At 36.4% G+C, this 288,358-nt stretch overlaps 1 protein-coding gene, 1 long non-coding RNA gene and 1 other non-coding gene across 11 annotated transcripts; 2 read left to right on the forward strand and 1 right to left on the reverse strand.

Moving 5' to 3' along the window:
- Positions 1-15,536: 15,536 nt before the first annotated feature.
- Positions 15,537-200,912, forward strand: Klhl13 (kelch like family member 13). Of its 9 annotated transcripts, none has more exons than XM_074063873.1 (8): positions 15,578-15,715; positions 98,494-98,567; positions 158,333-158,474; positions 180,030-180,162; positions 180,688-180,884; positions 189,446-190,241; positions 197,829-197,942; positions 200,041-200,912. In XM_074063873.1, the coding sequence occupies exons 2-8, from the start codon at positions 98,518-98,520 to the stop codon at positions 200,526-200,528; spliced, it is 1,920 nt and encodes a 639-aa protein (XP_073919974.1). In that variant the 5' UTR covers positions 15,578-15,715; positions 98,494-98,517; the 3' UTR covers positions 200,529-200,912. The 9 variants fall into 9 exon arrangements, with proteins under 9 accessions (XP_073919977.1, XP_073919974.1, XP_073919975.1 ...); XM_074063874.1 differs by lacking the exon at positions 15,578-15,715 and adding an exon at positions 18,082-18,847; XM_074063868.1 differs by lacking the exons at positions 15,578-15,715; positions 98,494-98,567 and adding exons at positions 121,590-121,713; positions 123,342-123,407.
- On the reverse strand, positions 24,413-27,170 carry LOC141419866 (uncharacterized). The gene is made up of 2 exons (XR_012444576.1): positions 26,672-27,170; positions 24,413-24,582 (listed from the first exon to the last, which is right to left on the reverse strand). It is a non-coding gene; the product is annotated as an uncharacterized lncRNA (long non-coding RNA).
- LOC141420033 (U6 spliceosomal RNA) lies at positions 73,634-73,744 on the forward strand. The gene has a single exon (XR_012444740.1). It is a non-coding gene; the product is annotated as a U6 spliceosomal RNA (small nuclear RNA).
- Positions 200,913-288,358: the final 87,446 nt, after the last annotated feature.

Here is a 288,358-nt window from a genome sequence, read left to right on the forward strand (position 1 = left end):
GGTGGTTCATGCCTGTAATTCAAGCTACTCAGAAGGTGGACATTGGGACTATTTAGGTCTGAGGCTAGCACAGGCAAAAACTTTGCAAGAGCCCAGTTCAACAACAACAACAAAAAGCTGAGTATGTTGGTGCATATCTGTAATCCCAGCTGAGCAGGAAACATAATTAGGAGTATCTCAGTCCAGGCGGGCCTAGCAAAAATATGAGACCCTGTCAAAAAAATAACTAAAACATAAAAAGGACTGGTGGCATGACTCAAGTGGTGGAAGACCCACTTAGCAAGAGGGAGGCCCCTGTAGCACAAAAACAAAACAAAATAAAATATAAATATTTGATTTTAAAAAGGTGTGAGTGAAGTGATGGAGTGGTAGAATGCCTGCTCTGTAGTCTCAAGACCCTGAGGTTAAAACTCCAGTACTGCCCCACCAAATGAACAGCCTTTCCTTTGCATCCCTTCAGAAGTAGCTCCTCCCATCTCAAATCACTCACTCACAATATTTATACGTTCATTATAAACCATTTCTCTCATTCATAACACTTTTCATTTCCTGAAATTATAATATTTTATTAATGTTTGATTATCTTACTCCCTTGCTAGAATAAGAATATAAGCTCCTCGAAAGCATAACTTTGCCTCTCTGCACCATTGAGAACACAAAGTAGGTAATCAGTAAACATTTGCAGAATTGACTAACTGAAAGCCTGGCCTACTCCAGGGACCTTTGCCTGTAAAATGGTGATGTTGGATCATCTCCCAGGTCTTTTATACTAAAAAATTATACTCTATTCATATAACTTGTTTTTTTCCATGATGTTTAAAGCAAGGGGAAAGAAAAGCTGTCAATAATAAGGAATGTGGGAATAGATATTCTATATATAACTATTTCATGTTTGAAATAGAATCTGCCACAGGTATTTCCAAACACATCAAATGTAGATAGTTTAAGAGAAGGAATGATAGTGCAACTCAAATTGAAAAAAAATAAGTTTTCCTTCTGGTGCATACATATATTCATTGAGAAGGCTAGAGACTCCCTTGAGTGACACCTATCTATGGAAAAAGAAATGCATTGCCCAGAACATCAGTATAATCAACAAGATTTCATCTGGAGACTATAAAGTGTTTAAAAGAACAAATATTGTTGATACTCTCTTTTGCGTACAATTGGTAGCTGATGTAATTGGTGCATTACACAACATAATTACTTAGTGACGTCAGTTAACAAATTAAACCAACTATATTTATTTGTTTACTATCAGTGAGCCAGGCTTTATTTGAGACATTGCGATTCAATCTCAGATAAGACAGACTAGGTCATCACTTCATGGTACTTAAATTCTAGCAAGAAGACCACGAGTGGTTTACACTAACAAGATGGTGTAATTGTCTAAGGAGTACAAGGTGTTTTGAGAATATTACAGAAACACCCATTATAGTCCAGGGTATCAGAGAAAGTCTTTCAGAGAAAATCACTAAGCTGAGACTTCAAAGGTAGTAGAAGTTGTCTGGGAGAAGATGGCTGGGAACAGTGTCTTTTAACAGAGGAAACAACATGTGAGAAGGCTTGGATACCGTACTTCGCTGGTTGTCTTCCTGATTAATATAGCAGGTCTATTAAAAGTTTCTATCAACTCTTTGCCAATCTAATTTGCATTTCTTTCTATACTTGAAGGTAATGTAATTGTTTTTCCTTAAAAACATTTGATGGTTCCAAATTGTCACAAACTTAGGCAAATGAACATTATTTTTATTCTTAAAATATCTTCTGTTCTAAAGTTGATATAGTTCTTATGATTGCTAAGAAATGTAATGACTGGCCTTTCATGTACATCCTAAACCCTTTGCAACTTCCATATTTTTTTACGGAACATTTGGTATAATATGATCCCATTTTAATTTATTAGTAGGGCTCATCAAAACCTCCAATTATGGACAATAAAACCACATTTTCCATGTCATTTCTTGCACTCACCAATGTTTGCGTGACAGGAGAAGTGCTGGAGAGAATTATCTGGTATATATATTTCAGCTTATTGCAAATCAATAAACCAGAACTCTATGCTTGTGGAATCTAATATGATAGCTACTAGCCACATGTCATTATCTAGCACTTGAAATGTAGCTAGGGTCTGAATTGAGATATGATGTACGTGTAAAATATTCTCACTAGATTTCAAAGGCTTAGTACAAAAAAGACATAAAGTATCTCACTAATTTTTCTGTAATAATTGCATGTTGAAACATTTTTGGATTTATTGAGTTAAAATTCATTATTAAATTAATAACGTGTTTCTTTTCTCTTTTTTTGTGATATTGAAGCTTGAACTCAGGGCTTCATGCTTCTAGGCAAGTGATCTACCAACTGAGCCACATCCCCAGTTCACCTGTTTCTTCTTGCTGTTAGAAATGTGGCTACTAGCCAGGCACTGGTGGCTCACGCTTGTAATCCTAGCTACTCAGGAGGCAGAGATCAGGAGGATCCCAGTTCAAAGCCAGCCTGGGCAAATAGTTCCATAAGACCCTTTACAAAAATAGGGCTGGTGGAGTGGCTCAAGGTGAAGGCCCTGAGTTCAAGCCCCAGTACCGCAAAAAAAAAAAAAATGTGGCTACTACAAAGTTACATGTGGCTAATGTTTGTGGCTCACATTATGTTTTTTTTTTTGGTTACTGCTACCCTCATCTTCATTTTGTAAATGTAAGCAAAGGTCAAGGCTTTTATTAAGACAAAGCTAACAAGTGCTATGGCTCTTAGTTAGCAACAGGAGTCATCAGCACTAGTTGGAGAACGTGTGACTTTTGATAGAACCCGTCAAGTACTCAAAAAGATGAACATCTGCAGATGCTGTGGAGACTTTATTGGGCATGGGAGATCGGAAAAAGAAACTAGGTCTGTTCAGTTCCCTAATGATAAGCGGCAAATCCCTAACAATGCCCTGTTCATAAAACTGGGACTATTGTTCTCAAGAAGTCCTTGCTGCTTATCTTCCCCCTGAAATCTCTAGGTGAGCTGATAAGAATGAAATGGAGTATTTTAGCAGAAGAAAGTTTGCATGAAGAAATAATAGCTGAGATCTTTATAGACAACGTTCCTATATTCACATTTAGTGATCCCAAGAATATGGAAGTCAAACCCTTGCAATTCTGTAGTACTTTTAATCTGTTATTATTTTTGGCAGTGCTGAGGTTTGAACTCAGGGCTTTGTGCTTATTAGGCAGGTGCTCTACCACTTCAGCCACTACACCAGCTCTTTTTTGCTCTAGGTATTTTTTAGGAAGGGTATCATGTTTTTACCTGGGGCCAGCCTCAGTTTCTCACCCTCCTCCCTAAGGCCTCCTGTGTACCTGGGATAACAGGTGTACAGCATCATGCCCAGCTTTTTTGTTGAGATTGTGGTTCACTAGCTTTTTCTAGCCTTGGACTGCAATCCTCCTGATCTCTATTTCCAGAGTAGCTGGGATTACAGATGTGAGCCACCATGCTTGGCAGTACTTTTCATCTTGAATACCTTACATTAATTCATTAGTCATCACAATTTCACTGTTATTATTACACTGAATAGTGTTATTATTCAATTTTATGGATTAGGCAAGAGTCAATGAAGGTAAAATACTTGCCCAAATTAGATAGTGGTTAGCAGAACTCACCTGTCAGGATGGAAGAGATTGAATGGAGAGATTTTCAAAAATAGTTTAAATGAGTTTAGGGCTAAGGGTGTATGCAGTGGTAAAGTGCTTGCCTAGCAAGCACAAATCCATGGGTTCCATCACAAGCACTGCAAAAAAATTAGAGATGATAACAAAAGAGATATGGTAAAATGGCACATTCCCACTTTACTTAAACATTTTCTTGACTAATAGAATTAAACAGTTGTTTGATAGTTTTGTAAAGTTACATTGATTTGATTTAAATGTATGTGAAGAGCTTAATATTTAAAGCAAGTGCAAATAGACTAATTTATTTGTTTTTGTAATAGTCTTTTTGGAGGACTTAGTTTGTTTAGACTTTAGACTCGGGTTTACTTGTCCCTTTAGACACAGTTTATTCAGGTCATGTACATCTACTGAGCACTCATTTTTGCCAGACAGTGAATCAGCCATCATCCCTGACTTCAGTAAGACAGTCCAATAAGAAGAGGCAGACACATTAAAAAAATGCCTGCAAGTGTTTCAGGTACTTACATAAGAGGACTAGGTCTAAGACTTATATAGCTCTTCCTGTATACCAGGCACAATTTTATGTGCTTTTAAGTATAATAAATTATTAACATGATGTTTTTGGCCTCGCTATGTTGCCCAGGCTAGTCTGAATGGCTTAAGCCATCCTTTCACCTGTCTTCTGAGCTGTTGGGGCTACAGGTGCGTGCCACCATGCCTAGCTAATTATAATAAATTATTTAAACTTTAGGAAAATCTTGTTAAGTAAGAAATTATTAGCATCTCTCTTCTACAAACACTGCAAGTATGCAGAAAGAGACTCAAGGTCACACAGCTAGTGAGTGAGAGATTTACTCTTCATCAATGCCCAAAGGTGTGTGCATTGCCACCAGGGTGGACAGAAAATGCTTCTTAGGGAAATGACACCAGGTCAATTTGGTAAAAGGAGAAGTTGTTTGCCAGAATGGTCAAATGAGCAAAGACCTAGCCAAATGAAGCAGTTATCTAGAAAGAAATAGGTTCAGGAGAAAGGAGAGGGGAGTTGGAAAGGGGGACACAGTGTAAGCTAACCAGAGCTAAAGAAGGAAAAGGTTGGTAGTGGAGAAAACTTGAACTTGCTGACAGAGTGAGCTTGCTGAATATATAAAGATTCATTTATGAAACCTCCCACATTCTCCTTTAGCACAGACAGCTGAAAAATTTAAACTATATTTAATTCACTGATTGCGTGACCTTGGGCAAATCATTTTAATTCTTTTGGCGTCAGTTTTATTATCAGAGAGACCAAGGGCAAAGACAAAATGGGCTTTGTGTTCCTTTCCAGGACTAGCTTCATGACTTCAATGAACTCTAATGTGAAAAAGGGAAAAGAATTTTGAATTGATGAGTGAAATATTTACATTTGCATTTCAGAAAAATGACACTTTTTTAGGGAAAATCATGATAAACTTTTCAAAGGCAGCTTAAACTATAAAATCCAATACTTGCTCTGGACATGTCCACATGGAAAATGTTACACCTTGTTCACCTTGGGAGTAGGTGCCTCGAACTCTCCTTTAGTAGCATAAATTAATTGTACAAAAGGGTTTCATTGTGATATTTACATACATGCATATAGTGTACTTTGATCAAATCCACTCTGTATCACTGTTTCTTAACCCACCTCCCAACACCCCCTCCTTTTAAACAGCTTTAGTGGATTTTGTTATGCTGTTTTTTTATGTACTTCTATCATATTCACTTCCTGTCACCCTCTTCTTTCCCATTGCCCCTCCTGCTGATTCCCACCTCAAACAGTCTCCCTTTTACAATCATGTTATATTATTTTTAGGTTTATATTCCACATGTGAGCAAAAAAACATGCAATATTTGTCTTCCTGAGCTTGGCTTATCTTGCTTAACTTGATATCTCCAGTTTCATTCCTTTTCCTGAAATGACATAATTTCATTTTTCTTTATTGCTGAATAACACGACATTGTATATATGCACCACATTTTCTTTATCTAATCATCATTTGTTGGGCACTTAGGCTGATTCCATAGCTTGGCTATGTAAATAGTGGTGCTATAAACATGGGTGCCTGCACTCTCCTTTCCATATAAAACACGTCTGCCTATGCATTACTTCTTTATTCTTATTTGGAGGTGACCTCTTTTCTTTCCCATTGTTCCTTTGGTGTCTTCTCTGGCAATTAAGTCTTCTGTGAGTCTAAGTTCCCCTGAGTTTTCTTCTTAATGGTCCCATCGTTTTAAGTGCCATCTGTATTGTATATAAATACCTTCTAATTAACTGATTTAGTACCGTATCTCTAGTGCATATGGTCTCATCTAAAAATGACATGGCTAAAACCTAACTGCACCAAAATTTCTCTAATGACTTTCTTTTTTTATCATAAAACCACATCATTAGCTGGACACTGGTGACTCTCTCCTGTAATCCTAGGTACGTGGGAGGCAGAGATCAGGAGGATCAAGGTTTGAGGCCAGCCTGGGCAGGGAGTTTGTGAGACCCCTCCCATCTCAACCAATAGTTGGGTGTGGTGGCACGCACCTGACCTCCCAAACAATTTGGGACACTGAGATGAGGAGGATCATGGATCCAGGCTGGCCTGGGCAAAAAATGAGACCCTATATTCAAATAACCAGAGCAAAAAGGGCTGGAGGTGTGGCTCAAGTGGCTCAAGTGGTAGAGCACTTGCCTAGCAAGCACCAAGACCTGAGTCCCCTAGTATCACAAAAAAACCCAACATTTTTTCTCAGTATTGAAAAATAGGGAAGTAATCCAACATATGAAGATCTAATGTCTATTACTACATTGTTACATACTTTTCTAAATTGTTTTCTCTGTTGTATACACATGCATGTACAATAAGTACCGTTTTGTAGCTCCACATGGACATCTTTCATGGTCATTCTCTTGTATCATTGGGAATTTATTTCCAACTTAATTATGATGAACTGTGCTTATTTGAATTCCCATTGCTTGTGCCACACACATCGTACTTTCTGGTGTGGTAGTTATTTGCACTTTGAGATAACTTTTAACTTTTGAGACCAGATCTTATATTTCTTTGTGCTGTTCATACAGTTTAGTCTTGTCCTCTCATAAAGGAAACATTCAATATATATTTGTTAAATGAGCTGGGTGCTGGTGGCTCACACCTATAATCCTAGTTACTTAGAAGGCAGAGATCAGGATTGTGGTTCAAAGCCAGCCTGGCCAAATAGTTCTTGAGACCCTATCTGGGTACCCAACACACACAAAAAAGGACTGGTGGAGTGGCTCAAGTAGTACAGTACCTGCCTAGCAAGTGTGAGACCCTGAGTTCGAACCACAGTACTGCCAAAAAAAAGTTGTTGAATGAATGGAAAGATGACATTCCAATCTTGGATGACAGGAAGGATGATAATACCATTTATAAACAAAAAGAAGAGCTTTGGAGAAAAAGGAAAAATGATAAATCTGACTTCTGACATGTTAGTATGAGGGGATAGATATTCTCACTTTTAACATTTTTTTAACAAATCCTGGAAAACTTTAGTTAGTTGTCTGTCAATTTGAGTTTAGTATACTCATTTAGTAGACTGTTCATGTTAACTGAAGCTCCAATAATGACTTAAAGTCATAACTACTGTTTTACCCAAGTTATTTTTGTTTTATTTTGCAGTGCTGTTGGTGGAACCCAAACTTGTGTATGCTAGGCATACTGAACTACAACAAATATTTTCTGAAATTCTTAATGGCCAGACTGAAACTTTCCACATGTAGCCTAGATTTAATCCAGCACAGAGCAGGTGCCTGACACCAAAAGAGCCAACCAGAGGGCCTTCACTAAAATGTGGAACTGAGTTTTATATATTTCAGCCTCAGTATGGCTGGTCTCTTGCATAAAGGAGCTATGAAACAAGGGATTTGTGACTAATTCCTACCATGTATCACACAAAACATAAAATGCCCATCTGTAACAGAGTAGTGAATGATTCCCTAAAAATATGCAGAAACAAGGTGGAGATAGTCCTTTCAGAATCTGGTCCCTGATTCTAAACCATTCCTGAGCCTTGAATGTGTATCCCTGTCTTTGTAGCTTATCCATAAAAGGAAGTAGAGAGAATACAGTATGTCAAGGAACATGACTGATTGTTTAATAGCTTACTTGAGGTATAACTGATATACAATAAACTATACATACTTAAAAGTGTACAATTTGATAAGCATTCACATATGTATACATTTGTGAAAATATTACCATAAAACAATAAGGAACATACCTGTAACTTGTAAGTTTCCTTGTATCCCTTTGTCCTTTCTGCCTCCTTCCAGTCTACCCCAAGGCAACAACTAATCTGATATCACTGTAGATTTATTTTTAGAATTTTATATAAATGGAATAATACAGTATGTAGTCTTCTCCATGGCATCTTTTACCCAGAATAATAATTTTTTGAGATTTATCCAGATTGTCATGTGTATCATGCTGTAGTATCATTCCTTTTTATTGCTGAATACTATTCCATTGTATGGATATATCAAGTTATCAATTCATCTGTTGAAGGACATTTGGGGGTTGTTTTCATTTTTAGCTAATAACAAATATATCTGCTAAGATATTCATGCACAAGTGTTTGTGTACACATATGACTTCCTTTCTTTTGGGTGGATATCTAAGAGTGAAATGGCTGGGTCATGTGGTAGGTTTATGTTTAACTATTTTTTCATGAGTACATAATATTTTCACCATATTCACCCTCCTACACCCTTTGCTTATATCCTCCCCTCTCCCACTGGTATCAACTCCAGACAGAACCTGTTTTACCTTCCTGTCCTCCGTTTTTGAAAAATGATATTTTTGCTGTTTAAGATAGCTGTACAGGGAGTTTCCTTGCGACATTTCCATGTATATCTGTATTATAGCCCAAGTTGGTTCATCCCCTCTATTTTTCTCCTTTCTACCTTAGTTCCCTTCTTATGATGATTTCAACAGGCTTAAAAATTCTATATGCTTAACTTTTTAAAGAACTACCAAATTGTTTTCCAAAGTTATTGTACTATTTTTTACTTGCAATAGTAGTATATGAGAGTTCCTTGCCAAAACTTGGTATGGTTATTCTTTTTAATGTTACTTATTCTAACATGTAGTGTTACCTCATGGCAGTTTTGACTTGCATTTCTCTAAAGACTAACAAGGTTGAGCATCTTTCATGTGTTTATTTAGTATGCTTCTTTGGTATATCATTTTTTGGTAGTATCTGTTCAAATTGTTTGCCTATTGTGTTTAGTTGGGTTGTTTTTATGTTATTGAGACTTGAAAGTTCTTCATACTGCATACAAGCCTTTTATTATTAGATATATGATTTTCTATATTTTTATCACATGTAGTTTTTTTCATTCTTTCAATAGGGTCTTTTGTGGGGCAGTTTTTAAAAAAATTTTGATTAAGTCCAACCTATTAATTTGTCATTTTATGGATAATGCTTTTATAAATATTTAACCCAAAGTCACAAAGATTTCTGCCTAGATTGTTTTCTGGTGATTTTATAGTCTTATATTTTAAATTTATGTCCATGATGCATTCTTAATTAATCTTTTATAAGTCATATGACGAATGGATCTTAGTTCACATGGACATATTGTTGTTCCAGCACCATTTCTTGAAGTTGTTGGAAAAAACTATTTCTCTATTGAAATAGAGATTACATGTCTCAAAATAATTATTCTGAGTGAAAGATGCCATGGAGAAGAGTACACACTGTATTATTCCATTTATATAAAATTCTAAAAATGAATCTATAGTGATAGTAGATTACTTTTTTCAATTTTAATTGACAAATAATAATTGCTTGTAATTATGGAGTACAATATGATGTTTTGGTCTGTAGAGAAATACAATCAAGCTAATTAAATATCTATCACCTCAACATCATTTTTGTGTTGACCAATGTTAAAAATCTCTTCTTTTACTAAATCTCAAGTACATAGTGCATTAATTGTGCTCACAATGCACAATCTGACTGAAATTTTGTGCCTTTTGATCAATAACTTTCCTTTCCTCATCCCTTCCTCTCCCTCTCAGCCTCTTGTAAACACCTTTTTAAAATTGGTGGTTCTGGGGTTTGAACCCAGGGCTTTGTGCTTGCTAGGCAAACACTGTACCACTTGAACCACTTTCAAGTCCTTTTTGCTTTAGTTATTTTTTGAATTAGGTCTTGCATTTTTGCCTGGACAGGCCTGGATTACATGATCCTCCTATGTATGCCTCCTGCATAGCTGGGTGGACAGGACCACACCATCACAACCAGCTTATTGGTTGAGATGGGGGTCTCGCTAACTTTTGCCTGGGCTGGCCGTAAGGGTGATCCTCTTGATCTCTGCCTTCAGAGTAACTGGGATTATGGAAATGATCCGCCACACCCAGCCTAATAAACACCTTTTTATTTTTTGTTTCTATGAGATTGATTCCACATATGTGAGATCATACAATATTTATCTTTTGGTACCTGGATTATTTCATTTAGCATAATGTCCTCTAGTTCCATCCGTGTTGTGAAGACTGCCAGAATTTCCTTCTTTTTAAAGGCTGGGTAGTATTCTGTTGTGTGTATGGTACCACATTTTCTTTATACTCATATGCTGGTGGACATTTAAGTTGTTTCCACTCTTGGTAATTGTGAATGTGCTGCAATGAACATGGGAGTACAGATGTCTCTTCAGTTACTGATTTCATTTCCTTTGGAATTCCCAGAATTGCTAGAAATGCCATATTGTATGGGCATATGATCTGAACAGACATTTCTCAAAAGAAGAGATACAAATGACCAATAGAGGCGGGCATGGAGGCATATATCTGTAGTCCCAGCCACTCAAGAGGCAGAGACAGGAGGATCACAAGTTCGAGGCTAGCCCCGACAAAGTTGAGACCTATCTCAAAAAGAAAATAAAACAAAAACACTGGAGGCATGGCTCAAGTGCAAGAGCATTTGCCTAGTATGCATGAGGCCCTGGGTTCAATCCCCAGTACCGCAAATGGACAATAGATACACTAAAATGCTCAATACCTTTAATCATCAAAAAAGTACAAATTAAAACCGCAATGACTATCTCCTTACAAATGTTTGAATAGCTATTATAAAAAAGTAAATGATAACACGTGTTGGTGAGGATGAAGAGAAATCAGAACTCTTTATACACTGTTCATGGGAATGTAAATTAGTATGGTCATTATGGAAAACAGTATACATGTTGCTCCAAAACTGAATTGGCTCTGAACCTTTGTTGAACATCCCTTGTCAATACGTGTTGTTGGACTATTTATAGACTGTATTCCCTTTCATTGCTCCATCCTCCACTGTCTTGATTATTGTAGCTTTACATTAAAATTGAAATCAGTGTCATCCCTCCAGCTTTTTTTCACGTTGTTTTGTGTATTTTAGATTGTTTGCATTTCCACATGAATTTTAGAATAAGTTTATTAATTTCTATAAAATAAGTCAGCTGGGATTTTGACGAGGGTTGCATTGTAACAATTGACCATTTGGGGGAGAATTGATATCTTAGTGGTATTGAAGTTTCTGCCCTGGTAATATATCTCTCCATTCATTTAGATCTTTTTATTTGTCTCAGTAATGTTTTGTAACTTTCAGGGTATAGGTCTTGTACAGATTTAGTCAGAATTATCCTTAAGTCCTAAAGCAAGACCCTCCAGTGCCTTGTGAATCTTGAGATTTTCCTGTAGTGGTTCTGTCCAGTAATGGACCAGATGTTTTGAAGAGATGTAAAGAGACAAAAAAAAAAGGTTTCCTAATACCTTTAAATTTATGCTTTAATCAGAGTTAGCAATCAAAATATTTTTATTTTTACATTAGATGCACAGCAGACTCAGAAATGCGTTTGCACTGGCTAGACATCAGGTACTTGCTCTTTGCTTTGTTATGAGTGTGTGTGTGTGTGTGTGTGTGTGTGTGTGTGCCAGTATGATCTCTTAGTGAAATTTTATACTTTTTAGATTAAACTGATAGCATTTAGGGTTGTGGGTAGGCAGAATTCTAAGACAGGTCCTAAGATTTTTGCCTTCTGGTGCACATTTTCTATGTACTTCCTCAGGGCTGAGGGTTTAGCTCAGTGGCAGAGCCCTTGCCTGTATGTGTGAAGCTCTGGGTTCAATTCCTAATGCTTCAGAAACAAACCAAAACAAAGCAAAAATTTCACCTCAACATAAACAAAGATACCTGTATATTCCATGTCCTCTTAAGCATGGGTGGTGGGGAGTTGTGAATCTTCTGGTATATCATTCTTATGGTTAGGTTGCATTACATGATAAAGGTGAAGAGAGTTTTGCAAAGGTAATTAAGATACCAAGAGAGTTGAATTTTGAGTTATTCAAAAAAGGAGTTTATACTGGCTGATCCTTTCCTAATTTGGTGGGAAAAGACCTTAAAAGAGGGATTCAGCCACTACCAAGGAGAAAGAAGTTTTCATGCTGGCCTTGAATAAAAAAACAAGTATGTTAACTGCCTGTGCAGAGAGGAAGTCTCTAGGGCCCATAGATGCGAAGGATCTCAATCCTATAACTGCAAGGAAGGAAATTTGGCTAACAACCTGAATAAGTTTGGAAAACGCTTCTGAGCTTCACCTGAGAATCAAGCCCAGCTGACACCTTGATTTCAGCCTTGGGAACCCTGAGCTGTACACTCAGGTAGGTAATGCCTGGATTCCTGGCCCATGGCAACAGGTAAAATATGTGTGTGGTTTTTAGTGGCAGTTAGTTACACAGCAATCAACACTATCTAATAAAGTGGATGCTGATTGTCATTGTATCAGTTTGTATAGTAGCCATAACAAAGTAGCAGACAATGGATGACATAAACAACAGAAATTTATTTTCTCACACTTCTAGAGTAGGTGTCCAAGATTAAGGTGTCAGCAGGTTTGGTTAGCAGGCCTTTCTTGGCTTATAGGTGACTACCTTCTCATTGTGTCCTCTCATGGTCTTTCTTTTATGTATACACATGTCTGTATCTCCCACCCCCTCCAGTACTTGAACCCAGGGCCTCAAGTCTGTGAGGCAAGTACTCTATCACTTGAACTATGCCCCCATCTTTTTTCTCATTTTTGCTTTTGAAATAGGGTCTTGATACCTTTGTGTGGGCTGGCCTTGAATTTGGGGTCCTCCTTCCTCCACTTCTAGAATAGCTGAGATTATGGGCATAAGCCACCACTCATGAACCTAATATCTTCTTATAAGGACACTAATCATATGAGATTAGGGCCTAACCTAAATAATGCATTTTAATTTAACTATCTCTTTAAAGACTTTATCTCCAAATACAATTACATGCTAAGGTACTAGGGATTAAAACCTAAACGTGAATTTGGGGAGGGGGTCCAATCCAGTCCTTAATGGCCTTCAACCTTTTTTGTTTTCCTTTCACCAGTAATGTTTTGCTTTGAGTATCCTTTGTCTTAGTTCCTGAACCTCTGTTAAACTCACCCATTGTCCATATTTTAACTATTATATTCCAAATGCTTATTTATTTGTTTATTTATTTATGGTACTGGCAATTAAACTCAGGACCATTATTATTATTTGTTACTAGGGTTTTGAATTCAGTGTCTTGTGCTTGCTAGGCAGGTGCTCTATCACTTAAGCCACACCGCCATCCCTTTTTCTTTTAGTTTTTTTTTTTTTAGGTAGGGTCTAGTAGTTTTTGCCTGGGGCTAGCCTCAGGCCATGATCCTTCTATCTATGGCCTCCTGTGTAGCCAGGACCATAGGTGTGACCACTACCCCTGGCTATGATTAAGATGAGGCCTTGCTAATTTTTTGCCCTGGTTGACTTCAAACCTCCTGATCTCTGCCTCTCAAGTGTCTGAGACTACAGGTATAAGCCACCGTGTCAGCTCCTGGCCAGTGTTATTATCCCCACACAAAATTTAGGAACACAGTGTGAGAGGAGAAAGAGCTAACTTTATATCACACAGTACACTAAATATCTGGTTAAAGTCTAGTGCTCTATCCACTGGATTATTCAGGCAGTGTCCCAGTTCAAATGTAGATTGTGTAATTGTCCAGATTCCAACACCCCTGCTATGAATTTTACAGGGTTTTCTCCTGGTGTGGGAAAAGGCTGCTTTGACCATACTCAGTTATCCCATCTTCCTGTCATTTCTGTTAGAGAAACTTATTGTAAAGTAACTCCACTTGAATCTTTTTATGGCAGGAATGAAGCAGTGACTTGGATGTACATCAACTCAATTTGTGTTTATTTTAACCTGTGTGCCAGGTTTTTAATGCATGTTGAAATTGCTTGCTTTAAATAGATTTCAATGAGATTGTAAACGTCTGTAATTGTTGCTTTCCTTCTAATAGGCATTGAGTGTGTATGTGGAATTATTGTCTTTTTTGCTGGTTTGATGAAGCCTAACAATGAGGTGTTATCTTTAGTTCTAGCAAGTTTTTGAGTAACTGGTTATTTCCAAATTTGCCTAAACCCAATTACAGTACTAGAATTTCAGTGTAGGAAGTTGAAATACCAGATCCCAGATCAGTTACAGGTAGGCCAAAGAAGGGCTAGGAAACACATAGAACTATAGTTTCCACACTCATCCCATCCTCCTTTAAAAAACAGAGACGCCTTCCCACCGATCAGTGATTTAATTGGTTGCTCAAAGCAAACTCCTGGTTTACTCCTAGGAGGAGTCTGGAGTTGTAAGTAGAAGTGATAGAGGAGGTGTAAGAGGGGGCCCCAGGCTATAACCTTGAAGAAGGAAAAGGATAACTGGAAGACTGGCAAGGGGAAAAGCTGGCGTGACTGGGGTTTTTGTTAGGGCCTAGACTGACATAACTGGGGAGAATGAAGATTCAGACTTAGAAGAGCTGTGTCACCAGAGTTTGGAAGCAGTATAACATAAAGGTAAAGGGCCTGGCGGCAAGAATGACACCACTTGGGATCCTGAATCCTGCTGTGCCACTTACTAATTTCCTAACCTTGGGCAACTTGCATAAGGTTTACACCTTAGTTTTGTCACTTGTAAAATGGCGATGATAATAATGTGTACCTCATGGAAAAGGTATGAGAGTTAAGTGAGTTGATAGCTCAGTGCTCTGCTGATAGTAGACGCTCAGTAAATGTTAAACTGCTGTATTTGTAGTTCTTCTTTCTTTTTCTTATTACTCTGTACTCCTCTGGTAGGGAGGGCAGATTGAAGCACTTAGTGCACTAGAAGAGTGATGAACAGTTAATATGGTGAGTCTGGGTCAGGCTTATTTTGACATGCAGGCCCCACTGAGGCGAAGCTACACTACTTCCAGAGTGCCCCCTGGGCGTGGGCCCCGCTGTAACTATGAGGAGAAATAAGTCATGGCCGGCAGGATGCATGGGTGACCTGCTTGGAGTGGCTAACAGGGGGTGGCTGCACTGTTGTCCCTGGATACGCGACAGTTTTCACTTCTGCCTTCTGGGCACCAGAAGCCACGTGGGCTCACACCCAAGTGTCCCGGTTTCAGAGGCATGAGGGCCACTTGGCGGTCATCCTGCTTCCGGACCCAGCCTTGCCACGCATTGCGGGGGTGTTCAGCTAGGACCCCCCCCACCTCCCAGTCCTAGCTCGACCTTCCCTTGGCCTCCCGCGCAGGCGCCGCCAGGGCCACCCCCGCCGCCATGTTTCCCCCGCCCGCCCGCGCGCTCCCTCCCACCACTCCCCCATCCTCCCCTCCCCTCCCCTCCCCAGCTGGGCTCCCGTTCCCCTCCCTCATCCCCCACCCCCTGCTGAGGTCAGGCGGACGCTCTGCTGCTGCGGCCGCAGCAGCTCCGCTCCCATTCCCGGGAAGCCTGGAACGGGGACTTTTGAAAATAACTGGGACGGCATTCGGGTTAGGGTCAGTGCTCTCTGCCCGCGCTAGGACAGGGAGAAGCGGCCGGGGTGAGCAGGGGGTGTAGAGGTGCGGGTGCTGGCGCCTCGCAGCAGGAGGGAGCCCCGGCTGTGCCGCGCGACTCCCTCTTCGGCCCTCTGAGGGCAGCAGCTGGCGGAAGAGCGGCGCGGGGCGCTGGGACGCGGCAAACAAGGTGAGGCAGGATCCTGAAGTCACAGGGGCTGCATCAGCCGCTTCCCCGCCTCCGGGACCGGCGATGCGCGGCGGTGCGCGGCTAGGAGTTGCGATCTGCACCAGGGACAGTGAGGCAGGGGACCAGCTTCGCTCATTGCCCGCTCCCCCTTTCTTCCGCGTGCTGGCGCGCACCCTTAGCCCTACACCTTTGCATCTCCAGGTCCCTCTGGTTCCGCCAGCTGCTTGAGCTCCTGTAGGACCCCAGCCAGGACCCAGTTTTCCCTGTGCTTCTTTGTCATCCCTCCAAGATCTTCTTCGGGCTTCACTGTTGCTGCCCGGATAGCCTGAGGTCCCTCTGTCCACCTCAGCCCCACTTGTCTCTTGGCTTCTAACAGTTTGTACTTTGTGCTTCCTAATCCCTCCCTCCCGCAGAATCTTCTAACTTGGAAGGCTCCGCTACTGGCTCCCCAGTCAGGAGCACACGCTCTCCTCCAAGCTTTTAACTTAGTTCAAAACGTCTTCAGCTCTGAATGTCTCGGCTCTTCTGATTTAGTCACAGTTGACTAATGATTTTCTTCCAGGCTTACCTTTTAGCCTACCATTTACTGAAAATGACAGCATCATTCCTTTATGAAATTATCTGCTAAGGAACTTTAAAGTTGCCTTCTGGCTTTTAATAACGTAGTCCAAGAACCGTAACTACCTAAAATGTGTGTATATGTGTGTTTGTATGTAATCCTGGTACCTGGCCCTGAACCTTCCTGGCTGCTGAGCAAGCCTGTCCGGAAGGACTGGTGGGTTTTGTGATGCCTGGCTCCATTTCTCCATCTGTAACTTCGGATATTCATTGTTTTAATACAGAACCTTAGTGGTTTGGGGTGAAAGCCAGTCACGTTAGCATAGACTGCTTATTAAGCGCATGGAATGGGAACTGAGAGACTCTGGGGTTTAAAACTACCTTATTGGAAGGGCACCTGTCTTTATTTTAAAAGAACCATCAGTTTCTTATAGTGGACCTTATATTTATATAAACCCTCCAGAAGCAGTATTTTAGAATCTCCTAGTTCTTAAAAAAATAAACTGTTTTTAGTGATATCACTTTCTTCCCATGTAGTTAGTTGCCAGGTTAGTTCCTGTACTGAGTTCATTTGCTTACTTCCATGCTGTAATTAGTGCGTGAAGGAAATTGAACGAAGGGGCTGACAGTGGAGCCAGATACCAGTGAACAAGCACTTGCGGACGGTATGCAGCTGTGCTTTTGGAAATAGTCTATATGTAGTGCTCAAACTTGAAAACTGAGAAAAAAATGAAGTAAGCGGTCGTGACATCATTTTATATCTAAAAATATTAGCTCCCTTAACTGCAAGTTTTTATTAATATCCTTGGGCTTAACAATGATAGATTTGTTTGCTTAATGTGTGATCAGGTGTTGTCATTGACACTGTGCATTAATTGGCAGCAGTCTCAGAAGAAACCAAGTTGTGAATGAAGATAGTGGCTAAATTTCACTATCCTGGTAGCACTTATTTTGGCAGTGAGATAATGAGAATAGTTTCTGCTGCAATATCAAATGATGTAATTTTGAAAATATAAAAATAAAGAGCCTCAAATGCCCAAGGTTTTTAACCTGCCATTTTTTGAAGCACACTTGAAACTGTGATGTGCTTCTGTAGGGTTTAGTTGATGTTCTGAAGAAAGTAATTTTCAGAAGAGCAGTGAAGGCTATTGATTGTCAACTTAGTTAAATAACTTGCCAGTGATAATTAGTTTCCCTGTTCATTTGGTAATTTTTGAGTTCACTTTAGTTCTATTTAAAAAACTGAACGTGGTAAGGAATGGGTACTTATCGTAATAGACCCACCATTCTAAGTCTTTTTTTTTTTTTTTTTTTTGGCTACTCATTTTCCAGAGACATACAAACTTGGAAGTATTTTAAGGATATAATTTTCTTACTTTTTTCCTTTTGTGATTATTATTGACTAAGATTGCCACTTCTGTGTATGGTAAAATTATTTATGTTTGCCTGGAAGACAAAAAAGGGAGTGCAAGTTAGCCTAGCATTTTGCTCTGAATCCTCAATATGTATTTGATAGCTATTCTGGTCTATCTAGAGGTTATCAGACTGGATGTTTCTGAGGTTATATTACTGAAGTTTCCTACTGGATTATAGTTCTCATTTTCTTTACATTTTAAATTGTTTGTTCGTATAATTGGACATACAGTAGTGAAATGAGATTAGCCAATTTTCAAATTATTTGATTTTTTGATGTTTAATGTATTATTAAAACTTTCTCAACATTTTTTTTTATACATTTGTTTTGTTGCATTTTTATATCTATGAAATAATACATTTTGGCAGAAATTGTCACATTTCAGAAAGCGAAGAAAGGTTATGAATAGATGAAGAGCTCTAGAGAAAACATCTTACAATTAGAAAAGGCTTTCTTAAGTTAGAGATATTCATAGCAAACAAGGTTTTAAGTATTATTCAATCAGTTAGTAGTTCATTTTATAAAATTTGTCGAATGCCTTCTGTGTGCCCTGTATTATGCACAAAGATAAAATTTATAAGCCATGATCCTCTGTCTTGTGGAGTATCACGTGCTTATATTCTACAAGATGATATAGACAATAAACAAGTAAACATTTGAAGAAGATACTTATAGATTGTAGTAAGAACCATGAAGAAAATTAGTAGGGGATGTGATAGAGCACTAGGAAGGGCCTACTTTAGCAAGGGTGATTAGGGAAGGCTTCTGTGGTGGTTAATTTTAGGTGTCAGCTTGTCTAGATTAAGAACTACCTAGAAAACTGGTAAAACATTATATTGGGTGGGTTTGTGAGGGTGTTTCCAGAGATTAGTGTGTGAATCTGAGTGAATTAGGTGGGGAAGATCCACCCTCAGTACTGGTAGGCACCATCTAATTGGCTGGAGAGAACAAATACCTAAGGCGTATTGGTTTCTCCCAGAACTGGGAGGGATTCTTTTTCTGGTGCCTTGAACATCAGAACTCCAGGCTGGCTGGCCTTTGGACTTGCGCTCCAGGTCTTTTACCAGTGGAACCTGAGTTTCTCAGATTTTTTGGCCTCCCTGGAACTGAGAATATAGCATCAACTTCCCTGGTTCTGAGGCCTTTGGACTTGGACTGAGGTACACTACCAGCATCCCAGAGTTGCCAGCCTGTTGTAGGACTCCTCTGCTACCATTGTTGTGTGAGCCAATTCTCCTAATAAATCCTCATATATTTATATGCATAGCCTATTGTTTCTCTGTCTCTGGAGAACCCTGATAAATACAGCTTCTCAGAGAGAAGGTCTCTGTTTGAGCAGAGACTTAAAAGAGAAGGGAGAATGGGCCTACCTTGTCAGGATCTGGGAGATTATACCCCAGAGAACATTCTTGCAGAGAGAATAGGAGCCAAAGTCTTGAGGCAAAAAAACAGACTTGATGTTCATGAGGAACAAAAAGAAAGTTAGTGTGGTGAGATCCTAGTGAGCTGAGTTGGGGTAAGGGCTAAAGAAGGTGTTAGAGAGTTTAGGAGTCAGGTAATAGATAAGTAGGAATTGGAGGTGCTAAGGAAGAATCTGATTTGATTCTCAGAACAATGGGAAGCCACTGAAGAGTCTTTTCTGTGAAAGTTATTGGTTGAAAAAAATTGCTCAATGGAACTTAAATGTTTTGCAGAGGTTAAATAGAATGTCTAGCTACTCAGTTGTTTCATTAATTCCTGGAAAAAAGAACTTCGATATTTTGCTAAATAAAAATGTGATTCAGTTCCTTTGTTCTGCTTAGGTAAGGGGATGGGGGAATGGGAACTCTGAGGTGATATGTTAAAAAGCAGTCCAACTTGCCACTGTTAACGTATGTTGTCACCAACTTTATTAAAAAATCAGATCATTGTTCAACTTAAGAATTTGTTTTTCAAAGAATGATATTTTATTTTCATAGAAATGTGTTTCCTTTAGAAGTTTGGATGTTTCACTTGTGTCTGAAGGAAAAACTTAGTTCTTAAAGTGACCTTTGGGATTTTAAGTAGTTTTTTAAAAGTATTTTCCTTTGGCTGTTGCCTGCCTAACATTTTCAAATCATCATACCTTTATTCCTTAGAGATTAGGATTATCCTTGAAACCTAAATTAATTTTATTGTCCTGAGGTTTTATTTGAAAGGAATCCAGGGCTGGCAGAGTGGCTCAGTGGTAGTAGAGCACCTGCCTAGCAAGTGTAAGGCCCTGAGCTCAAACCCCAATACCATCAAAGAAATTGGTCCTGTCTGTTCTGTCAGTTCAAATCTTGATGCTAGTCAAGGAACAGTTTGACTTATCAGGCCCTGTTACAACTTTTGCCTCTGAGTTTGTTCTCCTCTTCCTCTGAAGGTGAACAGCATAAACTTGCCTTGTTGCATTATAACTAGGCTTATTTGATGCTAAGTTACCACTCTACTGGCTTTTGGCTCCACAAAGGTGATCTGACTTTTATCTGGTTGCCCACTGTTGCATCCTAGGCACCTGGCACATGGTACGTACTCCATAGTTATTGAATAATCAGTAGATGTTGCCTTGAGACGTTTCTCCTATTATTTTTGTGATACCTTTATGATTTAATACCGCTTTTTCCTTTCACATGTCTGTCTGGTGTTCTGAAGCAGTTTCTTAGAGATAATATTTATAAAGCATAGTTGTTGAGAGCACAGGCTCTGGAGCTAGGCTGCCTGCGTTCCAATTCTGGTTAGGAGACTTAGTAGTTGGGGGACACAGGGTAAGTTATTTAACTTCTCTATACCTCAGTCACATCATCTGTAAAACTGGGATAATTAAACTTACCTCTTAGGGTACTTAAAGTTAGCTAGGCCCACAATTTATTTGCAATTTTCAAATTTCTTTTTTTCTAGTTTAATTTTTTTTTATATTACTGTTGTGCTGGGGGTACATTGTAACATTTACAAAAGTGCTTACAATCTATGTTAGTTAAATTCACCCCCTCCATCAATCTCTTTTATCACTCTCCCCCTTCTTAGAATAGTTTCAGCGGGTCTCACTGTTCAATTTTCATACATGAGTACATAACACTTCATACTTTCCTTATGTCCTCCCCCTCCCACTGGTACCATCCCCCTGACAGGACATGTTTTACCATCCTGTCCTCCACTTGTAAAAACACACAGTTTTGTCTGTTAAGGTAGCTATACTACAGGGAATTTCATTATGACAAAGCTCTGAAAACCAATAAAAGTCCAAACTCAAGGAGTGGCAAAACTTGAATTGACACGAGGAGATTTATAATCTTCATTCTACTTAATGTTAGTCTTCATTTGCATTTGCTATAGAATTAGTAATATGTTTATGGAATAGTGCCACGGATCCAAATGTAATTATTTCATAATATCTAGTATATGCAGGTTATTGCCTATTATATATGGGCATTTCTGAATTTGGATCACATCTGGCCCCACAGTTTTCAGATAAGCGGACTATATACCTCACAGTGAAGTGGTTAAATCAGGGCCTTGCTACATAGTAAACTTGCTGTGACTGGTAGAGAGAATAGGGAGGAAAGTACCTTTCCCAGTGCTGTGCTCACAATGGTTGCCATGTAAATTGTTACCATGTAAATATATGCTGATTTATTCACAAGACACCTCTGAATAGGGAGAGCTGGCTGTATGGTCCTCGTATCATAGGAAAATAGATATGACGAGGTTACATGAAGAAAAGCCATGACTCGGGTCTGTCAGTACTCTCTTATCTAGTACCATGTTAAGCACACTTTGTGTATGTGTGCGTGTCTTTCTTTGACTTATTTATTTTATTTTTTGTTAGGATATATTCACTGTACAGGGGGATTCATTGTGACAATTCCCAATAGGCTTATATTGTACATTGCTTACATCACCCCAGCTGTGTCCCCCCTCTATTCCCTCCATGCCCCACTTAAAGCAGTTACAAGAGGTTTCTTTTTCTATTTCATATAAGTATATGAAGTCCATCAACCACATACCATCACCTTAATCTTCTTCATTCACCCTCCCCCTCCCACAAGTACCCCCTTACACTGTACCTATTATACAGTCCTGTCTTTTGTTATTAATATTTAAGTTGATGTTCATAGGGGCTTCTCAGTGTGTCCCTGCTGTGGGCATACTTTACTTTGATCTGTTCAACCCCTTCCATTATTCTCCCTTACCCCTTTATCTCCCACCCCCATTTTTCAACAGCTTTCAATACATATCCTTACATCCTCTACCTACACAGATGTTATGTTTTACAATGGTTCTTTGGGATAAGAGAGTTTTGGGGGATGGAATTCAGTTAACTTATTTAATGTGATTAGACACTTATTCTCTGCAATTGCTAAACATTTATTGAACTTCTAATGTACATAAAAATCTGTGTTAAAAGAAGAAAGGCATAAAGCAAATGATACATGGTTCGTGGCCTTTAGTAACTCCAGCACCATCCATAGTTACATGTAGGATGTACATTAAAATTCTTTTTTTCCTCTGTAAGCTTGAAATAATTAATATTAAAAAACATATAAAGAAAGAGCCAAGAGTCAATTGAAAACTTTCCTTAATGTCCATCACATGAATTGTTTTTTTAATTATCCTAACCCCTCAGTATTATATAACATCTTGGCAGCTTTTTTCTTTCCAACAAAAGTAAAAAAAAAATGTTTAGTTTTTATTGATCTCCCTTATCAACATTTGTAAGTCACATTGAATTTTCTTTATCCTTTTACTTTTGTGGGATTGCCAGTCATTATACGTTTCAAAAGACCTTTTCTGGAATGTTTGTGCAGTTGCAAAATAGTCCTTGAAATCATTCTGTCAATCCATTCAACAAATGCATATTAAATGTGTATTATATTTGAGGCATTGTACTAATATAAACTAATATGCTTTCTACACAGTGTCTTTTCTGCTAGTTTGTGCTCCCTCAGACTAGCGTACTTGTACTGAGTGAGCAGGGTTGTGATGTGATAGTGTGCGTCAGAGACACAAAGTAAAGTATCTGTGGTTTCTTTCTTTTTTATTTAATGAAGAAGTTTTAATATAAAGACTCCCATCATGATGAATGATAAAGTTTATGAAATTTCCTTTATGTATTTACCCTTTGCATTTTAATTAATCAATTAGTTAATTTTGGAATACTGTATTGAACTTAGGGAGCTTGAGTCACATAAAGATTTAAAGCATTAACTGTTAGTTAATTTAAAATGTAAAAATTTAAATAAACTCAGATGTATTATACTTTAAAGTGCAATACAGTGTTCCTATGAAGATTTGAGGTAAAACCCCAAACTTCAGACAAAGTCTCTGCTTGCAAGGCTAGGTAACTGTAGGATGACTGCCTTTGAAAGGTATTGAGGCCATACTGTATTGCCAGAATCCGGTCTTTTAGTCAAATACTCATAACTTTTCATAACTTTAAATTTCTCTATGTTGCCCAATTTCTTTTAATTCTAGGGTACACACTGTTTGTTTGATAATGGTTTAAATCTTAAAATGTACTGAGATCCTAATGGTGGTGGGTAATAGCTAAGATTGAGAGTGAAGGACCTGTGAAGGAAGTGTATATTCAGAAGAGAGATTGTTAGAACACAGTGACCATGAACTTAAAGCAGCATAGTTGATGGGGGTCAAAGCTTTGCCCTATTCTATGCACACTTGCCTATCTAACTGATTTGAAGTTATCTTTGCTAACTTTAAAGCTGCTTTTATTTATAACATGCTCAGTACACAAAGTGTTTTGTTAATTGCTGGCCACTAGAGTGAGTATTCAGTTCTAGAAGAAAGTTGTCAAGGTTTGCTTTGAGTTTGATAAAAGGTCTCAGCAATTTGTGATGGCTTTGAAAATAGAACAGCTGTGCTTGTTACAAAGCAGTGGCTTAATCTGCTCCAAATGAGAAAGATAAAGGAGAAAGGCGGCAAGTGAAGAAAGGGGGTGAAAGTAAATGGGGTAAGTCAAACATTAAATCTTTCAACTGATTTTCATTATTGCTGTCCCACTTTCACTGTTGCCTCATGCCAGACACAGTTCACAGGGCCTGACATTGCTGTATTATTGTGTTATTGCTCAAAGATTGTAAGGACATGGATGGAGAGGGTGGAGATTAAGGGAAGGTCTTTATAATCTCTGGGGAAAGTGCTTTTATTTAATAAAATAAGAGCATTGTACACTTTTGCTTCTTGGTCGTACTTTTAAAAGATGGCCACACATGTCTTTTTCTCTTTTATTTTGGTGGTACTAGGGTCACTTATTTCTAATAATAGTTCATTTCAAGAGTTTACTGTTGTGCTCCTGAATATTTCTTAGTGGGAAGGCAGTAGAGTTTAATGGTTAAGATCTCAGACCCCCAAGTCACAGGTTTGGGTTCAAATCTTGACTCTCCCTCTTGGTTGCAGTGTGATATTAGGCAACTTGTTCCATTTTTGTGAGCTTTGATTTTTCTCTTGTAAAACATTTTATTTGTATTAGGGATTAAATGAAGTAGTGCATGCAAGACACTATGCATAGTCCACAACACATTCTAGATATAACTACTCTGTGTGTGTGTGTGTGTGTACTGGGAATTGAACCCAGGGCCTCATGCTTACTAGACTACTGCTCTACCACGTGATCTACTGTCCCGTCCTGCAGGACACATCAGCGTGGGTAGCGAACCTAGAAGGGGAAGAATGAAGGGACAAGAGACACGAAGGAGACAGCAAGACAGGAGTTCTGATCAAGCTGCAAAATTTTATTGTTCACACAGGGGTATTTATGTGCTGAGGGAGTGAGGGGTATGACGAGGTGCAGGCTGGTTGGCTGGTTCTGCTATAGGGTGCCCGTTCGCGCCGGCGGCAAGGTAAACTCCCGGAAGAGAAGCAGGGATGGCGCCATCTTGTGCTGGAGATGGAGAAGTTGGGACAAACAACCGCAAAATGTTCCAGGGCAAGGTCAAGACAGAATGGCTCACAAAGGGAGCCTTGTCTCCGACATTTCCCCCTTATTCTTATGCAAACATGACCAGAATATGTCAGCTTATTGAGAGGGGATGACAGAGGCCCAGTTCCTCAGGGTGGAGATCATTTTTGCTTTGTAAGCAAGCGTCCTTGCTAAGTTCTCAAGAGAATCTCCTCGGCATGTTTTTTGAGGAGGCGGATTTTTTAGGAGCATGCTGACCGCCATGCACCAGGGCATGTCATACAGAGGTCTTGGGTCTGGGGATCCTAGGATCCACCCTCCTGCAGTCTTACCTGCACCCTCGTTTAGAAAAGCCTTTATGATCACTCTCCCTGGGTGCTGCCTCCCCCAAGCAGAGGGGCCCAGTGGAGGAGGGCCCAATGGGCGATGAGTGGTCAAGAATGTTATATAAGAAGAGGGGGTGGCAGAGAGAAAATTTGGAAACCCAGATGGAGCATTTAGCGAGTTCTTATTGAAAGGAGGGTCTCAGGAGCACGGTCTTCCATATCCAGACGATGATAATGGACCTGTATAGGCTTAGAGGCTAAGGTGTTAATTTGTTCTTTAATGAATTGTATCAGCCTGTTTATAATGCAGGGCCCTATGATCACAATTAAAAGTAGACCTAGCAAGGGGCCTAATAGTGGAAGAAGGTAGGGTAGAATTCCATTAAGCCCAGTCCAGAGGGGGTTTTCAAATAGCTCCCTTCGTCTCTTTTCTAAATCTTCTTGAAGCTGTTTAATTTTGGTGCGTACTATGCCTGATTTATTGGCATAAAAGCAGCATCTTTCCCCTAAGGCCAAGCAGATACCTCCCTGGTTGGCTGTTAGCAGATCTAAGCCTCGCCTGTTCTGAAGGACCACTTCTGCCAGGGAGTCTATTTGGTCCTGTAAATCCTTAATGGTTCCAGATAGAGTTTGTACATCATCTATAAGTTGTTGAGATAGGCGACGGTAAGAGTGTATAGCCGTGCCTAAGCCAGCTGTACCTGTGCCTATAGCTGCTGTTATTCCAAGGCTGGCAAGGAGCGGTAAGGCTTGTATTGCCTGTTTATGTCTTTTAATTAAGGTGTCTAAGCTAGGAATGGGCAGAGGTTCATCTCCTGAGACAACAGTAATATCTGGGAGTAATAAGGCAACAACACAGCCACCAGTCCAATTTGCTGGAAGCCTGGGGAAGGCTGAGTTTCCTCCACACAAAAAAACTGTACCGTTGGGGGGACAAAGAGCTGGGGTGGGTGAGGAATAATTTAGAACTGATGAGCAATTTCCAAAAGAACTAACCCCAACGTCAATATCATAAGAATTATTTTGCATCCTGCCTTGAAGGCATACTGTAGGTGCATCCATAGGCTGTACTTTAAAGGGAAGTCCAGATTGGCAGGTATCCTGATTATTTACGGTGGAGTTAACAGGTATTGCCATGGGCATTATTGCTCCTGTGGTCATGCAAAGCCAGCAATCCTTAGCAAGGGTGGGGTTGGAAGTGTTAAGCAAGGAGAAGGTACTTCCCAAAATATCTAATGTATTGGGATCTAAATCTGGAATCTGAGATTTAGGCAACATTAAGGGGTGATATGTGAGTTCAGGGATTTGGGGTTTTAAAAGCTCGATTATTTGAAGATGTTTGACAGCATCCGTGGGTCCTCCACCGTCAGAGACCCCTGTAGGAGGGCGGGAAGCCGTCTGCATAGCATTTTGCCCAATTTTAACAAGTTTTAAAGTACCATTATCAAAGGGTGCACTTTTGAGAATGTCATTAATCAAGTTCCAATAAGAAAAGGCGGTCACAGGGACCTTTTCGGGGCCAAAAGATTCATAATAGTCTTTTAAACAGTCTCCGACCCGGAGCCATCTTTTACCATCAATGGTTCCTTCAAGAGGAAACCAAGGACATAAATCTCCTATGTAACAAAAGAATGACCTCAAATCTTTTTTCCTAACACGCGCCCCTCATGTCTTGAGGGCCTCCTTGAGGCCTGAAAGAAACAAATCATGTGACGACACTGCTTGTCCCAGGGTGGGTCACTCACCGTTCGCCGTCCTCACTCTCCTCCTGGATCTGTCTCTCGGTTGCGTTAGCCGAGGCGATCGCGAACTCTGCTTGGGCCCAAGCCTTCCCGGAGGACGGTGTTCTCCCCGCAATCAAAGGAATAGCTACAGCCACGTTGGGCGCCAGATGTCCCGTCCTGCAGGACACATCAGCGTGGGTAGCGAACCTAGAAGGGGAAGAATGAAGGGACGAGAGACACGAAGGAGACAGCAAGACAGGAGTTCTGATCAAGCTGCAAAATTTTATTGTTCACACAGGGGTATTTATGTGCTGAGGGAGTGAGGGGTATGACGAGGTGCAGGCTGGTTGGCTGGTTCTGCTATAGGGTGCCCGTTCGCGCCGGCGGCAAGGTAAACTCCCGGAAGAGAAGCAGGGATGGCGCCATCTTGTGCTGGAGATGGAGAAGTTGGGACAAACAACCGCAAAATGTTCCAGGGCAAGGTCAAGACAGAATGGCTCACAAAGGGAGCCTTGTCTCTGACAATCTACGTGCCTGGCCCTTTTGTTTTTTGTTTTTATTTTGTTTTTAAGACAGGGTCTTCTTCATTTTGCCTAGGTTAGCTTGTAACTCCAGATCCTTCTGCCTCTTACTTCTCGGGTAGCTAGAATTACATGCATGGTCCACCACATGTAGCTAGATGTAGCTGTTCTTATTATTAACTCATTTAATAGATTAGTGCCTGAAACAGTTGTAGGCTTCTAAAGTATGAAGCAGAAATGTGAGGGGAAATTGTCTTTTTAATTTATATTACCATAATATGTGGCATAATACTGTTTTTGAGTATGTATCTTTTAAATGGTAAGTAGACTATTTAGAATAGTATCTTTTTTTTTAACAGTACTGGGGTTTGAATTCAGGGCCTTGCACTTGTTAGGCAGGCACTCTACCATGTGACCCACCTCACAGCCAAAGAATAATACCAGTTTTCTAGCACAGAAGAATGTTTTTGGTAAATGCTTGGCTTATTATTTATTCAAATATCGTCTCACATTGAATGCAAGAAACATATCATTTTTAATAACCCAGTATGTATTTAAATATGATACTGTTTAATTTAATAGGACTTTAAGTTGTAGTATCTATTTTGAAGGCAAGGAAAACGGCATTTTGAAATAGGCCAGCAGTATAAGAACTACAGGAAAATGTATATTTGAATTTTTTTTCTTTTGAGACAGGGTCTTAATATGTAGCTCAGGCTTGCCTGGAACTTGCTCTGTAATTCAGGCTGGCTTCGAGCTCTCAATCCTCCTGTCTCAGCCTCCTAAATGCTGGGATTACAGGTGTGTATTACCATGCTTGACAGCGTTATCTTTTAAACATTGAAAACTTCTGGTCTTCTCATAATTGAAAAGGACACAAATTTTCCTGATTTATCTCTAGTTGTTACAGATTTTGAGTCTCCAAAGAAGAAAGTGTTGAAGTATTTGTCATAGTTAAGCCACTGGGAAAAGAGCTAGTTGTGCTGGAATGTCTTTCTATAGATTTTTGGTTGTTATGGTTAAGCTTTTTACTATAGTTATTCTTACAGCAAATCTAATAATACTTCAAGAGATGACAAAAGTCAATCGCAGTTTTGATAAATGAATGGATAAGTCTAAATTGGCTATTGAGAGCAGCTTCATGAGTTCAAACTTAAATACTGCTGAGAGAGAGAGAGAGAGAGAGAGAGAGAGAGAGAGAGAGAGAGAGAACTGTTGGAGGGATTATCCCCTTGAATTGCAAGTACACAAAGCTACCATTCCTACATAATGCCCTTTAGTTCTAACATTAGTTAAATGGCACAGAGATTATTCTTGGGGAGCCAAGTTGGCTATGGAATGCCGCAGGTACACAGAAGGGAAAATCAGGTAACCTGTTACTGATATGGTATATAGTCATAGGTCTTTGTCAGTTGTTAAAATAATGTATATCCAAGTGCTTGAGAAGCTTAGTTTACTATATGAATGAGATGTATTATTTATTAGCTGATTGCCTGCACTTGTAGATAGTGATCATTATCAGTAGCGTTTGGAGATGAAAAGACAATGTTCAAAAGTATTTTTAGGGTTGGGGATATAGCTCAGTGGTGGATGGCTTGCTTTGTATATGTGAGACCATGAGTTATTTTTGGAAAAGTTAGACTTATTCTATCTATGCTTAGAAATTTAGCTTAAATATTAAAATAAAGAGAGTGATCTTTATTTATAGAGAATCATTCTTTTGAAGCATGGTTAACTGTCTTTATTTTATTTATTCTTGTGGAACATGCACAGTGAGTTTAAGTAACTTGCTGTGAGATGGAGCTAAGAGTAGAATGCCCTTTGTTTCTAGCTCAGTGCTTTTGCAATAATGACATAAAAATCTCTTTATCCCAAAGGATCTTTTAATATCTCTAGTCTTTGAATTAATGGGGTGAAACCAAAATACCAGTAGTGGAGATACCAGCCATCATTCTACACCTGTATACTTTCTTGCACAATTTGGTATTTATTAAAATGAATTTTGGATTTATTAAGGAATTATCTAAGTGCTTTTGTCATAATGCAGGTGCAGTATCTGTTTAAAAATTCATTAACAGGCATTTGTTGAGCAATTATATGTAAAGCACTCTACTAGGACAGAGAAAGTGTATCTACTGTCCTGAAACAGCTTACAATTTAGATAGTGCAACATGTGGTAATTTTATCAACTGATACTAATGTCAGTACCAAATTATAACATTCACCATCAATCTGACACCACTCCAAATACTTTCTGTGCATTAACACATTGAAACCATAGTAGTACAATTAGGTAGGGACTATTATTATGCCTACTTAAAAATGAGGAAACTGAGGCACTGGGAAGTTTAGATAACTTGCCCAGAGTTACACATCTAATGAGTGGAAGAGCTAGGAATAAAATAAATGTAGCTTGAATTTTGACTCTGCTTTTAACCACAACACATCCTTTCATTCTTTCTCTGACAAAGATATTTTGAAGAAGGCACTTTTGAAGGGTGTGTTATTGAAAAGCAATGAAAGTATTTCTGAGTATTTTAATGCCCAAAGCTGTGTGTGTATGTGTATGTGTGTGCACAGATATGTCTATGTGTGTACGTGTGTGGGTTTTTTTGAATAAGAAAAACAGGGTAAATGAAATTGAGAATCCTTTATATTGACAGTTTTGGTGTGCAATATGGTGTGCAAAATGTTTTTTAAAAATATAATAATTGGCACACCATAATTCATTCATTTACAGTGTACATGGCAGTGGTTTTTATATATTCACTGAGTTTTGCAACTATCACCACAGTCAATTTTAGAACATTTTCATCACCCCCTAAAATGAGAAATATGTGTTTTGAAACAAATGTGGTCGTGAAGAGGATGGAACCACAGAGGATTGGTACTACTGCTTCTTTATCAAAATAGTTGTAGACGTCTTCTCAGTATAACTCAGATCTTAATGCTGTTTTTTTTCTAATCTAGCTCCATATTGCTGTAGAAGGCTTACCTTTTAATTTCATTTTGATCACTGAATAGTCTTTTCAAAGAATTCTCTCTGATTTTGAATTCTTAATCCAAATTGATTATATGAATTTTCTCATGTGTTTGTCATAAAATGTTGATATTAATATAAAACATAAGACAGACTTTTATTTAAAAACAAAACTGCTAATTCTAGTAGTGTGAGTGACTACCTCCTTGCAGCTATGCATTCTCTATAGTGGGACAGACCAGAAATACCTGAGCTGTTTCATGGCTATACAATGATAGTTTTTGTTTTTATTTTATTATTAGTTTTAGTATTAAACTCTTTTTTGCACACTGGTATTAATATTTCTAAAGGTTATGCTTGACTTACTAGTGGATAAATGGTTGAGATAAAAGCAACTCTGGTTTTTTTTTTTTTTAGGCTGAGGCACAGTATTAAGGTACTGTGTTATGGAAAATGTCTTAGAATTGTATACCATGATATTGAATACAGATACTATGAAATAATTGAAATTTTAAAATATTCCCAGCCATTTGTTTTCAGTCACTCATGCTTCACAAAAACATACAGTTAGGGTTATGGTTAAGGACTACATTCACTGTAGTTAGAGTTACCAAGCCAAACATCTGTGTGTGTGTTGAGGGCGGCAGGCTGTTTCAAGGTCTTCATTAAAGCAATTAGTTACAGTCAGTGCTACTTTTTTGGTTTAAAGAATTCCTATTTATTTTTTATTATGAAAAATCTGTAGATGTAAATAGATGTTTTAAACGTATCTTTTTAAATGAGTTAATGTTAGTTTGGTCTCTTTTGCTACATAGGACTTTACCTACTTTTACATTTGGAATGATTTTGAAATGTTACTGTGTTTCTCAGAATTCTTTTGTACTTGGGTTGAGTTTCTATTCCATGTCAACATTTCAGTTAAAGTGACTTGACTCACTCAGTGATTTGCTATAAATCTCAAGTAGAGTTTTTACTTGCTTAAGTGGATTCTCTGCTTTGCCATATGTGGCAGAGGTGTGGTGTGCTCACAACTGGTGGGTAGAATAGATTCAGATATTATGGCACTATTTTCACTGGAAGAAGTGAAAGTGTACCTTTATAGTACCTAGATGGGAACAGTTTTATCACCAAGTTAGTCTATGTCACCTGGAATCCAGTATTGGGACTTTTTTCTTAAATAAAGAAAATAGATTTAGAAAGTTGGTCTGTATACTATGATGCTTTCTTTTTCATGGGTAGATTTTGTTTATTAAGCCTTTGTGATACAGGGCAGGGTGGAAAGGGTTATAAATTTGTTAACTTTAGGAGAGCCAAATTAGTTTGGTTTAAGAGAGCCATTCTGAATAAGAAAGTATCTCATCATTTAGAAAAGAGGATTTAGAATAATGTGAATATTGTGTTTTCTATGGTTTGAAATATTTATTGATTTAAAAAATGAACCCATTGCAATATAGTCATAAACTTATTACTTCATAGTATTATTTTCTGTTTAAATTAGTGCCTAAAGTGGTTTAGAGTCTTACATGGTTTAGAATAACTCATGAATTAGATCCATCTACCTTTTTTATAGCTATATCTTACTGGCATTAAATGAAGTATTTTATATATATTAATTCAACAAAAAATAGTGAGGACTTCTGTGACTGAGGTGTTTGGGATGCAATGGTGAATGTGGCCAAGTTCTACCAAGTTCTCATTCATTCTATGAGGTTAGTTATAGTGTTCTCTTTACCCTTTGTTCTTCTAAGAACATTCCATCTGAAGGAATGGGGAAAAGGGCAGAAGAAAATACACTCTTTCCATTTAAGGATATAACTTAGTGTTTGCACACATCACTTTTGCACGTATCTTCACTGGCCAGAACTTAGTCCTATAGTGGTATCTAGTTACAAGGGGGATTGGAAATGCTGCTCTTTACTCATGGCCATGTGACCAGCAAAAAATTTATTGCTTTATAAGAAGAGAAGAACGTATGTTGGAGAATAATCAATAGCTTCTGTTCTACATTGGCTCTAATGTAAACCTTTAGTCTTTGGTCAATTTCAAAATTTATTTGGAGACAGTGTCTCCATAACATTGGCTACCCACTTGCTCCAGGAAAAAACCTCAAACTTGTCAGCAGGGTATATAAACTGTGTTAGTGAGCTTTCTGTAGCTGTGACAAAATACCTAAGAAAATCAACTTAAAAGAGGAATGACTGGTTTTGGCTTACAGTTTCAGAGGTTTTCAGTCTGTGATTGCCTGTCTCTATTGCTTTGGGCCTGAGGAAGGCCGAATATCATGGCAACTGCAGTGTGTGTTGGAAAAGGCTGCTTACTTACCTCATTGCAGTCTGGAAGCAGAGAGCTAGAGCGAGAGTGAGAGCGAGAGTGAGAGAGAAAAAGAGAGAGAGACACACACACACACACACACACACTGGGGACAAGACATAGCCCCCAAGAACCCACTCTCTTCAACTATGTCTCATCCCCAGTGTTTCTGTCACCTTGCAATAGCCCATCAAATTATGAACCTGCCAACATATTAATCCATTGTTGAGGTCAGAGCCTTCATGACCCAATTACTTTCTAAAAGCACCACCTCTGAACATTGCTGCATTGGGGACCTTTACCACATATGCCTTTGGGAGACACTTCATATGCAGACCATAGTACATGCTTATGATTTGACTCCTGTCTGTTCTTTAAGCTCCTCTCTCTCACCTCTCAATGTTGCATTCTAAGCTGCATCCTTACTGTGACTACTTGTACTTGCCCAAACTGGCCATGTTTTCTTATCCTCACACGTTTGCACTTGCTACACTTCCTGAAATAATGAGTACTTCCTGTAGTTCAGGGTTCAGTTTGGATGCCACCTCTTCTGGGAAGATTTCCTTGAGCCTCTTTTACTTCACAACTGCTGTCATTTGTTTCTTTTAGAGACCAGAGTGCTCACCATTACAAAATGGAGGTATTTCGTATAATTCTCTAGTATCATTTGTGTCTGTCTTTAGCAACCATTATTATTAGTATTTTTGTTCCCCTGTCCCCACCCCCCCACAGGACTGTGAGTTCCCTGAGGACAGGGATCAAGTCAGTTATCTCTGTTGTCTGGCATAATACCTGGCCTAGAGTTGAGCTTGCTGTTTGCTGAATGAGAAAGTGAATAAATGAATATTTTGCTTACTAATAATGGCTGCTTGATCAAGCTGGCAGGCCTTGTTATTTGCCATCTGGAAATTGCAATGCAATGGTTATTTTCCAAAAGCTGGACTGGCTAATTTTATGCTAGATACTAGTAAAGTTAGGTAGTTTCAACTATTAGATGATTATAATATACAAGTTATAGGAGGTACAATAATTAAATATATGCAATTTTAGAATTAGAAGGAGCCCCAGGGATCATTTAATTTAACTTTTGTAATTTAAAGAGATACATATGCTAATGGAGAGAGAAATTCAAACATTTGTTTAAGGGCTTCTGTCTTGAAGGAGCTTACAGTATCACAAACAGATGATATTTACAGACATGAAAAAGATGATTGGGGAAAATTGCCACAGGAGTAGAAAAGGTTGGGATAATCAAGGTAGATTTGTCTGAAGAATTAGACTTTGAAATGACTCTTGATGCCTGGGGAAGAGTTTGAAATGAGAGGACATGCAAAGTGTAGAGAATGTGTAAGTGTGCAAAGACAAAGATATACAGGAGAATTTGGGAACATGTTCCGTTGAGTGGTATTTAGTAGTAAGAGAGAAAACAGTGGAGGAACTTGGATAACAGTCTACCAAGCAAAACCATGAAGTAGTAACTGCTGTAATGAAAATAATTTTTATGTTTTATTTGACTGATAAATGGGCTGGGTCTAAGGCTGATTGGGTCAGGGAACTGGCACACTGTTTAATATGCTAACTTAAAATATGAGCTTAATTGGTTCTCATTTTTTGCTTAAAGGCAAAACGATTATATACTCCCATTCCCCATGATAATTACTATAACAATGTCAGTTTTTCTTAAAGGAAAAAGTAAGCCCAAGCAGCAAGCTTGTAATATTAGTAGTGTGCATGTATTAGTCATGACATACTGTAGGTAATTGAATAAACTCTCATGTTATGACAATAAAGTGTAAAAACTGAAGTAACTGAGAACATGGTAGCAACTACAGCATCAGTCTGTTATTTTGTCAGTCATTTGGAGACTAGAAAAATTAACATGAGGAAGCATGTACCCTCCTGATACATTTAGAAGCTATTTTCTTCAAGAATGATTTTTTGCAAGCTAATATGATATATTGTATTTTGATACAAAATACAAAGAGAGAAAATAAGCAGATCTCTACAGTACATTAAACTTCATTTAATGAAAAGCAGGAGAAGAGAACCTTCGATTTTGTCTTTATATAGACAAGAAAAGTAGGCACAAACATCAAGATTTGTTATATAGGTAGTATAGCTCATTTTCATAATCAGGAATGACTATTTTTCCTTAAACACAATAAATACATGGACCTGGAGGGAATTCATTAATGGCTTTAACTCAGGCATTTGAAAGTCTCTAAGTTTTGAGTTTCAGAAAAATATAATTTTCCATTTTTCCTTTTGTCCTGGACTGTAGAAACATGTTAATACTTATCTTTTTAAAGGACTTATATAGAACAGTTTGTTATATCATTTATTGTTCTTCTAAGAATTTCAAGGAAATACCAGTTAAGTAAATGTTCATTTAATTTGTGTTGATTCAAGTCTGGTATATTTGTTAAATCTTTTTTTTAAGGAAACCTACCCCCAAAGTATTTGTTTCAGATGGCATACAATTAATTGCATGCATACCTATTCTATACCATCTTTGTACTTCAACATAACTTAAAGTTAACTTTATGTAGGCTTTTGAAAATTAAGTGTCTTTTAACTAATAAAATTGTGATTATTATTTGAATTTCTTTTTCATACTCTTATAAAATCTGGTAAACTTTAGTTCATTATATACTTTTTTTGGTGTATTGGGATTTGAACTCAGGGCTTTGTGCTTGCAAAGCAGGTGCTCTACCTCTTGAGCCATGCCTCCAGTTCATTTTGCTCTGGTTATTTTGGAGATGGGGGTCTTGAGAACTATTTGCCCAAGCTGACCTCAAACCTTAATCCTTGCAATCTCAGACACCCTAGTAGCTAAGATTATGAGTGCCCTGGCCATCATATATTTCTGATGTCTGTATAACATGAAAATATGTAACAACCAGTTTTTGTATCATATACCACTGTAAGTCTTAACCATCATAATATTTCAGGAAACTCTGCTATTTAATATACAATTGAGACATGAAATTAGGGTCTTGCTATGCAGCCAGGCTGGCCTTGAACTTGCTGTCCTCCTGCCTCTGCCTCCCAAGTGCTGGGATTACATGCATGAATCATCTTGCCTGACCCCTCTGAGTCTTACTGATAGGATTTGTTTTAAAACTATCATATTATTCGGAAACAGCCTGGTTTGAATTAGACATTTCAAAAAGGGGTTTAAAATAATTACAGATTTCTAGGAACTTGTAAAAATAATACAGAGCGGTACTATTTTTAGTTCAGTGATTACATCATATGTAACTATACATAGTACATTATGAAAGCCCAGAAATTGACATTGGTGCAATGTGTCTGTATAATTTTTATGTCATTTTATCATATTATAGATTGGTGTAACCACTTTTACAATGGAATATGAAATTATTTCTTCACTGCGAACATAATTTCGAGAAATCAAAAGGAGAAGGAAGGAAAAAAGTCTGCTTTATTTATCTGTGTTTTTCTCATCATACTCTTTTCACTGATGTTTTAAGATTCTGTCTATTATCATTTTTTTTCAGATTAGAGAACTTCCTTCAGTTACTTTTCCAGGGTAGTTGTATTGGCAACAAATTCTTAGTTTTCCTTCATCTGAGAATGCCTTGATCTCCCTTCTTTATTTCTGAAGAATATTTTTCTTGGATACAGGATTCTTGGTTGACAGTTCTTTTCTTTCAGTACTTGAAAAATCTTGCGTGTTCCTTGCTTATCGCCTCCATGGTTTCTGATGTAAATAACACCTTAAGTAAGGTGTTATTTCTCTCTAAATGCTTTAAATTTTTGTTGGTCATTTTCAAAAGTTTGAATGTGATGTGTTTTAGAGTAGATTCCCTTGGGTTCATCCTGTTTGGAATTTGCAGAGCTTCTTGAATTTGTAGGTTTCTTCCTTCTTTTAAGCACAGTAGCCTCTCCTTATCTGCAGTTTTGCTTTCCATGCTTTCAGTTACTCATAGTCAACTGCAGTCCAAAAATATTGCATGGAAAATTCCAGAAATAAACAACTCATGTTTTAAATTGCACACCATTCTGGTTAATGTGTTGTTCTGCTCTGTCCTGCCTAAGATTTGAACCATCCCATTGTTCACCATATTCATTCCACATGTACTACCTTGGTAGCTATCTCAGTTATCAGATTGACTCTCAAGGTATTGCAGTACTATGTTCAAGTAAACTTTAGAAAGAAAAAAGAGAGATAGATAGACAGACAGACCACATAACTTTTATTGTGGTAGATTGTTATAATTGTGCAATTTTATTACCATTATTAATTTCTTTCCCTAGTTTATAAATTAAATTTCATTATAGGTATGTATGTGTAGGAAAAACATGGTGTACATATGGCTTGGTAGTAGCTGTTGCATCAGGCATCCACTGGGGGGGGTCTTGGAATGTATGCCCTGCTAATAAGGGGGAGTAGTAATGAGCCTACTCACTTTTTCTTCCAGGACTCTGATGACATGAATGTTTGTTCTTTTGCTGCAGTCCCTCGGAGGTCCCTCATGATTTGTTCATTTTTTTCAGTCTATATATTCTCTGTTGTTGAGGTTGTATAATGAGTATTGTTCTATCTTCCAGTTCACTCATTCCCCCCCCCCGTCCCTTCTGTTCTGCAGTTAAACTTATAACTCCAGTGAGAAATTTCTTTTTGTTATCAAATTCTTCAGTTTTGAAAGTTCTTTTTTGTTATTCTTTGTATCTTCTGTTTCTTTACTGGGATTCTTCTGGTTTTTTTTTTTTTTTTTTTGCTTTTCTTGAAGTATGTTCATAGTTGCTTGCTTGTTGAACCATATTTAGAATTGCGGTTTTACATCTTCATCAGATAATTCTAATATTTCTGTTATCTTGGTGTTCCCATCTATTAATTATTTTCTCACGCAGCTTCATCTGCTTGGTTCTTGGTATGGTAAATGATTTTTGTATGGCAACCTAGACATTTTTGGCAGTATGTCATGAGATTCTGGATCTTACTGAAAACAGTCTGTTTTAATCATCTTCCACTGACACCTCTTTGTTATGAGTATGCTGCCTCATTACTGTCATGTAGGTCTATACTCCCAGGTTTCCCGGTTGACCTCTGTTGACACCTAAAGGGGTGGATCCTCCTTACCAATGAGTGTGAGTGAGAGTCCTGGCTTCCTGTTAGGTCTGCAGTAGTACTATCCTGCCTGAGAGAAGTAGGAATACCTCCTTACTGCTCCACACATGTCTTTTAGTGACACTGTGAAGGATGACTGGGTAACCCACGGGGTAGTCAGGGTAGTCGTGAAAGTCCCAACTCTTCTTTGTCACCATCCCAATGGGGGATGTGTTCTTCATTATAGTCTTGTGAAGGTGAAAGTCTAGGCTCCCCACTAACCCTTTGATGACATACAAAAGGGTGTCACATTTTTTCTATTTAGCTGGAGGTAGTTATTGTCTAAATGTTTTCTGTCTTACTGTTCTTCCCATTTCCTGCTTCTTTGGCAAGAAAGAACAGGGTTTTCTTTTGTTGTTGTCACTTTTTGGTCTGTGTTCATTGTCATTTCTAGCTTGTCAACTTCTTCAGCTTCATGTTGAAATATATGAGGCAAAAAAATCCTGAGGGAACTCACCACTGTGTTGTTCTTTGGGTCCGGAGGTTCTTAGCCTACCTGCCTTTTTTTTTTTTTGCCAACTTTTTTTTTTTCATTTTTCTTTTATTATTCATATGTGCATACAAGGCTTGGTTCATTTCTCAACCCTGCCCCCACCCCTCCCTTACCACCCACTCCACCCCCTCCCACTCCCCCCCCTCAATACCCAGCAGAAACTATTTTGCCCTTATCTCTAATTTTGTTGTAAAGAGAGTATAAGCAATAATAGGAAGGAACAAGGGTTTTTGCTGGTTGAGATAAGGATAGCTATACAGGGCATTGACTCACATTGATTTCCTGTGCGTGGGTGTTACCTTCTAGGTTAATTCTTTTTGATCTAACCTTTTCTCTGGTACCTGTTCCCCTTTTCCTATTGGCCTCAGTTGCTTTAAGGTATCTGCTTTAGTTTCTCTGCGTTAAGGGCAACAAATGCTAGCTAGTTTTTTAGGTGTCTTACCTATCCTCACCCCTCCCTTGTGTGCTCTCACTTTTATCATGTGCTCATAGTCCAATCCCCTTGTTGTGTTTGCCCTTGATCTAATGTCCACATATGAGGGAGAACATATGATTTTTGGTTTTTTGAGCCAGGCTAACTTCACTCAGAATGATGTTCTCCAATTCCATCCATTTACCAGTGAATGATAACATTTCGTTCTTCTTCATGGCTGCATAAAATTCCATTGTGTATAGATACCACATTTTCTTAATCCATTCGTCAGTGCTGGGGCATCTTGGCTGTTTCCATAACTTGGCTATTGTGAATAGTGCCGCAATAAACATGGATGTGCAGGTGCCTCTGGAGTAACAGTCTTTTGGGTATATCCCCAAGAGTGGTATTGCTGGATCAAATGGTAGATCGATGTCCAGCTTTTTAAGTAGCCTCCAAATTTTTTTCCAGAGTGGTTGTACTAGTTTACATTCCCACCAACAGTGTAAGAGGGTTCCTTTTTCCCCGCATCCTCGCCAACACCTGTTGTTGGTGGTGTTGCTGATGATGGCTATTCTAACAGGGGTGAGGTGGAATCTTAGCGTGGTTTTAATTTGCATTTCCTTTATTGCTAGAGATGGTGAGCATTTTTTCATGTGTTTTCTGGCCATTTGAATTTCTTCTTTTGAGAAAGTTCTGTTTAGTTCACATGCCCATTTCTTTATTGGTTCATTAGTTTTGGGAGAATTTAGTTTTTTAAGTTCCCTGTATATTCTGGTTATCAGTTCTTTGTCTGATGTATAATTGGCAAATATTTTCTCCCAGTCTGTGGGTGTTCTCTTCAGTTTAGAGACCATTTCTTTTGATGAACAGAAGCTTTTTAGTTTTATGAGGTCCCATTTATCTATGCTATCTCTTAGTTGCTGTGCTGCTGGGGTTTCATTGAGAAAGTTCTTACCTATACCTACTAACTCCAGAGTATTTCCTACTCTTTCTTGTATCAACTTAAGAGTTTGGGGTCTGATATTAAGATCCTTGATCCATTTTGAGTTAATCTTGGTATAGGGTGATATACATGGATCTAGTTTCAGTTTTTTGCAGACTGCTAACCAGTTTTCCCAGCAGTTTTTGTTGAAGAGGCTGCTATTTCTCCATCGTATATTTTTAGCTCCTTTGTCAAAGATAAGTTGCTCATAGTTGTGTGGCTTCATATCTGGATCCTCTATTCTGTTCCACTGGTCTTCATGTCTGTTTTTGTGCCAGTACCATGCTGTTTTTATTGTTATTGCTTTGTAATATAGTTTGAAGTCAGGTATTGTGATACCTCCTGCATTGTTCTTTTGACTGAGTATTGCCTTGGCTATTCGTGGCCTCTTGTGTTTCCATATAAATTTCACAGTAGATTTTTCAATCTCTTTAATGAATGTCATTGGAATTTTGATGGGAATTGCATTAAACATGTAGATTACTTTGGGGAGTATCGACATTTTTACTATGTTGATTCTACCAATCCATGAGCATGGGAGATCTCTCCACTTTCTATAGTCTTCCTCAATCTCTTTCTTCAGAAGTGTATAGTTTTCCTTGTAGAGGTCTTTCACATCTTTTGTTAGGTTTACACCTAGGTATTTGATTTTGTTTGAGGCTATTGTAAATGGAATTGTTTTCATACATTCTTTTTCCATTTGCTCATTGTTAGTTATAGAAATGCTAATGATTTTCCTATGTTGATTTTATATCCTGCTACCTTGCTATAGCTATTGATGATGTCTAGAAGCTTCTGAGTAGAGTTTTTTGGGTCTTTAAGGTATAGGATCATGTCGTCTGCAAATAGGGATATTTTGACAGTTTCTTTACCTATTTGTATTCCTTTTATTCCTTCTTCTTGCCTAATTGCTCTGGCTAGGAATTCCAGTACTATGTTGAATAGGAGTGGAGATAGTGGGCATCCTTGTCTGGTTCCTGATTTTAGAGGGAATGGTTTTAATTTTTCTCCGTTAAGTATAATGCTGGCTGTAGGTTTGTCATATATAGCTTTTATAATGTTGAGGAACTTTCCTTCTATTCCTAGTTTTCTTAGAGCTTTTATCATGAAATGATGTTAGATCTTATCAAAGGCTTTTTCTGCATCTATTGAGATGATCAAGTGGTTTTTGTCTTTGCTTCTGTTAATGTGGTTTATTACATTTATTGATTTTCGTATGTTGAACCACCCCTGCATCCCTGGGATGAAGCCTACCTGGTCGTGGTGAATAATCTTTTTGATGTGTTGCTGAATTCGATTTGCCATTTTGTTGAGGATTTTTGCATCAATGTTCATTAATGAGATTGGCCTATAGTTCTCCTTTTTGGAGGTGTCTTTGCCTGGTTTTGGGATAAGTGTAATACTGGCTTCATAAAATGTGTTTGGCAGTTTTCCTTCCCTTTCTATTTCATGGAACAGTTTAAGGAGGGTTGGTATCAGTTCTTCTTTAAAGGTCTGATAGAATTCAGCAGAGAATCCATCAGGTCCTGGACTTTTCTTTTTGGGGAGACTCTTGATTGCTGCTTCAATTTCATTTTGTGTTATAGGTCTATTCAGGTGATTAATTTCCTCTTGGTTCAGTTTTGGATGATCATATGTATCTAGAAATCTGTCCATTTCTTTTAGATTTTCAAATTTATTTGAATATAGGTTCTCAAAGTAGTCTCTGATGATTTCCTGGACTTCCATGGTGTTTGTTGTTATCTCCCCTTTTGCATTCCTAATTCTACTAATTTGGGTTTTTTTCTCTCCTCATTTTAGTCAGGTTTGCCAGGGTCTATCGATCTTGTTTATTTTTTCAAAGAACCAACTTTTTGTTTCATTAATTCTTTGTATGGTTTTTTTGTTTTCTATTTCGTTGATTTCAGCTCTTATTTTTATTATTTCTCTCCTATTTGTTTTGGGATTTGCTTGTTCTTGTTTTTCTAGGAGTTTGAGATGTATCATTAGGTCATTGATTTGGGATCTTTCAATCTTTTTAATATATGCACTCATGGCTATAAACTTTCCTCTCAAGACTGCCTTAGCTGTGTCCCATAGGTTCCGGTAGGTTGTGTTTTCATTTTCATTGACTTCCAGGAACTTTTAAATTTCCTCTTTTATTGCATCGATGATCCACTCTTCATTAAGTAATGAGTTATTTAGTTTCCAGCTGTTTGCATGTTTTTTATAATGGTGATATGTTTGTTTTATATACAATGTCTATGGTTGTTTGCTGTACTTTGTAGGATGAATAGGGAAAAACTATACCTACTTCATCTTTTCAGAAGCAGAAGTTTGACTTACATTTGGTCTTGCTGAACTTTTCTTAAGTTTTTATGGTTTAATTACATCTCAACATGAAACTAGTGACTAATCCTTGTCCTAACTTAATAGATATTTTGGTTGCTTTTGTTGCTTTAGCAATAATATTATTTAAAGTTATCTTTATATGGGCAACATTTTCTTAGTTTGTAAAGCCAAGTGCTAAGCCAAAGAAACATGTACCACATAGAAAAGAATTTGTTATACCTTTAAGAATTTACTTATGGGGGGTGGGGGCAGGGGGGAGAAATAAACCAAGCCTTGTATGCACATATGAATAATAAAAGAAAAATGAAAAAAAAAAAAAGAATTTACTTATGTTCAAAAGAAACCTGTTTGAAGTAAGGGCAATAAAAATGGAAAGATGTATAGAGGGCATAGATTTCATGAAGTGGAAGGTTTGAAGTTAGAATGGGGGAACTAGTGTCATACTGAATTTACTAATTATATGTAATGCTTAAATAATGATTAAAGGTATGCATTACTACAGTTCCACTTAACAAACAAGCATATAACTCTCATTAAAATCCTTTAGAACTATATAATATTGGCACATTCTATTGTTTTACATGCCTTAAAACAGTAAATATAGATTGGAGTAATTGAAAGCCTATCTGTTTTAACAGTAAGTTTCCTAAGTATGTCAGTATCTTACTGTGAATTTACTTTGTCCTTCCTGTTGTATTACTGTTGAGGGATTTTGAAAGCATGGCTTCAAAATAAGAGCTTCCCTTTCTCTTACAGTTAAGATCCACTGATAAAAGGGGGAAAGATCCACTGATGGTCATATAGGTAAAATTTTACATAGACAAAATATTCAGAGATGAATGTATCCCTGTATATCAAGCTTTTCACTTTACACATGAGGAAACTGAAGCCCAAAGATATTAAGGTATCTGGAAAAGGTAAATTACTTGGAAACCTGGGACTCGGATTCTTTGATCCTGGGGCCATGGTGTTTTCCACTAGTTACTACAGTGAGGGGAGACTCAGATCTGGAGCCTGCTGCATCAAAGAGTGTAGTGGAGGAGATGGAAAGGACAAAAGTAATTATCATCCTTGACAGAAAGTGATCTTTCCTGTAAAAAGATCAGATAAAGTTGTGTTAAATTTAATTCCTCAGGCAGTTAGAAATGTACTTCAGTTTTATTCTATAAATAAGGAAAAGGAAAGAAGTCAATCTTGTTAATTCTATATGCTTTTAGAAAAAAGCATCCTCAAACTTATTAATATTTATTTTGAAAAATTACATTCCTAGTATAAAATGTGGATAATGCTTGGTGTAGAGTTTTTTAATAACTTACTTAGTCTAAGTTTTAATATAAATAGATGTAATGAATACATGTACACACAAGTTACATAGGTATAATTTTAAGATTAAATTAATGGATAGAAGCTTTATAGAACTCGATGTCGTTTCAGTATAAGGAGATTTTCTAATAAAGCTAATGAAATATTGGAATGAGTCATCTTAGAGAATAGCAAATTCCTATTACTACAGGTGATCAAGGGATAGTTTGTTGACCTTGTCAGAAATGATAATTTAGAGGGAAGTTGAGCATTGTGTAGGTGGTAGCACTCATATGATCTATAAAGTTGCCTTTGAAAGTCAAGATTCATTATTTAAGTTATTTATTTATTTATTTATTTTGTGGTAAAAGGGTTTGAACTCAATGCCTTGTGCTTGCCAGATGTTCTACCACTTGAACCACAGCCCCAGTTCTTTTTGCTGTAGATATATTATTCTGTTATTGTTGTACCGGGGATACATTGTTACATTTACGAAAGCCCTTACAGTATATCATAGTTGAATTCATTTGCTCCATCATTCTTCTTTATCCTCCCTTCCCTTATTCCTGGAACAGTTTCAACAGGTCTCATTTTTCCATTTTCATACATGAGTACATGACATTTCCACCATATTCCCCCTCCCACACCCTTTCAATATATCCTCCTCCCATTGGTACCAACCCCCAGACAGGACCTATTTTGCCTTCCTGTTCTCCATTTTTGCAAAAAAAAAAAAGAGACATTTTTATTTGTTTAAGATAGCTATGCAGGATGTTTCATTGTGACATTTCCATGTATATATGTGTTGTAGCCTGAAGTGGTTCATCCCTTTAATTTTTTCTCCTTTCTACCTTAGTCCCCTTCTTATGGTGATTTCAACAGGTTTAAAACTTCTGCATTTGTTCTTATATAGGAAGTTCACCAGCCATATTCACCTTCTTAACCTCAGTGTTTTATGCTCTGTCTCTCATATGTGACTTCCCCTTCCCTTTTTCATAATATTGCTTGTATTGGTATTGGGTCTATATTCCACATATGAGAGAAAACTTGTGGTCTTTGGCTTTCTGAACCTGGTTAACTTAAGATGACATTCTCCAGTTCCATCCATTTACCTGCAAATGACAAAATTTTATTTTTTATAAATGAATAAAATTCCATTGTATATACATACCACATTGTCTTAATCCGTTCATCAGTAGTGGAGCATCTTGGCTGTTTCCATAGCTTAGCTATTGTGAATAATGTTGCAATAAACATGGGTGTGCAGGTTTCTTTATTGTAACCTGATTTACATTTTTTGGGTATACCCCTAGGAGTGGTATTGTTGGATCATATGGCAGTTCTATTTTTAGTTTTGTGAGAAGCCTCCATACTGTTTTCCATAGTGGTTGTACTAGCTTACATTCCTGAAAGCAGTGTATGAGGGTTCCTTTTTCCCCCACATCCTCGCCAACATTTGTTGTTGTTTGTCTTCTTGATGGTAGCCATTCCAACAGGAGTGAGGTGGAATCTTAGTGTGGTTTGATTTTTAATTATAAATTTTTATTGGGATATATTCATTATACAGGGGGGATTCATAGTGGCAATTCTGATTAGACTTATATCATACATTATTTACATTACCACCTCATCTCTCCCCCTCAGCTCCCTGCCCCCCAATTAAAGCAATTTTAAGAGGTTTTTTAGTTCTGTTTCATATAGGTATATGAAGTCTATCAACCATATACCATCACCTTAATCTCCTTCCTGCTCCCTCTCCCCTCCCACAACTACCCCCCACCACATACACTGTGCCTATTTTACAGTCCTGGTTTTTGTTATTAATATTTAAGTTGACGTTCAAAGGGGTGTCTCAATGTATGCCCACTGTGGGTGTACTTTACTTTGGTCTGTTTAATCTGTTCGAATACTCTCCCTTACCACTTTACCTCCCACCCCCCATTTTTCAACAGCTTTCAACACATATCCTTATATCCTCTACCTTCATATCTAATGGTTTGCTATGTTACTGATGCTCTATCATTCTCTTTTCCTTTCCCTCTTTCCCCGAGTTCCATGAGTAGTTCCAATGTTAGAAACATGTTCTACATCTGAGTTTGTATATGGTCATGCTTGTTTTTGTGTATATATTTATCTTTGGATTTTTCTTCCATGTATGAGAGAAAACATGTGTCTTTTGTGTTTCTGATCCTGGCTAAGTTCACTCAAAATGATGTCCTCCAATTGCATCCATTTACCTTCAAACCACATGTCATTATTCCTTAAGGCTGAGTAATACTCCATTGTGTACATATACCACAATTTCATGATCCATTCATCAGTTGTAGGGCAACTGGGTTGTTTTCAGAGCTTGGCTATTGTGAATAGTGCTGCCATGTACATTGATTTACAGGTGTCTCTACTGTATCCTGTCTTAGGTTCATTTGGGTAGGTGTCCAGGAGCGGTATCACTGGATCATATGGCAGTTCTATCTCTGGTTTTCTTTTTTTTAAATTTTATTTTATCATTTTCTATCTCTAGTTTTTTGAGGAATCTCCATAGTGCTTTCCATAGTGGTTGTACTAATTTGCATTCCCACCAGCAGTGTATAAGGGTTCCTGTTTCCCTATATCCTCACCAGCATTTGTTGTTATTACCCTTGATTATGGCCATTCTAACTGGGGTAAAATGAAATCTAAGTGTTGTTTTGATTTGCATCTCTTTTATAACCAGGTCAGTTGAACCCTTATTCATGTGTTTACTGGCCATTTGTACCTCTTCCTTTGAGAATTCCCTGTTTAATTCATGTGCCCATTTCTTCACTGGGATGTTGATTCTTTGGGGCTTAAGTTTTTTGAATTCTCTGTAGATTCTGGATATTAGTCCCTTATCAGATGAATAGCTGGCAAAAATTTTCTCCCATTCTGAGGGAAGTCTCTTGATTCTAGTGACTGTTTTCCTTTTCTGTGTAGAAGCTCTTTAGTTTGATGCAGTCCCATTTGTTCATTGTTTCTCTTAGATGCTGAGCCTTTTGAGTTCTGCTTAGGATGTTGTTCCCTACACCTATCTGTTCCAGTGTATTTTCTACTGCTTCTTGGAGTTGTTTCAAAGTTTTAGGCCTTATATTAACATCTTTGATCCACTTTGTGTTGATTTTGGTATAAGGTGAAAGACAGGGATCTAGTTTCAGTCTTCTACATGTGGATATCCAGTTTTCCCAGCACTATTTGTTGAAGAGGCTGTATTTTCTCCATTGTGTGTTTTGGTCTCCAATGTTGAAGATCAGTTAGCTATAGATGCATGGGTTTATGTCTGGATCTTCTGTTCTGATCCATTGGTCTTCCTGTCTGTTTTTGTGCCAATACCATGCTGATTTTATTGCTATGACTTCGTAATATTGTTTGAAATTGGATATTGTGATGCCTCTAGCATTGAACTTTTTGCTCAGAAATGCTTTGGCTATTTGAGATCTTTTGTGTTTCCATATGTACTTCATGATTGCTTTTTCTATTTCTGTGTAGAATGTCATTGGAATTTTGATCAGGATTGCATTGAACATGTAGATTATTTTTGGTAGTATGGCAATTTTCACAGTGTTGATTCTACTGATCTACGAGTGTGGAAGGTCTTTCCATCTTTTGATGTGTTCTTTGATTTCTCTCTTCAGTGGTTTATAGTTTTAATTAAAAATGTCTTTGTTTTCTTTCATTAAATTTATTCCAAGGTACTTTATTGTTTTTGAGGCTATTGTAAATGGGATTGTATTTCTCATTTCTTTCTCAGTCTGCACATTGTTGGTATATAGAAAAGCTACTGATTTTGTATGTTAATTTTGTATCCCGCGACTTTGCCAAAAGAGTTTATGATTTCTAGTCAGTTTTTGGTAGAGTTTTTGGGGTCTCTTTGGTATAGGATCATGTCAGGTTTTGCATATCATTTATTGATTTCCTCTTTCATATCCTGGGTATTCTTCTTAATTTCATTCATCTGTTTGTATTCTCTTTCAGCTCATTTAATTGTTTATCCACATTCTCTTTGAGGCCAAATATTAACTTTTGTGTTTCTTCTTTGAGGTTGTTAATCATTTTTACTATTGTTTCTTGGAATTCATTATTTGATAGCTCTTCCCGTAAGCAGATGTTTTGATCCTTAGTGGTGGGATTGGCTTTTGATGGAGAGTGGCTATCTTGTTTCATTCTGCATTGAGATTTACACATCTGGAGTTGTTCTTGGTTAGGGCTTTAATCCCTTTTGCCCCTGTACTTGGGGTTTTGAGTTTTTTTCTCCTGGAGCTCCAGCAGTGTTCCTCAGAGAGGGGTATGTTGGATATGTTACACTTTGCAGAGTTCTTCTTGTGATGCAGATTACCTCTTTTCTCCCTGAAGTGAAGGGGCTGGAGTTCCTGCTCTTTGATGGTGGTGCAGGGGCTCTCCTGCAGTCACAGTGGGGAGCCCTGGGTCTCTGTACTCTGTGGACAGCAGGCCTCCTAGCATCAGAAGAGTAGAGGTTTGCCACTCAGTGGAGGAGCTGGGATTCCAGCTCTTGAACAGAAGAGAAGTGACTCTCCTGCAGGGAGGTGCAGTGTGAAGCACTGGGCTTCTGGTACCTTGGGAGAACAGGGATTCTGATGCCCTCTGCAAAGTAGCAGGCTATAGTTTTCCTCCCCTTAGTGGGAGAATCTGGCATTCTCACTCTTTGATGGCAGAGTGAGGGCTCTTTTGCTGTCTGGGACAGTGGGGAGTGGTGGGCCTCTGTGCTCTGTGGGGAAGGAAGCCTCCTGGTGCCAGCAGAATAACAAAGCCTGGAGCCTGGGGTTCACTTAGGTGTGTAGTGGCAGGGTCCTAGTCCTGAGTAGCAAGTAGAGGATACTGTGAGGCAGCAAAGCCAGTGGACTTGAATTGTCTGGTGCCCACAAGGCAGAGGAGGCCCTGGGGTCTACTTGCATTGGGACATGGGCTTCCAGGAGCTACAGCAGCTGCTGCAGACACAGGGGATCCAAGTCTGCAGGCAGTGAGTTCCCTGAGGCTTGCTTGCTGGCACTGGGCTACCCAGAGCCATAGTAAATGCTGTAGGCACAGGGGAACCAAGCTTTCCAGTTGCGGGAGCCCTGAGGCCTGATTTTCCACACAGGCTTCATGGAGCACATCTCAGTGGTTCTGCTGCTACCTTGGGAACCAAGCCTGTGGGCAGCAGGAGATCTGGGGCCTGAATTCCAACATAGGCTTCAGGGAGTGCAGTTTAGTGGTGCTGCTGCCAGGGGAACCTAGCCTGCTTGCTTGTGCCTTCTGTTACCCATGGAGCTGTGGGAACTGTGGGTCCCTGGCATTACAGGGTGAAGGTAGCAGGTTTTGTAGTAGGGGGGGAGTGTGGAGCTCCAATTTCCTGTGTGTGCTGGGAAGCAGGACTTACCAGTGAGTGCCTAGTAAATGGAGTCAAGCTGTGCAGCAACTTCAGGGGTGGGGGACTGGGAGTGTTGAGCTGTGAGTCTTTCTTCCTGTTCTTTCTGTGGTTAGTTGCTTCTCTATTTGCAGATTCAGAGAGGGCTTTGATTCTTGGTGGTTATGGGACCCCATGGGTGCCTTTTGGAGTCCTCTGATCTTTTTTCTGGGTAGTTAATCACCTCTGGGCTATAGGGATGTCAACTATCCACCATCTTCTCTATTTAGTCTCTTAGTGTGGTCTTGATTTGCATTTCCTTTATGGCCAGGGATGTTGAGCATTTCTTTTTGTGTTGTTTTGGCCATTTGGAATTCTTCCTTTGAAAAACCTCTGTTCACATCATTTACCCATTTCTTCATAGGGTCATTGATTTTTGGGGAGTTTAGTTTTTTGAGCTCCCTGCATATTCTTGTTATTAGTCCCTTGTCAGATGTATAGCTGGCAAAGATTTTCTCCCATTCTGTGGGCTGCCTCTCCAATCTGGTGACCATTTCTTTTCTTATGCAGAAGCTTTTTAATTTCATATAGTCTCATTTGTCAATTCTTTCTTTCAAATGAGCCATTTGTGTTTTATTTAGGAAACCATTGCCTGTGCCTATTAATTTCACTGTATTTCTTATTCTTTCCTATACTAGCGTCAAAATTTCAGGTCTTATATTAATGTCCTTAATCCGCTTTGAGTTGATACTTGTACAGGGTGACAAACATGGATCTAGTTTCAGTTTTGTGCATGCAGATATCCAGTTTTCCCAGCAACGTTTGTTGAAGAGGCTGTCTTTTTTCTCCATTGTATGTTTTGGGCACCTTTGTCAAAAATCAAGTGGGTATAACTGCATAGATTCATATCTGGATCTTCTGTTTTGTTCCACTGGTCTTCATGTCTATTTTTCTATCAGTACCATGCTGTTTTTTTATTACTGTGGCTCTGTAGTATAATTTGAAGTCAGGTATACTTCCAGCGTTGCTCTTTTTCTTCAGTATTGCCTTTGTTATTTGTGTTCTTTTATGTTTCCGAATGAACTTTCGGGTTTATTTTTCAATGTCTGTGATGAATATCATTGGAATTTTGATGGTAATTGCATTGAACATGTAGATTAGTGCTGCAATAAACATGGGTGTGCAGGTGCCTCTGGAGTAACCTGGGTCACATTTTTTTGGTATATCCCCAAGAGTGGTATTTACAATAGCCAAGTTATGGAAACAGCCAAGATGCCCCACCACTGACGAATGGATTAAGAAAATGTGGTATCTATACACAATGGAATTTTATGCAGCCATGAAGAAGAACGAAATGTTATCATTTGCTGGTAAATGGATGGAATTGGAGAACATCATTCTGAGTGAGGTTAGCCTGACACAAAACACCAAAAATGGTATGTTCTCCCTCATATGCGGATATTAGATCAAGGGCAAACATAACAAGAGGATTGGACTTTGATCACATGATAAAGTGAGAGCACACAGGGAGGTATGAGGATAGGTAAGACACCCAAAAAACTAGATAGCATTTGTTGCCCTCAACACAGAGAAACTAATGCAGATACTTTAAAGGAACAGAGGCCAATAGGAGAAGGGGACCAGGAACTAGAGAAAAGGTTAGTTTGAGAAGAATTAATTTAGAAGGTAACACATGTACAAGAAAGCAATGCGAGTCAACTCCCTGTATAGCTATCCTTATCTCAACGAGCAAAAACCCTTGATCCTTCCTATTATTGCTTATACTCTCTCTTCAACAAAATTAGAGATAAGGGCAAAATAGTTTCTGCCTGGAAGTGGGGGGGTGGGGGGGAGAAGGAGGGGGTGGGGTGGTTAAGGGAGGGGTGGGGAGAAGGGGGGAGAAATGACCCAAACATTGTATGTACATATGAATAAAATAAAAATTAAAAAAAAGAACATGTAGATTGCTTTTGGTAATATAGCCATTTTTACTATTTTGATTCTACCAATTATAGCCATTTTTACTATTTTGATTCTACCAATTCATGAGCATGGGAGAATTTTTCATATTCTGTAGTCTTCTTTAGTTTCTTTCTTTAGAAGTTTATGGTTTTTGTTGTAGGGGTATTTCACTTTATTTGTTAAGTTTATTCCAAGGTGTTTTATATTTTTTGAGGCTATTCTCAATTTAATTGTTTTCCTGTATTTCTCAGCCTGTTCATTATTGGTATATAGAAATGCTACTGATTTTTCTAAATTGAGTTTGTATCCTGCTGCTTTGATGAAGGTGTTTATGATGTCTAGGAGTTTTGGATGGAGTTTTTGAGTCTTTTAGATATAAGATCATGTTGTTTACAAATAGGAATAGTTTGACTTCTGCCTTTCCTATTTGTATTCCTTTTATTTCTTCTTTCTGTCTTTTGCTCTTCTTTCTGTTTTCTGTCTCTTGCTAGGCATTCCACAACTGTGTTGAATAAGAGTAGAGAGAGTGCCATTCCTAACTTTAAAGGAAATGGGTTCAGTTTTTTCCTCATTTAATGTGATGTTGATTATAGGGTTGCCATATATAGCCTTTATTATGCTGTAGATATTTTCCAGATAGGGTCTCACATTTATGCCTGGCATGAACTGAAGATTTTATGATTTTAATTACTTAAATTCCTGCTTAAAATTTGGAGATGCAGGTATAGTTTAAATATTTTATTTTCCTCGTTTCCTGACTTTTTTGAGGACTAATGTAAGTCTAATAGTGAAAAGTAGTCTATTTTTATAGACTAATGGACATATTATGTGAGGAGTATGTCTTATCATTTCACCAAATCTGTGTTCATCACAGGTGCATATAGGACTAATACACTTTAATACATAACTTATGGACTGGAAGAATTTAAGCAGAAGACCAGAATTTTCCTGTCTGCCAAAGATTTTCCACTGTAACAGGATATGAATGAGTTATCCCTCACTTTCTAATTGTGTTTAATATATAATGATAATAATTATTATTAATATAAATGTTTCTTTTCAGAATAGATATCTTGGGTGGTTTTTTTTAATTATAAGAGCACTGCATGGATATGGGAAAACATTCTAAAAAAACCAAAGAAACTTTGAAAGGCAAGTCTTCTCTCTGGACGTAGTCATTGGTATTTTTTGTTTGTTTGTTTATAAATATTTTCTATGGAAATACAATCATGTGTGCATATCCTGTTTTAAACACAGATAAAAGCACATGATACATACTAATCTATACCTGCTTTGACTTTCAGATTTTATTTTATATACTTTCTCATATCAGGACATAAATGCATACTTTATTCTTTTATTTCCAAGTTTCTTGAAATCATGATTCTGCTTTCTGTTTCTGGGTTTGCTTATTCTGGACATTTTATATAAATGTAATCACTATAATGGCCTATTGTGTCTGGCTTCTTTCACATACTCCAGTGTTTTCAAAGGTCATAAAGTTATAGTATGTTACTTTACTCCTTCTATGGCTAAATAATTTTACATTATATATATTACTTTTGTTTATTCATTCATTAGTTGATGGACATTGGGCTATTTCCACCTTTTGACCAATATGAATAAAACTGCTATGAACATTTGTATATCAGTTATATGGCATATTACCTTATTGTTTTTAATAACTCCAGAATATCTCTGTCATTGGAATTCTCTGTATATAAATAGTCTTTAACCTCGTTACACTTAAGTTCTAGACTTTTTAAAAAAAATTCCTTTATTCATATGTGCATACATTGTTTGGGCCATTTCTCTCCCCTACTCCCTACCCCTTCCCTTCTCCCCACCCCCCTCACTTCCAGGCAGAATCTGTTCTGCCCTTATCTCTAATTTTGTTGAGGAGAAAGTATAAACAATAAGAAGAAAGACAAAGCATTAAGGATACCTGTACAGAGAGATTCCTAGCATTGCTTCCATGTACATATGTGTTACATCCCAAGTTGATTCATCTCTAACTAACCTTTTCTGTAGTTCCTGATCCCCTTCTCATATTGACCTCTGTTGCTTTAAGGTTTCTGTATTAGTTCCTCTACAGTGGGGCGTCAAATACTTTCATGTTTTGGGTTTCCTACCTATCCCCATACCTCCCGTATGTGCTCTCCCCTTATCATGTGATCCAAGTCCAACCACATTGCTGCATTTGCCCTAGATCTAAAGTCCGCATATGAGGGAGAACATACAATTTTTGGTCTTCTGAGCCTGGCTAACCTCGCTCAGAATGATGTTCTCCAGTTCCATCCATTTACTTGTGAATGATAAGATTTCATTCTTCTTCATGGCTGAGTTCTAGACTTTGTAATTACTGTTTCAAACAACTTTGCACATACATTTCTGTGTATTATTGTGAGATAACCGTCTAGACAGATACACTGATGAAAAAGTACATACCTACTTATGTCCTCATTGGCCAGCCAAGGAAATTTCATCACTTTGTGCTTTCAAATACCTGTTTCCCTACGACCTTAAAAAAAGATTACTTTTTAATCTTGGCAGCATCTGTAATGTTTGTTTTTACTCCTAATATATGTTATCCATCTCTTTTTTACTATATTAGTTTTTCCAGAAATTTGTAACTAAGTTTTCAAAAATCCTCAACAAGCCAACTTTTGAGTTTTCTGGAGATTGTTATTTTTTTCTATATCATTTGTTTTTGCTGTTTATTACTTCTATATTTTTACTTTATTTTTCTTTTCCTTTTGGTATAGAGATTGAACCCAGAGCTTTTGCACATGTTAGGCAAACACTCTAACCACTGACTTATATCACTATTCCCTTTTTAAACTCTTAGCAATTTTACTTTATGAAAAGATCTCACTAAGTTGTCCAGATTGGCCTCAATTTGCAATCCTCCTGCCTCATCCTTCTGAGTAGCTGGGATTACAAGTGTGTGTGTACTACCACACCCAGCTAATATTTGTATTTTCTTTGATCTAACAATGTTATTTTTCTAGCTTATGAAACTAAATGCATAGTGCATCCATTTTTAGCTTTTTTTTTTAGTGCTACTGGGGTTTGAACTCAGGGCCTACACCTTGAGCCACTCTACCAGGCTTTTTTGGGGGATTTTTTTTTTTGAGATAGGGTCTCAAAAGCCTAGGTTGACTTCGAACCATGATCCTCCTGATTTCTGCCTCCTTAGCTAGGATTACAGATATGAGCCACTGGTACCTGGTTACTGTAAGCTTTTTAAAAATATAAATGTTTAAGGATATAAGTTTTTCTCTAAGATTTCTTTGTTTTAATTGTACCTCACAAGCTCTCACAAGCTTTGCTGTGTAGCTTTTGTCATTATTTAAACATCTTATAATTTCTACTGTGCTTTCTTTGGTTCAATGTCTTGTTTAAAAGTTTATTATGTTTAAGAATGTTTGATATCTAAACATAGGACTTTTACAAATCATTATTGATTTTCAGTATAATTGCACACACCACAAAATATACTCTAATTTTTAGGCCTTTTAATATTTGTTGAGACTTGCTTTATAGGCTAGTATGTGTTGTGTTATCACACATAACCTTGTGAAAAGTTTTTTTCTTCACAGCCAATATATTAGATTTGATATTTGCATTCAAATTATGTTTAACCCTGCCAAATTATTTTTTCCTGCTTCTCCTACCAGTACCTCAGAGAGTACATTCAAATTGGTGGATTTTCACTTTCTTATTGTTTAATCAGTTTGCTTTATACATGTTGAAGTTATATATTAGGTATGTAAAAGTTTAGAGTTGTTTTCCCTTGTCAGTGAATTGAAATTATTTTTGTGAAATGATCCCATGGAGAAAGAATCTTCTATCCCCTCTATTTCCCTTTCTCCCTAATAACTTGGCTATGGAAATGACAGAGGATTGTGGACTGACTGGAAGTTCAGCCCTATCTGTTGAGAGTCACAGCTCTTGCCACCCACAGGCGCTCTTGTCCTACTGATCTAACTGGAGGTGGCTGATGCAGAAAGAACAAAAGATAGAAGACAAACATGCAGGAACCTGGGGTCAAGTGTGCTGGGTGCTTGGATGGAGATATATAACAATCTCATTACTTCTTTTTTCTTTTCTCTTCTTTTACTTTGCTTCTTTTCTCTGTTCTTTAAAACCTTACTTCTTTTCTGTTCTTTAAAGCCTTGGTCCTTAGACTTGCACTGTCCCATGTTTCCTTTAATGTCTTGCATAACTCCTAAAGTCTCAGTCCTTAGACTCCCAGACACACAGCAGCGGCTGCCCATCTCACAAGCAGCCAGCCTCACAAGCAGCCCCAGTAGTAGCTTCTGACCCTTACAAGCAGCCAACCAACACCCATCTTCCTTCAGTGAGTCTTTTATATACAGTCGCAAACAAGGATGTGGAGCAACAGTTCTTGGAGAGGGGTGTGACATCATAACAGGAGAAACCTGCGATTGCTACTCTCTGAATGTAAACATCTTAGGAAAAGCAGCCATGCTGCATTTTTCCCTCGTCCCCTTCTGTGACTGAGGCTGTGCCAACTCAGCCTGCAGATTATTGAGTATAACCGTGCATGCCGAGTTCTCATAGGCTTCTCATAATCCATTCCCCACACACAGCCCTGTCTGTGATTCTATTTTGCCCAAATATGGCATATGACAAGAAAGTCAGAGAAGAATGAAGGAAATAATTCTGAAATTATTCTGAGAAGGTGTGTTTGGACAAGAATGGTTAATGCATTCTGATTAACAATATAAAATTGGTCCTTCAGACTGTATGTCCATCTTCTCTGTATAATTTTTACTCACTTCTAATTGTCATATGCACCCATTTCTTTTTTTTTTTTTTCATGTTTTCCTGTCTCTACTTTACCCTCATATATTGGTCAGGGAGATCATTGTGAGCCAAATTGTACTCTGTTAAGGATAGGAGGGACTTTAAGAAAATTTTACTTGTCCCTTCCCATCTCTAACATACTTTAGATGAAGAGACTGAACATCCTCATAGGTGAATTGAAATTTTCAGCTTATACCTTTCTGGCAGAGTGGAGATTAGTTACAAAGTTTCCCCTTTCTGACTCTCTCATTCTATTTTTATGCTTCCCCCCCCCCTCCACTTGATATTCTCATTATTGTTATATACTTTGTTATCTTCTGACTTACTATAATGTTCTACCTATATAAACTGGTACAGGACTGTTTCTTCTTAGGTATCTCTTTGCTGCAGGGGACAGAATGACCTCAGCTGAAATGTCAGTTCTACCAGAGTTTGTTTGTAATGTAAAAACCTGCACTATAAATCTGCCAGCCCTTATAGGTTGAGATAAAAACTGATTCTCAAAGGTTTTTAAATGCATATTTATGAGTCTGACTTGGCAGCAGACATTCATATGTATTTCAGTTGGCATAGTAATGGTGTTAGCCTTATCTGGCTGTAGGGGTTCCACCTGTGTTTTTCTAACTTTTTCATCACTTAGCATGCAAACAGCTGGGACATTTTTCATCAATGCTTCAACTCCTTTGGATTATGCCACTTCTTGGTATATGGACCAGCTAGGGGAAGATGGACTTGCCAATATGGAATGTACCACAGGTCTTTCAAGCAGGTCACTGAGTTTATGACATAACATACTTTTCCCACTGGTGACTTTCTAAGAGTTTGTTGTCAGATTTTAAACTCCATATAAAATCTCTGTGCCCACAATTATACATATGTTTAAAGACTGGATGCTAATAAAGTCATTTTAAAACTTGACCTTCATCCAAGAAATCCTTGGGTTTGTGAGGCTGGTTACTTTTCTTTCTTTTCTATTCCTTTACATTACCGTAGCATGTATACATTTAGTTATCCTTTGTTATGCTTCCTCATTCCTTTTAGAGAGTCACTGCATGTTTTGAGAGTTAATGATGGAATGCACTACCCATAAGAACAGCATGGGGGAAGTTAATACATTAAGAACTACTTGCATTGGGTGCTTTTGGCTCATGCCTGTAATCCTAGCTACTCAGGAGGCAGAAATCAGGATTGCAGTTCGAAGCCAGCCTGGGCAAATAGTTCGTGAGAGCCTATCTCAAAAAACCCTATCACAAAAAAATTGGGCTGGTGGAGTGACTCAAAGTGAAGGCCCTGAGTTCAAGCCCCAGTACTGCAAAAAACAAAAACAAAAACAAAACAAAACTAGTAGTTCAACCCTTTCTACCTGGAAAAATCTTTACATGTTCTATCAGTTTTTTTTTTTAATTTTGGTTCAGTATTAGATCCTTGCTCCTTTCCTAAGCTCAATACACTATGGTTAAAATTTTTTTATGTCCTTAAACTTCTGATAGGTGATGAAGTCTTTATTAGACAATGTGAGGGTGTTAATCTTCGTTAACTTCTCCCATCCAAGTACTAACCAGGCCCAACCCTGCTTAGCTTCCGAGATCAGAGGAGATCAGGCGTGTTCAGGGTGGTATGGCCATAGACAATCTTCATTAACTTCTAGGCAGGCACTCTACCACTTGAGCCACTCCACCTTCATTAACTTCTATATATAGGAGTTAACCAGGCAAAGTGGAGAAAGGGAGAAGGCATTATAGGCTGAGGGAGCCACATAAGGGAGGTAAAACCTAGACTAGAGCAGGGAACCCAGTTTGTGTGCTGTATGTAGAGGGTTAACAAGTGACTAGGTCCTCTGTGAAGGGTTTATGTACAACTCCAAAGTGTTTCAATTTTATTCTGAGGACACTGGGGAGCCACTGAAATGTTTTTAATCAGAGGAGTGACTTCAGAATAGCATAATAGCAACGTGAATGAAGTTTGCAGAGTGCAGACTGTAGAACAAATTGAAGTGGGGCAAGGTTTGAAGTTAAGAGATTGGTTAGAAGACTAATAAATTAAATCAAGGTCTAATAAACAAAATAAGGAGAAGGAAAGATGGATTTTAATGTCAAAGACCTCTTGACTTGAATGGATGGTGAAGTGAGAAAATAGGGAAGCATAAAGGAAGAAGTTGGCTTGTACTCCTTGCTCAATGAACCACCATTCCCAGTGCCAGACAACACAAGAGAGTGAGAGGAAAAATCAAATCATGTATTGAGATGAATTCTAGGCATGTTAAAATCAAGGCACTGGGCTAAGGGTGTAATTCTGGGAGCACATGTCTGCCATGTGGGAGTCCATGGGTTCAATTCCCTAGTAATGGCAAAAAAATCAAGTCACTTGTATGCTATCCAAGTTATCTAGTCGTTAGAAAGAGGCACAGAATGGATAGGTGGGGCAGTTTAAACACCAGCACAGGGTTTATTCAGGAAGAAGCCCTGCTGAGGGGAGTTTCTAGCCAACGCCAGATTTCCACCGCTGCTTACAGACTTGGAGTAGATATAGGAAATTTTTTTTCCAGGATTAAAAACTGCTCAGGGAAGCTAGAGGAGATGGATGCTCAGCCAGCTTCCCCCAACCCCCACAGGTCCCCAAGGTAAGAGTTTGTCATTCCTTTGAGGTTAGGTGTGGTCCTTCCAGTAAATGGTGGGATCTTTTCAGTTAGCTGCCTGCAAGGATGTGGAGGGTCTGATCCTAACATTCCTGTATATATATGGGGTGGGGGTATTGGCAGGGTCTTCTTGCTTTAGGTGACTGTAGTGGGCCTGTTGGAGGAACAGAACTGAGTTGATCTGCTTATGAGTATTGTCCTGGACAAAGGCCTGGAGCCTCTGGGAAACAAAGCAAGAAAGGGTTTGAAGGAGGCAAGGTTTGATAGTCATCAGAATGAGGAAAAAATAAGGGGTCCCTGCATAGTGGTTACCCATGGCATCCACTTACCCCAGGAAGGTCACTGTTCCCAGCTGTCCATGGTTTATTGTCAGAGATTGGCAGCACATTTGTAGTCTCTCAACAGCATCACAAATGATCCTGGACAAATTCTTTTGACAAGATTTTGAGTGGTGACCTGTGTAAAGGAATGTAGGCTTCGGGAGATAAAGTGGGACATACAGTTAAATACACATGGGCCAGTGGTTATCAGCGTGAGAAGGAAAACCAAGGGATGTTGGGATACAAACATGAGCTATAGGTTTAAGTAGACAAAAGAACTGGGAACGGGACAAAGGTATGTATAAATAGTCACAGCCACAGGTGTGGCCTGGTTGATCATTATCTCAGTTTTTGTTTTGTGAGAGGTTTTGAGGTTGTTATCTGGAGCGGGCTCCATCCTGAGCAAAGTCTATTGTTCGGGGTAGTTTTAGTCCCTTGTTATGAAGATGTTATCGATCATTTATGTCCTTCCTTGATTCCAAGGTGGTTGCAAGGTGACTGCAGGAGAATGGTTCAGAGCAAAGACAGATGTAAAATGGAGAGATGCCATGCTTTTGCCTGCTTTTAGTTAATTTGTGGGCCCGAAGAAGGAGTCAGTGCTTTTTAGCAAAAGCAGTTTAAGTACCTTTTATAATTTTTTGTATTTGAACATTTTTAATCTTGAGGTAATTAGGATTTCTTGGCCAGTGATAAGTTAGTACAGGAGAAGGGGACAGATAGCTGACAGCTAAGTCTAAAGTACTTATGTTATTTAAATCTATAACTAGAAACATCTTTATACTGAATAATACATAGTAAGTACAAGTCAGAAGACTTAGCGTTAAATAGACTGTGTAGGGGAACCCATTTAAAAATAACTAAATGAGCATAGACAAGATACATTTGGAGCCAGCAAGAATAGTCATTTTTGTTTTTACTTAAATAGCAGGCCTTGGCCAAAAATATGAGTTTGCCTTCTGTCAGAGGTGCCTGCAAGGGCTTGAATGTCTGGTCACCATGTATAAGATCACTTCTTTAAAACCTCTTGGCTTTAGTAACTTTAGTGAGGTTGGGCATAGGTGATTCCATCTGGATTGTGACAGGTTTTCCCTCTTGTCTCCAAACTGTCTTTGAATAGTCTCCTCTGAAGATTTTGCCAGCTAACCATTCTGGTTCATGAAAGTCCCTCAATGCCAGGAATAGCTTTTCCTGGATATTTTGATGAGGTTCCAAGTTGAGGGGGGCAGCATTGAGTGGGTTAGGTGGGAATCAGTGCCAATTAAGATAAACCCCATTTGGCCAAATCGTAAGGAACAAGAAGTTTAGAAAAAATGGGCTTACCTGGCATCTGTTTTTAGTTCTGGACTTTAGATGATATCCTGACAACTTAAAAGTGCTGCAGAATGTCAACAGACAACAGTTAAAAGTTTTCCGAGGAGAATACAAAAAGTTAACAAAAGCAAGTATCTAAAAGGCTGACTCAGTTGAAAAATAAGTAATTGTTAGAGTCATTTTGGGGGGTTGGGTTGTAAATGTTCCAGAGAAGGACCCAAACTGTGAATGAGAGACTTAGAATAGCCATGGTTAAAAATACTGAAAAGTAGTTTAGGAATTGTCAGAACATCTAGTTATTTCCATTGCAGACAGCATTTTAGGAAAGTAATTATGACTGACAGCATTAAAAAAGCAACAATAAGTGCTCCTTGTTACAATTAGGAAAACATGGACACAAGTCTACAAAAGACTAGCATCACTAACAATTTTAATTTGGAGAACAACTTCATGGTAAAGGTTTCTTCCTAAGTTTTGTATTTTAGAAGGCTTATATATTTGGGGAGCATAAGTAAATTTTAATATACAAGGGAGGAAGCAACAATTAGCATCACAGCTACACAGATGTCATATACATGTTAATTTTTTCTTGGAATAAAATTTAGAATTTTTGGCTAGGTAAGATAAATAGATGTACAGCACTGACAAAAGTCAAAACTTAGATCTCTTACGAGTTAGGGAGACTGTGCCTGTGATCCCAAATAATTTTATTTCCTAGGACACAAGTACATTTTATATATACAGTAACACTTATTTGGCTAAGACAAATATAGGTCAGGTTTTAAACAGCAGGATTGCCCAAATGGCAGGATTTTTCTGAATGTTACTGATTGCAAACAGCAAAACTGCCAAAAATTTTATTAACTATTTTGTATGCCAAAGGTTTAGATGTAATGGTCTTGGATAAAAGAGAGCTTTAGCTGATAATTTAACATATATTAAACTGACACACTTTTAACTCTGCAAATATTTGTATTTAGAGAAGTCTAGACACACAGCTCTACATAGTTTTAGTTACAAATCTATAGTATACTAATTGTGTTAGAATTACTTAAAGTAAAAGTTGTTTTATTACACAGTTATAAAGTGGTTATTTAAGAGACCTTTACATGAACAAATACTTAAATGAACTCTTATTTAGTTAAGGTTTAGTTTTTTTAAAAGTTTGACAAGATCAACAGAAAACATGAGTAATTATTTTGATAAACTCTTTCCTTTAGAGATTCTTACAGATGTTACTCATAGCAGAACAATATTAGGATAGCCTTATTTTATAGACATAGGGAATCAGGTTATCATTTAACATGATCCTAGAAAATCTTTCTGGGAACTCTTAGATTACAGTTGACTTAATTACACACCTAAATTTTTATAAGCTCCATCTATTATGTATACTTTTGAGATCTACTCAGGACCTTCATTCTCAACCTTCTGATGATTTGTCTTTATCCCTCTTTTACATTTTTGGAACAATCCCTTAGGACAAAGTTTGTTTTTTTTTTTTTTAGCAAAATCCTTTCTCATCCAAAAGCACTTTCTTTTTCCCTTCCCAAAAAACATACCCAATACCTTTCTACTTGTTGGTTTTTTTCTTTGCAACTTGTATTTTAGAATTACTTTTATAATAATTTTAAATACAAATAAATTTTTTTTACCAAAATTCTCTATTAGCCTTATATTTTTAATATATATGAAGATGCCCTTTATGAAGAAAGCATCTTAAACTGTTTGTCTATACAGTAAGCAATTTATAAAGATATCTTTGTTAATAGATCCAATCATAAAATAATTGAATGTAAATTACACTTATGACAAATGAAACACTTATTTACTGTCCATAAAATAATGCCTCTATTTTAGTTAGACCTGATTGAAATATAACTTTGAAAAACTAGTTTATCTTCAAAGTAGCAGAAGAGGTGGGGGAGAGTAGAGAACATCAACAGCAATTTCTTTCCATTAACTCTGTAATAAGAGTCATCATAAAGATGTTCAAACACACACATATGCAGAAAAGTTTTAAATTAGGCATGCCATAAATGTCAGTTTAAGCACACATTGGTTCAAGAGCTCAAGAGCATGCAAAAATTGAGTGGCCACAAGTACACTGGTTAGGTTTTTATTTTTTATGAGCAGATGGAGATATGTCCCATTCTGTTTTTTTAGGACTCATTTTGGGAGGCTTGATAGCTGAAGCAAGAATCAATTCTAGGAAAATGTTTTGAGTCAGTCTCAGTCTCCAATAAGATTGTTGCCATAGCAATCAGATGTTTGTCTCTAATAAATTAATCGCAAAATGGATATACACAAAATTCATGCAATGATGCACAAAACAATTACATTAATTCCGAGTGCACACTTAGATACTGACTTTAGATTTACCTCTAGGTGTTTTTTTTAAATTATCTCTAGATGATGACTTCAGATTTACCTCTAGAGATGTTTTTTAGAAAAATAATCTCTAATAATAGTTTACCTTGGGCTACAGTAACTGTATTAATAGCCAAACCTTTAAAGTAAATTTAGGGAGCCTAGTTTTGGGTGTAAGGTTAGTATCCCACATCCTCCTTTAGACAAAGGATATGGGATGCATGAGTCTACCCTCTTATTTTATACTAAAAATTTGTTTTTTAAATTAGAATTTGTATGTGGGTCAGGAAAGGGGCAGGCTGATGTGGTAAAAAAAGATTATATCTCCATTGAAGCTGTAATATCTGGCTATCTTAATTAGCATGGGAAAGGTAGGATGAATTAGCCCCTCAAGATTCAATATTAGGCAAGGGGGCTTTCATAATAAAGAATCCAAATACCTTTCTGAATCCACAGCAGAACTCAGGAAGGCTGCCCTTTTGCCTTTTAGCTAATGCCATAACCTGGAGAACTGAGATTTTAATTTTAAATACATGAGGCATTTGTAGGAAATAAAGAAAAACTTTGAGAATTGAAATTCTGTCTTTGGTCCTTCCAGCCTGTGCACACACGAGGCTGAGGGTGTGGGTCCATCTTTCCAGAGACCGCACGGTGCCTTGGCTAGAAGAGTGGATAGGCCAGCCCAGGGTTGCCACTTGTAGCAACCTGGATGTGACCTGTTCCTTCTGGTCTTGACATATATGCAATGAGAAAATGGCCCATTTCAAAAGCAAGACTTATAGGAGAAAACTGTTAGTACAGTGTTTAGACAGATTTAGAGGCTTAGCATCAGGTGGAAAAAAATCAGGAGGTTGTGACAGAAAGCAGCTCCAATCCTCAGCCACACACCATTTAGATTGCCAGTTGCTTTTATGTTTTTAGTTTGGGGACCCTGTGAGTCACTCAAGATGCTGAGAGAATTGACAATGTGACTTGAGCAGGACTTTTCTTTCCCTTTCTCCTCATCCATTTCTATCTCTGTTGACCTCACTCGGATGGCCAGTCCAGGAGAGGAGGCAGGAGCAGGTTATGTAGTAGGAGGGATGAAAGAAACCTCCATCATTGCTGAGATAGGTTTAGAAAGAAGAGTTTCAAAGTTAAACACTTTTCCTATGTTGTGAGATGGGGGAAGAGGAAAGGATGACACAGAGCTGGGTCCATGTCAGAGGAGGAGGGTTTTTTTTTTAAGGGATGACAGAGAAACCTGAGGGGAATTCTCCTTTAGGAAGAGAATTTGATAAGGCGAACAAGATTGACAGAGAGAGGGTCTAGAGTGGAGATAAACAAAGGCCTAGATATAGGGGGACCTCAGACCATGTCCCACAGCATTGGAGAAGTTTTTGAAATCGTGCTGAATTTGGAAATCGAAAGTGCCCTGTTTAGGTCAATCATTATTGGGACCAGACCATGTTATAGTCTTGCCTGACTTCTGTAAGACCCAGTGTCTGAAGGTTTTGGAGGAGACATCTCAGTGAGCAGTACATTGGGGGCGTAGATGATTTCTGGCCCAATTTTGTGGAAAATGTGGTGAGTAATCCCGATAGGGTCCTATGTAATAGGAACAGACAATCAGATAGCAGGAAATCTTCTCTACTGACAGATAGTCTATGAGATGCCTTTGAGGCAGTGCACCTGGATTTTTTCTAAGCATCCTTAGAAAATATCAGTGAGTCCACCCAGTTGGTAGACAAAGGGAGTCTCTTACCTGTTGGGACTTCACCATGGTCCATGATAGGATTTCCACAGTAGGACAAGAAGTGAGAGAAAAACCAAGAAGGAGGGGAAACTCACCAAAATTTGAAGGTCAGTGTGGTTCTCTGGTACAGCCTTCAAAGAAAGGAAAGGAAGAAAAGGGTAGGAGAAATCGAGCAGTGAAAAGAGGGGAAGAGCTAGGGATGAGGGAGGATGGAAAAGGGGATAGTAGGGAATGGGGTTGGGGGGAAGGCTCTAGTCTCTGCTCATGGTCTGAGAGTGAGCATAAGAAGAGCTACCACTTGTCCTTTGTTTCCCATGTTGCAAGAGTGGATAGCTGAGAGCCGAGCCTACAAGCCCCATCCAGGGTTTTGGCACCATCTGTTAGACTGAAAGAAGCACAGAATAGATAGGCTGGACATTTCAAATGCCAACACATGTTTTATTGGGGAGGAAGCCCTGCAGAGGGGAGTTTCCAGCCAAAGCCAGAATTCCACTGCCACTTACAGACTCGAAGTAGATATAAGGGAGTGGGCGGGGAGATTTTTTCCAGGGTCAACAATTGTGAGTGGAAGCTAGAGGAGCTGGATGCTCAGCATGCTTTTACCCCTGGGCAAGGTGAGAGTTTGTCATTCCCTTGAGGCTAGATGTGGGCTGCCTGCAAGGGTAGGGGAGTCCTGATGATTCTAACATGGCTTCCCTTTTGTTCACTCAAACACTAGTGAACAGTTGAATATGTTGCCCTGGATTATAGAAGAGGCTTAGAAATTAAATTTATATATTTGTTTCTTACCACAATAAAATAATTAAAAATAATGTTGTAATTTTAAAAATCATCAGCACAGAAGTGGTAGTTAAAGCCAAAAGGATGCATGAGATTGATTGCCCAAAGAGGGAAGATAAAGTGAAAAGGGAAGAAATATGACAGGGGGCTAAGAAAACCACTGACACTGCAGATGTGAATCTGCAGAAAAGGACAGAAGAGGAGATCTAAGCAAATAGTGTGAAGTTAACAGAAGAGATCTAAGTGAGTGGTGTGAGAAAACCAAGAGATCAGTAGTGAGTAGAGTTAGGGAGCTGAGGAAGAGATGCAAATGGTCATCAGTGTTATGCTTGAGCTGCCAGGTAAAAATGAACTGAACATGCTTATTGTCTTGGATTTGGCTGAGAGAGCATCTTGGTGATTGAAATTCCATGTAATAAATTGTTTTATACTTAGGCTTTTATCAGGAATCTTCACTGGAGATATGTTTGCATTGTGTACAGTACCTAATACTAATAGGCACTCAGTTCTTGTTGAATTAATTTATTTCAATGTGGTCCTCCTTATACCAGGAGATATTCTAACTGAAGGCTGGGTGTATTTTGGCAAAAGTTCATTTTTCGGTGGCAAGAGTAGTAGTCTGCTAGATTCTACTTCTGTGTCACAAGATATTTATGGAAAAAATGTTTCATTAAAATAATTGAGTTTGTAATTTTATGTTTATTTGATTTCAAGATTAGTGATTATGGTATTTAGACTTTTATTTTGCAACAGTTTTATTTTTCTCTTCTGTTCCTTCTTTTTCGATATGTTGAAATTTCAGTTTTAGCTGAGGTCATGTGTACCTTATTTAGAAGGAGTAACAAAGGAAGGGAATGTTGCATGTTTGAGGGTAAAGGATCGAAATTAGCCCTTCTAAAAGATTTTTTTAATGCAACTGGACTGTAACAAAATTAATGACTTGCAGTATAAATTATTTACACAGTTTGGATTTATCATTTACTGAGAATTTATCAGGAGTTTGTATAGTTTGCCTTAGGTAAAACTTCTTTTTGAAAGTTGTGGCTCCCATTTTAGTAGTTACAATGGGGAGAAGGACTGAGGGGAATAGATTTGTGGATAGAGTTTAGAGGAAGGAGGATGTAATGGTTAATTTTTTGCACTTCGCTGAAAGGTCTGAGACCTTACTGTGTATATAGCAAGGCATACCCCATCTGCTATGGTAGTTTCCAGATGAACAAGGCTAAGCACCTGGTCTTAAGGAGGTTACAGTGGGAAGTGATGAACTCTCTGTGAGATAAGGAGAATGTGACCAGTTCTCTAAGGGAAAGCTAAGCAGCATGCAGTAGAAATCCACTAAGAGTGATGACTTCTGCTTGGACATGTAGGGAAATTTTTCGCTGGCACTTAAGGATGCATAGAATTTAAATTGCTTCCTTGTCCTGGATGTAGTGGTGTAAAAGCATATTGGAGACAGAGGGAAGGAACATAGTGAGCAAAGGCTTTGGACTAGGGAAGTAAGATGTGCACTGAGAATAAGGAAAGATGTTGCATCTCTAGTAGTAGCACTAGTATTTTGTGGGGAACATTCACCAGTGAGATGAACTTGAAATAAATGGATCATAGAAAAGAGGCAGCCTGCTACTTATTCTCAGAAGTCATGAATATGAATGTATACAAAATGTGTGCAAATACATGTACATATTTTTTCTCCATTTTCTTCTACCCAAATTGCTTCAGTTGGGGATTCCACCACCTTACCATCTAACTTGGACTGTTCTAGTATCTGGGACTGACTTAATTTACCATAGTATTTATCACCTAAGGAGCAAATGAACATTGGAGTTTGACAATCCTAATTTGGGTTCAGAGTTTGTCTCACAGTAAGTATGGGGACATATAGCTTCATGGGAATATGGTGATAAAGTACTTATTCTGGTGATATGTTCCTCTGTACTAATTCAAAATGAGATGGCATATGTGAAAGTCCTTTACAAACTTTAATGTACTAAGATTCAGACATTGTTAGAATTTTTTTCTACAAAGAGTGAATATTAAGTGTGGCATAGTTAAGTTTTTGAACAAAAGCCTTACTCTAACTTTCTGCAATCAATATTAATCAATATTGGTGTAACAGCTTTTGTTTTTTAAACATGTTATTTTATTGTCCTAATTGGTCATTTCCAAACCTCATTCAAAGGATCTAATTAGTAGACGTGACAGAAGGGCTCTTTAGAGTTTGTGTATCACAGTTCTGTAGCATGTTTTTATTTCATAATCTATAAATAGCAGGCCAATTTATTAATCACATAGATTTAATTTTAGACTTTTTCAGTTAGGTTTATTGAAGTATAATTCAATAAACATAAAAAGTGTATACACACACACACACACACACACACAGCTCTGAGTTTTAACAAACATGTAGTAGTCATGTCATTACCACCAGACTCACCATATTAAACAGTTTCATCACTGTCCAAATCCCCTTGATGTGTAGTCGCCCACTTCTGGCAAACACTGATGAGTTTTCTGTCACTATAATTTCTCCTTTTCCAGAATGTCATCTAAATGCAATCATGTAGTATTTAACTTTGTGAGCTCAGCTCCTTTTATTTAGCATAATTCCTGTTTGAGTTACCCAAATTGTTGCATGTATCAGTAGTCTGTTCATTTTTATTGCCAAGCAGTGTTTTTGGTATGTATATACCCCTTTTTACTTATCCATTTGCTAAAGAGGGTTTTTTGGGCCACGTTGGGGGTGGAACCCAGGACCTTGTATATGGTAGGGAGCACTCTACCACTGAGCTATAATTCCAGCCCTGTTTATCCATGTACCATTTGCAGAACACTCGGACTGTTTTCAGCTTGGAGTGATTACCAACAGAGCTGCCATAAACATTTGTACATAGATGTGTGTGTGTGTGTATAAGCTTTCATTTGTCTAGGGAATTCCTTGGAGTGAGATTGCTGGATCATATGGTGAGTGTATGCTTAACTTTGTAAGAAACTGTCAAAATATTTTTCAGGACCCTGTACCATTTTGCACTTCCATCAGCAATCTATGAGAAAGGCAGTTGCTCAGCATCCTGGCTAGCACCTTCATATTTTTAGGTTTTAAAGGTTTTCAGAAAAAATTTTAGTCATTTTGGTAGACCCATAGTAGTGTCTTAAATTTTTAAAGAATGCATTTTATTGTAGGCAATTGTACCACAATAAATTTTACCATCTAAAATAAAACAAAGTTGAATAAAATAGTAATAACATATAAAAGTGACGAAGGATGAAAATTCAAAGGAGAAAGATAACTCATAAAATTAAAAAAGAAAAACATGAATAGGGAAAATAATTTGAAGTGATTCATTCACAGAAGAACAAATGTGCAATAAGCATGAGAAATGACAGCCTCTTAGATAAATATTAGGACATGCAATGAAGCTTTTCTTTTTTAAAAACAAAATATACATTAGATATACCCGGGGTATGTGGTCTATAAAAATAAACATAATAATACCCTTTGTTCCAGTGATTCTGTTTTGAAGACTAGATTCAACAGGAATTTGTTCCTATGTGTGCAAAATCTGTAAATAAGAATGCTATGTAATATTGCTTGTAATAAAGAGTTATTAGAAACTATATAGCAATGAGGAAAATGGATAAAGAATTATCTCATTGTATTAATTTACATGTGTCTGATGATTCATGATTTTGAGCATCTTTTCATACACTTGGTCATTACTATATCTTTGGGTAAGTATTCAGATTTTTGACTACTAAAAAATCAGACTTTCTTACAGGTGATTTGTAATTGGTCTTTAGATTCCAGATGCAAATCCTTTATCAGATTTGTGGTTTTCAAATGGTTTGTAATTTGTTTTTTCATTCTCCTAATGGTATCTTTCTTAGAACAGAAGATTTTAATTTTGATAAAGACAGATTTATCAAGTTTTTCATCTGTCATGCTTTTAATGGCAGAGCTACAAAATCTTTGCCTAACTTGTGGTTAGTCAGCTTGCTGTGACAAACACCTGACATAAACTAACCAATAAGGAGGAAAGGTTTATTTTGCTCATGGTTTCAAAAGTTTCAGTTCATGGTCACTTGGCCCATTGCTTTGGGTGTATGGTGGCACAGTACATCATGGCAGGAGTGTGTGAGTGGTTGAGGAGATCTGCTCATCTGATGATGGTTAGGAAGCAAAAAAGAAGTGATGGGAGTCCCACTATCCCCTTCAAGGGCACACCCTCAATGATGTAACTTTCTTTCATGAGGCCCCACCTCATAAAATATTCCACTACTTCCCTGTACTTGGTGACCAAGCCTTTACCATACAGGCCTTTGGAGGAAACTGAAGATCCAAACCATATTATAAGATTTTCTCCTATCCTTTCTTCCAAAAGTTTAATATTTTTGTTTTCTACATTTTAGGTTTGTGATCCATTTTGAGTTAACTTAGATATTTCCTAAAAATATGTGAATTTCTTTTAAGTTATGGAGTAAAAATGTTATGGAAATGTAACACCAGGAGCTACTGTCTCCTTTTGGTACTTTGGAGACATGACTTTGTCAGCAATATTTAACCTCTTTTGACTCTGACCAGCAGTGATACCTGGAGTGAAAAGTTTCATGAAAAACTACATATATTTAATACTAACTTTTCCCTTTTGTTCTCTTTCACTAAAAATAAATCTTTCTGCTAACTCACTAAACAGATTTCATGTCTAAATAATTGAAAAATATGCTAATTTAACTATCTTACTTAATTGGAACCTAACAATCACCATCATCTCTGCCTCTAAACATTACTCATCCTTACCCTTTTCTTTCTGCTGAGAATCTTACTCAGTTCTATAAACATAATTTAATTTTTGTTATAAGTTTAAAATCTCTTAGGTAATGTATTACCAGTTATATTGTTATCAATAACAGCCATGAGTAATAGAAAGAACTTCCTATTAAACTAGAGATTTTTCTTTTTTCTTTTTTTTTTCATTTTTCTTTTATTATTCATATGTGCATACAAGGCTTGGTTCATTTCTCCCCCCTGCCACCACCCCCTCCCTTACCACCCACCACGCCTCCTCCCGCTCCCCCCCCTCAATACCCAGCAGAAACTATTTTGCCCTTATCTCTAATTTTGTTGTAGAGAGAGTATAAGCAATAATAGGAAGGAACAAGGGTTTTTGCTGGTTGAGATAAGGATAGCTATACAGGGCATTGACTCACATTGATTTCCTGTGCGTGGGTGTTACCTTCTAGGTTAATTCTTTTTGATCTAACCTTTTCTCTAGTTCCTGGTCCCCTTTTCCTATTGGCCTCAGTTGCTTTAAGGTATCTGCTTTAGTTTCTCTGCATTAAGAGCAACAAATGCTAGCTAGTTTTTTAGGTGTCTTACCTATCCTCACCCCTCCCTTGTGTGCTCTCACTTTTATCATGTGCTCATAGTCCAATCCCCTTGTTGTGTTTGCCCTTGATCTAATGTCCACATATGAGGGAGAACATACGATTTTTGGTCTTTTGGGCCAGGCTAACCTCACTCAGAATGATGTTCTCCAATTCCATCCATTTACCAGTGAATGATAACATTTCGTTCTTCTTCATGGCTGCATAAAATTCCATTGTGTATAGATACCACATTTTCTTAATCCATTCGTCAGTGCTGGGGCATCTTGGCTGTTTCCATAACTTGGCTATTGTGAATAGTGCCGCAATAAACATGGATGTGCAGGTGCCTCTGGAGTAACAGTCTTTTGGGTATATCCCCAAGAGTGGTATTGCTGGATCAAATGGTAGATCGATGTCCAGCTTTTTAAGTAGCCTCCAAATTTTTTTCCAAAGTGGTTGTACTAGTTTACATTCCCACCAACAGTGTAAGAGGGTTCCTTTTTCCCCGCATCCTCGCCAACACCTGTTGTTGGTGGTGTTGCTGATGATGGCTATTCTAACAGGGGTGAGGTGGAATCTTAGTGTGGTTTTAATTTGCATTTCCTTTATTGCTAGAGATGGTGAGCATTTTTTCATGTGTTTTCTGGCCATTTGAATTTCTTCTTTTGAGAAAGTTCTGTTTAGTTCACATGCCCATTTCTTTATTGGTTCATTAGTTTTGGGAGAATTTAGTTTTTTAAGTTCCCTGTATATTCTGGTTATCAGTCCTTTGTCTGATGTATAATTGGCAAATATTTTCTCCCACTCTGTGGGTGTTCTCTTCAGTTTAGAGACCATTTCTTTTGATGAACAGAAGCTTTTTAGTTTTATGAGGTCCCATTTATCTATGCTATCTCTTAGTTGCTGTGCTGCTGGGGTTTCACTGAGAAAGTTCTTACCTATACCTACTAACTCCAGAGTATTTCCTACTCTTTCTTGTATCAACTTAAGAGTTTGGGGTCTGATATTAAGATCCTTGATCCATTTTGAGTTAATCTTGGTATAGGGTGATATACATGGATCTAGTTTCAGTTTTTTGCAGACTGCTAACCAGTTTTCCCAGCAGTTTTTGTTGAAGAGGCTGCTATTTCTCCATCGTATATTTTTAGCTCCTTTGTCAAAGATAAGTTGCTCATAGTTGTGTGGCTTCATATCTGGATCCTCTATTCTGTTCCACTGGTCTTCATGTCTGTTTTTGTGCCAGTACCATGCTGTTTTTATTGTTATTGCTTTGTAATATAGTTTGAAGTCAGGTATTGTGATACCTCCTGCATTGTTCTTTTGACTGAGTATTGCCTTGGCTATTCGTGGCCTCTTGTGTTTCCATATAAATTTCACAGTAGATTTTTCAATCTCTTTAATGAATGTCATTGGAATTTTGATGGGAATTGCATTAAACATGTAGATTACTTTGGGGAGTATCGACATTTTTACTATGTTGATTCTACCAATCCATGAGCATGGGAGATCTCTCCACTTTCTATAGTCTTCCTCAATCTCTTTCTTCAGAAGTGTATAGTTTTCCTTGTAGAGGTCTTTCACATCTTTTGTTAGGTTTACACCTAGGTATTTGATTTTGTTTGAGGCTATTGTAAATGGAATTGTTTTCATACATTCTTTTTCCATTTGCTCATTGTTAGTTATAGAAATGCTAATGATTTTCCTATGTTGATTTTATATCCTGCTACCTTGCTATAGCTATTGATGATGTCTAGAAGCTTCTGAGTAGAGTTTTTTGGGTCTTTAAGGTATAGGATCATGTCGTCTGCAAATAGGGATATTTTGACAGTTTCTTTACCTATTTGTATTCCTTTTATTCCTTCTTCTTGCCTAATTGCTCTGGCTAGGAATTCCAGTACTATGTTGAATAGGAGTGGAGATAGTGGGCATCCTTGTCTGGTTCCTGATTTTAGAGGGAATGGTTTTAATTTTTCTCCGTTAAGTATAATGCTGGCTGTAGGTTTGTCATATATAGCTTTTATAATGTTGAGGAACTTTCCTTCTATTCCTAGTTTTCTTAGAGCTTTTATCATGAAATGATGTTGGATCTTATCAAAGGCTTTTTCTGCATCTATTGAGATGATCAAGTGGTTTTTGTCTTTGCTTCTGTTAATGTGGTTTATTACGTTTATTGATTTTCATATGTTGAACCACCCCTGCATCCCTGGGATGAAGCCTACCTGGTCGTGGTGAATAATCTTTTTGATGTGTTGCTGAATTCGATTTGCCATTATTTTGTTGAGGATTTTTGCATCAATGTTCATTAATGAGATTGGCCTATAGTTCTCCTTTTTGGAGGTGTCTTTGCCTGGTTTTGGGATAAGTGTAATACTGGCTTCATAAAATGTGTTTGGCAGTTTTCCTTCCCTTTCTATTTCATGGAACAGTTTAAGGAGGGTTGGTATCAGTTCTTCTTTAAAGGTCTGATAGAATTCAGCAGAGAATCCATCAGGTCCTGGACTTTTCTTTTTGGGGAGACTCTTGATTGCTGCTTCAATTTCATTTTGTTTAATAGGTCTATTCAGGTGATTAATTTCCTCTTGGTTCAGTTTTGGATGATCATATGTATCTAGAAATCTGTCCATTTCTTTTAGATTTTCAAATTTATTTGAATATAGGTTCTCGGAGTAGTCTCTGATGATTTCCTGGACTTCCATGGTGTTTGTTGTTATCTCCCCTTTTGCATTCCTAATTCTACTAATTTGGGTTTTTTCTCTCCTCATTTTAGTCAGGTTTGCCAGGGTCTATCGATCTTGTTTATTTTTTCAAAGAACCAACTTTTTGTTTCATTAATTCTTTGTATGGTTTTTTTGGTTTCTATTTCGTTGATTTCAGCTCTTAGTTTTATTATTTCTCTCCTTCTATTTGTTTTGGGGAGATTTTTCTTTTTTCTTTAAGTTATTTTGGTATCTGTTAAAATGGTGATGTGTGCAGCCCTGGAGGAGCTATAACTCTTTGGTGTTTTTGTTCATTACCTACCCCTGTCTTGACTTTTACTAAGTAACAGAAATATACTGGTGCTTACACTCGCCTAATGGGGCCAGGAGAGGCCAAGGACAGGCAGCTGGAAAGGCTCAATAAACTTGTTAGCTATTCTCACTTCTAACATTTGTGTTCTGTGCTACAGATGTGCTTCTTTTTATGTGGCTCCTTTATCTCTCTCTCTCTGCAGACTGGCTTTCTCTGAACCTCTGTATATGTGGCTGTCCAAAGACTCTAAGTTTACTTCCTATTAGATTGGAACTGGTCTGCTCTATTTCTCAAGGGAAATAGCATAATTAGTTAAGCTTAGGGCAAGTTCTGTTCCTAGTCCAATCAGTTTTGCTCAAGGGTGGTGGAATCAGAAAGAACAGCCTATGCTTATCTTTGTGGGGAAAAGATAAAGAATTCTCAGAGATTGAGAAGGGTGTTGTGTTAACCAAAAGTTCTAAAAGTGCTGGTTTGTATACATTTACCTTTTAAAATGAATTTTAATTAATTTGTTCCTCAGAATGTGAAGTTCATATAGTTTGTTCAGTATCAATAAAGTTAAGAATTACAAAGCTAAAAAATTACAGCGTCACCATAGGATGATTTTTCCTTCATTTCTAAAATAATTAAACTAATATAACACATAGTAACTTAGTCAGGTATATTTACCACAGGTTACTCTTTGTTTTAAAAGATGGCAGTCAATTAATACATAGAATGTCCTGTGGATCCAACAATTGAAGGAGTTGGAGGTTAAAGAAAATTAATATTTAAAATATTAGACATGTATTACAAATTCACCTCCAAAGAGTTTTCATTTACATATATTAAAATTCAAAGTTGTGCTTGCTTCAGCAACACATATACACTAAAATTGGAATGATACAAAGAATATTAGCATGGCCCCTGCACAAGGATGACATGCAAATTTGTGAAGCGTTCCATATTTAAAAAAAATTCAAAGTTGACTTCAAATGGGGAGGGAAGATAGACTAATATTAGTTTCTGTTTAGTTACGTACTTAACATGTTATTCCATTCAGACCTCACAAGCACCCTTTAAGTAGTAATCATTATTATTCCAGAACCAAAGAAGAAATTAAAACCCAGGGAAAACATCCAGCAAATATGTGACAAGGGTGGAATTTAAGCTCACAACTGTGTCCTTCAGAGCCTCTTTTCTCCCCAGTCTACTGTTAGGAGTGTGAAAAACTTATTTATCAAACCTTTTTACAGAAGGCTGTATGTAGGTAGGACTCTACAGAAGCTATCCAGCTCATTTTCTTTTCTGTAAACCTGAGACTCAGTTTCAAATAGCAACAATTTCTCCACATCAAAAGCAAAATGAAAGTCATATTATTTGACTGATGTTAGGAGCTTAAGCACCTGGATTTTTCAGAGGTCATTAAAGCAATAAATCAATATTTAAAAATAGCAGTAGCTTCTTCAGTTTGGAAAATAATGTTTTTATATTATTCTAAACATTAATGCATGCTAAATTGGGAATTCAGGGGAAAAGGGGAAAGCTGACCTTTCTTTTTTGGTCTGAACAAACAGGAAGAGAAAAGCAAAGACTTGCAGTATTTTAAGCTTTTCATGTTTATCCACTCGAAACCTGTTGTTTTTCAAAATCACATTTTTAATGTGAAAAATCAGAAAAAGTACACTTCAGACATTATTGTTGAAGACATATTTCCAACATAAATTATTTTTGTAATAATTACTTAAAACAAATTTAAATTGTCTAGTATTGATGATATAAAAACAAAATTGTCCTTCAAATATTTATTTTTATCCATGAGTTAATGATGGTTTAGTTTCTAATGTGTCAACCCAAATAATTTTGGCCAATAAAATTAAAATGAATAGTTATTTGGCTCTTATAATTCATACTTAGTTTGAAAAGTTTAAAACTCCTGCTAAGGTGTAATTCCTAAAATAACTAATTTTTGCCTTTGGGTGGTAAAGAAAATGCATTATGATAAGATGAGCAAAAGATAAGATTGTGACTTTTTATAAGAAGTCCCATCAAATGTGGTCTACCTGGCTTATGATATAAGATTATTTGATGTAAATTAAATCTAGCCTAATAGTGCATTAAGAATTCACGATGGCCTTTTAAAATAGAAGAACTGGGGATAGAAGATGAGCTTGATGATTCACATTGCTGCTGTCTTTCAGGGCATGAAAGAAGAAACCAAAATCATTTTTGCTGTTCCTTTAGAAGCTATCTTTTCAAGGAATAAACTAATGTACTGTGACATATTTTAAGCATCAAACATCAGATTTTTTTTTTAAACTTTTTTTTTAAGCTTATACCATATGCTCAACTGATTTTCTTTTTTTTTTTTTTTTTTTTTTTTCATTTTTCTTATATTATTCATATGTGCATACAAGGCTTGGTTTATTTCTCCCCCCTGCCCCCACCCCCTCCCTTACCACCCACTCCACCCCCTCCCGCTCCCCCCCTCAATACCCAGCAGAAACTATTTTGCCCTTATCTCTAATTTTGTTGTAGAGAGAGTATAAGCAATAATAGGAAGGAACAAGGGGTTTTGCTGGTTGAGATAAAGATAGCTATACAGGGCATTGACTCACATTGATTTCCTGTGCGTGGGTGTTACCTTCTAGGTTAATTCTTTTTGATCTAACCTTTTCTCTAGTACCTGGTCCCCTTTTCCTATTGGCCTCAGTTGCTTTAAGGTATCTGCTTTAGTTTCTCTGCATTAAGGGCAGCAAATGCTAGCTAGTTTTTTAGGTGTCTTACCTATCCTCACCCCTCCCTTGTGTGCTCTCGCTTTTATCATGTGCTCATAGTCCAATCCCATTGTTGTGTTTGCCCTTGATCTAATGTCCACATATGAGGGAGAACATACGATTTTTGGTTTTTTGAGCCAGGCTAACCTCACTCAGAATGATGTTCTCCAATTCCATCCATTTACCAGCGAATGATAACATTTCGTTCTTCTTCATGGCTGCATAAAATTCCATTGTGTATAGATACCACATTTTCTTAATCCATTCGTCAGTGGTGGGGCATCTTGGCTGTTTCCATAACTTGGCTATTGTGAATAGTGCCGCAATAAACATGGATGTGCAGGTGCCTCTGGAGTAACAGTCTTTTGGGTATATCCCCAAGAGTGGTATTGCTGGATCAAATGGTAGATCGATGTCCAGCTTTTTAAGTAGCCTCCAAATTTTTTTCCAAAGTGGTTGTACTAGTCTACATTCCCACAACAGTGTAAGAGGGTTCCTTTTTCCCCGCATCCTCGCCAACACCTGTTGTTGGTGGTGTTGCTGATGATGGCTGTTCTAACAGGGGTGAGGTGGAATCTTAGTGTGGTTTTAATTTGCATTTCCTTTATTGCTAGAGATGGTGAGCATTTTTTCATGTGTTTTTTGGCCATTTGAATTTCTTCTTTTGAGAAAGTTCTGTTTAGTTCACATGCCCATTTCTTTATTGGTTCATTAGTTTTGGGAGAATTTAGTTTTTTAAGTTCCCTGTATATTCTGGTTATCAGTCCTTTGTCTGAAAACATCAGATTTTTTACCAAACTGCTGTCAGCATTTCTTTTCTAAAAAGTACTAAATTAAAAGTAACCCTGAGTTACTGGCCTAGACATTGGTCCAGGGTTAGGGAAAATGAAGCCCACTCGGAGTTAATGGGTTAAGCCAATTATCTTATAGTTTCTTTCAGTGCCTCTAATGTTTTCTCATCCACATGCCTGAAGCAGAGATGGGAGCCTATTACTAACAGAATGTTCTTCTGAGGCTAAGCCCTCAGTATTGTGGCCTTTTGACCTTTAATTCTCTCTGACTTCTTGACCCCCCCCCCCTTTCCCATTCCCCTGAGGTCCGGCTTATATAAGACTAGTTGATTGTACAAGCAAGCTTTACTGTAATGCTGAGCATGTTGTGTGGGTCAGACACTTTAGTGACAAGTTGACCTATTAGTCAAATCAGCTTGTTAGCAATCTTTTGGGACTAAAATTCTAACTAGTTTCTCTTCACATCTTCTGTCTTAGACCCCCTATTAAACGCTTATGAAACGGCTGCTGCATTAGGTCGAAAAGCATTAGGAATCAGTTTTGCATATTCACAGTTGATTGTTGGGTTTCTTATAAACCACTTCTCCATTTTTCTTTAACTTCTTTGCTTCCAATTTCTGGGCTACAGTTTCTTAGTTCTGTTTGCTGGTTAGTCAGAGGACCAGTAATAAAGAACATTTCCCTTTTCCTCTTGACCAGATTCATGGTAAGTTTTTCTACTCTCCTGTTTCAAGTCTCTATAAGTAACCATGTGTGGCTTTCAACTTATATCAGACCTCTACTTCCCTCTTTTAAGCATTTTGTAATACTTTGCTTAATTAACCAGAAATAAAATACACAGACAATATAACCTGCCTATACATGTAATAAAAATATGTTATAATGTAATGTAAAGAATAAAAATGTAATTTATGACAAAATAATATGTATTTCAGTTGTAACTGTGAGGGCCCAACTGTAGTAGAAGATGTTATGAAGTAGTTGATGCTTGCACCTACTTCTTTTGTTTTGGTGGTACTGGGGTTTGAACTCAGAACTTTACACTTGGTAGGCAAGCCCTCTACCATTTGAGCCATGCCCCCAGCACTTTTTTGATTTAGTTATTTTCAGGTAAAGACTCGCATTTTTGCTTGGTGTCAGGCCTCAGAATGAAATCCTTTTACCTAATGCCTCCCACCACAGGCATGTGACCCCATGCCTGACTTAGTGATTGAGGTATTCCCTCACTAACTTTTTACGTGTGCTGGTCTCAAATCATGATCCTCCCAACCGCCTCCTCCTAAGTAAGAGCAAGTTCCATTATGGCAAATAGTAAATAGAATTTACTCTCCTAAAGAGTAAGTTCCATTATGGTAAATAGTGTTGGAGTAAATATAGGAAATATAGGAGACCAGATATCTTTTTGAAATACTGATTTCATTTTCCTTTGGGTATATCCCTGGAGGTGAGATTGCTGGATCAGTTGGTAGTTCTGTGGTTAATTTTTTGAGGAACCTCCATATGGTTTTCCATAATGGCTGTACTCATTTACATTCCCAACAAAAACACGCAAGGAATGGTTCCATTTTCTCCACATTCTTGCTTCACTTGTCTTTAGTGTCATTTTTGACACCATTTTTACTGGGGCGGGGCGATAGCTCATTGTGGCTTTGGTTTGCATTTCCTTCATTATCAATGATTTTGTGTGTGTGTGTGTGTGTGTGTGTGTGAGTAAAGTAGGAGAGTTTATTGAGATAGCAAAAAGTAGAGCCCCCAGAGCTGGGAGGAGTCCCGAGAGAGTTGCCTGATAATCAATGATTTTGAGCATGTCTGCTTTTGAGAAATGTCTATTGCCCATTTTTAATTTTTTTTGCTATTGAGTTATGTGCATCAATTGATGAATAGATGAAGAAAATGTGGTACATATACAGAATGAATACTATTCATTCATAAAAAGGAATGAAATTATGTTATTTTTGACAACATGGATGAATCTGGAGAGCATTATATTAAGTGAAATAAGGTAGACACTGAAAGATAAACACTGCATGATCTTACTCGTTCATGGAAGTTAAAATTGTTGATCTCATAGAATCAGGGAGCAAAATAGTGGTTACTAAGATGCTGAAGACAGTAGTGGAGAGAGAGAGATGGGGAAAGGTTAGTATCAATGGATACTAAATTAGAGTTAGGAGCTAGACGTTCTAGTGAGCTATTGCACAGTAGAATGACTATATAATGATAATGTACTATATATTTCAAAAAGCTAGAAGGATTTTTAAAGTTTTCACTATGAAGAAGTGATACGTTTGAGGAGACATATATATTTAGTCTGATTTAAACATCACATGATAAATAGGTGTATTGAAACATTACATTATTCCACCGATGTGTATAATTTTAATGTCTTTATCAGTTAAAATAAATTTCATTTAAAATGTTTTTTAAATGGAGTAAATTAGGGTTTATGAATGGTAAGAAGATAATTCTGCATAGGAGGTCACAGAAAATGAAAAATCAATGGAGCATTTGCAGCAAACAGTAAAAGTGTTAGAAAAAGTAACAACAGACCAGGCTTGTTTTTAAATGCTAAGGGAAAAAGGAAATACTTGAAGTAGTGAGAACATGCCAGGACAAGTTATGGACTCTCAAAGTGAAGAAAATACAGAAGTGTAATATTCTCACAAGTTACCTGGGACATATAAGTGTACCAACAAAATAATTCCCTATTTTTGAATATAGGACAGAGTACTGATGAATTATCATGAAAGTATGTCTCATATTTTGAAATACTATCACCTTGAGATATATTTTTGGTTCCTGATACTTCAAAACATCTTGAAGACCATAAGTTTCTTTAGTGATGAAGAGTAGAGGGTGGATTAGAAAGAGAAGTAATACAAGACACTATTAGAAGTTGAACAACACATGTCTCCACACAGAGGACACTATGATAATCACCAAATGTTTTTATAGCATGTTTCTTAGTGTTAAAAACATTGAATAAGACAGAATTATAATAATCTGAAATAGTGAAAGTAACTTTATTGAGATCCCTGTGGTTCATGTATCTAATTTAATAATATTTTTGCTTGAAATCTATTGAAAGTAGACTCAAATGTCCTCTGTGACGTGTTTGCAGAGGTTTCACTGCTTTCACAGTAATTGCTCTATTGCTCTAAAACCCCTTTCAACAAATACATAGTTGAAAATGCTGTAATATAGTGCATGTAATGTGTACATAATTTAATTTTGGGGTAATTTGCATTAAGCATCTATCTTCATAAAGACTTTAGTCTAAGTTATTTGTCTTTTATCTTAACTTTTTGTGAAAGATACCAGTATTAGTATATGAGAGAGCCTAGTGTCCATTTGTATTGGGGTTAGCCTAGCAGAATGTTCCTTTCTTTGGGAACATGGAGTCATTCTTTATTGTGTGGGACCACTCCACATATTCCATGACTTTGGCCTCTGCCTACCAAGTGCTAGTGATTTCTCCCAATACTTATGAGTAGTAAAAGTACCCCAAGTATTTCAAAGATGCTGCCTACTGAGTGGTACTCACTGACTCATTGGCTTTGCCTTACTATAAGTACATATGTGCATTTCCCAAAATAATGTCCACAAAGTTCATTTATGATTTAAAAACATTTAAGGTTCATTGACATCTAAAAACTTAAGGTTCTCTTGGAAGAAGGATTTTTTTCATACCATGACTCTTATGGGCTAAATTGTGCTGTTCCTCATCCCTAGTTCAGATGTTGAAGTCCCAAGTCCAAGTGTCTCAGTATATGGCTGCATTTGAAAACAGGTTAATTTAAGGTGAGCTCTAAATCAGTGTGACTGATACCCTTGTAAGAAGAGGAGACTAGGGCACCAACAAGTACAGAGGGGAGACCATTTGAAGACACAGGGAGAAGAAGGCCATCTCTGAGTGAAAGGGAGAGAGGCTCCAGAAGAAACCAACCATGCTGTTTCGTTCTTTCGTTTCAGGTACTCAGTGTGGGACTCCATTGATAAAAGTATGCTTTCTCTGTGTTCCATAAGATCATAGAATACATACTTTTATTCATAAACATTTGTGTACTCTATTTTGTCTGTTTTCCCTGTGAGATTGAATTCTTTGAAGGTGATGATTGGTCCTTACTCACTGTTATATCCTTAATGCCCTCCACAGTGGCAGTGCCTGGTTTGTTGTAGGTGTGCATAAATTACACATCACAATCATTTTATGAGTGGTGCTAAGTGCTAGGTGCCTTTCCTGTTCTGTTTTACAGATGATCATTAAGTGCTCAAGGTCACAGAGTTCTGAGGTAGAGCTAGAATTTGAACCTGTTCTGTTGCAAAGTCCATGTTATAATCATTATATATGTGTGTTCACTGAGAATAGTAAGGTTGCCATCTGGGATGTTGTAGGAGGTTGTTGCTCTGAGGAACAGAGTTTGGAGCATTTCATTGATAGCATCAACAGCCTGAAGCAAGTTGGCACGTGTGTGCGTGTGGTGTGTATGTGTGGGGTGTGTGTGTGTCTTGAGGCTTGGAAATGTTATATCCTAAAGTACACATTCTTTGCTATATTATTTGTACTACAGGTAATGTAGATATGTATTTTCTTCATTAAAATGCATTTCTATAGTAATATGGAATGAATTTTCCTTGCTGTAAGCCCTAAATCTCTTAATATGCATATTATCACTGACTGTACTCCTTTATGTATTAATAGCAGGGTTAAGGTAGTTGATATAACTTTAGGGAATTTGCCACATTTTTATTGAAAGCATGAACAAAAGTGATGATGCTTTTCATAACAGTTAATACCTCATGTTTTTTTAATTCTTGGGAAATGATTCTTGAATTTTTTGTTTCACTGTGTACTCCCTTCATACCAATACATTGTTAATTTTTAATACTTTGGTTAAATATTTTTCCTGCTGACTCATGGCCATACACCTTTTACTGTAGAGTATTTTAGAGATGCTGTAGGATTTGTTGAGACTTGTAAAATTATTTGTTTCTATAATATACAATCCTGAATTGTCAGTGAGCTTTCCTGAAGTTGTTGTGTGCTCAGAACGAGTTTTCTAATCTCATTCACAATTATGTGTGAAGGATTAAGGTGGTGTCAGTGACTAACGTGAATGTGCAGTGGTGCTTCCACTTTGTGACATCTGTTTGGTCTGTAAGGCTTCTTATTTATTTGCTGCTATGTGAACACAAGAAGTTACTGCACAGTAAGTTCATTATAGATCTCATAATCATCAAATGTAAATTTTCATTTTGTTTGTTCAAAGGGATTGTTTGCTTAATCTTCAGAAGTTCAAATACTTTTCCAGTAGATTGTTTTAGTGGTTTTTTGTCATTGAATTCTATTGGAAAGTAAAATTCTTTCTGCTTTCTTGAAAGAAATGGCTCTCTAATTTATCCTGTTTAAGGGGAGGAGAGAAGTCAAAAATATTTTGGATGATAGTTTCACGACCAGTATTCATTTAGGCATCTGGGAGGTAAACAACTGAGCTATAGTTATTGACCCATGAGGAGTTAATACTTCATCAGGGAAGCAAACAATTACAACTGTTTTGAATGATCAAGAGAGAAGCCATGGAAAAGCCAGGCACGATGGCTCATATCTGTAATCCAGAGTGCGTGGGAGACACAGATAGGAGGATCACAGTTTGAGGCGAGCTTGAGCAAAAAAAGTTAACGAGACGCTGTCTCAAAGAACAAGCTGAGTATGGTGCTTCATATCTGTACTCCTAGCTACATGGGAGGCTTAGGTAGGAGGATCATGGTCAGAAGCCAGCCTGGGCAAAACTCAAGACTATACCTGAAAAATAACTAAAGCAAAAAAGGATGGGGGAGTGACTCAAGTGGTGGAGCAGTAGCCTAGCAAGTATGAGGCCCTGAGTTCAAACCCTAGTACCACCAAAGGTAAAGAAAAGGAGAGTAGCCATGGATTTAAGAGTAGAGAATAGTCAAAGAACTTGTTTATGAATTTTTTGAAACGAGTCATGTGATGAAATAAAAGGATAGTAGGGAGGTGGGCATTGACAAAGACAGGAAAGTAAATTAGTGTGGTATAGAAGAGAAAGTGAGGCAAAGGAATTGGGGAAGTGTTTCATGGAGAGATTGTTCTGCAGTTTCATATTTAGGCCATATTTAGAAGATAAATCAAAGGTACTAATAATTAACTTTAATATGCAATTATTGGTATCAGTATAAGGAATAGTGGGCTAAAGTCAGAATTCAAAGGGCTAAAGAGAAAGGTGTACAATGGACAGGCTTTTTTGGTGTTATTAGGATTTGAACTTAGGACCTCTTAAGCACTCTAGTAGTTGAAACACACACCCTCATCCCTTTTTCTTTAGTTGTTCTTTGGATAGGGTTTTGTATTCTTGCCCAGGCTGGCCTGGACTGTGATTTACCAATCTGTGCCACCACATAGCTAGAGTTATAGGCACATAGCTACCATGTCCAGTTTATTGGTTGAAATGGGAGTCTCACTAAGTTTTTTGCCCGAGCTGGCCTTAAAGTACAATCTTCCTGATTTTTGTCTCCTGAGTAGTTGGGATGACAAGTTTGTGACACTATAGTTTGTGACATATACCCAGCCCATAGAGATGTTTTATAATCAGACAGTCTTGGGTTAGATTCCTTTCTCCATTACTTATGGGTATTTTAACATGAAACAAGATTTTAAGATCTCTTGCTCTAAGTGTCCTCACTGGTGAATTTCAGGCAATCATGTCCACTTTCAACAGTAATGAGAATTACTGAAAGTGGACAACACTGCTTGCTTAGGATAGCACTTGACAACTAGTTAGTTCTTCTCAAATGCCTACTATTTTATGGCCAATCATGTAGCAAAGTGAAGAAATAATGTCTCTGGTAATACTTTAAAGTGGATCTACTTTTTTGTTAACTCATTTCATTGTCAGGCTTTACATATTCAAAACCCCGTTGCACTGTCATGTTGTTGCTGTTGATACTGTCACTATTGTCATCATAATTTCTTAGGTGAATGAGTGGACAGTAGAGGCATTCAGGTATCTCTCTTGTCTGTTGATTTATACTCCTTCATATGTATGACCAAGAGTGGTGTAGCAGGGCCATAAGGTAGGTCAGTTTATAGTTTTTTTTTTTACCTCTGTACTGATTTCCATAGTAGGCTACACTAATTTACATTCTCACCCACAGCATACACAGGTCCACAGGTCCCCTCCCCCATTTCCCCCTACATCCTTGCCAGTATTCATTGTTGTTCATTTTCTTGGGTGAAATGGAATGTCAGTTCCACAACTTACTATTTTCCATGATAGAAGCATAAAGTGTTTGAGGCCAAAGCCTCCTTTTCTTCCTTTCCAAAACATGCTTAACACAGGTGTGATGTTGCGTGTCTGTAACCCAGTGTGAGAGAGGCTGAGGCAAGAGGATTTTGAGCTGGAGTTCAGCCGGTTTTCTTGATATCCATTATGACAGGGGTAGATGGAATCTGTGTGTGTTTTATTTGCATTTCCTTTATGGCTAAGAATGTTGAACATGTCTTCATGTATTTATTAGAACATAATTCCTATTTTTTTGCAGTTATACCCCCAATGTAATACATTGTTGAAGCTATTTATTTAATTTTACTTTTGATTTTTTTTAAATTGGTTTTTAAGTTCAATTTTGTTTTTAAATTAAATATGATATTTACGTAGATTCAAAGTCCAATGTACAAAAGAAGATACATTCAAAGAGTCAAAGTACTACTACCCCTGTCCCTTTCTCTTAAAGATTACCATGTCCTCCCCTCCTTCTTAGAAAAATGATAGCATACTGTGCATACTACTTTCCGTTAAATTTTTTCTTCAGAATACGTGTAGATGTTTTACAGCTCTTTAGTACTCTATTGTGTGTATGTACTGCCATTTATTCTGCCAGTCCTTTGTCGATGGACTATTTCTCCTTTGCAAATAGCACTGCAGTGGATTAGCCTTGTATATACAATAGGAAGTTCTTATTTGACTTCTAAGAGAATTTCTACTTTAAATGAAACTCGAGGACATCCTGTATAGTCTGGGAATGAAAACGTGAACTACTGTTTCGTGAGCTAATGTCTATATGATAGGCCTATTCATGGTTCTGTAGGGTGTGAGAGCAGAGGAAGTAGCCTTTGCCTCAGCCTCTTAAGATGATTTGCTAAAGGTTTTTACTCATTTCCCTCATTTGTTATCAGAGGTATTGCACTTGTCTACATCACTGAGATGCCACAAAGGTTCCTTAAGCTTCACACGGCAGAAAATCTAAGACTGTCATGTTGAGCTTATCAGCAACAACATACTTACATGCTCCTTGTTATAGTTCCCTTTTCCCACAGAGACTGTAAGAGGAAAATTTTGAAAAATAACTTCCTTCTTTTTACTTTCCCCGCCCTTTTGGCCCATAAGAATTATTAACCATGTTGGTAAAAGCTTTAAGCAAACCGTTTTTTGTCCTTGCTGGAGCAGTGAGAGTATTAAATGCAAGCGACTGAAGTTTTGTTCAAGGTGGCAATGGGAGGATGGGCCTGTGTCTGTGTAGAAGCTACTAAGTATCTCAGCTACCTTTCTGTAGTCTAAAAAAGGGGCTGTCAAGTGCCAGTCCTGAACGGTGAAAGAAGGAAGTCTTAAATGTAAGTTTGGTGTCCTAGACACTTGCAGTTTAACTTTTTAGTTTCTCTTGAAAATGCAAACCCAAACCAAAGCCTTAAGTCCTCCCCCCATTTTTTTCTGTAGTACTGGGGTTTGTTTTGTGGTACTCAGAGCCTCATGCTTGCTAGGCAGGCACTTTACCATTTGAGCTACACATCCCCAGCTCTAGTCCTCCCCCTTTACAGTTAGTAATATGAAACTCAGTAGAGAATGGAGAAATATTTTACTTGGAAATAGTGGAAAATACCTTTATGTGTGTTTTTGTAAGTAAATATGTAAACAATTGTGAAATCGTCATTTCTAATCTATTGATGGTAGGTGGAATAGTTGTTGGGACTGCCAAATATTAAAAATATTTAGCAAAGAATCTTTTCATTTTTTTAAATGATCTTCCTTCATATTCATAAAGGAAGACATCACACTGCAGTTTGCAATGTGCACTCTTGGCTCCTCAGCTACTATACCTGGCCACTTTCAGTCCCTGTGGCCTTCCTACTGATTTTATATCAAACAAGCATTGCCAGATTTAGCAAATGAAATATATGATGCCCAGTTAAGTTTGGATTTTAGACAACCAACCAATAATTTTATCATATGAATATTCTAAACAACATTTAGCGATACCTTTACACTAAAAAGAGGTATTCATTGCTTCTTCGAAATTTAAAGTTAACTGGATGCCTTTCTTGCATTTTATCCAGTAACCTTAGTCAAAGTCATTCAGTAGCTTGATACCAAACTTCATTATGAAAGTTTTATTATTCATTGTGACATTTGCCAGTGAAGTATGAGTAAGAAAAGTTTTTTAAACCCTAAATACTTATCATATATTCCCCCTAACTCAACTTTGATCATGTTATATTATTTTTGTGATGTATTGTTGGATTTGGTTTTTAAGTAAAATACTTAAATTTTTGCATCTAAGACAAATTTTTAATTATCTTTGTTCCTGACGTTTTTGACAATATCTTCTCTTTTTTTTGGTGGTATTGGTGATTGAACTCAGACCTTGAGCTTGCTCGGCAAGCTCTCTACCACCTGAACCCTGCCCCAGCCCAGACCCCTTACGTTTTTGAACCTGAGGTAAGGTCTTCATTCACTTTACCAGTTCCAGTCCTGCAATTGTAAAGTATTTGGGGGGAGATTGTAGAATGTTCTTAAGATTGTAAATTCAGATTGTTCTATGTTTTTATGTTCTATTTTTTAAACATTTTCATTATCATTTAATTGTTGTGATATTTCCATATATGTGTACAATGTACCATAGTTTGGATCATCCCCTCCATTGTTATCCCTATTTTTGTTTTAAGGAAACCAATTCTGTTTATCACAGTCTATAAATTCATCATGGTAATGATGCTAATTTATATAGCTGCCATCATCCAACCAGTAGGCCTTTGTTCAGATAAAGCTTTGGCTTTAGATCAAATGGTAGCACAATTCATAAAAGGTTTCTCCTTTATTTTTTGATGCATTGACAAACTCTAGGGTTGAATGTATTCTATAAGATGACCTCTACTGTGGCTATAAAAGATTCTGTGAAAGATGGAGCTACCTGTACTTCTCTTCCTGCTTGTTTTCATTTTGATAAATTTTCTAAAATTATCTGTTATAGACCTGAAGTAACTGTTATCTTCATTCCAACCTTCATGTTGTACTCTCTTGAATCTCTCACAAGGAAAAGACAATAACCTGAATAGCAATGTCCAGATTTATGTTGGAAAGATTTGTATCTGGAATGTTACTTTCTATGGTGTTCTGATTGACAAACTATCATTTTTCAGTTTTTTAACACTATTTGAAACTCACCAAAAAGAAATACAACTCTAGTAAATTGACTACATTAATTGTGATTAGAACAGGTTTGTTTTTTTTTTGAGACAGTCACTCTCTGTGTTGCCCAGGCTAGCCTTAAACTCCTAGGCTTAGGCAACTTCCCGGCTAGGTGGAACTACAGTTGTGGAGCACCACACTGAGACAGAACAGGCAGATTATAACTGAGAAAGATTTTACTCAGTATTCTATTTGTTTGAAAGAAAACTCTATGTTTTAGTGTAATATTGAAGAATATGCTAAGCCCTTTAAGGAATCAGTTTACAATTAGTCTCATTTTTCTATGACTGATTATATATAAATTGTGGTATACCATAAAGAGGGTTATTAATTCATATTGAACCAAGTTGTTTTGGGAATGACAAATACAGTTTCTTTTTATACAAATGACATAGTAACCTGTAACCTGAGCTACTCAGGACACAAAGATAGGAAGTTCCTGGTTTAAACCCAGACCAGGTGAAAAGTTAGCAAGACTCTATCTCAAAAACAAGCTGGATGTGGTGGCCCACACCTGTGGTCCCAGTTACTTGGGAGGTGGAGGTAGAAGTATTGCTGTCCAAGGCTAGCATGAGCAAAAGCAGGAAACCCTACTCGAAAAACTAAAAGGGCTGGGGGTGTAGCTCAAATGGTAGAGTGCTTGCCACCAAAAGAGAGAGAGAGAGAGAGAGAGAGAGAGAGAGAGAAGGGGAAAGAAGGAAAGAATGAAGAATACTATAGTAAATTTATCATTGTTAAGGAAGTATTTTTGTGTCTTGCTGTTGTTTTTTAGATGTAGCTTAGTGTTTAGAGTGTGGACTTCAGATTTCAACTATAGATTAACTAAAAACCGAGAATCCTTCAGCTTGAAGGACTTTTGTATGAAGAAAACAAAGTGTTTCATTGTTTAACTACACCAGGAGAGTATAATGTTATAAAAACGCTGCATTGCATTTTGATTTTGAGTCACTTGCAATGTGATATTTCATTATATTAGCAATATCAGCATTTTTGTTTTAAGATAGCTTTTGAATCTCATTTTGCTTGGATAAGTAGCTTTCTGCTAAGGTGATTACTGTAACATAAAACCAGTTAAGGATTTTACCCTATGGAACATGGAGGACAAATTGAATTATGGCCTGCTAGCATGGAGAAGGGAAAAAAACCAACCTGTACCTGCTTGTTTAATCACCCCAAATTGGTAGCTTTAATACACGAACCCATTTAGTTTCCTTTCCCTATAAAATTCTCAACAACTTTTTGCTTATCTTCCCTCATGTTTTCTATTGATTGGTGTTGGCGAGGATGCGGGGAGAAAGGAACCCTCTTACACTGTTGGTGGGAATGTAAACTAGTACAACCACTCTGGAAAAAAAATTTGGAGGCTACTTAAAAAGCTGGACATCGATCTACCATTTGATCCAGCAATACCACTCTTGGGGATATACCCAAAAGACTGTTACTCCAGAGGCACCTGCACATCCATGTTTATTGCGGCACTATTCACAATAGCCAAGTTATGGAAACAGCCAAGATGCCCCAGCACTGACGAATGGATTAAGAAAATGTGGTATCTATACACAATGGAATTTTATGCAGCCATGAAGAAGAACGAAATGTTATCATTCACTGGTAAATGGATGGAATTGGAGAACATCATTCTGAGTGAAGTTAGCCTGGCTCAAAAAACCAAAAATCATATGTTCTCCCTCATATGTGGACATTAGATCAAGGGCAAACACAACAAGGGGATTGGACTATGAGCACATGATAAAAGCGAGAGCACATAAGGGAGGGGTGAGGATAGGTAAGACACCTAAAAACTTAGCTAGCATTTGTTGCCCTTAATGCAGAGAAACTAAAGCAGATACCTTAAAAGCAACTGAGGCTAATAGGAAAAGGGGACCAGGAACTAGAGAAAAGGTTAGATCAAAAAGAATTAACCTAGAAGGTAACACACATGCACAGGAGATTAATGTGAGTCAACTCCCTGTATAGCTATCCTTATCTCAACTAGCAAAAACCCTTGTTCCTTCCTATTATTGCTTATACTCTCTCTTCAACAAAATTAGAGATAAGGGCAAAATAGTTTATGCTGGGTATTGAGGGGGTGGGTGGTAAGGGAGGGGGTGGGGGCAGGGAGGAGAAATGACCCAAGCCTTGTATGCACATATGAATAATAAAACAATAAAAATAAATAAATAAAGTTTTTGTTTAAGTTCCTTCCTTTTTCTTTCACTATCTTCCTCTTATTTGCCATTATTAAGGGAGAAATAGTATTTTGGATGGTAAGTAGGACCTGAGTGGTATTAATTCATTTTTATTATTAAAATGTGGGAAAGAACAATAAAGTATGCAACTAATGTGTTTTTAGCATGGCTGTGGATTTTTCTCAGTTTTTTCTCTCTACACACACACACACACACACACACACACGATTGAGATTGAACACCTTTTCTTTTGCTCTCTTTGTTGTCATTCTTCTGTGTAAGGTCTGTTCAAAAACTCACTGGGCTGCTCAATTTTATTATTGATGTTTTGAGTATTTTGTGTTGCAGGTCTACTTACACATCTACATGTTTATGGTGTTTTGTAACATATAGAGTTGTAACCTTTTGTTTTTTTTTTGGCAGTACTGAGGTTTAAACCTAGGGCTTCAAGCTTGCTAGGCAGGTACTCTACAGCTTGAACCATTTTGCTAGCCCATAACCTTTAGAAAACCCACCAAACTTATACAGTATTTTCTTTATTAGCTCTGAGTTTTATGTCTCAGAAAGTGTTTATTTGCGCACCATTAAAATATTCTTTGTCTTCTACTTTTATAGTTCTACTTGTTCATATTCAGATATTTAATATATCCAAAATGTGTATTTGTGGTGCCCACATGATTTTAACCCTATTCCCATAGCCAGTTTCCTCTACTTTTTGGAAAAACTCATATTTATCCCTACTGATTTCAACTGTTGTATTCCCAATGTACTTAATGATCTATTTGGATCTATTTTTCTATTTCATTCTATCAAGATCCCTGTGTGCTTCAGGTAGTACCATACTGTTATATGGTACTATATAGTAGCAAGTACTATATGGTACTTTTACAGTAGTAAAGTACTGTTACTGTACCTTTATAGTAGCAATTAGGAAAGGTCTTCCCCTCTTACCTTTCTTTTTAAAACTTTTTTGGCAATTTTTGTTCACTTTTCTCAATGACCTATAGATTCAACATAAAAAATATTAATTTCCCTAACTCTGACCCATTTGAGAATTTGAGTAAAATTACTTTGAATTTACATACAGTATTAATTTCATGGGAAAATTTGCATCTTTATGACTTTGAATTTGGCCCTGGATTTGGTGTGTATGCACGTGTATGCACATGTATGTATCCATTTTTCAGGTTCTCATTTTTATGTACTTCAGTAAAATTTGTTTATTTTTAAATTACATAAAATCATTTATTATACAATGATTTTATTACAAAAGAAAATGCTGAAAATTATCGTCAAATTTTCATGTATTTTTGGCATATGTTCATTCCTATAACTATAAAATATATTCTTTTTCGAGGTTTCATCGTTCTATTTTGTATATGTATATGAAGCCCATCAACCATATGCCCTCACCTCCATCTCCTCCCTTCACCCCCCCAAAAGTATCTATATACACTGTACCTATTTTATGTACTGCAGTAAATTTTTAAAAAATGTATCAGCATATACTTTGCAATTTATTTTCATGTATTTTACAAACTTTGCTACTCATGGATAGGTGATTTTTTTCTACTACACTTAGAATATGCTATCAGTGGAATATAAAATACATCCTTTTCTTCATGGACCCAACATTCTTGTAGTTATCCTCTAAATGTGCCAGTTTTTTGCAGTTGTGTAAGAAGTATCATGATAGCTGCAAATCATTAGTTCTTAGACCATCATCAGTGATTTTGCAGCAGCACCATTCCTTAGGAACTTGTTAGAAATGTGAATTCTCTGGACCCATTCCACAAACGGAATGAGAAACTGGGTAGAAATCTGTGTTTAACACATCTCCGAGGGATTCTATGCATGCTCAAGTTTGCAGACCACTGATAGAAATGATTTTTATCCTTTGTTACCTATATTTTATTTCTCACATGTTTTTTCTTGTAAGATGTGCATGTAACAGAATTGTGTGGATTATATAGAATGAACATTGAGTGAATAGGTTGACACATGTTGCTAACTTTCAAGAGTAAGAGTGGAAGAGGATAATGAGACATATATTCTTTTTATTTTCTTAATTCCTTATGTAATTGGAGGTGAGGGAAGAGATGAGAGGGAGATGAGAGAGAGGGAGAAAGAGAAGGAGGAGAAGGGGGAGCTGGGGAGACACGTAGAATGTTTGTGTTTGGCAGAGGGGTGGTTCATTCAAAGTGAGACACAGTACAATGTTACTCACTCATAGGCAAACAAGGGTTTGAACATGTGTTGCAAGAAATCAAGTCAGCTATTCCTGGCATTTGACACTTGTTGGATGAAGTTTATCCCTTGTAATAAGAGAGTGGCAGCTATTGCAAAATCAGAATTGTATTGGTACCAAGTGCAATAATTTCATCATCAGTAAAAACAGCCAGTTGCAGGGGGAACACAAATGATGCTGTGAGCCAACATAGGCATTTCTAAAGCCTATGACAAAATGAGAAAGGATTGCTGAGGGATCTTGTTGAAGGAAGATGTGGCAGGACTGCACAAAGCAGTAGACCTCCACAGTATATGGTGTTTACTTATAGCAATAGAGAGCAAGACGATAGTAACCACATGGTGGGGCAGATTGCCTTAGTGACTTCAGCAATAAACCTGAACTAATTGAGAAGACTGTGTTAGCCTCCTCATCCCCAAACTCCACCACGTAAGAAACTTATAGAACATAGAAGCCCAGTTGTTTGGTTGGGAGTTTAGACCTAGAAGTAACTCTTACCATACCTCTTCTGGACCCACTAGTTGGAGTATAAGATTGATGTCAGGAGGAAACTAGGCAGGCTGATAGCTTACTTGAAAGGCGCATTCTGAAATCAGCTTTAGGCACACCCCTTAGTATAGTACAACTATTATATAGCACAACTGCTAACAAAACTGTTACCCATTTTGTTAGGGGTGCATATATAGGAGTATATCACCCAACTATCCATTTTTAGATTTACTCTCGGGAAAAATCACCAGCTACTGCAACAGGTAGTGTTCAGGTGTTTTAGAGTAAGACCTCTTCAGCACCACAGGTAGGCAGGAAGTATGAGCTAAATGACTGTAAAACATTCTGTGACATTTTTGTGGTCCGGGGAATTGATCCCAGTGGATAGGCAAGTGTTCTACCCCTGTACTACATCCCAAGTTCAGCCTGTGGCATTTAAAAAAATCAAATTAACTTTTGTCTTATAAACCCCAAAGATACAGTTTTGTTTCTTAAAGTTCAGATTGTGAAATTTCAAGATGATTTTGAAGTTTTAGTGATGCTGCTATATATAACTTGATTTAGAGAGTGTAGTTATGTGCAATTTTTTCTACATTTTTCAGTTTTTAGATTTTGTCGTGCTTAGCATTTTCACTTGTCCTTTCTGTCAGCTTTCTTATCATAGTACTTATCAAAATTTTATTTGAAGACACATTTTTACAGAAACTCCTAAAATTTCTTTTCTGTAACATCAGTTTAGTTCCCTAATAGGGCTTTCCTTATGTGGTATGAAATTAGGGATATCTCAAATCTCGTTATGTTTAAAGCCATTAGTTCTTGTATAGAGGAGGATAGAGTGATAAAGTGGGTTTTAATTAAATGCTAAGTTATAGACTGGAATCTATTTGAATTACTACCTGACTATATGATAGGTACTTAAAAATGTTAAGTTTGTGAATTACTGAAATGCTTATGAATAAAACTACTTGAACTTATGCAAGATATCTCAACTGTCAGAAGCAGCTTTTCAGTTTTATTTTTGGTGAGCTAAGTAGAATATTTTAAGGGCAAAACTACAATTAGGTCTTTGTTAGGTGTATGTCCTGAATAATAATTAATTTTCTTTTTATTCATGAGGGTATCATAGCCAAGGAGAATTTTCTGGTGTGTGTGTGTGTGTGTGTGTGTGTGTGTGTGTGTGTATGTTTTGTTTTGGTATTTTGAGACAAAGTCTTGCTATGTAGTTCAGGCTGGCCTAGAACTCTCAATCCTTCTGCCTCAGCCTCTTCATTGCTGGGATTACAGGCATGTATCACCACACACAACTGAAGTGGATCTTTTTAATTTCAGTGCTTGTCTGATTATATTTTTGTCTTGTTCTCTTTTTTTCTTTGAAAACTTTCTTTTTCTAGTATGCTGACCTTTATATATTATGTCTTGTCTGTTTACCTCCGTAGTCCCTACTTTAGGACAGAGATCATGTCTACTTTTTTGTTTCATTTTAAGAGAGTGTTTTAAACTTAGAGAAAAGTAGGAGACAGATATCCTTGTAGCCACCACTTAGCTATATAAAACTTTATCATTTTTCCATTTTGCTTCAGAGCCTTAACAGAAAGTTAGACACAAGTGAAGCTTCTAGTAAAGCTCCACAGAATTGCATTTTCCTTCCTTCCTCTCCTGGGGGAAACTAATGTCCCAAATTTGGTGTGTATCATTCCCACATCTCTATTTTATGCTTTTTCCACAACTGTATATATGCACACACACATAACTGTGTTGTGTGTATCAATGCAAAGAGAGAGACAGATAGAATGAGGATTATGTGCTTTTGAAATTTCTGTACTTCTTCAGTTTACATTTTTGTTTGGCAGTATGCTTTTCAGATTTACTTGCTCTAGTATCTCCTGTGATGAAAAATTAAGGGAAAACACTAATTGCTTCCAACTTATACCTCATTCCAACTACCACCCATTTCTGTGCTCATCATTAAAGGACAACTCCTTGGAAGAGCTGTATGCAATCTTCCCTTTCCCCTTTTATTCATTCTTGAAACAACACTAGTCAGTTTTTGTCTCCAGCATTCCACGCAACCCACTCTTACCGTGATCTCCAGTGGCCCCCATGTTACCATACTGAGGTGTTATTTCTTAATTCTTCACTTACTCAATTGCTCAGCAGCATCTGACCTGTGGATTGGTCCTTTCTGTACATAGCACTTTGTCTTCTAGGTTCCCACACCTTCCTGGTTTCCCTCCTATCTCATGGATACATTTTTCTTCTGCCACATCCTCCTTATTTTTTTATTTCAAACTAAATTGAACAGAAAAGTATAGAGTGAAAAGCAGACATCCCCCAAACCCATAGTTTCTCTCACAAATAAGGAAAATGAGCAGGCTTGTGTGTGTGTGTGTGTGTGTGAGTGTGTGAGTGTGTGTATGTGTGTATGAGACAGGTTAAAAAACAATGCCTCAATTTAAATGACATTTATTCATTTCTTGGTGACTTGCATTTCATTTACTTGCTTTTTATTTTCTCACTTTTATTCTTTTTATTGATTAATTTATATATGTAAATTAAAATCATTAGGCCTTTGTTGCCTGTCATGTGTATTGTGAATATTATTTCCTAGTTTATCAATAACCTTTGGACTTTGAGGTACAGACTTTTAATTTTTTCTGTACCAAATGTAACGATCATATAGCCTCTAGTTTTTGAATGCTGTTTGCCTTCTGTGTCATCATAAAAAAATTTACTTAAAATTTTCACATAAAAGTTTTCTTTTGGTACTCTTTCAGCTTCACATTTTTACCTTTAAATATTTGGTCCTTCAGAAATTCATTTCAGAGTGAGAAGTGAAGTAGTATTTAACCTATGCTTTTAAAAGTAGTTTGAAAAACACAAGCAAAAACCAACAAATAACTATTGAATTGTGTCCACATCATTTATTTATTTTTGTTCTTTTTACTTTTGCTCTACTGAGAGTACATTGTGACTTTTGCAAAAGTTCTTATCATAGTTGAATTCACCCCCTCCATCATTCTCCTTTATTCTCCCCTCCCCCATTCCTGGAATAGTTTCAAAAAGTCTTATTTTTTCATTTTCATTCATGAGTACAGAATATTTCCACCATATTCACTCTCCTGTGCCTTTTTCGTATATCATCTCCCATCCCACTAGCTATCTTAAACAAAAATGTCTTTTTTTTCTTTTCCAAAACAGAAAACAGGAAGGCAAAACAGGTCCTGTCTGGAGGATTGGTACCACACAATTTATTTAATCATCTTTTTCCTTACTTATTTGAAGGATCATCTTACTCTAATTCTTTGTATTTGAGGTCCTCACAAGATCTTGAATCCATTTATGTCTTTTCTTTCTTTTTTTAAAAATTAATGTATATCAGTTGTATAAAGGGGTTTCATTGTGATATTTCTGTTCATGCATATAATATGCACTTTGGTCAGATTCACTCTATTAATCTTTCTTATGCGCCCCCTTTTGAGACAATTTTAAGGGGTTTCATTATTCTATTTTCATATGTGTGTGAAGTATTTTGATCATAATAGCCCTCTTTCACATTTCCCCTCCCCCCTCTTTTATGTCTTATTTTTCAAACCACTGCAGTGTGGTTCTTCCTCACGATATTGAAACTATTCTTTTTAAAAGGTCACTACGCATTTTGTAATTGTCAAATCAAGTAGCTGTATCTCAGTTGGTATCAGCAGAACTTAAAAGTGTTAAATACCTTTGAACCATATTTCTTCAGCTTTTATCTTATAGTTCCTCTAGTTTCCCTCCTTCCTGTTTTCTGTCATTTCCTTGCTGCCTGTCTTCTTGTTTCATTGGGATTTTTCCTTTTCATGGCAAATGCACCAATGAGTAACACTTCCCAATCCCATCCCTCTACCTGTCACTTATCTGTCTAGGTATGTCCTATGTTAGATAACTATGACTATGTCAAACTTTGTTTCCCATTCAATGTTTTTCTTTCTCTATACCCTGTGTCAGTTCACTTCCCTACTACCTAAATAGATTTTATGTTTTTGTCTTTGATATGTCCTTATCCTTATAATATCTGTCAGTAAAAAATTCTTTGATCTCTCTGACTATCTTCAGAGCTCTTGTTTAGGTTTTTATCTGATGCTTTAACTATGGAAGTAGTTTGTTAAACTGGTCTTCATGCTTCTCGTCTATTTCTGACTCCTCCCCTTCTATTTCAGCCAGTGTTAATAATTTTCAAATACATACATATATATATACTTGATCAATATATATTTAGTAGTATAATTTTATATACTTTATATAAATATATGTATATATTTAATTCTGTGGTTTAAAAAGTTGGTGTTAGCCAAATCCCACATAAATTTGATTATATGTGTTTACTTCCTTTCCCTTCCTAATCTCATTCTAATGAGAATAAGGAAATGGAAAATTTTATTAATACAAAGAGAACAAAAGTAGAAACATTGACAGATGTACAGTTGAAACTAAGTTTTACTTAGAACAAAGGAAGTTACAACTTCAATATGTCTCTGTCCTTGAACTTATGCGAGAAACTAATTGTTTCCAGAGAATTCCCAGTGTCTCAAGACTTGGAGGCAGCTGGGCTGTGGAAGGTAAAAGAGGTCATGTTAAACAGAGGGCACTAATGGGAAGGGGGAGGGCAAATGTGAATATGGTTGGTTTATTTTCTATACATGTATGAATATGGAACATTGAAACCTGTTGAAGTCATTTTAAGAAGGGGCAGAGGAAAGATGGAGAATAATGGAGCAGACGAAACAAACAAGGGTACCTTGTACACATATATGGAAATTTCACAACTAAACACTTAATACAACTATTATATACTAATAATGTTTTAAAACACAGGTTAGTTCTTGAAATCCTATAGCAAGGATCTGCAGTTCCATGCCCTATCACCTCATGCCCTGCTCTTCAGAAGACCGGAGAAGGTCTGTTATAGGGACATTTTATTGGGACAACTCTAGAGTCGGAGATTCAGGTGCAGCAGGGAGTTGGTTGAAGCAATCTGTTGGGAATATAACTTGATATGACTACATGTACCTTGCTTGTAATCTCCATTTTGGGTGCCAGGTGACCCTGTCATATATTCCAAACTCTATAGGGAAAAGTTATGAAGATAGCCAAATGAGTTGTGCTGGTCACTGATTCTGAGACTTTCTTAACACACATTGGGTGTGTGAATGGTTTTTTAGAATAAGTCTGTATGCCTAATTTTGGGACAGTTATGTTCCATCCTAGGTTCATTTAGCAAAACAGAGCCTCATCTCAATTCCTTAATTTCACATTATTAGATTCTTAATAGTAATCTAGATGTAGTTGCTTTTCCCCCATTTCTACACCTAAAAAAACCATGAAGCTTAAGCAAAAATAAAAATCTTCAACATCTAACCATTTAAACCTTTTTTTTCCAAGAAAAAGTAAGTCAAAGGTCAGCTGATTTTGAGATGCTTTAATTTTTAATTTTATTTTGGTTACTCAGTTTCTTTACTTGCAATAACAGGATTAAAAGCAGAAAATAAGATTGTAAAAGTGAACATAAATGTTATATTATCATTTTTTTCCTCTTTAGAGTTATAAAGACCCAATAAACAGACTAATTTTTCTGCTTCTACTTCTTTTCCTTAAAATAATGAGTTGTGTAGGGCCAGGTGTGGTGCTTCATACCTGTAATCCCAGCTACTTAGGAGGCAGAGATTGGGAAGATCACCGTTCAAGTCCAGTTTGGGCAAAAAACTAGCAAAACCCCCATCTCAACAAATAAGCTGGGCGTGGTGGTTCACAGCTGCAATCCCAGCTACCTGGGAGGTATAAGTAGGAAGATCTTGGTCCAAGGCTGCCCCAGCTAAAAAAACATACAACACTATTTTGAAAAATAACCAGAGCCAAAAGGACAGGGTGCATGGCACAAATGGTAGAGCACCTGCCTAGCAAGTGTAAGGCCCTGAGTTCAAACCCCAGTACCACCAAAAAAATAAAAAAGCTAGAAAAAGGCTGGAAACAGTAAGAACAAACATCCCCCATTGTATTAAGCATTTTTAAGAAAAAAGTGCATGTAATATATTTTTATCTGCCCAATAAGTTTATTTTATTAACAAGGAACATTTAAGTAAAATATATATCTTGCTTCTCAATATACTTGAAATAAATAGAATAAACACTAGCATATACTCTACCTTTCCAATGTAATACATTAATATTACTAAAAGGGAATAGATTAGATATCGTAAACTGAACTCAGTTTACTAAAACTCATTTGTTGTTTCTCTCCAAAACAACCACTTAAATGATTCCATCTAGGTCAACAACAACAACAAAAAATTTCTGCCTCACTATTTTATGTCTTTAAGATATCAAAATACAACTTCCTAGCTTGTGTTTTGTGCAGCCACCTCCAAAATTGTGGACTCTTCTTATAGACCTTTTGATTTTCAGTTTACTCTAACTCCCTGTATATGTGGTTGATTTTCAACTGATAACTTTTTCACTAATAACTTGAACTTTAGTGAATACTATTTAATGATCCACTATTGCGTTTCCTGTATATTTTGAGTATTTTACTTCTTAAAAAGATTCAAGTTTCTTAATTTTTGTAAGATGTGGCATGGACATTAGGTCCTTGAACATTCGTTTTGTTTTTAAATTAATCATGAAATATTAAAAATATTACAAAAGTAGCACAATTTTTAAAGTTTTAGTATTGATTTTCATAGTAAATATTGACTTCTTTTCCTCCTGAACAGGTCATTATCCAACTTTTAAAGGCGATGGATCATCTGAATAGAGGGGACATGGTTGCTGCAATACTCTGTAACCGGTATATTTATTTAAATAATTGACTTTATAAGTTATATAATGTCTTTCCTACCTGTGTATATATTTAACATAGCAAGTACTCAATGAATACTTATTACACACTTAGCATAAAATAAAAAGCATGTACTGTATAAATAGAGAGTGACTGAATGATAGATGGAATAGAGAGGATGTTAGTGACTATTACCTGAGCTTATGACAAAATAGGGAATATCATTAGAAAATATAGTTGATATAAATTGTGAATACCTGGAGTAGTCACTGGAGAGGTTGATTTAAATTTTTAGTTTTAGAAGCATATCTATAAATAAATACATCCCTAGCTTAAGAGTATATGTCTCAACAACTTATTTTTAAAATAAGTTGTTTATATGATTATGTATATATTTCTGTTACTGAGAATCCAGTAAAAAGCTGCTCAGAGAGTTCCTATGAGACATTTAAGGCTTCCTAATACAATTTGGGATTTTAAATTATGATATAAAGAAACACAGCCTTGTTTTGCAGGTTTGAAAGAATATCTCTATCCCAATAGCTTGATTCTACAGTTTGTGTGAAGTATCTAGAATAGTATATTTGTCTGTATTCTGGTTCTGATGTTTACTAGCAATGTAGTCTTGGGAGAAAGTTTCTTAATTGTCATCTGTGAAACACAGCTAATAATGCCTGCATTGCAAGATTATCATGAAGATGAAATACATGTAGTTTGGGTATATGCATATGTCTGTGGGCATGTATATGTGTAGAGAGAGCGCCTGAGGCAGCAAGCTTGGCAAATTCTAAGTAGTATGTGCTAACAGTATTGAAATGTAAAGGTGGGTGGGATTTTTATTCTTTTTGTTTTTTGGTGGGACTGGGGTTTGAACTCAGGGCTTTGTACTTGTAAAACAGGTGCTCTACCACCTGAGCCACACCTCCAGTCCATTTTTGTTCTGGTTATTTTGAAGATGGGATCTTGCAAATTATTTTCCCAGCCTTGCCTGGAGCTATGATTCTCCTGAACTCAGCCTCCCAAGTAGCTAGGATTATAGGTGTGAGCTACCAGTACCAGCTTACAGAGATAAGCTGTAATTGATGGAATTGCCTTACAGTGTATTTCACAGAACAAACCCCCATAATTAAATGATACACAATTGTGTTTGTGTTTCTGAATTCTGAGGTACATTAAGATACAGGTGTATGGTAAAAGACACTAAATTGGGAAAGGTCAAAGGAGGAAGGGAATATACATAAAAGCGCTGTTATTTGACAGATACCATAAAATGAATTTTGCATAATAATCCCATTTAAGAAATATGTGAAGGGTGCCTGTTTGTTAGAATGTGTAATATCACACATGCAAGGATGCAATTCTGATCCATATGGGGTTGTAAGATATATTTTCTTAAAGATACAGAATGCAGGAAAATCCTAAGAAGGGTAATATATGGCCGTGTTGGGTGAAAAGACAGAATAGGAGCAGATGAGGGGATGTTGAATTCATTGCTGCATGTGTCAATTGTACCTTCTTTTAATTGCAGTGTAATATTCAATTGTATAACTATACCACAATTTATCCCATTTTCTGTTGATAAGTCATTTAAATTGCATCCATCGTTTGGCTGTTATGAACAAAAGTGTTATCATTCCTGTCTAAGTCTTTATTTGCATATGTATTCATTTCTTTTGGATATCGTTAGTCCACATTCTGTTGCCATGGCAAAATACCAGAGAAAATCATCTTAAATGGAGGAAAGGTTTAGTTTGACTCATAGTTTTAGAGGTTTTAATCCATGATGGGCTGGCCTCATTGCTGGGCCCAAGGCCAGGCAGAACATTATGGCAGAAGGGGTGTGTAGTGGAGGAGGCTACTGACCCCATTGCCACCAGGGAGCAAAGTGAGTGACAGAGGAATGGTCCAGGATCCCAATGTACCCTTTAAGGATATTCTTCCAATGGCCTATTTCATCCAATAGTTCCTACCTCCTAAGCCTTTAAAATAGCTCCTATTAATATAGGAGTGGTAAAAAGTAGTTGAATATAGATAAAAATTGAAAAACAAATAGGTTTTATTTGTATCAGAAGTAGCCATCATGTTAAGTGAAGTAAGACAGCTTCAGAAAGACAAAGTCCTCATGTTTTCTCTCATACATGGAAGATAGATCCAAAAGATAAACATATACACAAAAACAAACATGATCATAACAAAGTTATATGTAGAACTGTTTGTAAGAGTGGAAACACTCTATGGAACTCAGGGAAAGAAGGAAAGGAAAAGAGAATGACAGAGTCAACGATATTGAAATACATTACATCTGTGCAGGTAGAAGGTATAATGATATGTTTTGACAGCTGTTGAATAATGGAGAGTGAGAGGGAGAGTAACAGAAAAGGTTAAACTGATCAATGTAAGGTACACTCACAGCAGGGATACATCAAGAAACCCCTTTGAATGTTGACTTTGAAATTAAAAATCAAAGACATGTCCATAAAATAGGTATAGTTGGGGGGATACTTGTGGGAGGGGGAAGGTGAATGGAGGAGATGAAGGTGAGGGAATATGGTTGATGGGCTTTGTATACATATATGAAATAGAATGATGGAACCTCTTGCAACTGTTTTAAGTGGGGAAGGGAAGTGGTTGAGGGAGGAGCTGGTGGGAGTGATCTAACCAATGTATAATGTAAGGCTATTTGGGATTGTCTCAATGAATCTCCCCTTGTACAATGAATATATGCTAATAAAATTTTAAAAAAGAAGTAGCCATTTAGAAGATATAATGGGAAGCAATTCATCTATTCAAAATAAACATAAATATTTAGTTATAACCCTAATAGCAATGTCTAGGATCTACATGAAGAAAATTTAAAAATTCTCAGATACATGGCAGAAGACATGTAACAAATGGGGAGATATATCATAGTCTTTGATTACAAGACTAAGCATTAGACAGAGATTAATTCTTCCCTAATTGTTCTATTCGGATACAGTATCGGGATACAAATTGAATTGTATCCCTGTTATTTAACACACAGTTTGTCAATGTAGTACATGTAATATATTAACAATTATTGAATAAGTGCGTGGACTAGTACGAATATTGACTGTTTTTTTGTTTATAATTTAACAAATATTTATTTTGTAATTGCTAGATGTTAAATATTTTCATGTGCTAAAACATGATGAAAATGAATGAATCCTTCTCACTGATTGTGTATTTTGTGAGGGTATGGTCAGATAAATAATTATATATCATAGAGAAAACTTCTATGAGAAATTAATGAAGCAGGTGGCAAGATAAAGAGTTAAGGGCAGAGGGTAGCAATGTAGTTACTAGTCTTGGGTGATTTTAGTATTGTAATCTGCAATCTATCATTGTTTTACCCTATATGTAGTTTTTTTCTAGTGCTTTATGAGGTACAGAGAGAGACCAGCTATATGTGGCTTGATTTGTTACAGACGTCATCTTCCTCATGCACATATTGTAGTAATGTTTAGGAGACCACATTCTGGTCACCTGTTTGTTGTGGTGGTATTGAATATCATATTTTACACATTCTTTTTGTGCAATCTCATTTATAACCATCAGCTCAACACTCCCCTATATGCTGATGACCTTATATTTATATCTGAGATCTAAATATTTTTCATGAATTACAGAATAAAATTTCTTTCCTTTCTTCATCATTGTGTGTGTTGAGGGGTGCATGTTGGACTCTACAAGTATTGCATATTTGTTACAGAACACCTAGGAAAAGAAAAATGTGTATCTCCTAAATTACCTAAGGTAATCTCTGTTAACACCTTGATATGTTCACTCTGTTTTTTGGCACATTTTAAAATTTAACTAAGTTATAATTATTGAACATGACCTTGTTATAGTGATTTGCTTGAGGACCTTTGACGTTTGCCAAATACAGATTCCAATCAAGCTCCTCTTCTCACTAGCGGTGTAAACGATGCCAAGTTTCTTCACCTTCTTGATTCTGTTTCCTCTATAAAGTAATATCACTGTATGGGATTGTTTTATGGATTAAATAAATATAAGATGGTCAGGTTCCTAGGATGTTCTAAATGTTCAGTAATGGAAACAATTTTTTTATTGCAGTACTGGGGCTTGAACTCAGGGCTTACACCTTGAGTCACTCCACCAGCCCTTTTTTGTGAAGGGTCTTTTCGAGATAAGGTCTCATGAACTGTTTGCCCAGGCTGGCTTTGAACCTCAATCCTCCTGATCTCTGCCTCCTGAGTAGCTAGGATTCTAGACGTGAGCTACCAGTGCCCGGCAGAAACAATGTTTTATTACACTGTGTATCATGTCTCTATCCCTCACCTTTCTTAGTTATATCATGAACATTTTCACCTGTCAATAAAAACTTATAGCAGATATGATAGCTGCATAATGCCATGGTACAAACAATTTCTTAATATTATATATTTAGACAATTGTATTTTGGAAATGTTTGTACTTATGGTATTTTCCATATCTGTCAAAATTTCTTGTTTTGATTTTCTTCATTTTTATTGATTTTGTTTTATGCTGTGTCACAGCTATGTCTTATACATACTAGTTCCTCAATAAATAAATTATAAATGAATTAACAGTTACTCTTCTCTCTCGCTCTTGAGCACTAATTCCATATCTTTCTCAGACTTAGTCAATGCTGAGCGAAATAAACGATTGTATAAATAAATAAATGGGGAAGAAGAAAGTCTTTGTTAAACAAGAATTCCTTATATTTGTGTGTTTCCATATATTTGTATCTATAGCTATATCCCCTCCATAGAGTGGAACTTCACATTTCTCTTCCCACACCCTAAGTATGGATATAATGATTACTTCCAAAGAAAACATGCACACTAAGTAAAAAGTACCTTTATAGTGAAGAAATATGACAATACTACCTGTGATGGACAGAATAATAGCCCCTAAGGATGTCCACATAATATTCCCTGGAGTCTGTGACTGATACTGTACATGGTAAAATGGATATTGATTTGCAGATAGGATTAAATTAAGGACTTTAAGATAGAAGGCTATCTTGGATTGTTCAGGTGAGCATACTGTAATTCTTAATAAAAAGGACACAGGGGAGTCATAGGGAAAAGAGATATGAAGAAAGATGCAGAGGTTGGAGTGATGATGCTCTTTGAAGATGTAGGAAGGTGCTACAAACTAAGGAATGCAGGTAGCCTCAAGAAGCTAGAAAAGACAAGGAAATGAGTAAGTTCTGCCAACAAATGATTTTAGACCTCTACTCTCCAGAACTGTAGGATAATAAAATGGATGTTGCTTAAAAACCACTCTGTAGTCATTTGTCACAGCAGCAATAAGAATTTAACACACTGCATTTTCAGAGTCTGCCACCCAGGCTTCCTAACACATTCCAGAAGCTGTAACTTCTGAGTTGATATAATCACAAGAGAGGATAATAGTGGTATTGGTTAGAAACATGCACATAGTAGAAGAAAACAACACTCAGACTGCTTTAAAAAACTGTATCACGTTTCAGTTTCAGTGCTGGCACTGAAGGTAAAGATGTCATCCTGTATCAGCATAACATGGCATAGCTGAATAGACCCAGGCTATGGATTGCTGGAAAGAAAACTTCTATTGGTTTAAGTAATCTCTTTTATGGGAAGCAAGTAAGAGAGGAAGCAGAGTGAATTCAAATTAAACTTAATGTTGTTTTTGTCAGGAAGAGCTGTGTCTAGATGTAGACCATGTCATTTATTTTTCCCTGCTACCTTATTGAAAATGATAATACATGACTTTGAACTTTATCTGAGATCAACGACTATTTAGAGATGGCACATCTCTCAGGATCAGCTTAGCTTCCATGTTTTTCTTCTCAAGCTTGGATGGCTGTTGGAGTCAGTGAGAGACCACGTAGAAAACACGTTTCTATCTAGAGTCTCTGAGGCTATTTGATCTCCAGACCCCAGTGCCTGCCCCTCCACATTGCACTTACACTTTGATCATGAAGGAGAATGGATATAAATATTAACTTTTGGTCCCATATTCCTATCCACTTCTCCTAAGGACAGTTTATTAACCTGATTGATTCCTCTATAGAATAGGCAGATTATAATAGTGTTTGGAGTTTGTAGAACTGTTTTCAGGTCCTCGCTCCCCAAAACAGCAGCCAGCAATTTATTTAATCTGCTATCAGTTTCTTTCTTTTTTCTTCTTTTTTTCAGAAGAGAAATACTTTCTTTTGTCATGAAAATTTATGAGATGATTTGCTTGTATCATCGTGTGTCTCCATGGAAGGTGGGCCCCGAATAAATTCAAGTTGATGTTTTGAAAGGAGTTAAAAGTAGAGTTAAGGCTATTTGGTTTTCTAAGAATAGATGTGACTTCACGAATAACACATATTTATTTAGAGATAGAAAAATATCACAGAGATAGTGTTCAGCTTCCAAAACTGGCATTTCACATACTTATTGTAACCCCTCCCCCGGCAAACCTACTGTTCTGTGGTAAAACGTATTGACAGTCTTGTGTAATGTATGGGATAAACTTAATATTTGTAGTTTAATTGGTATAGCCTTTTTGTATAAAATACTCATTCTTTTTGTGAAATACCTTCAGTACTTTCTTTTCTGTGAGTTGGCTAAAGAATAGCTATTTATTGAATAATTATTGGGGGACAGGAGATGGGTAAAATTAGGTTGGAAAATTGGTCTAGCCTATTGTAAACTTTGCTGTGAGTGCAAATTTAGTATATTATTTGACCTTAAACATATATTTAATGACACACCTATATCCAGACACAGCTTTTCCTATTAACAATATTGTTAACTCAAGTCCAATGCACTCTCCTGCCTCAGTTCTTTTCCTCTAAACAATTACACAATTTCTTTCTAGTTATGCATAGCCCCATGTATTAATTTCTCATTGCTTCTGTAACAAGTTACCATGAACTTTGTGCCTTAAAACAACACGAGGTTGTTATCTTGCAGTTCTGGGGGTCACTGGGATAAAAATGAAGATTCAGGCAGGAAGGGCTAAGCGGGTGGCTCAAGTGGTAGAGTGCTTGCCTAGCAAGTGGGAGGCTCTGAGTTCAAACCCAAGTACTAGGGATAAAAAAGAAAGATGCCGGCAGGAATTCATTCCTTTTCAGAGGCTTTCGGGGAGATCTTTGCCTTTTCCAGCTTCTAGAGGCCACCTGCATGACTTTGGCTATGTTCCTTTCCATCTTTAATGCCAGCAGTGGTGGGTTAAGTCCTTGTCATGTCACATCACTTGGCCATCTGTTGCAGTTCCTCTGCCAATTATAAGGACCTTTGTGAGTATATTGAGCCCTTCTGAATAACCCAAGGTAATCTTCCCATCTCACAATCCTTAACTTAAATTATACCTGCAAAATCTTTTCCATGTAAGTTAACAAACATTGTCACAGGTCCCAGGAACCAGGAAGTAGACACATCTCATGTCCATGGCAACTATACCATGCTGCATATTTTCCTTCGAGGGTCATAAGATAATGGATCTTTTTCTATTTTAAAAGGTGTTTTTAAGAAATATTCACCACAAATCCTTATTCCAATGCCTTCCTTGCAAGAGAATTTCTACCCATTATAGATGAATGTTTAATAATTTGTATATATAAAAAATGTAGAAATTTTGGAAAATGCATAAAAAAATGATTTACAATTCCTTCTACTATAATGTAAACCAGTTTTTATGTAGCTATGTTTCCTTTCAACCATTATTCCACGTGTGTATTTATTTATTTATTTTTAATTTTGTGTTTAGTTTTTGATTGGCAAATAATTGTATATTGTATGGGGTACAATGTGGTATTTTGATATTCATCTACATTGTGGAATGATTAAATTAAGCTAATTAATATATCATCTACATACTTATATTTTTGTGGTAAAAACATTTTGGGGTGGCAGTAATAGGGTTTGACAAACACTCACCACTTGAGGCACGCCCAAGCTCTTTTTGCTTTAGTTATTTTTCAAGTAGAGTCTCCAGTCTTTCTTATACAAAGCAATATATTCGTACTCTCTGCATCAATACTATTACCTCTCAAGATGGTAAAACATATGAAATACTCATAAAATACTTTAAAAACACTGTCTGAAACATAAGAACTCAAATGTCATTTGGTCTTGTAATTGCTGTTGTCATCAGCCTCATGATTTTGTTGTATGCATGTGTCAAAATTTGTGTTACCACTTTCCTAGTTGTAAAACTTTATTTTGAAAAGAATTCTCAAATTTATAGAAAAGAATTGTAAGATCAGTGTTATAGTCACTGATTTCAGGCCAATTATTTTGTAGAATGTTGCTAGGTTTGTGCTACTTTTATGGATCCTCATGATTATATTTGGACTTTGCATCTTCAACTGGAATTGCACAGAAATGATTCTCTTCTTCTTATTGAAACCTATCAATTGGCGCCTTATTTTGATTTTTTCCCATACTGATTATAACTTAAGATGGTATCAGTCAGGCTTCTCCATGGTAAAGTTACTTTTTCTAATAGTAATATTTCTGCAGAGGTGGGGAGTACTTTGGAACTATATAAACAACTTATTCATCAAACTTTCAAAATGTATTTATTTGTATCAGTATGGAATGTTACCTTCCTATTTTATTATAAGAGTTATAATTTGTTATTTATTTTGAAGCCAAATGCTTTCAGATTTGGCCAGCAGATACCACTTTAATTTGGTTTCTGTGTCCTTTTGATGTGTCTTCATCATTCATCCTTATGTTCTTAGGTCATTTTGTACTTTCTGAGTGTTTTCTTACATTGCAATTCATCTTGCACTTTCTCTGCTCCAACCTCCAATCCTATAATCAAGCATCCTGGTTCATCTTAGAATTATGTCTAGAACCAAAATTTATGTGTTGCATGCACTCATTGCTGTTGTGGTATTGCTTCTCTGAGGCCCCTTTAGTGACTAGAGGTAGGAAATATATGTATATACATATATACTTTTATATTTATACTTTCTTATGTTTATATATGGAAAACCATGAGTTCTTACCAATACCTCAAACTCTAATCCAACACCACAGGGTTCATTCCAGTTTCCTGTCTTTCCATGTTTTTACCCCTCAATGGCTAACATTTAGAAATGTATCACTGGATGTATGGAGCCTACATTTAAGATTAGCCCCTCTAGAGAAAACGAAATTTGTAAAATGCTTTAACGGTGAAATCCTCACATACTATTTTTTTTTCTTCTGATGACTTTTGTACTCTTTGTTTTCTAACTGGAAAGACAAATAAAATAGAATTCTTAGTCAAAAAATGTGTCTCCCATTATGTGGCCAGTTCCCTTGTAGATAGCCAATGCCATGTTGATGCACCTTTACTTTCCCCTTCTGAATGCCCTCCTCACTCTGCTTGGCCTCTAGCAACCTGAGCCTTGCTGCAGCTGCTACCTCCCTGCATAAATACCTTTTTCTCTTTCTACTCAAGTTTGAACTCAGGGCCTTATGCTTGCCAGGAAAGTGCTCTGCCACTTGAGCCATGCTTGCAGATCTTTTTGCTTTAGTTATTTTTCAGGTATGGTCTTGTGTCTTTTGCCCAGACTGGCCTGGACTATGATCTTCCTACTTAGACCTCCCTTGTAGCTGGGATGACAGGTGCATGTCACCATACCTTGTTGAGAGAGGGGTCTTGCTAACTTTTTGCTCAGGCTGGCCTTCATCCATGATCCTCCTGATCTTCACCCCCTGAATAGCTGGGATTACAGGTGTGAGTCAGTATGACTAGAACTTCTTTTGTGGTGCTGGGGATTGAACCCAGGGCCTGCACATGCTAAGCAAGTGCTCTACCACTGAGTTATATTCACAGCCCATTCTATTCAGTTTTCAACTCACCATGCCAAGCCGTCATTGATGCTGTCTTCCTCCAATAATATCTTCTTCACTCTTATGAGTTCCACAAAGTGCCTCCACCATTACCCCCTCATAGGGCATGTCCACTTTGCTCGGCCCCACTAATGGGTTTTTGACTGAACTGTTCAGGAAGGGGAAAAGAAAGAATCTTTTTTATACTTTGAATTTTAAGTCTTTCTAACATTTCCCCCCTCAACTCTATGATGTTTTACTACTCTTCTACTGGATGTTTAGCTATCTCATGTACTTTTTGTGGTGGTGGTTCTTATATATGGGTGCTTTCTTGTAGTTAACATCCACATCTTTCATGATAAGTTATGTGATTTCTGCTTGTCAGTTTGAGTGCTTTTCTTCATATTAAGATTAACTAGCTTGCTGTGTGTAGTGGTTTGCCTTAGTAGTGCCAGCTACTCAGAAGACTGTGGCAATAGGATTGCTTGAGTCTATGAGTTCCAGACCAGCCTGGACAACACAGCAAGACCCCATCTTAATGACAACACTGCCACCACCTACAATGATATTAACTAGGTTACTGGTTTATATTATTCCTGGTTTAGTGTTTATCTAATTATATTTTAGAAATAAGGTCTTAGAAAATGAGGCATTTGGGAATAAGATGATTTTTCAGAAAATGATGGTATGATTTGTAGAATCAGTACTGCTTTCTTCATGGTAAACATTTTTAGTGGAGGTAATTTAAAGACCTACTGCACAGTAACCTATTTCTGGTTATTTAAGGTTAGGAATGTGAGGTTTTTTTAAAAGTCTTATTTCTTCAGCATGGCATAGAAAGCACTTTATTGGGCCATTTTGATTACTATGCCATATTATTTACCCTTCCTCAAATATGTCACATTCTTTTATATTCCTGTGATAATGTTGGGTTCCCCGGGAGGCAGATCAAGCACATCCTCAGAGTACCAACTAGGCACAGGACCCAAACAATGACGGGAAAAGGGTATTCAACATTTCATGAGCATGAGATTTTTCATCATCAAAAGAAGTTAGATTTTTGTTGGGATTCCTTACAACTAATTCAGAGAATCATTTATATTTTGAAATACATGTGAAGCAGACCTCATAGCCTTTTTCTATAATTAAGGCTTCTAAAGATTTATTCAGACCCTCTCTGTGCCTTTACTCTTGCTGGACATTAGCATTTTGAACCTTTCTTTCAGTCAAATCACATGCTACTCTATCCCATAGTATTTTATTACACATCTATCACACACTTAGCACATTGTGTAATAATTACTTTTTAAATAGCCTCTCCTGACTAGATCATGAGGCCCACGAGGAGAATGACATGTTCCTATTTAGCTATTCATTTTCTGCGGCTAGCCTCGTGACTTATGCCATGCAGAAACTCATTAAATGTTGTCACACTGAATAATTTATTGTCTTGTTTATAGATGCAGATGGTGGCCCTTATAGAGGAGATTAAATTATTTTTCTTAATCTGTAAGACACTTGATTCATTAGCATCTGACAGGATAGTATTTGACATGACCATGTAGTCCAGTTTGTTAATGCATCAAACTGTTCAGAGAGTAGGCAGAATTCAGAAATAATCTGAAAAAAAGCCTTAAGATTCTTATGCAAAAAAGATGGTTTGCTGATGATTTTTCCTTTTAGCTTTCCCATCTGTAGATTTCCTAGATTTATTCCTCTCTCTCTCTCTCTCTCTATATATATATATATATATATATATATTCATGTTCATTCTGTTGAGTTAATTCCTTAAAAATCAAAGAACCTTAAGGCTGGGCATGGTGGCAAACACCTGCAATCCCAGACATGTGGGAAGCAGAGGTAGGAGGATCACAGTTTGAGGTTGACCCCAGTTACAAGACAGACCCTATCTGAAAAATGAACTAAAGCAAAAAGGGCTGGGGGTGTGGATCAAGTGGTAGAGTGTCTATCTTTTCAAGCACAAGATTCTGAGTTCAAACCCCAGTACTGATAAAAAATTTAATAAGTAAAAGAACGTTTTCAGTTATATTTGGAAGGAGAAAAAATTAAAATTCTTTTGTTGGGTGGATTCTACATGACCACTGGATCTTTTGCTGCATATATATCATTTATTGATGTCCCGCAGGAGTCATACAGTTGTTTAACTTATTCCTGCCCTATAGTGATAGTTCTGCCCCACACTATAAAAAGACTCCAAGCATCATCTTTTGCTTGTGGAGCCACTGAGTACAATGTTTTTCAATGACAGTGATTCTCACTTGCTACTTAGGACATGGCTGCAGTGAAATGCAAAACACAAATATCTGATCATTTTCCTAGAAAACTAATTTTATTGATTATGAAGAACTATCCTTTCCTCTGAGACCGTCCTTCATTCGGTTTGGTTGTTTAAATCTTATTTTGCCCTTTAATGAAACAATGGTGATCAGGTAGTGTGAATCTGTACCCTTATTATCTGAAATACTTGAGACCAAATATGTTTCAGAATTGAGGTTCATTTTGGATTTCAGAAAGTTAATGATGAGGACCACATTAATGTGTAAAATACTTCTTTAAAGGAATGATTTATGAAAGTATGGAATAATAGAATAAAAACAACACAGGTGTATAGTTATTATCCTAGCAACTTTGTCCAAAAAGAAGACTTGTTGAAACAAGTATTTGACCTAGGTGGGCTATAATTTGGCTCTTGCTTAAAAAACAGTATGTCAGGAATCTCTCTGTATAGTTATCCTTGTCTCAACTAGCAAAAACGCTTTGTCTTTCTTATTATTGGTTATATCTACTCTTCAACAAAATTGGAGAAAAGGGCAGAACAAGTTCTGCCTGGAAGCGAGGGGGGTGTTGGGGGGAGAGTGAGGGGTTGGGGAGCAGGGGGAAAATGGCCCCAACAATGTATGCACATATGAATAAATGAATAAAGAAAAAAAACAGTATGTCTCTATTAACCATTGTTTCAGTTATTGATTTATGGCCCTTCAGTCTCTTTTTTTGCCTGTTTTGTGAAAATAGACTTGAACCCTATAATTATTTGTTTTCTTTATCACCTGGTCACTGGAGTTTTGTCAGTAGATGGTGCTGGAAGAGCATGTTGAGAAGGAAGGGTTTTGCTTCCTGGTTTCAGCATGTTTGCTCAGCAGGCCTTGCACATCTGCAATAGTGCCTGTCTTTTTCACTCAGTGGTCAGTAGCTCTTCCTAGTGCCCCCAGAAATAGTTTTGCTTCAGAGTGCTTCTAGTAGGACACTTTCCCGAAGGTGCATTTGGGGCAATTGGGTGTCTGGAAAATTTCAGTGGACAAGCTCCCCACAAAATTCTCTCCCCTTCATTGTGCCCTTTCCGGCCCTGGGTTGAAAGTACTTCTTTGGGTCTTTTGTTTAGGCCCTAGAAGTGGTGGTTGTTCCTGATATCTGTGATTCTTGTGTTGTTTTTTTTAGAATTTTCTTTACTTACTACTGGCCAATTTCATATCATTCCAATTCCCTGTTATTCCAATCCTATGTTATAGTTAATTATTCCCTGTATGAAAATCTTCCAGTTCAAATTACTCTGGTTTCTCTCTCCTGGCTAGACCCAGACAGATAGGGCCAGTTAAAGGTTTCTATTGTCTTCCATCTATCACTTGTAAGGGTATTCTTTTTTTTTGAATGGTGCTAGTTATCAAACCCAGGGCCCTTGCATATGTTAGGCTTGTGCTCTATTATTGAGCTACATCCTCAGCCCCAAAATATATTTCTATGTCAGTACATTTGTATACAACTTTTTTGGGGCAGAACTGAGGGCTGAACCAGGGTCTTGGCTTCCTAGGCAGGCACTCTCTCACTTGAGCAACATCCCCAGCTATAAGGCTATTCTTAAGAGATGTATGATACCACTGTGCCTGTAGTTGAACAAAATTAGGCAACACATTTCAATATTCTTTAGGGAAATGTCTTATAATCCCAGAACATGAGTAGTTTTCCCATAGGGTGTCTGTGTATTTGTCTCTATTCTCTGTCTCCACATCCTACATATTCATTGTTAGTTTTTACTCTTCTCTCCATCTCTCTCTATTTGCCTCTATAAACTTAGGTTCTAATACTAGATTTGCTGTTAACAAGGCATCACTTGATTTCTCTGGGTCTCAATTTCCTTCTTGGTAAGGCAGAGCTATAAAAGATAAATAAATTAATAAAATCAAGAACATGAAAGAATTTTGCAATTAGTAGGGCACCATACAAAAGTACAGTGATATTGCTTATGGTTATTAAATAGTTTTCTCTTTCATGTGTTTAATTTTTAAACTACATTTTATTTTAAAAGCATTGAGGTGCCTTCAGTGGTGATTATGACCTAATAAAACAGATATGTAAATACATAGTGTTATTAGATGAGGCCACTTTTGCTGAGTGCTAAAATAGGGGAATAAGGTTACAGGAGACTTGACAGTTAGAACTTAATTGTGGCCTGAGGATTCATGGTTTAGTTCCAAGGACAGCCACCTGATCTTGAAGGATCAAGCTGCCATTTGTGAAATAGCTGTGACACAATAGGCCTTGTACTCAGCACTTTACATATATTATCATTTTTAACTTTTACATTTATTTTATGTTAAATCATTTTATTGTCTTAGAGTGGTTTCCAAAATATTTTGCTTGAGGACAAATTTGTGTTCACATGTGTTTTTTTTGGAATCCATCTCCAGTTATGTGAGTTAGTGGTAGTAAAATCTTCAGATAGAAAATTCTATTTTGGATTCAGCCTTTTAGGAATATCCTATTTTTGTATTTATTAATGGAAAGCTGCATTTGAAAAAATGTTTAAATATATTTTACCTCAGACTTAGTGTAAATGGAAAGATTATATGATAATCTCTATAGCAAAATGGTAAATAATTTGTTTGCTATGAGTGGGCTTATAATATTCTAGAGGATAACATATTTGTAGAATAGAGGAAGAAATGTAGCATGTGATTTAAATTAGAGATGATTACTCTGTGAATGCAAAGTATCCTGTCAAATCAAAGGATGAGTGCATCTCCCAGTGGAAAATGTTGCGAAGTGCAAGTGATTATGAGTCCTCCCTAAATTACTTGGTCTTTACAGCTTGACTTCTATGGGATGCCCACTGATGACACTTAACTGTTTTCTAAGGAACAAATTTATTAGAAAGCCTTCCTCAGCTCCTAATTGTTTGTGATGAGTCCATACTATGTCCATTTGCATATGAGATAGAAAGTTTCTCTTTCTTTGGCAGTCCAGTATATGAGAATAGCACAGGCAACTTTAAGAAATGGTTTCTATGTGATCAGGGTTTTCTGAAGTGTGGTGTGCATAAAATTGGTGGTATGCATACTCCTGGAAGGAGACAAACACAATCTGAATACATTTCCCTTCTTCATCTTCCTCCTGCAACTTGTTCCTGTGTATTCTCCACAGATTTACTATAACCAGCAAGTTGTATAATTTTAAAATAATAGCTACATGGCAGTTCTGGGTAAGGTGGTACTGATAGTTGTGTACAATCTGGGACCACCTATAATGGGAAATAGGGCTGAATAGAAAAGATGGGGCTGGGGAGTGCCCTTGTAAGCGTAGTCTACAAATACATCCACACAAAGCCAGGGAAGGTTTTTGAACAGACAACTGAGATGATGTAAGCAATGAGGAAGGCACAATTAATTCTAAAATTTGGATTAAAAATGATGGGGTATCTTGACTTGTGATTAGTTAATACAGAATCCTGTTTATAGCTACTGTTTTTCTCTGTCTGGGGAGTTCTTTAACTGTTGTGTTTGTTTCCCTGGCTACCTGACCCAATCTTCCCTGGTTCCTAGAGGCTTTTATGACTCTTACATTCCAAATTAGCCCATAAGGCCTTATAGACTATATCTGCCTTCCTTCCTTCCTTCCTTCTTTCCTTCCTTCCTTCCTTCCTTCCACTGGAGTTTGAATTCAGGGCCTTTCATTTTCTGGACAAGTACTCTACCCCTTGAGCCTTGACCCCAGCCCTTTTTTTGTTATTTTTCAAATAGGGTTTTGCAATTTTTGCCAGGCTGGTCTTGAACTGTGATCCTCTCCATCTCTGCTTTTCCAATAGCTGGGATTACAGGTGTGAATGACTATTCCTGGCCTTATACTATGTTTCTTTTTCCCAAAATTCAAGTTCCATGTTAGCAAAACACTATGACCACATTATAAGACTACATTTCTCCCTTTATTGTTGTGCTTGGTGGGGGTACATTGTGGCATTTACAAAGGTATCAAATATATCATACTTGAATTCATCCCCTCAACTGCTCTCCTTTATTCCCCCTCCCCCTATTCCAAGAATGGTTTCAACAGGTATCATTTTTGCATTTACATACACGTGTACACATTTTTTGCACTGTATTTACCCTCTTACCCCCTTTCCTCACCACTTCCCTCCTCCCTTTGGTGCCAACCCTCCCCCTGGGCAGGATCTGTTCCACCCTCCTGTTCTTCAGTTCTATAGAAGAAAAAAGAGAACAGATAAAAAGAAAAAATGTGACATTTTTGCTTGTTTGAGATAAAGGTAACTGCACAGGGAGTTTCCTTGTGATACTTCCGTGTGGGTATGTGTTATAACCTCAATTGGTTTATCTCCTCTAATTTTCTTCATTCTAGTTGGTCCCTTTCTTATGGTAGTTTCAGCCGCTTTAAGATTTCTATATTCATTCTTGTATAGAGAGTATATCAACCATATTCATCATCTTAGTTTCCTTCTTTTAGCCTCCCCCTCCCGTGTGTGACCTCCCCTTAGTGTGACCAGTGTTTCATAATATTGCTGCACTTGAATAAAGTCTCCAGCTCTTCCAATGGTCCCACAGAACAACACCAGAGCTAGTGGTGAATGATCTACATCAGTTAGCCCTCACAGCTGCCTAGACCTTCCAGCCTCACTTCCCAGCCTATACCTGTTAAACCATTTTGCAAATAGGCTCTTCCTCCTGTGAAACCTGTATCTTTTATTCTTGATATTGTTCATTATGTTAATATCTTTGATATTTCTGCCTTGCCAGTCTGTATAAAGGTGGAAGCAAGGAAGTGGGGAGATAAAAATCTGAGACACTTCCTTAAGCCTAAATTATAATTCTTTTATTAGAACAGGATTCATAGACCTATTAATCAAATACATATATTTTTCCTCCATTTTAAAAGTTAAAAGATCTTGTTAACATTTCCTTCTGCATTTCATTTACATTCTTTATTGTTGAGTGTTCACCATACCATTTGTGTTACTGGGTATTGGTGATGTGCAGTAGTTTGCTTGGTCAAATTCACTATTTTTTTATTTTTGCTCCATCTGGTGGAACAGTGATTGTCAAAATTGGATTTTATGGTTTATTCTTTCATCATCACTGGTTGCAACAATAATTTAATAGGATCTAACAGTCCATAGAACATGCTTTTATCTTTTTCAATTACAAATCTGTAGAAATGACTATTTTAAGAGATGCTGTTTTATTTTTCAGTATTCACTAGTCTAGATGGTGACAAACCAATGAAACACATTTCTTCACTCCCTAGTTTTACCAATTCTTTCTTAGAAAACTAATTACTGGAATTTTCCTACCTTACTCTAGCTAAGTATTTCCTTTGCCCAATTCAGTTCAGCAGTTATTTATTGAGTGAATCACTACCCCTATCCTTCTACCCTATAGTCATATATCTACTGTGCTGGACACACTACCAGGCACACACAGAATATATCATATAAGCATAAGAAGAAGCCATCTGAGCATACTGCTTGAAATTGCAGTATTTTATTTATTTCTTATTATTAACTTGTTAGTTTGGGGAGGATAAGGCCCTTCTGCTGACTTGACTTCATGAAAATTGCATCTTATAATTGAGATACTATGTTAGATATCATAAAAATGTAAGAAAGACAACCTCAGCTCTCAAGAGCTTATAGTCAGGGTTTGAGGGGCATTGTTGCTCAAGTGGTAGAGCAAATGGTAGGCTCAAGAGCCTAGCAAGTCTAAGGCCCTAAGTTCAAACTGTAGTACCACCAAAAAAAAAGTTTATAGTTTAAGGAAGCATAGAAACAGTTATAATCCAAGGAGACAGTAGTGTAGAATCCAGCACCTGACTCTTCTAAGGGGTTATTTGGAAGGTTTCATGGAAGGGGATATGCTTGCAGTTAAGCATGACTTGAAGTTTGTCAAGACATTTCTGGTTGACAGATGAAACAGAGCTTTGTGAATACACTATGAATGTGTTATTACCCCCAATAAAAGGTATTGATAGCACAGGTGTAAGCTGATCATTCTGCAATTTTCAGTCATATAGCCATCCTATAGCTTTTGTGAGCAATTCCCTATTACGTCCTTCCTCTAGGCATTTACTTCCCCATGATTGATGCATAAAGACCTTTTAGGGCATGTGTTTAGTAGTCATATTTGTAGCTGTTCCTTAAAATAAATAATATAATACAAAGGTGAGTAATGAGCACTGAATTGGGTGTCAGGAGACCTGGATTCTTACTTTCCAGTTCTTCCAACAGCTGTCACCTGAGCCAAATCATGTAACAACTTTGTTTTTTCACTAGTAAAATGGGAACATTATCACCTGCGTCACCTACCTCTGGGATCAAGTTAAAATTGAAAATGAGAAACTTAAAAATTAAGAGATGTAATAAGATCTTTTACTTAAAATTCTGCTGGTTGAGTTTAAATTGACATTTTAAACCAGTAAACTATCTTCTGGAATATCTGGATAAGAGAATTAGGTTGAAAAGTAACTGTCCAAATGGATATAGTCTTACTTCCATATTAGTACTATAGGTCTGTTCTTAATGTCTTTGGGATTTCATTTAGTTTATTTTTTATTTTTCAAACTAACCTAAAAATTTAAACTTATCGGTGTTAACACATGTATATTTTAGACACTTTCATATTCTCACTATAACTGTTAAACAGAAATTGACTTAAGATTTAGGTTGGTGGGGGGGAATAAAAGAGAATGGTGGAGGGGGTGAATTCAAGTATGATATATTTGATATATTGTAAGAACTTTTGTAAATACCACAATGTAACCCCACCCAACCCAACAGTAAAATTTAAAAAAAAGATTTAGGTTGGTATATTTCATAGTCAACTTTGAATAATTAATATCTATTAATTTGAGTTACTCTCCATTATAAGTTTTATGATCTGAGTTTTGTTACATTCTAATGATACATAAGAAGTTTCTGAGTCATTCAATTAATATTGGAAGATTAGAAACCCTGGCCTTTGCCTTTTCAGCCATTTCTCCTAATCCAGAAAAAGTGTAGACAACAGTGATTAGTAGAAGCAAAAAGCATTCCTATCCACTTTTGTTCCTTTGACCCCATCTTTTCATTATATTGAATGGCAATACTCCCGAAATCTAATAATTCACCTGAAATATGAGCTTATGGACTATAGGAACATGAGTGATTGCTCTTCATGTAAATACCCCTGACCAACCCTTTTTTAGACCAATGTGATCTCAAAATCTATCATCCATAGATATTTAAGTAGGACAGAAAGCTATAAACCACTTAACTCATCCTGCTTGGGCCATCTTAAATATATGAGAAGAAAGAGGGAGAGTGTTTTTTGTGAATGAGATAAAAAGATGATATTTTAAATGGAAGGCAAGTGAATTATTCATACTAGACTAATATGGACCCTGTCATCACAATCACTAATATTGTAGGACAGTTATGGACATAAGGTGGTAGTCTCTCTGCTCTATTCTCTTCTGTTACAATTTTGAGATGAACTAGTTATATAAATTTGTTTTTTTTTTCATTTTTCTTTTATTATTCATATGTGCATACAAGGCTTGGTTCATTTCTCCCCCCTGCCCCCACCCCCTCCCTTACCACCCACTCCGCCCCCTCCCTTCCCCCCCCAATACCCAGCAGAAACTATTTTGCCCTTATTTCTAATTTTGTTGTAGAGAGAGTATAAGCAATAATAGGAAGGAACAAGGGTTTTTGCTGGTTGAGATAAGGATAGCTATACAGGGCATTGACTCACATTGATTTCCTGTGCGTGGGTGTTACCTTCTAGGTTAATTCTTTTTTTTCTAACCTTTTCTCTAGTACCTGTTCCCCTTTTCCTATATAAATTTGGATAAAATATCTATTGTAGTAAAACTATAATGTAAAATTCTTACTGTTTTTTTTTTCTGCCAGCTCTGAAGTAAATACTCAGGTAACTGGTCTGTTTTCTATAAAACCAAATGAGTGAATAGCCTGGCTTATTTTATCTGTTTTCTATGATACCACTGATACATAGTTTAAAAACATTCTTCTGAAGGCCAATCAATTAAATCAGTTTTATGTTCCCCCTAAGTACTGCCCTTTTTTGAAGATTATTTGGGAAAATGTGGCACATTTCCAAAATCACATGTTCCATTTTTTTCTATATTTGAATTTTTTCCCTATAAGTTAGTGGAAAAGGAGCTGGTCAGTTTTTGCACTCAACAAAAAGAATGGAGGTATAAACAGCTTTTATCTGCAAAGTCTTAAGCCATTGAGAATATATTTTAATATATTAACTACCTTTTGAAATTATTGGCAGATTCCTCTTGACTCACTTTAACATAAAACAGGTGACTAAGATGAGGGTGATATAGAAATAGGTAGAAAACCCAAAACATGAAAGCATTTGATGTTCCCACTCCAGAGGAGCTAATACAGAAACCTTAAAGCAACAGAGGTTATCATGAGAAGGGGATCAGTAACCAGGGTAAAGATCAGTTAGACATGAATCAACATGGGTTATAACACATGTACATGAAAGCAATGCTAGGAATATTTCTGTATAGCTATCCTCAACTCAACTAGCAAAAACGCTTTATCTTCCTTATTAGGCTTGTCTCTTTTCTTCAACAAAACTAGTGATGAAGGCAGAACAGGACCTGCCTGGAACTGAGGGGGAAAGGGGGGAGAGGGTGGGGGAGGGGGGGCAGGGGGAGAAATGACCCAAACAATGTATGCACATGTGAATAAAAGAATAAAAGAAAAACAGGTGACTAAGATGAAATATATTTTATTGTGTATATAAAAGGAAACACGGTTTTTGCATCATTGCATAAATCTAAGATATTGTGCCTACATAAAAGGCATGAGATAATGTTGAATACTAAATGCTAAAACCAACAAAAGCTTGAGTATTGACTATTTGACACTGAATGTAATGGGATGTGGTTCCATAGAGGGAGAACACTAAATAGTCACCTCCAAGGGCATGTGTCTCTGATACAGATTCTTGTCCTAGATTAATCTCCCAGCAAACACTGTTAACCCTTCTCAAAAAACACTCCCTTCTTACATTTAGATTTTCTTCTTTAATATTAAGTCCATCTTCAGAGAGTCTAACCTAGAACCAATTACTCACTCCCATCCTCATTTCTTTTCGTGGTCTTCATGAATTCCTTTGTTTATTGTATGGATCTTCAGGTGAATTCTTTTGGTTTACTACAAGTAGCAAAAGACAGTCACAGTTTTCTCCAAATTACAGCTCTGTTTTCCCAAAGGTTATGGCTCTTTCATTCAACTATTCTGTTGGTGTTCCTTTCTCTTCGATTCTCTGGGCTTTTTGAACTCAAGATGTGATGTACACAGCCAGCAATGTTAAGTAGCAATGTAGAGTTGCTGTCCAATACAGATGCAGCTCTCTTCACAATTCATATATTTTCCTTTTGAGGTTTAGGATTGGTGAAGGAAATTGCTAAAATTAGTGAGTACTGTGAAGTCTAAGAAAGTGGACTTTCTTGAGTTCACTTGCCCTCAGACTCTGACCTTTGCCTTAGTGCCCCCTCCTCATCATCCTATTTCACATTATGGGCATGGGATGAAAAAGATTTCTTGGACATTATATGCTGAACATTAGGAGGAATGAGCAATTCCTATAATGGGGAAATGTTAAGAAAACCTGTAGGGTCAAATTCCCATGGAAGGTATCACAGAAAAGAATGGAATTTGAGGTGGTCCTAGAAGGATGGGTTGGGTTTAGAAAAGGGAAGCAAGGAAAAGACTTCATGCAATAAGGAACTCTGGAGCATAAGTGAGAAAGGAAGAAAGCAAGCTGTGTGATAAGAGAATGGGAAGCTGGTGTTACCGGATATGACAGTAAACTGAACAGCAGTCAGCCAGAGTGTAGTGATGTCTTAGTGTGAGGCTTAGTTGCTTGATTAATTCTTTGATCCTTTCATTTAACAAATGGCTTCGTATAGCCCACAGGATAAAATCCAAACCTCTTCACTGCCCTGTGTGGACTTCTGCTGTGTGATTTCTGCATTCCATAAAATGCACTGCCCTCAACACTGTGTACCCTCTTTACAGTCATATTGAACTCTCTTTAGTTATATTGTAGTCTTTGTCTATCCCCCCAACACATTGTACTCCTTCAAATCTGTAGGTTATTTTTTCTAGAGCCTATCTGATGAATTCATCATTCTTTAGTGTCAGTTGCAGGAGGATTTTTCACTGTTTTTCTACTGTGGTAGAATCCTGGGCCTGTACCACTAAAGCTTCTACACCATATTTTGTGTTGTCAGAGTACATCTCTGTTTCCCTCACTTACTAGGAGCTTCCTAAGAGCAAAGGAGTGTATCTTGCTTGCTTTTATATCTGTAACACCAAGCATAGTGCCTAATTCAACAAATAAGTGGCTTTAAACAATTAGTTTTTAAGTAAGATATTCATTCAATACTTAATTTGCATCACATGTAGTTTTATTTTTTACAGCATAGTCTAGAAGCAATGCCTCTCTTGAAGTAGCTTATTTGTAGGACTTAATGACTGGCTACTATGGGCAAGAGGGAGGAGATTTAAAGATAATAGAGATTTAAGATAATATGACAAATGATAGAACAGGGACTCTTGGAAGGCACAGAGTTACTTTCAGGTAAACATATATTTTTCTTAAATCAGACTTCCTTGTGTTAGTGTTTATCTCATCCCACCTCTGTTCTAAAGATGAACATTTCATTCCTGTTCATTTTACTGGAACTCAGCTCAAAATCCATGTGGTTCTCATTTTCATATCTGATCAGGAGTTTAGATATGAAATATAAATAGTTCAGCCACTCTGACTACGATTTCCTATCGAGGAAGGTGTGCAGTGCAAAGGCTTTTGAACATATAAAGGCTGTTTCTGCTTTTCGGAGCTAAAGCTGAAGTGTAATACCAGGCAGATGCACTGGGATGCGCTACTATGTAGCAGAGCCTAGCTGTGCATCACAGCTCTTAACTTTAAAACTCCAGAGAATTTGATGAGAGAGGGATCCACAAGAACATGACAAATGATGAGAGTTCAAACCTTAAGAGAAAAATGGGCTTATTGGTAAGAGACCTTTCTTTTCCTTTATTTACTGCTGTTACTTATTCATTAAAATAGCAAGGCTTTTATTTTCAGATGTGGCTGTGAAGCGGTATACAAAAATCAATTTTATATGTATTGTAGAATTCAGGAGACATATTGGTAACCATGTAAAAATCATAGTGAGCTTGTATAAAGCTTGCTTTTTAACAAAATCTCTCAGTAAGTTTTATTTTACTTCAGACTGTGTAATAGATTTGTTTATATAGCTTAAATGTAATGCAGGTTAAGAAATGCATATATTTTAAAAAGTTAAAATAAAGAATAGTGACTTGTGTAGAAATACATAATTTCACTCTGTTACCAGAAGGTGGCACACCAGATTTTCCTTACATACACAAAGAAAGGAAATAATATTAGTAGGAATATAAAATAAGCCGTATTTAAAGACATTTTAATGCATTTTAAGCAAAGAAATAATGTAATTGTTACTTGTTTGCTGAGGTTTAATGTAAAACACGACATATGTGAATTTAACCTATTGCATCTTTATCCTGCAACAATAATATTTATGTATATAGCATTTTAAAAGTAGACTTTGAAATAGTGTTGTCATTAAGGACATGCGGTTTTGAATTTAACCTTCTAAGAAAAAAATAAAATACTTGCCACCTATATTTTTTATTAGATTTAAGACAACATTTTGGATAAGGTCTTTGTCAAGATCTTTCTAAAGTACTATTAGACTATGGCTTTGATTTAGTTATGACTTTAATAGTGCAATAGTGTTTGTGAGATGACCCAGAAAAAAAATCAAGATGGTTTATTTTGAGGAAAACGTTAGATAAGACTAATGTTTACTTTCTATAAGCTAATAACAGCATAAATGCAATAAATATAAATTATATATTTTGTTAGAGTGCCTCAAACATCTGCCAGCACACTGTAATTTTTAAGAGTTGATTGTTGACAGCATATACTGCAGTGCTTTTGTAATAGTCTCTATTTTTAAAACTGCATTACTGAGGCAGGAGCAGAAGTATGTCTGTCCAACGTTGCTTTTTGTTTATTAGCTCCTCCTTTAGAGGAGCTAGATATGTGACAGAACCTCACAAAAACCACATCTTGTGTCAGGAGATAGTACATCTATTTATATGTTTGTATTAATTACAAGCGGTACAAAAATAAGAAAATTGGTAGTAAATGAACCTAGAGGAACATTAGCCATCTGTTCTCTGAAAGCTTGTAATATGTGTCATTTGCTTTCAGGATTTTATGGCAAAACAATATATCAGCAAAGAATTGACCTTTAGACTTAAAAAGCTCGAAAATGACAAATCATTCCATTGGCTGAGTATATATTTATATTTCCTTGCATCCAGATTCAATTAGTTTCGTCTTGTAGATCAACTGGAAATAAATGCACTTAATGTCAATCTTCTTCTTCTACAAACAAATAGTTAAGATTTATAAAGTTAATTTACATAGTTTTAAATTGTTCATTGTGGCTCCAACTGTTCAGGATTTATAAATTTATAAATATGGTTTATTCATTTACAACTGAAATACTTTCAGGGCATGCTTTGAAGAAGTTGAACTAAATACAACAAAGCCACAATTAACCAGATTTTTTTTTTGCACTCCACTTTCAGGAGACGGCGGCAATTGTCTTTAAAACAAGCCGATTTCAAGGATATATTCAAAAAATCAACTTCAGGGTATGTCCAAGGGTCTGAATTTTCCTCTGCCTTTTTTTAAATGAGAATTTATTTTCATAAAAGACCCTGAGGTACTGGAAGACTTTCAATGATCAAGTGAAAATTTCAGTGATGTCGAGGGTACTGTGTTTATTAGGAAATTTATTTAAAATGTCACATATTATTGTTTTGTGCTTTATATTTTCCAGCATGCTTTCACAAACATAAGTTCATTTTTTATATCATTGCTGTGAGATGAACAAGAAAAGTGGCATTTTCTCTAATTCACAGATGAGGAACGATAACATTGGAGGTCAAAGAGCTAATTTGTGACAGAGCTGCATCTGGACCATAGGTGCCTAGTTCTGTCTTCTTTTGCTTTCGTCCTTATGGAAAAAGTTTGAAACACGTTTTTAACTTTCAAATCTCTATTGCATAGTCAGTATAGTTCATACTACATTTATTTTCTAATTCCTGTACCTCGCAATTTCTCACTTTTCATCTGTTTGTCTACCTCTGTGCCTGCTGTCTGCCAGCTTGCTTTCAGTCTCCTCCAGGGCTGGAAGTATCTGGAGTGTAGGAAGGGCAACATAATGGCTGTGGACAGTTTAGTTTGATAACTGGTGGTGAGCAGCCAATGATGAGAGGAAAAACAGAATGTTACTACAGCTAGGGTATCTTGAGCAGGATTAGTAATCTAGACTTGAAAACAGTGTTTCTCCAAGTCTAGTAGGTCTGGTGTGATAATCAGTCGAGTACTTGCTTAAAATGCAGTTTATGAGTCCTGACCTCCAGACTTTAGCATTTTATTCACCCCAGGTGATTCTTAGCATTCTAATGTTTGAAGCATTTTCCTTAAAGGTCTAAAAGTTTTCTCTCTTGACTCTTGCAGAGTCAAGAAAAGAGCATCTTTCTTCTCAGCAACATGTATATTTCATGTCAAAGCATGCCAATGAGGTCATTGTGAGGTAAGGGACCAGTAAGAGTGAGAAACGGTAGATAGGATTTATGCACATTGTCTGTATATCTAAAGCATATCACAATAGCTTTTGTGTGTTTTGAAAACTGTGAGGTATTTTAGAAAGGCTTGTGTCCATTTTAGACTTGAAGAACATAAAGGAAGACTTCCATCAAAAGGTAAAAATGTATTTTTTTACCTTTGATATTTTAATAGCTAACTTTACCCAGATGTTTTTATTTTAAAATAATCTTGAAAGGCTATCTGTAAAATTAAATTATCTAGGATTCTGTATAGTTAGGGGCTTTGCTGTACCAGTATGTTTATTCTCACTTGTATTTCATATGTGAATATCCATTAGATTGGAAGGGACTTGTGGCCAGGCCACATGTGCTCTTTTGTATATTTGTAATATCCAACAAAGTCATATGCGTCCAGAAATTACTGATGATTAAAGTAATTTAGCATGCACCTCCTCTCTAGGTGTTTTAGGCTAGGCAGAGTGAGTTGATGGATTTGGGTATTTGTGATGTGCAAGGAGTTTATGTTACATTGTCTACAATGTCTTAATATACTGCAGAAGCCTCAGTTGAAACAAATGCATTTTAGTTGACAAATGAGGAAATATGATTCTAATTAATAAATTTGATGCTTTTCTCCCAATCTGACTATCAATTTAAGGTCAATCCTGCTAATCTCTTTATGTATAGAATATAGATTCTGTTTTCTTATACATTACAAATTTGAATTTCAAAGGTTGGTATTTATGGAAACCCCCAAATATAAATATTTTTGTTTAATGTCTGAACAGTATCATAAGAATTTAAACAAAATGGCCAGAACCTGTAGTGAAAGACTCATAAAAATGCTCAACAGTGTCTCTGACTTAGATCAAGCTGAATAAGGAATGAATGAATAAATAAATATACTAGCTAAAGGGAAAATACATTTCACTCAAGTGTTATGTAGCTTCAGAATTCCATGAGAAATAACTGATTATTTAAAAATATATATTTGATTTAGAAGACATGAAGTGATTCTGAACATATTACTTGAAGCAGTCAGACTTAGGAAAGGCACTCAGGAAACTCAAATTTTCTCAAGTAGTTTTTAAAATTTTATTTTACTTTTTAATTAGCTTACATTAACAATATAAGGGAGTTTCATTGTGATAATCCCATACACGCACACAGTATACTTTAAACTAGTTCACCCTATCCATTGTATTTCCATTCCTTCCCTCCCCCACACCACTTCTTCAGTGTTTGGTGGGAGGAAACTCAAATTTAAATTACATTTAGCTTCAACCTAGGGTCAACCTAGAAGATGAATTCTGTTTCTCTTCAAAATTTCATTTACTTTTCTTAATAATAGAACATGAGATAAAGGAAAAGAAATGGTATACCCAGTGGATAGCCATTGAATCAAAATAATAAAGTTAGACATAATAACAAAACAATACTGTGGTTAGGTTACAGCATACGAACACTTTTTATAACTTGCTAATGATATGTTACACCGTAGGATTTTAATTAGATTGCTGTTTGCAGGCATAGTAATTTTAAATTGCACACTTTTCAGCTAGCTCTTATAGTTTAGACTTACCACCATATATTTGGCATCTTTCAGCACAAATGTTTCTATATCCTTTACCTGTTTTGGAGAACTAAAAAAATCACCAAAGAGAAGAATCCTTTATTAAAAAATGAGAAGATTCTAGAAATAGTCATGAAAATGCCAGTATTGACCAGATTGCTAAGTAGTAGGCAAATATCCTGACTGTGAACTGTACCTTTTAGATACCTGTTGGTCTTCATGTCGCAGTAATGGGTTATTAGGTTTAAGTTGGAGTTTGAGTTTATCTTTGAGGCGTAAGATTTTCTCATTCGTTATATAATTGAATTTTTAATTTTTAGATAATAATAGTTTTGTGGATATATATTATGTATACATACATACGAAATTTAAATTTTTAATGGTTAGGTCTGGAAAATGGCCAAAAAAATTACAGCAATTGATACAGCTCCTTTTCCATGGAAAATTTAAATAGTACTATATAAGCTTAAAAAATCATTAGGATTAGCTTTCCATGAAAGAGTTTAATGCTGCTTATCCAAACATCATTGTGGCTACACTGTAAGTATTTGTAATCAAGATTTATAAATAGGAGAAAGGAAGAGACTGGACAATGAGGTAATCTTCTAACCACCCTTTTAGTTATAACACTGATGATTCACATGTGGATGTAATAACTGTGGATACATTTTTCAAAATAGTAGTATTTCATCAACTTAAACTATAATGTTGAAGAAAATGTACTATTTGAAAGATCTTTCAGAAAGTCAGATTTTATAAAAGACTAGGTGCTTATAAAATAGTGTAGAATATAGAAAATATTGAATTTCTTTTGAGATTTGGTATGTCCTGTGCTTATTATTGAAAAGTTTTTCGCTCATCATAAGTACACATTATTAGCAACTGTTTAATCTGACCGAAATGGTGGAGGAGTTACACATATACAGTGGTATTATGTGAGACCACATTGGTGGTCTATATTTGATGCTTCCAAAATTAAAGCACAGTAGTTAAACTATTTCAAAATACGAATGTGTTTTATTCATTAAAGCCATATTCTTAACTGTCCCTTTAATTGTACTGTTTATTTAATTTTATTTATTTTTGACTGTGCTGGGTATTAATCCCATGGCCTCCTGCATGATAGGCAAGTTTTCTACCACTGAGCCGTATCCTCAACCTGCACGGTATATTTTAAATGAATTTTTATTTTGATAAGTTTGCAAGTTTATTATAAAACACATCAGAAAAGCTAAGAATAGCTGGTTATTTTATTTACTTAAAGTAATTTAAGGAGATATTTAGGAAGTTGCTGAGAGATGACTAAACAGATGTCTGATAATTATTTGAGGTGGGAGCAGAATTTTTTAGAGGATTTATTTTAAGTAAGTATATATTTTGGATGAATTTCTTTAATATACACTTATTTTTAAACATAATATCTGTGCTGGTCAGTTTTTCATCCCTGTGACAAAGACCTGAGAGAGAAACAATGTAAAAGGAGGAGAGAACTGGGCATGGTGGCTCAAGCCTACCATCCTAGGTACTCAGGATGTAGAGATCAGAAGGATTGCAGTTTGAGGCCAGCCTCAAGAAAAAGTTAGTGAGACCCCCATCTCAACCAATAAGGCTGGGTGTGGTAGTACGTGCCTGTCATGGGATAATGGGAAGCCTAAAATAGGCTTCTATTTTCTACCACCTCCCAAAGTACTGCTACCAAGCCTTTAGTACGTGAGCCTGTGTGGAACATTCCACATTCAAACTGTCATAATATCTACATATAAATTTATCATTTTGAGAATTCTGTAGTCTAAAATTATCAAATTAGCAGATAGATACTCTTCTTACCTAAGCTCTTTTAGTAATAATAGATTTAACAATAATATTTTTTTAAAAAAACCCTTCCTTCAATGTATAATTCTGATTTAGCTATTCCTTTGCTTATAAACTTCCCTTCAATTTGCTCAGCAAATCCTTCCTAGTGTGCCAGGAATAATGCAGAATTAGGAGGCGGCAAAAATTTAGGAATTTCAAGTTCCCCTTCTTTTTTGGCAGTCCTAGGGTATGATCTCAGTGCCTCATGCTTGGTAGAAAGGCACTCTACTACTTGAGTCATGCCTCCAACCTCTTTAGTTATTTTTCAAGTAGGGTCTTGTGATTTTGAGCTGGACTGGCCTCAAACTGTGATCCTCCTACCTATAAACTCCCATTCATCTGGGATTACAGAAGTCTGCCACCACACACAGCTTTTTTTTGTTGAGATGTGGTGTTGCTAATCTTTTCCTAGGCTGGCCTCCAACTGTCATCCTCCCTATCTCTACCTCCATAGTAGCTGGGATTACAGTTGAGTCACTATCAAGGATTCTTTCTTGAAGGACAGTTAGTAATTTGGGGAGGGGATCTAATGTAACATAGTTTTAGCACAGGGTGTGGAAACAGCATAGCCTCTTTTGAAGCATTGAATACATTATTCAGATTTGATGCCGATAAACTCTTTATATTGCTGGTTTTGGACAATTTAAATATGATAATGGAAAACAGGTATGTAAATAGTATCTATTTAAAAATCATTAATTTCTAGTACCACCTACCTACCCTCAACACACATAAACAGTCTATTTTTTTAATTTAAAGCATTTCTAAATAGATGGGAATATTTTGAGGCACTCAATGGTAGAAAAAAAAGAAAGCACACAAAGAATAAAGTGACTACCAGAAAACAGAAGGAAGAAGGAAAAGCAAGAACTTCTGAATTTCCTTTTTTTTTTTTAGCTTTATCAAAAGAGTAAGAGTATTCAGAATCTGTGAGTCTTTGGGTTCCAACAACTGGACCTTTGTTCTCTGCTTTGTTTAGTCTCTCTGTATTTTTACCCACCCATCCCAATTCCTGTGTTAGCCCTGTAACTTCTTTCATCTGACTCCTAACTGTGCAAGTGTCATGTAAATATCAGGAAATACTATCATTCTAGCTTTCCATTCCCTTTCCAGCCAATCATTGCCTTTCTTCCTGCAGGCTCCTCTACCTGTCTTTTTCTTTGGTCCCTTACCAAGTGTTTACTGTGCTTTCAGCATATTAGCTCTTCGTATTCTGTTCTGTACCTGTCCAACTTTGTGCTCTTGAGAGCCTTTGGAGCTGCTAAAGATAGGATAAGTCCTGCCCTTCATATTACTCATGAAATTCTCTATGCATGTACATGAATATTCACCTACACAGTTTTGCCTTTATACTTGTTTGTATTATAATAGAGCTAAGTCATGGTCACAGCTACAATCTTGTATGCTTTCATAGACCCTTTGAAGGAACCACAGTTATGTTAAGGAAATTTCAAATGTACAACTTTCCAATGTAGTTATTTTTGAGAAACATATGGGATTACCTATTATGATTGTAGCAAAGCTGCATATGAGTATTTAGAATAATTTGTATACAGGTTCAAATAAACACACAGTATATATAAACCTAATGTGTATAAAAGATACATACACAAATGTATACAGCCATAAATGTGAACAGTTTTATTTCTTGGAGAAACTATTTATTAAGAATTTTGATCTGCTGTCTAGAAAATTTTGTGTTAAAGATTTCACAGTCGTGCTTGGTCGCCATCCAAGTACTTTTACTGATTGGTAGAACATAAATAAAGCAAAAAGCACACACTTTGGCTTGATCTGCAGCCTTGTTTGGACTACATGAATAACAGTGATATTGTAGATTAGTCTGAGGAGACATTATCAGGACTGGAAGTTACATTGTACCCTCCTCACACAAATGGTGGCTAATGCTGTTAGTCTTAACAGTACCTAGCACAGGATTAACCAAAATTTGCAAGGAAAAGGTGGGTCTGTACATAGGGCATTTCAGGAAAAGATACAGAGAGAAATTAGGCACCCATCATATTAGTCAATTCATTTGATTTGATGACAAGCTTCAGTAGTCAGCAAATTAAATTTTAATAAAAAGTTATTTAAAGGATATTTACATTGAGAAAAAGATCAAACTATTAGCTGTATTTTTCACTTTTCTCCCGTAATAAGTTTTACTTACCTCCCCCAAGTCCCCCCGCCCCCCCATCATTCTTACACAGTTTCTGGAATTAAGATTTTGGAAGTGGTTCTGTACATACATGTGTTCATTTTGGTGCTTCTTTTCGACTTTGGTTTTTCATTCTACATCTGGTAGGAGGAATAAATATCTCTTAGCTGTCCTTGTTTCTTTAGAATGCATTGAGACATAGAATGTGAATCACTTCATATAGAAGAAACATGCATCTTATGAAATGCTCTGATCAAAAAGAGAGACCATAGAAATTCCTGGACTAGATTGAGAGAGTCCAGGACTAGGAGACTGACACCAGTTCTGCTGCTAACCAGCACCATGACATTTGGCAAATTAACTTCTCTGGATTTTAGTTTTTTCATCTGTACAATGAGAGTACTGAGCAGGATTATTTCTAAGAGTTCTAAAAGTTCTAAAAATCCTGCCTTCCTACGTTGGGAGCCAGGAAATTCTATGTTATACTATTTGGCCAAGAATGACTCTTTCTATGGCTTTGGCCAAGAACCACATTGTCCTTTGTCTATTATATCTATTATATTTCTGAAATACACATGCACAGGTACTTTAAGTGATTACTGTTCATAAAATGCTTTGAATATCTTTTGTGTATGTTGTCCCTCTGTCTTATGCTGTGGTCTGTAATAGAAACCAAGTGTTCTGTAAATGAAATCAGTGTTTCCTATGATGTGACTGAGGGTTTTTGACATTTACCAGTCTCAATATTAAAGTAGTGGGCCACTAAACCTGCATAATCTTGTATTTAAAATATATATTTAATCACTTTCTTCCTCTTTAATATAGATGAAAACATTTTTAGTTCTAGAATATAATGGTAATTATAATTACACTCTATAGTTGCTACTAGAATCTCTGCCAGATGTGTAAAATCTGATTAATCTGGATATTGCTAATTTGTAATTGGGATGATTTTACCTGGCTGAAGTTTATTTCTAAATAATATATAAGGAATGGTGTTGTTAAGTAAATTAAAATAGTATAAAGTATAGTTCATGGACCATATTTCTAGTTAAAGGAATTATTTTTAAGGCCTTTGGCATTAATAGTTGTTTGCTCATGAGAGATAATTACAAATGACTTAGCAACTCATTAAAGCAAAAGTAAGATCTGAATATAAATAAATGTTCACCATTAGATATAATTCTTTTGGGTTTTTAAGTCTTAAAGATGCTGAGGATGGGTTGAAGGAAAGCAGCCTTATTTTCTTTTCACTTTGAACAAATATTAAAATTATTGGAGTGCCACAAAACAGTATTACACACTAAGTCAGTAAGAAATACAGACTGAAAATGGACATAGAAGATTAATGGTTTTGGTTGATTTCTTTGGAGCCTAATGAGATTAGGCAAAAAAAATGTTTTTTTTTTTCACAATTAGTTGATTGTTCACAGAAGAATAATAACTTGAGAATCTGTGTAATAAAATCATCTTCCCAATGTGTCTTAGCAACTTGGAAAACTCTAGCCCTGTTTTCTGGTCAGAAATTTTGAGGGATCTCCATAGGCAGATAAACTGCTAGAAACACTTCACTACCATTATTTGACACAGGTTTGGGGGTCTTTGTTCTCAAAAGGTGAAGTCACATTTGCAATTAGTGCCTTGTAAAATTTTCATGAGCTTCAAAATTGAATCTCCTTTCTAAAACATTGTCTCCTTACTACATACAGCTAATATAGCTGTTTTATGTTTCTTCAGGTTTTGAAAATTTGTTTGAAACTCAATCTGGAATGAGACATTCCAAATTTGGTGTATACATATGTGTGAGCCTCTCTGTGTTTATGGATGTAGGTATTTTTCCTTCTTTTGGATTTCAAACAGTTTGCAACTGCTGATTGTGCCTGGGGCATTTTTGTGCCATAACATAAAATATTCTAATGTACAATATTAACTGTGGTATATTTGTATTAGTGGTAGGAATTTTTAACCTTTTAAATGTATTTGAGTCACAAAGGTATTGAAGAATATTCCTTTCTCTGACTCCTTTAAAGAGTTCTATAAGATAGTTTTGTGTGTGGTTACTAAAAGGAGAAGTTGAAATATAACCTAAGCTGCTCAGCTGAGTTTTGGGGGTTATTTATGCATGACAAATTGAATACAAATTGTATGTGAGATAGTGATGGCTGCTATTAATTTAATATTTATAAAGTTTATGTGTTGCTGGTGAGTGCTTCAAAATAAGCTTTTTTCTGTATATATGTATATACTACATATATATCTATCGTGTCTCACAGCAATTGTCAATAAAGGCAAATAAATAAGGCCTTTATTGATCTGTATTTTGAAAGGAAGTTTATCTAAGGTGATTTAATGCTGTATTTCTGGTATATTAAATGATATATGTTGAAATTTTTGAATTCATCTTTCCTATTTTAATACAAAAGTCCTTTTTAGAGACTAAATGTCAATCTTACAAAACTAAGAATAATTTGTTTAGAGTTGTTGAAAGTCAGCAATTTCAGTTGGAAGCACATTTTTATTGTTTGGATACAGGCATGATAGTAAATATGAGCTCTGTGTCAAAAAGCAGTGATTTTCTTTTTTTATTTTATAGCATTGGTCTATTTGATACAGCAGTGATTTTTAAAAGTTAGTGACTTTGTGTCAGTGGTGGTCTGCCCTTACTGAGCTTGTACTGATGGAGACAGATAATTCTGCTTTTGAGTAGAAGAGTGCAATGAACATAGGTATTTAGTGAAAGTGACTTCCCCACAGCAGAAGTAAAATTCTTCAGCCTGTAAATAAAGAGTTAAGCATAATACTAATTTAATGTATTTTCAGTTCTTACAAGTGTATGCAAAATTTGAATTTGTTTTGGTGCTTTAAACAGAAACTTAAAATTCACAGTCACACTGGGGGCATTTACAATGCTATTTTCTGGTGGTATTTTGAAAATAATATAGGTGTACTTTTTATTTGCCATTGCTTTCATGAAATACCTCAAACTGCCTTTGACAGCAGCTTCAGTTTTTTAACCTCTGACAATTGCTAATCCCGAGAGGTTACTGGACTGCTGCTGAGCTGTGGAGTGGTCCCTGTTGGACACCTGCTTAGCCAGCCTTGTTGGTCTTTCCTTTAGGCAATTTGTGAGCTGTTTAGGGGCGGGTGGGGTGGGGAGGAGTAAGGGGGGTGAACGGGAGGGGAGATGGGGGAGAAGGGGAGGGCAGTACTGAATTAGATTGTTGATAGTGTCCCTCGGAGGACTGCTAATAAGAGCACACTATTCTGTACTTCTCTGCTGCAGAAGACAGAGAGATATTCGTGTTACCACAGCATGTTGTAAATGTATGAGATTTTGCTCATCCCGGCTTGGAAATAAAAATAGGGAAAGGAGAGCAACTTGAATCAGAAGCTACTAGAAGAGCTTGCAGAGTTCTACAGCAGTTTACGTTCGTTCTTACATTTTGCTTTTTTCTTACTGGAAAACAGAGGGACTGATATTTTTTAAATGGGCTTTTCCCATAATGGCATTCTTGTATTGTGTGGCCAGAGCTTGCACAGGAGGAAAGCAGACTGCTGAATTTAGTCACTGAATCTCTATTAGCTGTGGCCTAAGGCTATGCTGAGGTTTATATCCCATTTGTATTGTTGCAGCTCAAAAGAAGAATGTTCAGAGGATGACAAGTGTATTCTGAGTAGGTATGTTGTTTCATTTTCATATGAAACCCATCTATTTTTTTTTCCTGCTACTAGTGGTCAGAAATCAGGTTAATAGGTACAGAATATAGTACTGTGCTGCAGTATCCCTGTTAAGGTAGAACAATGGTATTGCAAGCTTAAAAAAAAAAAAAAAACCCTAGCTGCTTTTATTAAAGCTGCATTGTGTGGTATGCACAGTGCAGTCGTAGTGTGTGTGTGTGTGTGTGTGTGTGTGTGTGTGTGTACACACACTGCAGTCAATGCTTTCCTAACGAGGCGGCACTATGGTTGAGTTGGAATGTTAGAATCATCATGTTGCTTTAGGGGACAGGAGGATTTAAAAGAGGTACCTTGCAGTCCTATTTTACAGATTGGAAGCATCGGTTTAAGGGCATTGACAGATCTTTTGCTTATCCTCCGCGGCAGCCACTGCTGTGTCAGTACAGTGTGGAATGGAAGTCCTAGTTGGTAGTCTGTTATGGAAACGCTGTTTACTGTTATTGTAGTACCGTGGTGACAACATGCCATTGAAATGGAAAACGAGCTCTCCTGCTATCTGGAAATTCCCAGTTCCTGTGCTTAAAACATCCAGGTCAACTGCACTTTCTCCAGCATACATGTAAGTGAGAGTAAATAGGATATTAAAGTGGGATTTCATTCATGAATCTACCGTGTGGAAAATGGGTGGGGGAAACCCCAAACAGCAACATCCCAAACCCACAAGATTAAAAAAAACCCAGAAGTTTGCTTACATTTAAAGATATTAGCATGCCTGCATTTTACCACTATTTTGTTTTCCTAGAGTTTATGTTTATGTTCACTTAAAGTGCTTAATGCTAATCTAATTACTAATGCAAAAGCTCAAAGGTATAGCTAAGGGATTGCATAAAGAAACTTTAATGCTTATTATGGGATTTAAAAATTTTGTATATATAAAACAGTATGATTTCTTTTGTTTGATGGCTTAAAATCTGCTGATGATTGATGTTGCTGGTATGTTAAATATGGAAATGCCTTCTATACTATTTTTGGTGAATTGGAAACATTCAGATTTAACATTGATCAGAAAATGAGTCTCTCAATCAAGACATTTATACTTTAGTTGTATGTAAATAGTAATCAGTTTGATATATCTTTCTCAATTTTATCATTCTAAATTCTAAAATACAAGTTTGAATTTATGCAGATTATACTTGTATGAGCAGCTACTTATATACAGGGGTTGAAAAGAAGATTCTACAAATGGCCATTTTAGAAATGTATTTTAAGTAAATATATACTGAAGTGTGTTGAGTCTTTTTAGAATTTTTGAGACTATTTCAAAATATTTTTTAATTCATAAAACATACCTTTAAAAACAAAATCCAGAAGATGTAATAAAATGCTCTTTTAAAGTATCGTTCACAATCCTTTTCTTTTGGTGGAAGAAGGAGTGAAGGAAAGATGGATCTTTTAAAAAATATATTAGTAAAAGAAGAGATTTGGAGTAAGAAAAATAACTGTGAGTGATCCTTTAAAATATTTTGTATTAGTAAAGATGTAGAAAATTATTCCTGCTTTAGGTTAATTTTTGTGTTTAGAACTTTGGTGACTTGCCATTTTTAAACTTAGTTTTGGTTTTATGTGAGATTCAGATGCATACTGATTAACTATTGGGTTCTTTGAAAGGCTTTCAGCTGCTGAAAGAATGTGGTATGCTTTCAATCCAAAAGAAGCAATTCCCTGGAAAGCACTGAAAAATGAAGACATTTCAGGCATTTTCAGATTTTTTTATGTTCCTTCCTTTTTATGTCCTAGGTTATTTTACCTGTTTAGGTATTAAGTTCTTTTTCTTATGAACTAAAATAATTTTGGTGATATTTGAAAGATTAGCTTTCAAAAGCTGTATTTGTCAAAAGCACAAATTAATGGAGGTGACAGGTTAATGGAGGTGACAAGTTAATGGAGCTCTTTCAAATTATTTGAGAAAAGTAGGATGGTTTGCTGACTTTATGAATCTTAGCTAGTGAGAAATGACCAAAGGCTTACCAAAAGCAACTTTGCCATAAACAAAACAACCCCCCCTAAGATAAGTAGGTTATAATTAATAATGATTATTAGTGTCTGTAGTAGTCTTATTATATTTTCATGTCCAAAAGATCCAAATCACACCTCCTACTTCAGTTGATTTGTCAGTTTTAGAAATGGTTTAATATATGCCTGTATTTTATTAATTCATACCAGTCACAAGCTCAGATACAACTTAAGACAACATATTTATTTATTTATATTATTCCTTTATTCACATGTGCATACATCGTTTGGAAGACAACATTTTTAATGAATCACTTTCTTCCTCTTAAGTATTCACCTCTTTGGCTAATGATACCAGTGAATTGATTTGGAAGGAAGAACATAGAAAACATCGCAGATCGTACAAGTTGAATATTGATTGTTGGTAGTCCACATAAGTAGAATGGAAAAATACATTTGCAGAGCGAGCAGTAGTCTATTTTGACTGGCAATTGTATTTCAGTCAAAATAAATTAAAATATCTAAAGAATAAAGTAAGACTTATTTTTCTTTTTGAATGTATTAATACTTCATATGAAGTAAGTATACATGGAGAGAAAATATGTCAAGTAGGAATAGACTTACTTAGAGAGTTTAAATTAGACTGTTAAGTAAATTACTTAGTTTTTGACTGTTTTAGATCACAGTTCATTACCTCATGTAGTCAGATTAAAGCATCATTTTAAACATGTTATTCTCATCTGTACTTCTTTATATTCCACAACCCATCTACACACAAAGTGATAGTTAATTTTAGCATAAAATTTCACTCAAAAATTATAAAAGAATAAATTAGATGACTGAGTCAAATAATATACTTGATCTAACAATTATTTGCCTAAATTCTGCATTGAAAAGGAATAGTTAAACTTTGACTCCTGCTAAATTGTGATTTAGTTGAAATTTACCTATAAAAATCATGTGTAAACATTTACAATAATATTTTGAATATAGAACTGTGCAGATATGCTTGTGTAGCATAAAGGATTGGTTATATAATGTTTAATCATTATGTACTATCATTTGTCAAATATACCTTATTGATTTTCATTGAAGACTTGAATTCTTTCTCAAAGACTGAAATTTCAAAATGAAGTATCCTCAGTTGTAGTAAAAAATGCGTTGTAGGAGCTGAGCACGTATGAAAAAAAATCCAAAGGGTCCTTACAGTCTCTTTCTAAACCCAGTGTAGGTTCTGCTTAGCTGTAGCTCTTCCTTGATGCCGTACATAGGGCAGTGCTGCTTTGCTAGTGAAAGCTACAGTATTGAACATTTAACCTGCTGCAACTGTTGAACAGAAGAGCTGTTTTATTTTTCCTTGTGGGCTTAAAGTCCAGGCTTGTTTTCTCTTTTTTGAGAACCTGAATAACAGTGGAAATGTCTTAACGTTTTTAAGACTTCTTCATGATAGTGGCTATTTATAGTAAATATTAAGGAAAATTATTTTAGGTAGCAAAAAAACCTTAAAATTATGTTATAATGTGACATGAGAAAAGTGTAATATCTTAAAGACAAAAGATTTGAGATAATAATACTTTGGCTCCTGGATAGATTGATGACCAAATACGTAGTGTTTATTGGGTAAATGCAGTCTTCCTTTGCTTCAGATTTGAACACTTGCAGGGTGTTCAGAAATCCATCTGGATTTCTGAAGGGATTGTCTTAATAGAAATCAAGTCCTTGGTGACATGTGTTTGTGTTACATTGTATTCAACAGTAGGTTGAAGTTCAACCTTAGCCTGAGGGAGGTTCTCCTGATCAGTGTAAACTGCGTTAGTAAAGACTCTGCTCTTGACAGGTGCAAACCATATAAATTACCCTGTCATTTTGCCTAAATTAATAAAGCTTAAAGGGCAGTAGCATCTAAGTGGTTCTGTAGTGTTTTGGTATTCATTGTTTTAAAATAGCAAATGATTCCTTCAGGCCAATGTTATAGGGTTAATGCATTGTTAGATTCTAAGGACACACTGAAATAAGCAGGATTAGCACGAGCAATCCTTTTATCTTTTGTCTTTTCTTCACAAATAGCAAGTTTTGACAATGATAGCATGGCAAGAAGAAAGGAAACAATTAGGTGAGAATTAGCCAGTGCAGTGCAGTAGTGAATTCTAGCAAGGCAGAAGCTGTGAGATGTTTTCCTTAGAATTGTATCTTTTTCAAGCTAAAAAATGATGAGTGTTAGTGAACTAGATTTATCCTTTTATCCCCTGCACTTGCGTTTGGGTAGCTTGCTGTTTACAATTATTTTGTTTATATGTAAAATATATTTCATAGTAAATGCCATCCATGCAGTATTTTATACCAATTGTTTTCTATTCTTTCATCAATACAATTGAGTCCCCAGATTTCCTGAGAAAAGATTGTGCAGTGTATAAATTCTCTTTGTTTGTGGGTAAGTCAAAAGATAGACATAAAAAAGCATGTGTTTTCTAATTCTGTTATTTTGTTTCCTCTAAGATTGTCTTTTTCTAATTTATTGAATAAGTCAAAAAATTAGTGGTTTGAGAAATTTTCTGATCTAGAAAAATATGTAGTTGATAATTTCAAAGAAACTACCATATGCATAAACTTTTACTTGTGTGCCTGTTTATTTGTTTTTGCTACCAATGCACAATCTAACAAAATTGTGTCAATCAGTAACGTAACTAATGTGTAAGAGCAATTTTGTGTTGGTCTGTAAGTTTTGTGGCATGTCCTTTGGGAATTTTCATTACTTGGACTTGCAGAAGGACAGGCTTATTAATGGAAAATCATAGCGTTTAAGTAACTTCAGATGGGATTTGGAGGGTTCACACCCCCTTTAATTAATGCAAGAATCCTTCTGTGATACTCTCAAAGATGGCTAGCCACATCCTTTGTGAACACTGCCAATGGCAAAGAGCTCACTACCTCTCCATGGAAGCATCCTTTCTTTATTCACGGACAGCTCTTCTTTGTATTGCGCAAAATCAGTTCTTCCTATTTTTTTATTTCCTGATTCCAGTGCTGCCTTATGGAGCTATATAGGAAAATATATTTTCTCTAATGTAGTCAAGTTTAGAATCTGTGTCATTTAACATGAGTTCCAGATGTTTCACTCTCCTGGGTGTCCTTACCTGGATAGTATTTCCATGATAAGGTTTATATGAGATACTACATCTGAATGTGATTCTCAGTTATGTGGTTCTACTAGAAGACACCCCTCTCCTTTTAAACAGATTTCTGCTGTCTAGAAGAACATGGAACTATGTTACTTTAATCAGAGAATTCACACTGGCCTCTCGTGAATTTAGAGTTTGTAAGCTTCCTTTTTGGAGGCTTATGATTGAATTCCTTGTTTCTCCTCATCAGCATTTATTCTTTTAGCTACTGGAGATCTTTTAGTAAGAGGAAGTCTGGCATGTGCAAATAAAAGTTGTCTTCAAGCCTACTGGGTATTTTTTAAGACCTCTTGAAATCGTTTAATGTAACTGCACACAAGACATTTACAAAACAGCTAGTGTTTCTGTTGCTTTCAGTATTTCAAAGAATTTTTACTTGCCAACAATTTATCTCAACTCATTTTTAAACTTAAATGAGCATCACTTCCAAGTACCCCCTTCCCCAAAAAGCAACCCCTAGGCAGAATTGGCAAATCTCCATACCATCATGGGAAGTCCAAAGTTACTAAGAATTCCACACATTCAACTTGACATTTAGAATATTTTGGTGAGACATATGTAGATCCAAATTTAGGGGAAAGGGAAGGATGAGGAAGAAATAAGAAATGGACAAATGCTTGTGTTAATAACTTTATTACATTTAAAGAGTTAAGAATCATAATTACTGAAAATGCTATTTTAAATTGAAATGGCAGCCATAGTATATTGCTTTATTTCTTCAAAGCTGTGGGAAAGAGATGGGACACACATGATGTTCTTATGGAATCCACACACAGAGAAGTTCCTAAGTAATTCACTTTTGAAAGTGCTCAGCTCTTTTTCAGTCATCTTATAAGTTGAAAATATCATAAGACAAAAAATGCATTTAATATACCTAACCTCCTAGACATTCCAGTTTACCAACACAGTATGCAATACAGTGTCACTTGTTCATCCTTGTGATGCTGTGGACAACTAGGAGCTGCAGCTTGCTGACTCTGCCCATGAGAGATTATCATACTGCATAAAGGTCTTTCTACTGAATATGAATTGTAAAGTCAAAAAATTATAAGTCAAACTATCATATGTTGCAGGGACCACCACCCATATACTAAGTTTATAACATTCAGCAGTTACTCAGTGTTAGGTGTAATGCACAGCTCTGCTGAGTATTAAGGGCATATCCTTGCAGTTATTCAAAGTGACTCTTAGGCATCTTCCATAATACCTTTATTCAGTAGCAAATTGATGGATCTGTTTTACTGCTGCGAAAACTATGAACCAAGACAACTAAGTTAAATAAACTTGCAGAACTTTCAGTATTGTTAATGGATTTGCAGACAATGAAAACACTACAAAAGGAAAATGTGTTTGAGCTAATAAACAAGTTGATTCAAATTGGAGATAAGTACCAGATTTTGTTCTCTGTCTCTCTCTCTTTCTTCCTTTCTTTTTTTCTGGTACTGGGTTTTAAGACCAGTGCTTTGCATTTGCTAGGCAAGTGTTCTACCACTTGAGCCACATCTTTAACCATTTATGCTTTGGTTATTTTTCGGCCAATCTCATGGGTTTGCCCAGGACCAGCCTAGGACCATAGTCCTCCTACCTATGCCTGCATAGCTGTCATTAGAGCAGTGTACCACCATGCCTAGCATACTTGTTGGGATGGGGTCCAGATGACTTTTTGCCCTGACTGGCCTCAAACTACAATCCTTCCCATTGTTGCCTCCCAAGTAGTTGGGATTACTGGTGTGATGCACTACACTCAGCTAAGTGTTAGATTTTAAAATATATATTTCATTTTAAATGAAGCAATTTATGCTTAAACTTTATAATATCCCTTTAAACAAGAAGAATGGAATGCTACCCTTCATATCAGACAGGGAATAATTTATTATTTAGATGCTTTTTATCACATAAGAGTACATACTGCCTTCCAAGCAGCAATAATTTGATTCCAGACTATAAGATAGAATCTTAGTTTAAAGTGAAATCATATTGTTTCCAATCACACTAAAATATTTTTACTGGCATAACTTTGTATGATAAAAGGTAATCTATTATTTTTACCCAATTTTTCCACATTTATGTTATGCTAAGGTAGGAACAGGCCCAATTAGTTTCAGGGTATTTCTTGTAATATGGTTCAGTGGAAGGGAAATAGCACGCTTCAATGAGAAAAATAAAAACAACTTAAAACTTGAATTTCTCGTGTATATCATATACTCTAAATTTCATGAGACATTTATTCCCAGTTTAAAATTGTCCTGGTTTAACATAATTAAATGTAATACAGTCTATTGAGTGCTACTGTGAAGCGCTAAGTACCTTGTATGATGCTCCCCAGACTGTCTAAATGTGTATCTTACTGTTTCACAGTTAAGGACAACGGTTCAGAGAAGTGAATTTGGTTGGTCAATGTAATATACATCAGTGATATGTAAAGACTGAATTCAAACTCAGGCCATCTGATTTCAAAGCTCTTGACTTCTCATGCCTTTTAATTTTATACATATTTGCTAATTGTTAATTTAATTTGATTTTTGTGGTACTGGATATTGAACCCAGGGCTTTGTGAATACTAGGCAAGCACTCTACCATTGAGCTATACCCCAAGTCCATACTTCTGCTACTTTGGAAGTGTGATAGGATGGGAAAGGTTTTTTGTATTGGGTGCTGGTATAGCAAGAAGTTAGAGATCTTACTTGCATAGTGTCTGGTGGTGAAGTTGTAGGAAAATATAGGGACAATTTGATTTATTTGCTTATATGATATTGGAATTAACTTTATTGTCTCATGGTGTTTTCATAGTTTCTTGAAGCAGTATTTCACCTTTCCTCTCCATGGCAACTAGCCACCAAGTATAGCTGGTATGCTCTTTTTAGCATTTTCTAGGGGTATGAACCCAGCATATTCAGTACTTAAGACACTGTTATCCCACGGCTTAATTGTGTGCAATTACTCCATGAAAAAAATTCTCCCCATTTATTAGTGTTCTATTGCTGCTATAGCAAATTACTGCAAACTAATGGCCTAGAACATCACAAATGTATTATCTTACAGTCTTTTAGGTCAGAAGTTTGGTACCAGTCTCCACAGGCTAACATCAAAGTGGCAGCAGTGCTGAGGCTCTAGGGGGAATCTGTTTCCTGCTTATTTCCATCATTGACCAAATGCAGTTCTCTGTGGATGTAGGACCGGGGTCCAAATCATCTTACTGGCTCCAAGCTGAAGGACAATCTCAGCTTCTAGAGGTTTCTTGTATTCCCTGGCTTTTGCTTCTCTCCTTCTGTCTTCAAGGCCAGCAGTGGCAGGTTGAATCCTTTTCAATTGCTCTCTGACCCACTTTGCTTCCAGTTTTAAGGACCCATATGATTAGATTAGGCCACCCAGTTAATACAAGGCAGTATCCACATATCAAAGTCCTTAACCTTAGTCACATTTCCAAAGTCCCTTTTGCCATGTAACAACATGTCACAGGTTCCTGGAGCAGGATGTGGTATCTTTGAGAAGCAATTATTCTAACACAATCTAGATGAATACAGTCTCATTAGGCTTACACAAGCATTGTAAGAAATTGCTGCAATTGACCTAAGTGGGTCTATAAATTTTATAGTTTTATAAATAAGCTACATTTATGAATCTCTGGGCCAGTAGTTTTGTTCTTGCATGGTACATAGGCAGTTCTCAAACCCTTTCAACAAGGATTTCTTGGAAATCTTATTAAAAGTGGAATTATCCAGTGGTAGCACTACAATCTGGGGTTGTGTTGAAAGTATAATGGTAAGAAGTTTTCCTATTAGAACTTGTATTGTGTTCCACATCTTGTAAAATAGGTATTGAGTACAGTGATTTTGCATGTATTCATAGACATACAAAATGCAGATATGAAGAAATTCTAATGCTCATCATTTAAAAAACTTTATTCATTTGCCTTTTTAAAATGTGGGCTGTTTTGAGATGATTCATATGGTTCAACTCTGTTTTTTTCTCTCTCTCTTTCTCTCTCTCTCTCTTTCTCTTTTTGTTTTGGTGGTGCTGGGGTTCAAACTCAGAACCTCGTGTTTGCTGCTACCTCTTGAGCCATGCTTCCAGCCCAAGTCTTTTTTTAAAAGCTAATAAACAGCAGTGTAATTTTTTAAATGAAATAGTGGAATTCATTTTTAATAAAGTTTGATATAACAGGCAGAAACATTCCAAATGACTTCATTGACATCAGAGCTGTTGAAAAATTACTAAAATGATTCTATAGTCCAAGATGGTTGATATTGATTTCATTGTATTTCTTTGATGATTCAAGGAGTCTACATTACTTTCTATTGTCTCAAAACATTTTCAGTTTATTCAAAAGATTGTTCAAACTCAGAAAATATAAAGACTTAGAAAATTATAGTTAACAACTAGATGGTCCTCATGTGTGGAAAGTCAAATAACACAAGGTACTGAGAACCTTTGTAAAAAAACATTTTCGTATGTTTAAAAATTAATTTAAATGCAAAAGAATAAAATTCAATAAACTGAATTTTTTTTCATATCGTGTAATTAGCAAGCAGCGCCATTCAATGATGTGGCTGTTAGCCTTGCTAATGCCCTTCAGTGCTTTTGTAGGGGGAAAATGGGAAAGTATTGAAATCTGTAGTGTTACTTAGTTAACATTCATTGAGTGAAATTAGATCGGTAAAATAACAGGCGAGAACTGTCTATGCTACTGTTGTTGAACTTTAAGCCTAATTCTTCAGCAAGTTACTATGGCCCAAAAAAGTGGTGCTTCTAAACTTGGAGTCAAATGTAGGAAAGTTTTGAACTCAGATCCAGTTACCCAACTCTCTACATGCTTTCTGCTTCCTAATATAGAAGGTGCAAAGACTTAATTGTATTCTAGAGTTAAGAGCTTTGACTGTTGAATTTGGTAAGAATAAAATTTAGAGAATCAAGCATTAGGAGAATGATGAAATGGAGTGGCAGACATGGGTGAGGGAGGCATTTGGGCTAAACTAGTGCTTAGGCCATCCTTCTGCTCCTGCTTTTCCTCACTTCTTCCTTCCCACATTAAACTATCTCACTAAATGATCTTTACTAATGATTTGCAAGGTCCCTTGTATTATCTTCTATTTTCACTTTTCTGGTTTTGAAAATACAGTTTTTCATTGATCAGTGATAAGATTTTGACATCTTTTTTTTTTCATTTTTCTTTTATTATTCATATGTGCATACAAGGATTGGTTCATTTCTCCCCACAGATTTTGACATCTTTAAGAAAGCATAATTATCTTACTCCACATTCTTTGAATCCAGGACGTGAAAGGAATCTTAGAAATCACTCATACCTTATATTTTGAAATATCCAATCACTTTTCCTCTATTGTGCATATTTCTATTTGATGATTTAACCCAGTCTTAGTTTACATTTCCTTCTAAAATATCCCATTTCATCAACCGTATTATAAATTGGTTTACTATGAAACTTCAAGTAGGCTAGGTGCCAGTGACTTACACCCTGTAATCCTAATTATTTGGGAGGTTGAGAAGATAGGGAAGATTGTATTTTGAGGCCAGCCCCAGCAAATAGCTCATTAGACACCATCTCCAAAATAACCAGAGCAAAATGGACTGGAGGTGTGGCTCAAGCAGTAGAGTGTCTGCTTTGCAAGTGTGAAGCCCTAAGTTCAAAAGTCCCACCAAAAATAAATAGATAAATAAAAAGCCTCAACTAGATCTCTTTATAGCTTTTCTCCTGTCCTATAGTGACACATATTCCTAATTAATAGTTGGCTGTAATTTTAGTTTGGAGAGATGTACAAAATATTTGAAATAGGAATTTGATAATATGGATGGTCAACTTGTGATGGATTATCCAGCAGAACATCCCTTAGGAGCACCAAATTGGAATAACTTTTCATTATGAACACTTCCCTATAGAGGGTGTGTGTAGCATAATCATTTCTGAATGATTTGCAGCTAAAGAGAATTTTGTGGAACTGAAAGCAAAGTATTAGTCTTAAGGAGAATGGAGACCTGGCTTATTAGCATAATTTCGTAGACATGTTACTGAAGTATCTAGATAGATGCAATTAGAGACTGCCTGTTTTCCAATGATGTGCTATACCTTCATATCAACACAAATTTTGGCTTTTTCATGTCATTATTATTGTAGGTTATATTTTTGAATAGTGGATATTTTTTTGTTGCTGATGCAGCTTTGCAGATAGTCTGAACCAGAAAAAAATCCTTTGTAATCATAATATAAAAAGTTGATGCTATCTTTTTAAAGTTTCATACTTATATGCCAAATATAAACTGATACCCTTACAAACTCGGGAAAAGGTTTTCAGTTAATTTTTATTATAATTTATATGTATTATACAACATGATTTTTGTTAGTAGATAATGATGAGTGTCTATTTTAGTTTTCATATCATTTGATCCTTTGGAAAGTAATTGTTTCTTTGACTATGATTTCTTAGCAAGCAAGTACCCTGACTGCTATTTGTTTTCTTGTTTTCTAATTTAGTGCCTGGCATGTAGCAGATGCTCAATAAATGTTGAATGTATAAATTAATTTAGCGAGAGTAGTTTTTAGACCTGTAGCCCTGTGTAGATCTCTTCACTTAATAGTGTTGAATTTCTTCATTTGATATATATAATAATCTATCAAGACTTGTTAGAGTAAATTATGGCAATCTTTCCTATGAAAAGAACTAACCCAAAATTCAGTCTGTGCGCACTATTGCTGATAAATACCCTGATGCTTGCACAGACTTGAAAGGAGCGCCACTAGAAGCAATTTACCAGTGACCGAAATACTTCGGTCATGGTGGATCAAACTGTAATTTCATAAAGAAAATGTTATAATCTGCTCTAAGATTATAACTACTCTTAAATTTACAAGTTATTTGGTTTCTTTTTATCATAACGGGAAAACGCTTTGAAACAAATTCATGTTTTCAAGATAGTATACTTGCATTTAAATGATAATGTGTATGGGATATATAGTTTGATAGTTTGATAAAAGAAATGACTGACTAGGAGGAAAAGAAATCTGACTAGGATTTAAGAGAAGTAAATTTAAAATTAGTACTGAAAAATCAACTATGTTTCATATGCTCTGAATTTTATACTTAAAAGGGCTTCCATGTAATTTCAGGAGTTCTGCAGATATTAGATTAAAAATAAATGAATTTATTTCCATTAAAATGTTTAAAAATGCTTTTTTCCACAGTGCTTAGTTAGCAATACACAAAAATGCATAGCTGTGAGTATGGAAAAGCAGTATAAAGAAAAAAATTGTTATTTTATTATGTAGGGTTGGGTTTTTGTTTATTCTGTAATCATTAAATGTATATTTATTATGTATGATTTTCTGCAATCTGTAAGTAGATAGAGGAGGTGTAGGCCAAAAAGCCTTGAATCCAAGTGTGTAGGATTTAGTTTTTGCTCAGCAAGCAGTGAGTCACTGAATACTTTTGAGCAAGGAAGTGATTGTCTGAACTACAAATGCAATCACAGTATGCAACAATGCTACACCATAATGTATACGAAATTTATAATCATAACTAAGTCTAACTAAGTGGTAACAGAGGTTAGAACTATGGTAGAAGCAGTAATAACATAAAGGAGGTGAAGAATAGGAACACACTTGAGACATTCAGTACTTGAAATTTGATTAGATACAGGATAGAGAAGAAGCAGTGGGCAAAGATGACTGAAATGTTTTGATGATTGCAATTGTCTTTTAGAATCCAAAATATTCTATCTATGGCTCTCTTGAATGTATGACATCAGGATATATTTGAGACTCTTAAAATTTCTTTTGACTGACCAAGCTTTCAGAAACAATTATTAACAAATATGTAGTCAAATTCGTTTCCATGTAGAGTATCTTAGGCATTTGAAAAGGTTGGATTTTGAAGATTTAAAAATTACTATCACCTCAAGAAATAGCCCATGAAGATACTCTGAGGGCAGCAGACTTCAGATCAGCATTTTCCAAATGGACAGGCAAACTTTTAACACCTCGACTCCCTGCTACTTTCACCTAATTGATGATTTTCATGTGTGTGCTTCTCACTTGCATTCTGAGAGACATAAATTGTAATTTGGATGTTAAACACTGGTTTAAACTTTTTATGAAAGGAAGGAAAGGAATGCTTCTCTCCAATTATTTTAAGCAAATTAAGGTAGTACTTTATTACTACTTCACAATTCATAGGCCATTGGTTTCATTTTTCTTTTTTCTTTTTTTTTTTGTGGTACCGGAGTTTAAACTTAGGGCCTTGTGCTTGCTAGGCAAGTGCTCTACTGCTTGAGCCATGCCTCTAGCCCCCTTTTCTCTGGTTATTTGGAGATGAGGGGGACTCACTTTTTGTACATCCAGTCTAGGGTCATGAGCCTCCTATTTTACCCTCCTGGCTGTAGCTGGAATGACAGGCAAACACCACCACACTACACTGAGCTTTTTTCCATTGAGATAGGAATCTTTTCAAATTCCCTGGACTTGCCTGGAACTGTGATGTTCCTGATATCAGCCTCATGTGTAGCTGGAATGGCAGGGATGTGCCACCTGGGGTCTTGCTAACTTTTTGCTCAGACTGGCCTTAAACTGTAATCCTCCCTATCTCAGCCTCCCAAGTAGTTAGTATTACAGGTATGAGCCACCAGTACCTGGCTTACTTTTTCAGTGTAAATATTCATATATAAAACCTAAAAATGCCCTAGTTGTCTTCCACATAAAATTTCTAGGACTGGAGTTATAGCTGAGTGAGCATGTGAGGGCCTCACATGTAAGAGGCCCTCAGTTGTATTTCCAGCACCACAATCAATCAATCAATCAACCAACCAATCAATTTCTAATTAAAATACTGAGAAGTTTGAATGCTTGATGCATACCATGATGTTTTATCAAAATGATAAACATCTCTGTGATGTTAGTTCTACTTAAGAACACATAGCCTTCTTTAAGCCTTGATGTTCCTTACAAAAATCACCTTATCCTAAAAGTGGAAAACTCCCAAGTGATTTATAATTTGCATCCTCCAACCCCAAATCAATAGAGCGCCTTCCAAGAAACATTAAATTTTATTAAGAATTTTTAATAGTTTAGGTAATTAAACGTAGTCATGGTACAAAAATACTTTTCCCAACTGACTCCTTCCTTAGAATTAATGCACCATGGGCAAATAATTGTAAAAGTGTTTCCTAGGGCAATTTTTATTATTCACATCAGCATAATTGTGTGTGGATAGATTATGATATAAAATTGAATATTTTAGTGACCTTAGTTGAAATAGTTTTTTAGGAGTATAGTAAAATGGTGGTCCTGATGGGCAATTTAGGACAAAAATATCCAATACCATTTCTGGGGCTAATGACTGTATTTGTACTCTGAAAGTAAGGTCATTGAATGCATAGATAGGTGGACAGTAAGCAATAATAAAGATTTTTTTTGCATTTCCTAACAGCCAGAGAACTTAAGGCCAGCAATAGATATGCCTTTTTATGGGGAGCATAGTAAAGAGTGATAATTTTGAGTCTTAAAATAGCAAAAAGTTAAAGTAATTTTAACATGAAAAATGATACTTAAATTGGATTCTTTGGTTCTATAAGCTCCATATCTTGACAAGTGTCAAAGAACAATTCTAAGAGTGATTCCCAAACACATTCGGGTGAGATACTGTCTTCTTCTTTTCTTTTACTATCTATCTCTGTCTTAAAAATACTGGCTGTTGTATTAACGATATATGATTGATTTGATACTGAAATGTTTCTATATTCATTGAAATAGAGATGCCTTTAGGTTATTGCAAAATCAAGGCTCAGATTTGTTGTAATTTATTTTGGGCTCTGAATGCATAAAGTGTGGAACTCTTAGAGCTGCCAATTATATTTCTTAAAACATGGAATGGAATGGTTATTATATTGTAATTCTTACTCTTTGGTTTTTTCATGTTTCCTTTTAAAAGAGAAATAAACATTCCATTAAGACCTGGTCATGATTTACTGACTTTGTGGAGTTGAGTATAACTGGGAAATTCAGACAAGTATAGCATTTTCACCACTGGATTAATGATTCTCCTGCTTCCAAATGGATTTAGTTTAATGATTTCTACTTGGTTTTTGAGTTTATGGAATCTTCCTTTATGATAAATTTTAAAATTGTATAATTTGAATGTCTGAATATTTAATAAACTAAAATTTTAGGCAGGCAGTTAAAACCCAATTTGTTTGTGGCATGCCTTTCAATTTAAGTACACCATAGCACAGTAGTCAAATTTCAGACTTGATTAGTTACAGATAATGGGAATAAAATGGTACCTTGGTTGACAAATCCTCCGGAAGCAAAGCATCTTTAAAGAAAGTTGGATACATCCTCTGTATATATTTCTATGTATATGTAATATTTCTTGTATTGGTATTGGGCCTATATTCCACATATGAGAGAGAACATGCAGCTTTTGGCCTTCTGAGCCTGGCTAACTTCACATAAGCTGATGTTCTCCAGTTCCATCCATTTACCTGCAAACGACAAAATCTTCTTTATGTCATTCTTTTTTATGGTATAGTTTATCTAGGAAAGACTTTTTTTTTTTTGCAGTGCTGGGGTTTGAACCCAGGACATCTTGCTTGCTGGGCAGGCACTGCACCACTTGAGACACTCCACCAGTCAAACAAACAATATTATGTATACATAGTAATATATAGAGAGCAGGTACCCAAAAGTGAGACTGGTAGAGGAGACCAAGGGAGGAAGAAAAGAAGGAAAGAAAGATAGTGCATAATAATGAAGTATGTCACATCTGTGTAGGAACAAGACACAAGGAAACACACTGAAAACTGTTAAACAGCACAGAATAGGGGGAAAAGGGTGAGGAAGTACAATGGAGGAGGGTTACATTGACTGAAGTACAATGCATGTACAGGTATAATGCCAAAGCAAAAATCCCACTGACCAACGAATCTAAACAACAAAGGACAAAAATGAAAGACAGGTCACACTAAGGGTAGGGTACTAACGAGGAGGAGGGTAAAAGAAGGAAGTAAAGAAGGTGAATATGGGTGATGTACTTTCTACACAAGAATAAATATAGAATTTTTAAACCTGTTGAAATCACTGTAAGAAGAGTACTAAGATATAAAGGATAAAAATGGAGGAGATGAACCAATTCGGATTATAATACACATATACATGGAAATGTCACAATGAAACTCTCAGTATAGCTATCTTAAACAAACAAAAATGTCTTTTTTCAAAAACAGAGGACAGGAAGGTAAAATAGGTCCTGTGGCAGGGGAAGGGGGGTACCAGTGGGAAAGGCACAGGCATAAGGAAAGGGTGTAGAAGAGTGAATGTAGTGGAAATATTACGTACTCATGTATGAAAACAGAACAATGAGACATGTTGAAACTACTCTAAAAATATGATAGAGGAGGTGAATTTAATTAAAATGTATTGTAAGCACTTTTGTAAATGTTACAATGTATCCCCAGTACAACAATAATATGATAAAAAATGAAAAAAAAAAAAACCAAAGCTGGCCTGGTATTTTCATTTTAGGATTGAAGAAGGAGGCAAGCTCATTGCTGCAGGTACAATGAGACTTCTCAGGAGGCAGGCCTAGTGCTAGCTATAGGGTGGAGCATTCTGCTAGAGGGTTTATGTGCCAAGAGAGGACCATAACTATTTCCCCTGTGTACTAGGAAGGAGACTATTGACAGTGATGAGAGTACACTCTATTCCTTCCAACTCACTTCTACATATTGCCATTTTCTTACCACCACTGCCACTTGTGTACTCGGCCACCTTATATGGCTTCCTAAAGACAAAGGAAGCTTTGAACATCTTTGTATAGCAGGTATGAGATAAATTGTCAGCAATTCATTCCTTTACTTACTGCTTTATTTCTACTTCAGGAACTAGTGTAGATTCTCGTTTATCTTATCTGTCTACCTTCTACCCATCCATCCATCCCATCCATTCATCCATCCATCCATCCATATACCTACACATTTACTCATCTTCCTATCTACTAGCTTGTTTTCACCAGAATATTATAAGAAATGTGAACAATAAAAAAGAATATATAAACCAAGCTTCCTAAATAGAAGAATTTTTTTGGTCAAGATGCATAAGACTTGATTTAATTTAATTAATAGGTGGGTTTCAAAAGATGATGTGAGACTGAAGTCTGAAATTTGGTAGGTAGAGGGGAAAATCATTGATTTAAAACTTTTCCAGGACTGGATTGAGATATTTGTGCAAATACTCTGTTTGGATAATAAACTTTCATCCTATTATAGTCATCTAATGGAGTATCATTTGTCATTCCATTTGTGGAGCCCAATTCCTTCATCTGTGTCATAGTGCTATTTCTGTGATTGTAATAGTTGGCATTGGAATTCAGAATCTGTTGATATCAGTAATATAAAATTCTCCTAAATTTGATCTGAGTTATATTCTTGGATATGCTACCGCCTTACCCCATATGTGTTAAGAAGTATTTTTAGCATTGATATTGCCTTAATAGAAATAAAGTAGTAAAACTGGGTACCTTTGTTTTTATTTTTTAAATGTATTTTTCCTTTTTTTAAAATAAATTTTTTGATACAGGTCTTGCTATTTTGCCCAGGCTTTATCTACTGGGTTTAAGGGATCTTCCTACTTCAGCTTCCTAAGTAACTGGGATTATTGGCATGTCCCACAGTTCCTGGTATAAAATACACTTTTTTTATTTTTAAAGATTACATAGTATTTGTACACATTTATGGGATACAGTGGAGCATGTATATAATTTGTAGTGTTCAGATTAGGGTGGTTGACCAATTTGTAGTGTTCAGATTAGGGTGGTTGACCTGTCACTTGACAGTTATTATTTCTTAGTATTGAGAACACTTAAACTTCTCTATTAGCTATTTTGAAATAGTTCTTGTCGACCACAATTATCCTACTGTACTACAGAATATCAGAAGTTATTTCTTCTATGTATACACAATAACCATCCTTTCATCATCCTTCTTTCTCATACCCAGAGCAGATAATTTTAGATTAAATTAATTAAACCAGAAAATTACTTGCCTCTAACAGAATGTATCTCTCTGATATCTTCCTTGTGTTTATAAAGTAAGCATCAAAATGTGAATTGCTTTATAGTCTCTACTGCTGTTTTTAATTTTTAAGCTTCATGTAATGGGAACAGTGTGGGCTCTGGGTTTTGACTTGGGTTCAAATAATAATTATGAAACTTGTGGTGCAGCCTTAAACTCCCTTAGCTTAGATTCCTGTCTTTAAAATGGGATTGTCATGAGGATGAAGTAGCATTCTACTATAACGTGCCTGGCACTATGCCAGGCACACAGCTGGTGCTGTGTAACAGATCTTATTCCTATGTTAAAAGGGACATCGGCTATTCATTAATGTGATTCTATTTTAAATATGACAAACATATACATATAAGAAGTGTGTACAATAGCTTCTCGTTTTACAGTAAAATCCTATCACCTTGATTTTTTTTGTGGACTCTGGTATTGCCACAGTAGAAAAGAAAGCTCTGGAAAGATAGCAGTTATTTTATTTTATTTTATTTTATTTTTTATTTTATTCATATGTGCATACAATGTTCGGGTCATTTCTCCCCCTCCCTAACCCCCTCCCCCTCCCCCTCCCTCCCTTATCCCCCCTTACCCCTCACTACCCAGCAGAAACTATTTGAGAGCAGTTATTTTATAAAGTATTTTCTGATCTAAAGGTTTCTGTTAGTGATGTCCCTTCAGGTAAATAACAATGTGCTTATATTTATGTAAGTAAAAATACAAATAACTAACCAAAGCTTTGGCCTTCTGGATTCGTTTCTTGCAAACATCTTATTAAGGAGATATATTCTCCATACGTTTCTAAAACAGCAATTAATTTATGACTTATTAAGAGAAGTTGCTATGATATTTGTAATTTCCTCATGTAATGATACTGTAAGTGACATTGTAGTTGGGACAAGTCTTCAATACTTGAAGTTTAAGTATTTTCATTGAAAGTACTACTCATTATTTGGATGCTAACTTCAAGAGTTGAAACTTTCTGATTTTTATTTAAAACATTTTCCCTCATTTTTCTTAATAGAAGTTAAATGTGTGTATGTGTGTGTGTGAGTATGTATGTGTGTGTGCAGACTTGCATGATTTATCATTCAGTATTTGTTTGAGGGTGGAAGAGAGTAGAAAAGCTATTAATATCTTTAGAATTCAATGCAGTGTGCATACTTTGAATCAGTCTGAAAACTAATGGGAAATGACTTCTATCATCTTAAGTTTTTAATTCATGTCTCAAGGGTGGGAGGAAATACCTTGACAGATTTAGCACTCAAATTCAAATGAGTATGAGAACAGGTGGCAACATTTCTCCTCCACCTGCTTGCAACTTTATCACAAGAAATGTTTCATTCAGCAAATGCTGCTGCTCGCAGACACTTCTCTGTTTCAGAGCAGAGAAACAAATGGAGGGGGAGTACTTCTTTGAAGAAAACCCTTTTCTTGATTTTCTTTTCAAATTGTGAGTGTGAGAAATATGCATTTTATTTTCCTGGGGGATGGGTGGTAGAAAGCATGCGTCAGTGCCTTGATTATCTTGTATTGTTAAACCATTCATGACTTTCTTGTTTTTGTTTTGTTTTGTTATTGTTGCTATTCTTGTGTACCAACTCACTGGTAGTAACTTTGGGTTATGATAATATTCTTAATCTGGGAACTTAAAATATTTGTTTAATGCTTTAGACACTAACTCAAGAGACTCCATTCTTTTGTTAGTAGTGAAATTCTGTTATTACTATATGCTACTAGATTTAACATCTGCAAGGAAATGATGACAAAGAAAAGGAAGCACTATGAAACTAATTGTTAACTGGACAAAAGGAAAGGTACTATTCATACACTTTTATATTTTTAGCCTTTCTCTGATTATTTTTTCCTCTCACAAATTCCAAACAATACAGGAAAGTATAAGAACAATGTTTTATTGATAGCTGTATCAGTTTTCTGCTTTTCATTTGGTGTGAGCTAGAAGTTAATGTGCCAATGCATGAATTGACACATATAACCTCTCTACCAAGAAAAGTCATATGTTTCATTGTACTTTCATGATAATAATTTTGAAATGAAATACAATGTTCCCTTTTCCATGACAAATTTGCCATCACCTAGCATTCTACATAACATGAATTTGGTGTTTGCAGTGATTACACCTAAGAAAATGAAGTGTACATTTTATAATTTACCAAGATGATTCCTCATTTTTAAACACAATACTATTGGTTTTAGTAGATTTGGGCTCTTTTGTGGTGTAGAAATTGAGGAGTGTTGGGAAATTAACTGTAACTTTGGACTCAAATGATGCAATAAAGAGGCATTCTTTCTTTCCCCATGTGGCACACCAACAAATGCATTTACTGTAGTAAATTATAATAATGTACTGTTCTTTATTAAACTTCTATCAAATTAAAATTTCACATGGCTATTCTTTTTGTAGAAAGCGTTTGATTCAGGTTAACAGAACACTTGTGCTGTGACCTACCTACTGGGACATTGATGCAACACACATCTTTCATTGTCATAATATTTGCTGGAAAAAGAAATAAGAAAGATTTGTCCATTTAGTGATTTGTAAAATTTCTTTTTTAAATATCCATTTAGATGAACAGTTCCATGTAGACAGGAGGGGCCTAATATATGTCTGTACTAACAATTTTGTCTTCTGATCTACTCTTCAGTAACTTTATAGGTTTAAAGTTGAATGTGTTTTAATTTTCGTATTCTGGAATACTGTTGAGATTGAACATTTTTCTGTTGACCATTTGTACTTCTATCTTTGTGAATTGTGCTCATACAATTTACATGTGTTTCTTTTGGGGTAATTGTTAAAATATGAAAATTTCAGGGCAAGGTTACAATGTTGGAATCACTTTGCTAGACTTTTCACCTTTTTTCTTCATACAACAAAGCAAAGAAACTCCAGAGCCTGTGTATGTTCAGTTTGACTACGTTTGCAATGCTTTCAGCAGAGTGATTAGACAGTGCCTCTGTCTCTGAACTAATGCTCTTCCAAAAAGTAAACACAGTTGCCTGATTCATGCACACTTTGTGAAAGATTGCTTTTATTTTCTGTAGTTGGTCATTGTTTTGAAAATAAGCTGTGTCCAATGGACAGGAGTGACTTGGCACAATAGATAGACTATAGTGTTGTAGGAGAAAGAGAGATTTAATTTTTAGAAAGAAAATTGATTAACACAGTCTCTCCTTTGGATAATGCTGTAGTGGTTGATAAACTGGGACTCTCTGGACAGGATTTGCCAGATTCTAATTTACTATGTAAAAGTGAATCCAGATAACAATTGTTTAAGCAGAATTAAGAAATAATTACTCTTAGAAGAGATTATATAAAACAAAATCTTTGCTACATAATTGTCTTATAAACTTCAAAATCCATTCTTTATGTTATTGCAAACACTTGATTTTTCAAATTGATTGGTGTGAGGAGAGCAGACGTATTCCATTAGGTAACCTTGGAAGAGTTAGTTGTAATTAATAATCCTACTGTGTTTTTGTATTGATAACATTACTTCATGGAGTCAACCAGAAGACTGGAAAATTATTTAAACCATTAAATTACTGGAGAAACATTTCATGAGGAAGTCAATCCCGCTGAATCAGGGTTTCTTAACCTTAGCTCTCTTGACATTTTGGAGAACATCTTTAATGTATGGATCTGTGTATTGTGGGATGTTTGAGATGACAGTAATTGTATGCCCCACCCCAGTTGCTGCAATGAAAAATGTCTCTAGACATTACCAAGTGTGTATGTCAGGGAGATGACAGTGGGATAGCTGCAAAATGCCTTCCACTCCTCCTCCCTCTATTGAGAACGACTGGCATGCATATTGCTTTTAACTACATGCTTAAGCTAAGAATTTTTAAATTTTTTTTTGGAATTACTCAGATAATCATTCCTTTACCATAATCTGATATAATTGTGGCCTGGGGTTTTCAGAGGAGTGTCACCTCCTAGCAGTGTTGCAGAACAATGATCTTCACATCCAGTCAGTCAATAAACTTAATGAAAAGGAAATAGAAAGGAATAGTGAATTTTCTAAGAAGGTTGACATGGCATATACTGTTACTGATGCAGAAATAATAGGCAGTGTTCTGAATGTTAAAGAGTCAAAAGAGATTGATAAAAAGTCATGAAGATGATGACTTTAGTGAAGGCTTCTTCAGGAATTAATTAGAAAACCAGCCATGTCATATTGCCAAGCAGGGCTGCATTTTTACATTCTGCTTCTCGATTTTAAGAGCAAGAGACAAACGACAAGTAAACAAGTTGTTATCTGTACTTTAGTCAAAAAAGCAATTTTTAGGATATGTCATGGGGCAATGCAGTTTCAGCTTTACTCCTGTCCTTTTTACATCTGCAGTTTTATAAAAATGATAATTGATGGTCATTTAAACACTGCATGATAAAGAAATGTCTTTGGAATGGTCCACAGAAATGGGATTTTGAATTCATTTAGAGAACATATATTAAGCCTTTCATGCCAGGCTCTGTGTGGGGAATATAGAAACTAATAAAGACAGTCTGCTTGAGTGTTCTATTAAAATAATTCTGGATGAATAGAAATTTTCTGGCTACAGATAGCAATCTCCACCAATATATTTCTGAATTTTCCAATTAATTCTGTAATTTTAAATGTCTGACAACAAAAGTTACTGAAAAGTACTCTTTTTAAATCTATTTCTGAAACTCTAGTGAAAGGCTGTATTCTTTTTCTTTTATGCTTATTAAAATCTTTTTTAAATTATTGTCTTTTAAATATCTATGAGAAGTGAGTAATACATGGTTATATAATATTAATTCATTTTTTGTTATGCTATGGCTTTAATATTATTAAGAAGAATTGATGACACCCTTAGAGCCAGAACTTTCACTAATTATTGCAGGATTTAAAACTATGTGGTTGGTGTCAGAATTTTAAAAAAACAGGATTTTTAGAGATTGTCTAGTCTTAAAATTATTTTTCTTGTTAAAACTGATCAACTCATGTAATAGATATTATGGGAGAAGAGATGAAATCTTTTTAATATTGGATAGTCCAGTTAGAAAAGCAAATAGGTCAACATTAAAGAAATGACAACTCTAGGAATCTCTCTATATTGCTATCTTTACCTCAAACTAGCAAAAATGCTAGGCTTTTCTTATTATTTCTTATGTTTTCTTTTCAACAAAAATGGAGAACAAGAGGGCAGAACAGGTTCTGCCCAGAAGCAGGGTGGTGGCCCAAACAATGTATATACATGTAAGTAAATATAAAAACAATAAAATAAAAGAAAGAGAAAAAAGAAATTACGGATAAATAGAAAAATGGAAAACAATTTAAATACTTTATCCTTTTTTCCTAACGAACATTCAACAGTCTGTATTATGAATGTACACACCAATTCAGAGAGCCATGGCCTCCCTGCTCTTAGGCAAGTGATTCACAAACAATTTTAGCCATGTATACCTAAGGAATAATGAGATGTCATTCTATGATGGCCACTTTTTAGTTTAATATAACTAAGGCCTTTTAGCTATCAAATATTTTGTTATATTCTCTGAGCAACTAACTGACCTACTGACTATAGGTTCTCCAATCCTTTTTTATGGCCCTTGAAAATTTATTATTATAATACTAATTGGAATATCTATTCATTTCTTTGAAAAGACATAAATGCCACTAGACTACAACTATTTAACTAAATAATCCCAAACTAAGTGAGACATACTTCTAGAAAAATAAATTATTTCATGTGTAAAATTTTGCTCATTTAGGGTCGATCAGAATGATCACTAGTAACAAACAGTAATAATGTATTAATCTATCATAGTTCATCTTTGACTTCTATTAATGGGGCCTTGAAATTAGAATCAGACTAGACAGATTCAAATCGAACCCAACCACTTTAACAATGTCATGAGTCTGCCTACGTTATTTTCAACACTTCTCTTGCTTGTTATTCCTACCCTTTAAAAAAAGGAGATAATAATAGTACTTATCATACTGTATTGTTTTAAGGATTAAATGAGCTTATCGCTTTAAAATTCTTGATAAGTACCTGATACATATTAACTGTTCAATGAAGGGGAGTTATTAGTTTCATCTTTCTAAAATTAGATGTTCCAAATTAAATTTAACTGTGAACAACACAATTTGATGAAATTGCTATCTGAACAGTAAAATACTCAAAGTAAATACTATGGCCCTAAAAATTCCTTATGTCTGTAGTTTAAAAAATCCTTAGGTGATTTCACAGTTCTTGTCTATATATTTTGCTCTTGGAAAGGATTTTACAAATACCTACTTCTTCTATGATTCAGAGTGAAACAAGCCTAGAATATAGTGAAGCAAACATCAGTGTATTTCATAGTCAGATGATTGGGAATAGTAACGGATTATGTTTCAAAAATCTCATTATTGTGAATTAATTTGCCTTTCCTTCTGATTTTAAAAAATTTCAGATCTCTTGTGGAAGAGGAAGACCAGCACATGAAATTGTCCCTTGGAAGCAGCGAAATGGGCCTCTCTTCCCATTTGCAGTCTTCCAAGACAGGAACCACACGCATCTTTACCAGCAATACCCATAGCTCTCTGGTGTTACAGGTAATCTAAACTGTCCATTTTGGCAGTATTTGTGTAGCTTTTAAACCCACCAGGGTTCTCGTGGTGCAGGATGTCAGTAGCAGGGGAGGTTGTGGGTGTGTAGGGATAGGGGTGTGCATGGTAAATCACTATATTTTCTGCTCAACTATTGTTGTTAATGTAGAATTGTTCTAAAAATAAAGTTTATTACTTAGAAAAAGAAAAAGAAGAACCCACCAGGGGAGAAATCTTGCTGTAGAAATGCATACCTTCAAGAGGTTAAAAAACTCCCCAGAGTTATTCTTTGTTTTGTTAGTATTCAGGGAGTCTTGCTAGCATGTCACTTTCTTTAATAAAATGTATCTGTCAACATTGACTCTCCATTACATAGCAGCCAGAGTAAATATCACAAGGTCCTTACTCTAAAATTTCCATCTCCTCAGTCACAGCCTATTTTACTATTAACTTTGTCATGGCCCTAAAGATCATATTTATTTGGTGGCTTAACTCACATTGGCAATAGTAAGTGTGGGAGTAAAGGTGAGGGCTACTAGATGCAAACCCATTAATAGATGTAAGAAGTAATAAGTAACACAAAAGGAGGGAATACAAAGCCAAAAAACACAAAACACAGCAATCAAGCTTTATTTTACATAAGGATTAACATCCCAAGTACTTCTGAGCTTGTGGACATTGAGGGACCTCAGTGGGCATTGCTGAATTAGAAAGCAATATAATACTAGATGTCTAAGTGACTTGTAGATATAAATTGTTAAGTGTATCAATCTTCCCTGCTTTGTAGGATAAGAATATATGTATTCCTAAATGTATCTTTAGAATTTCATGCATATCTCTGGTCAAGAACCATTACAATGAAGAAGTATATACTATATTGTATAATGGGTGACAAAGCTAATACTTGCTGAGTGGCCTCAGTGTTTAATGAAATTTCTCTGTGCTTCATTCTCCTTAGCTCTAAGATATGATTCCTGATTAGGATATCTCTATATTCCCTTCTAGTTCCAATCTGTGAATCTAGTGAATTGCCCTTTTCCCAATATTCCAATTTCTAATGGGAGTTGGGTTCTAAGGTTCATTGTCCCATGGGTATACATTAACAGAAATGTGAGGTCCCAAGGGTGGGGGTGGGTGTAATAGTTCCATGGTAGAGTGATTGCCTCGAAATGTGAAGGTCAGGTAGGGAAAGCTTTTTATCTTCTGGTAACTTAAGACTGTATAAATGGTATAATTGTTGGTTTTTCAAAGCCATGGGAGGAGAGAATAAGGGGTCAAGCAGATAGAAAGGCATGAGAGTTATATTCTGGAAAAGCAGAGGCATCTTTGCTGTCTACTGCATCTGTGCCCTATTCATATACATAATTGTGTGCTTAAGGCAATCATTGTAGCCCTGATAATTTTAGGAATTTAAGCCAAATAGTGACAGCTACAGTATGAAAGTTAAGTAAGTGATATTCACCATAGCAATTCTCAAATTTTAGCACATGTCAGAATCTCAGGGAGGACTTGTTGAAACATTGAGCATTGAGCCCCAACCCAGAGTTTCTGAATCAAAAACTCTGGGGCTAGGGCCAGGAATTGGTACTTTTAGCATGCTTCCTCCAGGTGATGCTTCATATCCAGGGAACACACATACAGTCTTCTCTCAGTTCTCAGGACTCCCCACAGATTCTAAAATCAGCACACACTCAAATTCTTTACATGAAATGACATAGTATTTGCATGTGATCTACACATTTTTCTTCCATGCTTCAAATCATCTCTATATTACTTATTATATATAATGCAATATAAATGCTATATGAAGTTGTACATATTGTTTAAAGAATAATGACAAGAAAAAAGCTTGTACATGTTCAGTACAGAAGCAACCATCATAGGTTATACATTTTCCATGTGAGGGGGGCAGAACTCATGGATAAGGAGCCCATGCAGCAAGGGATGGCTGACTATACATTCACATCACTGTTCTAGAGGTAAGGGTCTTCTTCTACCAACAGAGATGGCCTTTTCTTTTCTATCATACAGATTATAAATTGTTATAATGGGAAAATGTTGAAAATAGCTTAAATATTAAATAGGGAAATTATTATATGAATTTTGCTAAATCAAAACTATGCAATAGTGTATGGTCACTAGAAAAAGTGAGATGAGTCTATATGTATTAAATGGAAAGTATATAAGCTATAAATGAATAAGTGACAGGGAATATGTATATTCATATGATGGAATATGATTCAGCTATATTTTAGTAATGAAGTGTGATACATGTTACCATATGGATGAACCTAGAAAACATTGTGCAACCTGCCTAGTCACAAAAGTCCCCAAATTCTGTGATTTCATTTGTATAAAATATCTAAATAGGGAAGTCTATAGAGATACAAAGTAAACTAGTATTTGCTTAGGGTTGGGGAAATTTGAAGGTTTTAAGAGTGATAGCTGAAGGGTACAGTATTTCTTTTTGAAGTTGATACAAATTTCTCAAGTTGGCTGTGGAAATGGTTGCACATATACTAAAACCATTGATTTTGTGAGTTATATCTCAATAAAGCTGTTTAAAAAAGTAATAGGGAAATGTGTGTTATATAACCCTTTCTATTTGTAGAAAATTATGCAATGTGTATACATACCCATGAATGTGAGTACTTACCAAAAAGTCTGAAACATTAGGGAAGGTAATAAATGATGTACTTTTTGCTGTTTAATTTTTTTACAATGAAATTTTTTTCTGTGTAACCTAATTTATAAAACAAGATGATTAGCAGTTATTTTAAAAATAGAATGGTTAAAAGTATAGCTAGTTCTTAGAGCTCTTAGCTCTATCATGCTTTAGCTTATTGGCCCATGCTGGTGGCCCAAAAATTTGAATTACTTGAAGATAATATTTTTGCCACTGATTTTTATGCTATAATATTTTCTGTACTGGTACAGAGCTACCACCCTATATTCCTGTTGAAAAATCTTGTGTACTCTATTTAAGACTCTACTGTGTTCTGCCAAACTGAGATTTTTTTAAGACCAAGCACTAACAGGGAACCTTTTTATATCTAATCTTAGGTGTGTGGTTGTCAAGGGAATAAGCAAGAGAAGTGTTTAATGTGTAAATGTTATCATTATTTTAAAATTAGCAATAATACAAACTGAAGCTTGAAAAGGCATTGAACGTACTGTCAGGGGAACAGATCCATGGGGAGCAAATGTTCAAAGCCTCACTGTGGAGGATTACCCATTGCCTAACTAGTGAAAATGGCATGGGGCTTAGCCCACACAGGAATTCTAATTGTGCTACTTGCCAGCTAGTTATATGACTTTGAGAAAGTCTCTTATCATCTCTGGGCCAGTTTCTTTATCTATAATCTAGGTGAGAGATATGAAAGTTAAATGTCACAATTTATGGAAAAGTAAGGTGCATGATAAATATTAATTTCTTTTACTTCTGTACAAGGTGAACAGAAAGTCTCAAAGAAAATGGAGCTGATCAGAAGTGATGAGTGTACCAACTGAGGTGTCCATCTGCTTGGTACGATGGCTCTGGCGGATCAGTCATCTTTATTAAATAGGCTTCAACAATTTAGACTGCCAAGGAAAGTGCTTAGAAAGCCTTTTGATATGTAATTAACTTGGATTCCTAGAACCTTGAACAAATCCCAGGAGACTCCACCATGGAGTTAGCAGCACAAATTACTTTTACTGAAGTTGGAAGATTAACTGAAGTTAGCTTATACAGCAATTGGTAAAATCAAAGATGATTTCATTTCTCTAACTCTTTGATTACCATGACATCAATGGTTACATCTCATGAAAGCCTTCCATCTTTTGACATCTTATTATTCTACTGGGTTGGCAATGTCTTTCTTTTACTATGGTAACTCATGGAATCATACCCTTCACAGTGCCTTCAATTTCTAAAATGACACCTTTATTGACATATAATTCATAAAACCTATAATTCACTCCTTTAAGGTATATACTTCATTTTTTAGAATATTCACAGGGTTTTGCAGTTATCACCACAGTCAATTGTAGAACCTTGTCATAACCCATGTCTGTTAGCAGTTACTTCCATCTGCCCTAACCCTTTCTGCAACCTTAGGCAACCATCTATACTCTAGCGCTCTAGATTTGCCTATTCTGAGTATTTCACAAAAGTGAAATCAGTAAAGGACACACATGCAGCATGCTTCCTTCCACTCTATGGCCAAATAATATTTCATTGTATGAATGTAGTGCATTTTGTTCATCCATTCGTCCATTGGTGAACACTTGAGGGTTTCCACATTTTGGCTCATGAATAATGCTGCTATGATTATTTACATACAAGCATGTGGATATATTTTCACTTCTCTTTGGTATATACCTAGAAGTGAAATTACTTGGTCCTATGGTAATTCTCTGTTTAAACTTTTGAAGAACTACCAGAGTATTTTCCAAAGTGGCTATGCTAGTTTATATTCACATTGACAGTAAAGAAGTTCCCAGTTTCTTTTCTATTATGGCCATTCTGGTAGGTGTGAAGTGTTACTTGGGGGTTTTAATTTTCATTTCCCCATTTGATAATGATGTTGAGCATCTTTACATTTGTGCTTATGGTCATTTGTATGTTATCTTTTCAGAAATGTCTATTCAGAATCTTTGACCATTTTTCAGTTTTGTCATTTATACTTTTATTATACACACACACATACACACACACACACTCACACACACACACACACACATTCTAGAAACAAATCCCTTATCTGATGTATGGTTTGCAAGTATTTTCTCCAAGCACCCTTATTATGGTCCTTCATTAATCTACAATAACTGCCTTGCCAATTTCCAATTCCTTATCCATTCAACAATGTAATCTTTTCTTTGGCATTACCCTAGCAGAGTTAATAGGGTAGAAGGTCAAGGAAAATGCCTGGAAGACTTTTGATTTTTCATCAACCCCTAAACATGCGTTGTTCTTTTGCATGCTAGTAGTTTTTGCACCCATTTCTTCTCCCTGGAATGCCTTTACTTTATCTGTCTGGTAAGCCCCTAGTTATTTAAAATGACTCATCTTAAGTGTTATCTCTTTATAAAATGTTTCTTTTTTTCCTTTCCTTTTTGCTTTAGTTAGTTTTTGGATAGGGTCCTGATTTGTTTGTTTGTTTGTTTGTTCCCCCCCGCCCCAGGCCAGCCTCATACTGTGATCCCTCTACTTATACCTCCTATATAACTGTGAGTACAGGTAAGTATCTCCATGTCTGGCTTGTTTGAGGTGAAGTCTCACTAACTTTTTGCCCTGGGTGGCCTCAAACTATAGTCCTCCTGATCTCTGCTTCCTGAATAGCTGGGATTATAAACACATACCACAATGCTCCATCTTTTTTAGCATTTTTTTAAATTTATTTTTACCTGATGCATAAAAACATAAATATTACACATGTTAGTGGGGTAGCATTTGATGTTTTAATACATGCATAGATTGTGTAATGTTAGATCAGGCTAAACATATCTGTCTCCTCAAATGTTTATCATTTTTTTATGGTAAAAGTTTTCAAAATCCTTTTTTTCTGGTTTTTAAACATTTCTATTACATTATTGTTTTCTATAGTCATCCTGCTGTAGAAGAACTTATTTCTAGCTAACTGCATGCTAATAGCCACTGACCAACCTCTGCCCATGTAAAAAGTTTCTTGTGGGAAGCAGAGTTAGTAGCTTCCCCTATGCATAACCATTTATCTCCTATGAAGATCTCCTCTCACTGAGACCCTCAAGACTGGTCTGCCTATGATCTAGTTCAGAGTTTCATAGGGGTGCTTACTCAATGTCCATTTTTGGTATTATTAGTATCATCATTATCATTCACACAGATAATACATATAAAGAGCTTACACTACTACCTGAAACAGAGGGAACAATTCAATGCCTTTTACTTCTCTTGTGGATATTATTTGAGGACTAAATGAAATTGGATGGCAGCTTTACATCACTTTCATATATATTTTCTCCAGTGATACTTGAAAAAATGTTGTGAGAGACAAATGGCAAAAATTGTCATTTGTATTTTATAGATGAGGAAAGTGAATCTTACAGGAGGCTTGCCCGAGTTCACACAGTGATTAAGTGACAAATACCAAGACTTGACTCAGGTTTTCTGACTATAAGTTGGCATTTGCATTGTACTCTTTTAAAATATAATGTGTATAAATATTTAGTATTTATTTAGTAACTATAAGTGTAAAAATGTATTAATAAAGGCTAAAAGATAACTTGGCAGGAATGATGTTCTTCTGTATTTTTGGTGGCACTGGAGTTTGAACTCAGGGCTTCATGTTTGCTAGGCAGAGGTTTACCACTTGAACCACTCCACTAGCCCTTTTGCTCTAGTTACATTGGAGGAGATAGGGTCTCACTTTTTTGCCCAAGCCAGTCTGAGCTGTGATCCTCCTATTTTAAGCTACCTGCTGGAGGTAGGATGACAGGTACATGCCACCAAGCCCAGCTTTTTTCTGTTGAGATAAGGTCTCACAAACTTTTCTGCCCAGACTGGCTTGGAACAATGATCCTCCAGATCTCAGTCTCACACACAGCTTTGGATGACAGGCACCTGCTACTATGCCCAGCTGTTGGTTGACATGGGGTCATGTGAGGTTTTTGCTTGAGGTGGCCTTGAACCACCATCCTCCTGACCTCAGCCTCCCAAGTAGCTAGATTACAGGTGTGAACCATTGACAATCCTTGATATAAATAGCAGAATTATGCAGGTTATCTTCTTGCCTATCTGTACTTCTTCCTTTCTGCCAAAAAGAATAAAACAAAAGCAGAGAGTAAAAATATTAATTGTCAGTGGATACGTTCCTATTAGGAAGAGGCAGTCATAACTAGGGTACCACACATCAGCTGGTGGTAATGTACATTAATTGTAGAACACTTCCATTAATGGAAACAAATGATTTCCTGAGTATTGGCTATTCATATTCAAACCTATAAAAGCCTGAAAATGATTCCTGCTCTGGTTACCAAGGCTGCTAATTAGCATTTTGTCATCTTAAAGATTGATGCCTGTGAAACAGTTCCTCCAATGTTTTCCTCTCTTTTAGCTATTATTGTTTCTAATTTTAGTTCTAAATTCAGTGTAAGACATCATTTTATAACCCTAAGTTATTACCTAGGTAATGAAATGTTAAAGAAAAGGGTTATTCCAAAAGCCTATGCAAATTCATGTGTCTAACTTTCTATTGGGTTAACTTCATGGAATGCTTATCCTAAAGTAAATGTTTGGGTTGCTGATCATGTCATGTTGATGAAATGTACCCTGTTTCAAAACTTTATGGTCATAAGATAAACAGTTTTAAAATAGTATTGTTTAACATAAAACATTATTACTAAGAGAAGTTACATTTTTGTAGAAGAACTCAAATAATTTAGATTGTTGAAGTCCTTACAAAAATTACATTTTTTCAGTTCCTTAATGGCAGCTAGAATACAGGGCAATGGTCCCATAGTTTTTGCGGGGGGACTAGATCTTTGAGCACTCAGGGTAGATTACAATAAATTATTACTGTGCTTCCAATTGAGTGTGCATCTTCAGAATATGAGAAATGAGTGATCTTATTCTTTTTTAATCTGTTGATACAGTGAATTATATTGACTGATATTTGATTGCTACAGTACCCTGGCCTTAAGAAATTAATCCCCACTGTGGTCATGATGTAATAGCCTTTTTATATAGTCTTAAATTTGATTTGATAAAATTTTGTTGAGAATTTTTATATCTATGCTCTTTTTGATACCTTTATTTTTTATGGTTATTATTGTACTAGGGGTACATTGTGACATTTACCAAAGTTCTTACAATATATATATGCTCTTAATGGATTTTAAATCTTGGCTTTCTTTACTTGTCTCTATCTAGTTTTGTTATTAAGATAATGCTACGGGCTGGGAATGCACCTCAGTGGTAGAGTGCTTCCCTAGCATATGCGGAGAACTGGGTTCCATTCCCAGCAACATACACACGCACACATTGCCCATGTGGAATGACTTGGCATATTCTCTTCTCCTAATATTCGATATGTACTTGTGAAGTAGAATTGTTCTTCTTTTAATGTTTGGTACATTTCACCAGTGAAACTACCTCAACATAGAGTTTTCTTAAGTTTTATAGTAGACTGGCTAATCAGGTTATCTGATTGTTCTAGAATAAACTTTAGTAGGATCTGCCTTTCAATGAATTTGTACATTTCAATTGAGTTGTCAAATTTAATGACTTGCAGTTGTTCATTTTCCATATCATCCTTTTAATATTTGTAGACTCACTAGTGATACCACCCCTATTAATCCCAGCATTGGTAATTTATATTTTCTCTTTCCCCTCCTAACCAATCTGCCTCAAAGAAATGGGTTTTGGTTTCGTTGCTTTTACTCTATTTTTTCTGTTTTATTGATTTTTCATTATGATTTTTGTTATGTCTATTCTCCTTAATTTGCTATTAGGTTATTTCTCTCTTTCAAGTTTCATATGGGGGAAATTGAGATCTTTCATATGAGACTTTTCTTCTTTTATAATATGGTCATTTCTTGACATAAATTTCTTCCTAAATGCAGCTTTAGATGCATCCTATAATTTTTGGTACATAGACATACCTTCTGTATTTTCAATTTTTTAAACTTTATTCATATGTGCATACAATGTTTGGGTCATTTCTACCCGCTTCCCCCACCTCCTCTCTTACCCACCTCCTCCTCCCTTACCCCCCCTTACCCCTCATTACCAAGCAGAAACTATTTTGCCCTTATCTATAATTTCGTTGAAGAGAGAGTATGAGCAATAATAGGAAGGAACAAGGGTTTTTGCTGGTTGAGATAAGGATAGCTATACAGGGAGTTGACTCACAGTGCTTTCCTATACATGTGTGTTACCTTCTAAGTTAATTCTTCTTGAACTAACCTTTTCTCTAGTTCCTGGTTCCCTTCTCCTATTGGCCTCAGTTGCTTTAAAGTATCTGCATTAGTTTCTCTGTGTTGGGGCAACAAATGCTATCTGGTTTTTTGGGTGTCTTACCTATCCTCATACCTCCCTTGTGTGCTGTTGCTTTATCATGTGATCAAAGTTCAATCCCCTTGTTGTGTTTGCCCTTGATCTAATGTCCACATATGAGAGAGAACATATGATTTTTGGTCTTTTGGGCCAGGCTAACCTCACTCAGAATGATGTTCTCCAATTCCATCCATTTACCAGCAAATGATAACATTTCGTGCTTCTTCATGGCTGCATAAAATTCCATTGTGTATAAATACCACATTTTCTGAATCCATTCATCAGTAGTGGGGCATCTTGGCTGTTTCCATAACTTGGCTATTGTGAATAGTGCTGCAATAAACATGGGTGTGCAGGTGCCTCTGGAGTAACCTGTGTCACAGTCTTGGGTATATCCCCAAGAGTGGTATTTCTGGATGACATGGTAGATCAATCTTTAGGTTTTTAAGTAGCCTCTAAATTTTTTTCCAGAGTGGTTGTACTAGTTTACATTCCCACCAACAGTGTAAGAGGGTTCCTTTTTCCCCACATCCTTGCCAACACCTGTTGTTGGTGGTGTTGCTGATGATGACTATTCTAACAGGGGTGAGGTGGAATCTTAGTGTGGTTTTAATTTGCATTTCCTTTATTGCTAGAGATGGTGAGCATTTTTTCATGTGTTTTTTGGCCATTTGAATTTCTTCTTTTGAGAAAGTTCTGTTTAGTTCACATGCCCATTTCTTTATTGGTTCATTAGTTTTGGGAGAATTTAGTTTTTAAAGTTCCCTATATATTCTGGTTATCAGTCCTTTGTCTGATGTGTAGCTGGCAAATATTTTCTCCCACTCTGTGGGTGTTCTCTTCAGTTTAGAGACCATTTCTTTTGTTGAGCAGAAGCTTTTTAGTTCTATGAAGTCCCATTTATCTATGCTCTCTCTTAGTTGCTGAGCTGCTGGGGTTCCACTGAGAAAGTTTTTCCCTATACCTATTAATTCCAGAGTATTTCCTACTCTTTCCTGTACCAACTTTAGAGCTTGGGGTCTGATACTAAGATCCTTGATCCATTTTGAGTTAATATTGGTATAGGGTGATAAACATGGATCTAGTTTCAGTTTTTTGCAGACTGCTAACCAGTTTTCCCAGCATTTTTTGTTGAAGAGGCTGTCTTTTCTCCATCGTGTATTTTTAGTGCCTTTGTCAAAGATAAGTTGGTTATAGTTGTGTGGCTTCATATCTGGGTCCTCTATTCTGTTCCACTGGTCTTCATGTCTGTTTTTGTGCCAGTACCATGCTGTTTTTATTGTTATTGCTTTGTAATATAGTTTGAAGTCGGTATCGTGATACGTCCAGCATTGTTCTTTTGACTGAGTATTGCCTTGGCTATTCGTGGCCTCTTGTGTTACCATATAAATTTAACTGTAGATTTTTCAGTCTCTTTAAAGAATGTCATTGGAATTTTTGGGAATTGTGTTAAACATGTAGATTGCTTTTGGGAGTATAGACATTTTTACTATGTTGATTCTACCAATCCATGAGCATGGGAGATCTCTCCACTTTCTATAGTCTTCTTCAATCTCTTTCTTCAGAAGTGTATAGTTTTCCTTGGAGAGGTCCTTCACATCCTTTGTTAAGTTTACACCTAGATATTTGATTTGTTTTGAGGCTATTGTAAATGGAATTGTTTTCATATATTCTTTCTCAGTTTGTTCATTATTAGTGTATAGAAATGCTAATGATTTTCTATGTTGATTTTATATCCTGCTACCTTGCTATAGCTGTTGATGGTGTCTAGGAGCTTTTGAGTAGAGTTTTTTGGGTCTTTAAGGTATACAATCATATCATCTACAAAAAGGGATATTTTGACATATCTTTACCTATTTGTATTCCTTTTATTTCTTCTTCTTGCCTAATTGCTCTGGCTAGGAATTCCAGTACTATGTTGAATAGGAGTGGGGATAGTGGGCATCCTTGTCTAGTTCCTGATTTTACAGGGAATGGTTTTAATTTTTCTCCGTTAAGTATAATTCTGGCTGTAGGTTTGTCATATATAGCTTTTATAATGTTGAGGTACTTTCCTTCTAATCCTAGTTTTCTTAGAGCTTTTATCATGAAATGGTGTTGGATCTTATCAAAGGCTTTTTCTGCATCTATTGAGATGATCAAGTGGTTTTTATCTTTGTTTCTGTTAATGTGGTTTATTACAGTTATTGATTTTCGTATGTTGAACCACACCTGCATCCCTGGCATGAAGCCTGCTTGGTCGTGGTGAATGATCTTTTTGATGTGTTGTTGATTTCGGTTTGCCATTATTTTATTGAGGATTTTTGTATCAATGTCCATTAAGAAGATTGCCCTATAGTTCTCCTTTTTGGTGGTGTCTTTGCCTGGTTTTGGGATAAGTGTAATACTGGCTTCATAAAATGTGTTAGGCTGTTTTCCTTCCCTTTCTATTTCGTGGAACTGTTTAAGGAGGGTTGGTATCAGTTCTTCTTTAAAGGTCTGATAGAATTCAGCAGAGAATCCATCAGGTCCTGGACTTTTCTTTTTGGGGAGATTCTTCATTTCTGCTTCAATTTCATTTTGTGTTATAGATCTATTCAGGTGATTAATATCCCCTTGGGTTCAGTTTTGGATGATCATATGTATCTAGAAATCTGTCCATTTCTTTAAGATTTTTGAGTTTATTTGAATATAGTTTCTCGAAGTAGTCTCTGATGATTTCCTGGACTTCATGGTGTTTGTTGTTATCTCCTCTTTTGCATTCCTGATTATACTAATTTGGGTTTTTTCTCTCCTCATTTTAGTCAGGTTTGCCAGGGGTCTGTCGAAATTGCTTGTTTTTTCAAAGAACCAACTTTTTGTTTCATTAATTCTTTGTATGGTTTTTTTTGGTTTCTATTTCGCTGATTTCAGCTCTTATTTTTATTATTTCTCTCCTTCTATTTGTTTTGGGATTTGCTTGTTCTTGTTTTTCTAGGAGTTTGGGATGTATCATTAGGTCATTGATTTGGGATATTTCAGTCATTTTAATATATGCACTCATGGCTATAAACTTTCCTCTCAAGACTGCCTTAGCTGTGTCCCATAGGTTCCGGTATGTTGTGTTTTCATTTTCATTGACTTCCAGGAACTTTTTAATTTTCTCTTTTATTTCATCAATGACCCATTATTCATTAAGCAATGAGTTATTCAGTTTCGAGCTGTTTGCACGTTTTTTGTCTTTATTTTTGTTGTTGAGTTCTAGTTTTATTGCATTGTGATCAGATAGAATGCATGGTATAATTTATTTTTTCTTATACTTACTGAGGCTTGCTTTGTGCCCTAGGATATGATCTATTTTGGAGAAGGTTCCGTAGGCTGCTGAGAAGAATGTATATTGTGTAAAAGTTGGATGAAATGTTCTGTAGACATCAACTAGGTCCATTTCATCTATGGTATATTTTAGATCTCGGATTTCTTTATTGATTTTTTGTTTGGATGACCTATCTATTGATGATAATGGGGTGTTAAAGTCTCCCATGACCACTGTGTTGGAGTTAATATATGCTTTTAGGTCCTTCTTGGTATGTTTGATGAAATTGAGTGCTGTTGACATTGGGTGCATATAGGTTAATAATTGTTATTTCCTTTTGGTCTATTTCCCCTTGTATTAGTTTGGAATGTCCTTCTTTATCTCATTTGATCAATGTAGGTTTGAAGTCTACTTTGTCAGAGATAAGTATTGGTACTCCTGCCTGTTTTCGTGGGCCATTGACTTGGTAAATATCTTCCAGCCTTTCATACTAAGCCTATGCTTATTTCTGTTGTTGAGATGGGTCTCCTGTAAGCAACAATTTGTTGAATCTTCCTTTTTAATCCAGTTTGTCAAACAGTGCCTTTTGATGGGGGAATTAAGTCCATTAACATTAAGTGTTAGTACTGATAGGTATGTGGTGATTCCTGTCATTTAGTTGTCTTAGTTTTTTGAAGGTTTGATTGTATGTAGCTAAGTTGAGATTACTCTCTACTTTCTTGCTTTTTCTTTTCCTGTATTTGATACTGCCTGCCCTTTCAGGGTTATGTTGGGTTTCACTTTCTGTGTGCAGAATCCCTTGAAGAATCTTTTGTAGTGGTGGCTCTGAGTTCACATATTGTTTTAGTTTCTGCTTATCATGGAAGACTTTTATTGCTGTATTATTGTATTTGGAATGATAGTTTTGCTGGGTAGAGTATCCTAGGGTTGAAGTTATTTTCATTTAGTGCCCAGAAAAATCTCACCACAAGCTCTTCTTGCTTTTAGTGTTTCTGTTGAGAAGTCTGCTGTGATTTTGATGGGTTTACCTTTGTATGTTATTTGTTTTTTCTCTCTTACACCCTTCAATATTCTTTCTCAGGTCTCTGTACTTGTTGTTTTAATGGTAATATGCTGTGGGGTAGTTCTATTTTGGTCTGACCTGTTTGGTGTTCTGGAGGCCTCTTGCATCTGTATGGGAATAGATTTCTCTAGATTTGGGAAATTTTCCGTTATTATTTTGTTGAATATATTACGCAGTCCCTTTTCTTGCACCTCTTCTCCTTCTTCAATGCCCATGATTCTCAGGTTTGGTCTTTTGATGGAGTCAGTGAGTTCTTGCATTTTCTTTTCACAGGTCTTGAGTTGTTGAACTAATAGAGTCTGGAGACAGGTTTGTGAATGTCTGAGGCTGTGGCTCACCTGCCCCCTGTTGTCAGCCTGCTGTTGCTGGAGGCTTTATTTATGCAGATCTCAGGGGTGAGCTTAACACTCACCTAGTCCCCAGGCTTTATTTACTTAGAGTTCTTCTGGGCACGACTGCCACTGCTACAAGCTTTCCCCTTTCCAAGCACACTGGGGGAGGTGACACTGCACCAGCTTTCTCGGGCGGCATGATTATTTACAGTTCACGTGGGAACCTTCTCCCCTCTCCTGTGGAATTTTCCTCCCACCCCGGCTTTTACAAGCTTTCCCACTCCTGGTTGCTGGGCGTGTGCCACCTGCCTTCTCCAGCCAGCTTGTTTATTTACAGTTCCGTGGGGGTTGCCCCTCCCCAACTCTTTGGGCTCAGGGCGCCCCGCCCTCTTTGCTACGTGTCTTTTTTGTTGTTGTTTATTATTCAGTTTCTCTTTTTTCCCTGGCTGGGGGTTGGTCTGGCCCAGGGTTGTTTGTGGGAGTACCATGTGCCGCTTAGCTCACCTTGTGGTCTGTGTCTTCCCAAGCAGTCTGAGCGCTGGCATCTGGTGGCCTGGGAGCCCTCCTGGTTTCTCTGTTTAATGTGGAGTGGGGATGCTATGCGTGGGCTGGGGGGTGTGGAGGAGTCAGAGTTTTGCCTCTTCTCTGTGGTTTTTCCTGTAAAGTGTATTTCCAGCATCTCTCCAAGATTTTATTTTAGGAAGCACACGTTCTGCTTCCTCCCTCTAGTCACCATCTTGGAATCTCCTGTATTTTCAATTGTTAAAACGCTTTCTAGTTTCCACTCTGATTTCCTCATGGGGTTATTTATAGATACATCATTTAGTTTCCAAATATTTGGGAACTTTTCAGAAACCTTTCTGCTTTTTAATTCTAATTTAATTAGAACATGTACTTTGCATGACTTGAGTCTTAAATTTATCAAAAACTAATTTGATAGCTCACAATAAGATATACCTTTGTAAATGTTCCATGTGTTTCTGAAAATACTTTACAATCTATTATCATTTGGTGGAGTATTTTATGTGTTAATTAGATTAAATTGGTTGATATTGTTAAGTCTTCTGTATCTTTACTGACTTCTCTCATTTTTAAAATCAGTTATTGAAAGAACACAAATCTACAAACACAATTGTAAATTTGTTTTTGCTACATGTATTTTGAAACTCTGCTACTAGACACATAAACATTTAAGGATTTTATGATTTCTTGGTGAATTGGTGCCCATATCATGAAATGACTCATTTTATCCTTGCTAATAGTCTTTCCTTGGAAATATGTTTTGTTTGATATTATAGTCATGCCAGGTATGTTTTAGTTGGTGTGCACTATGGTATATATTTTACCATCCTTTCCATTTTATGGTTTAGAAAATATAGTAGAAGTGATTTTTTTTTTTTTGCTGAGACTTACTGGGGTTTGAAATCAGGGTCTTGTGTTTGCTAGGTAGGTACTCTACCACTTGAGTCATGCCCTCAACCCAGTAAAAATATTTTTATTAGCATATATTTATATGAATTTTAACAAATGTATAATTCATTTAATCACCACAGTTATATTACTGAACCATCATATGACCCCCAAATGATTTTTTTCTTGTTATCCCTTTACCATATTTCCAATATACTTTCTACTTTCCAGGGACTTTCTTTGGTTCTTTGACCTGAAAGCGGGGGCTTTGTTACCTGTGTTGTGCTGCATTATTACAACTGTACCTATTCCCTGATCTAAGAACACAAAGAAGGAAAAAAAATTGGGTATTTAGCACAGAGGGGTTATCACAGTTGCTGTGATCAAAGAGAACTTTTTGCTTACTCAGTTTTAGGCATCTGCCACCCCCTACCCCCACTGCCTTGGAACTGCCTGAGGATTGGGATTGTCTTTCGCCAGCTGACTACTTCCAGGTTACAGGATGTCCTAAGACCAGGGCAGGGTGTACTGGGGAAAAAAGTATGAGGTGGGGGGGGGAGTTGGCTCACCATTTGGTGGAACATTGCATTCTGATTTTCTTAATTCATCTGCTGTCATTAACATATTTTCTTTCATTTACTTTTAAGTCTTGAGAGGTTACATCAGAGCAGCATTTATTCTAGAGCAAGCTCTTTCATAATACTAAGGCAAAATCTTTTTGTATACGCTAAGCCAATGTTTAAAGAGGAACTCTTCCTAGTCCTTTGTGAACCTTATAGAGTCTTTCTTGTGTAAATGATGGTTCTTTCCTCTGACAAATTTGTGTATCATTAGTCAGTTGAATACTTGGTATAGGGGGTGGGAGGACTGTTCTTAGCTCTCTGGAGTCCTCTTTCTGTCAACTATCTCTTATATTTTGCCTTGTAAACTTAGTTACCTTAATTTCCTCAGACTCTCAGCTTTGAGAGAATGCTGGTTTTTTTCAGAATTTCTATTCCCTATGCCCCTGTTTGGAAGCTCTAGGCAGTATGTTGTGACAATTACAGGGCTCACCTAATTTGTTTCTCATCTTTCACAGATGCTTCTCATTTGATCTTTTAAAACTATATCTTTTATATATTTTGTCTAGTTTTAAGGTGTTTAAGGAGGTAACATAAATCCAGTCTATGCTACTTCATCTTTCCTGGAAACAGAAATTTTATAGGGTATAATTAAGTGCTGAATTGTGAAACCTAGACTGAAAGTGCCTAATTGTTTTAAAGGAGATTTTGTTGGCCTCCTTTACAAAAGGAGGTCAAATTTGAACTAGCTTTTGAAGGAGGGAGGACATCCATATGAAAAATAATGTCATAAATAAAAACACTGGAGATGGAGTAAGCCTGAGTTTTTACCAGTGAGACAATTTTGGGAATAATCTGATAAAGTGGGTTAGAATGCACAGGGAAATAATTAAAACAAGCTTGAATGCTTGGGTTAGGGCTACATTCAAGAAGTCTTTGAAAACCAGAAGTTGTGATATAACACAGAAATAAGGAATCATTAGAAGTTATTATATTCTAAGCAATGTTGTATAATAAGTTTAATATTAGTATAAGCTTTTAATGTCCAGCCTATATATTTCTTTTAACTATGTTACTTTTCTCTCTTTTCAATAAAATGAAGAGCAACCTTATAAAATCATAGCTGTTACTGCTTTGATCGAATAGATTACATGCACTCAAAGATTAAAGTAAACCCATTATTTAACCTTCTCTTCTTTAGTGCTATATCAACAAAGGTTTATAAAGCATATTTTCCATCAATAATTTTTGTTGCTCTTTTCGGGATTCATTTACTGTTTTCTCTACTTCCTTTTCAAAATTATAGTCATTAAACTAAGCATAGCATGCTAGTAAGTTATTTGTAAAAGAACATTATAGAGAACAGAAATTAGTGGAAATATTTGCTCCTCAGTATTTTTTAATAGCTGACAGTATCAATGATAGCTTTTTACACAATGGTATTATATTTTATTGGAAAGCTATTTGACATCCAATGAACTTTTTAAACAAATTATTTTCAGCTTGTCTTATTTCTATATTATAGTTCTGAATGTCAACTCATTCTTTTGTTCTGATATGATTGCTAAAAAATTTATCAAACTTGTTTAATGTGTTTTAGTCTTTCAGGGTACTATATAAGTACCTAATTCTATTTAATAACACTGTAGTTTTGATATACTGGGTAAATTTAATTCAGAGAAGAGAAAAACATTTTTAATGTTCTTTTTTCTCTGAAAAGGATATGGAGAAGAAGAAAAAGAAGATACAGAGATTTGTAGAAGAAGAAGGAAAGGGAAATAGTAAAGAAATTGAAGAAAACCAAGTTCCTCTTAAATCAAAACCAAGGCCCAGAAGAAGTAGAAAAATAGAGAACTGAGATAAGTGTTGAGACAGAAAAATAAATTTAAGTTAATAGAACCAGTTTTAAGTACACTGTGGAAAACTAACTGGAAGCTGAACAGTATGCATAAAGGAGAGATATTTAGGTGCATAATACACTCTCAGATGAAGATAGAAATGTTTATAGAAATCTTAGAGAAATGAGTACAAGTTTGATGAAAGAAAATTATTTTACAATCAAAGGACATTTTGAGTGTACAAGGTATATTTGAGACTTTGAGACTAGCGTTAAATGGGGGAACAGATTATAAGAGTGAGAGCACAAAGTAGGTATATTGAAGGCAATAAAAAGTGTAGAGAAGAATGACCTCTCCTTTTAATGTGTATGCACTCCACTAGAAGGTTAGAACCTACAAGTCGTTTTGGAGAAATGACTGCTGCCTTCCAGTCAACAATGTATGCTGTAGAAGGAACTTTTCTTTAGGTAGAGCTGGCATATCCAGAAAAGAGCATGCAAACAAAATATTTAAAATCTATTTAGAGGACTGGGGAAATGACTCAAGTGCTATAAGCATCTGCCTAGCAAGTTCGAGGCCCTGAGTTCAAACCCTAGTGCCAAAAAAAAGTGCATTGAAGTCTGTTTGGAAAATTATTTGTATTGACAGATCTTATTTGGATAAAGATGACAATACTCTGGAATAAAATTGGTAAACATGAAATTGGCTAGTGAGATTATAATATATTATGTATATAAAAATAAAGGTTGTGAAATGGATGGAAAGTAAAACAACTTTGTATACTGTGAAAATACACGTAAAACCTCACAAAAGCAGACAATTTCCAAGGGGTAGATTAATTAACTTTAGAGCAGGAGATGCTCAGAATGTGATAAAAGTAGTTTAGACATTCCAGTTTCTTTTCTTTTGGGACACCAGATTGTACTGAGCAAGTGTAAAATGTTACTATGATAGTGTAAAGGGATGCCAAATGATCAAATTTGTGAAGCCAGTAAAGACTCCTGATGTCTCAGCTGAAAAGAGCTGTCCCGAATTAGAGGACTGAATATAGACCACCACAAGCCATTTTAATAGAATGTGGATAAAATGAGAAATGAAACAGTTAGTGATACAAGAAGCATTGGCTATCTCTTTTTTTTTTTTGAAAGGGAAAATTAATAGGAGAAATGGAGCCTATTGCATTACTCCATTCCAAATGTGAACTATTCGTAGGAATATTTTAAAGTCAGGAGGGCTAGCAAATGAGCCACGAAGGTTTTTTGGTTTTGTTTTTAGTGGAAGGAAATAATTGCTTGGATAGTCATTGCTTCTGACTGAATAAGCCACAATTGTCTTTACAAGATATTATTTTTAGAAATTAAAGAATATTTGATGAATAAAAATAAAGAAGACATACAGTACTTAGTCTTATCTTACTTGTATCTTGACATATCTGTTTTATTTGCCACTACCCAAGGCATGATGGTTCTCCTGAGAAAAATTAAATCCTTTCACTTGCCAGTAGCCATCCAAACATTACAATACATATTTTTCTAAAAATAACTCCACTTCTGAGAGTACTTCCTACACATATACTTACACAACCAAGTATATGTACAAGGAGGTTCATTGGAGCATTGCTTATCATTTCAAAAGTTGAGTGACAACCTAAGTATTATGGTATGTTTCCACTGTGAAATACTAGGCAAAAAGGAATGAATTAAATCTTTGTCCACTGAGATAGAAGGCTGTCCATGTTATCTCATCAAGTGCAGTTTAAGCTATACAAGCATATATATATATATATATATATATATATATATATATATATATATGGCATGGAACACCATGCCAGGCTTTATCATTCTTTGTTTTGGCTTTAAAAAGCATATATTTAAAGCTGGGGGTGTGGCTCAAGTGGTAAAGCACCTTCCTAGCAAGTGCAAGGCCTTGAGTTCAAATTCAAGTACCTCAAAAAAATATACATTTAAATTTTTAACTTTAAATTTATTTGAGGGAGAAAAAAAGCCATGCTCTGGAAGCCAATCTTTTCTCCTTAAACTCTAGTTCAGTTCCTTTTCTCTGATCGTACTCTTTATAGTCTATCACAAGTAAGCACTTTAGGCACAGTTCATCGTATTGCTGGGAGCAGTTTCACAAATCAGTTTCTGCTTCCTAGTTATGTTGATTGCATGGCTTTAAACGACCAATTGATAGCTTCTGGGTTTGCTTATTCTTGTCTTAACAGAATATTTAAATACCAAAAGTATGCCAAAGCAAAGATGCTAGCTCCTAAATTGGTTCAGCTAAGGGTTTCCTCCTTCTGGAAGTTGCTTGACTGTGTTAACCCTGACCCCAGAGTACTCATTCATTGCTTCCTAATAAAGGTGGATAAAGGAAGGAATCACCTTCCCATAAAGGTGATTGCTTAAACTTATTGCACAGTAGACCCCATATATGAATCTTAAAAAAGTCACTTCTTGTCTTAACTGTGAGAACATTTCTCCCCAAAATGACATTTATTTTACATGATAAGCTATAATTCTTTTACATCTACTTTTGTGAATAACAAGGACAGCAGATGAATTAGTTGGATGGGGTATAGAATGCTTGTGTTTACAAAGGAAAAGGGACATTTGTGAAACATTTTATATTCATGAACAAAAACATATGTGATTTGTTGTTAGAGGAAGACAAATATGATACATAATCCTGTTCTAAAGTTTATGTATCGTGTATGAATATTTTTCTCTCTCTAGGGGGAAAGTGGTTCAATCAGATAATCTCTTTGAAATTCTAATTTTGTAGATGTAAGTATTTACTTTAAAAAAGCAATTTTAAAGTTATAATGAGAAGTTTAGCCTGAAGTTTATATTATACATGTGAAGAATCAGTATTTTAAAAATTGCATTCTTAGTGTATTATGGATTTTGCTTATTGAGTCTATGAAACATAACTTTAAAGTTTTATTTGAGGTCATTAAAATATGAAGGGGATAAAGTATTCCTTTATATTGGGTCTCATTGTATTTGGTTATTATAGTCTTAGAAAGCAATTTGTATTAGTATCTATTTCTCTGATTTTTAATAATGAAACCTTTCTGTCTTTGAAACTATAGACTCCATCTGACCATATTCTTTCTTTTTACCTCATTATTGAATTGCATATTGTCCCCTTGTGGTGTATTTTATCAGCCTTTTATAATCTTTTATTATTATTTTTAATTGAAAAATAAAATTGTATCTGTCCTGTAAAGCATTGTGTTTGTATACATGTGGAATTAGCCTGTTATAATCTTAGTGTTTCATTCTCCCAAGAGTAGATAAAAGGAATGACTGCTTGTTTATCATTGTTTGGGTGTAGGTGGAATTGCTGATCAACAGGCATTCTTCTCATTAGAACCCTGTCTCTCCTCTGAACTGTGGGGGCTGTTCTGAAAATCTCTGCTAAACCTTTAAGCATTTGGGGACAATTTAAGTCTCCTGTAGGGGTTCCCTGGCCTCCTTTTACCAAAGATCATCAAATTTCAAACTTGAAACTTTAAAGGCATTGGAATAGTTAAAACATAATCCTTAACTCTCAAAGAGATGGAACAACCCAATTGGTACAATGAAGTCCTCTCTTGCACTTAATATAGATATTCTTTCCTTTTCTTTCTCAAAAACAACCACAGACCGAAGATATTTTAATAAAGCCCTATAATGGGACTATTAAAATATCATTAATGGAAAAGAACATTGGGTGGTCTAATACTTTCATTTTATGTGTAAGTAAATAGAAGTGTATGTGGTAATTTTTTCCAAAAATAAGGTAAAAGCTGATGGCTGTGTAAATGAGTGGATCTGCATACTTTCCCAATTTGTTCTTATTAAATTTGCCTTAATTTTATATTTTTCATATATTGAAATACAATACACATCGATATATACCAAGAAAACTTTTAAGTTATTTTAGTCTCTTGGGAAATTATTCTTTTGGCTCTATTTTCCAAATATGATATACCATATGAATATGTACACAGAATTTTAGCACACAGATTTGTAACCTGTTTTACCTTGGTTAGTGGCTTAACTTCTGTTCTTGTTACAGGGCTTTGACCAGCTTCGACTTGAAGGATTGCTTTGTGATGTGACCTTAATGCCAGGTGATACAGATGATGCCTTCCCTGTACATCGGGTCATGATGGCATCTGCTAGTGATTACTTCAAAGCTATGTTCACAGGTATCTTACTTTTTAAAAATTATGCAACCACATTGAAACAATAAAAAAAAAATCTGTGTTTAAATTTTATTTCTAACATGAAATTAAGTTATTTTGGGCTCTGTCATTATAACATTTTCAAAGGGAGTATTCACCAGTATGTATGGTTGCATGTGTCACTGTGCTATTATGGGAAATTGATGCATTTTTTCATGTCACCCATCTTTATTTCGTACCTTTTCTTTTTTTTATCTGAATAGACCATCAGAGATTTCTGTCCTGGTAATATGATCTTTAATCTATCAAAAGACTGAAGTGACAGGAGAACATTTTTTGAAGCACTTACATAATATATAATCTCCATTAGTATAGAAATACTTTTGTTTAAGTACTCTCTTTTAACTGTAAAATATGCAAAAGTCTGACTGGTAGGAATGCATACACAGAATGAAACTTTTCCTTAATTTTATTGTATCTAATTAGCAGAAGAAGTGAGTTTGACTTTAATTATCCACCTTCATTTAATTGAGTGTCTTTTCATTTAAGGTGGAATGAAAGAACAAGATTTAATGTGCATTAAACTTCATGGTGTGAGCAAAGTTGGTCTACGGAAAATTATTGATTTCATTTATACTGCAAAGCTTTCTCTTAACATGGACAACCTTCAAGACACCCTGGAAGCTGCCAGCTTTCTACAGATTCTGCCGGTTTTGGACTTCTGTAAAGTATTTCTCATATCTGGGGTAAGATATTTTCAGATTGTATTTTTCCTGCAGTAGACTGATGTAGAGTTTTAGACTCATGAAATAATGTCTTATAGAAATATGTTGCTATTAGAGAGAGGTGTCATATAGTATGTGAACTAGAAGCACGTCGAGATTAAAACAAGTGCGTTTCTATAAAACAGAATAATTTAACAAGTTTTCAGTATAATCAAATAGCATAGGATACTAATAATATTTGATAAAGGTAGATACCTTAGCCTATTTGATAATGTTTTATTCACCTCAATGATTTTTTACAGTAGGCTCCTTTAACAGAATTCTACGGAAAAGTAATCAAAGATAAGATCTTTGTAATTTTGTAATATTAACAAATTTCCAGTAATTAGAATGTTGGTTCCTTAACCTACTTGAAATATTTATTATAACTTTCCATTTTAACCCTTTGGAAATTTCCTCATGTTGTAAACAATATTTGTCTTAAGGATTATGTTCTTTGTTTCTAGTATCCTCTGTAGATCTCCTATAACCCGTTTCTAGTGGAGAAGAGGCAAGCTTGCTTGTGTTATAGTTTACTCCTGTGTCTCTCCATTTTAGGATTTTCTTGCCTATGGACTTTTAGAAAACACCTCTTTTCTTAGCATCATTTTACATTATTTATTCTTCATCTTATTTGCTGAGGATATGTCTGTGTGCTTTTAGAGTGGGATCCTTCCCTCTAAGAATTCATAATTTTTTAGAAAATTTTGTAGATTAGTAGTTCCAGGAACATGTGAAATCCAACTTTTCCTTTATCATTCCTTCCTGCATTGTGTTTCTTGTTTAAACCTATATTCAACCTTGCTCTATTTTCTCCTTTTTCCTTCTGAGCAATCAAGTAAAATAGGAAAAACAGTAACCTTTGGTGCCTTTTCTACTTAGAACTGAAAGTTTCAAGATACTACAAATATTTCACAAAGGAGTTTTTTTAGTTATCCCATGGGCTAAGTTATCATGGATAATTTTTTAATATAATGATCTTATAGTTTAACAACTGTGGTGAAATCAAATATTTGGAGGAAATAAACTATATTTTAGTGATATAGTGGAATTATAGCTCATATAACCAAAGTACTACTTGGGTTTGAAGTCTGAGAAAGGAAAAAAAATCTTTTTAATACAATTCTATTCTTTCCTAGTCCTTTTTGGGGGAGGGTTGAACTCAGGGCTTTGTACTTGTTAGGCAAGTACTTTACCACTTGAGCCGTGTTTCCAGTACTCCTTCACATTTTTATTCATTTGTGTGGCTGAAGAACAGTAGCACATTAAATGTAAATTGGCATTTATACATTAGTTTTGAATGATAGCTTGAAATATGATAGTAAGGCCATTTTCCATTTTTAAGGGATATTTTATTAGATATCTTAATTCTATTCATATTTCCTCCCCCTTTTATTATTGCTTGCATGTTAAGAGGCTCTTTATACTTTTACACATGTAATTATTTGCTTCTGGTAAATGATTTCCAGGTGGTGCCTAAAGTTCCTTGAATCAATACAGTTTCAAATTAATTTGAAAGCAATACTGTTTTGTAATCAGGTTGACAATATCAAAAGCAATTTAAAACAGGTTGATGACTTAAAACTTCTGATAGAACTGGGGAGGAAACACCCAGGAGATGTTTTCGAGTAACATTAAGGTCCTTGTAGATTTTTGTCATGTCCAATCTGAGATGGAAGTTGAGATGCATGGTGATTGTGCCAATTTGGACCTGATCTCTTCCCATAGTTTCTGTTAACTTTGGTCAACAAAAATATGAGTTTTCTATAAGGAGCATCATTTTCAGTAGAACCATGCTCCTACCTAACTCCATCCTTTACAGTAATAATTTTTCTCTTAATGGTGGTAATTAGAAATACTTCATAGTATCTGGCATTTTTGTTCTTGATACGTTATTTTCTTGGTAGTTATAGAAAAGAGGACTATGAAATTAATACAAAAAATGACAGTTAAGGGTATAAAGCAAAATAGGTAAAAGAGTTTCTGTACAACTATAAAACACTTTCATATATCATGGAGATAATGGAAATTTTCTTTTGCTTTTTTCACTATTTTATTAGGATATGTTAGTTATACAGGGGAATTTCATTGTGACATTCCCATATATATTTACAATATACCTTGGTTAGGTTCATCCCACCATCATTCTCCCTCATCCCCCTATACCCTACTTTCAACAGGTTTTATTGTTCTATTTTCATATAATTATAAAACTTCTTTTATTTAGTAATATACCTTTAAAAATTATTCATTTTTGTCTTTATGACATTGTATAACTACAACATGCTAAATATTGTGCAGCCATTCTTAAATTTACACACAAGCCAGGGTTATGTTTTTTGTTTATCTGTTTGCATTTGTAGCATCTACCATCTGCTCCACACAATTATTATTAGAGGATAACAGGTTGCCCACAAAAAAACCAAGTTAATACTAGGTTGCTGAAATAGGATATTTATAATTCAACTGGAACTATACATAATAAACCAAACAATAAAGATGAGAAACATTTCCTTTATTGTATATAAAATCATATTTAATCAGAGTTAAAATGCTATTGAACATTAGATTTGGTGGTATCTCTTTTTGATAATTTATTTTTATTATTGTTATCCTGGGGGTACATTGTAACATTTACAAAATTTCTTACAATATGTCATAGTTGAATTCACCCTCTCCGTAATTCTTCTTTATCTCCCTCCTTCCTGGATCAACAGGTCTCATTTTTCTGTTTACATACATGTGTACATATTATTTCTACCATATTCACCCTCCTACCCCCTTATATCCTTTCCCCTGCCACTGGTACCCATCCCCCCAACAGGACCTGTTCTCTTTTTTTGTAAAAAAAAAAAATTGACATTTTTGTTTGTTTAAGGTTGCTATACAGGGTGTTTCATTGTGACATTACCATGTATATATGTATTATAACCCAAATTGCTTCATCCCTTCTATTTTCTCCTTTCTAATGGTTGGTCTTACTCTTTATTTAAAATATTTTTAAGTATTTTTTCTACCTATTAGTGTATCACTGGTTCCACTTGTATACTTATTCTCAGTGATAGGGGTGTGGGGGACTCCCAATAAAGTGGATATAAAATTTTATTGACATGACTGGAAATAATAAAAAATTGAAAACAAAATCAAGGAGGTACATGAGTGGGAGACAGGCAGAAGACAGAGGAAAAGGGAGCACATGGTTCTCAAGGGAAAATGAAATGAATCAGAAATCACTGGAAAAAAGATTTGCTTTGGCTAAGGAACAATCTTCTTGATGTGTGGATTTCCTGTACAATACATATATTTTGCATTCCTTATTTGGATTTATCCACAAAAATGAACAAACACAGCTTTTTTGTTTTTTATTATCATATATTAGTTGTCATGGGGGGGTGTTGGGACATTTACTTATGTACTTACAATGTATCTTAATTAGATTCATTCCCTCATCATTTTCCCTCTCCTCCTCTTCTTCTTAGAACAATTTCATCAGGTTTCACTGTTCTATTTTTATATGCATGTACAAAGTACATCATCCATTTTTGCTCTCCTTCACCCACTCTGTTTACCCTCCCCCTCCTTACTGGTATCTACCCTGGACAAGATTTAATGCATGCTAGAGAGACTGTTGCATGGATAATTAGATGACAGTGAGTCAAACTCTTTCCCTTCCCACAAACCAGTCTTGACTTCCTTTGTTCCAGGGTTACTATTGAGCAAATAGGAGGAAGCATGAGAGTTGTTTATGGCCATGCATATATTTTGAATGTCAGATATGTAAAATAGCATCCTTCCCTTTATAACCTTGACCATGCATTCTTGCCCATCTGCTACCTGGGACTCTGTGGGAAGAAGAGGCCTACCCTGGGCTCAAATAATTTCAGCCCCCAAAAGACGATTATAATTGCATCCAATGAGGAGAGTGCTTTCAAAATGCAAAGGAATAGCAAATTATATTCCCCAAGCTGGAGACAATATCAGCATTCACCTCAAGTGGCGTTTAGAAACTGAAAATTGATGAGAGAGATAGAAAGACAGAGAGAGAATTTTTGAAAGAATTATAAACACATAGCAATTGTACAAATTAATGGGATTCACTTTGATACTTCCATGCATACATATGCTGTATGTTAACAGATCATGTCTATCCACCCTTCTACTTCTTGTCCTTCGCTCTCTTTTCTATCCCTCCCTGCCCCCTGTCCCTTCCTAGGGGCTTCCCTAATAGCCCCTCTTCTATTTTCAAGTCTTTTTAGTTTCTACGGATGAGCGAAAACATGGGATACTTGTCTTTCTGCATCTGATTTTTTCCCTTAGTGTGATGTCCTCCAGTTGCATCTGTTTTCCTACAAATGACATGATTTTATTCTTCTTTATGTCTAAATAATATTCCATTGTGTGTATATGTTATACCATATTTTTTATCCATTCATCTGTTGATGAGCACCTATGCTCATTCCATATCTTAGCTATAGTGAATAGTGCCACAATAACCATGGGTGTGCAGGTATCTTTTTGAATATTGATTTCATTTCCTTTTGGTATATACTCGGAAGTGGGATAGCAGGATCATGTAATTTACGTTCCCATCAACAGTGTGTAAGTGCTCCTTTGTCTCCATATCCTCGCCAGAATTTTCTCTATCATAACCATTCTAACTAGGGTGAGATGGAATCTCATTGTATTTTTGATTTACATTTCCTTAATGGCTAAAGATATTTGGGCACTTTTTGTATATTTATTGGCCATTTGTATTTCTTCTTTTGAGAAGTGTTTATTCAAATCATGTACCCAGTTAATTAGATTACTTGTCTTTTATTGTAAGTTTTTTTCAGCTGTTTACATATTCAGGATATTTTTAATTATCCATTTCTTCTTCTTTTTAAGAGATTCCTTCCTTGTATCATGTAATATTCTCACCTGTGGAAGGAGACCTTTGAGAAAAGAGTAAATGCCTATTACATCTTCTGCCCCCACAGTAGCTAGTTTGAATTCTTATCACAGTGGTTTGTTTTTTTTAGACATGCTTTCATTCTCTGTGTTGGTTGTATTAGATGTCTTTAAAAAAAAACTAGAAAGCACTAAGAATTTATTACATTAAATCACCAAGGAATCCCCCAAATTTTACCAGGATTTTAATTTTGCTTTCCCCTTGAAGTTAAAAAGTAAGTATTCTTTTTTTTTTTGGCAGCACTGGGATTTGAACTCAGAACTTCATGCTTGCTAGGCAGGCAGTCTTACCACTTGAGGCACTCCATCAGCCTCAAATATTCATTTTTTGATCTATATGGGGATTTTTCTGTATATAACACTGATCTTTAAAAACATACAGATTTCTGATGCAATCTGCCATTGAAATATCAAATAATGTTGATGACATTATTTGATGTCATCAAATTTGATGGGTGCATCGGACATAATTTGAACAACACAGCAACAGTGAGTTCTAGTATGTTAATGAGAATGCCACTTGCAAAATTATGATGTTGGAACTGTTTTTAGGACGACTTGAAAATTGTTCAATAATAATAAACTAATTTATACTAATACATGTCAAGAAAACTTAAATGTGCACTTGGTTATTTGCAACTTTAGCCATGTCCCCAGCCCTTGCACATGACTATTTTTAAAACAATTTTATAGGTTCTCATATGTGGTTAAGGAATTTTATCCTTTTTTTGCTGCTTAATCCTTTTAAATGCCAACATAATTATTTGGATTAACTTCTGCTACAACTCTGTTTTCAAGTGTACCTTCTTTGGAATTTTGGCCAGGTTTTCACAAGAAATTACATGAATTAAGAGCAACTGAGTTCTTTCTACTTAGGACTTCTTAAACTGTAAACTTCATATTTTATATTTTCAAAGTGTAAATATTCTTTGATACACAGAAATTTCATTATTTTATATGTTACTGTATGCATCCATTTTTAATACTATCTAGTCTAAGTCTTTAGAGATCTGCTAACTGAGGCACTTTTAAGAATTATGACTGAGAAGTGGATTGAAATGAACCACAATAGAATAATCCTGTATAGTGCCAGAAATTATTTACTGTTTTCCATCATTTTAATCTGTGTATATTGTTAACTATTTTATTACACTTTGCTTCTTTTATCCCTGTGTTCTATGGTTTTTTACCTTTGATTACATGTACTTGATGAGAATTCATTTACATGTTTTCCTATGTGTCTCATTTAAAATTAATAATGTTCTAGTAATTTTCTATTTTAATTCAGCAGATATTCCATTTTAATCCTATCTGTCATTATATCTTTAATTTTTGTATTATTGATATTGATAGGCTTTTACCTTTGCTGTATACCCACAATGTGGTACCTGTTGTACATGAGATATAGAAATACTTAGTCCTTCTATTAAGAAGACTATAGTGCAGAAGGTTATGAAATATCGTTCTCTAGAAATTTTAAAGAAAAGGGTAGGCAGCTGTCTGTATTGACTAGGTGATCTATCAGTCTTTTCCAGTCCTGTACATCTGTATATATGGATGTACTGTGTGTGTGTGTGTGTGTGTGTGTGTGTGTGTGTAGGTATAAGGTATGTTCCAAATGTCCTAAGTGAAAGATAAGTTTATTTCTCCTGTTATTATAGAAATAGTTTCCTAATTGGATGAAGTAGAAGAGGGAAAGGGGAAAGGAATTAAATACCTTAATTCCATTTCTAAATTATATAGTTTGTTTCTAATCTTTAATCTCAATCTATTTTACCTGCTATAAGTTTAGATTTAAATTTTGTGACTAACAATTGGTGGTCTAGTTTTGACAGTTTAAAGTACTCATTCTTTGTTGTTTTATTGACAACCGTATCAATAGTGATGAGAATCTGCATACTTTGGAATTATGTTTGCATTGTCATTAACTTTTATGTATGCATACTAGCAAATATATCCAAAAGCACGAATTACCCATTTCTTACTTACCTTGGTAAGCAGATCCATTACCCCAAACAGGAATCCCTTCCCCCTAGGGTTATTTGGGCAATTAGATTTTGACTGTAACTACAATTATACAACTTAAAAGTTTAAGTAATACCAGCCTGCCACTTCTAAAATTGTATTAAATGGACTTTTATTTTTTCTATTAGAAATCCAAGTTATTGATCCGTTCTCAAGATGTACATTTCTAGAAATCCATACTTTGTTATTTTCCTAGTTCTTTGTGTTAGTTATGTTTTATGTATTTTTAAATATATAGATAATAAACAAAATAAGCCATTACACATTTTCATGATTTTTGGACAGCAAGTCAACTGCTTTAAAAAGTACAATTTCTTCTTGAGTAATAAATCTATGAAAGTAGCCATGCACGTGCTAATCTTAGAGTTTTTCATGCTATCACATCCTAACTGGGCTGTTACTTTATGCAAAGGAATGAATGCCTGAGCTTCATTTCCACTTTTAAATGAAATGTCAATGGAAGGACTTTCCAGTTTTCCCTTAACCATCTAACTAATCTGCTAGTAATACAATTATAGGCTAACAATATATTGATGAGTTTTCTGTGATATACTGAATATATACCCTGACAAAATTTTAAAAATACAGATACACCTATGAACTGTCTTTGTGTTTGTACACACAGATACCAACATTTTTATGGTGGGCTTGTTTTTGTTATTTAATCCTTGCATTATATTTGCTGATATAATTTTCTTATTTTTCCTTTTGACCAGTTATTAGAGGAAGAACCTCTCAATCACTTCTCTCCTTTGCCTGTTTGCCACTCTGTGGTATATTGTAGTCTGTTCTGGGAACATAGTTCTGAGCTTGTTTTGATTCCAGACAGTGCTAGACTATGCTGACAGTAAGGGAGTGGCTAAGGAATGCTCCAGTGCCCAGATGCAAGCAATAGGTACTCAAAATTTACCTGCATGAGTGATTTAATGTAGGTACATCCTTTGTCTTCAAAGAAGCCATTCACTTGCTTATATTTCCAGATAAATAATGTAGAAAGTAACTGACTCATGAACAGTTATCCTATTAAATTATTTTTATTATGTGGAATAACTTTTGAAGGAACTAATATGAATGATAGTCATGAGTAATACCTGTTTACATAAAAGGGAAATGGAAGAATTGAAATGTTCGATCTTTTCTATTTTGATTGGCTAGCTGTGATTCGTGACTGAGAAGTGGATTGACTTGAACTATAATAGAATAACCCTCTATTTTTCCAAATTTTCCACCTGGAAAGAATTTTATTAGTATTTTTTTGTGGGGTTGGATACTTTTTTTGAGTAAAGAAAACTATTTCAGCCATAATCAAAATATAACATTGTTTCTTAGATTAACTTCTAACTGACTGACTTTGATCATTTTCTTTTCTTTTAGTCACCTTTCTACTGGATTGGGTAAAGGTGGTTTGCATCTTCTTTGTAGATAATGCACTTAGATAAGAATATTTATTTGCATCTATATGGACATCAAAAGGCATAATTCACTCTATTTTGGAACAGGTATTTGTGTGACCAAAATGTGAGTATCAAGAAAGTAGCTATGTTTTACTTTTTTTGTTTACTTAATAGGTTACTTTAGACAATTGTGTCGAAGTGGGGCGGATTGCCAACACCTACAATCTGACCGAAGTGGACAAATATGTTAACAGTTTCGTCTTAAAGAATTTTCCTGCATTGCTGAGCACTGGGGAGTTCTTGAAACTCCCTTTTGAGCGTCTTACCTTTGTGCTTTCCAGTAATAGCCTTAAGCATTGCACTGAACTTGAGCTCTTTAAGGCTACCTGTCGCTGGCTGCGCCTAGAAGAGCCTCGGATGGACTTTGCTGCAAAATTAATGAAGAACATACGATTTCCACTGATGACACCCCAGGAGCTCATTAATTACGTGCAGACGGTGGATTTTATGAGAACGGACAATACGTGTGTGAATTTGCTTTTGGAAGCCAGCAATTACCAAATGATGCCCTACATGCAGCCAGTGATGCAGTCAGACAGGACTGCCATTCGTTCTGACACTACTCATTTGGTTACACTTGGAGGAGTACTGAGGCAGCAACTGGTTGTCAGTAAGGAATTGCGCATGTATGATGAAAAGGCCCATGAGTGGAAATCTCTAGCCCCCATGGATGCCCCAAGGTACCAGCATGGTATCGCTGTCATTGGAAATTTCCTCTATGTTGTTGGTGGACAGAGTAATTATGACACAAAAGGAAAAACAGCTGTCGATACAGTGTTCAGATTTGATCCTCGATACAACAAATGGATGCAAGTTGCATCTTTAAATGAAAAGCGCACCTTCTTCCACCTAAGTGCCCTCAAAGGATATCTGTATGCAGTAGGTGGGCGAAATGCAGCTGGGGAACTGCGTAAGTGTATACATTTATATTATGCATAGAAGACTAATTTCTTTCTTTATGCAGAAATTCCTTTCAAATCATAAAATAAGCACTTCTGTAAGATTAAAGATAAAAATATAGCTAGGGTTTCATTGTTTTTTGGTGGGGGAGAGGGTTTGAACTTCACACTTGCAAAGCAGGTACTCTACCACTTGAGCCACACCTCCAATCCATTTTGCTGTGGTTATTTTAGAGATGGTATCTCAAGAACTATTTGCCTGAGCTGGCCTCAAACCGCAGTCCTCCCAATCTCAGACTCCCAAGTAGTTAGGACTACAGGCCTGAGGCACTGGCACCTGACTTAGGGTCTCATTTTTAAACTGTTTCTCTAAGAAAATATCAGAAATCATCTGTATGCCTTATCTGGGCATCTAGTGTTAGCCATGGCACAAATTATATCTTGTATATACACTGATAAATAGCAGTATATTTTATTTGTTCAGCATATGTAGTTTTCATCTTGAAAGCTCAACTAGAAAGTATACCAATTTAATTTAAATTCTAATAGAATCTTGACAGAAGTTTGGCATGATTCCTTATTTCTCAGTTTTGAATACACATGTGTTATATTAATAGGTTTTATCCTTGTTTACAGAGGACTGGCTTTTTTTCTTTGCTTCCATAATTTGGTGCCTATTAGAGGCTACATAGTAATATAATATTCTTTAGAGTTTAAATGTGCAAAGTTCAGTATTGTCCAAAGTTTATTTACTGTGTGTTATGATCTGTGGCTATTAGTTTTAAAAATTATTCTGTCTTGTTGAAATATCAGATAATTTTCTTCATTGTAAACTGATCTAGTAAGTCATTTGATGGTAACTTTTTGTCTTCCTAATCTAAGATTGGTCATAAATATACTTTAACATGGAAATATTTTGGCTGCATAAGTTAATCTTAAAAGGAATAATTTTGTTATACCTTTTAAGATTAAAATTTGGATAACATAGCTTTTCCAGAAAGAAATGCAGGAAAACTGCATTTTATATTGTGACATATGTCTGTCATTACCCGTATTGTTTGGCCCTTATTCTACTTGTCTTCTTTTAATCTATTATAGAGTCCTTGTAGTTAACCAATATTCCAGGCTCCATAGTGCTGGAGAGGTTCAATATATCGTTATGTCTCTAAATAAATTCTGAGTACTTTTCAGAATATTTTCCCCCATAGTCAAAGATTTAGTTTAATAAATTTGACACTAAGCTATTTATTGGAAAAAAGAACTACTCTTATCTATTATACTTCCCCGTTTATAGAGCCCATTCTTGTTAGTGACACAGCCAATTTTCCCCCTTGTTATCATGATATTTTTTAAGACCAGACTTTCTATATTGTGGGACTAGGTGGCATGCTCATTAACTACATAGATTCCCCAATATATTTTAAAACTCAGGTTTTTAAAAACATTTGAGGCATTAGTGCCTTTGCTGTAGAATAGTCATTGCAGGTCTCCTGAATTAACCCACATGTATTATGTGCATGTTATTATGCTATTTTAAATGTATGGTGTCTGAAAAGATCTAAAAGGTGCAAGTAGTGATTTTGTGATTTCTTACAAAAGTGATTAACATAAAGATAATCTTTAAGAGTTCACAAATTATAGGTAAACAAATGTGGCAGTCAGTGGTCATTTTCAAGCTTCTTTCCCAGAGGAAATAGGTCCCTTTTCAGTCAGTGTTTGCTTGTTAATGTTATCAACCCTGTGAATATACTGCTATTCAATTTTCAATATATTGTTCCTAATATTAATTAGAGCCCTTATTCTTCTGAAAGTTACACTATTCAGGCCAAAGGAGTCATTACATAAAACCAAGAGGCTGAAGGCTTCCTTTTTCTTACCCATCCCCATGCACTTTGGGTTTCTCCTATGTCATACTCAGCTGGATATAGACTAATCCACTGGGCAAGTGGTGTAGGCACAGGCTTCCTTGAACATGACCTTCAGAAACCACCTCTCTATTTCTGATTAAAAACAGTTTTCTGTGAGCATGGTGGTACATACCTGCATTCTTAGCACTCTGGATTCTGAGGCAGGAGGATTATGAACTGCAGGCCAACCTGGGCTACATAGCAAGTTCCAGACCAGCCTGGGCTACATAGCAAGACCCTGTCTCCAAAAAAGTCTTCTGTATTTCATTTTGAAAGCTAAAAGAAACAAAAGAATTGTCAGTTTTTTGTTAATTTGTACTAACAATTTGGTTACATTTAAGCTTGAGAAATAAAACCCCCAAAACTTAACCTAAGAATAATGACTTTTTAAAAAAATTCCCCTCTAAGATGGTTTGGGTATTTTTATCTTATTTTATAAATTGCAGTTTTCAAAAATGCACGTCTCATTATAATATAGATACTGACCCTCCATGCCAAGAAACAATGCTAATTCCAGTTATAGAACAATTTTTGACATTTTATCCCATTTGATATGACTTCCTGTCATCTATATGTAGCTAAACTTTTATAGAAAATGATTGCTTTCCTTAAATTCAGCATATTAATCTGATATATTCTGTAATATTTTAAGTTAAAATATATTGGAAGTTTAAAATAATATGATTGATTTATTTAGTGCACTTGAATAGAGTCTTGATTTCAGGAGGGCCTTCAGGCCAAAAAGAGTCGTTAAATAAGACCAAGAAATTAGAGACTTCATTTTTCTCTTACCCCCACCTCCACTCCCTTAGTCCTGTATTATTCTCAAGTGGGAGCAAGAAGTAGACTGTCTCACTTTGTCATATTCTGTATTGTTGAGGTAACCAAACTTCATGTAACCTTCCCTGATGCCCTCTCCTCCCAATGAACAATATTGATGAGTTCTTCTGAATTCTATCGATTAATCATAATCTCTTTATATAAATAGAAAAAGAATTCATACCAGTTGACCTTTCCAGTTTTTCTGACCCTATTGTTTTTGCAGAGTAGGCAATTTTGCTTCTAAGGAAGCTCTTGCTTATATTTCTGAATGTTCCAGCCAAAGCTGTTTTTAACTTTTCTTCTGCCCCATGAGTGTTTTTTAAAGAAATCCTCCTCTACATACACTGTTATAATAAATGAGCATTCCCATCTTAACTGATGATGTTGGCATATCCATGCCCCTATGTAAATAGAGAAGGGGGTGGGAATAGGCGGCAAGTAAAGTGGATGGATGGGAAAAGCATTTAACAATTTAACAGGGTTATTAGCACCGCTAAAATTTTTTTATATGCACAATAACTATTGTCTAAATAATTATAAAAAGAAAACTGTGGCCACAGTTGTAAAATATTTTAGATCATTTTAGTGGTTTGGCCTTTAAAAATGCTTCCATAGAGTGTATAGACCTAAGGAAAAATTAAGCTCATAGTACATCAAAAAAGAAAAAAGACTACCAGGGTATCTGTGTATCTGCTTATTACTGAAATATAATTCCTTGAAAATGTCACTGTCCCTGACATTGGTTACAATGGAAAATTTGGAGAAGTTTAGAGGATCTGTCACTTAAGTGAAAAGGGATTCAGTTATTTTTGGCATCTTTCAAAATTATGTCATATAAGAAATTGAGTTTCCATTGAGGTTTTCTATATAGAAAAAGAATAGGACAGCTCAGGTATCTTTCACTTCAGTTAAATATTAATAAGTCAGGCTTTCAAATAATGAAACAACTTATAGAAAAAAATATTAAACTTTTTCAAATGAATGTACAATAAAATTACTAAAATTTATCACATGCCCCATGATCTTTAATGGATTTGGGGCTTATTTGATCACTAACCAGTACCCTAGGATTCTAGAGTCCATCACCCCTTTGTGGGAGACCTCATTATAGAAATAGTTTCCTTCAGGCCAAACTTCAAAGAATAAGTAAATCCTACATCATCCCTTGGAACTCTTTCTGGATTCCACTGGAATCACATGGAAAACAAAGACCTCAATATAAATGAAATAATCAAGGTAAGCGTAATTCTTAAGGTGGAGTGATTCTTTAACTTACGCTCCAGGCCCCTAGAATACTAAAATTGATTCTCTAAATTAAGGGTCAGAAAACTTCTCTAAAGGACCAGAAAGTATATATTTCAGCTTTGTTGGCTATTTATTCTCTGGCACAATTAATCATTCTGCTGTGGTAGTGCAAAAGGAACTGCAGGCAATTTATAAACAAATGGGTACGGCTGTGTTCCAATAAAGTGTTACTTATGACTGCTGAAATTTGAATTTCATATGTTACAAAATAGTTTGTTGATTCCTTCTGATCCTTAAAAAATGTAAAACCATCCATTTCATTACCTTCTAGGCTATACAAAAACAGGCTGTGGTATGGATTTGGCCCATGGGCTGAAGAAGTTTGTTGATCCCTGCTCTAGATTTTTCCAGTTGCCTCCTTACTGTTCTCGACTTTCATAGGCTATGATAGAGCCGCCATGCCACTTTGGGGCGCCAACTCCTTGCCTTTCATTATCTGTTACACCCTCCTCTCATCAGAGTTATTGGCATTAATGGATATCTTGCAAGTGTGGGGGATATGCATCTTCTTTTTAATTAAATACATTCTTTTTCAAACTAAATTTATTGATTTTACTAATAACAATAACAATTGTGTATGGAGAAAGATTGACAATAAAGATAAAAGAACTAGAAAAGTTAAAAAGAGCTAGGTTACTTAGCTTGAAGGAAAATTTAGGGATGATGAGCTATTATATAGTCACTGTGGTATTGGTGGTTAATATCCATCTTGCACAGAGAGGCTCCTGCATGAAAAAGTAAAGATGGATTTTTATAACCCCTATTCAGAAAAAAAATGCAGTTAACTCACCGACAGAGGAGCAGCATTATCTTTCTACATAGGAAAATATTAATAACCATAAAGAGTGATTAGCTATTCAACCTTGAGCTCCACCATAAAAAGAATAAGAGGAAAATAATGGAAATTACATCAAGACAGTTTGAATTAGGCATAAGAAAGGACAGTTATGACCTAGAAATTTTGAAGGCAGAATCCTGCATTAAGAAAAGCATGCAACTAGTAAAACCTGCCTTTGACTTCAAATAGATAAAGAAGCCAATCCATAGAAATCTTTTAAATCCCTTTTCTGTTAGGACATGTGACTAGGTTACTTTCTAATATAAAATCCTTCCATTAATTTGTTTGCTAATGCCATATACCGATCAACATACTAGATCTTCTCTTCTGTTAAATGGAGAGAGACAGAGAGAGAGAGAGAATAATGTACATTCAGTAGGTTTGCTTGCTTGACAGGTTGGTGAAAGTCATGCTAAAGGCAAATGAAAATGACATCTCACCAAAAAGAAATAATAAATGTTTGAATTGACAGATGCTAATTATACTGATTTGATCATTACGTAGCATATACATGTATCAAAGCATCTCATCGCACCTTATAAATATATGCAATTATTATGTGTCAATTAAAAATAAAATTTTAAAAAGACATCAGTGCCTCGATATAGCCAAAAACAGTATTGGAATATGTTGGAGTTTAACTTGTTATTAATTATGGAAATATTGCTTATTTTGAGGACAAAAACTTTTAGGATCTTGCTGTTTTATAGAAGGGTTTAGAAGAAATAGACTTGGTAAGGATCCAGGCCTGACACAATGAACAAAGCTAGCAAGGAAGAAGATCAAAATGAGAATAAGGCTAGATGTGGTGGTACACATATGTAATCCTAGTTATGGGGAGGCATAGGTAGGAGGATGCAAAGAGATGAGACCTTATCCAAAAAATAGTTAAAGCAAAATGGGCTGAGGGCATGGCTCAAGTAGTAGAGCTCTTACCCAGCAAGCATGAGGCCATGAGTTCAAACCCAATACCACCCAAAACAAAATGAGACTATTAAGAGCCTTTGAAATAAAACTGAAAATTTAAGCCTAAAGTCAGTGGAAAAGGAAATCAGTACAAAGATATGAGAAGTGGTGACATACAGATGTGATTGGAGCAGAAAAAATGTAGTTTATATCGGTAAGTTTAATGAAGAAATGATAGTATTAAATAGACTAGAAAAAGCTTTCTTCCTTTCCTTTCCCTCTCCTTCCAAGTTTTGCCTGTAGTTATTAAGTAGGAAATCTCATTCAAAGGTTGATTCATCAGCTAGGATTGCATTTGGCTTTGAGTAACTAAACCTTATTCCCATGACTCAATCTATGCCTCACTCAGTAGACTTCTGGTTCATGTCACTGCCTAGAACTATATCATATGTTTGACCAAAGCTTCAAGAGAAGCTGCTAGATTGAAGTTTGTGTTGAGCTTGGTGCTGTGCTTCCTGAGCAGTGTTGCAGGATTGAGGGAGGCAAGAAATTGGACTAGTATTTGGCAGTGATGGTAATAAATAATCTGAACTTTTCAAATCAATCTAGACTTGGTGCTTTTGATCTGGGGCCTCATAACAGCACTACTTCTTTCCTTTTGAAAAGGGATTATATTTTCCATCTGACTGGACTGTCATGGTTCTGATATTGAGGTTATTATAACAGATTGATTGAAAGCTATTTATGTAAGTTGAGGTCACTGCTTCAAAATATCTTATGTTAAAGATGGTAAATTTATTACTGAAAGAATCCTTTTTTTGTGTTTCTGATGAGATAAGGCATGTTCAGGGAGGTATGGCCATAGACCCCTTTTTATCTTTCAAAACTCTTTTTATTTTATTCATATGTGCATACGATGTTTGGGTCATTTCTCCCCTCTTCCCTCACCCCCTCCCTTACCACCCACTCCGCCCCCTCCCTCTCCCCCCAACCCCCTTGCTACCAGGCAGAAACTATTCTGCCCTTATCTCTAATTTTGTTGAAGAGAGTATAAGCAATAATAGGCAGGACCAAGGGTTTTTGCTAGTTGAGATAAGGATAGTATACAGGGAGTTGACTTGCATTGATTTCCTGTGCATGTGTGTTACCTTCTAAGTTAATTCTTCTCCATCTAACCTTTTTAGAGAAACTCTTAATAAAGATCTTAATTTCATATTATGCTGCTAATCATCTTCAAGTTAAGAGTAGTACTGGCTACAATGGTAATAGGTACATAGAAACTGTTGGCCTTGGAGTATACATGTAGAGACATTATTGTCAGTGTCTATTTTATAGTTTGGGTGTAAAATAAAGCAATAAGCTTTAGAACATAAATCAGCCAGTGCATATACTTTCATCCTTAATTTAAAATTTTGTCTCATATATACTGATGTTTGTTCCTGTATACTGTTAACACAGGGACCCATAATTGAGGTGCTTTTCCTTCCTTGTGATATTTTTCATCTTTTCTTCTTATATTTTAGAGCAAAGAAATTTGAGAAATGTCAGCTTATAAAGATACAACCAGAATCCAAAAGAAAAGAAATGTTGGCGATTTCTACAAGAACACAAATGTTAGATTCTTACATTGTCTAGTCTAATGTAACATTTATTAATGGTTCATGTTAATGTGGTCCCTATAATGAGCCACCCCTCATCTCTCATTCCTACAATATGTATATTTCAGAGATTTAGATGTTATTATTGTTTCACCTAAAAATAGTTAATCGCTAAATTTGACATTTAAAATAATTTTATTTTCTTTCTCTTTTTCTTAATAGCTACAGTAGAATGTTACAATCCAAGAACAAATGAATGGACCTATGTTGCCAAAATGAGTGAGCCTCACTATGGACATGCTGGAACTGTATATGGAGGAGTGATGTATATTTCAGGTAAACAATTCTCATGTAGACACCACAATAATAGATAAGCTTTTAACTATATGATCTTCTTTCGATATAATGGTAGTAATAATTATAATTCTGAAAAATGAATAATCAAAATATAATTTATGTTGATTTGATAAGGTATTTTTGTGTATACATTTGCATATAAATGCATTGGGCATTTGTTAAGTTTTTAAGACTAGTAACAAACCAATCCTACTATAAATGCATAACTTAGAAGAAATTGGAAAGCATTTAGATTCTCTGATTTGTTTTCCTGTCCCATAAACTGTATTCTAATGAATGCCATTCATATTCATATATAGCAACCATTAATTTGTTTGATTTAAAAATTAGCTAATTTATGTGAGAAAATATATAACATATAAGCTCTACTGTACATAACAATGTATAATGTTCATTGTCTTTTAGAATAACCTACAATATGTATATTTCCTTTTTTCTTAGCCTTGTAATGGAGTCCTACTGTGGTGCCATTACATGACTATTTCTGTACTAATGATTAGTATTTGAGGCACATGCAGAGATATTTTTGTATAAAAAACTCTGAAATGACTACAGTTTGCTCAGTGTCCCAGAAATAACTTTCATTTTAAAGTTGTTGTTGTTCAAATCAAGAAGTCTTAATGTAATGATCACCTCTCATATTGACATTTAATTTTGTTAGGCAGGTTCTTATCATTTGGTCCTGATGCTGTCTGCCTGTGACAGTTTTTCCCCTGTTTGAAGACCTGCCAATGCCAGGCCAGCAGTTACATTATCAGAGAACAAAGGTGTAAAGAGGATATCTGTGGTCTGATTCTCTGAACACTGCCTTATGAAATCTGTAATCATGAAGGATCAGTGAAAGTCCTGTAGTGTGTGGTTGGCAGGTTTCTGGTGTTAAATTCATGAGCAACTACGGGACATCTTTTATTGCAAGAACCATCCAGGAAATTATATGCTCACTAGTCAATAATTTATACTGTCTACCTGTTTTATGTGTGTAGTTGCTGTACCATTATAATGAAAGCTCCAAATCTCTGGGAAAAAAATGACACCTGAATTCTTTTAGTGGTGCTTTGCCAAAACCGGTGTATATTGTAGAAATGACCTTCCCAATCAAAGGTAGCATAGAAACCAAGTTGATCTATAACCAATGAGCACTATTTGGCTTTCTGGGAATTCTCAAAAGCATAGACAAAATATAATTCCATTTATAGTGATTGCATCTGGCCAATTGGCAGTAGACCTTTGAATATAAAGATTAGTTTAGATTTCTTCTTTGTCTGCAGAAGAGTCTGATACTTTCATTGTACAGACTGATTTGTATCTGACCAGTTTGCATATATAAGGCAGCACCTTATATATGTGCTTATATATAAGGTGCTTTGTCTCCAGCACCAAAAATAAAGACTTTGTAGATAATAAGACTTCACAGGTCAACAACAAACTGCTATACATATAAAATTGGGCACAGATTCAGCATTCTAATTTTTTCACTTTTACAATGTATGTTCTTATAGTAGATAACATTACTTATCCTCACCCCACCCACCAAAAACTCTGCAAAACCAAACAATTCTGTATATTATTATGGGCTTCTATGTTACCTGTAGAAGACTTTCAACTCCTTTTGATGAATATCCCTCTGGCAATCTTAATGAGATAACTAGAGTACATGTTCTTATTTGGCAAGGGAAGAAACAGGCACCTGGAATTTAAAATGCTCTAGCCCAGTGTTCAGTACTCTCTAGGTATCACTAAAAAGCAGTAAGGAAGAGAATAATCCTTTGTAGTTGGAATTTACTACAAACCCAACTGTAACAGGGGCCAAAATATATTACTACTCAGTAGAGTCTCTTAGATACCATGGGTCTTCGTTAGAGAAAATCACTGTAGTAATATAAGCCATTTTTCATTCTTTAAGAAGAAAATTTTATTTCCTTTATTTTTAATCTAGAGAATGTTTACAGAAAGCAAATATTTATAATAGCAGTGTTGATAAGCTATAATATGTAGCTAAAGTTAATTATCTACAGTAAGGAGACTTTTATATTTTTATGATCTATTTACCAAATGCCTATTATTTTCATTTATTTAGGAGGAATTACTCATGATACTTTCCAAAAAGAACTCATGTGCTTTGATCCTGATACTGACAAATGGATTCAAAAGGCACCGATGACCACTGTCCGAGGTCTGCATTGCATGTGCACAGTGGGCGAAAGGCTCTATGTCATTGGTGGCAATCACTTCAGGGGAACCAGTGATTATGATGATGTCCTAAGCTGTGAATACTATTCACCTATTCTTGACCAGTGGACCCCAATTGCTGCCATGTTAAGAGGGCAGAGTGATGTTGGGGTCGCTGTCTTTGAAAACAAAATCTATGTGGTTGGGGGATATTCTTGGAATAACCGTTGTATGGTTGAAATAGTGCAGAAGTATGATCCAGATAAAGATGAATGGCATAAGGTTTTTGATCTTCCAGAGTCCCTTGGGGGCATTCGAGCTTGTACACTCACAGTTTTTCCACCTGAAGAAACCACTCCATCACCTTCTAGAGAGTCTCCTCTTTCTGCACCTTAAGATCCTCCTTACAACTAAAATACTATAGTCCTATATTTGCAATGTATCATTATCTTCTTTTCCCCCCTTAAGTAGTATACATGTTAGGATTACCCTCCAGTGATTAATACAGATATTGGGAAAAGAGACAACATTGATGTTATTTGTGCTGTTTGTTTGGCCTAGAATGTTTATAAAGTGATAATAAAACCGTCCTGGAAATATATCCCATAGAAGCTGATGTTTAACATATGAAAAAAGGTATTGTCTATGAAATGTTTCTTCAGTACTTTTTTAATGCTGTGTACTGGGTGTAAGGTATATGTCATCTTATATTATAAGCCAAGTTGAAGTTGGATTATAGTAAATGTACAACTGTGTCCAAATAAAAAAGTTTTCCTTTCATCTTTGACTGTGAGATGTTAAAGGGAGGAAGCCTGCTCCAATGGGAAACAATACACAAATGGGTACCAACTTACATGAGCTACCTCCCTCTTTTCATAAAGTATTTTTGACATATCTGTCAACCCACCTGACTGTGTGGGTGCATTGAGAACATATAAAGTTTCTTAGAGACACAGGAGAAACTAGTGAAACTCACCAATGTTGGTTTTCAAAAAGTATGACCTCTTTGCTTATATTAAAAAAAAAGATTTGGGTTTTTGAACTGTGTATAAATTTATATACACATACATGTATCAAGTACTGAAAGTAAAATGAAGTGGAAAAGAGACATACTGAGAAAGAATAAAGCAGCAGGCCTTTATTAGGGAGAGAAGACCTGAGAGGGACCCTTGGCCATAAGAGTAACACTGAGAGGGGTAAGAGCACACCTTTCTTACAGGCTGGGGATTTTAAACATCCTGTGGTGGGACAAGGGAGGTTGGAGGGGGATGGGCATTAGGTAAGAGGGTTGGGAAGGAGGATGGGGGAGGTGCTGGACATTAGTGGAAAGGTCAGTGGGGTTGGGCAGGTATGCATGGTGTTGTCTCGACATTCCAGCAATTCCAGCATTTGCATTGTTTCAGTGTTTCCCTACATTCCAGGCTCTTTGATTTATATATATATCATACACACACACACACACACACATATGTATATATACATATACATAGCATGGCGTGGGGGCACTGCCTGTCTTCTGGCTACTTCCTGCTGGCTAGGGGCGATGTGGGGGGTTGTTGAGCCTGGAGAGTTTGTAGAAGCATTATGGCCTTGAACTGCTCCTGAGGTAGCCCAAGAAATGGCAGTAATATGTTCCTGTAAAAATTTTTGGAGGATATTAATGAGGCATGGTAGGAACATTACAGCTAGATAAACAAGGGTGAGAGGGACTGCCAGCAGAATGAGCCATGGGTACGAGGAAAGAGTATTAATAGGCTGTGAGGGTGTTAGCTGTGAGGAGATCCAATCCTCTCCTGTTTTGAAGACAAGGTCACAATGGGAAAAATATGGAGTCCCAGTAGAGGAAAGACCCATGGCATCCACTTAGCCCAGGAAAACCACTGTTCCCAGCTGTCTGCTGTTCATTGTCAGAGATTGGCATCGATTTCCCAAAGTCTTTTAGCGGCATCATGAACGATCCTGGATTGGCTGACATAAAAGCAGAGTTGACATAAAAACAGCATTCTTTGGACATGGTTTTGAGTGGCATCCTGTATAAAGGAATGTAGTCTTCAGGAGATAAAGTGAGACATGCAATTAAATACACATGAGCCACTGGTTATCAGCATCAGAAGAAAAACCAAGGGACCTTGGGGTACAGACTTTGGCTATAGGTTTAAGTAGACAAAAGAACTGGGGGCAGGGGACAGAGGTATGTACAGTAAAAGGTTCTAATCACAGGTGTGGCCTGATTGGTCATTACCTCAGTCTTTGTTTTGGGAGAGGTTCCAGAGTTGTTATCTGGAGGGTGTTCTGTAAAAGCAGTTTATGTCTAAAACTAGAGACACCTCTATCAAGTAGAGTATAGAGGAAGTAAAAGTCAAAATGCTCCCAGTTGAATAGACCGCCTAAGGGAAAATAACTCCATGAGCATGGACTACTAAAACGATAAGTTTGGAGCCAGCAAAAGTAATTTTTTTTACTTAAATGGAAAGCCTCAGCCAAAAATACGAGTTTGCCTTCTGTCAGAGGTCCCCAAAAGGGCTTGAATGTCCAGTAGCCCTGTGTAAGATCACCTCTTTAAAACCTCTTGGCTTTAGTAAGTTTTGTGAGATCTGGCATAGGTGATTCTGTTGGGATTGTGACAGCCTTCCTCTCTTGTCTCCAAACTTTCTCTGAAGAGTCTCCTCTGAAGATTTTGTCAGTTAACCATTCTGGTTAATGAGAACCCCTAGGTGCAGGAAAACTTTTCCTGGATGTTCTCAGCATTGGAGGGGAAGCTTCGGGCAGGTCAAGTGGGAATCAGTGCCAATTAAGACCCATTTGGCCAAATTATAAGCAACAAAAGAGGTTTAGAAGAAGTAGGCTTACCTAGCATCCATTTTTAGTTCTGTCTGGACTATAGATGATATCCTGACAACTTAAAAATGCTGCAGAATGTCAACAGACAACAGTTAAAGGTTTTAAAAAAAGCCAACAAAAGTAAATATGTAGAAGGCCAACTCAATTCACAAATAGGTACTGGGTAATTGCAAATGATCCAAAGAAGGACCCAGACTGAGACTCAAAAGACTTAGCATGGTTAAAACACTGAAAAGTAGTTTGGGAATTGTCAGCACATTTACTTATTTCCATTGCAGACTGCATTTTTAGGAAAATAATTAAGGCTGACAGTATTAAAGCAGCAGCACTAATGCTCCTTGTTACAATTAGGAACACATGGACACACACTTGCAAAAGTCTAGCATCGTTAACTTTATATCTCTTCAAGTTAGGGGGCAAATGCCTGTGATCCCAAATAGCCTTATTTTTTGACATACAGTATATTTCATACATATACAGTAACACTTATTTGACTAAAACTAATATAGGCCAGGTTTTAAGTAGCAGAATTGCCCAAATGGCAAGGTTTTTCTGAATGTTACTGATTATAAACAGCACATCTGCCAAAAGTTTCATTAAGCATTTTATATGTCAAAGGTTTAGATGTAATGCTTTTGGATAAACAACTTTAGCTGGTCAGTTAAATGTAATGCTTTTGGATAAAAGAGAACTTTAGTTCATCATTTTACATAAGTGGACACTTTTAACTTTGTAAATGTTTGTACCATATTTAGATAAAGTATAGACACAGAGCACAGTTATAAGGTGGTCATTGAAAAGACCTTTGCATTAGTAAATACGTAAATGAACTCTGATTTAGTAGTACTTAAAGCTTGACAAGAGCAACAGAAATCACAAATAATTACTTTGATAAAGTCTTTCCAAGTAACAGTTTTTTGCAGATGTTACTCAGAGTAGAACAATATTAAGATAGCCTTTTTATTTTATGGACGTAGAGGATTAGATTTTAGTTTGACATGACCCTAGAAAATCTTTTAGGCAACTCTTAAATTATAGTCAACTTTAACTTTATCACACACCAAAGCTTTTATTATACACTTTTAAGACTTACTCAGAACCTTCATATAACAATCTGAACCCTCTGATGGTTTGTCCTTACCTCTCCTCTCCATATTTGGAACAATCTTTAGGACAAACCCTTCTTTACAAAATCCTTTCTTATCCCAAAATATTTCTTTTTTCCTTTAACTTTTCCCCCCAAATACACTCAATACCTATATATACCCTTTTAACTTGTTCACTTTGTAACTTGTATTTTAAAAAAACTTTTATAAGAATTTTAAATTTAAATAAAATTGTTTTTCCAATTTGCCTTATTTTTATTATATAGACCCATATGGAAAGACAATTTTAAACTATTTATATACAATAAGTAACTTATAAAGACACCATTTGTTAATAGATCTAATTATAAGAGAATTGAATGTAAATATGATGAAATGAAACAGATTAAGGTTACTGTCCATATAATAATGCCTATAATTAAGTTAGACCTGATTGACATAACCTTTGAAAAACTGGTTTTTCTTAAAAGTAGCAGCAGAAGAGGTGGGGGAGAGAAGAGAACAAAAGCCTTTCTTTTTTTTACATTAACTCTGTAACAAGAATCATCCTAAAGATGTTTAAACACGTGCATATGTAAAAAAAAGTTTTAATTAGGCATACCATAAGTGTCAATTTAAGCATGCATAGATTCAAGAGCTCAAGAACATGTAAAAATTAACTAAGTAGCCACAAGTACATTGATTAGGTTTTTTTTTAATTTTTAGGAGCAGATTGAGATGTGTTCCATTCTGTTCTTTTAGGACTCATTTTGCGCGGCTTAACAGCTGAGGCAAGAGTCAATTCTAGGAAAGTGTTTTGAGTCAGTCTTAGTCTCCAATAAGATTTTTGTCTCTAATAAGTTAATCATACAATAGCCATACACAAAATTTACACAATGAAACACAAAACAATTACATTAATTTCAAGTGCACTCTTAGATATTGAAGGCTTTAGATTTACCTCTAGAGGGTGTTTTTAATAATTTTTAATAATAGTTTACCTTGGGCTGCAGTCACTTTGTTATGAGCCAAAATCTTTAACGTAAATTTGGGGAGCCTAGTCTTGTAGTGTTGGCATCCCATATTGTCAGGACAAAAGATACAGGATGCACAAAGGGATGTACAAGTCCTTCCTCTTATTTTATACTAAAAAATTTGTTTTTAAATTAGAATTTGTATCACAGGGTGGGAAAAGGGCAGAGTGCAAGGTAAAAATGATTACATCTCCATTGAAACTGGTGATAGTAAGCATGGAAAAGGTAGAATGAATTAGCCCCTCAAGAGTTAAAATTTAGGTAAGGGGCCTAATGAAAAAAATCCAAATGCCTTATTGAATCTGTAGCAGAACTAAGGAAGGCTGCTCTTTTGTCTTTTAGTTTATACCATAAACCTAGAAAACTGAGATTTTAATTTTAAATACAGGGGGCATTTTAGATAGAGAATTAAAATTCTGTCATTGGCTTTTCCAGCCTGTGCTCACATGAAACTAAATCCCAACTGCATGGTGCCTTGGCCAGGAGAGTAAACAGGCCAGCCCAGGGTTGCCACCTGCAGTGACCTGGATATGACCTAACCCCCTTTGTGGTCTTGACATGTCTGCAAGGGGAAAACAGCCCATCCCAAAAGCAAGACTTAAAGGAGAAAACTGTTAGTAGAGTGTTTAAGCAGACTTAGAGGCTTAGTTTTTAAGTGGGAGACCAGGAGGTTAGCACACAAAAGTACCTCCAATCATTGGCCACATGTCATTTAGATTTATAGTTGATTTTATGTTTGTAGTTCTGGGACCAGGTAAGTAACTCAGGATGCTGAAGGAACTGACAATTTGACTTCTGCAGGACCTTTCTTTCCCTTTCTCCCTGTCTGTTTCTGTCTCTGTTGTCCTCACTTGGATGGCCAGTCCAGGAGAGGAGACAGGCTGGACATGGAGTAGGAGTGGTGAAAGTAACCTCCATTATGGCTGAGACAGATTTAGAGAGAAGAGTTTTAAAGTTACATATTATTTTTATCTTGTGAAATGAGTAAAAAGGAAAGGATGACATAGAATTGGGTTGAAGTCATAGGAGGAGGTTTTTAATAGTGATGTAGCTGGATGGTAAGGCGTTGGGTGGAAATCCAGCAATGGAAGATGGTCTTTGGTAGAGCTGTCAAAGAAAGGAAAGGGTGGTAGAGCAATGAAAAAAAGAGACAGAGGGGATGGAGGAGGAAGACTCCAGCCTCCATTCAGGGCCTGAGGGTGAACTTGGGAAGAGCTGCTGCTGTCCACCTTTTCAGGTTGTGATAGCAGAGAGCTGGAGTCCAACCTACAAGCTCCAGCACTTTGAACAAAGGGAGAGTCAAGAAAGCCTGAAGATAAGAGACCTTTTGCCATTTGCTGTTTCTCACAATAAAGTTGTCAAGGTCTCGGAGGACACTGGGAATAAAAGTTTTAAATTTGGGAATTTAGAGGAGTTGTCTAACTTGTATTGAGGTCAAATTTTTGTAGAAAAAATGGATGAAGTTTTTTTTGGTTTTAGATCACCCTTTAGGCCCAGTTTGGTAAGCTTGTATAAAAGACACCCCAGGGGTGAGTCAGAAGAGATCTTTGTGTGGTTATTACCCATGGTTGAGGTTAGGAAGTTTTCCCTAGGGCATCCCCTGGAGAAAACTTGCAAAAACGAAAAATGAATCTGGTGTCCTAGGTAGACTTCTCTAATCTACGTAGCCAGCAGCCAGACTTGCCAGGGGCCAAATGGCTGGAAGGTGAGAGGGAGAGATAGGGATGCCGAAGGCAAGAATAGCTGGGGTCCTGCACACTGAGGTGCCACGGAGTGCTGGACAGAGAGGCCAGATCTTCCCCATCACTGTAGAAATTGGAGCAGGTGTTGAGTGTGTGGAGTGGAATCTGCAAAGGGCCCCGCAGGAGGTCGCAGAGGAACAGAAAGTTAAGGGCATATGTATGACCAAAAGGTCAGGCCCCAGAACAATGTGGCTATTAGGTAGAAAAAAGGCAACTAACAATATTTTTTGGGCTCAAGTCCAAATGGAAGGAGCAGTTGCCCTTAATCCTATGCCCAAAACAATTGTCAGTTTGATGGGGAGGCTCAGCAGAAAATATAATAGTGTTAGAGTCATACAGAAGATAGTGAGGTGGGAAAGAAGAGAGAGAGGGGCAGAGAAAGAGAGAGAGAGAAGTTCAGAGAGAGGTTGGGCAGTTTTGTGGATAGAGGTGGGCACCGGATGAGCCCCTCGTGGGAACTTAGGCACCTCTTGGCCTTAGTGCATCGGTATCGGTATCAAGCCCAGACAGGAGACCCCATGGGGTGCACCACTAACCATATGAGGATTGCCACAGAATTGTGGCAACCCAAGAAAGCCATTCCCCAAACCCCCATCGAAACTCTCTCCCAGGTTTTGGCACCAAATGAAAAGAAAGTGAAGAAGTGGAAAAGAGACATACTGAGAAAGAATCTGCGACCTTCTTAAGCAGCAGGCCTTTATTAGGGAGAGAAGACCTGAGAGGGACCCTCGGCCATAAGAGTAACACTGAGAGGGGCAAGAGCACACCTTTCTTACAGGCTGGGGATTTTAAACATCCTGTGGTGGGACAAGGGAGGTTGGAGGGGGATGGGCATTAGGTAAGAGGGTTGGGAAGGAGGATGGGGGAGGTGCTGGACATTAGTGGAAAGGTCAGTGGGGTTGGGCAGGTATGCATGGTGTTGTCTCAACATTCCAGCAATTCCAGCATTTGCATTGTTTCAATGTTTCCCTACATTCCAGCAAATACAAATTTTTAAAAATTGAGTGTCACATCAAATAAATATGAAATTTACAAAATTTCTTCTAAAAAGCAGCTTCCATTAAAATGGGAATTCAGTATGCACATATTGAATGCCTATGTGTAGAACAACAGTGAACTTAAGTGAATAAGGGCTAGAAATTTTGAGCAACTAAATTTGTCACTTGACCAAATTTTATCTTTAAGAACTATCCTTATCTCAACCAGCAAAAACACTTGTTCCTTCCTATTATTGCTTATATTCTCTCTTCAACAAAATTAGAGATAAGGGCAAAATAGTTTCTGCCGGGTATTGAGGGAGTGGGGGGGAGAGGAAGGGGGCGCAGTGGGTGGTAATGGAGGGGGTGGGGGCAGGGGGGAGAAATGACCCAAGCATTGTATGCACATATGAATAATAAAACAATGAAAAAATAACCTTAGGAAGTAAGAGTATATAGAATACATATAAATATGTAAGTTACCTCAACAGCAGAGGAAGAGTAGAATATAGTTCTTTTTTTTTTCTTTTTCTTTTATTTGCCACTGTCTCTACCTTTCATATTGTCTAACACCCTCTGGTTGCCCAAATTCTGATGACCCTGAATACAAGTTTAGCATGAGGCATGGGACAAATCTGGCATTTAATTTAGGTCATTCTCTTTTTCTCTGGTATAGCCCTATGGAAGTCATTAATGTCATGTGAACTCAGGCAAGTCATTTTTCTCATTAACATGGAAGTAATACCCATCCTGCTTGCTTTTCAGGGTTTCTGGGAGGATCAGATAAAATAAAAGATTCTTCATTGATTCATCATTTATTAATTGATTTGATATTAATTTGACCAACATTTATTAGCCACTGTCCCAATCACACTCTTGCTCATTGCTGCCAAGAAGTCTCCTGTCTCAAGAGAAATGGAACACTTGGAAAAAGGTTGTCATAGAAATCATGGAAAGAGCTATGGAAGCAGAGGGGAGAGCAAAGAGTCCATGCTAGGGCAAGAGTTCACTGTCAATAAGATTATCAAAATATAAACCTTTGGGTTGTGTTGGTGATGGGTTGTCAAAAGAGCAGCATTTTGGTGCCACAGATAATGTTATCAAATCATCCTTTATATAACTTTTTAACACTGGCTCTTTTGTTGTGTCCAGTGCCTTTTCCTTCATGTTTTCTCTCATTCATTCCTCCCTTTCCAAATGCCACTGTCAACAGACCTACCAGGTAAAAGTAGGTGGCTCTGTTATCCCCTTGTTACAGAGTAGGGATCTCAAGTTCAGAGGCATTAAGAGATTTGCCAAAGGTCAGTTATCCAGACATGCTTCCTCCCAGCTTCTTTCTACAGGTATGCATTCCCTATTTCATGATGGACAGTCTTATTTTTTTATGAGAAAGTGGTACATCAATGAATGATGTGAAATTGGAAGGTTCTGGTGGTTTTGGGATATGGCTTTGGGATATGACTGGCTTGAGTTAACATTACCTGGCTCTCCTGTGGTTTGCATTTCCAGAGCTTTTCATGTAGCAAATACATCATATCTTTGTGGGTTTTGACTGTACCACTGCATCAAGTTGTTCATCTTCATACAGTATAATTAAACTAGGCAAGATAACAATACAAACTCATGATTAATTTATTAATAAGTTTCACATTGTGTGTCCTAACAATGTTTCTTATTACTCACGATGCATCACAAAGTGATCCTCCAAAAATACATGAAACTGTAACTCTGGTAAATGAGTAATGATAAATTTGACTTCATGGTCATAATTGAAAAAAAAAAAGAAACGAGGTACTACTTAAATAGAGTTGACTGGTAAAACATGTACCTGACTAAGATGCAAAATGAGAGCTCTACATTATTGAATTATGAGATTTGAGATTCTTTAAAATGACCTGAAATAATTGAGAATCATTAAACAAAACAAGTGACTAATACTCATCAGAAGTGTCAAGGTGGTGAAAGACAAAGACTAAAGGACTGTCACAGAGTAAAAGAGACCAACAAGATATAGCAACTATTAAAATATGGGACCTGGGTGGGATTCTTGAACAGAAAAGGGGCATTAATGCAGGAAACATGGTGAAATTCCAATTAAGTTTATAGTTTAGTTAATAGTGTTGATTTTGATAATTTTACTAAGGTTATGTAAGCTGCTTGTATTAGATGAAGGTAGATAAAAGGTAGATGTGAACTCCCTGGACTATTTTTTTGCATCTTTTCTGTAAATCTAAAATTATTTTAGAATAAGAAGTTACAAATGATCTGAAATATGTAGACAGACCTTACTGGACAACATGAAATGGGCAAACTGGCCATATGGGAGCCATACTCAGCATTTGCCTTGGGGTACTGGTCTGATCCATATTTCTTTTTTTTAAGTTTTTTTGTACATTTAATAGTATAACATGAATATCTTTTCATATTAATAAAAATGTCCTACAACAACATAATTCTTTGGCCTTAGAAGCCAGTCACATTTTAAAGGCTTTTGCACATATGGGTAGTGATGCTCCTGGGCCAGGTTGAGGGATGATTCTGAAGCAATGAATGTGATCATGGGATTGAGTTCTATGACCCTAACCTCTTTGTAACTCAGCTTCTTCATTTGGAAAACGTGACATTGGACTAATTTTTTTTGGCAGTAAGGGTATTGAATTTAGGGCCTCATGCTTGCTCAGCAAGCACTCTACCATTTGTGCCTTGCCCACAGTCCTTCTGGTTTTAGTTTGTTTTCCAGGTAGGGTCTTGCACTTTTGTCTAGTTGTCCTCAGATTGCGATCCTCCTATCCCTGACTCCTGAGTAGCTAGGATTACAGGCATGAACCACTACACCTGGCCCTGAACTCAATTTTAAACAATCTTTTACAGTTTTGAAATTTTATGACATTATTTCTTATACAACTACATATACTGGGAAAAAATGGACTTTGGCAAAACTTGAAACAGGTATGTCCATGGCCAAAATCTTTGGAGGAACAGGACTTAGAAAAAAATTTAAAGATGTTGTTGGCTTCTGCCAGACCTTTGCAAAGTATCCAGGGCTGGTCTGGTGTTATCTTTGTCAACAGGTATGGTATCCTGTCAGATAGTAGGGAAAAGGATGCTAGATGCAGCATATGGGAAGGTCAGCTTAGGCTGCTGGAAATGGTAATGGAGGATCTCTTCTTTCTTTGGGCATCATCTACTTACATAGTTGATGGACATTTTTTTTCCTTTTTACTTGAAGCAACATTTTTGTCCAGGAAAGTAGAAAACTGTTAATCATTGGTCATATTTTATTGTAGAATTGTCTACACATTCATTGTCTCCATTTTCAAGATAGGGAAATTGTAGCACGATATATTTCCTTTGCTTAAGGTTCCAAGAATTCAGCGAAGTAGGTTCCGCCTCTGTTCTGCAATATCAGTAATCATTGTCATCATCCCTGTGCTCATATAGTACTTTTAACTTTTCAAAACAAAATTCAAGTCATTGTTGTGTTGTTTCTTCTTATCTACCCTCTGCTCCTGAGGTAAGTGATGTAAGTATGACTGTGTTGACAAAGTGGCGGGGGTGGGGGGTGCTTGTTTGGAAATATTGCCCATAGACTTATGTGCACAGGAGGTTCAAGAATTCCCCAAGAGAGGATGGCTAGTGATGTTTTGAATATTTCACTCAAATGGTATTTCTGACTGTAAGAATGTTGTCATTGGCTCACCATTTGAAAATTTTCTTGCTTAGGAAGATACAAACTTTTTTAGAACATCACCCCACTACTTCTAAGGTGTTCCAAGTCTTAATAACTGTCTTTTCCAATAAGCTACAAAAGAGGGAAACATTTTTGCAAAATTTGACATTTTCAGAGTTAACAAGGCTAGCCAGATGAGAGTAATGGAAAAGTCATCATTTTATATTGTTATTAAATGTGATGTTTTGCTCACCCTTTTCTAACCTCACTGCCTATATTAATTTTACTTGATTTTTTGTATTACAGTCTTAATTAATAAAACCTCTTAATAAACCTTACATTTTAGTCACATAGAACTGATCCCATTTAAACTCTCCTTAGGTTTAGGTTTTTCAATTGAATACTAGTTCAACACATGTTAATATCATTAAATGAATAATTGTGATTGTGATTTTCTAGCTCCTTTGGATAGTGAATTGGTGGAAACCGATTTTAGTTATGGCTTCTGACTTCATTCTGTGGCTAATTGTTCATCTCAGGAGGTCTCAAACTTTTCTTATACAACTTACCAAAGTTTTGGTGGGAATTAAATTTTAGAAATGTTTTCTGCTATGGTACCATCTCTGTTTTTGTAGAATATAAAGGAATACATGACATGGGCCTAATAGCTCTCTGAAAAATATAAGTATCATAGTCATGATGAGATAGAAGAAACCATTTGATAGGGTAAATTCCAAGATGCACCTCCAAGATTTTCCACCTTGATCCCCAGATTATGAATATGATGACATATCTCTGAAAGGGATTTTGCAAGCTACCTTAAAAAAGGACATAATCCATGTGGGAATAATCTAATCTCACAAGTCCTTTAAAAACAGTGTTTTCTCTCTCCAGCTGGTGGCATAATAGAAGACAGAGGGATTCAGAGTATGAGAGGGTCTTGAAGTGCTGTTGCTAGCTTTCAAGATGGAGGAGACAGAGGGGTCCACCTGGAAGGAGTGAAGAACAGCTTCTAGAAACTGAGAGTCAGAAAGGAAATGGGGAGCTCACTCCAGAAGCTGTACAGAATGGAACTTACCGATGATCTGAATGAGCCCATGGCTCAGACCCTCTGGATAAGAGCTCAGCTAGCGAGCAATCAGATTTCAGCTGTGTGAGACTCAGAGCACCGAACTCACCAGAACTCATTGACCTTTGACGTTCAGAACCATGAGAAATAAAGGCATTGTGTTAAGCCCCTAAATTTTTGGTAGTTTGTTGCACAGCAACAGAAAACTAACAAGTCATTCTCCAAAGTTGAAGGAACTAGGGCTATTTATTCTGGATAAGAAATGAGTGAGAGGGAACATTTGAATGATTTCTTATGTAGAGGAAGTAGTGTTCTGTCTTGCTAATGAGCACTGCCATCCAATAAAACTTTTTGAGATAATAGAAATGTTCTATCTGTATAAGGTTCAACACAGCAGCCACTATGCCACAAGTAGCTATTGAGTATTTGACAAATGGCTAGTCCTGAGAAACTGCGATTTAAATTTTTAAAATTTTGTTTAGATTCAAATAGCCATGAATGATTGCTGGCTGCTGAAGTGGACAGAATAGCTTTAAAAGGTTAAAGCAGGAAAACTTTGTGGAAGCACAGAGCAGTGTATTTAATACACCATAAGCAACATCTTTCTGCCAATTGGATCTATGGACACAGAGTGGCAGGCTTTTCAGTAGCAAGTTCCGAGTGACTGGAAGTCTAAACAGAAGCTAGATTGTCAGCAGAGACAAATGGCAGGTTCTTGGTCATTCCTAAGAAAGAATCCAGGGGCAGGCACACAGAGGAGTTTAATAAAATGTAAGATTTATTGAAGCAGAAGCAAATGCAAAGTAATAGTACACCCTAAGATAGGATGAAGGTGGGCAACCAACCAAGCAGCCAAGTGCCCCAAGCCCTCAGGACTTAGGCACTTTCCTGGGCTGCAGGTTATTAGGTATGTTGATTATATGGACATAATTGTGGGAAGTTCTGAAAAATGGGAGGGATTTTTTAGGAACTGGGGACTTGGGAGTGGTTTTGCCTAATTAGGTACTTTCAAAACCAAGAAGGTGATTTGAGGGGAGGTGTGTGCATGAAATCGCAGCCATAATGAGATATAGATGAGATCCCTGGCTAACCTTTAGAGTTGGGAAAGTCCATGTTTGGTTCCATTGCTGGGGACTGGTGGCTGTTGTAGCACATAATTGGTCACCTATGGTCAACAGGACAATGGTGGAGAAGGATATTTCTCAAAATGCACTCACAGTGCTGTACTTGCTCTCAGGCTCCTTTCTGTTAACTGTTCCCTTTGTATCTGCTTACCCCATATCAGATGACTATGTATTAAGGATACTACAGAAATGATTCCTGCTTTGGGAAGGAAGTTATGTGAGTGACTTCTCTGGACTTTGCCAATTCTAAGACTCTAGGTTCTGAGTCAATAAGGGGCTTCTCCCTATATTCACAGGAAATAACTAACTTTGAGAAGAATCTCTCTCATACCTATTTTTTTTTCAAAATGCCAGGAAGAAATATTTCAATCTTCACAAATAAGAAATAAATCCTTTTTCAAATGCAGAGGGTTTCTGAGGCAAAATCTACAGAACATGAAATTAGACCAAATATTTAAGTGTTCAGTGACATTTAGTACAGTCAATGTAATAGCCCATTAGAAGAGGGATACAGTATTTGTAAGACCCATCACAAAGGGAGGTTTTCCTGGAGACAGTGTGTGGAATCTTATTAGCACTCCCTGTTTTATGCCCTTGTTTCAAAGCTTGAAATATCATTTTGCTTTTTAGGTAAAATAGGGTTTTAACCACTAATACCCAGCTTATATGACTGCAGGTTCCCTTCTTAAAGCCTAATGTCTCACTAGTTTGCAACCTCAGGCAAGTTGCTTCATCTCTTTGAGCCTCAGTTTCATTACTGATAAACTAATATGTATGTCAGGACACTATGAAAGTTAAATGAATTGTTAGGAGGTACTTTGCATAGAACAAAATGTTCAGTGACCATGATCTGTTATCACTGTGATCAGCATTCTTAATTCAGCAACAGCATGTGAAATGCCTTGTGATATTTTTTGCCTCAGAAGAGAAGAACTTGTCTTTGGATGATGCACAGACTTATTGGCCAGTTCTGTTGAGGTGGAGCAGGAAGGAAACAGTATGTGGTCTAGGATCTGTTTTTTCCTTTGGCTCTACAAAAAGACCGCTGCCTAAGTGGGAAACAACTCTAAAATTTAATTTAGCTAGGTGGCTGGGGAATATCAGTCTCTTGAACAATTGATCTAGTCCTGAACTCCTAGGAAAGAAAAGAAATTGTTTCTGTGAGAGTTTCTGTTAGTGTCTTGCTGTAGAACATATTTATGCTCCACTGACCTTTTCATATTTACCAAACCTTTTAGATGATGTCACTGGAACTTCAGAAGAGGTTGAATATAGAGCATTGTGGTACCACCTCTACTGAGGACATTACGTGGCAAGCTCCTTGTGTGTTTTGTGCTGTTATCTACCTCGGTTCTTCCGTCTGGGAGAGAAGAATTCAGGCAAGATGTAACAGTAAAGTTTATTAGAAAAGGAATCTAATATAACAGGATAAAAGTGGGGAGAAATGCTGCCATGCAGGAAATGGGAGTAAAGACTCAAAATAGTGGTCCTCATCTCTAATACTTTCTAAGCTGTGGGAATACATGCGGTCATTAAGATAATGGATCTGGGTGACTAAAATGGGTGCTAAACCAGGCCTATTCAAATCACAGGGACAATAGGTGTGCTTTTGGACTTCCCTTTGCTAGACATGTCTCTATCCATTCAATGAGCCTGGAAGCTCGTTAACATCTCAAAGAGGAAGGCAGATGCAGATAACCCTAAGTCTCCCAGTTCTTGTAACTTAGCATCTACGAGGAGATGAAAAGGGGGTGCCTAGCTGCTCTGGCTTTTAGTTTTTATTTTCTAGTTTCAATCTCTGAGTCTGACCTTTTAAAATCTATTAAAATAATATAATTTCCCTGCCTCCTGTCTATTCTGCCTCATCATCCATCACTCATGGCTAACTGCTACCTAACACTGGGGAACCATTTGGGGACAACACAGTTCCTTATATGCCTATTGCATGATGTCATTAAGGGAAATGTATCCGTGACACATGCTTTTAGGACATTGGATAACAAATCTTCCCTGTCTCTAAGGTACTTGCTATTATTATTATTATTCTCCATAGGAACCCTGACATTTGGTCAGCCTTCGGCCAGTGATCATGCTCTGTTGTTTCTGGGCATACTAGATTTGTTTTCTAGCAATTTGACTCATTTGTGGGTTTTAATGGTCTTTTTGAGATTTACAAAGTCACCTATTCCTTTTTTACCTTTTATTCAAATATGATTTTTATAAGGATAAGAAGAATTTTATTGAAGTCTGTTGAAATGGCCCCAGAGAAATGAATGTATAATTGAATGCAGTCCAACTATTAGTACTATTTCAACTACCAGTGTCAAATATGAGATTTGCACTAGGCCTCTCTCATATGTGCATGTGGCTACATCAGATATGGAAACATAGATATCTTATTTAAGAAAATATCTAGGGAGTGCATTTTGTAGGCAAAACCCCCTTTCAAAATGTAATAAAAAGTGTGGTTGCAGCTAAGAAAGAGAATAGAGAAGAAGCACTGGAGGCCATTTGGATTTTGTTTCTGTATCTCCCACTGTCACTATGTGACTGTGCTTAGTTATTTTATTTTTCTGGACTTCAATTTTCTTATTTGTAGAAAGGTAGTGCTAGACAAGCTGAACTCTTAAGTACACTTCTAGTTATAAAATCTGTGCTCTAACAACTCCACAGAGAGAAAATATAAAAAGAACTATTTTCTCAGTTCAATTAACCAGGAAAGTTAATGATTAGTGCCAAAGGAGAACTGAATTGCCTACCTTTTTGACTTTGTAAAAATTACCTTGCAATGGCTATTTGTGTTGCCAAGTATCAATAGTTATGAAATCCTGTGTTGAGCCAATACAATTTTCAGACCACATCTTACTTTTTTACCTTTGTTAATGACAGTCTGTGATCAGAAGATTTCCAAATTCTTGAGAGGGAGAGGGAGATTTTCAAATTTTTACTTGATGTAAAAACCCTTGAGGTCACGTATTAATCATTATCTCCTTTTCTATGGATGACATGGGAACTTGAAGCTCAGAGAAGTTAAGTGACTTATTTATGATCATGTGCCTAGTAAGTAATGGAGCTGTATCTTTATCCCAGATCTCCTGCCTCTAAGACTAGTTCCCCTTCTGCTCCTACATTTTGAATTGTTATGATTATTTTACTGAACAATTGTTTTGCACTGGATATTTTAAGAATTTTTATTGTTAACTCATCATCCTTGTTTTCCAGATAAGAAAGCTAAGGTACAGAAAGGAGACGTAGCTTGGTCAAGATCAAACAGCTCCTAGGAGGTGGAGCTGAGATCTGATACCATGTCTGTCAGACTTTGTTTTCTTAGCTGTTATGCCTTTAATTATTGCTATGTTTCTTAGCATGTGTTTTTTGCTAAACAAACCTCTTTCAAAGGTTATTTCAATGAACTTGTGAGAGCAAAACCTTGGAGGCAGAGGCTAAGAAGGCAAGTTTAGGCTAAGGTGAACTGCTCTCAGCTTCAAATTACACAATTTCAGCCTCAGCCCTAGCTGTGCTTCCACCCATGTGGTATCCCCTGAAGTCATGCAGTGAGGTTCTAGAAAAATGTTCTCTTTCTGCTACCTGTAATATTCTCCCACCAGAAGGCTTTGCTCTTCCCTCAAACTTTACGGGAATCTAGAACAGAGACAGGGACACCAAGGCTTTTCAGGAAGCAAAGTTTATTAGCAGGCTGGCAGCTCAGTGGATTAATATCCAAAAGCTGAGCCCAGAGAACAAAAGGGTATCACCTTATATACCCTTGCAAGCAGGTTACAAAGGCAATAAAATTTAAAAAACAAGGTTTAACCCATACATGGTTATATGCAATTCTATAGGCTAGTTCACCCTAGTGCTAAGTGCCCCTCTACTCCTAGTGCTATGTGACCTTCTTCACGTTTGAATTCTTTAGCTTTTATCTCCCTGCTATGCCATCCCTTCCTCCCTGCTACTTTATCAGAACACAGGCCTGTCTGTTTCTCTTCTGGTCCTCCTCCCTGCTACAGAACCTCTCTTCAAACATCACCTCCTTGTCTGGGGATGGAACTCAGAGGTAGAACACTTGCTTAGCTTTTGTGAGGCCCTGAGTTTCATTCCCAGAACTGCCAAAAATTACTTCCTCAGAGAGGCCTTCTCTTAACTCCTTATGCAAAAATAATACCCTCAGCTTTCTAACCTTTTATCTTGCCTTCTTGTTTTCCTTAGCACTTGTGACTACCAGAGAGACAAAATATTTGTTTATTCATTTTTCACTTACCTCATGCCACTAGAAAATAAGCTCTGTGAGGTAGGACTTTTTTTCTGATCTGTTCAATGTTAGATTGGCAAGCTCTTAGAACAGTGCCACGTACATACTATCAGTAAATATTTGTTGAAGGAATGAAAGGAAGAATAACAGTGAGGGTAATAGTTGCTACTTATGCCTAAAACATAAGGATTTGGGGGAGGACATGGGCAAGGGCCACTAGAAATTTCACTCATAAGAATCAGGGTACCTGGGTAGGAAGATAAAAATGTGTTGAAGGGAGTGGGGAGTTTAAAGGAAATATTGAAACAATGGTGCTCTAAGTGGTGAGAAACTTGGTTAAACTATTCTATCTCCAAATATATTACCAATAGAATCTTCTGGATTTAGGTGTTTGATTAGATGGATCTTCCCAAGTTGTAGTTTAAACCATAGATCTTGGAATGTTCACCCTGGATTAATCTTTAGAGCTCCATAAGGAAAGTGAGACTTAAGACAGGGGAGGTAACTTTCTGAAGGTTAAACATGGCTACTTACCAATCTATAAAGAACCAATCTTTATCACCAATATTTTCAAGACTAAAATTTCAAAATGTTTTGGTAATATGGAAATATCTATTAGTCTTTTTTATTTGTTGTTTTTCTTTTTTGGGTTTATTTATTCATGTATTCATATGTGCATACATTGTTTGGGCCATCTCTCCCCACTGCCCCCTGTCCCCCTCCTCTTCCCCTCACTCCCTCCCTTCCAAGCAGAACCTGTTCTGCCCTCTTCTCTAATTTTGTTGAAGACAAGACATAACAATAATAAGAAAGTCTTAGCGTTTTTTCTAGTTTGAGATAAGGTTTGCTATACTGAGAAATTTGTACCATTCCTTCCATGCACAAGTGTATTACAACCCGAATTGATTCATCTCTACCTGACCTCTTCACTACTTCCCAGTCACCTTTCCATAGTGACCTCTGTCAGTTTAAGATTACTATATTAGCTCCTCTACAATGGGCACATCAAACACTTTCAAGTTTTGGGTTTCCTACCTTTCCTTATTCCTCCTGTATGTGCTCTCCCCTTAGCGTGTGACCCATGTCCAATAATATTACTGTGTTTGTTTTAGGTCTAAAGTCTGCATATGAGGGAGAACATACGATTTTTGGCCTTCTGAGCCTGGCTAACCTCACTTAAGATGATCTCCAGTTCTATCCATTTACTTGTGAATGACAAGATTTCATTCTTCTTCGTAGCTGAGTAAAATTCCATTGTGTATAAATACCACATTTTCTTAATCCATTCGTCAGTGGTGGGGCATCTTGGCTGTTTCCATAACTTGGCTATTGTGAATAGCGCTGCAATAAACATGGGTGTGCAGGTGCCTATGGAGTAAACTGAGTTGCATTCCTTAGGGTATATCCTTAGGAGTGGGATTGCTGGGGAAATATCTACTAGTGTTTAGCAAATTATTGGTGCCTGGGCAGTACTTTCAAAGATACAAAGTTAACTGTGATTTTAATATGCAGACTAGGTTAAGAATCACTAGCTTGAAGGTGAAGAGTGTAAGTTGGGGAAACAGACAAATTTGGGTTCAAATCTCATCTCTCTTACTAGATGCTACGACATTGAGTAAGTTGTTCTTTTGAAGCCTCAGTTTCTCCATTTATAAAGTAAAGGTAGTTGTAAAACCGATTTTGCAGGAGTTTCATAGAGATTCAATTACACAGGGTCTATAAAGCACATAGCATGGTGCCTGACCATGATAAGCACTTGATAAATGATTGCTGTTATTGCTATTATTATCACTATTATGCAAAAATATTAATTATTGTATGATGAATTATGATTTCTCCCCTTGAAATTTAAAAAGTGGCTACTTAAATACTTTAAGAATTAGTCAAATGGTACAATTAGAAGCTATGGGACTGTCTTGGTGCACATATGTGTAGAATGATCTACTTAAAATGGATGAAGACTGACTACAAAGTGGGACTGAAATGTTTGAACTATGCCTGCCACGTAGTTATATTATACAAACCATGGCTCTGAATTCTGCGGGAAGCATAATCACATATTGCTTCCTGTGTTTTATTCCAAACCAGTGATCAATGTTTAGATTGTCTCTGAGCAGAGTTGGGGCAGCTACACAGCCAGGACCAGGCCACAGAGAAGCAACTGGATTCTAACAGCCTAGGGCACACTCAAAGGTTGCTGTAGGGCAGAGGAACCCTTGCATCACTGAGAGGTAGATAAGATCATACAGAACATGAGATGGGGATCTACAAGCCCCCCTCTGTGTTCTTTTTTTCTGTCTTGCTGGTGTACATACTTTTGGAATATGAAAAAACCAAACTCAACTACAGTAACAACTATAGAAAAACTTCCTGCATAATAAAAATAAGTAACTTGACCATCAATGACATAAATATTATACCCATGAGAAGCCTAGTTTGCTTTTGAAGTAAGAGGGCATCAAAGTAAAGTCACCTGTTTTTGGATTTTAGCTTCAGACTCAATCAAGAGCTCTGAAATGTGGGGGAAAATATTTTGGAGCAATGAAATGACTTACACTTAAAAATGTGCATTTCATGTGTAGGTACTAATATTAAGCATAGGAAGATTAGCAATAAGGTCTCATTACCAGTAGCAATATCATACTTAATGAGTTTGGCAAAAGATGTATTCATATAAATATCAAAAATTTGGAGTTGACTGATGGAGAATGAAAAAAAAACCCAAAAATCCAGGATGTCTGCAGACAACATTATTAGTGGGGACTTCTCAAAAAACTGATCCTTATATGCATCAAAGATATTTTGTAAATTTCAATTATCTTCTTGTATTTTTATTAATACAATGGAGCAGAATCAAATACTGAACAAGAGTGTATCATCCTCATTTAGAAAAAAATTTCCATTAAAATGACTTGGAATTCATTTTGTAAATCATGTTTATTATGACCCTAGGCCTCTGCTAACAGATATATTGGAAGAATTTTTCTTCCTAATTTAATGGAACCAATTTTCCTAATAGCATCTCCCATAATTTCTCCCAGTTATTATCCAAAATATATATAAACATGCACACATTGCTAGCAATGTCTCAGAGTATGATCACATATTTTTCAAATGCCTTTGTGGAAATGACACAGAAAAATTTGTGGACCTGTTTTACCAGACACACAGAGGAAGGATAATTAAGACCTGAGATACTTCTTGGGGAGTATTATAAAGCACACAAGAAGCCTTTAATTGGGCTTTTCCTCACTTAAAAAATGTATACCTCTTCCATGTTCAATCATTTCCTCAGTTTCTTTTAAAAGGATGCTTGTTTGATCTTAGTTATAAATGACACATGGTAGATAGTCTTTATGTGTCAAATAAAATAAAGAAGTTGGGAGAAATTGATGGACTTTTTAAGTAAACTCTTCTAATTTTGCATTAATGGTTTATGTTAAATATAGCCACTTAGAATGGCCCTTCTGCTAATTACCATCAACAGCCTATGGGACCTTTAGCCTGTCTGCTGATTCAAACATTTTCAATTATTAATATCTTCATCCCTCCATTCCTCCCCCTCCCTTTCCCTGCTTTCAGTGGCAGGATAAATATCTTCCCTTATATGGTGTGGATAGAACTTTGCAAGTGAGTTAATTTCAGCACATTCAGTACTAGAGCGAACTCCTGTCATTTTCTAACACCCAGAAGAATAATACCTTGCGTAGGCCTGATCATTCTACAGCCCACTCAGTAACATGAGTAATGATCTTTAAGTGAACCATATCAAGACTGTAGGGCTTTGGATAACTTAGACAGGAAAATTGGAACAAATATGCATTTCTCTAAAAAATGTCACTCTGATTTTCTGCTTAATGGGACTAATAATGCATAAAAGCCTTTCATGAGGCTTTTTTTCCTACCAAGCCAGGGAAGGTATGTGTCTATGTGTTTATATTGTGTGTTTGCTTGTGTGTATATTCATGCAACATATCTCCAGGGATTAGAATGGTAGATCAGCAATTTCTTTTCAGACTCATGAATAATAAATACTGGAAAGAGGAACACATGTGATGTTTTTCTATTGTTTCAGTGCCACAAGATAGTCCTGAGGTAACTATTTCTAGCCCCCAACTAGCTTCTGATGCTCTGCCAATTTGATATTAAAACCATTTAAAATGAAGGCTATTTGTTCTATATTAATACCCTACTCAGCACCTCTTTGACAAAGGGGGGGGGGGAACCAGAGTTGATTTTTTCCCTTTTACAATGCATCATTCTATAATAAGAGAGCTCAAATTCCAGAAAGAGAAACCAAGTAACAGAAGTAAAACATCTTGACTGGGAGAAGGGGAGAGCCAAAGGGAAGGAGGGACAGCTCATTTGTTAGATATTTTCAGATTATACTTATATCTCAAAGATTTACATTTGCTTAGCCAGAGTCTAGAAAGAGTAGACTACAGTATTTGTTGACATCCTGTGGAAGGAAGCCAGTATAGGTTTAGGGTGAGGGGGCTGATAGAAGCCCTATTATATAAATTAACTGGAGAAAAATACTAAAAACTATCTTAGATTTTGGGTGAAAACCATCTCCATTTCCTATGTTTGCTGTCTTGTTTGTTTTTCCTAGAGCCTTCGGAAGTGCGCTGTGCCCTTGACACATTTTTCTCACGTTTTCAAATTAGTGCCTGTTAATTGTACAATATGGGTAGTTTTATTGTGATGTTTCCATACATATGCATAATACACTGGCCATAGTCACTCCCTAGATTACTCTTTCTTATCCCTCTCCAGCACCCTCTTTTAGGAGCCCCATTTTAAGACAACTAAACTAAGGTCCAGGGAGTTGATGCAAGATCATGCAGCTAGTTTGTGTTCACACAAGGTTGATTTTGTTTTCAGCTCTTCTGTAGTTACATCTGACATGGAATAACTCACCTGCACCTTTTTTTATCTTCAATTTATTTATGACTTCAAGGAATGAAAAATTGAATTCATTAACCCATTGCTTTCAAACCCCAAGTTTTTGTTTCTTTTGCTGTGTGGAGTAAGCAATGGCTATGTAACTTCCCTATCCTGAGCTCCAGTTTGATTCTCTGTAAAGTGAGAGTTGGTCAAATGCTCTCCAATTTCCCTTTTAGCCTTGACCTTCTACAATTAATAAGAGTCAATGAGCTTAGTCTTTTAATCATTTATCCCATATCTGCTTCTTTTAGCTACATCATTATTGCAGTGGAAATATCACTGCTGTCTGAATGTGAATCAAGGAAGAGTTAATGTTTAAACTTAAAACTCATGGTAGCAACTGTGCCTTGTGCAAGGAAGGAAGAATTTTAAGGTTTTTTTTGTTCAATGACCTGCATCAACACAACTGATCCAGAAAACTGCTGCTCATGCTACATTATGACTGACTACATCCCCACCAGTGATGCTAAATGATCGTGATAATCCCTGAAGGAAAAATGGAAGCACATTTGTTCCTTCAATCCATAATTGGCCTGACACTGAGTCCCAGAGACTGCAAATCAAGTCTCTCTCTGTTGGTAACAAATGCTGCATGTGTCATGTTGTCTGGTCTTGATTAGGCTGATGTGCCCTTTTTGCCTAGGACTATTTCAGTCATCTTCACTTGCAACCTTCATTTTTAGGGGACAATTCAGACAGATTGCATTGTGCCAGGGCTGAGTTAACAAAGACTATTTGCTGTCCATTTTAGGAGGCTGGATTGGGCAATTGTGTACTCACTTGTATACCTCATTAGGAAAAAAGGTCATCTGGCTAATAGCCACATCACACATGGGCAGTGTGTAAGTTGGAAAAGATATGGATTTAGAGTTCTGTCTTGGGTTGAAATCCCAGCTTAGTCACATACAAGGTGCGTGATCTTAGGCAAGTTACTCAAGTTCTTAGAACTCTAGTTATCTCATATGTAAAATGAATATGATAATGCCACTTCTTAAGGGATATTGTAATTTAGGAAGAGTACCCAGAACAGTCAGTACCTGCTACAAAATTGTACTGAATAATTGGGAGCCATTCTATCAAGAGAGATCAAGTGTCACCACCATGACAGTGTTCTTACTTATACGTGTATTTCAGTAGCTGCATATGGAAAGGAGCCTAGGACTTGTTTTTTCTTTACTGTTTCTAGCCCAGTGCCTAGCTAGCATAGTATCTGGGATAGAATCCCAGACTGAACATCTGGGATAGATGTTCAGTCTTTGTCTCATTGTGGTCAAATACCTGACACAATAGCTTTAAAGGAGGAAAGATTTATTTTGGTTCAGTTTCAGAGTGTTGTCTCTCATGATGGGGAAGGCATGGTGGAGCTACTTAGATCATATCAAACCGTAACAGTCATCTTTCAATGCTTTTTAGTCTAAGGAATGAATGAGTGAATGAGAGGCAACCTTACGAAATAGATGGTGCAGATAGTATTCCTATCTTTGTATAATAGCATACTTCAACTCCAAGGATCATGACTTGCTCAACTCTTAATTCCACTGTAAGTTCTTCTTAGCAGAATCTATCTATGTAGCTATTTTCTTTCCCCAAATTTAGGATATTTTCTTTTTAAAGATTTGTTAATCACTTCTTTGATCTATTAAAATCATTTTCAAAGTAGGGCACGTAGGAGAATATTATTTGTTCATTCATTTAAGAGGTTTTGTGAAGAAAAACCTTGGGGCCATTGCCTCTGCTCAGAATCTCCATTTTGTATTTGTTATAAATATCTAGAGATGATTCTAGAACAGTACTCTGTATTGCCTAAAACAGGCATCTGCTTTCTATTCTTTGGTAAACTCACTCTCATCAAAGAGGGGAAATAATTGTTGAGAAAAGTGAAGCAACATTTATGGGACACAGTAGCAGGGATAGAACTCTGGACTAGTTTCCACAGGCAGGTTGGAGATGTTTTCCCAGGTGAACTAAGAAAGGATATAGAACTCTAGGAAGGTACACAGGTGATCATGGAAAGCATTGCATTATTGTCCACATACTTTATTAAAAGCTCCACTGTAGGTTTTCATATATTTATCTCTACTTGATTTAGATTTCAAGGTAGAATGGGATTCTTGAGTATAGGTTAGCAATCCTCTAAAATTTTGATTTTCATTTATTATTTAAGTTTGCAGAGTTTCCTTTCTGCTTATGAATCTTACTTTTTTCTTGACTCTTATTTCTACTGTATTTTTACTTTATCATTCCTCTCACTTCTTTTATTATTGATGAAGTTTGTTTGTTTTTCTTTCAATTCACAGCCACTCTACTATATACTTCCCATTTATTATTTTATTCTGTAAAAAATTCAATGACATGAAATAAAAGTTCATTTTTAATGAAATAGCAGTTTTGTTTGTTATGGAGATGTTTTATACGAAGAAACAGTTAAGCTCCACTTCATATCAACATAGTGCATTTCCTAACAATTTTTCTTCATCTTTGAGTGGTAAGGTATCACCTTCTTGATAAACCTTGTTCCAGAGCCATGATGAAACACAGTTAAAGGCTTGACAAAGGAGAAATACTTCAGTCATAGGGCCTGTAAGTAGAATGACTCATGGACGTCTTTTCCTTCTGAGTAAGATGAATGTCCTCTTTTTGTTGTGGTTGAATTAGTGTGTTGCCAATGTGAGCACAGTTTGTGGTTGCTTTACACAGAGAATCTCAGTTTTCCAAGAGCCAAGCATGGCTTCCATATTTGGAACCATGGGAAAACCCCAGTCGTTTCAGCATTTTATTGGCTACTAAGTGATAAATTTGTGGCCACGTTTTTATTTTGTTCTCATCTTTTCTTAGAGTTTGTATAACAGCTGCTTAGTATACTTCAAACTCTCTATCAATGTGGTAACTATATTTTCCAATTACAAGTCAGGGCACATAGACTGACAAATTCCAGTGGATTTAAGGAGACAATAGAATGGAATAGTTGAAGTTTAGACTCTTGTAGAATGTGTAGATACTATTTTTCTTAGAAAACAGGCACACTCAAATTTTGTCAACATGGGAACATTTGCTAAATCTCCTAAACTATGTGATAGAAGATGCTATGTTTCATCTGTTGAATTTTTTTTTTTTTTGCTTCTTTTGAGATCCATCACTTGTCCATTGCTGGGATTTCAAATAAGGTCAGACAAGTTTAACCCAAGTAATGTCCTCTGAGTTCTGCTTGTCCCGTGTATCTGGTACTACAGTCACTTTGCCACTGTAACTGCATATTGTGAGAGTAGTATGTTTGTATTGCAGATAAAGGAAGTAAGTTGCCGTATTGAATTATGAGTTGTAACTATAAAGGACATAGCATGTGGCTTGTGTAATCAGTACCTTTGCTTAATGATCATACTGCATACATGAAATTTCAGAGGTATGTAACTTTTGAGAGTTACATGCAAACTCTTCCTAGACTGAGAAGAAAAATGTGGCCAAAATTCATGGGGGTATGAAGATGGAGCTTTCTTATCTGCAAATTCAGGGGAAATGCTTCATTAAGGGAGAAGCTATTAATGTTCTGAAAGAGCTCTTTCAGCCTCAGGGTGAGGTCACTCAAGCCACTAAGAGAGACCCAAGTGCATAAGAGGCATAAATGCACAATTGGATCTTATATAAATATTGTGAATATGTTTTCAGAACACAGAAGGATTGTTTGGAAATTTTAATATAGTCTGAACCCCGAATGTAAAACCAGGGTCATTTTTCACATTTGACAAATAAAATTTTTGTCTCTTCTAGGAGCATTTGTTTCTCCCTTTTAAAACCAGATATTCTAGCTAGGAGTGAACGAAAGGTCTCTGTGTGTTCCCTTTTCCCAACTCTGGGGATCTGAAATTGGTATTACTTTCTTAAGTTTGTAGCTGTCACTGCACTGACTGGATGAAATATGTTTTGTGCAGATCAAGAGAAAAGAGATGGAGGTGTCAGTTTCTGGTTTAAGCAGAGATCCTGACAAATGAGGGTCTAGGCTCATCTCTTGAAGGTTTCCTCAAAAATAAGATTAGGAGGGTCAATTTCATTGCCAAGGTCCAGATAGAAATGGCTGTTGTAAATTCTATATCTTGCAATTAGTCTTACCAGGGAAATTCATCTAGTTTGTCCAACCACCATTCTTGGCTAAAGCCAATACGATGTCAGTGGAGAAAGCTTTTAAAGCCTTCTCTGTAGTATCTAAATTCACAGCATTGTAGATTTCTATAACCCGTCTTCTTTATGAAATAATGTGACTTGGAGCCCAGATTATAAAGTACATGAAATAAAATCTAATATATTCCAAGTTTCCTGCTCTTTTTTCCTCTCTCAGCCATTCTTTCCTCCATTCACTTAAAATACATTTTTTGAACTTTAAGTATCTGTCAGGCATTGTACTAGTCTTTGAGGACACAAGTGGTGAACAATATAAGATCTCAATTTTCCCAAAGCAGCCCCATAGAGGAGCAGTTGAGAACACAAACTTTATAATCAGATTGCCTGTCTTTGGATCTTAGCACTGCTGCTTACCAGCTGTTGGATAGAAGAGAAGTTGCTTAACTCCTCTGTGTCCTAGTTTCTGCTTCTAAACAAGTCTAAATGATATTAATAAATCCTGCAGAAGGTTTTTATGAGGACTAAATGATCTACTGAGCACAATTAAATATTACATGAGTTTCTATTAAATAATAAGAAACTTACATCCTAATGTAGAAGATGGATACTTCCACATCATGATAAGTGAAGGGAACCAACAGGTTCATATATCCACTCTCCTGATACTGCTTATATCTTTTCATAACCTTTTCTCTTGAAAAGGATCTAATGAAGTCATTTATGCTAGGAATTGAAAGGTCTTAATATGGTCATATTTCTACGGAAGGCAAAGCTCACATTAGATATGAATGCGCTTTTGTTAAATTTTAGTGCACTTTGGAATCGTCTTGGAGGCCCCATTGCCAGAGTCCAGGTTGGCTGCTAGAACCCTACTGTCATATACATTTTCTATTCAGCAAAGTGGAGGAAGGAAAGAGAAAGAATATAGCATCCCTCTCCAAACAGAATTTTCAGAGGTTTTTCTTGCCTTTTTGCATTTGTCTCACTCTCCTTTTTAATGAAAATTTTTATGTTTACTACCTTGTTTTTATTTATTAGCATATACTAACTATACAAATATTGGGTTTCATTATGAAAATGTCTTAATTATGTACTTGCATATAAAAATGTCACACTGCATAACTGATTAGATTTATCCTCCCTATTACCCAAATTTATTTGAAAAAAAATTAGAAAGTTCAAAGACATTCCATGCTCATGGATTGGCAGAACTCATATTGTGAAAATGGCCATATTTCTGAAAAACATCTACAGATTCAAAATTCCAGTGACATGATTCACAGAACTAGAGAAAACAATCCTAAAATTCACACGGAAGCAGAAAAGACACTGAATAGCCAAAGCAATCTTGAGAAAGAAAAAGAAAAAAAAGAGCCAAGGCTGGAGGTGTCAACAATATTCAACCTCAAATTATGCTACAGAGCCATAATAACTAAAACCAGCATGGTAATGGCACAGCAGATACATAGACTAATGGAACAGAATACAGGGCCCAGAAATAAACCCATGCTGCTACATCCATCTGAATCTTGACAAAGGTGTTAAAAGTATATGTTAGAGAAGACAGATTCTTTTAACAAGGGAAAACTGGATATCCTTTTTTTTTTTGAGTAATAACAAAAATATTTAATATTATTGAACTGCATTTTATGTATTAATTACTTCCATACACGCAGTGGGAGAGGTACTGTTCTTCATTTACAGAGAGGAAAATGGACAAGGTCAAGTCATTTACCCAACGTCACAAGCAACTGACTTAGAGGCATGATTTGAACTTAGCCAGCAGTAGATAACTGTACTTAACCACATCACTGGACTGCCTTTTCATAAATAAATAACAGTTACTATTATTGTGGTGATGGGAGGTTGAACTCGGGGCTTTATGCATGCCAGGCAAACATTTTACCACTGAGTTACGGCCTGTTCTATAAATAGCATTATTTATTGATACCTTGTTATTGTACCACGCAGAACTCTTGACTGTTGGTGCATGGGTTTTTTTTTTTTTTTGTCTGAACTGGGGTTTGAACCCAGGCCTTCCCATTTGCTAGCCAGGGGCTCTACCAGTTAAGCCACAATTTCAGCCCTAGTGCATGAGAAACTAAAGCAGATGCCTTAAAAGCAACTGAGGCCAATAGAAAAAGGGGACCAGGAACTAGAGAAAAGGTGAGATCAAAAAGAATTAACCTAAAAGGTAACACACACACACAGGAAATCAATGTGAGTCAATGCCCTGTATAGCTATCCTTATCTCAACCAGCAAAAACCCTTGTTCCTTCCTATTATTGCTTATACTCTCTCTACAACAAAATTAGAAATAAGGGCAAAATAGTTTATGCTGGGTATTGAGGGGGTGGGGGGGAGAGGGAGGAGGTGAAGTGGGTGGTAAGGGAGGGGGTGGGGGCAGGGGGGAGAAATGACCCAAGCTTTGTATGCACATATGAATAATAATTTAAAAAAAAGATAAATCAGAAACCGCTGATCACAGCTTAGTAAATTTGAGAAGTGTTATCCTTTCTTCAGGATCCTTGGCTGTGAATGAGGTAGGGTAGCCTAAATTTGGCCAAAGAATCATACACTGGATATCCTTAAGTAAAGACTGAAACTCGATCCCAGCCTTTCATTCTGTATAAAAATTAACCCAAAGTGAATAAAAAACCCATAATGCAAGACCTGCAACCTCGAAACTACTAGAGAAAAACACAGAGGAAGCATTTTAAGATGCAGGCATAGGCAATGACTTTCTGAATAGAACTCCAATAGCTCAGGAAATAAGAGCAATTATCAACAAATGGTATTTTATCAAATTAAAAAGCTTCTTCACAGCAAAGAAAATAATTAAAAGTGAAGAGACAGCCTACAGAATGGGAGAAAATGGTTGCCTGGTATTTATCTGATGCTGGATTAATATCCAGAATACATAAAGAACTCAAAAATTTTAAACACCAAAAGTACTAATAATTCAGTGTTTGTATCTGCCTTCTTTTGTTCTTTTAAAACAAGAACTTTTATTTTTCTTTGACGTCAAGAACAATAATACCTACTTTAAAAGGGCAGTTGCAGAGATTACATGAAGCAATGTAGGCAATACTCTTAGCATTTAAATGAATATTATTTTCTTCTATCTTCTCATTTTCTCTGCTCTCTTCCTTTTCTTGACTTCCTACCCTACTTCCCCCCATTTCCAGTGTGCTCTAGTTAAACTGGTTTAGTTATTTTTCTTCAAGCATAATTTATTTTCAACTTATATGTCTTTGATTTTGTCATAGCCTTTCCCTGAAATATCCTATTCTTTTCCCTTTTTTTGCAGACTAGGATCTTGAAGGCCAAAGCGTGCTCACTATGTATGTTTTATTTGGTCTGTACAAGATTTATTACCCACTTTTAATTAAGGACATAGTCCATTCATTTAGCATATACCCCACCATTTGATACTTTTTTCTACCCAATCTATTCATACTTTTATATTTTCTGCTTGGCTCCTGAAACTTATTTTGGGTTGAGACCTCTCCATCCCATTTTGCATCTTGCTATAATTGCAGGGTCATCTCAAATGACTTCTCTTTCATGAAAATGTTCCTTGTCTTAATTCTAACCTGAATTTTTTTACCCTTTCCATTTTTGTCCTGAAGTGCATAAAATGTACTTCGTCCTCAGTTTTGTGGTTGTTTTGTTTTGTTTTTGAGACAGGGTCTGGCCCACTCTGGCCTAGAACTTGCTATGTAGCTCAGGCTGGTCTCAAATCCATAATTGTCCTCCCTCCATTTCTGGAATGCTGGGATTGCAGGCATGTACTACCATGCACAGCTCACTTTTGTGTTAGTGGTTTGGGTAGGTCTCACGCACTTATGCTGAAGTCTAAGCACACTGAAGGCAGGAATTGTGTTTTGCACATCTGCACGACTTCCTGTTCAATACCTGGTAGTTGTCATGCTCATTTTAGGCACTTAGATACTTATCATGGTCATAGAAACTATTCTTTCTGCAAGGCTGAGGCACAAAAGTACACAGAATAAAAAGTATTTTGTAGAAATGCATTGAAAAAATGGATAATAGCACTTCTTTGGTAACAATTCATGAAGTGTCAACCAGATGATTCTCTGGGAAAGAAAGAAAAGAGTTTTTCACTCAGTCCTCAATGCTGGCACAGGATCTGTGTTTCATTAGACTTGCCTCTAAACTGGTATTGACGTCAGTCACTGAGAAGTCTTGGCTTGTGCTAAATTTCATATTCAACAGGATGGGCTTTGAAAAATAAATGGAGTGAAAACCTATAAGCTAGGAAGCTCTAAAATGAAGGTGAATGGATAGTATAATCAGTGACTAATTAAGGTGACGTTTATGGCCTTTTTTTTCACCCTGAAGAAATTTCAAGACTGGTCATACACCACTTCCTACTATTGGTGAGTGGGAGGCCAGAGGGGTCAGAAAGTCAACATCATTGAGAGGTCCAGTTCTTTCATTGATGGGTTGATAGATGGGCTTGAGTCTTAAAAGATAATTTTTCTCAGCAGGTCATTTGGCCTTTGGTGATCCAGAAAGGCTGGAATGGAGTCCATATATTCACTATAAACTTTTGAGTAACTTGAGAAACCATGATAGTTCTAAACACTGTATTCTAAATACTGGTAGCAAAAACTGCCTGAGGCCTTTGCATAGATAAAAGGAATCATTTACAGTTTCTAACAAAACAGGGAAGAAGGCCAAGACTGAATGCTGGGAAAATATGCCATGGATAAGCCTTTGAGGTTCCTACAGTGAAATGAATTGCTTCAGGAGAGACATGGAGTAAGTGGTAGGGTCAAGACTTAAACCCAGGTCTCAATGGAGCCTGAATATCAGTCATATTGCCTCCCATTAGCAGCCTGTAGGAGTCCTTTTAATGAGCTCAGGACAGGGATGCAAATGCATTGAACAGTGAAATGCCCAGATGGTACTGAAGGCATAGTCTTATTATTACTTCTCTGCCTAGGTTAAGAACTTTCCCGGCAACATGGCCTGGTGAGCAGGGTGCAAAAGGCCAGCACATAGCACTAATTTGGGGTTTGCTTGGGGGCAGATAGGCTTGAGGCTTGAATGTCCATTCAAATTATCAAGGCAAATCAGCAGGAAGTTTTTTATTGTGGGTTGGTAGCCTAAGCTTAGATGCAATTCCTTTCTGCTTTCTCCATAGCACTGGGCATTTATGTCCTGGATCTACTGACTCACTTTATAAAATACCTTATTTCTGAGCGGTTGATACTTTTACACCAAAGTTTCTTAATTAGAATTTAAAACCTTATAAATACATGCCTTGAATGTATGCTAAGCATGCAGGCAGACACGAAAAGTTTTTAGTTATAAGGGAAATTTATGAATGGCACTGATCTGCGTGGCTCCTCTGACACACCAGGAGGCCAGACACTTAATGTTTATAGAAGAGAAACTACTGAACTAATGGCATTATCCATAACTCATGTTTCTGTGCCTTCATGCCTGAACAAACCATGTGATTTTGAACCTCAGCTCCCTTCCTACAGTGTGGTCTTTGGAACGTTCTTAAAGATTTAGCAGTATATTCTTTCTTTTAATCTTATTTTTAATTGACAATAGTTATAAAAATTTATGACATATGATGTGATGCTCTGATACATGTATTCATTGTCTAATGTTCAAATCAAGGCAGTTAGCACATTAATTTTCTTAAACATTCATCATTGCTTTGTGGTGAAACATTCAAAATACTCTTTTCTAGTGATTTTGAAACATACAACACATTATTATTAATTATAGTCACTTTGTGCAATAGAACACCGGAACTTATTCACCCTATCTGACTGAACTTTGTACCTGTTGTCTTGGTACATTCTTGAGAACTCTACCTGCCCTTCATTTTCCCTTAGACCAGGGATTGTTCCTCTCTTCTGCCTAGAACAGATATGTGCTCATTTGGGTCTGTTCTTGGGGCAGGCAAGGTTTGGCAGTGATTTTCCACATTGATTTTCATTTGGAAGCAATTTTAATAGCCTAAGATGGGATGTTTTTTAGGTTTTCATTTTATTTCTAGCAGAAATCTTCAAAATCAATAGTTGAAAGAAGAGGTACTATTTGTTCTAATTGTAATACAGATTTTCCTACTACATTGTATCAGCAGTCACTCATCTTGGGGGAAGGCTAAGTGAATGATGTTCTTCCCTTGGTGTATTTCATCCAGAAAGCAATATGGTTCAGGTGAGATTAAAGTGCTACAGGGAATGGATTACCTCTAGCTGGAGCTATGTTTACGATAAGGAAACAAGCTAATGGAAGTTGGTTAGTCTGTCATGAGCAATTTATTCTCAGCAAACAAGAGCAAATGCTTTTTTAAAAATAGATCATTTACAAGAGCAAAAAGAAATTGTCTTCTTGGTACAATATTGTGCAAAGCCTGGAGTATAAGTGTAGTATTGTGAATATTAAGGGAAAGATATTGTTCTACTAGTCAGGAGGCCTGGATACCTGCTCTGGTCCTGAGACTGATTTTATGTAATATGACACCTACCTAGTAAGTTGGCATATCTGGTTGTACTTCCTTATCTAGAAAATGGGAACAAAATACCTGTCTTCCCAATTTCCTCTTGAGTTGTTGCGAGGACCAAAGGAATAGCAGATGCTCTAGCTCTTTGAAAATCTTTTTAAAGCAAGTTTAGATATGGTTTTAATATTTTCTAACAAGTTCACCTCCTATATGAAAATCTTTAATGTTGGACACACACACACACACACACACACACACACACACACACTAACTCAACAAGTCACCAAGTCCCCCCTCTGAAATAATTCTGAAATTCTTTCTCTTTTCTATGTACTTTCTGCCACAACTGGAGTTTATACCCTTTTCCTGGGATACTGCAAGTATCTCTTAACCTATCTTTATGCGTCCAGTATCTTTCTTTTACAATTTGTTCTCCACTCTACTACCAGATTAGTCAAAAATTATCGATTACCCATTGGATCAAGTTCAGACTACTTGGCCTGTTATTCAAAAATCTTCATGATGTAATTCCTACCAAGATTTCTGTCCTCATTCACCACTCTTCCACTTGTATCCTTTTATACTTACTGCAGCCTATCAACATTTATCCACTGCAAAATGTCCTATACTTACTTAGAGCCTTTAGGACTTTGTCATGTCTTCATCTTTATTTTTTTGTTTTTAGGCATCAAGACTCAATATATCAGCAGTGCAAGGCACTGGGTTCAATCCATAGCACCCATTTTTCCCATGTTTTGAGGACCCACTTTGAATACCATTTTATCCCACGAAACTTTTCTGTTTATCTATTGGGGGCATCTATTTGGTCATGATATTGTGACGGGAAATCAAGGATTTTGTGGTGGTTGAATGAGATGACTTCTTAGATCCTTTCCAGTGCAATTTCTTTTCCTGAGTAGTGGTTTTAGGGAAAAAAGAGGAGTGAATATTCCTGTTTGGATAAATAAAGCAGTATCTCATATCACCTATTCTTCCTAGTATGCCCCTTTTCCTTCCACCTTGAGTTTCTGTGTTTTCTGTTCATACTGACAGAGCACCTTGTTTCCACCAACGAGGCAGTCAGATTTGGAACAATTATTGGAGCAGATGGTATATATGTCAACATACTGCTGAAAAAATGGTGTCAGTCTGTTGGCCTGGCACGTGCTATCACAAAATGATTTTTAATTACTATAATGACTCTTTCCTCTGTATTTTTCAGTATTTTGTTCCACTTCTTCAACCACTGTGTTATCAAGTAATCTTCCTTTGTTGACTTTAAGCTCTTTGAGGGCAGGGGCTTTTCTTATTTCTTGACACCAGCCATTGTGGAACTTCTCTTTGTGGCTGGACAATAATCAGTCTCCTACTGTGAAGGAAAGACTGATTTCTGACAGAGCAGCTCTTGGCTTTGTACAGCAATTCCATGCAGTTTCTAGGAAAGAGAGCAATTTCAAAAAGAATGATTTGTTTGTTTGGTTTCCATTCCAAGTAGGGAAAACAAATAGCAATAAAGCATATCATAGCCCTGAATCTTTCACTAGGAATCTGATAGCCATACGACACAACAAAATCTCCTAAGTAAGAATGGAGTGCAACAACCACAAGATATGAGACAACTATCACCCTGATAATCTGGGGGAGGGGAACATCAGATGAGCAAAGATGACCCAGTGGAACCTGCTTTAGTACAGACATTCACTGCAGAATGATCTAGAAGTGGCTGGCTGGAAGAGAAGCTGCACAATGCATGGAGAACAATGGTAGTCTCTATGAAGAGTCTATTAAGTAATGCTGGTGTTCTTATTTCAACTATAGCACTGATCACAAGTATCAGCTCTCCCTCTCCCTCTCCCTCTCCCTCTCCTTTCTCCTCCTCCTCCTCTCTCTCTTCTGGAGATTAAGGAGTATGCAAAGAAAGCAAGGACCCTTACTTTCAGATCTAAGAGATACCAACTTTACATGCATGTATATTATATAATCTCTGATTATATTATGTTATATAATATATATTAATCTGTTATATGCAATATATTATATAATCTATTCTATTATACTGTATAATCTCTGATTATATAATATAAAATTGAGATATAAATCTCTGATTATATAATATATAGTTTCTGATTTGAAGTACTGAATTGTTAAATTGGGTGGAAATCTTCACATTATTGACATATTGACTCATACAATCTGCACATGATGGTTTCAGACAGAATATTGTGGGTCAAGCTAGAATTCTGAAGAAAGGATTTGACTGGACTCTAGTATCAAAGGAAAGAGTAGGCCAATGCATAAAGGGTAGTAAGTAAGGAAGCTTAGAGTGGCCAGGACAGAACAATGGAGATATAGATTCTGCCTTTTTCTCAATTGGGGGGAGTTGGCCTCACTCTGGCCCAAGTGAAATCCTGAGAAGCTGTATTGTTTCTGAGTTCATGCACATCTGCAATCTTTTGATAATGAATTTGCATCTGTGGTATCTTAATACTAGGAAGAGATTTGGACAATACACACATATACACACCACTTTAGCCTCTATAAGGAATACACCCCAAATGAACGTGCAGATGTTCTGGTTTCTATGTCAGTCTCTTGTGAATTCAGTAGTATGAGTCAGTCTTCTTGAGTCTGACCCATGTGGAAATACATATGAGACTGAATTTTTGTGCATGTAAGATTGGGGAATAAGCTCTGGGCTATAGTGTACTTGCTAAAAGCTTCTAGAAAAGCTTTCAACACTCCGTCCCATCACTGCCCTCCTCCAATTGTATTAGCTTTGCACCACCTTTTGGCAGGCTGTATAGAGACTTCAGATTGTAGCAAATGTCTCCTATGTGCCCTCCACCCCCATCTACTGCTACTGGGAGGTGTTCCTCTTGTTTGCCCATTTCCTCTTATATTTTGAAAATGCTTCAGCTGTGTTTGTTTGTGTCTTTTTCTTCCTTCAGTTCAGAGCAATCTGTTCAATTTGAAGAGCCAGCCACTTTTACAACTTGCCAGGAAACAGGGTTTGAGTAACCAAAAACTTTATTTTTCTCGTTACAAATATCTCAGGAAGGGTGGAGGGGTTGATAGAAATGTATTCACTTTAATCCAGTCAATTTTGTTCTGCTAACTGGCATTCTCTTCTCTTTATTCCCTTTATTTTTTTCTGTTACATATGTCTTTATTTGCATCTTTGTAAATAACACAATGACAATTGTCACAAGAAAATCTTCATAAAATTTTAACATATAGATATATAACATTAATTTAAATTATAGTTCAGCAAAAGCAATTAAAGTAGACATCAGTAGAAATCAAATTAAGCATTTGCTTCACATGATTTAGATTAACCTAGCCATAGGTTTGAGAGTACTAGGATGTTCAGTTTCCCTGTTTTAGGCAATTATCTATAGATGCTAGTCCTTTCTGTAGTGCTTTTGAAAAATATTGGGAGGTAATAATTATGAGACCATATACACAACAAGTGCCTCAGATGAGATTGGTCTATGATACCATTCAATGGAATAATCTGATGATCTAACCATTAGATGCTATGAAGGTAAATTTTATATTATCTAGTAAAATCTAAAATTCTTTATCCTCTTTAACCTATTGTTGCAATAAGAAAAACACTACGTGTTTGTTCTATGCCTCCTCCTTTTTCACAATTATTATAATGAAGCAATCAGTTTTTCTTTAAATATGCTACTTGAAAATGTTTGCTGCATTAGCTAATGTAATTTATATTATATTGAGCTGAAAATTATATCCAAATAGACCCATTGATGATTTTTTGTGGAAATCTTTGAGGTGTTGTGTGTTGAGTTTTGTCCCCACAAAATTCACCTATTGAAATCTTAAACTATGGTATTTCAGAATGTGACCTTGTTTGGAAATAAGGTCAAAATGGATGTAATTAGTTAAGATAAGGTCATACTGAGGTAGGGTTGGTGCAATTCAATGAGTAGGGCCCTCATGAAAAGGGTAAATTTGGAGACAGACACTCACAAGGAGAATGCCATGTGAAGACGAAGGCACAAATTGGGGTGTTATATCTATAAGCCAAGTAACAATAAAGATCACTAGGAATCAATCTGAAGCTAGGCAAGACACATAGAACAGATTATCCTCACAGCTTTTAGAAGAAACCAACCTGGCCGAGAACTTGATCTTGGAATTCCAGTGTCCAGAATTGTGAGAAAGTAACTTCTATTGCTTAAGTTGACCAGTTGTGGTACATTGTTCATGGAACCTCAAGCAAACTCATACAAAATATACATTCTGTAAAGTGAGGAACACATAGATTATGGACTCAAAAGCTGTTATACATGTTGTAAGAATACTGATAGCATGAAAGTTACTGGAGAATGAAAATAGTGTATCTCCAGAGCAAGCCCAAGCCAGCCAAATTCATGGGCTGGCTGGGAAAGTAGAGATGGTGGAGAGAGCTTGGAGCTCTTAAAAGACAGATGAAGCTGTACATGTGTTCTTTTGCATGTGTAGAAAGTAGAGTCCCAGTTTCTTCTCCCCTTATTCATAAGGAAGTTTGTGGGCATGTTTGTGGGAACATGGACTTAGGAGTTTACCCCTCTTGAGTTCCTTAGCTGAGAAGTTACTCAGCCTTCTGATTTGGAGCCTGCATCCTGACTTGCCATGCTCTGTATTCTGTCAAGTGAGTCATCCTGAGAAAGGCCTACCATACAGTAATTCAACTTGTTCCTATTTGCACTCTGCACTGTAGAGACCCTTCTAGGAGCTTAGGATAGAACAATTTATCAGAGGGCCACAGGTCTGCTAGGGGCCTCATCTCTGGCTGTTATATGAGTGTAAACCTTTCTTTCTTCCTGCTGCTCATGCCTTGGCCCCTCAGTATCCTGAGTCTGGCACCTTGACCTCAGGCATCTGATATTCTGCGCATTGCTTTCTAGCCTTGGGTATCCATGGCAGCTGCTGTGGAAAAGGAAACAAGTGCCAGAGACTTTCTTAGGTTTGGTCTTTCAGGAGGCCAGCCAGGAAGGGCAAGGCCTGTGTTCTCAGCTTACTTGACTTGTAGCCAAAAAACAGAGCTGTTCCAGTTGGAAAGCCTTTCTAGGAAACATAAACTATATCTGGCTTGCATGATTTTAAGTGGCTTATTTTTCCAAAGTGAAATTTTGGCTTATGGGTCAAGATTCAGGGAATAGGGGTTGTAAGTGGGATAACCATATTTCCTAAACCAAAACTTGGTTAGATGATAGAACTGTGGAGTTTTTAAAAAAGAGGAATTTACATATGTGGAAAGCTCTATGAAGATATAAAATAATGTTTAGTTGACAGGTACCACAAATAACCTTCATTAAAAAGAATAGCTACATGAAATTAGGCCAGGCAAGAATAATTACAACAAATATTTATTGAGTCCCTAATATGTACTGAATACTGTTTTCAGTACTTGAAATATATTAGGCACAAAATAAATACCAAGATTCCTATCCTCATAGAGCTCACATTCTAGAAGCATGGCAGTCTATCACCAAATTTTCAAAGTTTTCTGAGGTGTTTTTTTAAAAAATCAAAATCTTTTCAGGTTTTAGTAAACAAACTCTGATAAAGTGAAATCAGCTATTACAGTCAGTAGTATTTATCTATGCCACATGGAAGATCTTGGAAAAGCCAGCTGGTAGTTGCCTCTGGGTGGCATTTGTCTGACATAGAATTGAATTTTAGTCCATGGGTGATTTCATGTCATGCTCCAGGTACACCTTTGTTAAGATCCAGTAATGAAATAAAAGAGCAGCGTGTTCTGGTTATCTGATTGCACTCCTTTTAGGGTTTTATTACTTGAATTTTTTGAACTGATATGTGTATTTCTTTTATTGAGCCATAGCCTTTGAAGTGGTCAGGACTTTAAGACTGCCATGTCTTAAAGTCCAGTCCCATGTGCTGTGCAATTTTCTGTATGTGGTTGTCATTATCTATTTTTTTCTGTATCCTTAGAGCACAGTGCCTGACACATGAGTGGTTCTTAAAATACCTGTGGGATAAATAAGTGAATAACTGAGTGAATGAATGAATGAATGAGCAAATGGATGCTTAGATGGTAGTTTGACCTGTTAGCAAGGGGAATGTTTGTCAGTTCATACTGCACTTACAGAAAAAAACCTATTTTTTGGCAGTATTGGGGAGTGAATTCTGGGCTTCACACTTGCTAGGCAAGCACAGTACCACTCTAGCCATGCTGCGAGCCTCCCCCTCTATCTTTTGCTGTGACTTGTTTTTGATAGGGTGTAGTGCTTTTGCCCCAGCCAGCCTCAGACCATGATCTTCCTACCCTCGTTTCCCAAGTAGCTAGGATTGCAGGTATGTATCACCATGTCAAGTCCTGAAAGTACTTTTTTTTAATGAGAAAAGGTGTAGACCACAGAGAAAATGAGATACACTTGGTTATACTTCTACAATGGGGGAGTTGTAGTGATAACAATGACTGTCCAGACATGACTGACAAACTCAAGACATTGAAACAATTACTAGGTCTATAGAGTTATACAGGTAGTTCACTAATTCATTGGTTCTCAAACTTCAGTGCACACCAAAAGCACCTGGAGGGATAGCTAAAATATAGATTTCTGGTTCTGACTTCAGAGCTTTTGATTCATTACATCTATAGTGGGGGCCAAGGATTGGAATTTCTAAGAAATTACTAAGTTATGCTAATGCTGCTGGGCTGTAACCTTTTTGAGAACCATGAATTCATCCTTGATGCTGATAGTGAAGCACATGTGCTCTTACTGGTGGTCAAATTCTGGTTCTATCTCTTTATTGTGTGTCCCTGGACCTTTACTTTTGAGTTATAAAATGGAAATAATATTAGCACCTACTTCCTAGGATTGTTGTGCAGACAAATAATGCATTTAGAAAACTTAGCCACAGCACTTGGACTCGTACCCAATGAACAGTAAGTTTTTAAAAATTCATTTATCCACATGTGCATACATTGTTTGAGCCATTTCTCCCCCCTGGCCCCCACTCCCTCACTCTCCCCCCTCCCTGCTTCCAGGCAGAACCTATTCTGCCCTTTTCTCCAGTTTTGTTAAAGTGAAGACATAAGCAATAATAAGAAAGACAAAGCGTTTTTGCTAGTTGAGATAAGGATAGCTACACAGAGAGATTCCTAGCATTGCTTCCATGCACAAGTGTATTACAACCTGAATTGATTCATCTCTACCAGACCTTCTCACTACTTCCCGGTCACCTTCCCATATTGACCTCTGTTGTTTCAAGGTTACTGTATGAGCTCCTCTGCAGTGGGGACATCAAACACTTTTAAGTTTTGGGTTTCCTAACTATCCCCATTCCTCCTGTATGTGCTCTCCCCTTGTCATGTGACCCAAGTCCAACAACATTACTGCATTTGCCCTAGATCTAAAGTCAGCACATGAGGGAGAACATACGATTTTTTGTCTTCTGAGCCTGGCTAACCTCGCTCAGAATGATGTTCTCCAGTTCCATCCATTTACTTGTGAATGATAAGATTTCATTCTTCTTCATGGCTGAGTAAAATTCCATTGTGTATAGATACCACATTTTCTTGATCCATTTGTCAATATTGGGGCATCTTGGCTGTTTCCATAACTTGGCTATTGTGAGTAGCACTGCAATAAACATGGGTGTGCAGGTGCCTCTGGAGTAACCTGTATCGCATTCCTTTGGATATATCCCCAGGAGTGGGATTGCTGGATCATATGGCAGATCTATGCTTAGATTTTTAAGAAGCCACTATATTGTTTTCCAGAGTGGTTGTACTAGTTTTCATTCCCACCAGCAGTGTACAAGGGTTTCTTTTTCCCCACATCCTCACCAACACCTGTTGTTGGTGGTGTTTTTGATGATAGCTATTCTAACGGGGTGAGGTGGAATCTTAGTGTGGTTTTGATTTGCATTTCCTTTATGGCTAGAGATGGTGAGCATTTTTTCATGTGTTTTTTGGCCATTTGAATTTCTTCTTTGGAGAATGTTCTGTTTAGTTCAGTTGCCCATTTCTTTATTGGTTCATTGATTTTGGGAGAGTTAGCTTTTTGAGTTCCCTATATATTCTGGTTATCAGTCCTTTGTCTGATGTATAGCTGGCAAATATTTTCTTCCACTCTGTAGGTGGTCTTTTCAGTTTAGAGACCATTTCTTTTGTTGTGCAGAAGCTTTTTAATTTTATGAAGTCCCATTTGTCCATCCTTTCTCTTATTTGCTGAGCTGCTGGGGTTCTATTGAGGAAGTCCCTGCTTATACCCATTACTTCCAGAGTGTTTCCTGCTCCTTCCTATACTAACTTCAGAGTTTCAGGTCTGATATTAAGGTCCTTGATCCATTTTGAGTTGATACTAGTAACCGGTGATAAACATGGATGTAGTTTCAGTTTTTTGCAGGCAGATAACCACTTTTCCCATCGTATGTTTTTTACACCTTTGTCAAAAATAAGGTGGGCTTAGCTGTGTGGTTTCATATCTGGGTCCTCTATTCTGTTCCACTGGTCTTCATGTCTGTTTTTGTGCCAGTACCATGCTGTTTTTATTGCTATTGCTTTGTAATATAGTTTGAAGCTGGGTATTGTGATACCTCCAGCATTGCTCTTTTTGCTGAGTATTGCCTTGGCTATTCACAGTCTCTTGTGTTTCCAAATGAACTTTAGGGTAGATTTTTCAATCTCTGTGATGAATGTTATTGGGATTTTGATGGGAATTGCATTAAACATACACATTGCTTTTGACAGTATATCCATTTTTACTATGCTGATTCTACCAATCCATGAGCACGGGAGATCGTTCCTCAATCTGTTTCTTCAGAGGATTGTACTTCTCCTTGTAGAGGTCATTCACATCCTTTGTTAAGTTTACTCCTAGGTATTTGATTTTTTTCCAGGCTATTGTAAATGGAATTGTTTCCATATATTCTTTCTCAATTGGTTTGTTGGTGTATAGAAAAGCTAATGGTTTTTGTAAGTTGGTTTTGTATCCTGACATCTTGCTGTAGCTGTTTATGGTGTCTAGCAGTTTTTGGATAGAGTTTTTTGGGTTTTTAAGATATAAAATCATGTCATCTGCAAATAGGGATATTTTGACAGTTTCTTTACCTATTTGTATTCCTTTTATTTCTTCTTCTTGCCTAATTGCTCTGGCTAGGAATTCCAGTGCTATGTTGAATAAGAGTGGGGATAGTAGGCACCCTTGTCTCATTCCTGATTGTAGGGGAAATGGTTTCAGTTTTTCTCCATTAAGTATGATATTGGCTATAGGTTTGTCTTATATAGCCTTTACAAATGTTGAGGTACATTCTTTCTATTCCTAGTTTTCTTAGAGGCTTTATCATGAAGTGGTGTTGGATCTTGTCAAAGGCATTTTCTGCATCTATTGAGATGATCAAGTGGTTTTTGTTTTTGCTTCTATTAATGTGCTGTATTACATTTATAGATTTGTGTATGTTGAACCACCCCTGTATCCCTGGCATGAAGCCGACTTGGTCATGGTGAATGATCTTTCTGATATGTTGTTGGATTCGGTTTGCCATTATTTTATTTAGGATTTTTGCATCGATGTTCATTAAGGAGATTGGTCAATAGTTCTCCTTTTTGGAGGTGTCTTTGTCTGGTTTTGGGATGAGTGTAATACTCGCTTCATAAAATGAGTTAGGCGGTGTTCCTTCCCTTTCTATTTCATGGAACAGTTTAAGGAGAGTTGGTATTAATTCTTCTTTAAAGATCTGATAGAATTCAGCAGAGAATCCATCAGGTCCTGGAGTTTTCTTTTTTGGGAGACTCTTTATTGCTGCTTTAATTTCATTTTGTGTTATAGATCTATTCAGGTTATTAAAATCCTATTGGTTCAATTTTGGATCATCATAAGTATCTAGAAATTTGTCTATTTCTTCAAGATTTTCAAGTACGTTTTAATATGGGTTCTCAAAGTAGTCTCTGATGATTCCCTGGATTTCTGTGGTGTTTGTTATTATCTCCCCTTTTGCATTTCTGATTTTACTGATTTGGGTTTTTCTCTCTTCATTTTAGTCAGGTTTGCCAGGGGTCTGTCAATCTTGCTTATTTTTTCAAAGAACCAGCTTTTTATTTCATTGAGTCTTTGTATTTTTTTTTTGTTTCCATTTCATTAATTTTGGCCTTTATTTTCATTATTTCTCTTCTTCTGCTTGTTTTGGGATTTCCTTGTTCTTGTTTTTCTAAGAGTTTGAGATGTAGCATTAGGTCATTGATTTGAGATCTTTCTGTCCTTTTAATATATGCACTCATGACTATAAACTTTCCTCTTAGGACTGCCTTTGCTGTGCCCCATAGGTTTTGGTAGGCTGAGTTTTCATTTTCACTGACTTCCAGGAACCTTTTAATTTCCTCTTTTATTTCATCAATGACCCTTTGTTCATTAAGCAATGAGTTATTCAGTTTCCAGCTCTTTGCATGTTTTCTACTGTTGTTTTTGTTGAGTTCTAGTTTTAATGCATTGTTATCAGATAGAATGCATGGGATTACTTCTTTTTTTTATATTTGCTGAGGCTTTCTTCATGCCCTAAGATATGATCAATTTTGGAGAAAGTTCCATGGGCTGCTGAGAAGAGTGTATATTGTGAGGAAGTTGGATGAAATATTCAAACAGTAAGTATTATTATTATCATTGATTCATTTATGAATAACCTGTGACATGGCAGATTTTCAATTAAATGGCCAAGTGATAAAGCCAGTATATGTTGATAGGCTAGAAAAAAAGAGAGAATTTTGAATTAAAAAAATTCACCTTTGACCTTTAATATTCAACCTAAGTTTGAGGCAGGTGCCTGGATATTGCTGCAGGTGAAATGTTGAGGGTAGAACAGCAAAAATGTTTTGCTGGTCTTCTTCTGACCCCAGATGTGTCTTGACAGGCATTCGATGGGTTAGATTCTACAAAAGAACCAAAGGCCACTAGTTGGTGGGGGTGCTGCAGCTTGTGCATCAGAACTGCAAACCTGGTGTCAAATGTCCTTAGTTTAACATTGCATATCATCCCTTGGCCAGTGGGTAAGCCAAATCCACTGTTAAAATACTTCTGTTGTTCTATTTAAAATCCACATTCAGCATAAAGACTCACTGACTTTGTGTGAAGTTCTCTCTCTCTCTCTGTCTGTGTGTATGCGTCCTCTCCATCCTTTTTTTTTTTCTTCTTCTTTTTTTGGTGGCACTGGGGTTTGAACTCAGGTCCTAGGCAGGTGCTCTTACAGCTTGAGCCACTCTACCATCCCTTTTTTTGTGTTGGGTTTTTTTGAGATAGGGTCTCCTGGGGTCGAATTTGAACGGTGATCTTCCTGATCTCTGCTTCCTGAGTAGCTAGGATCACAGGTGTGAGCCACCGGCACCCTTGTTTTGTTTTGTTTCATGTGTACATATGCTCAGTGTTTTCCAAAGTGTGATCATAAACCATTTGTGCCAACCTTTGGTGTTTGGTGAAAGTGGAGATTCCTGACTTAGACCTAGAATTCCTAGAAGTGAGATTATAAAATCTACATTTTCAAAAGAACTCCAGGGCTGGGGGTGTAGCTCAGTGGTAGAATGCATGCTTAGCATGTGTGAGGTCCTAGGTTCAATTTCCAGCACACTCCCCAAAAGGAATTCAAATAATCTTGGTGCACATTAAAGCTTGGGAAATTCTACTGCAAAGGACTGTCCATTTCATGTGGACAATGATGGATCTCATATTGCTCCATAATGATTAATCATCAGGAGTGTTTACAATATTGACTTCAGGATTACAGTAGCTTCATAAAGTTCATTCGAAGGCTTCACATATTTTAGAGCTAGCCTTGTGCCACTCTACCTCAATATGCATTCTGTGTACAATAAAGAACAGCTAAGAATACAAGATATTTTGACATGATTTATTAATGATTGCAAGAGCTATTTTGAAATGCACAGAGTTGGATGCTTTGAGGATATAAAATTGGAAAACAATATGATTCTTTGTGTCACAAGCTGTCATGTGGTGAACTGGCTCAATCAGGACATCTACCATGCTCCCTCCCAACATCCCGTGTCTTTTCACAAAATTGACTATGTGCTTCTGGAGTCTATTTTCAGAGATAAAACAGATGTTCAACTTTTTTATCTCTTTGATTCAAAGTCCATAGCCAAAAATCACAGACATATTTCATTGATCAGAAGAGAAAGAAGTTAATGGTTAGAATTCGAATTAGTCAGTACGAATGCCCACCCTGTAGAAGGGCATCAATGATAAGGAAGAGTTAAGATTCTGTGTTAGGTATCTCTATTGACTTTTCAGTGTTAGTGAATTCAGTAGGGCTGAGAGCTTGTTCCCGTTCTAAACATCTCTGACTTGTCATGACCAAATGACTCTGGCTTTTATTTTTGACCTTCACTTGGCACCTTCCTCTGCCATCTCCTATTTCTGATCCTGACCTGATAACCTATGTTCATTCACAATCATTTACTGTACCTGTCACCTTCTTGCCAACTGCTTATCCACAAAGAATAAATTACTCCACTGACTATCTGAAGAAAGAGCCAGGACCCTCTCAGGTATATAAATATGTAGACACTGGCAAAATATGATAACTTGCTATTGCATACAAACACTGGTTACCCATGTGCTCAATTATAGTGCAGCTCTTCAAAGAGTGTGTTAAAGGTATGACTAATTTTTATAGCTAAATAACAAGCACTAATATTTGCATGATAAAGGAAAACCATCAAATTCTCTAATGAGAGTTTCATCCATAGCTTTACAAAGGATAATAAGTAAAGCTATATGACTTTGGTTTTGGAGTCAGAAAAGTAAAATTTTAGATAATCCTTAACTACTATCCTGAAGGGAAATAAAGGAAGTCAATATTTATTGAGCACCTTCAACTTACACAGGTAGCACATAGTCCAAGTGGGATTGGAACTCAGGTCCATCTGATGTTATGCTTGATGTTGGACATTCCAATATTTTCAATATCTATTGGCCACAAATCGCTTCCTCTAAGGAAAAACCTCCCCCTTTAACAATTACCTGGGGAAATGGCAAATGGAAACTCAATGGATAAATGAGTTTGTCCTTAACAATGGGTATAAATTGTGTTTGATCTTTAACTCTGGTGATCTATGATTATCTACTTTGGTTTTTATGGCATATTTTCTGCCCGCCAGAGTTTCTAAAATGAGCAAATATTAGCTCTGATTAAGGAGAACAGCATCAAATCAATATCATGTAATATTATAAATGTTTGAATGATACCTCTTACTTGTATTTATCATTTTATGCTGTCAATTGCTGTGAAGTCAAATTGGCCCTATGCCAATGTGCTGGTTTAGAACACATCCCCTCTGTGGGAGGCACAGCACACTATGTGATGAGAAAGGGAGACTTTGGGAAGGGTTTTGGGAAAAAGATGGCAGCTGTGATGAGGCTTGTGAAGGAAATATGCCAGTGTGGCGGAGTGGGAATAGTTTGACTGGAATATGCAGATGTTCACTTTGAGGGACTAACTTCTAAAACAAGTCAGTTAAAATGAAGAATTAACTCAGGGAATCCTACTTTATGTTTCTGAGTGCATATAGCATGTAAAGGAGCTTTCTGTCTGATGCTGGGAGATACAGCAAATTTAAATGGGCTTGGAGGAAAATATAGCAACTTCAAACAGAGCAAGAAGGTACCTGAGCTTCAAAGGCTGATTTTAGCTGAAAATAAACTTCCAGGATTTGGTTAAGCCAACAAAATATTAACATGGATTAAGAAAATCTTAAAATCCATGCAAACATGTTTGAATTGCTATTTTTTTGGTGGGACTCGGGGAGGGGGATTGAACTCAGGGCTTCATTCTTGCAAAGCAGATGCTCTACCACTTGAGCCACACTTCCAGTCCATTTTGCTCTGGTTATTTTGGAGATGGGGTCTTGCAAACCATTTGCCTGGGCTGGTGTTGAACTGTGACCCTCCTGATCTCAGTGCCCCAAGTAGCTAAGATTATAGGTGTGGACCACTGGCAGCCAGCTGCTGTAAGTAATTTGTCTTTGTGATGTTGTTAATTTAAAAGAATGACCATCACCAGTTATCAAGGGTCCCTATGTGGCTGTCAGTGTACGTGCCTTCTGCTAATCTTCACACCACCTCCAGCACTTTATAGATGAGAAAACAGTCTCAGAAAGGTGCAGAGACCTGCCCAATACTATACTAATGACAAGTGGCAGGCTCTGAACTCACATTAGACTTACTCTATAACATGTACCCTTCCTTACTGTCTTAGTCTGCTTAGACTGCCCTAATAAAATATCACAGTATGGCTGGTCTAAACACACAGATTTATTTTCTCACAGTGCTGGAAGCTACCAGTCTAAAATCAAGGTGTCAGATTTCTCCTAAAGCCTCTCACCTTAGCTTGCAACAACTACCTTCTCTCTGGGTCCTCGTGTGGCCTTTTCTTTGTGTATGTGTATCACTTATATCTTTTTCTTTTCTCCTAAGGACATCAATAATATTGGATTAGGGCTCCACCATTATAACCTCATTTTACCTTAATTACCTCTTTAAAGGCTTTATATCCACATATAGTCACATTGGGGGTGTCTTAGTCTGTTTTGCATTGTTATAATAAAATACCAGAGACTGGGTAATTTGTAAAGAACAGAAATTCCTTTTCTCACAGTTGTAAAGTCTGGAAGCCTAAGATTAAGGAATCACCAAGGTTTGATCTATTGTTTCAAGATGGTGCCTCATTGCTGCATCTTTTGTAAAGGAAGAACACTGTGTTTTCACATGGCAGAAGAACAGGGGAGGGAACCCATTCCCCCAAGCCCTTTTTTCTTTTTGTTGTTTTGGTATTTTGAGACAGGGTCTCACTATGTAGCCTAGGTTGGCTTCAAACTCATGATCCTCCTGCCTCAGCCTCTTGAGTGCTAAGATTACAGGTATGTTATGTAACACCATATCTGGTCCACAAGTCCTTCTTATAGTAGCATTAATTCACTCATAAGGGCAAGGTCCTCATGACCATTTCTTAAAAGCTCTATTTGCTAACACTGTTGTATTAGGGATTAAATTTTGAACATATGAATTTTGGAGGGGACAAAATGTTCAACCTCTAGCAGGGTGTAGGTTCTCAACATACGAATTCTGACTATCCTGAGATTCAGTCTTGGGGACATCTGGGAAAGGACTTGTAATAAAATAGGATTGTGTGGGGTCCTATGGTCAGAAGCTAGGTGTAACTAAAAGTTACAGTGATGAAATTGTAAAAATTCTTAAAAACATGCTGAAGGGAAAACCAAGCAGCACTGTATATAACTCATTTTATAAATCCAGTCCATCAAGAGTGACAGAAGAGAGAGTTCCGATATTGACTGACCGTATCTGGCAGGGCTAGGGTTTGAAAAGAAATTTATCTTTGAGAGATTGATTGTAAGTCAGTGCAAAAATCATTATCAGATAAAAGATTTCATGAATTTGGATTTGCTATAATGAGTATCTCTTAATTCCAATTCATTTACTAATATTAGATTATATTTTTAGTCAAAGTAGCTTATTTCTTTTCCAGTTATGCTTATCTGTATTTTATACTCATTTTTTGGTTGACAGGTAGTTCAGTTATGGATGGCAAATATTAGGCTCCTTCTAGTACTTACAGGCACTGAAAGGTCAGGACTGAGGTAAATTCCTGTGCAAGACCTTCAAAGCCTATATAAGAACGGTCTTAAATCCTGAACAATAGCAACAGGACTTGAATGACAAATGCCATTTGTGGTGACCCTTAAGTGACCTTGCAGTTACAGTGCCTTCTCTTGGATTCTGGCTCTGGCTTAATTCTGGTGTCTGCTATTGGTGAGCGGATTCAGGACTTCATTTCCCTTGCAATGGGGGCAGAATATAAAGAACTACCAAATGCATACCACATTTGTTACTTTCTCTGAACTGCTGGGCTTGTCACTTTGTCGTAGAAGGAAATTAGGTTTGTCTGACATCATATTCTTCATTGTCATGCTGATAGATTGTGCTGTGTACCTTGAAATCCTTGTCAAATTACTTTTCTTGTTTTTTTTAGTTCGAGCATTTTTCAAGGTATGAAAGTTAACAAGTCTGTAATTTCTGACCATTGTTTTTCCCACTTTACATGCACCTATTTCATTCACCCCTTCTCAGTTTTCAGATGTCACTTTGGTTTCCATGAACCAGACTCACACTCAGCAAAGGTACAAGTACGGCAAGCTGGTTTTGACACCTTCGCACTCCTCTCTCTTCTGCAGGAACTCTTCCTTGCCTCCACCAGGAATTTAATGTGTGTTCTGACTCCCACTGCCATGGCGGGCTTATATTTCTATCCAGAAAGCAACTTCTCTTTACCCAGGATAATACCCAGGTTTAAGGTATTATCCTTCCGTACTTTTTGTCATTTTAACAGGGAACATTTAAAAGATTCAGAACTCATCAAAGGCCAAGGGAAATGAGTCTCTATTGGTGGAATTTCACAGAAGAGTGTGCATGTGGGTTGGGGGCTTCTTTTTATCTTGGCATCCCTCCACTCAGGGGCAGTCCTATACTCCAGTGATTCTCAACTAAAAAAAGGCATCAGTAATGATGGTATCCTTGGTTCCTGTGGTTTGAAAATTTTTCTCAAGCCAGAAATCTGTTCCAGAACAAGTACTTCATGTGGCTCTTGATTCAATGAAAGGGCTAAGGTTTTTGAAAGATGCAAAGGTATTTCAGCTCATTTTGCAAGTTGTTCAAGGTCTCCAATGAAAATGTGAATAATCTTTTAAAAAGCGGAGTTAAGAATGTCATGTTCAAATAAAAGGACATGGTGTGTGAGCACTGTTCAATGAATTGCTTATTAAGTAAGTCTACCCACCTAGCTATTATGGTAAAAAATGGAATGTCAGGTTTGGAAGGGATTTTTAAAGATTTTCTAGTTTGTTTTCCTAGTGGGAGGCAACGTGAAATAATGGGGGTAAGAGGAAAAGGGGCTTTGGAGTGAGAAGGATGGGATTTGAGTCTCATTGTTAGTGGGTGACCTTGGGAAAATTATGGACCAGTTGGGGTGTTAGTTTCCAGTTCTGTAAACTAAGGATGATAATGCCTTTTAATGAGGGCTATGTGCAGATTGGATATCATGTCTATCTAAGGACCATTGTAGGTGTTCTGGAAATGGTAGCTGCTATAATCATTGCCATCATTAGGTCACAGGTGAGGAAACTGAAAAATGTGGTTAGATGACTTACTCAAGGTAACTTAGTATGTTATTTAAAAGAGACTAGAACCTAGGTCTCTAAAGTCTCTGACTCCATGGCCTACCACAGCACATAAGCACTGCCCCATTAATTGTCAAGTATGACAGACAGCTCATTATAAGAAAATGTAGAATTGAGGCAAGAATTAAACATTTGATTCAGTAATAGATGAGTTCACTGTTCTTCCTTTTTGTACACCTAAAAAAAATTCGCTCAGGGCAGGTTTGCCAGGCTCCTGGAAGTCATCTTCTAGAATGAGAATGACAAATGCTGAGTACTGTGGGCTTCTTTTAAAAGAAGGTCCATTAGTATTTTCATGAAGTTAGATAAGTACTACCTTAAGTTGAAAATTTTGGAATTCTTTGATTTTAAATGCCTTTTATATCTCTTGTCTGCAAGTATTCAATCCATTTGATAGAAGAAGAAATTGAAGTCTTTCAGTGTGAGCCACTTGCCAAATGTCACACAGCTAGTAAGTGGCAGAATTAGAATTAGAACTAAGGTCTTCTGACTCAGTTTAGAGTACTTTTTATCCTACTTGAATTGCTCAGATTTAAAACCCTTTAATTTTTTCTTTGAATAATGACTGGAAGATCCTAGTCCTATTTGAGACAATGTTATCCAGATATTTTTATTGTTAGCAAATGGCATCATCAAGTTCAATTTTTTCCTAACTCTACAGTTTATTTTTAAATAAGTTGACTGATGACCCAGATTCTTCCTTCTGCATCCCACTCTGGCACAGCTGCTGATTTAAGTCACTATTTTGGTCTCCCTGCTCTGCCCCTTGGTCTAGCCACAGACATATTTCATCCTATAAGAAGATTCAGCCTTCACCTAATCCTTAAGATGCTGGAATTTGGCTCATTTGGTAGGACACAGAAACATATCACGGGCCCTTCCAAAATTTGTCTTGTTTTCCTTCATGCTCAGTTTCTGACCTCAGGCTGATTTCTGGGATATGGATCCTCTGCTTGCTAATTCTAGTTTTGAGAATTTACTGGTGATTTCTAGAACTTCCTCTTGTCATGATATGCTAAGTAATCCTGTTATACTCCTAAGAGTTCTTATAGACTGTCAGAGGAACTTGACAAGTCCAGGGCCAAGCAGACAATTGCGAAATTGTGCTGAGGGTTATAATAGAAAATGTATGTTAGGGCCTGGTATAGTGAGCACACCTATAATCCTACCATGTGGGTGACTGAGGCAGGAGGGTCATGATTTCAAGGCCAGCCTGGGCTGCATAGTGAGAGGTTATCTCAAAAATGAACAAAGACAATGTATGTTTCACTGTAGCAACTGAAGGCTTGAGGTAACCCAAAGACTGACTGACTGGAAAAGGTACTGCCACCATTCAGCTTGCAGAATTTTTCAGAATAGCTTTCTAAATGATTTCATTATTGCCCTATGGCAGCCTAATCAAAAATACCACTAATAGCGTTTACCTAGTCAAGTACCAACAATATTTCATAATCTGACTCTTAGAAGTCATAAATCATTGATTAGCAATTATACATCATTAACATGATAAAAGGAGCATTGTTAAACCTCTTGCCTTGGTATGTTGTGTTCTCAATGGCTGGTAGTGAGCCCTAATGGAAGGGGCCCCTATGGTGTGACTTTGGTCTGGAAGTTTCAGATTGAAGAGAGTGGAAGTAATGAAGAGTCTCCTGGAACTTCTTGGTCCATCTATATGCAAATCACTTAGTGTTATGCAAACCATTCCTCTGAAATTCAATTGTACTCCCAATAGTAAATAATTTCCACTCCTACCATTGTACCTTCTGCCTTTTAGCCAAGATATCTTATTTGTAAAAGGATGAGAGCTATTCTTTTTATCGTATATCCTATTAGAGAACAGGAAGGGGGAATAAACAACAAATAGGCTCTCATTGAAGTAAAACTAATTCTGAAAAATCATGTTGTTCCAAATGTAGCCAAGATGGGTTCACTCCATTCAACTTCAATGGGACATAACTAGGGAAGTTGAAAGGAGTAAACCCTGACAAGAACTCTTGAGGAACCCAATGATAAACTGAACCTACTCACACTGAGCTAGTGCCCCCCAGAAATATATAACTCTTTGCATACTGTTTTCTCTACTCTCTTTATGGTTTCATGAGGCCCTGTGTTTCATGTATAAGGTCTATGTCTGCAAATACTCTTTGAACTTAAGTCCTTCAGCCTCCTTTTCTCTTCACACACACACACACACACACACACACACACACACACACACACACACACTCATATCTTACTGCCAGAAGTGTTTATTTACTTGTACTCATTCCTCTTAGTTTGGGATGGATGCTGAAGAGCTGGGGTTAAAGATTGATCTGTCCATTCCTTCCATTTACTCATCCACTGATTCATTCATCAAACATTCGAGAGCTTAGAGTTTTCCAAGCATTTTATTTGGCATTAAGGGAGGACACAAAAATGTGTTAGGCATTAAAAACAAAATGTAAAGTATTATGGGAATACAGGACACAGGGACTTCACATACCTTAGGAGAGAGTGACTGAGTTATAGAAGGCTTCCCTGAGATCTGCATAATAAATGCAAGTTAGCCAGGGAGATGGAGGTGAAATATAGTCTCTCTAAGGAAAGGCATACATGAAGGCTCAAAGTATGAAGTCCTACTAGTTTGGCCTGAGTGAAAAGTTGTAGTGGTTGACCAGGATGAAATCATGCAAAGTCATATAAAACAGAGAGTAAGTATTTACCTTCTCTGAACCACATTCTCTGTATCTTAATCCCTCCCTGCCTTATTGGTCAGGCTTTGAGATTCCTCTGTCATTATAGTAGCTCTATTCCTCAAGCCCTATTTTAGAGGAGACTTACAATATTGCAGGACCAAAAATGGCTTTTCAGATGGTGAACATAGTATTTATCCACTTTATGAAGGAGGGGCCATTTAGAGGTGCTTGTTTTATGAGAGGCAAACCAACGTGCTCTGTGTAGCATTGGAAATAACCTTAAGGACTGCTACTTGCTGTCAAGAAATGATATATGCAAACCATTTCTGTGCAAGTTCAAGGAGGAAGCCATAAAATTTCTTGGAGTATTTAATAATAACTGTGCTTTATATGTCTTGCATTTTAAGCACTGATGTTTGGCACATATTAGGCATTTAGTAAGTACTAGTTGAATGGATGAATATAGGTTTATAATCTTATTATATTAGTAGAAGTCTCAGAGTATAGCTATCATAAATCTTCCCTAACTGGCTCCTGGGGCCATTGCTAGAGAACTGGACTGACTGAACAATTGTTGATATGAATAAGTAATGTTTTTCTTAAAACAAATGGGATGAGGTTAGGAGCCATCTGAGAACTGTAAACACCCGATCTCATGGACTCAAAGACTCCTTGGATGTGGCATTTCAAAGTCCCCAGATTAAGGTACCTTATGTCATCTATACCTACTATATCCATAGTGATTTCACTGGAATATTTACAAAATAATTTGTGGGTGTGGGCAGGTAGGAAGCCTTTGAATTTTTGTGAAAGAAAATTTATTTAGGTGCTACTAAGAAAACTATTTATTGTATTTATTAGAGCCATCAAATATTGCCCCAGCATGACTCAAATTGCTTTTAAACAAAGAAAAAGAAAAATAGGGGGTCAGAAAAGTAAAATACAGTGTTTTTTCCACTGAGTAGTAAGGTGGCCTATAGTCTTATAAGTCAACATTTCATTAGGTGTTAAGTGATATTCATCAGTAAAATCAAGTTTTGCAAAACTTCTGAAGGGGTCTTCTGGACATTTTGAGAAGTTACTAGACTTGTTCAAAAAAGGCAAAATGAGATGTTTAGGAAAGAAGGCGTTCAGTGTGATTAGCAGGATTTACCTTATACAGGTGGAGTAGGGGCTTCTTTTATAACATGATTTGAGTTTCCTCTGAAAAAAGAAAGTCTCACTAGCCTACAGCAGGAACCTGATATTCCAGAAGCCAACTAAGTGAAAGTCAATTCACTTGGAAACTATTTCCCTGAGTGATTAACTTGTTTCAGCCATCTTGCAGCCACTGTGCAGTAAGAGAGAGAAGCAGGATGGGATTGATGGGCAGATTCTGCCCTTTTGAGATAACAGCATACTCTCCTTCCTCTGAAATCATTTAATTATTGATTCATTAAAGCTTTATTTCAGTTAACTACTTTAAAAGTTTTTTTTTAAGTACGGTATACTGTATGGGATGAGGATTAGTCAAAAGAGGCTAGGTTATATTGTGGCAACTAATTAACCTAAAAATCTCAGTGTTCTAAAATAGCAAAGGCTCATTTCTTATGCATAGTATTAACGAAGGTTGAGCTTGATGAGAAATCTCCATTCCACACAGATACTCATGGACTCAAGCTTCTGGAAGAGGAACCCGGGCTGATGAAGACTACTTTGAACTGCACTATTTTGAACACAGGCCAGAGCAGAGGAAGAGAATAGAGATTATTTCAAGGTGAAAATGATATGTGCAGTTTCTCTTTATGCTTCATTAACCACAACTAGTCCTGCATCCCTACTTAACTGCACAGTGGTTAGGTTTCTTTTATGGAAAAGAACCGAAATCGGTGACATAAGAAAATCTACATAGGACGGACTTAACAGTTTGGGAGGTTTTTTTTCTGGAAATTTCAGAATTACTGAGATTTACAGCACTAGTTTTGCTATAGCATGACTGCTCCATGGGGGCAGTCATGAGAGCACGCAGCAGACAGAAGGCAGCTCTGAGATATGAATGGAACTAATAGGCTTTGATGAATTAATTTTTTGGTGAAATTAATTTCAGAGAATTGGCTTTGGGTGAATTAGCCTAAAGCCTGAAATACATTACTAGCTCTTTTGGGGTTTTTAATGTAGCATGAGATGGGATGGATGATTTTATCAGCCAGCTGAGAATAGAATTTAGTGAGAGAGGAGAGAGAGAGAGAGAGAGAGAGAGAGAGAGAGAGAGAGCTCATTCAATATTAGGAATGTGTGGTGGGCTCTGGTTGTTAGGTAAGGAGTAAGGAGGAAAGAGGAGTATTCAATGCTACCAGAAGGAGGATACAGTTTTGTTGATGGCTCACCCTTGACGTGGACCCACTCCTCTGGGGGATAATTTTGAAATTCTAAGGACCTGTGTGACATCTGCCCTTTGTTTCTCTTTCAATCTTTTGTTTATAGCTTCCTATATAAAGTAATATTATCAGAAACATTTTTAAATGAAGTAAGACCTTTTTATTAACTTATTTTTCTTTTTTCTTAGCATATGCACAATGTATAAAGATTTTTCACTGTGGTATTTCCATACATGGATATAACATACTTTGACCAAATTCACTCCCTCTATTACTTTCTTATTCCCTCTCCCTCCTTTTAAAAAAAATTTAATGGGTTTCAGAAACAATTTTCTTACAATACATGTGCATATTTTGTAATTTTAAATCAGGGCAAACATATTTATCTCCTCATTTGTCATTTCTTTGTGGTGAAAACTTTCACCTAGTTTTTTGAAATGTACAGCTCATTATTTTCTATAGTCACCCTACTGTGCTTTAGCACCCCAGAGCTTTCCGTTCCTTTCTAACTGCAACTTAGTACCCATTCATCAATCTTTCCCCATCTCTCCCTCACGGCTACTTTCCCCAGGCTTTGATAACCACCAGCCTACTCTGACTGTCTATGAGATAAACTTTTTTTAGATTCCACATAGAGAGAGATCATGCAGTACTTGTCTTTCTGTGCCTGGATTATTTTACTTAACATAACAACTTCAGTTCCATTCATGCTGATGCAAATGACAGTATTTTGTTCTTTTTATGGCTGAAAAGCATTTCACTCTGCATATGAAACATATTTTCTTTATGCATTCATTAGTTGATGGACACTTAGGTTGTTTTTATTTTTGGCTACTGTTTTTTATCAGCATATACTAATTACATATGTGCATATAATGTACTTTAATCAAATTTATCCCCTCTATCACTTCTTATCCCCTTCACCCTCCTTTTTTATGTCTTTTTTAATGGGTTTCATTATTCCTATTTTTATAAATGTGTATAAAGTACTTAGATCACATTCACCCCCCCCACACCCTCTCCTTTTATCCTCCCCTTTCTTACCTGTTCCTCTACTGAACAGTTTTCCTTTTACATTCATGCCATTTTATTTTTAAGTCTAAATTCTGCATATGAGAGAAAACATGTGACATTTATCTTTCTGAATCTGACTTACTTTGCTTAACATGATGATTTCTAATTCCATTTTCCTGCAAACAGCATAATTACATTTTTATAGCTGAATAATACTCTTCTGTGAATACATACCACGTTGCCCCTGAGCCCCCAGTTGTTCTTTGTTTTCAAGTCCTGGGAGTAGCTCAGTCTCAAATAATAGGCCCCCTCTCAGGATGGTGTTTCTCTCTAGCTCTCTGAGAAATGGAAAGCAGCAAAATGTCATTATTCTCCTGTCACATGGAATCCCCACACTTGATTTAAGGCTTGTGGGAAGTGTGGGCTTATCCTGTGGCTAAAATTGCCAGTTTGTCTCCAGGGCCCCCTGGTTCACCTTGTGATTGTAGCTTCAGCTTCCCTTCCCTACAGGCTTGGAGCTGTGGACTGCTTTTTACTTTTCTTTGTTGCCTTTCTGTGTCTCCATGCTTTTCAGCTTTCCTGTCACCTCTGTCATGATTCCTGATGCTCTTCCTCTCCTTCTCTCTTCACAATATAGTCTCTCCTTTGTTACCCTCACTCTTGCCATTCATGGAGCTAAATGGAGGAAGCTTCTAATCTGCCTTATCTATGGTGAATAGTGCTGCAGTGAGCATGAGAGGGCAGAAGTCTTCAATATACCAATTTCATTTCCTTTGGATATATATCCAGTAGTGGCTTTGCCAGATCATATGATAGTTCTGTTTTTATTTTTTTTTGAGGAGCCTCCAGACTATTATCCATGATGACTGTACTAATTTACATTCCCACCAATGATGTGCAGGGGTTCACTTTTCTCCACATCCTCACCAGCTCCTGCTAGCTTGTGTATTTTTGAAGTTACCATCCATCCATGTGAGATGATGTATTATTGTGCTTTTGATTTGCATTTTCCTGATGATTAGTAATACTGAACAATTTCAATGTACCTGTTGGTCATTTGTATGTCTTCCCTTGAGAAATATCTTTTTAGCTCCATTGCCCATTTTTCAATGGTTTTTTTTTTGCCATGAATTTTTAGAGTGTCTTATATATTCTGGATATCAACCCCTTGTCCGATTACATTACAACTATTTTCCCCATTAATGTAGGTTGTCTGTGCACTCTGTTGAATCTTTCCTTTGGTGAACAGAAGCTTTTAAATTTGTGTAATCCCATTTGTCTCCTTTTGCTTTCATTTATTGTGATTTCGGAGGCTTGTCCAAAAAAATCCTTGCCATTCTAATGTCCTGAATCATTTCCCTTATGTTTCCTCTGTAGATTCGTAGTTTCATGCCTTACATTTAAATATTAACATATTTTCAGTTGTTCTTTGTGAGAAGATAGCGGTCTGGCTTTGTTCTTTTGTATGTGGATATTCCATTTTCCTGTCACCATTTATTATCAAGACTGTCCTTTCTCTTATGTGTGTTCTTAGCACCTGTGTTGAAAATCGGTTGAGTGTAGATACATAGATTTATTTCCAGGCTTGACTTACATTCTTTTCTATTGAGTTATGTGTCTGTTTTATGCCCACACCATGCTGTTTTGGTTTCTATGTTTCTGTAGTATAATTTGAAATCAGGCAGCATAATGTCCCCTGATTTGTTCTTTTTGCTCAAGATTGCTTTGGCTATTTGGGTTTTTGGTGTTCTATATAAATTGCTAATTCTGTGAACACCATTCATGTTTTCATAGGGATGGCATTAAGAGTCTATAAATCACTTTAGATGGTAGGGATATTTAAAGATATTGATTCTTCTAATCCATGAACACAGAATAACTTTCCACTTTTTTGTGTCCAATTCCTTTCAGCGAACACTTTATGATTTTCATAAAGAGATCTTTACCTTTGGGTAAATTTATTCCTAGGTATTTTATGTTTTCATAGCTATTGTAAATAGATTGCTTAGTTGATATCATTTCAGATAGTTCACTACTGTTATGTAGCAACACTGCTGATTTTTATGTGTTGATTTTGGGTCTTGAAACTTTGCTGCATTGATTTATTAGTTTTAATAGTTTTTGTGGAGTTTGGGGGGTTTTCTACATATAAGATCATTTCATCTACAGACAATGACAATTTGATATCTTTTCCAATTTGAAAGCTTTTATTTCTTTCTCTTTCTTGATTGCTCTGGCTAGGACTTCCAGCACTATGTTGAAAAAGTGGTGAAAGTGGGCATCGTCATCTTGTTCCTGATCTTAGAGAGAAACTTTCAGCTTTTTTTCATTCAATATGATGTTACCTGTTGGCTTATTATAAATAGGCTTTATTATGTTGAGGTACATTGATTGTATGCCTGATTTATTTAATATTTTAATCATAAAGGGATATTTATTTATTTTTAATTTTAATTTTTTTGGTGGCCTCATGTTTGTAAGGCAGGTGATTTTACTGCTTGAGCCACTCTGCCAGCCCTTTTTTGTGATGGTTTTTTTTTTTTGAGATAGGGTCTCCCGAACTACTTGCCTGGAGCTGGCTTCCATCCACTATCCTCCTGATTGCTGCCTCCTGAGTAGCTAGGATTACAAATGTGAGCCACCGGTACCTGGCCATGAAGGGATATTTATTTTTATTGGATCCTTTTTTGCATTAATTGAGATGACCATCTAGGGATTTTTTGGAAACCTTTAAATTTGGGGGGAACAACTCAACATTTGGCCCATTCAACTTTTGAAATGATGCTGTGTTAAAACCTTTAAGGCAACTAGAATATGCTCAGCAAATATTCATAGAGTGTCTCATAGATATTAAATTCTATTCTATCACTCATAAATCACTAGTGAAAAAGACAAAGTCTCTACTTTTCTGGGTGGTACAGTACAGTGGGAAGATAGTTCTTCAGGGAGCAAATATTCTCTGCAGGAGGAGAGGCATCAAGGAAGAACATGAATTCGAAATGCTGATGGGATCTGACTGGTCATGTCATGAGACATGCTTTAGTGCTGTATTATTAAATGTAACAAGTAGGCTTCAAAGTTTGGGCTCAATATAAAATATTAACACACATGTGCACGTCTTTGTTTTAAAACCATATATTTCCATTTTATCCATCCCATACCTTAAAGCTGGAGATTTCCACCTTGGAAGGACAAGTTCTGTGACTCCCCCCTTTCCTATTTTGTTACCCTGGGTAATAAAAATTAATTCTGTGATATAAATTCTGTAATATAAATTCTGTGATATGGTGCATCACGTTTATTGATTTGCATATATTCAACCATCCTTGCCTCCCTGGAATTAATCCAACTGGATCATTGTGAGTAAACTTTCTAATGTGCTATTGGATTTAGTTTACTAGCATTTTGTTGATGATTTTTTTGCCTGTAGTTTTCTTTTGTGTCCTTATCTAGTTTTGGGATCATGTTTATCCTGGCCTCATAGAATTCATTTTGGAGAATTTTTTTCTCTTCTGTTTTTTGGAATATCATAAGGAGCATTGGCATTAGTTGTTCTTTAAATGTTTGGTACAATTTAGCAATTGTCATCTGGTCCTGGGCTTTTCTGTGATGGGAGATTTTTATTACTCATTCATTTTCATTACTTGTTATTGATCTGTTCAGGTTCTCTATTTCTTCATGATTCAGTCTTGATAAAGTATATATGTTTAAGAATTTGTTCATTTCTAGTGGATTATCAAATTTGTTGGTGCATAATTTTTCATACTAATCTCTAATGATCTTTTGTATTTCTGTGGCATCAGTTGTAATGTTTCCCTTTCCAGCTCTTATTTTGCTTGAGTCTTCTCTCTTTTTGAAGAATCAGTTCTTTGTTTCATTGAACTTTTATGTTACATTTTAGTTTCCATTTTATTTATTTCTGCCCTGAACTTTATTATTTCTTTATATTAATTTTGAGTGTAGTTTGTTTAGTTTGTTTTTGTTTTTCTAGTGCTTTAAGATGCAGTCATAGTCATTTCTCTGAGACCTTTCTATTTTTTTGATGTGGGTATTGATTACCATAAACTTTCTTGTTAGTTCCTCACTTACTATATCCCATAGGCTTTGGTATGTTGTGCCTCTTTTTTTTGGCAGCATTGGGTTTGAACTTATGGCCTCCCGCTTGCTAGGCAGGTGCTCTTACTGCTTGAGTCACTCCTCCAGCTCCCAATTTTTAATTTCCTTGTTGATTTGTTACTTGGTTGTTCAAAAATAAATTGTTAAATTTTCATGTGTTTGTATAGTTTCCGAAGCTTTCCTTGTTATTAGTTTCTAGCTTTATTATATTTTAGTTAGAAACTATAATCATTATGATTTCTATTTTTAAAAATGTGTTGAGACTTGTTTTATGGCCTGTCATATGATCTGTCCTGGAGAACATTCTATATGCTGATGAGAAATATGTGTATTCAGCAGCCATTGGGTGGTATGTTACGTAAATGTCTGTTAGGTCCATTTGGTCTAGGATGTCATTTATCTCCGTGATTTTGTGACTGGATGATCTGTCCACTGATGAAAGTGGGGTCTTAAAGATCCCAGATATTTTTACATTGGGGTCTATCTCTCCATTTTGGCCTATTAATGCTTGATTTATATATTTGGGTGGGCTAATATTGGGTACATATATATCTGGAACTGTTATTTCCTCTTGCTGAATTGACACCTTTATCACTATCCTCATCTATTCTTATTTATGCTTTCAACAATTATTCACTGAGTGCCTACTCACTGTCAGGCACTATGATAGGACCTAGGGAATGTAGTGAACAAGACAGGTTTGACCTCTGCTCTCTTGCATCTTAGAGTCTTGTAGTTGGTTATTGATGCACTTAGACTGCTATCCTCTTTAGCAAGCATTCCACATAACTCCAACTTTTTTCACTAATTTAAGCCAACATCTCTCCAGTTAATTAAATCAGCTTAATCAGGATGAATACTCTGGGAGAATGATGACATTGACATTAGACAATTGAGGAGATCAAGTGTGATCCACATATACTTTGACCATAAATAGCATCTGTTTTATCTTCTTCTCCCATGCCAAGGCTGTACTGCCTTGGTAACAATCACATACAGATCTTTGCTTGGCAGTAGGCCCTCATTTAAAATGTACACTCACATGCAAAGTGCTGGAGGAGTGTATATTCACAATAGCATGCTATGGGAGTTACCTAAGGAGGGTGAACTTGACTTGTGAAGTGCAGCCACACCATGGAGGTGATGCTTGTTTTATTTTTTAGCTTCAAATTGAATTTGGTTTATTTAAAAAATATTATAAGCATGTGATGCAAAATTCAAAGGGTGCAAATGGGTATACAATGAAAATGAGTTTTTGTTTGAACTCCTGTCCCCAGCCACTTTGATTCTATTCTCAGAAGTAACAGTAGTTTTGTATCTCTTCTTAAAGATAGTCTATGAATATACAAAAATATTTATTTTAAATAAACCTTAATTTTTATTACTTTTATAATTATTTAACAGACTACTCCAAACAGTTGATCATTACTACCAATTGACCTAGTCTCCAAGTTATATAGATTTCTTGGATAAGCCCCTCATTATGTCTATTCCTAGATTGTACCCCAATATGCATATTTCCTAGATAACTCCCATTATATACATTTCCTACATTTCCAGTAGGGAGTATAGCTTTCCCTGTCACTATAGATAAACCAAAAGTAGTTTCTTATTAGAAAAAGATTGCAGATTCCTAATATACAGTGAGAATAAATCAAAATTATTCTTAACTTACTTTACTATAGTGAACATTTAAGGAAAAACTGAGACTAGTTCTAGGTTCCCTTAGTTTCTGAGACTGAGAATGGGTACTGAGAAATTTCTCTCATACTGCCTTGGGAGGGTATGTCATAAAAAGAAAATCTGTTTGATACTGAGGGGGAAAATGTCTGTATGTCAATGCTTAGTCTCCCTAGAAGTTGTGAGAAAACCAGAAGTAAAATGAAGATGTAATTAGTTAATGACTTAATAATTTATTATTTGTGTGCTTTCTGGAAGGATTTGAAAGAAGGTACATGCCTATAATCCCAGCACTTGAGTGCCTAATACAGGAGGATCTCATGTTTGATGCCAACCTGGGTTACATTGCAAAAATCCTGTCCAAAAAATTTTTAAGAAAAAAGAAAGAAAAGAAAAATATAAAAGAAAAGAAAAGGAAATATTTAAAGTATTGGTAACTCTATGTAATTGTAGAATGACCTTAATTTCCTTAGTAGGCCTATAGACTTTAGTTTACATCAGTGATTCTAGAAGGACTATTTAATGTTTGCAAAGATCTTCTAGTGACTTCCTTGGACCCCTGCCCCTATATACCAGTTGGGGACACAACCAACTGTAAAAGTTCAGCTCTACCCTAGAATGTGGGCCTAATATTTTTAATGCATTTGAGGAGACTTAGATCAATAGGTTGGAAACTCCATTTATCTTGTCGATCATTGTCTGAGATGCTTCTTGCTATAGTTTTGATCTGAAATATATTAAAGGCTTTGTCCTTAGGATGGTGCTATTGGGAGCCCATGAGACCTTTAAGATGTGGTGCATTTTGGGAAGTCCTTAGGTCATTGAGGGTGTGCAATTGAAAGGGATTATGGGACTCCAGTCCCCTCCCCCTCTATTGCTTTCTGACCAGGTGTCTCCCTAAAAGAGCCAGGCTGTGAAATATTTAGCTTAGTCCTTTTTCATATGTGTGGATTGACATTAAGATTTCTAAAGACAGAAATGAGTAAATAGCAATTTTCAAAAGGCTAATTGGTGTTCTCTGTGATCAAGTCTTTGCCAGTCTTCACTAATATTGAAAAATAAGACCAATGTATGGAGAGTTTTGGAGAAGGAGAGGTGAGAATTATTCACATAGATATAATGCAATTCAAGTCTATTCATTTGAAATATGTGTATAATAAAACACAAGTATGAATAATAAAAGTATTACCCTAGATAAAGAAATAGAATATTGCCAGTGCCTGAAAATTCCCCATCAGTGGAATTTTCCTCTATAGCATCCCTGTCTATATCCCCTTCTGCAGAGGGAACTAATATTCTGACTTATGATAATTATTCTTGGTTTCTTTTATCATTGTTGCAAATGGTATGAATCCCTAAATATGTATATGGATATGTAACATAGTCAGTTTGATTACTTTTAAAAACCTTATATAAATGGAATCATGCTCTATATTTTTCTTTGACTTGATTATTTTACTTAACATTATGTTGGTGAGTTTTATTTAATTTAAATGCATGTTGATGTGGTTTATTTCTTTTGCTGTGAAGGGACACAAGGGAATTCATTAATCTATTATTTATGGATATTTGATTTTTCATAATACAAGCAAATACTATTATAAATATTATTTTTCTTGTCTTTAGCTGCACACATGAGAGGGGTTTTCTTGAGGATTTACTGAGAGGTAGAATTGTTGGGTTAAATAATACAATACGCTCATGTTCAATTTCACTAAGTAATACCAATTCATTTTCTAAAGTAAGACTGTTTAGAAAAATCTTTTTCAAAGTTATTTGAGAGGTAGCAAACATTACATCTCTGTTACTTTTTTGTTTTTCTTGTCAGATTTTATTTTTTTGTTTGCCAAAAGGGTAAATAATTAGGGTTTTATTTTGCATTATTGGGATTAATAATAAGGTTGTCATTGAGGTTTTTGTTTTTAGCTAAAACTGTATTCAAGCCTTTTTTGCATTTCTTCTAGCTGTTTAGGTAGTTTGTTTCATATTTATTTTTAGTAATATCTATACAAATATATGCATGTACACATATATAGTGATATATTATAAATATCTTCTTTTACATGACAGTTTGTCTTTTCATTCTCTTTGTGGTGTCTCTTGGTTATTGAAAGATCTTAACTTTAACATAATCAAATCAGTCTTTTCCTGTATATGCCTTCTACTTTTTGTTTAAGAAGGCCTTCCTTATTAAAATGTCCCAAAGATGGTCTTCCTGGTTGTGTAAAAACTACTTATACAACATTTTTCTTGAGGTTTTAACTCAGGGCTTCTCACTTGCCAAGAAGACCCACTACCACTTGAGCCATTTCACCAGTTCTATCATTTTTCTTTTCTCTTTTTATATATGGCTTGAGCAAAGATGCAAATTATTTTTTCCCAAATGGATAATACTTATTACAGCACCAGGTTTGGAAAGTCAATCTATGCTCTCAGTGAGCTCATTGGCAGCATTATCACATACCACATGCTCATGTGTACTCAATTTTGATTCTAGGATTTTTCTGTTTAATGGATTTATTTCCCATCACTGCACTCTATTTACTCAGGTCTTGATTATTGTGGCTGTATGAAAAGTCTTCAGAGTTGAAAGGGAAATTTCCTCAGCTTGTACTTCTTCTTCTTTTTTTAAATCAAGTGTGTCTTGCCTATTTTTGGTACTTTTCACTTATTTATAAATTTTAGAATCAGTTTGTAATGTTTCACAGAAACAAAAATATTGGAATTTTCATTGGACTATTAAAGCCATTAATAGTTTCAGAAAAGATTAATCAAGCTTTTAAAAGGAAAGAAAAAAATCCCAATACTGTACAACCCATCCTGCTATGAGCCCTAACAAGTACAAGGGATTCCTTCTAAAAGAGTTCGTTGCTAAAACAATGTTTTGCTTTCCCTTTCCATTTGTTCTTCTTACTCTAGTGGCTGGGGTCTAGCTCAACATTTTTTCTCTTTTTGCTTAAATGGGTCTTTTTGCTTCTTAGGAAAACAATGGTTGAACAATATGAGATGCCATCAAACATATTACTTGTTGACTCAGGATCTGTAAAATTGAAGATAAAATACCTTTTTTGTTTTTAATTACAATTATAATAGTTCTAGTAGAAAAATTAAAAAGTAAAACATAAGATAAAGGCATCACACACACACACACACACACGTTACTACTTCTAGATCAAGAAACATTCAAATCACAGAGAAAAAGAAATGTATGCAAATTATTAGCCAGACTACACCACCTGAAGTAATTGGTATAAGTGTGCCACAAATAAATATCTTCCTTTTAAGTACTTGGTTCGAAGATTTCTACTTGGAATTCATCCACAAGTAGTCTCAAAAAAATGCCTTGTTTTTCAATACTGGTATCATAAAAGTTATTTTATTTCATTATAGTGGTTCTCTACTCATATCAATTAAGTTTTCATTAGTATGTTTACTGAGGAAAACTACCAAATTTCACATTAATTCAACTTAATCAATAGTGATCTATTGTCTTCTCTTCTTTATTGACTGAGTTAAATATTCAGCAATGGAAAGGATTTTGGTATACATCACTTAGCATCTGGATTCTATTGCATGTAAAGGGAAAGCCCATTTAAAGGCCGTTTTGTTGTTTGTGTGCTTGCTTTATTTCATGTGATTCTTTATTAGTGGAATGAAGCAAAGGGTCTAAGGGGAACATCAATAAGGAAAATCTAAAACACTTGTCTTCAAATTAGAAAACTTGAAGTCTATTTCTTATTTCATGTTTATAAAACATGAGTTGCAAGCTCAGATAAGAACTGTAACTTTCATTTAAAATATACAAAAGATAGGATTTGCTTGGACATTCAACTTCTTGGTGGAGCCAGTTTGATAAGCAATGAGTGAACATATCAAAAACATATAAATTTAATTTTTTGATACTGACCTCAGGGTTGAAAGAAAATATTTTAAAAATGGTATTGGGAAATAAGCTCAGCTGTGTATAACAACCTCACATACCCCTGATCCATTCCTACCTCAAAAACACCTTGCCACTCAAACCTAGTCTGCTAGAACTGGATTTCTTTTCAGGTAGTGGCTTGTGAAACTTTGAATTTTAAAAACACCTTACAGCCTTTTATTTTTAAAATGAAGGTAGTGAGGAGAGTTAGTTGACATGGGTTGCCAGCCTTTAAAGAAAGAATTATTACTTATCATGTCATTTTAATAAAGAATTTTATAATATGATCTTTAAGAAGTATGAAAGACATGATTTCAGAGTAAACATAGTCTTTCAAATTAAATAAGTTTAACTGTGTAGAAAAACTCAATATTGACTACTTATGGTAGTTTAGGTACTTGAATCAATTCTACTATTAAAAACAAGGAAAATCCTGTACAAAATGTGTTGTAAAAATATTCTTAAATGCACCAGTAGCTGGCAAAAGGCATTTATTATAGCAAAAAATAAATTACAGTTGGAAAAGATCAACAGAGCAACAGGTAGCATTTACTCCTAGAGTATTTTTTAAAAAGTAAACTTGAGGCCTGATTTCTTTCTCTCTATCAGTGCTTTTTGCTTTATGGCTACAAATTCTTAATTTTGTATAGAAATTGCCTGACATTTGTTTTCCCCCCATTTTCTCATTTTTACTGTGTTTAGATCACTATGTTTTCCATATGTTTCTTGTTAATAGCATAAAGTTTTTCCTATCTGATAATTTTTGCCTTGTAACTGGAACATTTAAATCATTTATATTTATTGTGATTACTGATATAGTTGAATGTATATATGTTATTATATTTTGGGTTTTCAGTCTTTTTTAGAACTATTACTATACTAAAAATAAAAATAAATCTCATATAACCTTTGCAGATTCTTGAGTCAACAGTAGCCTGTTTAATGACATCTTACATTGCTCAACAATTATTGCCCAAAGAAGAATTATAAAGACCTTTAAGGTAAAATGTAAAAGTGAGGCTAGCCCCCAGCCAGTATAGTGAGCAAAACAAATGCTAGGTGAAAGTCAAGCATTATTTCTGTAATGAACTCTCTTAAAAGGAAATTTTGGTACATAAAATTTTGGCTCATAGAAGAATGTATCATACACTATTGCTTTTTATATGAGTGACCTGTGGTAACTTTTATTTCCCCATTATTATGTCTCTGAGCATGAATAATTTAACTGTTGATAGTTAAGAAAGATGTAGTAAAGGTGCCTATGTTGTTTGTTCTCTGATATGAGTAGTTTTATAAAACTAGGCACTATTTTGGATTCATATTTCTTTTTTGAAAAAAGAATGATTTTTGAGACAGGGTCTCATTGTGTAGCCCAACCTATCCTAGAACTCATGATCCTCCTGACTCTGCCTCCCAAGTGCTGGGATTATGGGCATGTACTATAATGCCTTGTTTGGTTTCTTACTTCATGTTCTTCTTCTCTTTTTAAATGTAGCATTCAATTGTCTTTTTTGTTGTTATTGTTATTTTGAGAAAGGATCTCACTATGTATTCCAGACTGGCCTGGAACTCAATATGTAATCCAGTTTGATCTGAAATTTGTGATCCTTCTACCTCAGCCGCCTCAGTGCTGGGATTACAGGCATGTACTACCACTCCCAGCTTCTATTACCTTATATTAGCAAATACAGACTTATTATTTGAGGCAATGGTATCTGTAAATGGAATGCAAGAAGTGATGCTTTACATCTTTTTTTATTAGCTAAAATTAATTGTACAAAGTGGGGAGTTTTGTTGTGATATTTATATTCATTTTTATGATATAATTTGACCATATTTACTTTATTATTCTTTCTTATGCCCCCTTTTATATTTAAAATGTGTTTTATGACATTTTCATATGTGCATACAATGACCTTTGATTATATTCACTCCCCATCACTCTGTCCTTTCCCTTTCCATCCTTCTGCTGGTTCTCCTCCAATCACTCCCCTTTAATTTTCATGTTTTTTAAAAAATCTACATCCTGCATATGAGAGAAAACATGTATATTTGAATTTTTGAGTCTGGCTTATTTTGTTAACATGATAAATGGCAAAAATTACTTTTTTATTTTTCTTTGAAATAAATTGAATCTAATGAGCATTAGGAAATAATTAGGTGATTCATCCTTTATGCCTCTGTACTACCGCAAATACAGCTAGCTAATCATTAAGTCAAGTCAGCACCGCCTAATGCTGAATGATTCCAAGAATGCTGGGTCACTCCTTTCTGCAGAAATCTCTCTTACAGAAGGTTGCAATTCTACCATTAACAGCTCCTTTTAGGTAGATAGGGTTCTTTTCTTGTGGCCATCTTGTGAAATTTAAGGATCCTTCTGGAAGACCCAACACTTGTACTTTCTGACATCTTTCAGTTTATGGGATCTCTTTTATGTGTAAGCAGTAGAAGATACTCATGTATATGAACACATTGTGTACTTACAGTAGAGGAAGGATAAAAAGAGAAATTTGGAGATACCCAAGATAAGCTCCATGTACAACAATAATGTTCTTGGAGGATTGTAAGGGCCTATTCACAAAGTCCATTCTTCAAATTCAGTGGATGCTTGGTTAAACAGGTTGTATTCTGCTATAATAAGAGAATAGAGCAAGGAGAGAGATCAGGTAGAGGAAGGGGGTTGAAGAAAGGCACAAAATTAGTGCTCACTTGGGATGAGATGGATGGAAGTGTTAGATACATCTGCAAGACCTCTCCTATATTCTTAGGGGAAAAGGCCAAGTTTTTCTTCACATTCCTGCTCCTTTTGAAAGCACTAAATGCTGGAACAGTTCATCTGCAAAATGAAGGCCAGACTACATTTTTCATTGCTGTTGTTTTTGAGACAGGATCTGAACTCGCAATCCTCCTGCATCAGCCTCCAAAGTGCTGGGATAACGGTGTGTGCCACCACAGCCAGATTCATGCTGCAGTTTTTCTAGTGGTAAGAAAAGTTTCTAACATGTGATGGTAAATCCTATAAGTGCTTAGTGTGAATTATCTTTTTAAGAATAATATTTGCATGAACTTCTGTGGGAGGTTTTCCAAAGAAGCACAAACAGGTGGAAATCTAATTAACGAATATTAATATGCCCAGAGTAGTGTTGCTAGAGTATAATAGTAATAAAACCATGCAATAAACAGATTTTTTAAAAAATACAAGTTGCAAATTTGAGACTAAAATAGATACTGTAATGACCTGTTGGTTTGAAAGACAGGGATTTAGGGATGGGCAGCATCAGAACCTATATGTTTGTGTATGAACAGTGCATTCTCAATTCATACGTTTAGGCAAGGGCACCATTGAAGTTCCCACCTTAGCAATTGTGTAATTGTTCCCTAACAGCATTGATTAGCTGCAGCTGAAATGGGCATTTGGCTTCACAAAGGGCCATTTTCAGATCAAGGTGGGCTTTCATTCTTCAGGAGCAAACTACAGCCTTCTTAAAGGGCATTATTTGATCTTTCTTTAAAATGACAAGGAAACTATTACTTAAATGGCCTAAGTGACCTGGGCTGTACTTCTCTAAGCAGCTTAGAGGCATAATCTGTGACAGCATGTATGATGGAAATGCTGAAAATAAAGAAAGAAAATAATGAGAAATGCACAAAGTTCTTCCACCTCTCATTGCTGAGCTCACTGTGATCTGACTGCTGGCTCTAACTCTGAAGATGGAAAATTCCTGTACCCTTCAGAGCTCGGCAGGAAGATAGTGCATTCAGAAGGGATGTTTGAAGGAAATTTAAGGAGTGGCCTTATTATAATGGTGGTGTAGGCAGGGTTAAGGAAATAAACAAAGGGTAGTGAAGCACCCCTATGGGGCCTTTGAGGTCTTCAAAATCACTGCAGAAACTCTGCAAGTGCTCTAACTGTAGGAGAGGGCCACCTGATAGGACTTGTGACTTGTGATAGAGGAACACAGCCATTGCTAATAATGCCTGGCAGGAAGAGAGCCAGACCTCCTATTGGGGCCGCCCACTGATCACACTGCATAGGAAGTCCAAAACCTGAGGGAGCACATTTAACATAATCCATAAAAATCAGCTTATCAGCAGAGTAAGGAAAGAAAATGGTGGAGAGTATATCTGAATGAGCAAACAGAAATAGTCTTGTACAGTTTCTTTCACAATTTTGAAGGAGGTGAAAAGGCATACTTTCTTCGGCCACTTAGGCTTAGGAAATATTTTTTTCCATTTCCCACAAAGTGTACCTGTATGGGTCCCCAAGAAAACGCCATGAGTAAAGAATGTTCTGTGATAAAGGACTCAGTTGAGAAAATACCAGTGCATGGAGAGGTATGTACCTGGATGTTATGGTATTGTGGGTGAGAATTCTCTTGTTAACTACATCTATTCTGCTCTTGTTGACTGTACCTATTTAACAGTGGCATTAGGCCCAAGTGAATATTGTATTGTCCTGTCATCAAACATTTCTTATGTGAGAAAACAATTTCTACTGAGGCAAAAGTTTCTGACCATCACTACATAGGGTATATATATCCACATATATATGTATTTATCCATGCATATATACATATATGTACACATATATAATCAGCTATATGGATATATAACTCAAACACCATACAATTCATTCATTAAAAGTACAAAATTAAACGTTGTTTTAATATATGCACAATTATTCAGTCATCACTACTATCTAATTCCAGAACATTTTCATTACCCTGAAAAGAAACCTCTAAGTCCACTAGCAGTCACTCACCATTTCTGCCCAATCTCCCTACCTCTAGCCTCTGGAAAACACTAATATCCTTTCTAGCTCTATAGATTTGCCTATTCTGAAATTTTTATATAAATGCAGTGATACAATATGTGTTTTTTGGTAATCGACTTCTATCACTTAGCACAGTGTTCATGCAGGTTGTAGCATTACCAGTATTTCATTACTTTTTATGACTAAATGATATTCAATTGTACATTTCATTTATCCATTCATCAGTTAATGGACATTTGAGTGTTTCCACTGTTTGGCTATTATGAATAGTGCTGCTATGACCATTCCCGTATACATATTCATGTGGCCTTATATTTTCATTTCTCTTGAGCATATACATAGAAGTAGAATTGGTGAGTTATATGGTAACTCTGTCTTAATTTTTAAGGGACTGCCAAACTATTTCCTACAAATGTTAGAATGTTTTACATTCCTACCAGCAGTGTATGAAGGTTCCGATTCCTCCACATCTCCTATAACACATATTATTGTCTGTTTATCAAACATATGATTTGCAAATGTTTTCTTCCATTGTGTCATATGTCTTTTCACTTTTTGACAAAACATTTTAGTTTTGACAAAATGCAATTTGTGTATATTTTCTTCTTGTGCTTGTTTTTAGTATTATATCTAAGGAAATATTAACAAATCAGGGTCATACATATTTACTCCTGTTTTCTAAGCATTCTGTAGTTTTGGCTATTATATTTAGATTTTTAAATTCATCTTGAGTTAAATTTTGTATGTGGTGTGAGAGAAGATTCAACTTCCAATTTCGCTCTTTTGCATGTGGTTATGCATTTATCCTAGCACAATAGATGTGTCTGATTTGGTAGACTTTGTAGAAAACTTGTTCTACAGAATACACAGGAAATTGGGGAGAGGGCTCTTTCTCACAAAAGGTCTCAGTCAGTACTCAATCAACATGGTGGCAAAGGATCAATTTCAAGAATTAATATCTCTTGGAAGATAAAGCAATCAGAGAAATTGACAGAATTAATTTAATAGTATGAAATTGTTAATGTTACCTGGAATACACTTGTACCCATACAATAATTATTCCATCACAAATGTCCTAATTATAGAGATTTACTGGTGATGCAACCAGATGGCCTAGATAGAGCCTTTAAAAAAATATAAATGTTATTTCTTTGGGGAATTGATATACAAGTCTCTGACACGGTTTTTAAATGGAAAAATTCTAACCTAAAAGTTTTGGGGAAGAGGTAAGGAAAAAATAAAAGGCTCCTAGTTTCTTTGTGTGAAAGGAATTCAAGATGCCTTTGGGCAGGATATAGGCTTAAAAATCATGTACTGCATGAGTTATATTTTTCATCCTTTCATGTATAGACAATGACTATAATTGACAATGAAAAGATATTTGAGCTGGGTGCTGGTGCCTCATGTTTATAACCTGTAATCCTAGCTACTTGGAAAGCTGAGTTGGGATTGATCATGGTTCAGGGCCAGTCTGGGCAAAAAGTTGGTGAGACCCCATCTCAACCAATAGCTGGGTGCATTGGTGTGCTCCTGTTAACCCAAGATTGCAGGAGGTTGAGATTGGGATGACAGCAGTTCCAGGCTGGTCCAAACAAAAAAGCTTGACAGACCCTATTTCAAAAGAAAAAAAAAACAGGTGTGGTGGTCTGGGCTTGTCATGCTATCTACAGCAGGAAGCTTAAAATAGGAAGATTATGCTCCAGGCCAGCCAGGACAAAAAGTAATACTTCATCTCCAAAATAACCAGAGCAAAAAAATAAGCTAAAGGTGTGGCTCAAGTGGTAAAGGGTCTGCCTTGAAAATACAAAGCCCTGAGTTCTAAACCTCAGTTCCTCCAAGAAAACCCACCAACAACAATAAAGAAAAGACATTTAGAATGATTAAGAGCAGGTAAAAGCATACAATGTTTACACTATTTTTTCCCAAGAGTTTCCCTAATTTTTCTCCCTTGCTAAATTCATGGACACATTTTATTCCCTAATGAATAGAAGACAACTACTTTCCTCAAGGCTGTGACAGATCCCTGAACCCCGTGTCTGGTCCTGCTTGGAACCATTTGCAGCTTATGTTTATTTCTTCTTTGATTTTAAAGAGCAATTTTGCTGTATATAATAGTCTCATTTGGCAATTATGTTTTAAGGGTTTGAAATAATCCGTTCTCTCTTGGCCTTTAGAGTTTCTGCTGAGAGGTCTGATGTTATGCTGATATATTTGCCTTTGTAAATAACTTTGCACTTCTCTTTTGCAGCTTTAAATATTCTTTCTTTGTTCTGTAATCTTGGCATTTTAACTATGATATGATGTGGACTGGATCTTTTATGGTCATATCTGTTTGGGATTTTAAATGACTCATATACTTGGATATCAATTTCTTTCCTTAGATCTGGGAAATTTTGTTATAATTTCAGTGAATACATTTTCTATGCTCTTAGTCTTTATCTTGGTTCCCTTTTAAACACCACAGATGTCTTAATTGTGTCTTCAGAAGTCTTGTATATTGAAGTCTTGATTTTTTTGCAGTACTGGGGCTCGAACTTAGGACCTATACTTTGAGCTACTCCACAAGCCCTTTTTTGTGATGGGATTTTTTTGAGATAGGAACTCTTAAACTATTTTCCTGGTCTGGCTTTGAACCATGACTCTCCTGATCTCTGCCTCTTGAGTAGCTAGGATTATAGGTGTGAGCCACCAGTGCTGGCTGATCATCTTTTTCTTTATTGCTATCTGAATGCAATAATTTCTCAACCTTGTCTTCAATCCCTGAAATTCTTTCTTCTGTGTAATTGAATCCATTGGTATGCTTTTGAGTTTTTAAATTCAATTTATTGAGCTTTTACTTTGCAATTTCCTTCTTTTTCAGAATCTCTATTTCTCTACTGAATTGCTTGTCTAAGTTGTTGAATTTCTTGCCCAAGTTGTTGAATATATTGTCTAGGTCTTAAATTGACTTCCTTACTTTATTCATTTGTTTATTTGAATCCTCTTTGAAGTCATTGATCACTTTTAAAACTAGACCTTAATTTCTTTGCCTGCATTTCAAAAACTTCAGTATCTTTAGATTCAGCTTTTAAAGAGTTATTAACTTTTCAGAGGCCTATGTTGCCTTGCTTTTTCCATAGTTCTTGTGTTTCTAAGTTGTGATTTGCATATCTGTTGGGATGGGTATCTCTTTTGGGTTTATTTGGAATTTCTTAGGGATCATCCTTTCCTTGAAGCTGAGTCCCCAGCATCACTCAGAAAGGAGAATACAAACTGTTATAGCAACAGCAACACCAAAACAAACCAGATGTACAATACAATATAAAACTACCATGCCACTGATAACCATAGAAAAGATGACAAGAATAATGTAGAATAAACTATGAAATTAAAAATTAAGGTTAAAATAATAATAATAAATAAACAAAATGATCTAAAGAAAGAAAAGAAGAATAAGAAGAAAATGGAGCAGAATGAAAGAGGAAGAGAAAAAGCAAGAGATAAAATTATCTGATTACAAAATAAGGAAAAAGATGTAAATAAAATTAGATAAAGATAAGATGAGGAATAAGATTTAAAAAGCAAATAATGTAGAAACAATATTAAAAGCTTCCCTTCTTTGCCTACTGGTAGCTTCTGCTGATTCCAATGAGTTTTGTGGTCTTGGGCTTGGCACATTCCCACTCACTCCAGAGTCCTCTCAATTTGTGCACCCTGGTGTAGCAAATATTCAAACCTAGAGCTATCCCTCAAGTGTGTCAGAGAGTCAGGGAAGCAAACAGAACACTGAGATGTGCACTGGAGATCAATGAGAACAGAGGTACCACAGCCCTCTATCAGCCTCAGTGCTTTCCTATCCTGCCCAGCAGTAAACCACCCTGTGGGAAGGAAGAAGCTAGGAGAAATGAAGCAATCTGCTGGGCCTGACCGCTCTTAGTTCCACCTGGCAGCAAACCAGCAAACCACATGCAGCAGATGGGCAGTTCTGGTACCCAGCACTTGCCAGCCATATGGGTGGCACTCTTAGTCTTTGCAGTAATCCAAAGATGACAGGGCTTACTACAGATGGATGGGCCATTGATCACTGTGCCCTACAATGCCCAAGCTTCCCACTGCCTAAACTTAGTGTGCCCATGTCTGAACTTTCCCCCTCCTCAGCTATCTCTTGTGGCCATCTCCCACCCTGATACTGTGGTAGGGTGTCCCCAAGCTCTCTGATAGTTTGTTCTTGTGTTCAGGTCCTCAGAGTAGCTCAGTTTCAAACAATATGCCCCTCTCAAGATGGCATCTGGCTATAGTACACTAAGATATGGGAAGTGATACCATGGGTTTCTTCCCTAATGCTAGTCTGCCATGCAGGACAAGTCACTGTCACACCCAACCCTCTCACTAGATTTAAGGCTTGTGAGAGCTTTGGGTTTCTCCTGCAGTTTGGACTGAGTGACTTACCTTGTGACTGTGGCTATAGGTTCTCTTCCCCCTGGGGAGCTTGGGTTAGACTTGTGAACTGGTTCCTGATTTTCTTTGCATATCCTTTCTGTTTCTCTGTGTTTGTCAGCTGTCTTGTCACCTCTTTCATGATTCTAGATGCTCTTCCTCTGCTTCTCTCTTCAGAATATAGTCTGTCTTTTGTTACCCTGCCACTTCACACTCATGGAGTCATAAACAGAAAGCTCCCAATCTGCCATCTTCCCCTGACCTCTCCATAGACATTTTAAATAGGATAGGTGGTTAGAAGTGGTTGTGACTGTGAGTGAATGCTGAAGATTTTATCATTAGCTTTTGTGAAATGGTAGCTTACATAATTTATACTCTTTGTGGAGGCTACTACTTAAGAAATTCCAAGGACAGAAAAATCTTCCATGAAAGTTACCAACATTTTTAAACAGGCAAGATTTTGATATATTTTTCACAAAGCTGGTTAAAGCTGGTAAAGTAGAAAAACTCTTGATTTCATGGACCAAGCTTTACACTACAAGGAAATTTGTATCCTAAGCAAATGCTTTTATTTTCCTCATAACTATAATGAATTGCCACTTGTCTCAGCAGTGAATCACTTGGGGGCTACCTCATTTGGTATCCTGGTTCTTGTCAGGGAGGATTCCTGAGACACTAGTAATCCCAATATTTTTTTCATACATAGCAAGTATTTAGTTTACTTTCTTAGCATAGCATTTTGCCATTTTTCCTACAGTAATTTATCAGTTTGTTTCCTTCCTCCTCCAAGTAATGCATATGAAAATGATTAATGATTATACCTTTATTTTTATTTCTTTTGGAATTGCCAGCCCTGACTATTTACAGGAGATCATTATATTTTTTATAGATCTTAAGCACATCTGCTGAATCAGCAAAGCAAAGAGTTCTAGCAATTTCACTGATTATAGCTACATCTTGTGGATATTGCAAACAACTATTACCAAACCACTTGGGAAAGGGGGTGGGGAAGATCCTGTGTATTTTAAAGGAGATTAAGTATAGCAAAAGTGTTTTAAAAAGTATTAATGTTATAAGTTGTAATAAAATGAAGCTCCAAAGATTCTCTCACTCCCTACAATCCACCAAATACAATACCTCCTCAAATGAGTTTTTGCTGCTAGTTTAACTTCAAAACCAGATGCCAAGAGTTGGAAAGGATGTGAGTAGAATTCTACTCTAGAGATGCCATTTCCTTCCTAAGTACTGATTCACTCAAGGACTCCACAGCTGGGTTTAACTTCCATTTCCTGCATGGGGAGCAGGAACTGTTTCTCCCATTTTCTCCCATTTCTCCCTACTTTTATCTGTTATGCTAAGTTCCTTTCATAAGAAATTTTGCCTTCATTTTCACCACACACAAAAAAGAACCCACAGCTATCTCCATAGCATCTCCTGGTGGCAAAAGTTTCTGAGGCCCAAGTGGTAGGTCTTTTTCATTCCAGCTATTATGACCACACCCCTTATCTTACTACTTTGCATATTAAATAGTCCATCTTGCCCTAAGAAACCTCAGCACTGTCTGCATTTTTGTGTAGAAATATCAAAGACTTCACATTTACTTTTTATCATATTCATTCTGATATGAAGCTGGCAACATCTTGGGGTTATATGTTCTTATCATGTAAACTAATATTTAGCTCTTACTAAATGGATACCTACAGTGGTAAGAAAATCTAGACCAAATGTAATTATGTGGTTTTCAAACCCATCTGTAAGCTGGCCCTATCTTACTCATCCAAAGGTGCTTTTGTGTTCTCTCTTCTTTCCACTATCTTTCCAAAGAAGTTAGATGCTCTTCATGTACCTTTCTCATGTTCTCCCACTCTGCTGTGGTCCGTGTTGTATCTGTGTTATGAAATTCACAGTGACTCCTTAATGTCACACTAAAACCCTTCTGTCACTGATGTAACTAAAACCATACTCACCACTCATCTCATACCATTTTCTGATTGCTTCACTTGAGTACTTCTCAAGAACTTGAGCACATTGTGAAGAACAAAATAGTGTTTAATTGAGTTAAAGAGTGTGAAAAGGATACATATTTTTCAAATAAAACAAATCTGAGATGGGAGACATTTAATTTTTTGGCTGCTGATTGACAATTCACCACAATGGTTTTTTTTTTTCCACTTTCACTCTCTCCTTTCTGATACCAAGATCATTTCCTGATAAAGTCTGGCTCTCTTGGTATCATGTCTGAATTCCTGCTATCTTGAAACTACATGCAGTTAAGATGACAAAGCAATCCCATGTTGCAGACAACCCCATGTTGCATAGTTAATTTCTTACATCTATTTCAAGCTATTCATTTACTTTTCAAGTCTCTGGGGAAGGATGAATTTTATTTAGGTACTAAATCTAGATATTTTCCCCCTAAAGTAAGTTGATATTCCTGAATGTTGCTTTAAATGACTGTTTGTGTTTAGGATTTAAATGGATAACTTTTGAAAATGAACAAACTCGTGATTCTTGAATTCAGCTTAGAAATGATGATGTTTAACACTTCTTAAAGAAAAATAGAAAGGTGGCACTTATCAAAGGGAGTGGTTTGCTTGATCTTTCTGGCAGCTCCAAGATTCTGAGACTCCAGCAAGATTATGAGTCTTACTGACTTGAATTCCTATATATTTATTTCTAAATATTTATTCACTTCATTAAGTCCTTTAGATACTAATTGCCATTTCTTTAGTTTAGTGTATGACATTTAATTTCCTAGACTAGTAAAACAACTTTTTCATGAGTCTCCCTTCCTACCTGTGATCTAGGCTCCCTCAATTCCAACTTCCAAGGGGCCAAAAGAATGTTATTTCTACAACTCAACTTGTATTGTGTCACCCTTGCTTAAAACGTGTCAATAGAGGATTCCAAGATGGCAACTAGAGAGAGGAAGCAGAAAACATGCTTCCTAAAGTAAAATCTTGGACAGACACTGGAGATACACCCTGTAGGAAAAACCACCAAGAAGAGGCAAAATTCCAACACCTTCACACCCCCAGCCCATGCATAGCATCCCCACTCCACATTAAATGGAGAAACCAGGAGGGCTCCTGCGCTGCCAGATGCCAGTTCCTATCCTGCTTGGGAGAAGCAGACCACCAGGTGAGTTAAGTGGCACATGATACTCCCACAGACAACCCTGGGCCAGATCAGCATAGCTCCCTGGACAGACTGGCCTCCACCCAGGGTGAAAAAAAGGAGAAAAAACCCAAACTGAATAATAAACAAGCAGCTGAAAAAAAAAAGACAGGTAGCAAAGAGGGTGGGGCATCCTGAGTTCTGGAGAGTGGGGGAGGGGCAATCCCTCATGGGAACTGTAAATAAACAAGCTAACCAGAGAAGTCAGAAGTGGCGGCACACACCTAGCAACCTTAGAGAGGGGAAAGCTTCTAACATTGGCTGTTGTGAGGAAAGCTCCACTGGAGGGGGGGAAGGACACTTCTCCACATGAACTGTAAATAAAAAAAAAAAGACAGCAATTGCAAAAGCTGGATAGGGTGTATACTGGAGAAAATAAAAGGGACGTGCATCCAGGAGAACTCTAAATAAACAAAGCCTGCAGCAGCAGATGGCTGACAGTAGGAGGCAGATAGCCACAGCCTCAGATAGACATTCACAAAGCTGTCTCCAGACTCCCTTTCTTTTTGTTTTTTTCTCTTCCTTAAACAAGACAACAACACTGGATGCTGAAGGACTAACTGAAACTGTATTGCATTTGAACTTGGATTTTTTTTAATTTTTGTTTTTTTGTTGTTGTTTTTTCCCCTTTGATGAGAAAACAACAGAACTACTTCACAGACACTGAGAAGTCTTCAGGACTAGAGGCTGAAGGACTAATATTAAGACTGAAACTTTATTGCATTTGAACTTGGGTTTTTATTTTATTATTATTATTATTCTCTTTCTGTCTCTCTAATGCCTGTTTAGCTTACTGTTGATTAGTACACAATCTCTCCCTGTTTATTTCTTTGGATCTGTTCTTTTTTTGTTTGTTTGGTAATTTGTTTGTTTGTTTTGTTCTGTTTTTCCTTTTTCTTTACCTTCTTTGCTTTCCCTCTCCTCTCACCCTTCCATCCTAGATATCACCATTGTTATTATTACAAGCTAGACAATACCAAATTACACACAGTACAGGGACAGTAACAATAGCAAGGGCAATGATGGGAAGACGGAAAAAAGAGGGAAACCATTTTCCTCCCAATAATATTTAGTACAGGTACCAGAGGGAAATGAAGAAATCAGATATCCAGATTCAGACACCAACAAAACAAAGATAAACTATGCCAAAGAACCCAATAAAGCCCACAAGAACAGTCTGAAAGAAGAAATCCTGCAAGTTATCAATGAGAATTTTATAGAGATGATACTGGATATGGTCAACCAAAATGTACAGGAGACACTCAAGAAAATCCAAGGCAACAAAAATAGAGAATTTGAGAAAACACAAGAACAAATAAAAGAAACCATAGAAGCACTGTATAAATGCCAAAGTGAAGCAAACAACATGATTGAAAAAGAGATAAATGAACTCAGAATGAAAATAGAACATTAAAGAGGAAGCGACTCAGGATATGGAAAACCTGAGAAAAAAGAATGAAACAGAAATACAAAACAAAATGAAAGGCCAATCCAGCAGACTAGAACAAGCAGAAGAAAGAATCTCAGAACTTGAAGATGAAATGGTAATTAAAGGACAAACTGAAGAACTATTAGCTCAACAACTCAAGACCTGTGAAAAGAAAATGCAAGAACTTACTGACTCCATCAAAAGACCAAACCTGAGAATCATAGGCATTGAAAAAGGAGAAGAGGTGCAAGAAAAAGAAATGCATAACATATTTAACAAAATAATTATAGAAAATTTCCCAAATCTATAGAAATCTATGCTCATACAGGTACAGGAAACCTCCAGAACTCCCAACAGACCTGACCAAAATAGAACTACCCCACAGCATATTATCATTAAAACAACAAGTACAGAGACTAGAGAAAGAATATTGAAGGCTGTAAGAGAGAAAAAACAAATAACATACAAAGGTAAACCCATCAAACTCACAGCAGACTACTCAACAGGAACATTAAAAGCAAGAAGAACTTGGGGTGAGGACTTCCAGGCACTGAAAGAAAATAACTTCAACACTAGGATACACTACCCAGCAAACTATCATTCAAAATAGATGGAGCAATAAAAGTCTTCAAAGATAAGCAGAAACTAAAATAATATATGAACACAAAGCCACCACTACAAAAGATTCTTCAAGGGATTCTGCACACAGAAAGTGAAACCCAACATAACCATGAAAGGGCAGGCAGTACCAAACTACAGGAAAACAAAAAGCAAGAAAGTAGAGAGTAAAAATGATTTAAGTACACACAATCCAAACCTAAACAACTAACACAACTAAATGACAGGAATCACCACATACCTGTCAATACTAACACTTAATGTTAACGGACTTAATTCCCCCATCAAAAGGCACCGTTTGACAAACTGTATTAAAAAGGAAGATCCAACAATTTGTTGCTTACAGGAGACTCATCTCATTGACAGAAATAAGCATAGGCTTAGGATGAAAGGCTGGAAGAAAATTTACCAAGCCAAAGGCCCCTGAAAACAGGCAGGAGTAGTAATACTTATCTCTGACAAAGTAGACTTCAAACCTACATTGATCAACTGAGATAAAGAGGGACATTCCATACTAATAAAAGGGGAAATAGACCAAAAGGAAATAACAATTATCAACCTATATGCACCCAATGTCAACGCACCCAATTTCATCAAACATACCCTGAAGGACCTAAAAGGATATATTAACTCCAACACAGTGGCTGTGGGAGACTTTAACACTCCACTATCATCAATGGTCATCCAAACAAAAAAAATCAATAGAGAAATATAAGATGTAAAACATACCATAGATCATATGGACCTAGTTGATGTCTACAGATCATTTCATCCAACTTCTACACAATATACATTTTTCTCAGCCACTCATGGAACCTTCTCCAAAATAGATCATATCCTAGGGCACAAAGTGAGCCTCAGCAAATATAAGGAAATGGAAATTATACCATGCATCCTATCTGATCACAATGCAATAAAACTAGAACTCAACAACAAAAATAAAGACAAAGAACATGCAAACAGCTAGAAGCTGAAAAACTCATAGCTTAATGAACAATGGGTCATTGATGTAATAAAAGAGGAAATTAAAAAGTTCCTGGAGGTCAATAAAAATGAAAACACAACTTACTGGAACCTATGGTACACAGCAAAGGCAATCCTGAGAGGAAAGTTTATAGCCATGAGTGCATATATTAAAAAGACTGAAAGATCTCAAATCAATGACCTAATGATACATCTCAAACTCCTAGAGAAACAAGAACAAGCAAATCCCAAAACAAACAGAAGAAGAGAAATAATAAAAATAAGAGCTGAAATCAATGAAATAGAAACCAAAAAAACCATACAAAGAATTAATGAAACAAAAAGTTGGTTCTTTGAAAAAATAAACAAGATTGATAGACCACTGAAACCTGACTAAAGTGTGGATAGAAAAAACCCAAATTAGCAAAATCAGGAATGCAAAAGGGAAGATAACAAAAACACCATGAAAGTCCAGGAAATCATCAGAGAATACTTTAAGATCCTATATTCAAATAAATTTGAAAAACTTGAAGAAATGGACAGATTTCTAGATACTTGTGATCATCCAAAACTGAACCAAGAGGATATTAATCACCTAAGTAGATCTATATCACAAACTGAAATTGAAGCAGAAATCAAGAGTCTCCAAAAAAAAAAAGTATAGAACCTGATGGATTCTCTACTGAATTCTATCAGACCTTTAAAGAAGAGCTAATACCAACCCTCCTTAAATTGCTCCATGAAATAGAAAGGCAAGGAACACTGCCAAACACATTTTATGAAGCCAGTATTACACTTATCCCAAAACCAGGCAAAGACAACTCCAAAAATGAGAACTATAGGCCAATCTCCTTAATGAACATCAATGCACAAATCCTCAATAAAATAATGGCAAACTGAATTCACAACACATCAAAAAGATCATTCACCATGACCAAGTAGGCTTTATGCCAGGGATGCAGGGGTGGTTCAACATATGAAAATCAATAAACGTAAGAAACCACATTAAGAGAAGCAAAGACAAAAACCACTTGATCATCTGAATAGATGCAGAAAAAGCCTTTGATAAGATCCAACACCATTTCATGATAAAAGCTCTAAGAAAACTAGGAATAGAAGGAAAGTACCTCAACATTATAAAAGCTATATATGACAGACCTACAGCCAGCATTATACTTAATGGTGAAAAATTAAAACCATTCTCTCTGAAATCAGGAATGAGACAAAGATGCCCACTATTTCTACTCCTCTTCAACATAATACTGGAATTCCTAGCCAGAGCAATTAGGCAAGAAGAAGAAATAAATGGAATACAAACAGGTAAAGAAACTGTCAAAATATCACTATTTGCAGATGATATGATCCTATACCTTAAAGACCCAAAAAACTCTACTCAAAAGCTCCTAGACACCATCAACAGCTATAGCAAGGTAGCAGGATATAAAATCAACATATAAAAATCATTGGCATTTCTATACACTTATAATGAACAAACTGAGAAAGAATATATGAAAACAATTCAATTTACAATAGCCTTAAAAAAAAATCAATTACATAAGTGTAAACTTAACAAAGGATGTGAACGACCTCTCCAAGGAAAACTATAAGCTTCTGAAGAAAGAGATTGAGGAAGACTATAGAAAGTAGAGAGATCTCCTGTGCTCATGGATTGGTAGAATCAACCTAGTAAAAATGTCTATATTCCCCAAAGCAATCTACATGTTTAATGCAATTCCCATCAAAATCCCAATGACATTCATCAAAGAGATTGAAAAATCTACCATTAAATTTATATGGAAACACAAGAGGCCACAAATAGCCAAGGCAATACTCAGTCAAAAGAACAACACTGGAGGTATCACAATACCTGACTTCAAACTATATTCCAAAGCAATAGCAATAAAAACAGCATGGTACTGGCACAAAAACAGACATGAAGACCATTGGAACAGAATAGAGGACTTGGATATGAAGCCACACAACTATAACCAACTTGTCTTTGACAAAGGCACTAATAATATACGATGGAGAAAAGACAGCCTCTTTAACAAAAACTGCCTGGAAAACTGGTTAGCAGTTTGCAAAAAACTGAAACTAGATCCATGTATATCACCCTATACCATTATTATCTCAAAATGGATCAAGGATCTTAATATCAGACCCCAAACTCTAAAGTTGGTACAGGAAAGAGTAGGAAATACTCTGGAATTAATAGGCATAGACAAAGACTTTCTCAATGGAACCCCAGCAGCTCTGCAACTAAGAGATAGCATAGATAAATGGGACTTCATAAAACTAAAAAGATTCTGCTCAACAAAAGAAATGGTCTCTAAACTGAAGAGAACACCCACAGAGTGGAAAAAAATATTTACCAGCTACACGTCAACAAAGGACTGATAACCAGAATTTAGGGAACTCAAAAAACTAAATTCTCCCAAAATTAATGAACCAATAAAGAAATGGGCAAGTGAACTAAGCAGAACTTTCTCAAAAGAAGAAATTCAAATGGCCAAAAAACACATGAAAAAATGCTCACCATCTCTAGCAATAAAGGAAATGCAAATTAAAACCATGCTAAGATTCCACCTCACCCCTGTTAGAATAGCCATCTTTAGCAACACCACTAACAACAGATGTTGGTGAGGATGCATGGAAAAAGGAACCCTTTTACACTGCTGGTGGGAATGTAAACTAGTACAACCACTCTGGAAAAAAATATGGAGGCTTCTTAAAAATCTAAACATAGATCTACCATATGATCCAGCAATACCACTCTTGAGGATATACCCAAAAGAATGTGACAAAGGTTACTCCAGAGGCACTTGCACACCTATGTTTATTGCAGCACTATTCACAATAGCCAAGTTATGGAAACACCCAAGATGCCACACTACTGACGAATGGATTCAGAAAATGTGGTATTTATACACAATGGATTTTTATGCCGCCATGAAGAAGAATGAAATGCTATCATTTGCAGGTGAATGGATGGAATTGGAGAACATCATTCTGAGTGAGGTTAGCCTGGCCTAAAAGACCCAAAATTGTATGTTCTCCCTCATATGTGGACATTAGATCAAGGGCAAACACAACAAGGGGATTGGACTTTGATCACATGATAAAGGGAGAGCACACAAGGAAGGTATGAGGATAGGTAAGACACCCATAAAACTAGATAGCATTTGTTGCCCTCAATGTAGAGAAACTAAAGCAGATATTTTAAAGCAACTGAGGCCAATAGTAGAAGGGAAGCAGGAACTAGAGAAAATTTTATTTCGAGAAAAATTAACTTAGAACATAACACACATGCACAGGAAATCAATGCGAGCCAACTCCCTGTATTGCTATCCTTATCTCAACTAGCAAAAACCCTTGGTCATTCCTATTACTGCTTATACTCTCTCTTCAACAAAATTAGAGATAAGGGCAAAATAGTTTCTGCTGGGTAGTGAGGGGGTGGGGGGGAGAAGGAAGGGGCAGGAGGGTAAGGGAGAGCATGGGGGAAGGGGGGAGAAATGACCCAAACATTGTATGCACATATTAATAACAGAAAAAAAATCAAATTTAACTGGGAAAAAAACCCAAAACGTGTCAATAGTTTTTCTATGCCTGTAAGATAAAGTAGCAAGCCTCCTGAATCTGGCTCTTTTCTTTCTCCAAGTCCATATCCTGCCACTCCTCAATTAACTCTACATGCTAGTAAAATTAAATGCTTGTAACACTGCTCTCATCCCTATGCCTTTCAGCACCTCGTTCTTTACCTAAAACACTCTTATTGTTTCCTCTTTGCATGTTTAATTTTTATTCATCAATTATGATTAAGCTCAGGTGCTAACTCTCCTTGTATTCTTCCCTGTTTTCTGCCTTTCCTTGGGTCTCTCTCTTTCTCAGGCTCTGTTTACACTCACCATCAACTGACTGTCAAATTCTTGATACCCATGTCTGCCTGAGGCAATATAGTAAGCCCACCTTATTCACAGTTTTGTCACACTCAGTTTTGAACCAAACATGGTCAAAGAAGGTAACGAAAAATCAAAATAAATCACAAAATATAAATTCCCATGTACATCACACAGCTCAATTGACAAAGAGAAACTCTCAGTTAGTCCTATGTTATGGTCTGTTGAGTTTAAATCATTGTATGATATGTTGAATGTTTCCTTGCCCTTAATGTTGTGAAAACATGCCTTCCCCAAGGCATGACCTCTAAACAAGGTAAAACTTGTTGTGTTTAATTTAAGGGATATTTTAGATTTGTTGAAAGGTGGCATGTCTTCAGTGGAAGTTGGGTGGCATTACGGGAAAAATGAATCAAGCATCTGCAATACAGTAGTGAACTCTATGCATCCTGAGCATGCATGGTTTTTCCTCAATAGTGGTGTCCTTGGAACCTGATACCCTCAGATACCAAGGGTTTATTGTATATCATAGTTCTCAATGCATAGTCTCTGGAGCCAAACTTGTTGGAACTAAATTCTGGCTCTATCACTTACTAGGCAAGTGACTTGTCCTACCTATTCCTTAGTTTCTTTCTCTTTTAAATGGGTTGTTGTGATGAAGAAATTAGTTAATATATGGGCAGTGCTTCCTTTTTTTTCTTATTATAATTTTTATTAGGATATATTCATTATACAGGGAGGATTGATAGTGACAATTCTGATTAGACTTATATTGTACATTATTTACATTGCCCCTATCATCTCTCCCCCTCAGCCTTCTCCCCCCAATTAAAGCAATTGCAACAGGTTTTATAGTTCTGTTTCATTTAAGGATATGAAGTTCATCTACCATACACCATCACCTTAATCTTCTTCATAAACCCTCCCACCTCCCACAACTACACCCTCCCATGCACACACTGTGCCTGTTTTACAATCCTGGTTTTTTTCATTATTATTATTTAAGTTGAAGTTCAAAGGGGTGTCTCAACGTATGCCCACTGTGGGTGTGATTTACTTTGGTCTGTTCAATCCCTTCAAATACTCTCCCTTACCTTTTTACTTCCAACCCTCCGTTTTTCAACAACTTTCAATACACATCCTTATATCCTCTACTTTCACATCTTATGGTATGTAATATTACTGAAGCTCTATCATTCTCTTTTCCTTTCCCTCTTCCCCGAGTTCCATAGAGTAGTTCCACTGTTACAAACATGTTCTACATATGAGTTTGTATATGATCATGTATGTTTTTGTGTATATGTTTATCTTTGTATCTATCTTCCATGTATGAGAGAAAACATGTGGCCTTTGTCTTTCTGAACCTGGCTAACTTCGGTTATCATAATGTCCTCCAGTTGCATCCATTTACCTTCAAACCCCATGTCATTATTTCTTGTGGCTGAGTAATACTCCATTGTGTACATAGACCACAATTTTATGATACATTGATCAGTTTTAGGGCATCTGGGTTGTTTCCAGAGCTTGGTTATTGTGAATAACGCTGCCATGTACATCGTCTCTACTGTATCCTGTCTTATGTTCTTTTGGGTAGATACCCAGGCATGTTAACAGTGGATCATATGAAAGTTCTACCTTTAGCTTTTTGAAGAATCTCCATACTGCTTTCCATAGTGGTTGTACTAACTTGCATTCCCACTAGCAGTATACAGGGTTTCTGTTTCACCACATCCTTTCCAGCATTTGTTGTTGTTTTTACCCTTGATTATGGCCATTCTAACTGGGGTAAGATGAAACTTAAGTGTTGTTTTGATTTGTATCTCTTTTGTAACCAGGAAAGTTGAACACTTCTTCATATATTTACTGGCCATTTTTACCTCTTCCTTTGAAAATTACCTGTTTAAATCATGTAACTATTTCTTTATTAGGGTGTCTATTCTTTCAGAGCTGAGTTTTTTTTAGTTCCCTGTAGATTCTGGATATTAGTCCCTTATCAGATGGGTAGCTGGCAAATATTTTCTCCCATTCAGTGGCCTGTCTCTTGAGTCTTGTGACTATTTTCCTTTTCTGTGCAGAAGCTCTTTGGTTTGATGCAGTCCCATTTGTTCATTGTTTCTCTTAGATGCTGACTGAGCCTTTTGAGTTCTGCTTAGGAAGTCATTCCCTATACCTATCTCTTCCATTGTGTTTCCTACTGCTTCTTGGAGTTCTTTCAGGGTTTCTGGCCTTATATCAAGATCTTTGATCCACTTTGAGTTGATTTTGGTAGAGGGTGAGAGGGATTTACTTTCAGTCTTCTACATGTGGACATCCAGTTTTCCCAGCAGCATTTATTGAAGAGGCTGTCTATTCTCCATCATATGTTTTGGGCTCCTTTGTCAAAGATCAACTGGTTATAGATGCCTCTGGATCTTATTCTGATCCATTCGTCTTCCTATCTGTTTATTGTGCCAATACCATGCTGTTTTTTTATCATTGTGGCTCTGTAGTATGCTTTGAAATCAGGTATTGTGTTGCCTCCAGCATTGGACTTTTTGCTCAGAATTGCTTTGGCTATTTGAGGTCTTTTTTGCTTCCATATGAATTTCATGATTGATATT

This window comes from Castor canadensis, chromosome X, assembly GCF_047511655.1.
Source record: "Castor canadensis chromosome X, mCasCan1.hap1v2, whole genome shotgun sequence".
NCBI classification, from domain to species: Eukaryota; Metazoa; Chordata; class Mammalia; order Rodentia; family Castoridae; genus Castor; species Castor canadensis.

Bases quoted from the DNA above. Each gene is read 5' to 3' on its own strand.
- Klhl13 (XM_074063868.1), top strand. From the start codon at position 121,673: ATGATGAGAGTTCAAACCTTAAGAGAAAAATGGGCTTATTG. The intron at 158,475-180,029 runs GTAATCTAAACT...TTCTTGTTACAG, and splicing joins ATAGCTCTCTGGTGTTACAG to GGCTTTGACCAGCTTCGACT. The intron at 180,885-189,445 runs GTAAGATATTTT...TTTACTTAATAG, and splicing joins AAGTATTTCTCATATCTGGG to GTTACTTTAGACAATTGTGT.